This window comes from Rattus norvegicus, chromosome 6, assembly GCF_021556685.1.
Source record: "Rattus norvegicus strain SHRSP/BbbUtx chromosome 6, alternate assembly SHRSP_T2T, whole genome shotgun sequence".
In the NCBI taxonomy this organism is placed as follows: domain Eukaryota; kingdom Metazoa; phylum Chordata; class Mammalia; order Rodentia; family Muridae; genus Rattus; species Rattus norvegicus.
In genome coordinates this window covers 66,988,643-67,277,000 of record NC_141539.1, presented here as the reverse complement: position 1 = coordinate 67,277,000, position 288,358 = coordinate 66,988,643, and positions in this window count along the sequence as shown.

Sequence of the window (288,358 nt, the reverse complement as noted above, 5' to 3'; positions counted from 1 at the left end):
CTCCTTTAGTGAAGAATCTGTCTTATATCTCATTGTTTCCCCCCAAATTCAAAGCAATAAAACTAATATCGGTATTTTTTATTTCATACAGATGTCCAATGTTATTTATTTATTGGATATTTTATGTATTTACATTTTAAATGTTATCCTCTTTCCCAGTTTTCTCTCTGGACCCCCCTCCCATTTTCTTTCTCCCTGCTTCTATGAGGGTGCTCCCCCTCCCACCCACTCACTCCCACCTTACTGCCCTAGCATTCCCCTACACTGGGGAAATCGAGCCCTCACAGAACCAAGGGCTTCTCCTCCTAATGATGCCAGACAATGCCATCCTCTGCTACATATGTGGCTGGAGTCAAGGGTCCCTCCATGTACACTTTTGTCCCTGGGAGCTCTGGGCAGGGTGGGAGGGGTCTGGTTGGTTGATAGTTTTGTTCTTCCTATGGGGTTAAAACCCCTCAGCTCCTTCAGCCCTTTCCCTAACTCCTCCATTGGAGACCCCATGTTCGGTCCAATGGTTGGCTGTGAGCCTCCGAATCTGTATTTGTTAGGCTCTGGCAAAGCCTCTCAGGAGACAGGTATAACAGGCTCTTGTGAGCAAGCCCTGCTTGGCATCTGCAATCCTGTCTGGGAATGGTGTCTGTATATGGGATGGATCCCCAAGTGGGGCAGTCTCTGGACAGCCTTTCCTTCAGTCTCTGCTCCACACTTTGTCTGTATGATAGCTCAGTGAATAAAGGTATTGCTCCCAAGCCCGTTGCTCCCTGAGTCCCGGATAGAAGAAGAAGATAGTGACTTTCAAAAGTTATCTCCTGTTGGTACAGACTTTCCATCCTACCTAAGGGTGAGCTCATGATAGACTCTTAAATCAGCAAGGTCAAGTTGTTCCTGGAATCCCAGGTTACTGGAAACTTAGAATGATTTGAAACCTCCAGGGGTATTTTAGGGGACTGGATCAGGACATTGTAAAGGCTGATGGCAAGACGCTCCTTGTCCTTAGGCCTTGATAGTATTACCAGTTTTTAGATGGACACTCTTTCAGTGATTAATATTCTTATGCACAGGACTAAGCCAGTGACTGACCTCGAGTAAAGCAGATAAGTACAACTGAAGGCTTAGATGCTCAGCTTTAATCTAGGTCTTAGTTATCACATGAGCCCAAATGTGTCATCAATGCTTTGCAGCAAAAGCACCCTCTAAGCGCTTGTTATAGGAACTTTTTAAATGATAGTTAAAAATTCTTTTTGTAACAGATACTTTGTGATGATTACATTCACGTGAGTGATGATTTACCAATACCACATGCATGAAAGTGCTACAGAGGTATCTGTTTCCCTATTCCGAGTAAGTGTTTTAAAATGAGGGCATGGGAAGGATTTCACAAAGGAGGGATAAAGTAACTCTATGGGCAGCCAGAGGCTCAGGTGGTTCCAAGCCCTGGGTTCTCATGCTCACAGAATGAGACTTAAGCTATGCCACCACGAAGGGCTGACTGAGCATTAGTGGAATAATCAGGGATTATCCACTGGGATAATCCAAAGAAGGCAAGTGCTCAAACTCTAACTAATCACAGAATTGCTTCCCTCTGCAGCTTCCAAATGCATCCCGGGAGCTTTAAACTCCTCCCTCAGAGCTTCAAATCACTTTTAGTCAAACACCACCAAACTCACATGTCCACACTGGCATACATATACACAAACATACATCATTAAATAGGAGTAAAACCTTTAAGATGTTGCTACATGGGTTCAACGGATAATAATTTCTAGTCTTCTGAAGTGTGATGGATGAGAGGAGGAGAAAGAAACTGATCAGTCAGTATCTTGCCAGGAACCACACAGTAAGCAGTTTTAATTCTTGTCCTTGGCTTTAGTTCTGTCTTGGCCTGAGTTAAGAAATGTCTTTAAGGGCTTTAATTTCTGGTCTAGTCTCTTATGGTCTGTCTTTTTCTTTTCCACAACTGCCTGGGCCAGTTTCTACCTCCTGTTTTCTTCAATGAGACCAGGAACCCAAAAAGGAGTTCCTAGTTCTTTGGAAATATTTCCTTGAGTTGGTGAGGTGCTGTCATAACCTTCCACAATTAAGTTCACCATCTCATCTGGAAAGACACAGTGCTTTAGATTATAGTGAACAATTATTTTATATTGTTCACTAGTGCCAAATATGAAGACAAAAATCCTTAATTAAAAGGGTATAGGGCTTCTAGTTTCCATCTGCACCTGGAGCTGACCCTGTACCACAGGTCTCCATACCTAAATTTGCCCTGAGACAGCTGATCTCCCAGGAGTGTTCACACACACACGGGCTTATAGGCCACGGTCAGAGATAGCAAGACCAGCTAAAACTACAGAGAACCAGATGGTGAGAGGCAAATGTAAGAACGTAAGCAACAGAAGCCAAGGCTACTTGGCATCATCAGAACCCAATTCTACCACTGCAGCGAACCGTGGCTATGCCAACACACCAGAAAAGCAAGATTCTGATTTACAATCACATCTCATGATGATGATAGAGGATTTTAAGAAGGAGATACATAACTTCCTTAAAAAATTCAGGACAACACAGGTAAACAGGTAGAAGCCTTTAAAGAGGAAACACAAAAATCCCTTAAAGAATTATAGTAAAGCACAACCAAACAGGTGAGGGAATTGAACAAAACCATCCAGTATCTAAAAATGGAAATAGAAACAATAAAGAAATCACAAAGGGAGACAACCCTAGAGATAGAAAACCTAGGAAAGAGATCAGGAGTCATAGGCACAAGCATCACCAACAGGATACGAGAGATAAAAGAGAGAATCTCAGGGGGAGAGGATACCATAGAAAACATTGACACAACAGTCAAAGAAAATGCAAAAAGCTCCTAACCCCAAACATCCAGAAAATCCAGGACACAATGAGAAGACCAAACCTAAGGATAATAGGTACAGAAGAGAGTGAAGAGGCCAGTAAATATCTTCAACAAAGTTATAGAAGAAAACTTTTCTAACCTAAAAGAAAGAGATGCCCATAAGCATACAAGAAGCCTTCAGAACTCCAAATAGATTGAACCAGAAAAGAAATTACTCCTGTCACATATAGTCAAAACACTAAATGCACACACAAAAAGAAAGACTATTAAAAGCAGTAAGGGAAAAAGGTCAAGTAACATACAAAGGCAAACCTATCAGAATTACACCAGACTTCTCACCAAAGAGTATGAAAGCAAGATCTTGGACAGATGTCATACGGAAACTAAGAGACTACAAATGCCAGCCCAAGCTACTACATTCAACAAAACTCTCAATTAACATAAATGGAGAAACCAAGATATTCCGTGACAAAACCAAATTTACAAAATGTCTTTCCACAAAGCAAGCCCTACAAAGGATAATAGATGGAAAAGCCCAACACAAGGAAGGAAACTATACTTTAGAAAAAGCAAGAAATTAATCTTTTAACTGACCCAAAAGAAGAGAGCCACACAAACATAATTCTACCTATAACAATAAAAATAAAAGGAAATAACAATCACTATTCTTTAATATCTCTTAACATCAATGGACTTAATTTCCCAACCAAACTATATAGACTAACAGACTGGATGCATAAACAGGACCAGCATTTTGCTACTTACAGGAAATGTACCTCAGTGACAAAGAGACACTACCTCAGAGTAAAGGACTGCAAAACAATTTTCCAAGCAAATAGTCCCAAGAAAGAAGCTGGAGTAGTCATTCTAATATCAAATATAATTGACTTTCAACCAAAATTTATCAAAAAAGATAAGGAAGGATGCTTTATACTTATCAAAGGAAAAATCTACCAAGATGATGAATTCTCAATTATAAACATCTATGCTCCAAACGCAAGGGCACCCACATTCATAAAAGAAACTTTACTAAAGCTCAAAGCACACATTGCACCTCATACAATAGTAGTGGGAGACTTCAATACCCTACTCTCATCAATGGACAGATCATGGAATAATAGCCAGAACCCAGATGTCCCTCAACAGAGGAATGGATATAGAAAATGTGGTATATTTACACAATGGAGCACTACTCAGCTATTAAAAACAGTGACTTCATGAAATTCGCAGGCAAATGGATGGATATAGAAAATATCATCTTATGTGAGGTAAACTCAGTCACAAAAGAATATACATGGTATGTATTCATTGATAAGTGGATATTGGGCAAAGAGCTTGGAATACAAACGATACAACTCACGAACCAAATGAAGCTCAAGAGGAAGGAAGACCCCAGGGTGGATGCTTCAATCCTACTTAGACAGAGAAACAAGTAATCAAGGGAAGTAGAGAGTGGGAGGGACTTGGGAGGAAGAGAGGAGAGGAAGGGGAAAAGAGGGGCAGAATCAGGTATAGGAGGAGATAGAGATGTACAGAGGGTCAGGAATTTGAATAGAGGTGTGTAGCAATGGGAGATGGGGAACTGGGGGTAGCAACTAGAAAGTCCCACATGCCAGGAAAGTAAGCGCCTCCCAGGACCCCATGGGGATGACATTAGCAGAAATACCCTACAAAGGGGAGGGAGAACCTGTTGAGACCATATCCAGAAGTTAGGCATGTCCCGCTGATTGAGGGTTAAAAACACACACCCATTTCCATAATTTTAACCCAGAATTGCTCCTGTGTAAAGGAAATACAGGGCAAAGAGTGGAGCAGAGACTGAAGGAAAGGCTGCCCAGAGACTGCCCACCTGGGGATCCATCCCACATGCAGACACTGTTGCTGATGCCAAGAAGTATTTGCTGACAGGAGTCTTATAGAATTGTCTCCTGAGAGGATCTACCAGATCCTGACCAATACAGAAGATGGGGGTGCTCGAGACCAACCCTCAAACTAATCACAGGAGGAATTAGAAGGACTGAAGAAGCTGAAGAGGCCTTATCTGGCACCAATGGAAGGGGAGGCCTTGGTTCTGTAAAGGCTTGATGCCCTAGTGTAGAGGAATGTAAGGGCAGTGAGACAGTGAGGGTGGGTAGATGGGTGGGGGAGCACCCTCATAGAATCAGGATAAGGGAGGATGGAATAAGGGGTTTGCAGAGGGAAAACTTGGAAAGGGGATAACATTTGAAATGTAAATAAAATATCCAATTTAAAAAAAAGGGTATAGAACAAAAAAAGAATCATCACCAAGTCACCATAGTTAAGGAGAATCTACACAGTTTTTTTTTTTTTTTTTTTTTTTTTTGGAGTACATTAAACACAGGTGGCATGCTATACTGCTCACATTGCACAAAACTATCACTAATGTGTATCTTTCTTTGTTTACTTGGTTTTTGCTGTTTGTTTTTTGAGATAGGATTTCTTGTAGCCCCTGATGTCCTGGACCTTGATGGGTAGACCAAGCTGGACTCACACTCAGAGGTCTACCTACCTCAGCCTCCTGGGTGTGGAGTTAAAGGCACACAACACCAAAACATGACATGACTGTGTATCATTAACATTTTCCAGAGGATGGCTGATATTCTACACGAAGCATGTGTAGTATTTAGCCATTTGTGCAATCACTTAAAACCTCCATTTAAATGTTGACTTATATCCCACAGTGCTTGTCTCTACCTTTTCTGTTCTTTTTCTTCTTCTTTTTGGTTTTACAGGGAGTTATTGGGAAAGGTACTGAATTAGTGTTGGTTGAGTTGGCTCCTTGCTAAGGTTATCATGGTGCTTTTGTTGAAGTCCCCCTTAAGTGGCAGAAAGCTCTACATGTCAGGAAGCATGGCTTTGGCCTCAGTGCTATGTCACCGGGCAGTAGGCTGATATCCTTCATCCTGGAATGGTTGGCTAATAGGAGGCTAGAATGGCCAATTTCTGTTGTCCTTCCCAGTTGTGCCTTTGAGTAAGCAGTAGAGGCTGTCTTTGTAGTTTTTCATGTTAGAATATGCTAATATTTTCAAATAGCTTTTACATTTTCACTGTAAAATAATATGTGTGTTTTTAAAGAGAAGACTTAGAAACAAAACATAAAATGTATCATTTGCATTTAAACTAGTTAAATAAGATGGAAATTACTTATTTAAGCAAATCAGCATTTTCTCTTAGAATGTAATATGCCGTTGCCAATTTCTTAAGTTAATGTCTTTAGGAAGATGGCTGTGGAGGTGGTGGGTGGGTCGCAGCTAAGCAAGGTAGTTTAAAACATTCTTTTAATGTGTATCTGCTTAAATTAGTGTCTCCTTAAAAAATGAGTCTGGTCAGCATTTCAGAGCAAAATCAACCAGAAAGTAATATTGATGCTTTCTTTTCCTTACTGTGCTCTTGTTCCTTGTTGCATTTTTTAGGGAAAATGTCTTTTTAAAGCAAAATACTCAATGTAAAGCTCTATCTGTAAATGAAATGAGCAAGACTCTCAAAATATTTACTTATTCCTATGTTGCCCACACAAGCACATACACTACCACATGCATGAGCTATCTCTGACTAATATCATAAGAAACCATAGTCCATTAGGAGGAAGTTGATCCATAGAAAAAGTGGAGAGAAACCTTTTGAGAATTCCAACTTTGAAGGACCAATGTGGGGCCATATGTGGTTTTATCGTTTCTATTTCTTTCATAGCAAAGAACTTCTTATAGAAATGTTAACTCTGTTTTTTATTCCTTGAGCTTGCATCATTAATTTCAATTTCAGTCTGCATTTCTTTGTAGAGATTCCTGTGTAACCCTTGGCAATCCTGAGAAACTTTAGTATGAAAATGAACTGTTGGGCAAGGCTCTAGTTTCCATCCCTCATACTCAAAGCTAATCATCTGTAAATGTATTTAGTTAGTCAGATCAGCCTAAAACCCACTGTACTGAAATCTGAAGAGCTGGTGAGAGGGATGAGTTGAGGAAATCCCACCTGCTGTGAGGATCTTGCTCCAGACTGATTTCCCTGGGAACAACTTAGAAAAGACAGTGTAAAAGGTAGGTGGGAGACAGCTCTATCAGGCTCTTGTCAGCAAGTGCTTCTTGGCATCTGCAATAGTGCCTGGATTTGGTGACTCTATATGGCATGGATCCTCAGGTGGGGCCTCCAGTCTCTGCTCCACACTAAGTCTCTGTGCTTCCTCCTGGGAGTATGTTGTTCCCCCTTCTAAGAAGGACTGAAGCACCCACACTTTGGCCCTCCTCCTCCTCCTCCTCCCCCTCCTCCTCCTCCTTCTCCTCCTCCTTCTTTTCTACGTGAAGAGGCTTAATGAGAGAAGAAGAGGAGAGGAGAGGAAAGGCCGTGACAGGAACAGAGGGGAAGAGAGAGCTAGAGGGGAGTAAGAGCGGTCTTCCTTCTTCTTGAGCTTCAAGTTGTCTGTGGATTGTATCTTGGATATTCCGAGCTTTTGGGCTAATATCCACTTATCAGTGAGTGCATACCATGTGTGTTCTTTTGTGATTGGGTTACCTCACTCGGGATGATAGTTTCTTCCTTCCTTCCTTCCTTCCTTTCTTTCTTTCTTTCTTTCTTTCTTTCTTTCTTTCTTTCTTTCTTTCTTTCTGTCTTTCTTTCTTTCTTTCTTTCTCTCTTTCTTTTGGATGATATTTTCTAGTTCAATCCATTTGCCTAAGAATTTCATGAAGTCATTGTTTTTAATAGTTTTGCAATCCCATAGGAAGAACAAAAATATCAACCAACCAGACTGCCCAGAGCTCCCAGGGACTAAACTACCAACCAAAGAGCACACACTCCAGCTGCTTATGTAGCAGAGGACAGCCTTCATGGACATCAATGAGAGTAGAGACCCTTGGTCCTGTGAAGGCTCAATGCCCCTGTATACGGGAATGCCAGAGTGGGGAGGAGCGAAGGAGTTGAGGGTGAGCATCCTCATAGAAATAGGGAGAGGGGGGTGGGATAAGGGTTTCTGGAGGGGAAACTGGGATAGGGTATAACATTTGAAATATAAATAAATAAAATATCTAATAAAAGAAAAGAAAAAAAAAGAAGTTAGATGAGGTTTATTGTTGGAAGCAGAAAGGTCCTTGAATCCATGCTGGGGAGCATGGGGTGGGGGTAGGGGACCAGTAATGTTAAATACATAGGGTTGTTTCTTCAAAGAAAGGGTTGTGTAACCAGTTTTCTGCCCAGAAACCTGAGAATGGAGGTGGTTAATAGCCTAGGTAACATTTGGAGTATCTGTAGAGCCAGTCTTACCTGGTTCTCCCAAGCTCCCACAAGCAGGCCTGGAGGTGGTTAATAGTCTATGTGACCTCTGCACTATCTGTATGGCCAGGGGTTTCCCCAGCCTCTCACATATAGAACTAGAGATAGTTAATAGCCTAGGTGACCTCCATGCTATGTGTATGACTGAGATCATACCAGATCCTCCCCTAAGTCCTTAAGATAATACAGGTAGTTTATAGAAATCACTCTCACAGAAGAAGTGACATGTGGTTTTAGAAAGTTTCAGTGCAATGATGCCTCCTTGTGCCTATGGACTTATGTTACACCGAGAAACATATTTCAAATTGTACTATACTTAAATATGCCTAAAATAAACTGCCTGAGGCCAAACTCAAGAAGTTTGAACCAACACTGGCTCCTGGGTCATGTTGAATCTGATTTACTTCTTGACTCACACGTTTGTTACTCTGCCAATCTTGTATTGGCTCAGACCCCTGCAGTTTATTTCAAGGTAATATTGCGCTTTTTAAGGGTGAGGGCAGACAATGACCAGAGAGGTTGTACCAACCTTTTGATTTACATAGGCTTTGTACTGTTTAAAAAGTCTGTGGAACAGACAGCTTCCCCTTTGAGAACTTTCCTGACCACATAATTCAGAAGACCACTTGGATTAACTCTTCCAGGGGTTTAGTTGTACATCTCTGCTCTTTACCAGAAAAGCTTCCAGCTAAATAGCAACCTTAAGATCTTTTAGGCAGTTCAGGATGTCATGCCTTCACCCATGGCCCCAGGTTTAACTCAGATCCCATTGTTCTGACCAGCATTCAGAGGCTGACCATTTGTTTTAGTTGCTGCTTCGCAAGCTAGTTATGAGAGAGGGTCAGTTCTTAATGACTTTCAATCCTGTTGATACCCAACTCTATCTAGCAACAACACTTTTCTTATTGTTTTATGCATTGACCATATGACAAGTGATTTGGACATATGGGTGGGGCCCAAGATTCTTACTACAGTTATCAATAAGCTTGGTTGGCTTTTTAAGTTCCAGAATGAGATAATGCTCTGCTTCCAGCATTAATGCATGCTTTTATAATAAAAGGGAGGACAAAGAAGAGGTAATTTTTAGAGTTACAATTAGTAACAACCATAAAACAGATATAATGTTTCTCCTTCTCTCCTTGGTTCTTCCAATATCCAGCATGTGCTTGCTTAGTAATAATTAAAGTGAAAGGAATTTAGGCAAGGAAGAAAGGAGTCTTTCTGCCATTACCATTTCTCCATAAACATAAGCTGGACCCTGAGTTTGTGCCTGTGTGTTCTCTGGTCTCCTTAGCCAGGGATTCTTACTGCTGAGATAGTAATACTGAATTGTGTGTTGATACAGCCTCCAACACACAGTAGTTCAAGTGCAAATTATGTTTTCTGGTAGGAATTGTAATCCTTGCCACAGCAGAAAACCATTGAAATAGAATATGCTTCAAGGCTTTTAGATAACGATCAATATAGTTACCCAACTGCTTGTGTTGACAGTTGAGAGCCATGCATATTTTCCTTCTGTTTTCTTTGGTTCTTAACTATTCTTTGGGGCATGTTTTGTTGCCTATAAAGTTAAGCTCTTAACACTGGTGGTAGTTTTGCCCTGAATAAACATGTACATCCTACCCACACTTTCTCTCTCTCTCTCTCTCTCTCTCTCTCTCTCTCTCTCTCTCTCTCTCTGAGTGTGTGTGTAGATTGTCTCGGTAATCTCCCGGCTGCTTTTTAGTGCTGCACTTTACTTTCCCTAGTGTGAAACATTCTGTCTTCAAATGCATTTGGCACTTGCCGGTAGCAGAGTTAACTGAAAATGGTTCATTTTTTTCCCAAGCAATGATTTGCTTTAATCATGAAAGAACATTTCCTGGGATTGCTCTGTGATAGTACGAGAAGAAAAATGATTATCACAAACACGGTTTTGATATCCACCTTTAGATACACCAGTCTCAGATGGCTGTGGTACATTTAATATGTCAAAGGTACATAAACTCAGGAGAGAAGTTTATCTTATTTTAGGACCTGGAAATTTTTAGAGTTAAATAATGTAAAGGAAAAGTGAAAGGGTTTGACATTTTATAACCATTCCATGTTGAAATGAATACTTACGACCCACAACTTCATTGTGTCATTTTCAGAAAGAGAACAGAGAAAAGCTTGCCATGACAAAACACTCTGCAGTGTTATCTGCTACAAGCCAAGAAGGGAAGTTATAACCCATGCTTCTGCTTGGACGCATTTATTGAAAATTGATTTTAAATCTAAATTATATAAGTGATACATTCTTCTTGGAAAAAAAATTTAAAAGTTCCTCACTCTTCCCACAGACCATCTGCTTCCAAAATCCTACTCTCCAGATTTCCAGAAGAAGCCATTATTAACTATCATTAAATGTTCTATACATATATTTCCAGGTATTTTGTGTGTACATTAGAACACAGGAGAGTGCATACCCGCACATGCTCACGTGCACACGCGTGCACACGCACACACACACACACACACACACACACACACACCACACACACACACACACACTGTTTAGGAGTAGGTCAGCATTCCTGGAAGGAGGAGTTCTGTATGCATCAATACAAGCACAGCATGCATCATCATCTACGTGGGCATATGTTCTTTGAATACATGAGCAATTTCTTTCCCATCATCTCCCAGGATGACGTAGTGTCTCTGGACAAACTTTCTGCCATTTTCCAATTATTTAAGCAACTGTTGCCCAATCTTTCTAGAGTAGGTGTTAAGCACTGTACTCATATCTCAATTGGCTAAGATATTTCTTGATTTCTTTTCCTATTTACTCAAAATCCCTTTGAGCAATTTCAAACTTTTATTTAAATCAACAACGATGTGTCTCTCTCTGTGGTACATCTAGTAATCTCCTTAATAACTGCTTTGATTTAGATGTAAGATGTTCCCTATAGGCAGTAGTGTTTGAACATTTGGTCTCTAGCTGGTGGCAATGTTTGTGAAGGTTACGGAACCTTAGAAGTAGAACAACCTTGACATGTTATCTCCTGGCTTCACTTCTTGTCTACCCTCTGCTTTGGGGCTGTGGATGCAGTATGACCAGAATATGCATTCTGCCGTTCTTTTTCCTGTGTGATGAGCTATATATCTGTCAGTCTAAGGCATAACAAATACTTCATTCATTTTAGGTCCCATGTTGTCATAAATTGGTCATAGTAGCAAAGAAAGTAACAAAAACACAAACATTTCATTAATCATGATGAATTTTAGTTTGTTTCCCTGAAGATAAACACTTAGACAGATGTTATCATAATATAAACAATAACTTAAATAAAACCTACTCAACTTGTAATAATAGTCCTCATTAACTGAGTTCGGACTAATTAGATGAAAATTTATAGTACTTGATATTTCCTTTTAAGGAGTGTATTTGGAGAATACAGAATCTTCATATCACAGGAAAATTATCTGCATCCTTTTGTAATTATCTATTGCTTATTGCTTACTATTTATGCACTATGTAGCAACTGGCACAAATCATAATAGCATCAAACAATATATGTTGTATTACAGAGCTATGTAGAATTTATATGTGGGCCAGTAAGCAACATACTTCCATGGTTTCTGCTTCAGTCCTTGCTCTGATGTTCCACAATAATGGATTATGAGCTGCAAGTGTAAGCCAAATAATATCCCCACCACCCTCTTGCCCATAGTAGTTTTTTCCTCTCAGAAGAGTATTCTATCACAGCAACAGAAATGCTGAAACTGGACCAGATATTGGTACCAGAGGTGGTTTTGCTGCTGTGACAAACCTCGTCCTGTGGCTTTTTAATGCCATTAGATTATTTGTTGTGTGGAGGGTTTTGGAATTTTAAGCTGGAAAAGCCAGAGTGCTTAAGGACTAATACAATGTGTTGGTGAGATCTTAGAAGGTAAGAAGGCTAAGGGAAATGAAGACAATGGAGGTTTAACCTGAAGTGTCAGAGAGAAGCACAGACCGTATTGGAGCCATTTGAGTGTTCCTTTGTGTTAAGAATTTAGAATTCTGAGAATGATGGAACTAAAGAATCAGCCATGACTAATAAGAAATCAGCATCATTGAGTTGAAACTTGTGACTTACTGGGACAAGGGGTATAACAAGCTGTGATGAATAAGAGATTGATTTTATTGAGATGAAGTGTTCTGGGAAGTATTTTATCAGAGTTAACATGCAGAAACTGTGGTACAGGAGTGTCAAGGATGAACCTGTTAGCATGTAAGAGTGCCTGGCACTGGTGTTGAAGGCATAAGAGATACAAGTCTGAGGGAGTCATGGAGAACAGCTGGGGTCTGGCACCACGTGGCAGAGTCAGAGGCCAGAAGAGTATTATGAAGCTATAGTCTCAGTTGCAGTGTGGACTCTAGGATGTTGGAGATTCCAATATCACAGGATAACTGCCAATGACAGTGACAGATGTGGAGTGGAACCAAAATAAAGCTATGAAGGCTGGAGAGGTGGGGCTACCCACACCCTTTGTATCTTAGATCATAAGTAAGTCCCAAATGTCAGACATTGAATTATTTATATGGTTGGGGTTTTTGCTTTTTTTAAATCTGATTATAGCTGTGCTTCAGTTCTTACCTTTAGAATAAAAAAGTACATTTTGTTTCTTTGTTTCTTTTATCTTTTGATACAGTGTTTCTCTGTGTAACAGTTCTGGAGCTGCTAGAACTTGCCTTGTAGACCAGGCTGACCTTGAAATTACAGAGATCTACATGCCTCTGCCTCCCTAATGCTGGGAATAGGGGCATGTACCACTATACCTGGCCCAAACTTTATTTTTTATTTACAGAAGTCCACAGTTAAGAGACTTCGAAGTTTTAAAATATTGGGATTTTTAAAAGGGACTTTGTATTGTATTTCTTATTGTGATGTCAACATAAGATCTTGGAGATAATGAAATGAAAGTTTGTGCCTTAAAGAGACATGTTTGTATGCCAAGAGAAGAGGTGGAGTTCCCTTCAGCTGTCTGCAGACTATGCCATCTAAAGGGTGTCCATTGTGGGCTAACCCGGATTTGATTGCCATGTGGTCATGTCTGTGAGAGATTGTTGTGAGTAATGATTTATGTGAAGGGGTCCAATCCACTGTGGATGGCACTGTCACTGTGGAGTAGGCCTGGACCCTGTAAGAGGGCCAGCTGAGCATGACCAGTCAGTAAGCCAGTAACTGATATTCTTCCATGTTTTCTGCTTCAGTCCTGCTCCAACATCTCTCAATGATGGATTGCGATCTGAACAGGAAAACCAAATCAACTCTTTACTCTCCTAAGATGTCTTTTTGTCAGAATCTTTTAACACAGAAACAGAAAAGCAAGCTAGAAGAGATACGAAAGAAGAACAAATAAACAACGATAGCAAGGAAAGAAGGAAAACTAAAGACAGATGTATGTGATGAGCGTGATGCAAAATCCTCAACAAAGTATGCTAAAACCAAAGTCACAGTAGGAGGATAAATTATAATAAAGTTTGTTCCATTTCAAGGAACGCAGGGTGTGACAAATTAAAGCCAGTACATTGATATTTCATGTTAACAGGTTCAGAGACAGAAATCAGGTGCTCATTATGAGAGATGCAGAAAAGGCATTTCATACAAAGTTCAACTGTTTTTTATAATAAAAGTTCTAATGAAACTAGGAACAGGTAAAACATACCTTAAAATAATAAAGATTATATATGACAAATCTATAGAAAATATCTTAATGTTTTCCTCGTAAATGTGGCATGAAATGAGTGTGGCCACCCTCTCTACTCTTACGTAATATAAGTTTTGGAGCATGAGGTAGAGCAACAAGACAAGAGGAAGAGGTAAAAGAAATAAAAAATAAGTTACAGTATATCTATTTGCCACCAAAACCCCTGAATCTGATAAATACTTTTAATAAGTAGCAATATACAAAATTAATATACCAAAACCAGCAGACTTTATATTATCAAAATAAACTTTTTGCTTTTTTATTAATTATTTTATGTATTTTACATTTCAAATGTTATCCCTTTTCTGGGTGCCCCCTCTCCCATTCCTCTTCCTCTGCTTCTATGAGGATGCTCCCCATCCCACCCACCCACTCACTCCCACCTCACTACCCTGGCATTTTTTCTACACTGGGGAAACGAGCCTTCACAGGACCAAGGGCTTCTCCTATTGATGCCAGACAATGCCATCCTCTGCTACATATGTGGCTGGAGCCATGGGTCCCTCCATATGTCCTCACTGGTTGGTGATTTAGTCCCTGGGAGCTCTGGAGGGTCTAGTTAGTTGATATTGTTTTTCCTATGGGGTTGTAAATCCCTTCAGCTCCTTCAGCCCTTTCTCTAACTCCTCCATTGGGGTCCCCATGCTCAGTCTGATGGTTCACTGTAAGCATCCTCCTCTGTATCAGTAAGGCTCTGCCAGAGCCTTTCAGGAGACAGCCTGATATGACCCCTGTGAGCAAGCACTTCTTGGCATCAGCAATAGTGACTGGGTTTGGTGGCTGCATATAGGATGGATTCCTATGTGGAAAAGTCTCTGCATGGCCTTTCCTTCAGTCTCTGCTCCATTCTTTGTCCCTATATTTCCTTTTCAGTGTGTTGGGGTATCCAAGACTTGCTGTGGTGGGCTGATGATGCCAAGTTGCCTTGGCTTCTGTTGTTTAGGTTCTTGCCCTTGCCCCTTGACATTTTTGGTGTTAGTTGGTCTTGCTGTCTCTGACTTAAGCTTGTTCCACCTGTGGGCCTGTGAACCCGTGATCTTAGGGAATGAGAGCACTCCTGGGAGACCAGCTCTCTCCAGGTGGGATTTTGTTATGGAGGGCAGTGGGACAGCCTTAGCTCCTAGCACAGATAGAGACCAGAAGGATTCTGTCCCTGGCTGCTCCAAAATTCCTGTTCCCTGTGAGCTCCTGGAGTGTTCCTCTTTGGTCAGTTATTGGAGCAAAAGTGGGGTCTTAGGAGTGAGGGCACTCCTGAGAGACCAGTTCTCTCCGGGCAGGATTTGGGTATGGAAGGCTGTGTGACAGCCTTAGCTCTGGGTCACAGATGGAGATTGGACAATAATAAACTTTTAAAAAGAAATCAGGAATATATCCAATCCCAGTAGCCCCCAAACATTCTGGGAATAAGCCAAGTAACCTAGGAGGTGAAGAACATCTGTGAGGAAAACTTGACAGGAAAAGAAGATATGTGACTTCCCATGCTCCATGATTGGCAGAATTATTCTTGTAATGCTGGCAACACAACCAAAAGCAATCCACAGAGCAAATGCAATCCACAGTAAGAGTGGCCAGCACTGAGAGAAGCATGACTAAGCAAAAGAAGAAAAGCACAAGGAAGGCAGCACATTGTAGAGGAGATGTGGGGGAGGAAGAACCTTTGTCCACTTATGGTACTGGAAAATCAGTATAAACCATTTCTGAAAGCTACAATAAAAAATACCACATGACCTAGCTGCGACTTCAGGACTCATTATACAGAGATACTTGCACACCCAGCTTTATGACTGCTCTTTTCACAATATCAAAGAAGTTTCAGCCTAGATATGAATCAGTAGACGAATGATGATTAGGATGTGATACATAAATACATTGGACTCTTACTCAACTATAAAACTTTCATAGTGAAATTTATAGGAAAATAGATGGAATTGGAACCAATTTTTAATTCATTGAAAATTTTCTACTCGTGTACAATGTATTTTGGATATAACCACCTTTAGTACTCTGTCAGCTCTTCCAGGGACTCCCAACCCATCTCCCTACCAAGTTCATGTCCTTAAAAAAATTTAAAGACCTACTTAGTCTCATTGGTGCTACCCCATGTGCACATAAATGTATGGTCTTTTACTGGGGCATCGGCAGCCTACCATTACCCACCATCTAGAAAATGACTGCCTGTGTCCCCAGAAGCCATAATTTCCAATACTCTTCAGCAAAATTTGGGGCCTCAAGAACCAGTTCTCCATCTATGCTGGATATTTGATTGGTTGGGTTTTGGGCAGGTAATCACAGCTGTTGTGAGTTCATATTTGTAATAGTCCGGTTATGTACAGAAGATAGTATGATACACCTTCTGTAATTATAAAGCTGAGGTAGTAGAAGGAGCATACAAAAATTGTGATAGAAGAATAATGGAAACAGTGACAACTGTAGCTTGTAATATAGCTTTGCACGTGTAAATTAGGGAAATAAATGTAAATGAACTCAAATATAAACCTAGAGGTGGTTGTTCTTGGAGATGGTGCTTCACATGCTTCCTTCGAAACAAAAGTGGTTCTAATTTATCAGTTGAACATAAATAGGTAAATATTGAAAACATTTAACAGTAAGCCAGAGTAAGTAACTTATCAGTTAAAAGAAAGGATCTGAACTTGGAAGTTTATGTCATAGGTAACTTGCTTGCAGTCCTTCCTGTATCAGTGATTAAAGAAAATATCAAGAACTTGGCCTGGAATATGATTAAATCTTGTTATTCTTTACCCATTAATAATCTGGTGAACTCAAATTTGTCTGTCCAATATTGTCTGTTACTTAATAGTTGTCATCTGTTTTTATGAATTTTCATTTGATACCATTTATCAAAAATCACTGGGCTATTTGGGGTTCCTAAATTTTCAATTTTTCTGTGTCTGCTACTTTAGAGGAAGCTACGATTATCTTCCTGACTAAATCACAAAACATAGTCCATGAAAATATCTTGCCTTTTACATGTGAATGAATATTGCCACATCTAAGCCCTGTGTGTGCTTCATAAAACATTTCATCCCTTAGATTCCTGGACATGGAAATCTGCTAATAACACAACTTGTGTGGCCTGAATATCTTTGCTGGGCTTCAGGTTTGCCAGTGTTACCCATTGTCTCAAAGCCTACGACTAGCCAATAAAAATGAAAAAAATCAAGTCTAAAAATTATCATCATGTAATGATTATTTTTAAAACAATTTCCCAATGTGGCTCTTTTACAATACTACTGAAGAATATTAATATTCTGTATCAAATAGCTTAGTAGTAGCCTTGAAAACTGTAGTCATTTATGCAAAATATATTTGTACTGAATTTTCCTAAAATCATTCTACATTTCTTCAAAAGTAGCTCCTTGTATATAAACTTTTCAATTTTTGAGTTTTACATAATTAAATAGCAAGTTACTATAGATCAATTTGGGGTTTATTATCAGTTACTATAATTTGATCCATGAAAATGATCTCATCATTTCATTTGTTGTTGTTGTTTTTTTTATTGTTGTTGCTTGGTTGGATGTGCTCTGATATGTAGGCAGGGCGTTCTTTGCGTTTTATTAATATATATGGCCTTCTCTGGGTAGGGTTAGTATCTTTAAATTTATAGTGGTTGCCGACATTAGAAATGGGATAAACAGGTGTGCTTAGCTCTGCAGAAAATAGAATAACAAGTAATTCCATCAACTTTCTTTTTAGTTGTTAGTTCTAAATGCAATTCTCTTATAGGGTTAGTGGGACTGACTTTAACTCATCATCTGGGGCCCGAGCTGAAACACACTGGATTATGTATTTAAATGTGCTCACACATTATCTCCACACAGAATGAAACAAAGTAATCAGATTTCCACTTTCCTTCTCTGCCAGAACCTGCAGTATAATTCTGCACTCACTGGAGGGAATTTGGCAATGTGTTACTCTCCTCAGGCCTGTTTTCACACAATGGCAACTCCTCTGAAGTACAGTGGAAAAGTATTTATTAAACGCAATTCCCCTCTGGCACTTGGAAATTAAAGACAATAGGAGTATGCTGTTTTCGCTCTGGGAAGAGTTCTCATTTTGTGAGTTGATGAAAAAGTTTAGTGAATCACACACACACACTATATATATATATATATATATATATATATATATATATATATATTCCCAACCCTTTTAAATTTTAACTCTGGTGATTTTTCCCACCCAAAGGGTGAGTCTCTTTCATTGGCCATCAGCAGTTCCCTTCCCCGCCTTCATTTCAATAACATTGGAATGTGCTTAGAGTCTCTATCAATGAGCTTTCAGACTCTGGAGTTTTTCTGACTAACAAAACACCAAGGCTACATGAACAAGCCAGGAGCATCAGTGTGTTCAGGGAGGTTTAATGTTCGTTCAGATAATCTAGTCAGTCCTCAACTAAATTGGTAACTTCTTTGTATGTGCTGTATTATCGGTCCTATTGTAATATGAGTAAAATTCTATTCACTCAGGGTTAGGCATTCGTGGAGGACCAAAGAATTTATTCCATTCAAGCCTAAAACAACGAAGCAGTGATTTCATTAGGGTTACTTATAGGGGCAGGGTTGATTGATGGCAACCTTCCTGAAAAGTCCATCCCAGCAAGGGCAACAACCCTGAGAGTTACATTCTGGAATTACCTGCACAACATATAGGTGGCTTGTTGGACACAGAGTCGCTATCTCTTTCTTAGTTACTTTTCTATGGATATAAAGAGACAACATGGAGAAGGAAAGTATAAAAGGAAGCATTTAATTGGTATGTGCTTACAGTTTGAGATGGTTAGCCCACGACCGTGGATGCATGGAGCATGGCTGCAGGCAGGCAGGTATGGCAGTAGAGGTGTTGCTGAGAACTTCATCTAAACTACAAGTTGGACAGAGGAAAGAAGAGTAGGAGACAGGGAGGTAGGGAGAGAGGGAGAGAGAGAAAAAGAGAGAGACAGAGATAAAGACAGAGACACAGAGAGACAGACAGACACACACACACACACACACAAAACACAAAATTGGGTTTGATGAAGACTTTTGAAACCTCAAATTCCACCTCCAATGATACCCCTCCTCCAACAAGATCCCACCTTCTCATCCTTCCCAAAATCCTTCACTAGTTAGGTATTAAGCCTATGGGGGGAGTTCTCATCCAAACCACCACAATACTTACTAATCGTTGCTGCTTCTATTAAAAAAACAAAAACAAAAAACGAGGGGCCTTAGTGAATCACACAGCTGAGCTTCCTGAGCCTGAGAGGGGTTGCACCAGCTTCTCTCTGCCCTCTATGTGAGAGTGTCCCCATTCAAAATAGATGACTACATAAGGTGTGTGTGTGTGTGTGTGTGTGTGTGTGTGAGAGAGAGAGAGAGAGAGAGAGACAGACAGACAGACAGACAGACAGACAACAGATAGACAGAGACAGAGAGACAGACAGAGTCATGTGGGTTTATGTACATGTATACACCTATATTCTATTAAATCAGTATTGTTACTAATTCTAAATCTACCAGGAAATTGTTTTCTCCAAAGCGTATAACATGTTATAGGAACAAGTTCCTAGAAATTTACTGTTTACTTCATTAATAACAATTCTTTAAATACCAAAGAATTAATTATTAAAAATATTTCCCTTAAGCATGTAATTAGTGAACTGGTTTTATGAATGGCTTTGTAAAGCATGCTGATCCTAATTTGGAATCTTCTGATTCTTGTGCCAGACAGACACAGTCCTTGGTAATTGGTCGTGTGAATACAGAGGAAACCAGCGCACAGCTGCCCTGCACAGCTTCCCCTCCAGGAAACCTTTAGGGAACACCAGACAACACACCAGTAATGACTTGCATAGTATCTCACTGCTCCTTTTGGTAACTCTGTGTGTGTGAGAGAGACTCATTCTTTATAGATCATGTCTGGAGTATAAAATACTTATAAATAATATGAAACAGTTGGAACTTATTATGGGAAGGAAACTGGAACATTATGAAGTCCTGTTCAATACTTGATTTGGTCATTACTTTTTCCTTATGGAGAGTATCATCCATTGGGGTCATCAAAGAATGAAATTTTCTAGAAGTCAATTGCTTTCTTTTGCCAATTAGGATGCTTTATTTCTGATGAATGACTGCATGAATAACTAGTTATTAAGTTAATTTGCATTAGAAGCACTTCATGCATTTAATTGAAGAGGTGAAGCCTAAAGGAATTACTCTTTTTTTGTGAAATAAAGAACGAATTATAAGATAATGCTAATTCCATGTGGGCATTGGTTGCTGTTGCTGTTGTCTCAGAGCATGCTGCTGAGTATGTCACCTGCGGTTCTCTTACCTCCTTCTCAAGACTTTGACTTTTTTCTTATCCTCCTTCACTTGCTTGTGTTGCATCTAATTTTCATGGTTTGTGGTTATCATTTCTTCCTCTTCATTTTCACTTCTAAAGCTTGGTTCTCATGTTTCCTTTTGATGTAAACAATAATCATAGGCAGTTGGCTGAATATTTTCAGGTTTATTAATATGTATTGTGCTTTTGTCACTGCATTTCAGCAGTTCCTTGAAAGTTACCTTTGTAGCTGCTTTCTGGCAGGCATAGATGATGGAGCAGTCACCCAAACTTTATACTGAGAGCAAGTCAGTAAGAAAAGCAGCAAAAGCACTGTGGTATTTGTGTCAGGCACTCCTCCCATTTCAATTTTTATATTTTAGCCCTGTTTCCCTACAGCATCAGAATTATTAAAAGTTATGTTAATATGTTAAAAATTAACCCCATGGATAATAGTCTTAAGGGAGCAGGAGAGGTGGCAAGCAAAATGGGTTTCATGATGAGGGTTTGACTAGGGCAGGGATGATCATCTGAAGGAGACTGAAGCAAGAGAAGAGCATACCCTGGGATGAGGGGAGAAGACTTTGAATTGGAGGAGGGATACGGGGCTCTCAGCTGCTGCTCCATGCTGCAAGTGCCCGTAATTCTTGAAAAATAGGTCCTGTAAATAGTAGTTCATACATGAAAACAGCAGGAGTCAAGCATCTAAGACCATGTTGCTGAGAAAGGCACTTCACCTCTGTTAAGTGTGTGGATTTAAAAAAATAAAAGTCAGTGGAGAGGATTTTGGAAAAAAAGAATCCAGGAACCTTTAGTTGGATAAGATTGTCTGTTTTAAGAATCATCGAAGAAGGGGTTGGGGATTTAGCTCAGTGGTAGAGCGCTTGCCTAGCAAGCGCAAGGCCCTGGGTTCGGTCCCCAGCTCCGGAAAAAAAAAAGAATCATCGAAGGAAAGGGTTTAATTAGATATGTATTTAAACTCTAATTTGCCTTGTATTATTAGATTGAAAAAAAAGGGACTGAGAAATAGACCTTTTGCTTTTCTCTGAACATTCCTTGATGTTTCTCCCGATCTGTTAAGTACCTACGGTGTGCCAGACATGGACAGAAGTGGTTCAAGACTGAGAAGTTGATAAAAGTGTAACAGGCTTTGGCAGTTAATCCTAGAATTTGACATTTTCTTAAACTCAAAATGCTTGTTAGTTTTTCTAAAGAAGTTATTTAATGATAATCTCTAAATGTTTAGTGGTGAAATAAGATTGCTGTCCCATCAAATTGCATGCTTCCTTAGTGGTTCTTTCTGTGACAAATAATATGTGCTTGATTCTTTACTTATGCCTTAAATGTCTATGAATAGGAACCCTGTCCTATGTATTGCATCATTTGAATACTTAACACAATTTTTGGAACACAGTGAAGTTGGTAGCTATTCACTAAATAAACAAATTCCAGTTTAAGGTACATTGTTGGCTAAGAAACAAATTGTGACTTACTCTCTTTGAAAGAAGTAGAAATTATTGATTTGCCCTTTACCCATTTCAATAGATAAAATTCTAGGGAATGTAAATATATTCTACAATCTCTAACAGATTCCTTATGGCACTGTATTATAACCCATGAGGCAGACTAAAGTGCCAAGCTTTAGTAGAAAAGACCTGTCAAATTCATCTTGGTTAAATGTAAATATTGATCTGTTATCTTGAAATTACTAGGCAGCAATGCTATCATATAAGCTAAAGGGGCTAAAAATGAAGAATTTAAAACTGTAACATACATTTACTATTCTATTGTATGTTGAAGAGAGTATTTCTATGACATATTTTATATGTTCAGTACTTTGTACTTGTATTACAAGTGTGTAATATAATGAAAAGTATTAATTAGGGGAAATAAAATTTTTAAACAATATATAAGTACTAATATCTTTATATTTTATATTTTATAATTTTTTGCAATTTTTTTCTTCTAAGATTAATTCATGGGTTGGACAATATGTGAATGGTTTTTTAAATGATATGACTAAAATTTTTAAGATGGTAATGAAATATTCTCATGTTTGTTCCAGTCAGAGATACTTTTGCTGATAAAGGGGGTGATTTACCATAAAATGATTTTTAGTCTCTTCATTTATAGAACAAATGATGTGTCCCTTATAGCCCTGCATCATTTCATTCATCAGCCCGGGAAGCTAATGAAAGTTTGCCTGAACTCTCCTGTATGAGATGAGCAGATTTTAACTTTTCTCATATTAATATAAATTAGATGACTTTTGTCCTTGCCTAGAGTGACAATGTCAGTGTCTGGAGCTTACATCTTTCATGACTGTCAGCTAATTAGAATGCAGGGACGCTTCAAAGTCCTCACTTCTAATCTGCCCTTCTGGATTACATCCAGTGTGAGCACTCCTGCAGGCTTCTGTGGGGCCCGGAGCTAAGTTCCCTCAGCCTGTGATAAGCAGACTCACCAGGAGAGATTCCACAGCAGGAGGCAAAAAGCCACCATTTTATGCACGCGGGTGTAAAAATAAATCTGATAACCATATTATTGTAAAGTCCTCAATCCACTGCCACTGAGCAGATAGCATCTTTCTTGGTACTGAAAGATTGACAGTCAAAGAGGGGCTCATGCTGATTTCTGTTTACAGACTAGTATAGGACCAGAAACTGTGTAGTTAAAAGAGAGGGGATCTTTTTGTTACTGATTTCTTCTGCATCTCAGGATGATGTTGACTTTATTTACAGCCTCTTCAGCTTGTACTCTTCCTGATTCTTTGACCATTCTTCCTGATTCTCTTCTGGTCATTCTATGCACAAGTGCAGTCCCTCACTCTTCCTTGCCTCCTCGCTTCTCTCCATTTCACTGTCCCTTCCTTTGTTCCTTCCCTCTCCCTCTTAGGCTCCATTTTCCTATTTTCCCATTTTCCTCCCTTCCTCCCTCCCTCCCTCCCTTCTTCCTTCCTTCCTTCCTTCCTTCCTTCCTTTCTTTCTTTCTTTCTTTCTTTCTTTCTTTCTTTCTTTCTTTCTTTCTTTCTTTCTTTCCTTCATTCTGTTTTCTGAAACAGGGTCTTCATGTAGCTCACCCAAGCTGACTTCTAACTCACTGTAGTTGAGGGTGACTTTGAAATCTGGATCTTCCCACCTCTGCCTCCATGTACTGGAATCACAGGTATGTCCTGAGGAGGCATCTAGCTGACAGTTTCTCTTTGACTCTCACCATCTGACCCCAACCTCCTTTGTTGACATTGTTCCCAAACTTCCATGTCTAACCCTCACCTTTCTTTCTAACCTTGCATTCATTGGCATTTTTGTCACTGTCTTGCTATTTAACTGGAGTTTTTTTCTTTTTTTAGTGAATTCTGATTCCTGAAGAAGCTTGTTGGAAGTTGCCCTTCATATTCTGCTTCCCTTGTCAAAAGCAAGACATTGCTTTTGCCGGACGTTTTTCTTCTTCCAATGTTTGAACAAGTCTACCTTCAGACTGCCCAGGCTGTATCATCTATCAGTAACTCCTAATCTCTTCCTTTTCTTCAGACACATAAAACAAAGCAAACTAAACAGAGCCAACCAAACAAACTCCCCAAACCTGACACTTTGCCAGGTAACTTTTCTGTGACCCCATTCTGCAGCATTGATGTCTGCAGAGGGCACTCTTTGGACCCTCTAGTGTTCCTCCTCATGGTCTCTGCAGTTGATGTCTGCTATGCGCTCAGCTTTTGCTCCCATAATCCATTTCAGAAACTCAAGTCATTGCATTCCCACAGCTTCTTTTCTTTTTGCTATTCTAAGCCTTTCTTGTATTTGGTCCGGATATCTTTTAAGATCCCCATGTTCTATACTTTCTTGCGACTCAGAATGAGTTTGGTAGACTATCAGCAAGGGACTCACTGTAGAGCTCCTTGGAGATGTGGCACTCTCTGCCTCTCTCTATTTTGTAGTACACAAAGTTCCCAGAACAAGTATTTCTACTGACTAGCTTAGACAGGGTTATGCTGCTATCACTCTGGTCTATTCTTTCTGCCCATATTGGACCTCAGCTCAAGTATTTCAAGTGTTCTCACATTAGCATCTCCCACCTCTGTGTATTGGCTGAGTCCTTTCTGGGACCAATCAAACCACTCTGTTTGATCTTGTGCTTAAGTATTGCCAGTCTCCCAAGGAATACCTGGACTGGAACAATTATTTACTTATGGTTTGTGACCCTGGCAGGGCACAATGCTGCTGATGTTTGGTGGTGTTTCTGAGGTTCATTCTCCTGCTTGCCAAAACTATAGACTGTCCTCTTCTCACAGGTCATAAATGCAACTCTCCCATCCTAGCTCCAGCCAGCACTGCCCATTCCAGTATTTTCCCAGTTTTGTCAAGTAGTGGTGCCTCTTCATATCAATGTTAACACCTTTCTGATGCCAATTTCACGTAGCTTAATACTTGTGAGCTAGACTTTCACTAATTAGATTTTGCTGATGTTACAGATAAACCCAAGGCCACATGCATGCCAGGCGACCCCCGTAGTTCCACCCCTTCATGATTTCTGTCTAAAAGTGGAGCTTGGCTTTGAACTTCCACCTAAGCACTTCAGTGCAAGCTATCCGGATCCAGAGTGGATCCTAAATCCAATGTCAAACATCAAGTGACACAAAGGTAGGGCGACAAAGTGCGACTGGAGGGCAGCTAGCTGCAAATCCAAACTATGAAAGATGGAGAGAGCCAGCAGAATCTAGAGCAGTGTGCTGGCACTTTAACTTTAGGTACAGCTTCAGGTCTGGCCTGTGGACCTGTGAGAGGACAGGAAAGCAGACTCTCAAAGGCAGTAGACCCACTTCTCTCTGTGACTGTTGCAGTCTCTCTGGTGTTTACAGAATGTGTCCCAAAGCAGATGCATCGAAATTGAGAATCCAGTGGACTGTACTGCTGCTAGCCTTTTGAGAATCCCTAGCTTTTATAGCAATGTCCATTTTTTCTGACCCTGGATCTGCTGTAGGATAACATATCACATTTAGTCAGAGTGCCTTAGTGTTCCCTGACAATTGGCAGCTTCCCAGTCTTTGCTTTCTTATGGGTTTGCTAGTTTTGAGGAGCCCTGGCTGGCTGTTTAGTGGAAGTCAGTTCAGGTGTGTCTGATGATGCTCCTATATTGGAGAACATCTGGGAGGGACACCCTTCTTGCTGGTCAGTCTGTGGGTATGGGAGATCAGCATGGCCCCCAAAGAAATGGAGATCGCTCACACACTCGCTTCCTCTTGTTCCCCCTGTTTAGAACCTTCACTCCAGACAGAGGATTATTTGTGTATATGTCTTACGATATTTCTGTAAGAAAGATTTATTGCTATCCCCACTTATTTGCTTAATCAATCATTTATCCATCTGGATGTAGATTTGTGTCCTATGAATTTTTATAACCTTTTCTGTTGCATTTCTCATTTCAAACAAAATCCTTTTCTCTTGTTCTGTTTTTTCCCCCTTAATATTAAACTTCCTAAACCCACAACCCGAGTCTCTCCCTCCCTATCTTTTTTTCATTTTTCATTCGGTGAATATTAAAAGAGAATCAAAAGGTCTCTTTGAAAGATGTGGTAACTTATGATGGATATTTTAATATCTCCAGAGGACACAGCCTAGAAGATTCTACCATGTGCTGCTTATATATGCCAGGTCTAACATAGAGGCCTTTGGGAACATCCATAAGGGGGCACTGGTTCTTTAATACACAGTTGTTCCTCTCTCTAACAGTCCATAACTGATTCTAATGTACTGATTTCTTTCTTCTGGGCAGTGTCTTGGGAAGATTACATTATTTGTCTGGTTTCAGCTTCTAACAATGACTTTGAATCCACTCCCATGTGTGTGTGTGCATGTGTGCATGTGTGCGTGTGTGTGTGTGTGTGTGTGTGTGTGTGTGTGTGTGTGTGTATGTGTATGTGTGTATGTGCCGGTGTGTGCATATGCATGCACATGTATGCTCACATGTGTGTAGATACCTGACTAGACATGGAGTTTATACTACTACTGCTGCTACTAGGAATAGTCTAGAAATGCTTCAAATGCTGTTCAGGTGATACGGTTCTCCTACAAACCCCGACTTTATTTTTTTATTTATTTTGACATATTTCATGTTCTTTATTAAATGAAAAGCAAATAAGTGGGGACTGTGCTGAGATTTTTTTTTTTGGAAATTTCTAAAGAGAATGCTTTTATTTTTTAAAAAGAGACCCACTATACTCACACATGGATTCAAAAGATATACAATTAAAAGAAACTTCTCAGCAATGGTCAACTCAACAACATTTCAAAGGCAGACAGTGTAGACTTAGCAACCTTTTCCAGTTATGTGACACTTCAGTGTTCTAAGATAAAATAAAATGTAGTATGTTTCATTCTATATGCATTTGGAAAGGTTAAACATTGCCAAAAATTTAGAATCTTTGTTACTTGATTTTTTTTTAATATGAGGAAAGGTTTATTTATTTATTTTTTTTATTAACTTGAGTATTTCTTTTTTTAAATTTTTCTTTGGTCCTCTTTTTTTTTTTTATTAACTTGAGTATTTCTTATATACATTTCGAGTGTTATTCCCTTTCCCAGTTTCCGGGCAAACATCCCCCTAATCCCTCCCCCTCCCCTTCTTTATGGGTGTTCCCCTCCCAAACCTTCCCCCATTGCCGCCCTCCCCCATAGTCTAGTTCACTGGGGGTTCAGTCTTAGCAGGACCCAGGGCTTCCCCTTCCACTGGTGCTCTTACTAGGATATTCATTGCTACCTATGAGGTCAGAGTCCAGGGTCAGTCCACGTATAGTCTTTAGGTAGTGGCTTAGTCCCTGGAAGCTCTGGTTGCTTGGCATTGTTGTACATATGGGGTCTCGAGCTCCTTCAAGCTCTTCCAGTTCTTTCTCTGATTCCTTCAACGGGGGTCCTATTCTCAGTTCAGTGGTTTGCTGCTGGCATTCGCCTCTGTGTTTGCTGTATTCTGGCTGTGTCTCTCAGGAGCGATCTACATCCGGCTCCTGTCCGCCTGCACTTCTTTGCTTCATCTATCTTGTCTAATTGGATGGCTGTATATGTGTGGGCCACATGTGGGGCAGGCTCTGAATGGGTGTTCCTTCTGTGTCTGTTTTAATCTTTGCCTCTCTATTCCCTGCCACGGGTATTCTTATTCCTCTTTTAAAGAAGGAGTGAAGCATTCACATTTTGATCATCCGTCTTGAGTTTCATTTGTTCTAGGCATATAGGGTAATTCAAGCATTTGGGCTAATAGCCACTTATCAATGAGTGCATACCATGTGTGTTTTTCTGTGATTGGGTTACCTCACTTAGGATGATATTTTCCAGTTCCAACCATTGGCCTACGAATTTCATAAAGTCATTGTTTTTGATAGCTGAGTAATATTCCATTGTGTAGATGTACCACATTTTCTGTATCCATTCCTCTGTTGAAGGGCATCTGGGTTCTTTCCAGCTTCTGGCTATTATAAATAAGGCTGCGATGAACATAGTGGAGCACGTGTCTTTTTTATATGTTGGGGCATCTTGTGGGTATATGCCCAAGAGAGGTATAGCTGGATCCTCAGGCAGTTCAATGTCCAATTTTCTGAGGAACCTCCAGACTGATTTCCAGAATGGTTGTACCAGTCTGCAATCCCACCAACAATGGAGGAGTGTTCCTCTTTCTCCACATCCTTGCCAGCATCTGTTGTCACCTGAGTTTTTGATCTTAACCATTCTGACTGGTGTGAGGTAGAATCTCGGATTTGTTTTGATTTGCATTTCCCTGATGACTAAGGATGTTGAACATTTCTTTAGGTGATTTTTGGCCATTCGATCTCTGTACCCCACTTTGTAATAGGGTGATTTGGCTCTCTGGAGTCTAACTTCTTGAGTTCTTTGTATATTTTGGATATTAGCCCTCTATCAGATATAGGGTTGCTAATGAACTTTTCCCAATCTGTTGGCTGCCATTTTGTCCTAATGACAGTGTCTTTTGCCTTACAGAAGATTTGTAGTTTTATGAGGTCCCATTTGCCAATTCTTGATCTTAGAGCATAAGCCATTGGTGTTTTGTGCAGGAAATTTTCCCCAGTGCTCATGTGTTTGAGAGTCTTGACCACTTTTTCTTCTATTAGTTTGAGTGTATTTGGTTTAATGTGGAGGTCCTTGGTCCACTTGGACTTAAGCTTTGTACATGGTGATAAGAATGGATTGATTTGCATTCTTGTACATGCTGACCTCCAGTTGAACCAGTCCCATTTGTTGAAAATGCTGTCTTTCTTCCATTGGATGGTTTTAGTTCCTTTAATCCCTGATGTTATTAATTAACGACACAGCATCATTTATTGTAACTCTTTCCTAGAATCTGCTAAGTCTAGACAGGGAGAGTCTGGAGAACCTTTAGGAGAGACTAAAGATAGCAATTAGTTTGCTGTTATTTTCTCTCAGCATCTCTGTTTAGGTATTTAGCAGCATCTAGAATTAGCACTACTCAACAGAAGGCTGCTCCCATCATATATACGTGTTTGCAGAATCCCTTCTCTTCAGTTGAGGACACAAATGTGCAAGGCCCTGTAAGAAGACTTGATTTATCTTGCCATGGATGAGCACATGTGTGTGTAGTGATGCTGAGCTACACGCCAACCAGACAGCTTTAATTAGTTTGTTAGACCTTTGATAATTTCCTTTTTTGTTTTTGAATCTGGATGAATTCTCTATTACTTCTCGTGTATTCCTACTCCTTCTTCATGACCACAAAGCTATAGTAATGTTGTAAGTACCTTCTACACTATGGAGGCATGGCTTCTGTATGCCTTCATAGACTTCCCATACAAGATGTCCTTTAGGTGCTAGTTTTATTACCTAAGTATTTGATTCTCTCTTGAAGCTGAGCTGTGAGTGAATTGGAATTGTGTTTTGTTTCTGTGTTCATGACAAAAGCAGGAGCTGGTTTTCTTGCACATTCGCTTAAAGAATAAAGGCATTCAAATTTGCATATATCCTATTTTCTTCTTACCCTTTCAATGTTAGTTTAGGGTGGAAATTTCTATCTCTTTATAAAATAATCATTTAAGTGATCCTACTTTCAAGTGATTACCATTGTTAACCCACAAGAAAATGGAGCATATGAAGGTATGAGGTATAGAGAAATAAAGACTTTTGAGTTTCAGAGGCCTACTTGGCAGCTGCTACTGAGACATTTGTAGTAACAAATGTCATGGCACAGTTTAGTTGTGACGCAGAGCCATGCACTGAAGGAAAGGCATGGCATATGCACTCCTGAGCCGTTTCTTTCTCCTGCTCTCATGCTCTTTCCTTCATGTGCCATGTGCTTCAAATCTGTTTTCTTTCCCTAACCAGCAGTCATCGAGTACCACTCAGTCCTTCACATCTCAGCTCTTGCAAACATTCTTCCCACTTCCTTTCCTTTCTTTCTCATCACACTCAGCTGCTGTGATGTCGTGGTCGCCTGCACAGGATCTTCAAACACTTAGGAAACAAGACTCCTGGCACACGTGAAAGATTATTTAGCCCCTGTTCATGCCTGTGGAGGATTATCTTGATTAAGTTAAATGACTTATAGAGACTTGCCTACTGTGGGTGGCACCATTTCAAAGATGAGTTCTGGACTATATAAAAGGAGAAATTAGGCTGAGAACATACTCTCTGCTTCCTGACGGCAGATACAGTGTCATCAGCCAGCTTCATGCTTTTGTGCAATGGCCTGCTTACTATTATGAACAATACCCTAGGACTGTGAGTCAAAACAAACCATTCCTTACATTGCTTTTGTCAGGGTATTTTATCACAGCAACTAGAAAAGAAACTAAGACACACCACTGGAATTTCTGTGCTATACTGTTGGGAAATTTGTAAAATGTGTATACCTTAGAATACCAGGTAACACTCTTCTGTAAACCGTCACTTGATTCTGTTTCAGAGGGTTAGTGTTATTTTCAGACCATTAAGTCGAGAGTCACAGGGTTCATGCTTTCTCCACCTTATTCCTCAATAAGAGATTTGGATATAAAAACCTGTTTCTTTTTCTCCTCGTTGTACATGTGTGTGTATATGTTGTTGTTGTTGTTGTGTGTGTGTGTATGTGTGTGTGTGTGTGTGTGTGTGTGTGTGTGTGTTTAAATCAGAGGATGATCTTGGGTAGTACTGTTCTTTAGGTACTTGCCCTCTTACATTTGGAGAAAGAAATCTGTCATTGACATGGAACTTACCAGGTAAACTGTGCTTACCATTTAATGACTTGCAAGGACCCTCCTATCTTCAACCTAGGTTTACAGGAATGTATGACCACTCCATTACATGCTTAATGTGGGTTCTGGGAATAGAACTTAGCATTACTTGCTTACAAGGCAAAAGTTTTAGCAGCTGAGCTCTCTATGCAGATCTACTTTCTAATTTTGACTTATGTATTAATATATAAAATTGCATGTATTAATGGGATAATACATGAAATTTAATGTACTGCATTGTTTTACATTCTAATAAATTTAAATATAACCATGCCACCCAACCTTTACCATTTTTTATTATATAACACTCAAGCTTCCTTCTGGCTTTCAGAAATGTACAGTTCATTCTTGTTGTTATAAGTCATGTAACATGTACAGTCATTATGCAGGAGCACATAAAACTTTTTGCTTCTCTCTGTTTGACATCATGGCCACTAACTATCATCTCCTAATGCCTTCCTCTTGCAATTTCCTTTAGCTCCTTGCAATTACCATTCTGTAAGCTACTATGACTTCAACTTTTACAAATAAAGCCTATGGGTGAGATCATTCCCTACTTGGATATTTTTTGTATCTATTTTATTCTGGTCTTCAGTTCCATCTGTGCTGTCACAAATGGCCATACTTCGTTATTTGTGGCTGTATTTTATTGCATTCCATACCATAGTTTCCCTGTCATTCTTTTTTGCATCAGTACCCTTTTTACTTTGCACTAAGTTGACAGACACTTTAGGGTTTTTTTTGGATCCTGGTTTCACATAAAATCCAATTTGCTTTTCCATGCAGACAAAACATACCTTGATGATATCATTTGGACTTTGAGAAAGTGATATCTCAAATTACATGGGACCATCTGAGAGAACCATAGTGGTAAGTGAAATTACATCAGGAGATCTCAGTTATCAGAGCCAATGCTTTGTCAGCAGCAAGTTACTTCTGGTTTTCTGTCTGCATAAGAGATGATAGTGCTGAAAAAATTTGGGTCATATGCAGCCTTTATAAGCTTTGACATTGAGACTGTGAATATTCATGATATTATTGTTGCAGAAGAGGAAACATAAGAAACCTTGTCATATTTTTTATTGCATTTGAAACAGAATAAAATAAATTATAAAATAAAAATGTTTTTTTAAACAGAAGTGTCTGTACATTCATATATTTTTTGTTGTTAAAAGCATTATAAGAATTTGAATATAAGTTGGCTCTGGGAGGGAATATATACATATATTCATCCATTGCCCATTCCTCCTGGTCGCCACTGAGCTTAGAATTTTTCCATAGAGAACCAAAAACATGCCAATTCTACCTTTCTGTAATCCAGTGTAGCTGACATTACGAACAGGCAGCCTTTATCCCTTAGAACAACGGATAGGCTAGAAGCCAGGGTCCTAGCCACATGAAGAAGATGAGTGAAGGAGAGATGTTTGACTCCTAAGCAGCACAGCCAACCCATGGCGTTTTCCCTCTGCTCTTTCTAGCAGCATAGCTGTCAACACTATAGCTGGTAGATAATCTTGGGGTTTGAGTCCCAATTTTTTTCTTTTTTTGTGGTCTATGTGGCTTGGCATAATCTAGGTAATTTGGAAGCCATCCATCCTCTGAGTTTTACTGTGTTTTCTTCTCTCACTTGTTCATGTTAAGGAGGGACTTTAAAGCAGGAGGAGAAAGATACATATGCACACATCACTCGGTTTAAAACCTGACGTTTCCATGCCTTACATTAACTCCAGGGACAATGAACAATGCGAGGCTTCTGAGGCAGACTGCTGTCCTGATGCCTTTCCTGGGCCCACCCTGGCAGCAGGCATCCTTTCATAGCAGCCAAGATAGCCATGCTTTCCCTGCACAGCTCATGTTCTTTCAAGTCTGATTGGAAAACGAAGCCTGGTCATTTGTTCTGTAAAACACAATTCAGAGTTGACACACATGTCATGTTAAAATCTTATCAGCTTTAAAAAATGCCATTTCTATTGAAATGCCACAGGAACCAATGTCCCAAACTATCATTTAAAAATGCTGCCACACACATGGATTCCACAAAATAAGCCCAAATAGCATTTAAACATATGAAGATTTAATATTTAACATTAAACATTTAAGATTTAATATTACATTTAAAATTGTATTTATTATTGTGTACATAAGGGGACTTCTCTCTCTCTCTATCTCTCTCTCTCTCTCTCTCTGTGTGTGTGTGTGTGTGTGTGTGTGTGTGTGTGTGTGTGTCTGTCTGTCTGTCTGTCTCTCTCTTTCTCGCTCTTTGTTTACCATACTGGCTTCAATATTCCTAAATACCATCAACTAAACAACAATGACTTGAACAAATAAACTAAGTAAATGCTGCCTAGAAGGTGATATAGTTTACTGGAAAGACCCATCAGTTCTGAATTCAAATTTATCTGGTATTATTACTACCTGGATTTTTTTTTTTTATCGAATGTTTGTGACTAGGAGTCCTTATGTCAAAAGTGAAGGTATTCATGTGCCTTAGCAGGACCAATGTGAGACTAATGATGCATGCCTGACACAAATTGAGACTTATTGAATGCAATTGTTTTTTATACACCATTTATATTTTTTTAAGATTTGTTTTTTTTTAATTTTTTATTTTATTTCTGTACTTACATTTCAAAGGTTATTCCCCTTCCCGCTTTCCTGTCCATAAGCCCCAATTCCCTCCCCTCCCCTCCCCCATACAGGTATTCCCCCTATTAATCCCTCTTATTGCCCCCCCATATTCCCCTGCACTGGGGGTCCAACCTTGGCAGGACCAAGGGCTTCCCCTTCCACTGGTGCCCCAACAAGGCTATTCGCTGCTACATATGCAGTTGGAGCCCAGGGTCAGTCCATGCATAGTCTTTGGGTAGTGGTTTAGTCCCTGGAAGCTCTGATTGGTTGGCATTGTTGTTTTTAAGGGGTTGCAAGCTCCTTCAACTCTTTCAATACTTCCTCTAGTTTCCCCCAAAGGGGTCCTATTCTCAGTTCAGTGGTTTGCTGCTAGAATTGACCTCTGTATTGGACATGCTCTGGATGTGTCTCTCAGGAGAGATCTATATCCAGTCTCTTTCAGCATGCAATTTTTAGCTTCATCAATCTTACCTAGTTTTGGTGGCTGTATATATATGCACCACATGTGGGGCAGGCTCTGAATGGACATCCCTTGAGTCACTGCTCTAAACTTTGCTTCCATATACCCTCCTATGAATATTTTCCCCCTTTTAAGAAGGAGTGGGAACATTTGCATTTTGGTCTTTTTTCTTCTTGAGCTTCCTGTGGTCTGTAGATTGATTCTTGGGTAATTTGAGCTTTTTGGCTACTATTCAGTTATCAATGAGTGCATACCAAGTGTGTTTTTCTGTGATTGAGTAGCCTCACTCAGGATGGTATTTTCTAGTTCATTCCATTTGCCTATGAATTTCATGAAGTCATTGTTTTTGATAGCTGAGTAGTACTCCATTGTGTAGATGTACCACATTTTATGAATCCATTCCTCTGTTGAAGGGCATCTGGGTTCTTTCCAGCTTCTGGCTATTATAAAAATGGCTGCTATGAACATAGTGGAGCACGTGTCTTTGTTGTGTGTTGGAGAATCTTTTGGGTATATGCCCAAGAGAGGTATAGCTGGGTCCTCAGGTATTATAATGTCCAATTTTCTGAGGAACCTCCAGACTGTTTTCCAGAGTAGTTGTAATCCAACCAACAATAGAGGAAGGCTCCTCTTTCTCCACATCCTTGCCAGCATCTGCTGTCACCTGAGTTTTTTTTTTTTTCTATCTTAGCCATTCTGACTGATGTGAGGTTGAATCTTAGGGTTGTTTTGATTTGCATTTCCCTGATGACTAAGGATGTTGATCATTTCATTAGGTGTTTTTTGGCCATTCAATAATCAGCAGCTGAGAATGTTTGTTTTTTAGCTCTGTACCCCACTTTTTAATAGGGTTATTTGGCTCTCTGGAGTCTAACTTCTTGAGTTGTCTATTTTGGATATTAGCCTCTATCAGATGTAGGATTGGTAAAGATCTTTTCCCAATTTGTTCGTTGTCATTTGTCATAATGCCAGTGTCTATTGCTTTACAAAAGCTTTGCAGTTTTATGAGGACCCACTTGTCAATTCTTGATCTTAGAGCATAAGCCATTGGTGTTTTGTTCAGGAACTTTTCCCCAGTGCCCATGTGTTTGAAACTCTCCCCCACTTTTTCTTCATTAGTTTGAGTGTATCTGGTTTGATGTAGAGGTCCTTGATCCACTTGGACTTAAGCTTTGTACATGGTGATAAGAATGGATCGATTTGCATTCTTGTACATGCTGACCTCCAGTTGAACCAGCACCATTTGTTGAAAATGCCATCTTTCTTCCATTTTATGGTTTTAGCTCTTTTGTCAAAGATCAAGTGGCTATAGGTGTGTGGGTTCATTTCTGGGTCTTCAATTCTGTTCCACTGAACTATCTGTCTGTCTCTGTACCAATACCATACAGTTTTTATGACTATTGCTCTATAATACTGCCTGAAGTCAGGGATGGTGATTCCCCCAGAAGTTCTTTTATTGTCGAGTATAGTTTTCGCTATCCTGGCTTTTTTGTTATTCCAAATGAATTTGCAAATTGCTCTTTCTATCTCCATAAACAGTTGAGTAGGAATTTTGATGGCCATTGCATTGAATCTGTAGATTGCTTTTGGAAAAATGGCCATCTTTACTATATTAATCCTGCCAATCCATGAACATGGAAGATCTTTCCATCTTCTGAGATCTTCCTCAACTTCTTTAGAGATTTGAAGTTCTTGTCATATAGATCTTTCACTTGTTTGGTTAAAGTCACACCAAGATATTTTATGTAATTTGGGACTATTGTGAAAGGTGTCATTTTCTTAATTTCTTTTTCAGCCTGTTTATCCTTTGAGTAGAGGAAGGCTACTGATTTGTTTGAGTTAATTTTATACCCCGAAACTTTGCTGAGGTTGTTTATCAGGTTAAGTAGTTCTCTGGTGGAACTTTTGGGGTCACTTAAGTACACTATCATATCATCTGCAAATAGTAATATTTTGATTTCTTCCCTTCCAATTTGTATCCCTTTGACCTCCTTTTGCGGTCTGATTGCTCTGGTTACGACTTTGAGTACTGTATTGAATAAGTAGATAGAGAGTGGGCAGCCTTGTCTAGTCCCTGATTTTAGTGGGATTGCTTCAAGTTTCTCTTCATTTAGTTTGATGTTAGTTACTGGTTTGCTGTTTATTGGTTTTATTGGTTTATGATTCGATATGGGCCTTGAATTCCTGATCTTTCCAGGACTTTTATCATGAAGGGGTGTTGAATTTTTTCAAATGCTTTCTCAGCATCTAATGAAATGACCATGTGATTCTCATCTTTGAGTTTGTTTGTATAGTGGATTATGTTGATGGATTTTCATATATTAAACCATCCCTACATCCCTGGGATGAAGCCAACTTGATCATGATGGATGATTGTTTTGATGTGTTCTTGGATTCAGTTTTCAAGAATTTTATTGAGTATTTTTGGGTCAATGTTCATAAGGGAAATTGGTCTGAAGTTCTCTTTCTTTGTTGGGTCTTTGCCTAAGGGTAATTGTGACTTCATAGAAGGAATTTGGTAGTGCTCCATCTGTTTCAATTTTGTGGAATAGTTTGGACAGTATTGGTATGAGGTCTTCTATGAAGGTCTGATTGAATTCTGCACTAAACTCATCTGCACCTGGGCTCTTTTTGGTTGGGAGACTTTTAATGACTGCATCTATTTCTTTAGGAGTTACGGGGTTGTTTAGATGATTTATTTGTTCCTGATGTAACTTTGGTACGAGGTATCTATCTAGAAAATTGTCCGTTTCCTCCAGATTTTCTAGTTTTGTTGAATATAGGCTTTTGTAGTGGGATCTGATGATTTTTTGAATTTCTTCAGATTCTGTTGTTATGTCTCCCTTTTCATTTCTGATTTTCTTAATTTGGATACAATCTCTGTGACCTCTGGTTAGTCTGGCTAAGGGTTTATATATCTTGTTGATTTTCTCAAAGAACCACCTCCTGCTTTTGTTGATTCTTCGTATAGTACTTTTCATTTCTACTTGGTTGATTTCAGCTCAGAGTTTGGTTATTTCCTGCCTTCTACTCCTCTTGGGTTTATTTATTTCATTTTGTTCTAGAGCTTTAAGGTGTGCTGTCAAGCTGCTGACATATGCTCTTTCCTGTTTCTTTCTGCAGGCACTCAGAGCTATGAGTTTTCCTCTTAGCACAGCTTTCATTGTGTCCCATAAGTTTGGGTATGTTGTACCTTCATTTTCATTAAATTCTAAAAAGTCTTTAAATTCTTTCTTTATTTCTTCCTTGACCAGGTTATCATTGAGTAGAGCATTGTACAATTTCCACGTATATGTGGGCATTCTTCCCTTATTGTTATTGAAGACCAACTTTAGGCCTTGGTCTGATAGCACGCATGGGATTATTTCTATCTCTCTGTACCTGTTGAGGCCCGTTTTTTGACCAATTATATGGTCAATTTTGGAGAAAGTACCATGAGGAGCTGAGAAGAAGGTATATCCTTTTGCTTTAGGATAGAATGTTCTATAAATATCTGTTAAGTCCATTTGGCTCATGACTTCTCTAAGTCTGTCTACATCTCTGTTTAATTTCTGTTTCCATGATCTGTCCATTGATGAGAGTGGGGTGTTGAAATCTCCTACTATTATTGTGGGAGGTGCAATGTGTGCTTTGAGCTTTAGTAAAGTTTCTTTTATGAATGTAGGTGCCCTTGCATTTGGAGCATAGATATTTAGGATTAAGAATTCATCTTGGTGGATTTTTCCTTTGATGAATGTGAAGTGTACTTCCTTAACTTTTTTAATGACTCTTGGTTGAAAGTCAATTTTATTTGATATTAGAATGGCAACTCCAGCTTTTTTCTTTTGGCCATTTTCTTGGAAAATTGTTTTCCAGCCATTTACTCTGAGGTAGTGTCTGTCGTTGTTTCTGAGGTGTTTTTCCTGCATGCAGCTAAATGCTGGGTCCTCTTTACGTCTCCAGTCTGTTAGTCTATGTCTTTTTATTGGGGAATTGAGTCCATTAATATTGAGAGATATTAAGGTATAGCGATTGTTGCTTCTTGTTATTTTCATTCTTAAAGGTGGAATTATGTTTGCTTGTCTCTCTTTTGCTTTCATTGCAAGGAAATTATTTTCTTGTTTTCTCTACGGTATAGTTCTCTCCTTTTGTTGGAGTTTTCCATCTATTATCCTTTGTAGGGCTGGATTTGTAGAAAGATATTGTGTAAATTTGGTTTTGTCATGGAATATCTTGGTTTCTCCATCTATGTTAATTGAAAGTTTTGCTGGATACAGTAACTCAGGCTGGCATTTGTGTTCTCTTAAGGTCTGTGTGACATCTGTCCATGATCTTCTGGCTTTCACAGTCTCTGGTGAGAAGTCTGGTGTAATTCTTATAGGTCTGCCTTTATATGTCACTTGATCTTTTTCCTTTACTTCTTTTAATATTCTGTCTTTGTTTTGTGCATTTGCTGTTTTAGCTATTATGTGACAGGAGGAATTTCTCTTCTGGTCCAATCAATTTGGAGGTCTGTAAGCTTCTTGAATGTTTATTGGCATCTCTTTCTTTAGGTTAGAGAAGTTTTTTTCTATAATTTTGTTGAATATATTTACTGGTCCATTAAGTTGAGAGTCTTCACTTTCTCCTATACCTATTATCCTTAGGTTTGATCTTCTCATTGTGTCCTGGATTTCCTGTATATTTTCGGCAAGGGCTTTTTGCATTTTTCATTATCTTTGACAGTTGATTTTATATATCTTCTTTGAGAATTAAAACATAAAATGGCTCAGCAGGTAAACATGCATGATGGAAATCCTGGCAATTTTGAGTTCAATTCCTGGGCCCCACAGGGTAGAAAGAGAGAACTTGTTCCCAAAAGTCCTCTGCCCTCCACCTCTGCAATGCGGTATGTATAAGTCCATGTACACATTTGCATACACATGTACACAAAACAAATAACAAAAATACATTAAATTTTTAGAATATTTATTGCTATTATAATGTGTGTAAACATAACACATGTGTTTGAACACACATGCCATGGTGCTTTTATAGAGATCAGAGAACAATTTTTTTTAGAATGAGTTTTTTCCTTCTACCATCATGGGGGCTTCAAGGATTGAATTCAGGTTGCCAGGCTTGCTTGACAAACGTCTTTATCATCTAAGTCATCTCACGAGTCCCTGCAGATTTAATTATGATTTGATTTCAAATTATTAATAATTCAATTAACTTAGTACATTTTCTATAGAATTGAGTTGTAGCACCTTTATATACTTTTCCTTAGTGTTTGTGTGTGTGTGTGTGTGTGTGTGTGTGTGTGTAGGGGCATGCATGTGTGTGGCTATGAGGCTTGTGTATAGATGCCTATGGAAGCTAGAAGGCATTGGATTATCTGGAGATGGGTTTACAGGTTGTTGTGTGTCATGTGATATGGGTGCTAGGAACTGATCATGGGTCCCTTGAAGAGCAGCAAATATCTGGGCTGCTGAGCCATCTATCCAGGTCAAGTTGTATATCTTGAACAGATAGATAGTTTCAGAGGCATGAATGAACTTTGTGGTTGTTCAGTAATGATATGCTCTGGAGGAACATGCTCCTACAGATTGATAGCACTAACTCAGAACTTGAGCTCTCTATTCTGTAAAGGGTTTGAGCTTTGTGTAGGAAAAGTACCATTTGACCATAGTAAGTACAATTGAAGTGGCACATGTGGACTAATCATTTGTGCTCACAAAGAACAACTTCAGGCTTTTATTTGAGAAGTGTAAAAGTAGGTAATATATTTTTTTTCTTTTCTTTTTTTCGTAGCTGGGGACCGAACCCAGGGCCTTGCGCTTGCTAGGCAAGCGCTCTACCGCTGAGCTAAATCCCCAACCCAAAGTAGGTAATATATTTAACAACAAATCAAACAATCTCCCTCACACAACTGTTCACTTACTTCTTCAGCAAATCCACGATAACTTAATTTCTGTCCATTAGTTTCTGTCTTTCCAGTCCAACCTTAGATGTCTCAGGGCAGCTCTGTAGGTCCAATCATTTGGATACTATTGTAGATTCTAAGGCTAGACATTTTAGAGAAATTTAAGATATGATCTTACTTACTTTGCGTCGCTACTTTGTATGGGTTGATGGTTTTAGGTAGTGCCACTCCTTCACTTTTGTGTCTTCAGTATATATATTGACATGCCAATAATTTCTTTCCAACTTAATCGCCATAACACAGGACAATAAAACCTTACCTGAATTCTTGTAGTTGCTCCTCATGTCGCTTACATTTGTCATTTGTCTCCTGCCATGCTTTTTCTCTGCACAGAAGCCAGTGTGGTCATGAAAAGTTCAGCCAGATTCTGCTATTCCTCTGCCGTAAGCCTTCCAATGATTTTCTGTTGAGTTGATTAACTAGAATGTGGCAAAATATTATGATAAAAAATGTCTTACATGCAAAGAGTATGAAACTTTTGTTGGAACTCACAATCAGAGTTAATACACCTTGAAGTCACTTAAGATTTAAGACTGCTACCCTGTTGTTTGTTTAACCTTACTTTAAGAGAAAAATGTAATAACCAACCTTACTTGCTTTGGAGTTTTTATATAGTAAACTTTTACAATCTAAGCTAATGCATAGCTGTAATCTTAAGCTATGTACTCCTCCATGCCCTTGCCCCAGACAATGCATGTGTATCATTTGCTGAAAGCAGCAAATGTAGAGGTCAAAAGAAATCTTATGAAATGAATATCTACCATAAATGTTGACTAAATTTATGGATAGTGTTGAGCACAACATTTGTTTATTGGTTCATAAATGATGATGTTTGTAATATTGCTTTTTTTTATCTGGTCATTTGGGGTCAGTTGGAGTCAGTGACTTAATCACTGTAAAACTCTTAAAGAGTAAAATATCCCTCCTTCCTTCCTCAAGGAATGGTTTTTTTGTGTTGTTCAATAAAGATGGAACAAAGTCCTTTGTAAGGGATAAACACAGACAGACAGACACAGGTGTAAGGACAGATTCACAGGGCAGCTTTCAGGCAGGAATAAAATCACACTCATAAAACAGACAAATGACAGAAGGCAGAAGGAGCCTATAGCAGAGAACTCCTGAACTCACTCGTCCACAGAAGAGTAATTTTTTCTTTTCTTAAAGAGACAGCAATGCGTTATTGGTGGCTTGGAGTTAATTACATATGTATTTATTCCACACACTAGGAACACATGTGATTGCTTACCATGCCTGCTTTCTGATACTGTCTAATACACCTGATGGAATGCTTGACTCTAGCCACTCATTTCCTTTATTGTCCCAGTCTAAGTGTTTGTGTAGCTGTTTACTTACTTTCTCAGCAAATCCACAATAACCTAATTTCTGTCCATCATATGTCCATCATTGTCTTTCCAGTCCACCTTTAGACTTCTCAGGGTAGCTCTGTAGGTCCAGTCATTTGGATATCATTGTAGATTCAAAGGTTAGACATTTTAGAAAAAATAAAGATATGATCCTACTTACTTTGTGTTGCTACTTGTGCCTTTTACCCTTAGCTGTCTGTGGGAATCATGCCATCAGCTCTCGAGAAAAGTAAAAATATAGTATTCCTTGTCTATCTTAGTTTCCTACCTGCTTCTTACTATGATTTATATCCTCCAAACTGAGGGGTTAAAAACTAGTGGTCAGCACCAAGATGAGCCTTTCAGGTCTGATTAAATCATTTGAGTGGAGTGTTCAGGAAGGGAATTGAGGTCCCTGTTATATACTTGAGATAATAAGTGTTTTTGCTCTCATGCCATAAGGGGACACAGTGTAAGAAGTGTCATCTTCAAAGCAGGGATAGAGCTTGCCAATGACTTGATCATAACTGTTAGCATCCTCTTTTAGGCTACCTAGTCCTGCATATTTCATTATAGATGTGCCCAACAGAATAAGAATAGAGTTCTTCGAATGTCATGTTTACAGCTACATGAATAGCACCTCAGAAGAAAAACACTGAATTAATTTTCGTTAAGTAGATATTTAATATATGAATGCTACTGATGTTATCCCTCTGTTATGTAACAGCAAAAACATTTTTTGTGTGTGTAAAAGGCGCTGGACAAACACATGACAAATGGCAAACAGTTGCTAATATTTTCATATTAAAAGTGGAAATTAATCAATTTTCTAAAGCATAAACACATTTTGATTTTCTAAAACTCATGAGTGATCTTAAGTATCATGGTTATATATTTTGATTTCTACATAATCTGTGAAAACTAATTTTTTTTTTTGGTTCTTTTTTTCGGAGCTGGGGACCGAACCCAGGGCCTTGCGCTTCCTAGGCAAGCGCTCTACCACTGAGCTAAATCCCCAACCCCGAAAACTAATTTTTAAAGCCCAAACTACTAGTCACTAAAATTAGAACAGTAAGTATTTCTCTGCTGAGGTTATTATAAGAATAAACACACATGCTTTCAAAAGTGGCAGAATCCAGCTTGCTAAGGTGTCATCTCTTTTTCTAAACTCTCAATGAGAATAATATTGGGTTTTGGAATCTTTGCATTTTTGGACAGAGGAATTACTTGTAAGTATAATTGCCAACCCCATTAAATCATTGATAGTCCAGAAATTATCTGAGTTGGATTGAGATGATGATGATGATGATGCTAGTGACCAAAATAACGAGAGCGGTCATGTCGAAGCTTGTGACAGGCAGGTTCTGTTCACTGAATCTTTTGTTCACTCATTTAAATATCACAGCAACCTCATAAACTAATCTTTATTTTCATTGGCAAGTGAGGAAACCTAGGGGTAAAGACAGGGAGCAAATTCACCACTCCTAATTCTGGACATTGGGAAGTCCAATATCAAGGCACCAGCATGCTTCTGGTTTAGTCACAACTTTGTTTCTCATAAAGGGCTTTTTCTTACTGTGCCCTCACAAGGGAAAAAGGGAGCCGCTTTATGAGGTTGCTAATCCCATTCATGACAGTGACACTTCATGAACTAGCTAGTCTCCAGCGGCTCTATTTCTTAATGTCACACTAGGTATAAGTTTTCTGCATATTTACAGTTTGAAAGACATTACTATATAATTATAAGAGTTATGCACTGATCTGGTACATAGGAGATTTACCAGATATGAGATGAATCTATCAATAGGAAATATATCTCGGCAAGTCTTGAGGCAACAAGGCATTGTGTGATTTTAGTTCTTCTAAGGTATCAGTGTGGATTATGAAGTATTATTATGTTATATATTGTACATTTAAAAAGTAAAGGAATGTGTCTCTTGATCTAGTCAGTGTGTTGGGAAGTAAGAGTCTTTGGTGAGCCTACTAGTTTCTCCAGAGCCTTAAGCCTTAAATATGTGGAGTGAGACATTTCTCAGAAGCATCTTATATTGCTTTAACCATGTAGTTAATGTTTTCTACAGGCAGCATTATATATGAGAATTTTGTTTCAGAGAGCAAAGGCTCAGAGTGTTTCATAGGGTTAAAAGCAAAACAATTCTGTAGCTACACATTTTCAAACCAGTGCTTAATTTAGGATAATGTTTGTGGGACTAGGTGATATGCACAGACATGTCTGTTAGTTGTTGAACACCTCAGCTGCTGAATTTTATCCAAAGTCAAGTCAAAGCAGTGTGCATTCTGGGAGGGATGCCAGAAACAAATTGTAGTAATTCAGCCTTGTTGTTATAAAGGCATGAATCAAAAGCTCAGTGTCTTGCTGAGACAGCAATCGTCTTAACCTTGTTATACTCCCGAGATAGTAATATGAGGTCTTATCAATGTGGCTGATATGGCTCTCAAAGGAAAGCTGAGGGTCAAAAATGGCTGGCATTCATCACAAAGAATATTGCTTTGTGGGATGTCCAGGCACAGAATTTTGAATACCTATTAACTTCCCAGTGAGGCAAGACATATATGGCCCACTGCTTGTAGGATAAGGGAAGGGGAAGGTGCTAAAACTGGTCAAAGGAACTAGAAATTGGATCTTTTAATTTTCTGCTCTGAACATCTGTGTTTACCAATACCAGTTAGGCAGCTTCTGATTAAGTGAAGATGCTTCTATGCCTTGAAGATTAAAAACCTTTTAAAGTGGCTGAATTTGGAGAGGTGGGATCTTTTGAAAGAGAGTTTGTTTTAGAATGGATTCTATGTTCTGTTTATGTGAAAAGCAAACTACAATAGACTTTGAGAATTAATAGCTTTTAAATTAGTGTAAGAACAAAACTGCACTGATTTGTGCTTTCTTTGTTGTACTAGAGTTATAAGCCTTGTAAGTTCCTTAGGAAGATGTCAAGCCAAGATTGATATCAGAAGACAGAGCTTTCTGTTGGGATGATCATTAACATTCAGTTCCAAACCCATGCCCTCCAGGAAGAAGGGTGATATGCAGAGTGTTCATAAGCCCAGCCTTTGAAGAGACAAAAAGCAGGGCATGAATCATGGCTTTGTCATTGCAAAGCTGGGAGACCTTGAGGAAGTTACTTAGCCTATTTGTGACGTGGTTTTATTATCTACAGAACACAGGTGATACCCATGCTTGCCGCAGAAGATTTTTGTGAAGATAAAATGAGATAGCTTACATAAAAACGTTGTAAGCGTGGTATCTGGCATAGTCTCTAAATTTTAGAAATTGGAATTTTGAAGTCTCTTCATATTGAGTTCCTTTTTACCTAGTTTCTGAGCAACTGGAACTAGAGAAAGAAAGACAGAGGGAAAATACCACCTTCTTACAGAGGCATCTTAAAGGTGGATCAGCTTGCTAAGTGCATCACCAAATTGGGTAGACTCACCTTCTTGTGGCAGCACTGCCTAAGGTAGAAAAAAGAACTGAGCAGAGTGTGAACACACACATTCATACACATTCACACATGCATGCACGTGTACACACACACACATACACACACTCACACACACACACACACACACGGGGAGGAGGGAGGGAAGGAAGGAGGGAGAAGACAGAGATAGAGAGACAGAAAGTGGAAAGATAGGAAACAGAGAGACATACAGACACACTGACACACACACAAACACACACAAGTACACAAACATACATACAGTCTGACACAGACAGACAGGCAGACACACACACACACGCACACACACACACACACACATACACACACCTCATTGTTTAACATAAGTATATGAATGACTCAAAAGTCACAAGAGAGGAAAGTGTCATAAATTACGTTCTGGAAAGAAAGGCTGCAGGGAGATGCTCATCAAAAATGTCTCATTTTTTTACACTTTGTTCTGTTAGTTGAGATTATCTTCTACCTTTACTTTTTAAATTTCATTGTTTCTGTTTTCACATCCAGATACCACTAGAACAAATGACTGAGATCAGAAATACAAACTTAGTTTTAGTGGGCAAAGGTCAAGATATTGACAAGGCTGGCCCCTTCAGTAGCCTTTGTTGAGAGAATCCTCTCTTCACTTTGTTCAGCTTCAAGAGAACAACTGCTTGGGCCCTTCTCCCCCCATTCCAGGAAACACCTGCTCAGACCCTTCCCACACCCCCACACCCGACCTGCATCTTAATCTTCACATCTCTTGCCTGTGACCTTCTTGCTTCTTTTTCACAGTGACTGCTATAATTAGACTAGGCCTAATAAATGCAGACCAATTCTCCCTTTTAAGATTTTGAATTAATCACACCAGCAGAGTCCGTTTTACCATGTAAGATAACATAGATGTAGGGGACAAGTATTAGAACCTGGATGTATTAGGGCCATAAATCAGATTCCCGCAATGGCATTTTGATTGTGTGACTCTCTCTGCCTTGGAGTTGTTTTTCATGTCCTGTGTATGGCATTCTTTTCAATATGTCCTGAATCTAGGTGTAAATTCCTCTAGGATAGATGTCAAGTCTTTCATGTTTTCATATTTTTCCAACTTTGTTATCTCACTTTTGAAAAGCAAAACAACTGTTCATACCATTCAACAGAATGTACGGATTTAAAGCTATTTAAATTGGAAGTCTTTATAGGGGTTGTAGCTAAAGATTTGCTGTGCTCCAGGACAATATCTTAGCTCTGAATGTGATTCTATGAACATTGACTATGAACAAAACAATTAAAGTATATAAGGTGCAGCCTCAGAGTCTTACATCTTGGGACTCTCACTATTGGAACTGAGAGAGTATTTGGGTCAATGAAGTGATACTCGCACAGGAAAACTCGGGTTATTCACTCTTATTTTTTATGAGTAGAGAAATAGAAATATTATGATACTAATGAAAGGATGTGAAAATTCACATTGCATAATTTAACTGACTCCCCCCATTATACTTTGGAGGAACGAGGGTCATGGCACAGTTACCTTTAATCCTGATTTGGTTGCAGTGGTTGGTAATATATGTGCTGTGACTTGAAATGAACACAGAAAAGATAAGTTTGGCTTCCAGACACAGGTACATTTCAAATGCATGATTGTTCGTCACTTATGAATTGGATTAGAAAATTATGGAAACCAGTATGTAATTTTAAGTTATTAAATTTATGCTAATATGTATCTAAATGATCCATAGAATTGGCTTTTAAGCAGACAGCTTTATTCTCTACCCATCACTCTAAAGTGTGGTGGTTATGAAAATACTTGCATGTAATGCCTTGTTACATTAAGACAAAAGGATTACTTTTGTCCATAGCCCTTGTCTTAGTTAGGGTTTTACTGCTGTGAACAGACACCATGACTAAGGCAACTCTTAGGCAGACAACACTTAATTGGGGCTTGCTTACAGGTTAAGAGCTTCAGTTCACTATCATCAAGGCAGGAACACGACAGCATGGTACAGGAGGAACTGAGAGTTCTACATCTTCATCTGAAGGCTGCTAGCAGAATACTGACTTCCAGGCAGCTAGGATGAAGGTCTTCTCTAGTTTTGCCCTCTGTAGCACTCTAAGCTCAAGTTGATCCACTCCATCAAGCTGCTGCTGCTCTTGGTGTTCATTCCAAGAACATCTGGCATCTTCAATATGCTGGACTCTTCCAGTGCAACTGACTTCACCAATATCTGTTCACAGGCTCTCTTCGTGGGGCCAAGCCTCAAATCCTTTTCATAACCACTTCAGTACTGGGCCATCAACTCCAAATGAGGCTACACCTTCACCAGTGGCCTTTCTCACAGAGCCAAGCCTCAGCTCTTCTTCATGCCTTCAAAACCAGTACCACCTGGGTGACTCTTACACATTACCAAGTACAGTTGCAGCATGAGGCACAACCTTGGCTATCTCTGGAACACAGCTTCTTTGTGCTTTCAGAAAACACTTCATAGAAGATATCACCTCAATGATGCTGGTCTCTTGTTAATCAGCACTAACTTCTTAGCTCCAGCTAACCAGCATCAATTGTCCCAGTAGTTTTCTTCTCTTCTTGACTATAAAGCCAAAGCCAAATAACCAAAGATGTTGAGTTCTGCTGCTTCCTGGGGCTGGAACTTGGCCTTCTTGTATATTGCATTCTCACCAGCTTTTTGTTTTTCAACTGCTTCACTGCCTAAGCTTAGCTGTCCTGGTACTTGTTCTGTAGACTGACTTTGAACTCAGAGTTCTACATGCCTGTCTCATGGGATTAAATGTGTGTTACACCACACCTGGACTTAAACTTTTCATTACCTAGAAGCTCTCTCTGTCCCAGGCTGGTCTTGAACTCAGAGATCTGCTTGGCTTTATCTCTTGGGATTAAAGGTGTGTACCACAATACCTGGATCTAACTTTAGCTTGTAGGATCTTGCCCCAAAGTCCCACTCTCTTAACCTGCTAGCTTCTAGAGCACAGGATTAGGCTCCATTTCACTTGCTGGTGCCCATTTAATGCTCTAGTCATATATTTTATATTTTTCCTTTCTAAGCTTGTTATGCTTGTTTAAAATGCTCTTTGTAAGACTTAACGAGAGAACATAGTCTATGATGGGCATCTCTGAGACTACCTTTATCAATGCAATTAATCTGAGTCTCTTTACCTTAGCTTCAGGCAGACTCTTCAGACAAGGGCAAAAAATAGCCACATTCTCTACCGAAATATCACAAAAGCAGGCTCTAGGCCACATATTGAAATTCTCCACCAAAACCTCGTGGGCCAGGTCTGCACAATTCAAATCACTCTCAATAATGAAGTCTTTCATATTCCTACTAGGATAGCCCATTAAGCCCATATAAATTATTCCACTGCTTTCCAAATCCAAAGTCCCAAAATTCACATTCTTCCAAACAAAAGCATGGTCAGACCTATCACAGCAATACCGCAGGTACCAACTTTTGTCTTAGTTAGGGTTTAACTGCTGTGAACAGACTCTATAATCAAGGCAGCTCTTAGAAAAACAACATTTAATTAGGGCTGGCATAAAGGTTAAGAGCTTCAGACCATTATCATCAAGGCAGGAACATAGCAGCATCCAGGCAGGCATGGTGCAGAAGGAACTGAGAGTTGCATCTTCATCTGAAGGCTTTTTAGCAGAATACTGACTTCCAGGCAACTAGGATGAGGGTCTTAAAGCCCAACACCCACAGTGACAGACCTATTCCAGCAAGGTTACACCTCCAAATAATGCCACTTCCTAGGCCAGGCATATTCAAACAATGACAGTCCTGAACATTTGTACTTGACCGAGTCTATTTTGATGTCTCCTTTTCTTCCCTTTAGTTTTATTATCTAGAAAACAGACTCTAAATTTTAGCATAAAGAGAGAACCCTAGAAGCTTTCTTGTCAATTTGGACATTTAGAACTATAACCAGCAACCTAGAAATATTCAGATATTAAGAGTGTCCTTAATATCTCTTGACTCTGAAGAGAGTTCTCCTCATTTAGGTGTGATAATTGAGGACTTTGTTAAGAACAAGAGACATAGCTAAGAAATGAAGTCAAAGAGGATGAGAAGATTCTGGAAACAGCATGGTTTAAAGAAGCAATGGTTTTTATTTAGTCGTCTCCTTTTTGTATGTTTTCAGCTACTGAAGAAAGGGAAATAAAGGTGAACCTTCCCTGGAGATGAAAGCCTATGTCAAGATCTAGCTTCACCAGAAAGTGCTGGCAGGGAGTGCCCAAGAACTAAGGACAAAAGAAGCCAAGAAAGGATCTAAAGGAAGAAGCAGGAATCATTCTCGAGCTAGTTTGGGGTCAGCCATTTGCTGACCTGACAAGATTTAAAAAGTTAAAAACTTTTATGCTACCACTTTTGATTGTCTTAAAATAAAATTAGATGAATAAATGGTGATCTTCTGTCCTCTTCCCACCTTCTAGCAGGAACACTTTAGGGATTAAGTATGTAATCACAACTAATCCATGTGTCAATTCCTAGACAGAACCCAAAATGACAAACTATCAAGAAAACCATAGAAGGAAATTACTATCAGAGCATCAAGTAGTAAAAACTCAGAAAATTAAATTCCTTCGATGAATAAAGGTGTGCAAGAAAATTGAACACATTCAAGAACCCAAAGACGACTAATTCCTTTTCAAAATAAACAGTTCTCTTTTTTTGTGTGTGTGTATGTATGTATGTATGTATGTATGTATGTATGTATGTATGTATGTATGTATTTTTATTGAAAATAGTATTTCCTTCAGACAATATATTCTGATGATTCTTCCCCCACTGCCAGCTTCTCCCAGATCTCCATACCTTCCCACCCATCCAAACCATCTTATTATAAAACAGTCATCTAAGAACAAAAAGAAAAAATAAAAGAAGATAAAATAAAAGAAACCTAAATAGGATGAAACAAATAAATGGAGACAAAAAAACCTACAAGAAACGCACATAGAAAGACTTTAGGAGTAAGGAGAGGTGGTGGGTGGGGAGGAGAGAGGGAGGGACAGAGAGAGAGAGAGAGAGAGAGAGAGAGAGAGAGAGAGAGAGAGAGAGAGAGAGAGAGAGAGTTGTCCAAGACATTATAAGACAGAAAACTGCTTGCCACTGGTTTTGTTGTGTCAGTCATTTACTGCTGGGCATGGGTCTGTCCAGAGAGTGATTTGAGTACTCAGTAAAACTCATGTAGAGAAAAGTAATTTTTCATTGACTGCTTATAATTGGAGATAGTTTCTGGGTTAGGTATGGGGCATGTGTTGTACACTTCTATTCTCAGTACTAGGACCCCATCAGGACCAGGCTTGTGCAGGCCCTATGCATGCTGTTGCTGTCTCTGTGGCTTCGTATGTACCCTGTTCATGCTGTGTGTAGAAGGCCTTGTTTCCTTGCTGTTCTCCATTCCTTCTGCCTTCTAGAGTCTTCTGCCTCCTCTTCTACAGGGTTCTCTGTGCTGTGAAGAGAAAGACTTGATGGAGACATCGTATTTAGGATCTAGTATTCCAAAGTCTCTCACTCTCTATACATTGTACAAGTATAGGTTTCTGTATTTATTCTCATCTACTGCACAAGTGCACAAGAAATCCTCTTCAATGATAGCTGAGCAAAATACTGATCTATAAGTATAGGAGAATGTTATTGGGAATCATTTTGATACTCAGTTTCTCTTGGAAGAGTACTGAACATGCTTAGTGGTGATATTTGCTCAACATTCAAAATCAAGTTATGAAGGTGGCAAGTTTTATGTTATGAATATTTTATGATGATAAAAAGGCATCATGACCACAGAATTTCATGAGCTTTAGTTAACCAAAACAAAGATATTTCTCTTGTTATTTATTCAGTTTATACAATGGCCAGTATTAAAGCTTCCTGAGTTCATTTTTGAGGCCCTATGTTAACAGTTAAGATGTTTCAGAACTGAAAACTAAAGGCTACTTTTACATGTGAACATGGGTATGTTAATAATAATGAATTTCAAATTGTACCCGTAACTGTAACTAAAATTTATTAAAACTACTATGAAATTAATGATTAGTTACTGGATAAAGGCAAATAAATCATCTTTTCACTGATATATGTGATTATATGTGTAAAAATCCTAACACCTGTCGCAAAAGAATTTTAGGGATGAATTGAAGACATAAAACTTAGAATGAGAATGGAGGATATCTGTTGGGATATCAATGCTGGCAGACAATTCTTGTAACTGCACTGTGTAAAAATGTTAGACCCACTCATGAGCGCATGAGCCCGGTACTTGGTCTTCACACTCAATTTCTGTGTCAACACTGAAACTTCATACTCCTGCTTGGAAGACAACTTTCATTTTTTTAAATAAAGATTTGTTTTATTTATTGTTTTGGATTTATTTTATTTTATGATCACAGATTTTTTTCTTGTCTAAACACTATGTGCATGCCTGGTACCCAAGGAATTGTCATATTCCTTGGAACTGAGTCATGGATGGTTACGAGACATGTGGGTACTGAAAATTGAACTAAGATCTTCTGCAAGAACAACTTCAGAGTCATCTCTTAGCTCTAGTTCATTTTATTTTTAGCTATGTGTATTTGTCTCTGCGAGCATGCATGTGGGTATAGGTTTATGCACCTGAGTGCAGGTGTCTTCAGAGGCCAGAAAAGACATCAGATACCCTAAGGTTTTAGTTACAAGTAATTTTGAGCTGCCACATTGCTGCTTGTAACCCAATTCAGGCCCTTAGAAGAGAAATACTCACTCTTAACCACTGCTCCTGCTTTCCTTGGAGCACAACTTGAATGTCACAGGTTTAGTTTAATCCCTTTTCTATATTTATCAGAAGAGTTTTCTGCTTATTCATTGGCTAGGAAAACTAAGGGCAAATCTTATATAAACACTCAATTCTGAATTCACTCTTGGGAGATTTGAAGTCATATTAAGTTTGTTATGACAGCTGGTTAAGTGTTGTCATTTTTATATAACCTTGGCATATCACTTAACTATATACAACATTTTGCAAAGATTTGTTAACTTTTCTTTCTATTTAATATTTTGTGTCCTCTGGGGAAAATATTGCATACCCTCTGGTTTCTTGCAGCGGATCCTAAAACCTCACTTGAAAAATGCATCCCTATTGAATTATTAATCATAATATGACTGTGTTAAGCTGCAAAATCCCCTCACAGTTTTAAGTTTTAACAGCTTCTCTAGAAGGCATCATATTCTGACGGTCAAAAAAAAGTGTGTGTGTATGTCTGTGTAGTCTGTCAGGAAAAGGAAAAGAACCAACTCATCAGATGTATTCTGCAGGATTTCTAGAAAATTTGCAAGGATTTTATATTTCTAGGTCTTTCCATAATTTTGTCTTTATCCTTGAGTATCGTATTAGACCTACAGTATCTCAATGTAACATGATATCTAGCTTTCCATTCTTCATGGACAGGCCCACACTCATTGTCATGCTTGCATGTGTTTTGCATACATATCTTCACATACATAGGTATTTACATACAGAAGTATAGAACAAGAATTTGGTATTTTATTTGGTGGATCATCATTGTAAGCAGAAATGCCATACAATCTCACATTTCTCTCTTCTCATCAGCTGTAGTGGTATTTCCTTTTCTAAAATATACTTTGAATGGTTAAATTCTTCAGGGAAACTTTGGAGTCATCTATTCTTAGGCCTCTATGGTAGGATGTGAGAGGAAAGAGGACTAACATTCTCTGAAAATTAGAACATTTTTTCCAAGAGAAATGGGCCTTCCTGGGGAGGGCTTCTGCCACCCTCTGTGTAGGTAATACATTTTCTTCTATCTTATTACATATTTATTATAAGTGTAAAAGCAGGTCTTCAAGAAAAGCTGGGTTCAGTAATATGTCACACTGGAAAAATCAGCATGAATTCATATCCTTAAAAGATTATCTTCTAGCTATGCCATTATTATAAATGTCCTATCAGCAGGGGCACTATTCTAATTTATTAGCAACCCACTTGTGCACCCCTAGCACACACATTTTGATCCCTAATTGGTAGTTGTCTTCAGGTTTCAAACAGACAAAATGAGATAAATTGAAAGCAAGTTGTCATTGATCAGAGATCAAGGCTGCTTCTTGAAACATTGGGGGTATAGCTTTAATGGCAAATAACAACAACAGTAATAATACTAACGGTTAAGCTGGAGAAAGATGTGAAAAGTCTTGAGTTCGTAGTAGCCATGAAAACAGAAAAAAATGTACAAAGTTTACTGGTAATAGGACAAAGATCAGGTCTAATGAATCTCCCAGACTCATTTACAGAGGTAGGAGAACACTGAAATATGATATTTTATTCTCTTATTTGACATATGTTTAGTACACATATATAGTTTTATTTGTATAAAATTAAGAAGCTGAGATAAGTGGATGAACCAAGACACACAGATTTTCTGCACCATGATGTAGACCTTTATCTTATGTACAAAGTTACCAAGACTATTACAGAGATTTACTGTGTATGAGGTATATATAAAGCATATGTGAATGTTGTGTTTAGATGTGAGTCCCCACTCAAAGGATATATCACTATGTTGTGCAAATACTTGGAAATCCAGAGCTGAAGCTTAAAACACCAGGTGTCCAAATAGGTCTGCAGCAATCAGTATAAAAGGTGAAGATGTAAACACAGGGTAGGAGCCAATGGAACCCATTCCCATTTAGCTAAGAGTAATGAAGTAAGCAAAAGAGCAAAGACAGACTTGGGACCCTGAATAAATATGAAATGAAATACTCATCATCTAAGTGGGAAAAAAAGAGAGAAAGACCAGGAAAGAAACAATGCATTAAGTCGCACAGGGGCAGTACAATTAATGGTCAAGTATATTAATCATAGTCCATCATAGCTGATTAGAGCAATGCAAACAACTGAACACAGGAAAAATCATAAAAGAAGTCATTCCCAAGTTACATATGCACCAAATACTCCACAAAGAAGCAAACACAAAGATCCAATCCTTCATCTCCTAGTAGATGAAACAGCCACTAGTGTTGAACACCTTTTAAACTTTATACTAATTTGTGAATAACATAAAAGGGTAATCCAGGTCAATGTATCACATTTCAAGGTCAGGGCACACTCTTGGCTCTGAGAAGACAGAAAAGATAAGTCTTAAAAGTGTAAACTCTATATGAACAGCAATGATGTATAGGTGTTATAATAACAAGAAAACCTGATATAAAAATATTAGTGCCATTATAAAAATTAAAAGTTGATTCACACTGGACTCTATTATCAAATTCCACTCTGTAAATGAAGCAGTTACTCACTTGGAGTTTGGTAATTTTTTTTACAGTTAGCATACAAAATAGAGTTTCATTGTGCATTTTCATACACTTGTATAATTATTTATTCTTATTCAACTGATTCTTTCATTCATGACCCTCTCCATATCCTCCGTCTCACTATTTGATGATCTTCCTTTCTCACAGTCTCCCTTGCTTTTATGTCACATGTATGCCATTTCTTTTTTTCCTCTACTGTCCCCTTTCTATTTTCATGACCTATGGGCATTTGAATCCATGTATGTGAATATGCACACACATACCTGTACACCCCCCATGAGAATGTAAGTATATAATCTGCATTTGAGAGAATATATATGATATTTAGGCTTAGCTTAGTTTTATTACCATTATTTTCAGTTGCATCCGTTTTTTCCTAAAAATATCATAATTTTAATTTTTCTTTTATCTGAATAATATTCCATTGTACATGTATGCCACAAGTTCATTCTAGTATCTGATATTTTGAAATGATATTTTGGTTTTCAGATCTGGAAAAGGTATTTTTTTTAAAAAATTTAGTAAGGTTATAAATGCTGGTTTCTGGTTAGGTTTCACCCTGTTTTAGGAAAATGTCAGAAAATTTCAAACCCAAAGATATAAAAATAAGAATTAATTTGATGTTTCTTGCTTAGCATTAACATTTTTGCCACTAGTTTTATCTTTGGACATTTGATTTGTTCTGAATTCTTGAATCACTGTAATAGTTAAAATTAACATGATGTTCAAATCTTCAAAAGAACCAGTCACACAAATTATTTATTTCAGCTTAAATTGTTTAAAGAATCTTACTGAATTTCTAGCCAATAATTAAAGGTCTAGACAAAGATATTTTCTATGTGTTGTTATGTTGATGTGTTGGTTTAATGTGTTGAACACTGAATAAAGTGAATTATTGTACTGAATCAAAAATGGCTCTTGAGATGTTAACTGTGTAAAAACAACAACAACAACAACAAAAGAACAACAACAACCTAATTTTATTTCTCATTTTTGTGTCTTCTTTGGGGCTAAGTTTTCTCTTTTCCAATTTGAAAACTGCATCAGGTTCATAGTTCTTTAGATCATGGTTACTTTAAGTTCAAAGAATCTTTAGTTAACATTGAAAATATTTAATCACTCGCACTTATCAGATCTCTTAACTTAAATTTGATATTTTTTCTTATTTTTTTCCAATGTGGAAAGGTTTAATGAGAGAAGAAGAGTAGAATAGGGGAGGAAAGGCCGGCCATGAGCACATGGAGGGAAGGGGATGGTGTGGGGAGAGAAGGGACAGAAAGGAAGAGCAGGGAAGAAAATAGAACAAAGGGTAAGCCCAAGAGCTTCTTCCTATTCTTAACCTAAGCCTGTTGCTGGCAGGAAACCTAGAAAGAGAGTACATCAGATTCAACTCCTTTCATTGATGTGACCAACATTTCTGACCACTTTTTTGACTACTTTGTAGTCAAAGTTTAGGAAGGAAGACATGAAATTTTAACTGACTAATATTGTCATTAGCTGCATCATATACTCTTGGACCCCAAGGAAATTTGAAGTCGAGTACTCTTATAAGGTCCTATAGAAGCTGTCTATTCTTCCAGTTACGAGTTCTTTTGCAGTACTGAGTACATATCTATTTTTGAATAACTTCTATCCCAGACCACTCACACTTATTCATATCATTAAATTCTCTTTGTTTGATCAACAACTGTTACCTGTGATTCTTGGTTAGGACTTAATGTAGTTACATTCTACATCTTCTGAGTATGTCCTCAATTCTGGGGTATGGAAATTACTTGTATATTGTTTGCCTCAACTAAGTCTGAATTTCTAAGATAACCCCGGTTTTTTGTCTCCAATATCAAGACCACTTTCACTATGTTGATTTATATATCAACCTGTTGTAGAAAAATATTTTATCTTAATTATGGGCTTCTACTCCATAACTGATCATTCAGTTCCCAGATAAAAGATACATGTGACCTTTAATTTATAATAATTTTTAGAGCCTTTATCACCACTAGAGCTGGGCAGATATCTATCCTCTCTGCTATTATGTTTATTTTCCTGCCAATAGCCCCATTATATAGTTTGCCATGCTTTGTCTGGGCTGCTCTTAACTCCAATTAGCCAGCCATGGCTATGATTTTAAGATTCTTAACCCATGAAGTCTTCTTCTATTTCCAACTTTTTTCCCTCATTGTTCTCCTCCAGCACCAAGTCTGGAAATTCCAAACCCTGTCTATGTCTCTTCTTTCTGGCTATTTGCTTTGGTATCTTTATTTAATCAATAGTTTTAAATTAAGGAGCAAGTTCATATTGTATGTGCAGATTCTCTCACTCCTGGAAGCAACCAGGCCTTGGGGGCTTGTATTTATCATTACAATCCATATCAAAAGATCAAACTTCAACATCAACCACTGTTACTAGACTTGTGGTAGGGAGGAAGGTACTCATCCTTTGTTTGGTATACTTCTGGCCAAAGGGATGTTCCTTTTTAAATTTTCTTAAAATTTAGCACTTGATCTATTTAAAACTATGACTGAATTTGTTATTAAAAGACAAGCAACCAGTTTTTAGAAACAACTTTTCAAGTTATGATGAGAGCTACAATAAAGATTTCAGTGTCTGGGGATCCTCAGTTAAGGAATGGATTGAATAGTTTCTTATATGAAAGGAATACATTCCAAAACCCCCAATGAGTATTTGCTATCCTTCGTTTTTGTTTTATTAAAATCTTATAGGTGAATGTCAACATGACAAAGATTTGGAATCACCTAAGGGATAAGTGTCTGGACATGCCTTTGAGGAAATATAATGAGAGGTTATATTTAAGTGATAGGCAGTCTGAATGTAGCAGCACTATTTCATGGTCTTGGACTGAATAAAAAGGAGGAAGCAAATGGAGTACCGGCCCGATAATTTCAATGAGAGGTTCACCATAGTCTCAGACATTTGAATACTTGGTTCCTAATTGATGGGTCTATTTGGGAAGTTTCGAAGGTATGGCCTTTATACAAAGTATGCCACTGCTTTGGGAGTTTACAGACTTGTGCCATCTTTAGTTTGCATTCTTGTTTTTGGGATTACAATTCCAGAGGACGGCCCTTGGCTTCCTGTTCCATTTCCCCTTTTACTCTAACATCATGGTCTCTATGTGCCTGGAACTGTAAGCACAAATAAAATGTTTTTTCTATAACTTCCTTTAGTCATGATATTTTATTATAACTATAGAAAAGTAACTGAGATACCTGGTATTCTAGTGTTTGTGTTTACAGACTGCTTATGTTATTCAATGTTTCAGGCTGCTTCAAACTTCTGCCAGAAAGCCTCTTCCTCGTGGTGGACACTACCATGAAACTTAACCAAAATAAACCATTTTGTAATAGTTAGATTCTACTTACCCAAGCATAATGTGGCTGATAATTCTACTGTTTAAAGATAACTTTGTGCTGGTAGCCATGACTACTACCTGAGCAGAACAGTGCAGAGGTAGCTGCATCTGTTGCAATGACATGATCTATTACTTCAACAATCCCTGGCAAAGAAGGGAGGTGGAAGAGTCACAGGACCCCTATTACACATTCCATCTATTACTTCTGTCCACTTCTGTGACAAGTTATCTCCAGAAACACTAACATACAGAGGGAGTAGAGATTAATGTAAGTAGGGATTCTGTGATGATACAGTTGCTTTAGGGTTGTTCATGCTTTCATAGTTAGCTTCTCACCTATGTTCTGCACGTAAACTTAATAAGCATATTGGATCAGCAAGTTGGACTCCAATGGACTAGTATTTTAGTTTGTTGTTGGTGCTCTGCCTGAGTTAAATACACTCTTGGCCATGTCTTCCAAGGGAAAGTAAACACAATACTTTCCTTACACTGTTTTGGTCATGAATTTAACAACAACATCAACAAACTAGTAAGCTATGCCTTTTCTTACACATACATATCTACAATAAGGCTTAATTTATAAATCAGACAGATACCCTATTAACAACATTAAATAATAAGCCGACTAGTTGCACCACAATGAGTAGAAATAAGACCCACTAAGAAAAAAAACTTCTAGCCTGTGGCATAGGTGGAGACCTAACATTCGAGTTGGACCAGGTCAGTTATTGGGCCAAGAGACCAACCCTAGGAAGGTGGGTTTACCTTAATTCATGCTATAGAGGTAGACAAAATATTTATTCCTTTAATGAGACACTCCTTTCCTTCCCCAAATTTCCACCCTAGTGAGTCCCCGAGAAACATATGAGGTTTAACTGTCTGGCCACATTTCTGAAGCTGTTTCAAAAACATACAACTGGTCCTTTTTCTTGTCTTTTTCTTTTGAGTAATTTTTTTTAACTTTTCAGGTTCTGATACACTCTTTAATAGATCCATCTCCTGCCACACAACTGCCCTAAACACCAGCCTTAAGGGTGTTCTTCCTTCTCTTGTTCATTCTCCCCTACCACAAAGAGGCTAAGATTGACAGCTTGTTTGTCCTGTAGATTTAGTTTTAATCTTTAATAGCATTTCCTTAGTGTTTCCATTTGAAACCATTTGTAAATCCCTTTATTAGTGAAATTAAAAAACTTTAAGAGTCCACCCCAATTTACACTGTCTCAGTAAAAAATATAATTAAAGAGCTGGGTACATTTTTGACTTTTTCATTTCATTTTAGATATACTGCTTAGTTGGTCATGGGTCACTCAACCTCAGAACATGAATGCGAAGAAGGGAGGGCCACGAAGAAATGCATGAGTGAGACCTTTTCTTAATATTCCATTAGGGTGGTCTTTTATATTAGCAATTAAGTTATCACTGCTGGATGATTGAGTCAGAACTACTTAAGAGCTTTTTATTGGTGGGAAGACCATAGGTTTTGGTGGTTAATTAACAGCACAGAAGTACTCTTGTCTTCTTAGGTCTATAATGGAAATCTCGGCTTGAAACCTTAGCACATGTACTATTAGAAAGGGTCCGTGAGGTATCACATGGTGTGTTCTTTCATTTTTCAGTGCTGTTCAAACACACCAAATAAACTGTTTCCTTGAAATGACTTTAATTCGTTGTTTAATAACCTTTACTTTGGAGTCATCTTGTTCCAGTATTTTAATTATGCATGAATTTTTTTAGGCTCACACTCAAATAAAATTCAGTAGGTCTATGATCGTATTATGTGTCAACATCTTAAATAAAGACTAGAAGCTGGTCTATAGTGACAGGTTTTGACATATAATTTTTCTTTCATGCCAAACAAAAGGACTTACAAAATGAAAAGTGATGGCCGTGCCCTCATCCTAGCTCCACGAGATTGAGTAAGAATATGCTCCAGTGTAATTCTATCCAGAGGGCGAATGTCCACTAAAATGTTCCTTTCCTTTTGAGTGTGAGATGCGTAAAGCAGAGCTCACCCCCGAGATTCTAATTGCCAAAGTGTTCCTGCTTAGAACACTGACTTAAATTATTTATTTCCTGGGCAGTTATATTAACTTTTGAAAAGGTATTTATCTTCTTTTCTGATGTTGCTCTCATATTTCATTCATATTTCTATCCTGGTTGATATTACATTTTGCAGGTGGAAATATTCATAAAAACCGTCCTGATGTACCCAGGAGATGCAACATCTTGAGAGAAAAGGACTCTGGATTTATGACCCACAATCCTGCTTGCCTTCTGTGTGATATGGGATTGATCATATGTGAGCACTACACATTTTTTTCTTCTTCTGAAATCGATGCTTTGATTTATTTCTCATTTTCTTGACAATATGTCATGGGCAGTGACAGCAAACCTTCAGGTCTAGGATAGAAAACCCAATCTGCCTGAGGTTCAGAGTGACTTAGCAGAACCTGAAAAGTCAAATAAAACTGTTTGTGTTGTTAGAGATTCATTCATTTAAAGATGGATGCTTCCTTTATTTTCTTGTTATGTATTCTATTCTACCCTACTTCTTTGCCTCCCTGATTTCTTCTTCAGACTTTACTATTCTTTTGATTCAAACTTAAAGCCTCTGTTTGATTTTAGTCATTTCCTTAATGGAAGAAGGAGAGCCATGTTCTCAGAACTGCAGGAATATACCATGGAAAGGCCATACCATGTAACAAGGATGATCATGGTTGCCAACCAGATAACCGTTCCTTTCCGTGTTGGTCTTCTCCATGCCATATGACTTATCTCTAACAGATGGGGGGGCAAGTGTCACTAGAGAGGGAATGTCCCTCAACCCACAACCTCAAGCCACAATATTACTTTCCATCTTCTTTCAAAGATCCAGTTTCTACAGCTCTAGAGCTTTAAGCACTTCACGTTGCCTCATTTCCTGACTGATAAAGCCCTGGGGATCCAGAAAGCTTCAGTTTGTAACAGCTTACCTGGTCCTTCCTCATTTCCCTTTCCTTGTTCCCCTTGTACTTCCCAGTCAGTTCCTGGGTTGTTTAATTCTTGCCGAAAGTTTTGTTTTCTAGAAGATACAGACTAAGATGATGGCCATTACTATAACTTGTGTCTTTATTTCATTCACCTTAGGCTTTTTCCAAATTTATAACCCATATATTAAGCAAAATAAATGTTTTTGATTATCTCTGAATTGAAAATAAATAACAATAAGAACAAAACAAAATCTAACCAAAGACTTGGGGCTAAATTTAATATACGTATGATGTATGCTAAATGTATAGATATATTTTATATAATATTTAAGTTTAACATGTGTATAATATAGATATGTAATATGTGCATTTTTTCTAATCATGTGATGTGGTTATTGAAATACACAAATTCCTGACTGTTGGTAGCTGTAATGATAGACAAGTAGTGAGAAGATTAGGTTATTCATTCCTGTGTCAAGAGTTCATTTCCAACTGTGAATCTCGTTTATCCTATGATGTCTTGCTACTTCTAGCATTGTACAAGGACTCCAGCAGTGATGACAGAGCTTTGTTTTCTTATGCTCATTGAAGCCTCACATGTTGTTCTAGATTCAGGGCAATTGAAAGACCAGAAAGTTATAGACTTAATTTTCTTCTCAAATAAAACCTTGTATTTTTTCTGATTTAGGTCTGGAATTAAATTACAAATTATCTTGGTCTAGCATGTCTCTTTTAGACATTTACTATCGATTTCCGTATGTGGCTTAACATCTTTATAACTATTAGGCAAATCATTTGAAGTGACAAGTGGACCTCTAGCTTCCACCAACCAAAAAGCTAAGTATGCCATGAGAAAGTATCTGAGCCTACAACAAATATTTTCTTGTTTCTTTGTAGGCTGTCTGCCTGGAATTTCTCTGAGCATATTTAAAAATTATTTTGACTTATGATATTCTTTGTCCTATTACTATAAAAATTTTTATGAAATTGTTGTCACATTGAATACAGAAACTTGGATAACTTGAGTTCATTTCCTAGTCTATGGCTACTTATATTTGACTGCAGAATAAACAATCTCTTAAATGCTCTTTGAGGCGAGAGTTGTAGTTTTGTGTTGACAACAGAATTGACCAGTGGCTTTCACCAGGGCGAGGTTTATTTTAGGAGGTGAGGTGTAAGAAATGCACTGATCTTTCTCTTTAAAGAGGTAATTTCTAGACATAAGATCACTGCTTGGAGTGAAAGAATAACTACACTGAAGGGTCAACATTGATGCTGACAACAGGCTATGAGATCATACTTCTGAACTTTGCTATTTTTACTTCTTTTTAACTCCTAGGCATGTGATCTTAAATGAATTTTGCCTCCATTCCCACTGAAAATCAATGAAGATGTTCATTGCTCAGTCTAATGGTTCAGCTTGAGTGCTCCTTTGTGTAATTATTCCAGTAATAGTGTTGTGAGAGAAAGCAGTGAGTCAGAATGATTTTTCATTTCATCTTGAGACTGGAACAAACTGACAGGAAGGTAGTGAGTGAATTCAACAGCCAGGGTTGCATTGGTCCCACTTTTATTCTTTGCTAAGAGGAGTCAGGCCCAGCATGGACCCATGTACACTGATGTACATGTGCACACACACCCCCCCACACCCCCCCACACGCTCACGCATGCAGTTGTTCATAGCTCTTACAGTAGAAAATATAAGATGTAGAAAAGATGTTGCAGATAAAGTAGAATGATGTTATAGATCTAATGGTAGAAAAAGTTACTTGGAAGTTCTAAACTAATTGGTTCCCTAGGTTGTTCCTCCATCTCTTTTTGGAATGTTAGTGGCTATGTTCTTATTCATTTTCCAAAACTTGAAAACTTGCATTAATTTAGGGAATATATTGCTTTGTTAAACCTTGCTATGCTAAATAAGCTTATTCATATTTTAAGAAATAAATGCATCTTGAATGATTATTTTTTCCCTAGAAATATAATTCAGTTCTTCAGGACAGAAATATGTGCTCTAATCTAATTTTTGCTATATCTAAAGTGGCTGTGAATCTCATAGGAAATTTAACATTTAAATACACATTTCAAATAACTGGAGCACGTGGAATAGGAACTGAAATTGCAAATATTTTAAATGTATGCATTGCTCATTTCAGGAAATAAATCCCAGGTCAAAATGAATTTGGAGTTGGAATTGTATTAAAATCAGGGAATCTGCTGTTATATTAGAGCAATATGTTTTAATAAAGCTCAAAGGATGTTGTGAACATGCAGTAGCCCAGAAAGTGTGTCAGAGAGTGAGAAACACCCTTCATTAATCGTTTCCACTAGAGAGAAGTTTAATAAACGAGAAATTTATCCTCTGGACAATGGGGTGACTGTCTAAAACTACCCAATAAAAAAGTAAAGTAAAAATGTCTTTCACTCTATGTTTCCCTTGCAGGGCAGAACATCATGACTATTTTTAGGTAATGGGCTTTGAAGTCTTGTGTACTGGCTACTATGACTTCATTTAATGCTCTCTGTTGCCTTTCTCTGGTACCTAAGTGGGTACTTAGGAAAATAGTTGTTCAAGCTATCTTGAAACTCACCATGTCCCATATGATAAAGAGAGGAAAAGGGGATCAACTACATTTTGAGAGATGCACACATATCTTGTAAGTTACTTAGGAGAACAAAAACATATCTAAAATATAGATTAATAATTTAACAATCTAAATTAAGGTAAAGTAAAGCCAGAAATGGCAAATAGATCTTCCGTTTGTTATTAAAAATAATCTCCTGGTTTTACAATGCAAGATGGCTAATTCAGAGACGTGCTTTAAAGGCTTAAGCACAATGGGCTACCATAGGGGTGTTGGCATTTATTAATCGCTTATAATTACTGAAATGATAATCAAATTGAATAAATGAATGTCCTAATTAAAACTCCTTCACACTTAGCATCATTTTTACTGGTTAAATGGGACCTTCTAAAAATGCTTTACAAATCAATTTGATTCAAAATGATCAAGGAACATTAGTTGTTTTGGTTTGCTGATGATGTCTCTGAACTTAAATAATGAATGAAATTGATTTAATGTATTTGAAAAGTGGCTTTGATGTTAAATATACATTAGTAAAATCTTTCCTTTTTATTTACATTTTGGTAGTGGATTCACTTTTCACTCATTTTTGCTTCATCAGCTGATTAAATAGTGGAAACATGGAGCATTATGAGTAAGATTTCAGTGGAATTCTTGTTCTGATGTGTTTGTTGTCTGCATGAGTTCATTCATTCATTGTAGCTTCTACTTGTGAATTTGCATGGGTAAGCTTTTGTATCTATCACAGAATTCACGGGCACAACACAGTTTCCAAAATTTCCATGGTACTTACCCTTGAAATATTTAGTCTCTCAAAAGTAGGTTTCTTGTTGCTTGCATTTCCAGGTATCTTCTGTTCAAGACACCTACACAGATTTGTCAGCTGTGAGCTGATAAGCATTTAAAGTGAGCACAGCTATTTAAAATCCTCAGCTCTGAGAACACATATTACATGAATTCCAGATATGAATACAGTTACATTAGTAAATTCAGTTTCTAACATTGTATAGAACAAGAATATAAAGTTAAATCAGTGAAAATGAATAAAGTGTCTTAGGAAAATCTAATGTACTTAGTAATAACTTGACAAAACTCATATTTCCAATTACTTGAAAAGGCAAAGAATATTCTAGCAGTCGATTAATAAACTCATTGAGCAAAGATGGAGACCTGTCTTTTTCTTATATCCTATGCCAAAAATTAGTTCTTAAATATGAAAAATCAAATAAATTGAAGAAAAATCTAGTTTCATATATTCTGTAAAGTCATTCTTGAGAAGAGCTTCAAATTCAAGGAAAATATTATAAAGACACTATAAAGGTAGACTTAAGAGTAAAAGAAACCTTGTTAAAACATTGTGAAGTTAAAAATATAAAAACGAACAGAAATTTAATAATGTAAATGAAAAAGAAAGGCTAAGATTCACGAATTGATGAGTAATTGTTAAAAATTTTTAAAAAAAATACTCTGTATTGAAAAGGGGAAAATATTTAAAGAAGTTTCTATAAATAATAATTAAAGAAATAAATAAATTAAATGCCCAAAGACCAACAATCTTAGGTGAATGAGTCCAACTTTATTGCTAGCCAAAGAAATGAAAATTAAAACAATAAGTACCGTTTTTTCCACCAGATTTATTTCTTCAATATGTATGCTCGTGGCTTTATTTTCCCCAGTGGGTAATTTGCTCTGATGGTTAAAACAAAGATTCATTTTAATGAGTATAGGTATCTATTGTGTTTAGCCTGTGTACCTAGTGGTAACTTTTTTTTTTGTTTTAGTTCTTTCTAGACTGTGATAAGAAAATAAGTTCAAAAGTAAATTAAATATCCCCTTTTCTTAAAAAAGCGCGCGCGCGCGCGCGAGAGAGAGAGAGAGAGAGAGAGAAAGAGAGAGAGAGAGAGAGAGAGAGAGAGAGAGAGAGAGAGAGAGAGGAGCGCTATATACCAATACACATGTTGCAGTGCATGTGTGGAGGCTGATGAATGAGACTTTGCAGTTGATTTCCCCTTCTACCTTTACATGGGTTCTGCGACTGGAAAAGGCCACATCAAAAGGCTTTTTTGGGAAGCACTTTTACCCACTGAGACAGTTCGCTGGCACCCAAACATTCTTGATTAAAATCTTGAGAGTGCTTCAGGGACTGATTTACTGATGTTAAGATGCTCATACAGACATAAGAACATGTCTAAAACGACCTAGGAAGATCAAAATGAAAGTGTCTTACCCTTTAAACTCTTTAAGCTTGTTTCATTTGTTCAAATTAGATTGAAGTCTAATTTTTTGGGGGGGAGGGAGTGTCTTGCCTGTTTGCAGCTGTTGCTCTTTCTGATACATTCTAGATTATACATACCTGTTTTGCTTCTTGCAAATCTGCCCTTGTCATTTAATGTCCAGTTCCTGGATCTGCTTGTCTAAGGCACATGTCCTCTACCACTATGGAACTAACTGGCCATTTTCCTGATCTGTTTTCATCCACATGTGAGTCTTTTCATAGATGACTGGCAGTATCAGATTCACCCCAGCAACCAGGATAGCATCTTCCAGATGGCAAATGTAATATTGGCTGAATGAGTCAATAAAATAAATAATATGTCAGCCTTACATTTAGGCATTTTGAAATTCATTGGAGGATCACTAGAATATAAGAAATGATGAGCAGGCAGCTTGCAAGTTGTTAATATTTTCCTTTGTCACTTTCAGAAACATTATAGATCTGTTATAGATTCAAAAGCACGAATAAGTAACTAAATAAATACACAAATGAACATAATGCCCCTCCAAGAAGAAGGCCATAGAGAAATCCCAAAGACATACACACTGCAGTTGATCACTGCTAGAACAATGGCAAAGAATATACACTAAGCAGAGGAGCATGCCAAGGGGTGAAAGACGCAGAGGGCAGAATGGGAAGACAATGATAGCGTTGCATACACATTTTAGTTAGGCACAGACTGATGGATACTTGGCCTGAGTGTTTGAAAACCTGTCCTATAGTCTAAGCAAAGACCTAGCACCCTGGAAGCTCATGGACTAAAGTGGCTCACCTTAAAAAAGATTAGTCTAAAGGGTACAAGAGTCAGAAAACAAAACAACAACAAAAAACATTACCACCTGCAACATTCACCCACACCTGGTAGCGTAACACACCATACACACATTACTGTGTTAAACGAAGCGCCAGAGAGTCGTATTGAGCAGAAAGAATGTGGCTCTCAATTCTTACCCTTACTACAGTTTGTTGCACACTTTAGCATGCTTTGCTTATGCTGCCTCTGAATACTCTTTGCTATTGTTAATTTATATATTATTTGGATCCCTCTGAAGTCTTTTTCTTTCTTATTCTATTTCATCGACTTGCACTATTCCTGCTGGCCAATCTCCTCCCATGCTTCTTGTGAATCCTTTATGAGGGTGCTGTCCTTTCTGACTCTTTCTAATGTTGTCTTGGGATTTTCAGCTTCCATACCGTGTTCCTAGGTGGGTCTATTGTTCTCTATTCTTCTAGGGATATATTGGACTTCCATAGCCTGAAAAAGTGAGAGAATCTAACAATTCTGAAAATTCTTCATCTATTTTCTCTTTCTTTATTGGCCTTGTCTAGTCTATTATGCCTGTATGAAATGCCATACTGGTTTAGTGTCAGGCATTTTCACTGTCATCTACTATTTCCATATTGTTTTCCTCTATTCTCTGTTTTGTCTCTTTAGGAGTGGGCTTTCTGTATTAGTCAGGATCTGACCCAATAATAATGCACAGCAGGTGATTCTGTTGATGGACTTGGTAGCAAATGCACTAGAATGGCAAAATGGGCAGTGGGGCAAATTCGAGGCACACTGGGAAGCTGGATGAGGTTGACTTGTAGTTACAAATATTTAAGAAATAGGGAAATGTTGAGAGGGGTGGGAAGGGGGGTGGTTGGGGAGGGTAGGACCCTTATAGAGGGAGCGGAAGGGGATGGGATAGGGGATTTACATCTGGGAAACTGGGAAAGGGAATAACATTTGAAATGTAGATACCAAAATAGCCAATAAATTTTTTTCAAAGAAATAAATTTAATTATATTTGATATATACATAAATATGTGATTTAGATAAAAAAAAACAGAAAAAGTGCTTTTATTCTGACCAGTTCAGGTTTCTGGTGGTTTGGATGAGAAATATCCCCACAGTCTCTGGTATTTGGACACTCGGTCCCCAGTTGGTGGTGCTGTTTGGGGAGTTTAAGAGCATATCACCTTGCTAGAGAAAGTGAGTTACGAGGGAGGCTTTTAGAACCTAAAGCTTGTTCTTCTTCCATTTGTTTTCTCTGCTTTGTGTTTGCATTTGAAGATTTCAGCATTCCACTTCCTACACCTGACAACCTGCTGCTGGGCTTACGGTTTGCTGCTGAGATCCCACCATAATGGACTATGATTCCTCCAGGATTCTAAGCCCAAATCAACTAGTCCTGCTATTAGTTGCTTATAGTCATATCATTGCAGAAGCAGAAAAGTAACTAGTAGAAGGTCTAAAGATGAAAATATTCTTTAAAGTCCACTTAGCCATAAAGAGTTTATTTTCTATTCTCTTTTATTTAACCCATTTTATATAAATCTATCAGTTACAGCTGGACTCTTGAATAACACATAAATCTCCCTGTTGCTCAGTGGCTTTGAGCAAAACTCGCTAATTTTACTTTTGTTTATTATGTTTAGATGTGATAATAGTTGAGTGACCAACATGTTGATATGTGTATTGCTTCTTGATTTTATATTTCTTTTTACTTGTGTGCATGAGCTTGTGGGGTGTGGACACAGGTGTATGCACATGTATGCAGAGAGTAGAAATCAAGGTCAAGGTTAGTGTCTTTCCTTAGCAACTCTCTACCTTTTTTTCCATTATTTTGTGACAGGATCTCTCACTGAATATAGGGCTTAGCAGATGGCTAGACTAGCTGGCCCATGGGTCATGGGATCCATTTGTCTAGACCTCCTCAGACTTAGGGTTATACCATGTACTACAGTGTCTGGCTTTTTTGCACGAGTGCTGGGAATTTGGATTTAGCTACTTGTGTTTGCACAACAGGCATATATCTGACTGAACTGCCTCCCAGCACCAAAGCTTTAGACTTCTAGTCTCAGGGTAGCAGTAAGGACTCCAAGTTTTCATAGTAGCAATAAAGCACAAGAGACACAGTAAGGCTTTAATCTACATGAAATTTTCTAACCTATCACTGATCAAACCATTCAACTGTCACTATGGTTGCAGTTATTGTTGAAGAGTAATTCAAACAACTAAGGCTGGCTGCGTTCATTTAAGGTTTTTATTGGATTGTTGACCATGGTTAATTATAGTTTTGCCTTTTTTTTCTTCAATAGTGAGTCTTTTACAGCTGCCAATAAAAGAGAAAATGCCCAGAATTTACTAGAATCCCTCAGGAACTTAACCTTAAAGATTCCGACTTTGGTTTAACATTGGTTTCTATGCCAGATAAGTGACATATCTAGAATGTTTTTAAAAGATATTCCATCAGGTATTCTGTATATTTTCATTATGAATCTAGTTGAGACTAGAAAGTGTTGCACGGAGCTGTATTGGATTTGGGCTTAGCCGCTTTTTGAACTGCTTGGCTCAAAGTGGCTAGGTGACTTTGGGCTGTTTGGCCACAGAGACTCACCCCTAAGATGACTGCCTTAAGTCTTAAGATTGTTGAATGAAAGCCTCTCCCATGAATTTATGGCACAGGAAGATAACATTCAAGGGATGCCTCAGCTCCCTTAGCAGATACCTGTTACCTCCTGAATCAACACCCAGTGTCTCCACCGCCTGACCTCATCATCTACCGCCTGACCTCTTTGCCTCCAGCTATCACTGCCTGTATCCGCACCTCCCGTTCCTCTGTGTTTCACAAAGGACACTCCCCCTACCTGAAAGCCTTAAAAGCTGTAACATTCACCCCAATAAACGAGACCTTGACAACAGAACTTTTGCTTGGTCTCCTTCTTCTCTTCACCCCCATTTTGGCCCACAGGTAGAAAGCCTCTTCGGGACCCTGAATAACTGGGTCCCCGCTGGCAGGGACAAAGTGTAACCTTTTAAATGATGCAGAAGTCAAGCTTCCTGTTAGAGAGCTGAGTGCTCCTTTCAGTTACCTATCATTTAGATACCTAGATAAATTCCCGTTATGTAAATGTTGGCACTTTTTTTCATTGCTACAGTGAGAATTAGACAGCTTTTGTTTAGTTCTCAGATAGGTAAATCTTACAGAACTGCGTGTGGCCCTATAAGCTCTGTATCAGTCACCGTTCACATCACTCTGAAAGGTTACTTGGCAGAAGCAACTTAAAGGAGGATTTGTTTTCTTTATGGTTTAGAGAGATTTCAGTCTTTCATTATTGAGAAGGCATGGTGGAGTGACTCATAAATTCCAATCTGTCATAGTGCAGAAGGCAAGGGAAGATGTCACAGAAGTGCAAAGTGGGGAAAACATAGCAGGTGGCTCCAACAGAAGCAAGGAACATGTTAAGGAGGTGAGGCAGATAGTTTCCTGGAGGTGTGATAGTGGGGACAGCATGGCAGATGGCTCCATGAGGCTGGAGTTTTACATCTTTTTCAGTGATAGAAGCAGCAGCAATGAACAGATCCAACTAGGTAATCACTTTTGAAGAACTACCTCTCCAGTAAGTTTCCAGGGGTCTTCTAAAACAGCACCAGTAGCTGGGGAAACAAGTGTTCAGACATAGGAGTCTGTGAGAGAAACTCAGCATTCAAACCATGACAAGCATCAATGATATTCTATGGTCATCATCATTTTTATTAAAGCTGTTCAAAGAGAAAGTTTCAGGAGAACTCTTAGGATTAAAATAACAATGGGCAAGCAACAGAGAATTTGATCAAATCTTCTGTAGTTATTATCTAGGACTCACATCTTCCAGGATCCTGTGTCCTCACACAGACTCACTGTAACAGCCTTCCTGGATTTTACTATTAACACCAGCTACAAGAAATGTTTGCTGGGAAACGGGGGTGGGGGGAGGGAAGCAATCTCCGTGGACTCTGTACAACAGATTCTTGGGTAAAATGTTAGTTGTTGTTTCTCAGGTCCCTGAGAGCGCCCAGTGACAAGAGCTGGTGACCTGGTCTCCTACACAAATGAGTCTCCTGAAAGGGCAGCCCAGGAGCAGCACAATCACCTTTACTCCATTTTTGGACCGAGGTAGGGTACACTTTGATAAAGCTTTGTGCCTTTCTCAGCTTTCCTAAATTTATAATAAATGAACCGTTCCAGTCACAGGTTACTTGTTTCCAAAGCAAAAAATGAGGAAAATGAATATTTAATAATTGAAGCACTTAGAGTTTAATGTGCATCTCCAGTTGCTTAAGCAGAGCCTAACACTCAGCTTCCTTATAGTCCAAGAATGACTAGGAACATGTTTGTGAGTCAATCTTCTAGCTTTTACCAGTGGCCACTATTAGAAATAATTGTAGAAAATGCATTGTAATATTTGCGGCTGACATACATTTATCGCTAATGTTGGAGACTGTGGCACTGGGAAGTGATTAATTAAATGCTTAACTAGGTAGAGTCTTCGGTTCAACTCTAGTCTTGTCTCCACCAAAATGACAAAACCTTGAGAGTGTGTTGTTACATCACACAGTATTCTTTTTATAAAACTGCATGGATACACTTTGTAGAAAGGAGTCGAGAGAGGTCCTCCAAGAACTGTTTTCTATTTCCCTTTCTGTTAGGAACTTCAGAACTAAACCCAACATAGGTGATAGTGATTACACCACTAGTGTTGATGCATCTGAGTTCCACGTTTGCACATATTGCTATCCTGTCTTGATTTTTACATGTGTAGTTACTTAACTGGTTTTCAAACAGTCTTGTGTCTGAGTCTTCTTTTTAGACTTGAAAAATCTGTCAGAAGAATGGTAGCACAAAACTTTAAGCATAACAATACTAAAAATTAAACATCCACAAATACTCATAAAAGCAAAATTATATATCATGAAATTAAACCAACAAGGAAGATTTATTCAAGGCTATTGAGTTTTGTTCAAGGGCATTGTAAAATTCAGTTTAACTGCACAGGATAGAAGGTTTTAAGAATAAGGATGTGGGCATGGTAAGAATAGGCACCAGTGACTATGCTTATGAACTGTGTTTACTTAGAAGCAAAATATCTTCATGGCAGTAGATAGATACCTATTCTTCTAAACAAACTAGAGAATCGTCTATTTGCTGACGATTACTTTTCTTTTTCTTTCTTTTTTAAATTAACCATTTTATTTGTTTACATTTCAAATGTTATCCCCCTTCTTGGTCTCCCTTTCACAAGCTCCCCCTCCCCATCCACCTTCCCTTTGCCTCTAAGAGGGTGCTCCCCTACCTACTACCCACCCACCTTCTCTGCCTCACCCCTTTAGCATCTTCCTATCTGGGACATCAAGCCTCCACAGGACCAAACGCCACCCCTTCCACTGATGCCAGATGAGACAGTCCTCTGCTACATATGTAGTGGGAGTCATGGACTGGTCCATACATATTCTGGGTGACGGTTTAGTCCCTGGGAGCTCTGAGGGGTCTGGATAATTGATACTGTTCTTCTTCCTATGGGGTTAAAATCTCCTTCAACTCCTTTAACCTAATTTTTCCATTGGGGTCTTCGGGGTCAGTCCAATGGTTGGCTGGGAATATCTGCCTTTGTCTTATTCGGGTGTTGGCAGAGTCTCTCAGAGAATATCTACACCAGGCTCCTGTCTGCGAGCATGTCTTGGCATCACCAATAGTGCTGGGTTTTGTGTCTAGGGATGGGTCACATGATAGGCTGGTGTCTGGATGGCATTTCAGTCAGTCTCTGCTCCATTGTGTTCCTTCATTTTCTTTAGAGAAGGACAATTCTAGGTTAAAAATTTAAATGGGTTGGTGGCCCATCCCTCCACAGGGAGCCATGTCTATATACTGGAGCAGTTTTATCTCACTGCTATTGGGTATTTTGGCTAATGTCATCCTCATTGGGTCCTGGGTGACTCTCACATCCCTAATCTTGGACTTTCTAGTGGTTCCCTAGTTCCCTATCCCCCACTGCTACTTATTTCTATTCGGTCTCCTGGCCTTCTAGACCTCTCTCCTGTCTCCTCCTGGTCCTGCCCACCTTTTTTTCTTCTCCTTCCTTCTCCCCCACAGGTCCCTCCCTTCCTCTGCCTCCCAAAGGAGTAGCTTCCATGCTATTCAGAAAGATGTTATTGAATTGTTTGTGAGACATCATCTCCCTTTATAGTCTATGAAGACACATTCTGTAGCCCAAGACAAATCTGAACTTCTGATATTCCTGTCTTGGTCTCCCAAATGCTGAGATTACAGGTATATATATACCAGCAAGCCCAGCCATTAAAACTTGAAATAACTTTATAAAATTACATTTTTTTGGTTCTTTTTTTTCGGAGCTGGGGACCGAACCCAGGGCCTTGCGCTTCCTAGGCAAGCGCTCTACCACTGAGCTAAATCCCCAACCCCATAAAATTACATTTTATGGAGCCATAGGAACAACTGAATTTTCTAAAGTAAACACTAAAAGAAAAAAAAACAAAAACAAAAAAACAAAAAAAAACCAACCAAACAACAACAACAACAACAAAAACAACAACAACAACAACAAAAAAAACAGATTCCAGGCACCTAAAAACTGGGAGAAGCCTGTCTACAGAATAGTTAAACTGAAAAGAAAACATCTAGTTCCTCCCATAGACACTCCATGCCAATGGATATGATCTGGGAAAAGTCAAGAGAGTTCTGACTTTTCTCTCCTCAACAAAAGCAAAAGGTCCCAGCTATGGTTCCACTGAGTGTCAAACTCTTTCTACTTGGGGCCACTTGCTTTTATCACATTTCAGGATCATTCAATACTGGCACCACAATGAAAGATATTTAACATGAATTTTGTGAAGATTTAGAGTATATTATGATAGGAAGAAGAAGTGCAATAAATCTATTTAAGAAAAAAGTCAATGTTTTATAATTCAACATGACTCGCTCCTTGTACATTGCAAACTGTCAAAAATAAATTTCTCACTCAAACTGAGAGGAAATGAAGAGAAGATGGCACAAGACAGCAGCAGCAGGGTAAAGGCTGATTTATATTTTGCTGAGCAGACATTTTAGGAGGCTGCACAGGATGACCACAATTCCACAGATGCTGGGTGGATTTCACCTTGTCCCCACAGAGTGAAGCCAGAGTGAAACCGCAAGGCTTCAGGAGTGTAAACCACACACACCTCGATGTCGTCTTTCATCAAACTACATAAACCTCAATGTATGTCATCACCATTTGGTGACATTTCTGTATGCAGAAATGACTCCTAAAGTTGTTTAAACAAAAAGACAGATGTGAATATTTTGGAAGGAGAAAAAAAATGTAGCAAAATTCGTTGATGTTGAATTTTCCTATTAAAGACATTCTAGAATCCAAGACCACAACCGCTTCAGGGAGAACAGCATCCACAACAAGAAAAATATCTGCATGTAATAAAGCTCTTTAGAGGGACCATTAATGTTTAATATAGAGATGTGCAGTCTGAGTTAACATGTGGAAGATAGTTTCTTCCTCAATAGACGTTTCCATCTAGTGAAACCAGCTTTTGAATTTATTATTATTATTTTTTTTATTATTATTATTAATTTCTTCAGACATCACTAGGAAATATCAAATACAACAAATGAAAAGACTATAAACTTCAGATGGCAATATTAAACTCCTTAACTATGTCCAAGTATCTGATTTTATATGATACAGTTTTTATGTAAAATCTGATACTTGGACATAGTTAAGGAAAAGCCCATTTCATTGGCTTGAGATCTGAACAGATAACTCTTAAAAGAAATAAATACCACTAAGATATATTTCTAAAAATTGTTCATCCCAGTTAGGGAAATTCAAATCAAAACAACTTTCAAGTTTCATCTTACCTTATCCAATAGGAATAGCAAAGGTCAACAAAACAACCAATGACAAAAGAAGGAGAGGATGTGGGGAAAAGGAAACCCTCAGTCCTTGTGGATGAAAATGCAAACTCCTGCAGCTGTTCTGTCAATCATATAGAGAACCACTCAAAAGCTAATATTCACTCTACCATATAACCTAGCTAGAGTACAGCTTAGCATCTGCCCAAAGGACTTGACATCCTACTCAATGGATACTTGCTTGGCCATGATCATTGTTGTTATATTCGAAAACCTAGGAAATGTCAGCAACCTAAATGTCTGTCAATTCACAAATGGGCAACTAAAATGTGGTATATGTACACCATGGAATAGCTGTAAATAAAATAAAATCATAAACATTAGGTAAATGGGTTATAAAGATCATATTGATTGAAGTATTCCAGAACCAGAAAGACAAACATAACTCATTATTTCTCATTAGGGGCTTTTAGCTCCAAATTTTAAGATATGAGTATATATATTGGATTAACTCTAGAGACCAAAGAAAGTAAAAAGGGATTACTGTCAGAGTAGGGTCTGGAGAAGTAAGAGAGAGAGGAGTACAGGTGATTGGATAGGGGAAATGAGAAAAATGGAAGGGAGGATTTCTAAGCAGGGGAGGGAAATACAGAAAATATGAGGGAACAGAATATAATAATAGTAAGAATGTCTGAAAATGTCATGAGGAGTCATATTACTATCTATCTATTTAAAGTTATATATACAAGTCTGTGGATACCTAGTTTAAATAAAATTTCCCCATATAGGCTAAAAATGCTCTCTATATGAACTAATAATAACTAATGAAAACCCAAATACCAGACATGAGAAATCCCCTTTTGCATTTTGATAGGGGTTTTCTAAAAGTCTCCCCAAACATACATTATTGCTGTTGCCTCTCAGAGATAGAAAGTAAATCTTTACTGTTGAGGATACCGTGCACTTCAGACCCAGAATGCAGAAGACTAGAAATGGATCTAACTAGGGAGTTTTCTCCTTAAGGACTAGCTGTCAGGGTACCAGAAGGCAGCATCTAAGCTTACAAGGAAGGGCAGCAAACAATAATTCTACCCAGCTATGATGCCCGTGAGCCACAACAGCATAGCACGATAGCCCCGAGGGTACACTAGTGGCATACATACCTTATACCTTGGTGGTAACCAACAACCACAAATTGGACTTATGGTCTGCTCAAGAAGAGGGACATGATGCCTAGTACTAGAAGCCTAGCCAACTAACTGGTACTAAAGAAATTTAAATCTTGGAGAATAATTTATAACTGCCACTTTACTGAACCAGGATAACCCCTAACGACATTCTAAATATTTATTCTTATGCTCATTGATAAGCATAGGTTCATTTCTCATTAAGGAACTTCCTTTTTGCAAGAGAGGCCATTGCAAAAACCCGCAATAGATCAAAATGCACAGAACAAGAGACTGTGTATTGCCTAGTCCTAGTGTCTGCAATACAACCCCTTCATGTAAGACTTAAGGATAATTTTGCAAGAAAGGTCACAAAATGTTTAAGAGCCAGAGGATCAAGAAGTTTACTATGATAAATTGGGTCTTAGAAATGTCAGAAAAACTCTATTCATAAAGTCTCATTAACATGACTACCTCAAAGATTTGAATGAGGAAGACAGCAACAGGCATGTTAACATGGAAGGAGGAAAGCTCAGGAGCCCTCAATCCTAGACAAAGAGCTCTGGGTAATTAAGGAATGCTGAGAGTTTGAGACATAGCATTCCCCATGAAGAGTACTCCAATCAGTCATCCTGTACAAATGGTCAGCCTTGAATACAAGTAAAATATTCAAATAACAGGTATATACATATATGTGTGTGCATATGTATGTATTCACACATCAAATACAAATGTATATTCTAAATATGTAAAACATTTGCAGGTTCAGAAGGCCAGTATGGTGGTAATGGGAGGAGTTGGAGGGAAGAAAAGGAAGGGTGGAAACTATTTGATTATAATTTCAAAATTTGCATATTTTGATTCTAATACTATATTATTCTAATGTTTCTATAATCTTATTGTTTTCCTGATATTTTTAATGTGCAGTTTAGATAGTTCTTTAATTCACAGTACTTCTCTTTCCAAATAGAGCACTTGTCTCAGGCTTGCTAAGCAATTTCTTCTGATCTAGTGATTAGGGTTCTTCTCAAAGTATCCTCAAGTTGTTAAACTTCACAATTCAATGCAGACCCATCCTTGTATGACAACTGCAGACAATATTGCAACCACACGCCTTGACCAGATGTTTGTATCTCTCCCCAGCCATTATCAGTAGTTGGCCTCCTGTAAGTCAACATCAAACCTATTGAGGCATCTCTGTGGTTGGCATAAACCTTTTATACCCACCCATTCTATCATCTAGTTCTCTAACAATAAGTTCTGCAATGACTTTTTGAATTGTAGAATCAGTGAAAACTATATGGGAATGTCAATATTTCCTTGAAAAAATAACATAGAGGGTAGGAATAGAGACTATAGATTTTATAATAATAAAGAGTAAAAGGCTAGAAATAAGTTGATAATGTCATTTTGCCTCTCTATACTTTTCATGCCATTTATCTGCTATAAAACCTACAAAGGGAACCAAGGACTAGGCTTGTGAGTATATCAACTCCTCACCTTGAGAAGCTTAGAACCCCCTTCAAGATTTTTATTCCTTTGTTATTGCTTTTGTCTGATGGTTTAGTTCAAGAGAGCTAAAATAGTCATGTGATGCTGCATATTAGCATGTGCACTGTTTCTTTCTTTGAAATAAGAAAGTGAATGTAAAATCCTGATTAAAAGATGAAGACACTGAGTTTTATGATGGGTAGCCTCAAAGCTATGTTTCTACTGGTTTTCAGGGAATTTGAGAAGGTAGTTAATGGTCTGTGTATCTGATCTATCTAACTATAATGAAAGAGCAATGAAAATTTCTGATATAAGTACACATTTGAATCACATGGCAATTGTTGAAGGAGGCCTCATGGCAACTACTGTCCTTGTCTGGTAGTTTTAAATGGCCTACAGTCAGACTTGTAGGCAAAAGCATTTGATGAGGCAGTGTGAAGTCACGAAATGAGGGACTATTAGGCCAAAGAGAAATAAAAAATTAAGCAGGATTTTCCCTTAGTGCTCTAAAACTTGCTCACAACTTTTCTCCCTGTAAGTGTGTGGATTTGGCCCACTGAAGCTGAAATCCAACTGACTGCAGGGCAGAGCTTAGCGATGGTGCTATAAAACACCACAGGGCCATGAAGCAGCTCCTGAGTTAATAGAGGGCAGATGCAGAGAAGGCAGGGACTAAAGACATCTGAGAAGATTGCCTTCCTATTCCAAGCACAACAGGTAAGGAAGAACTTACACAATACTGCTGTCCGTCACCTGCACTTCTCTTTCCATCAATGTTTTAAAAGCATCTTCTATGTATCCTCAATATAAAGGATATGACTTCCTAATCAAATTGTCCTGTGGTTGGAAAGGGGAGGATTATATTAAACAATTTAATTGAGAATGATGAAATCCTAGGGATTGAGTATGAGATTCTAATATAAAGGTCCTGAGGGAGAAGAAGTATTAGGATGTGGTTTTTAAAGTAAGTACAAGTGATTGAAGATTTTACAACAATGTTTAGGAACTCTTGATTTCTCAAAAATCATATTCATATTTTAAAGTGTAGTGTATATACATTTTTGTTCATGATTTTCTAGGACAAAACTGAAAATAATGTTTTTCTTCTTTACTTATTTGACAAATGAAAATTATATTACTTACTGTATGCAACATGTTTTTTTAAATATGCATAGATGTGGCATAAGTAAGTCAAGATAATTTGCAGAAGCTTCACCTCGCAGACTTGTTGTGTTCCTCATGGTAAGAACACTTTAAAATATGTCTACATTTTTCAAGAATATAATGCATTGTTATTAACGTTCAGTACCAAATTGCATAATAGTGCTGTAGAATCCAGTTCTTCCTACTTACTTTTATTGAAATGTCTTAAGGTGGTTTATGTAACAAAATTAAGAATCAATGACTATTTTAAAGTCATCATTCTTTACTGAAAAATTTTAAAGAAATCATATATACAAAATTATATCAAATTCTTGAATAAAGAAATACAATTTCCCATTTTAGTCCAAGCATTACCCAAGTACTTCAGAAACCATTTATATAGGTATTGCAGAAACGAGAGTGTACAATATGTGTGTGTCCCATATGTGTCCCCTTGGTACCAGTTTCTTTTATTTCAATTATTTCTTATATATAGTAATTCATGCTTGTTTGAATTTGGATAGCAGGTTAATGGGTTGGTTAAGACAGCAATTGCATGTCTTGTTTTGTGTACATCATTTTATGCCCAAATCCCTTATGAAGATAGGTTGTCCCCCAGACTGGGTTGATGGTCATGTTGCTTGTTCCTGAATAGGAGAAAGAGAAAGTAAATTTGTAGTGAATCACGGTAAACATGAAGCAGAAATACTTAGTTTCATTGTTCACAATCTTCCTATTGATTCTCCTTGTTCCTACATGTTGTTTAAAGTGAAATGAAGTGTATTCTGAAAAAGGGAAAACAATTATCCATGATAAGCCATGGTATATATGAATGGACACTGGAATACATATATATTCTCCCCTGAGATGATGGTGCCGTGATTGCAATTGTAAAGGTTTTAAAAAAGTTTTTTTTCTACTTCTGTGTCTTTTACCATACTGGTAATTTTTAAAGCTAATGCCTAAGTTATAAACTTCTCAAAATATTTCCCTAGGGGAAATTGTGACAGTGAGAAAATTTAAGCTGTGCTTTGATATAATTGGTTTTACTTTAACTATGGAAGGTTTAACTAGCCCTGAGTGTCAGAAGAAAACATTTTCCTCAGAAGAGTAATAATTAAAAGTCAACTGGAGGTTGCCTGAGAATATGGGACAAAGTCTGCCAACCCTTAGAACAGAATTCTGTGAGTTTTATAAAATAAACTCTGTACCTTGTCATAGCTGCTTTCATATGACATATTTCAAGTTACAGACTTGTGGGTCATCTTGGACACGTTACTTGCAAATTTTCTTTCTGTGGTGTTTTAACCTACCATATATATATTATATATATATATATATATATGTATATATATATATATATATATATATATATATATATATATAGTGAGATTCAAGGAACTCCAGATTCTAAAACAGTGGAATCTGATTCTGAGAGAAAAATCTAATTGCTTTGGAAAGGCTTTTTTCAGCTAACATTTGTGTGGCTACTCTAAGGAAAACTGGTCACAAGATCCAGAGGTGAGCTTGCTATGGCATAGATGAATCAATAACCATGTCAAACTAAATCTGTGAAGTGTGAAAGCCCTGGGGAACATACAAACTGCCTGTTTAATGGGGAGTATAAGGTTGGGTACAAAAGCAATGTAATTTTTAAATGATATTGATCTCAGTAGTTTTTTCAAATGGAAAGGAGTTAAACAATGGTTATGCATATATCAAATAATTAATATATCAATACATTCTGTTCCAAACAGCAATAAATCAGAAATAGTTCTACAAATTTAATCCAGAGTGTAGGTGTGCCTCTTGGGAGGCTTTCTGCTAAACATTTTACATGATAAATAGCTGAAGACATATATGTTATTTGGTTTGGCGAGAAGATTCAATTATTTCTCTCCTTGAAAATTCACTGAATTACACAAGATTATGCAAATTAGTAGATGGTTTTATACAACTTGCATGATTTTATATCTTCTATGACTAGTAAGAATCACTTAGTGATGGGGTCCATGAAAATTAACTCCTCCAGATAAAAAATGTATGGGTTTGAGTCACTAATAATTAATGTGGAACAACAAATTAATAACAAATTGCATCTTGGAGGAAGTTAAGTAAAATGTAGTATTAACCCAGAGGTAGTAACATTGATGATGTGTGAAATTCCATGAACGTATTTTTGCCTACATAATAGTAGCCTCTGATACATGGGGTATGTGTTGTACTATGCTGGATGCCTAAAACCATAGGTTGTACTAAATCCTGTGTACAGAACAATGATTTTTCAACCGATGAACCAACTGCTAAGTGATGAATGGGTGAGCAGCACGCTAAGCGTGGATAAGACGCAGAAGGCAACACATGATTATGTCACATTATTCAGAATAGTGTAAAATTTAAAACTCAGGAATTATTTCTGGGGTTTCCATTTCTTTTTCTTTTTTTTTTTCAGAGCTGGGGACCGAACCCAGGGCCTTGCGGTTGCTAAGCAAGCGCTCTACCACTGAGCTAAATCCCCAAACCCAGGGTTTCCATTTTTGAAACATTATTTACTACAGATAAATGAATCCCCAGAAAATGAAATCATGAATAAAAAGGGACAACTACATGAATAGCATTTTTTAAAAAAAAATTTGGATAATAGGGTAACAATCATCTTTTGTTGGTTCAGGAAGATGTATTGCTATTATCAAAAATGATTTGGCAGACATATGTTGGACCGTGGAGATGAGGATATAAGGGAGTGGAAACCTTGTCGTTTCCTGTGAGTGGTTCATTTCAAGCCTTGCTTCACATAATGAGAGTCATCAATTGAGTACAAAGCATTACCTTTCCCTCCTACCCCTCAACCTCATGTATTGTAAGTTTGGTCTCTAGGTAGCGATATTTATTTGGAACATTTTGAAAATTTGGGGAGCTGAAGTCTAACTGGAGAAAGTAGTGAGCTGGTGTTGTGTCATTCTCTCTCTCTCTCTCTCTCTCTCTCTCTCTCTCTCAACTTTTCACCATAAAACAGGTCCCTCCATCACGTCTTCTATTACCATCATGTTCTGCCTTCTTATGGCCCATAAACCAAAAGACCAACAACCATGGTCTGATGGTTTGAGATCTCTGAAACCCTGAGCTAAATCAAATCTTTCCTGTTGTAAATTGACTTTCTCAGGTATCTGATCACAGTGGCAAATAGCTGACTTGTATTGAAAAATAGTATTACTCTGGAGTGAGAAATTCATTTCCTGGATTTCTTCAATGTAGATATTTTAAAGTATTTTTAAATAAGTGTACTTTCATACAAGAATAAATGTCTGTGCATGAATAATGCTTAGGCTCATGGGAAAATGTTATGGAAAGCAAGCCGAGAAAACCATGGGGAACAAGCCAGCAGCACTCTTCCATAGCCTCTGCATCAGATTCTGCTTCCAAGTTCCCTCCCTGATTTCTCTGGATGACAGAATCCATGCTGTAAAATGAAATAAAGCCTTTTCTCTCCACATTGCTTTTGGTTACGGCATTTTCTCACAGCAATAGACACCATAGCTAAGAAAATTATTAATGTTTCCATATAGAATATACACAGAGTGCCACTCCACAGCCTGTCATATAAAAAGGCTCAGTGGGTTGCCCTTTCTCTACCTGTGTTCCTTTCACTGCATGAAATTACCTGCTTTGCTCTACGAGGGTTTTATGGCTTGTTAGATTAACTAGTTTTTATATTTTCCATAATCTGCTAGAAAATTCCTCTTTCTAATTTGACCACAGCAAAACTTCTAGGCAGTGGTTTTCAACTTTCCTAATGCTGGATCCCTTAATATGGTTACTCATGTTGTGGTGACTTGCAACCATAAAATGATTTTTGGTGCTACTCTTATGAATTGTAATGTAAGTATTTTGAAGATAGAGTATTGCCAAATGGGTCATAACTCGCAGCTCTAGAATGACACATTATTGTGAAAATGGAGTTTGAATAGGGGACAATGGCCATATCTAAAACACTAACAATATATCTATTTAGTTTCACTAATTTTGTTTTCCTTGTGTTGTCATTTTATCTTCTTATATATAAAAGAGATGGCCAAATTCCAGATTGATGATCTGATAGCCTCATAAAGCTGGTATGCTAAACGAGCCATCTTTCTGTCTGCTGTGCCTAGGACAGATGCTGTCCTTGTTAATTAACAATGAGCTTCTCATTTCAAAAATCACATCTTTCTTCTCATTAAAAACATTCAGTTTTTTTTTTCATTTCTGGAGACACATATCCACGTAATCTTACAAAGTCACAGAAAGACAGACTGACAAAAGCATACACATACACTGGGTTGGAGAGAGAAGAATTGAGGGAGGGATTTAAGGAATGAATGAGGGAAGGAGAGAATGAGGGAGGGAGGGAGAGAGAAGGGGAGGGAGGGATGGAAAGAAGGAGGGAGGAATGGAGGGAGGGAGGGAGAGGGAGAGGGAGAGGGAGAGGGAGAGGGAGAGGGAGAGAGAGAGAGAGAGAGAGAGAGAGAGAGAGAGAGAGAGAGAGAGAGAGAGAGAGAGAGAGAGAGAAGATCCTAGAGCTTGGAAACTGTATGGATTAAATGTATTAATGATTAGCTGATTAGCTCTGAGTTACGTCATGTTAAGGGAAGAAATAAAAGAGCAAGCCAGATTTGAATTCTACTTCATGTTGCTGTGTTACCTCTACTGTGTCTATCTATTGCACGATTCTGAGCCTGTGAATGTCTGAAAGCTGTCTTGTAAATCTGTTCTGTTACTGTGTGTGTCTGTCAGTGTGTCTCTGTGTATCTGCCTGTTGGGTGACTCTGTATGACTCTGTGTCTGTCCTTTACAAAAGGCTTTGCTGTACAATCTTTCAACAGCAGAGAAGGCGTCATGTAGGGGGAATGAATGAGGTAATTTATTGAAATCTGTAACAGAATTTTAGATGGGATTAAGCCACTGACTTTAACTGACCCCAACTGATGTAAATACCAACCAGTATTTAAAACATAGTTATCTATCAAGCAATTTCCATATGTTGTGTTCAATATTTATGGTGGATATTTATATTATATGATTGTTTCCAACCTCTGTTTTTGTTGCTTTAAGCAAATGGTTATTAGAACACTCTGCGTTGGGGCGTGGGGGAGAACATACATTAAGATTACAGCTATGCACTAGTTTAGGTAGTAAAGCTGATTATATGGGAAATCCAAGGTAAGAAAGCTTGGCTGTGACAATGTTCTTTTAAAAGCAGGTTAAACAAGTAGGCTGAGTACACAGAAGGACAGCAGTCTTAATTCTTAGGTGACTTCAAAGTATATTATTAACTCTAGCTGTGGAGTCCAGCGAATGTTCTAGTCTCAGAATGTAAGAGCTATTTTCATATTACTGCATTACCACACAGATCCACTTCACAGCTAATAAGAAATACAATATCCTATCTCACATGAGACAGAATTCAAACTCATTCATTTATTTTTTGCACACAATTCCAGCTTAGAAATCTGTCATACATAACATGACTTTAATTAGAGTGTGGGAAAACAGTAGCTCTATTTGAAAGTTTTTTAGCCCAAAACTTAAGAAAAAAATTTAAGGCACATTGCTTAACAAATAACATGTAATTAAGTTTCAAGGCTCTGCTGGAATATACTACAAGGCAGATTACTATTTTCAACGTAGTTTAAATCAGTTATTCAAAAATGTACTTGTGTCTATTAAACTTGTTATTTTCAGATGTCATTAAAATGTGATGTCAGGAACGTGTGCATTGGCAATGGTAGTTTTGTGTGTGACAACATCCTTCAATATATAAAATATACACGTATCGATTTGTTTTTTATTGATTTTTTTATTAAAAGTTTTTCTGCACTGAAGTACTATTATTGATAAAAGGGTATTTTTATTTGAGTATTGGATCAAAATGCAAGTATTTTTATGATACTATATGGGGCTATAAAAATTTACCTCAAGTTCATTACAAAAATAAATGGTAGGCCAGGGTTGGTGGCTTCTATCTGCAATCTAAGCACTTCTGAGGCAGAGGCAGAATTGCTATAAGTCATGTCTAGCCTGGTCTACCTAGTAAATTAGACCAAGCAGGACTGAATAGTAAGAACACATCTTAAAATATAAGTAAAAGAAAATAACTGACAGTGTTTGCTAATTTGAAGGTGAATGTGTGATACCCATTCTTTCTGTTACAATCAGAGAATATGCTCCAGGAAAAGACAACCTGTATTAACTTTTTTTTCAGATTTTATTGTATAGTTTATGTATTTATATTTCAAGTGTTATCCCATTTCCCAGTCCTCTGCTCTCCCTTCCCCTCTCCCCCTGCTTCTATGAGGATCCTTCTCCTCCAAGAACTGCATTAACTTTTAAGGCAAGTGAATGACACCATTTTTCAGCAATGACATCTAACCCGATATTCGTAATTGCACCACTTAGTGAGTTGTCTGGAAGGTCAGGATTCTGTCTAATTTGCTACATAGACCAAAGCAAAGCACACTGCTAACCAAATAGGCAGCCCAGAAAAATCTGCAACATGGCTTCAGTTGTGTGTTTGTGCTTTGCTTTCAAATAAAGATAGTCCTTTGTAGCAAGGACACATAGCTCCTCATTTACTCAGCTGTGCCCGGAGAATATGCTGATGCCACCTCTGACTGGACCCAGCCCATGGTTTTAGTTTGTTTTTCTGGATTTTAAACTTTCCACTATTATAATGATGTTTTGGAATATTGCAGGTTTGAAATGCTATAAATCAAGATCAGCTAATTCATAACTGTCAGTAAAATCCCTTGCAAATATTTTTAATAACTTTGAAAACTCACAGGAAGTGTCTGATTATATGCACAGTTCTTTTGATGGCTCTTCAAATATTATTGAAACTTGATAAAAATGACAAGAAGATCCAGGCAGAACTGCGATTCATTTGAAAGTATAAAGAACACTGTGCCGTGAGTTATTCATGTGGTGATGCGGGAATTCTCCTGTGATGACACATGGCTCAGAGGCCCTCCCCACCCTTGGCAAATGGAGCAGAAACCACGGAAGCCCCTAGTGACAGAGATGGAAGTGATTGCCAGGTGCTGGGACACAGTAACAACTGAAGCAAATGCCACCAAGGAGAACACAGAGGAGAGCTGCCAGCCTAGGCCACTTGGCTGCAAGGACCAGAAAGATGGAGTGAATTTAAACAAAAGCCTGTGCTGCACACTGCATTTCTACTGCATATTTGAATGTATGGAGGTGAATGGATGACTGATGGTGAGGCATTCATCCATATGGGTAAGAATGGAGCAGTACTGCAGGACAGAGAAAACCTTTCCATCAGGACCCTGTGTATTGAAGGTACTCACGAGCAGATAGGCAGATTTGAGTGACTGCTTCAGAGTCTTTAGCTAGGAGGGAGACTGATGAGCATCAGTGACGAAAGGGAGACAATCAAGGCCAAAGAATCTTTCCCAGGGAACTTTTAATTATGCTGAGGAGAAAAATCTAGTGTCATAAATCAAAGAAACACACACACACACACACACACACACACGACACACACACACACACACACACACACACACACACACACACGACACACACACACAAACCAATTAAAGAAGAAATGGTGTGGGATTGTATCTTCAGAACGGAGTTTGTAGGCAGCTCTGACAGGACCAGATGTTTACCTGTAGCCAGATTAGGCATCTCGAGGAGTGGCCTCCTCTGTATAATTGTCAGGAATGTTTGGTGCTCACAGAAAGGCTTCCTTGAGAAGTGCAGAGTGCCTGATATGGAGCAAAAGGAAAGCAAACATTGCTAGGGAGACGTCGTCCTTATGGTTTTGAAAAATCTCTGCAGCTTTTTGGAAGACTGTCAAATGTTTACACTGTATATATGGGTGAGAACACTTAGAACCTATTCTCCGTGCAAATTATATATATGAAACAGCACTATGTTCACCAGAAGCTCAGTAGATATCCAGAGTAATTCATTGTAAAGCAAGCTTGTACCATGTAATAATGTCCATGTCTGAATTCCTTCTATACTGGTTCCTAGTAGCTATTATTCTACTCAGTGCTTCTATTGACTCGTTTTCTTTGACTTGAAACAAACAAAACAAAAAACAAAGCAAACAAATAAACAAAAATCAACTATATGCTTCAGATCAAAAAGGTATTTTCCTTTCTGTATCTGGGTTTATTAGTTAGTATAATGTCTTCTAGTTTTATCTGTTGTCATCAGTGGCAAAAACTTTTTCCTTAAAGTTAAATAACACACACACACACACACACACACACACACACACACACACACACACACACACACACATGCATGCGCACACACATGCATGCACGAATGCTTTTCCTTGTCCATTCATACATTGGTGAACAAGTAGGTTGTTTTGATATCTTGGCTCTAGTAAGTCAGTGAGCATGGGGATGCAAATGTCTCTGTGAGGTGATCATTTTCTTCCTGATATAGAAGTATGGTTTGTGGACCATTAAGCTGTTCTAAATGTGTCTAATATTACTTAAACTTATAAGGACATCAAAACAGATGAGTAGGTAAAGAAAATTTATCGTGTTCACACAAAATGGACTGTTATTCAGCATTAAGAAAGAAGACAACTTTCCAATTTTCTTTCAAGAAGGATGCCAAAGGTAGAAACTTCTGGCTATGAGAGGATTGTGTTCTGGTGACCAAGAGTGCAGTATGTAATGATTGTCTCCAATAATGCATGACACACTGGGGACTTCTGAAGTAGTCTTTACTATAGGTACTTCCTATACACAGGTACTCTGCAGTATCATGTAAATCTCATAACAAAGCCTGTCACCAGAGGTGTCTCACACATTTACAGTGAGGAAGTTACAGCTCAGGGTGGCCAAGGAGTATGGCTAGCAATAAACATCCACCAATATCAAGTCTGGATTCCACCCAGGTCTGCCAGCCTACACACTCTCACCTCTAAATGTACTCCTCAGTATCTGCACAAACACTTTTCTGCTTCAATTCATTTTTTTATTTAATGTTTGACTTATTATGTGAGAGTTTTCTTAGTATAATTAAAAGCTCTTTGGGAAAGAGACCCTGCCTTGTTTGTATGAAGCAGAATTTTGTTGCTATGCTATAAGCTGTTCCTAGATAATTGTTGCTTAAGCAAAAAAACTTTTCTATTTGCTTATTTTTTTGCTAAGTATTAGTCAAAGTGGCATTTTATAGTCTGTATTATTTAAGAGACACTTTTCCTTTACTATGTATTTTGGAGCAAGTAGAAGAAAGTCTGGCCATCCAACTAACTGTTGCTTTTTGCCTTTCATGTTGTCATCAGGCTGAGAGGGTATTTCCTTACTGTGATCAGCATTCCCTGTATTCATTTCAGAATAAGAGTCTGAGTTATCTGTTACCCACTAACTGTATGTCATTATATAAATTAAATCCTCACAAGAAAATAGAACTCACTTTACTTTACTGGGAAACAACTTATTTAGAATTTGTGAAGTGCGCTATTCATTAATAAGTCAGAGAAGCTAATCACAAAGGACTTTTCAAATACTTAAGAAAATTACTCTTTTCCTATATGACTCCAGTAATTCCAGATCTGTGTTGAAATGTGGTTAGGGATGTAACGTTCCCCTGACTGGCATCAAAGTCAAATCCCATTTTGCAAGGAAAATAAATCTCTGAATTTGAAATAGCTTTTGAAAATGTTTGGAGTTTTAATTTCATAGTTGCCTAATTTTAATGTGGGTCAAGGAAATGGAATAGCAAACGCAAATGACAGCTGGAATAATGGGACAGCATCTACAGAAGAGCACAAAAGTAGCATTAATGAAGCGCTTTGCACCTAGACGCGCAGACGAGAAATATACACTTGCAGCAGACTGGCATTACTTTGCAGTGAGGTGATAAGTTGTTAATTAAACCTCACGACACATATTCATTGTTGACTCAGCTTATTTTCCTTGCAATGCTTTCCTTTTCTCTCTTAGAATTAGCACTTCTAGCTCCCCAATATCCAGTGTCTTTCTTTTCAGTGATCCTCGACTATTGCCTCACCAGAATTGCTTATGAGGCGTTTGCAAGTATTTGTACCTCATCTCGTTCTCTTCTTTAAATTACAGTCTCCTTCTTCTGCCCCATCCAAGTCTCCCAAAGACATTGAAGCTAATTTATAGTGATGCCTTCACTGCGCCCAATTATTAAGGAGTGATAGATGACAGCGATGAGTGTACTCTGCATCAGAGTGAGGCCATTGCAGTCGCAACCCCCTTATTTGCTGTTGATCCTTAGTTTAATAAAGCTGATTGACTTATAAAAAGTGCTTGGTAAGAAAACTGATTTCAAAGTAAATTAATGGCTCAATTATCTTACTGTGATTTGCTTACACAAATCTTCTTATGGATTTCAAGGTGATCCTGCTTTCCAGTAACAGATGGTTGATCAGAAATTATGTATGCTTATGCCTATGATATAGTCCCAACAACCTTTAGGACTCAGTTGCTCTCAGGTTGTGATTCATCAGGATAACAACAAGTACACAGTTCTATAAAGGGGAAATGAAGGTGGTTATTGATGCCATAACAATGTATCTCTGTCCCCTCCTTGAGTTCCTGCATTAATGCTCACTGGCATTGTCCACAGTGGGACTGTAGGAGGAACTTCATTTCTGCTTCGTAGGCACTATGGCTAGCTATTGAGATTAACTCTGGTAAAGGGCCTGCCACATGTGCCTGTGATAACAGAAAAGGCTGCCTTGGCAGTTCTCCTCAAAGCCCTTCACTAGATCCTCATTTCAGACAAGGGTTCAGAAGTATTTACAAAATCAGTTACAGAAGAGCTGTGAGTGAACCTGGTGTCTTAGGTCTGTATTCACATCTATATGGGTGGCTGAGGCAGGAGGACTCAAGACAGTTCAAGATAGACTTAGGCTACTGTAAAGTGTATTCAAGGCCAATGTGGGTAACCTAGGGAGCCCCTGTAAGGAGAAGGTTAGCAGTACAACTCAGTGATGGAGTGCATACCCAGAGTAGATGAGGCACTGGGTTCAAGCTTCAGGACTAGGAAAAATTCCTAAAATCAGAAAATAAGGGAGTAATCATAAAAAATAACAGCAAAAGAACAGTTCCTATGATTCTAATCATGATGATTATACTGGCTGTGTGCATACCAGGCTCCTGGGAATGGAGACTAAATATGGAAGAATGAGGCTTTAAAATCTAAGTTGGTGCCTAAAACAACTGCCCATTTGTCAGTGTGCAGTTCTAAAGTCTATTCCTCGAAAGAGTGAATCCATAAAGTCAATCAACTAAGCTCACATGTTCTTTTGGATTAGGCTAAGATGAACTATTGTGGATTCTCGGGGTTCTTAGGTACTAACATTGAAGTAACCAAACAGGGCCAAACATTTTTATTTGAGGAGATAATCCCTTCCTTCAAAAACAAGTGAAGTTCTAAGCAAACTCCTCCTGTCTACCATTTGCACTTAATTTCTGAGATAACATTCTGTTATAGACAATTTTCTTCTGGTTCCTTTTAGACATTCTGTGTGGTGGCTTTTTGTCATTTTGACACCTCTGTGGTTTCCTCGTTCTCCCCTCTTCTTCCTGAGTCACCAACTATTTCCAGGCATTCCTGGTGCTCGTTATTTTATGAGGAATTTTCTTTGTGAAACATTTACTGATAAGGTAGAGAAATTACATAGAACCTCCATTTGTTGCTGCATGTAATTATCCAATTTGTAATCTTACCTAATGTAAAATACTCATCATATCTTAAGACAGTAATCTCAAATTACCTGAAAAGATTAATTTCAAAAAAAGAGGCATGTGCTAAGTTTGATTGGCACTTTATGGAAGAAATGATAAAATTTTCCCAGTATGCTTGAAAATTAATTTCAAAGTAGTTTACCTTGCTTCATAGGTTGAGAAATAGTTATAATGATACAATGAAACAGTGGTATTTATTCACAATTTTCTTCTCACTTTCTGCTCTCCCTAACAAACAAACATACACACCCCCAATCAATAATTTATATCAGTCTAAATGCTTTGTTATTTTTGTGGCTTATAAGATTGGTTTATGCTTATAAAGAGCAAACTGACTAGTGTTGGGAATAATATGTGACACACATGCCTCTGGCTTAGCTTTGAGCGAGCCACTAATGTCCTCAACTAGAATTGAAAATGTGAGTATTGTCCTGTGTGATATGACTGATCATGCTCTTTATAAGGATTTTGTTTCTAGCATGGCATGACCTTCAAGACTTGTTCCGAACGTTTCAGCTTTCATGGTGATGCGCAGGTTTCCGTGTTTCCAAATGCCACTACTTGGGCAGGAAGAAGGTATGCATCCCTTAATGCGTCGAAAAGTAGATTGATTTGCCTTGAAGCTATGAAACAAGTCCATAAGAGCCTGAGGGATTTTCTTAATTAGTAATTCCCTTTTAGGACTTCCTAAAAGCCTTGCCAAAGTCAAAGCTCTATAAAAGTCCCTAGTATCACTTGGAGGATTTTAAGAAAGCACTTTTTCATTCTAGCATCATTCTTCTATCCTGCGGTCCAGTCCCTCCTGGGATGCTCTGTGTTCTACGCTTATTCCACCTGCTATATCTCATCAGATGTTTTCCCAGTTCAACCAGCAGACTCAGGAGCCAATGTACTTGGCCCTTTATGAAGTATTGTAGAAAAGTGATACGAGAGACACAGTTTCTGACATTACAGAGCCTGTGGTGTAGTGAAGATGATGCACAAGGTCATTGTTAAAAAGAACTAACAAACCTTCAGAAAATACACCCAGAGTTTTTAGCAGAGGAATGTGATGACTAATATAAATTCAATAAAGGACAATATCAGGTAGGGGAATAAGTGGCATTGGAAATGAATCTCAATATTTAAGCAAAATTCACAGAGAAAGGAAAATGGCCACAGCAGATATAAAAAGGAACATTCCTAAACATATAGAAGTGAGAGTGTTTAGGCCATTGGGAAAACCATAGATAGGCAAATACGAAAAAGGGAGGATTTGTTTAAGAATTAAAGGTTTAAGCCTATAGCCCATTTTTTATTAGGTTGCTTGGCTTTTGGTAGTTAGCTTCTTGAGTTCTTTATATATTTTGGATATTAGCCTTCTATCAGATATGTGATTAGTGAAGATTATTTTCCCAATCTATAGGATGCTGATTTGTCTTATTGACTATGTCCTTTGCCTTACAGAAACTTTCCAGTTTCCTGAGGTCCCATTTATCAATTCTTGATCTTATAGTGTGAACCATTGGAATTCTGTTTAGGAAATCTGCCCCCCCCCCCACTCTGTGCCAATGAGTTCAAGGCTGTTTCCTACTTGCTCTTCTATTAGATTGAATGCATCTGGTTTTATGTCGAGGTCCTTGATCCACTTGGACTTGAGCTTTGTGCAAGGTGACAAATATGGGTCTGTTTTCATTTTTGTTCAGAGTTTCAAATGGCTGAAAAGCACCTAAAGAAATGATCAAAGTCCTTAGTGGTCAGAGGAATGCAAATCAAAATGACCCTCAGATTCCACCTTATACCAATCAGAATGGCTAAGATCAAAACCTCAGGTGACAACGTATGTTGGTGAGGATGTGGAGAAAGAGGAACACTCTTCCATTGTTGATGGTACTGAAAACTATTACAATAGCGCTGGAAACCGTTTGGAGGTTCCTCAGAAAATCGGAACTAGATTTACCTAAAGACTTAGTAATACCACCATTGGGAATATACCCAAAAGATGCCCCACCATGCCACAGGGGCACATGTTTCACTATGTTCATAGCAGCCTTATTTGTGATAGCCAGAAGCTGGAAACAACCCAGATGTCCCACAACAGAAGATCAGATACAGAAAATGTGGTTCACTTATATAATGGAATACTACTCAGCTATTAAGAATAAGGACCTTCTGAGTTTTACAGGCAAATGAATGGAATTAGAAAATATCATCCTGAGTGAGGAAACTCAACCCCAAAAGGACATGCATGATATATACTCACTAATAAGTGGATTTTAGCCAAAAAAAATCTACAGAATACCCAAGATACAGTCCACGGAACTCAAAAAATTCAACAAGCTGAAAGGCCCAAGTGAAGATGCCTCAGTCTCACCTGGGAGGGAGAAGAAAGCAACCACAAGGGGGGAGGGAGAGAGGGATCTGGGAGGTAAAAGGAATGGGGATGATGGGAGAGAAAAACATGATCTGTTATTGGGTTGGTGAAAAGGACTGAAGCCTTGAGGGCCAGCAGAAAGAATGGAAACAGGCTGCCCTGTGAGATAGGAAGTTTGGAATATCCTCAAAAATGTACCAGAGACCTGGGAAGTGAGAGAATCTCAGGGTTCCAAGGAGAGGTGGTGGTGGATGAAATGCCCACAGTGGGGAGATGGAACTTGTAGAGCCCACCTCCAGCAGAAAGATAGGGAGGGCATCAAATGAGATATGGAGTTGCTATCCCATAGTCAAAACTCTGACCCATAATTGTTCTTGTTTGAAAGAACTATAGGGATGAAAATGGAGAAGAACCTGAAGAAAAGAAGGTCCAGTGACAGACCCAAAGAGGTAAACAGCTCAAGGGGAAGGCCCAAGGCCTGACACCATTATTGAGGCTACAGAGTGCTCACAAAAATAGACCTATCATGACTGTCCTCCAAAAGCAGCTGAAAGAGTCAGATGCAGGTATTTGCACCCAACCAATGAACAGAAGCTGCTGACCCTGTGTTTGAATTAGGGAAAAGCTAGAGGAAGCTGAGGAGGGCTAACCTTATAAGAGGACAGGCAGTCTCAATTATTCTGGACCCCCTGAAATCTCTCAAACACTGGATCACCAACCAGGCAGCATACGCCAGCTAAGATGAGGCCCCCAACACATATATAGCATAGGACTACCGGATTTGAGTTCAGTCAGGGAAGATGCACCTAACCCTTAAGAGACTGCAGACCCCAGGGAGTTTAGAGGTCTGGTGGAGTGGGTGAGGTGGGGACATCCTTGTGGAGACAGAGGTGGGGAGGAGGAGTTACAGGATGTGGAACAGTCAGAGGGTGGACCAGGATGGGAATTAAATCTGTAGTGCAAAAGCGAATGAATGAATGAATGAATGAATGAATGAAAGAAAGGTGGCCAGATATGATATAGAAGAAGAGGAAGAAGGTGGACATGGGTATTGTAGCCATTTCAATGGCTTCAGATTTTATCATAAGAGTCATACAGAGGACCTATTTGCTGAATTTACATGTGGAAGGTTAAAATAATTGTATTGTTTTTGTGACAAACTATCACTCTAGTGTTAGTGTGAGAGATGATAGCTATTGAGAGGAGTTTACTGAACTCAAGCAACCATTGAGACATACCACCTTTGTACTGATAACAGATTCCAAGGGCCTCAAAATTATGCATATAATAGATTTTATGTGTTCCTCAAATAATTAGAGATGTATAACCCTATGGGGGAGGAAAATGTTTAGATTTATTCTGGATGAGATGGATAGGGTAAGCATTTTATGATTCAACAATATTTAAAGTTTTATTAAAGAATTTTGCTAATCACTAGTTCATCAGGTTCATAAACCAGATACTATAGAGGAAGGCTATTTAGATACTTGTGTATTTCTATGTTGGTGTGCTTATATATGCAAATTATTATTTTAGCTTTTTCTTCTTTTAAACTTTTTATTCATTATGCCCTTCAGTCCCACTCTTCTCCTCATCCCCTCATATCTGCTCTTCACCCTTGCTACCCCCCCCAATTAAAATACACAACCAAACAACAACAAAAAAGCATAGAAAACATCTCTTCATGGAAGCTGTAATATGTTACAATGTTTCCCACAGCATATCCCTCTGGCCATACATCATCACTTGCAATGAGTCATTGGTCTGGTTGGAGATCTCTGGCTTCTGTGATGCCATCAAATATTGGATTCTCATTGAGACTCCCTCTGGTTATGATGTTGTAGCCCTACCTCATGGAGATCCTACAGCTTTGGATCAACGGGATTGGTGCTTTCATAGGTCCCAACCTTCCATAGATGATATGGATTTGGGGGTAGGCTAATTCAGAGCCCTGGATCTGGGCCTGGATGGTAGTGAGCTGCTCAGCCTGCCAGTTCACTGCTCTGGGTAGGCCAATGCCACCATCAGCAGGAGGTAGTGTCCGTTCTTCTGCTTTCATGACCTCACGCCATCTCAACTGTACCCATACCACCAGAGCTAGCTCCACTATGCTACCCAGGACCTGCTTTCCTATGTGCTACAGCCTGTGATGGGCTGGGCCAGTTCCTCTGTGAGGGGCTGGGCCAGTTCCCCTGTTCTCTGGTTCTCTGACCCCATAGAAGAGTTTATAAGATATTGTCTCAAAACAAGTTCAGGTGAAAATGTATATATCTTGTTTATAGAGTACACATGAGAAATGAGTTCATGAGCATCATGCTATAATGGATTCTTACTAAAATTATAATTCATAATTTTCATAGAGAAAAGTTTGAGTTTCTTTATTCTTACCCAAAAGGATCTGGAGTTTGTTTGTACTTGCAGAGGAACTGCTGATAAAGTAGATTTAAAGGCTTTAATGTTCAGAAAAATAGATGGCAGAAGACTGAGAGATCTCAGTGTGATTTATAATGGGAGACAAAAGGTAGAGTAGAAATTAAAATTCTTCAAAGTTGTAGTGTATGATTTAAATTGAGTGCAATTTCCATGAACCAGAATGGAAAATCAATATAACAAGGGCTGGAAATGTAGAGAAATGCTTACCCAGCATGTATGCCCTCCATTACCCTGACCCTCTCCTTTCTGAGGTTGAAGAAGTGATGGGAGTCATAAAGGAACAGTGATTTCTCCCAGGAAAATGTTATGAGGATTAAGAGCTGCATAATAGTTCAAACTAATAGACTACTGTACATAAGCATTCAATATCCACAGACTTTGTAAATGAAAGGAAAATTTAATATCAGCCGGGGGAACATCTTTTTCAGTTAAATTTTAAATTTTGGAACATGTAGAATTCAATATGTGTGGATGGAATAAAAACACAAGCCACTGCATCTGGAATGCAAGGACTAAAACAAGAGCAAGATTTCCATGTCAGGGCATCTTCCAGTTTATGTTTCATCAAAGCTATACTGCATTTGGCCATGGTACCACACGCATTTATTTCTAAACATTGTGTTAGTGGAGATTTTTTTCTATACCACTTTCAAATGTAAGGTTCAGTGTACAGGTTAAATGAGCCTAAAATCAAACTAGTGACATTTTCTTTGCTAAGGCAAGTATTTCCTTCTTCTGAATCACTAACACTTATGTAACTATAGAATAATATCTTGAAACTTCTCATTATTGCATAAATAATTTTGCTAGTAGAAGAGTTACCTTTAATTCTTCTTAAATTACACAAGGACTATTCTGAGAACACTTGGAAAGATTGTTTCCTGGATTGCCTGACAGTTTTCTTCAGAACTACTGCTTTGTAGAGAAAGTAGTAATTGTTAGACCTTTCTGCATAAAGCATACAATTTCTCAAATGTACCCTGCATAGCTATATTTTAAGAAAGACTTCAATTTGGTTGCATAATTTCAGCATAATTTTGCTGTACCCGTGGTGTTGATAGCATTGAAAAATAACTTGGTAAGCTGTTTGTTCTCCCACTGCTAAGATTTCATCACCAACTGCTAGTTTGCTAGAGATTATAGCTGCTAAAATGCTCTCCTGATTAATGTGCTAATTAATTAATGCAGCTGCTAAATTGTGATCTTGATTAAAATACACCACACAGAGAATACTGGAAAACCTCCTTGAATTAGTCAATCATTCCAGGTGCTTCTCCACCCTAGGAAATGCTCAGAGGCAGAATAAGCAGACCTCTTGCTGCTCATTGGAACAAACTGGAGATGTTAGTCAAATTCCCATTTCTTGTTTTCATACTAAAATGAGCTTTATGATTGGAACTCCAAGATAAAACCGATCCAAGACAGTCTTGGGTTTTCTGTTTTTCACTAGCAAATTGGTTTTCCCTAGCAATTGCATGCACTTTAAAACACAATGGCACCCATTATGTACACTGAGTTAAGACCCAGCTTAGCTGGCTTTATGAATATATGGAACAATAAAAATTCCTTCCAAGTGACTTCAAGTATGGTTTTATTTTGTTAAGGTCCTGATTCTCAAGATAAGCTTTTATCTAATAGACAGCCAATAGTCATTGATTACATACAAGATGCTATAGACAAAATGAGATATTTCATATTATCCTTAAAAATTAACTTATTATTTTTGCAACAGACATAGGATTTGCCATTACTAGGTAACACATAAATAAACACCAAATCAGTGGGATAGATACTAAGAGCCTCAGAGATATGGCATGTGAATAAGAACATTTGTCTCCCTTTCCAGTAGAAAATGAAGTACAGTTGGAATGATATAGAAACTTAGAGTGAACAGATAGATGGCATGTACCTGAAAGGGAACATTGGAATTTTAGTCATGTAAATAAAGACGAGACCAAATTGACAAGACTCTAAAAGAAGTCTGAGAGTGGGAGCCAATGGTGATAACATGGAACTTTAAATGGTTGGCAAGACACAGGTCAAGGAATCACTAAATCGTTTGAGGAGAGAAAACAGTTTAAAAGCATCAGTATATTTAAAGTAACACACTGGGTTGGATGAGACAACATAACACTAGGGAGAAAAACTTACATAAGCAAGCTTTTCTATCAGTCCATGTATGCTACTTGGGATATAGAAAACAGTCAATCCTCTCTGCTCCCAGACCCCGTGAGAGAGAGACCAAACCACCTGGTCAGGTGGGCACTCCTGAGGCTGCAGAGCGGAAGAGACCACCAACACTGCTCACCCCTGCCCACATCCCTGGCCCAAGAGGAAACTGTATAAGGCCTCTGGGCTCCCGTGGGGGAGGGCCCAGGAGTGGCAGGACCCCTGCCTGAGACACCGCCAGAACCTGAAGGAAACAGACCAGATAAACAGTTCTCTGCACCCAAATCCCGTGGGAGGGAGAGCTAAACCTTCAGAGAGGCAGACAAGCCTGGGAAACCAGAAGAGACTGCTCTCTGCACACACATCTCGGACGCCAGAGGAAAAAGCCAAAGACCATCTGGAACCCTGGTGCACTGAAGCTCCCGGAAGGGGCAGCACAGGTCTTCCTGGTTGCTGCCGCTGCAGAGAGCCCTTGGGCAGCACCCCACGAGCAAACTTGAGCCTCGGGACCACAGGTAAGACCAAATTTCCTGCTGAAAGAAAGCTGCCTGGTGAACTCAAGACACAGGCCCACAGGAACAGCTGAAGACCTGTAGAGAGGAAAAACTACACGCCCGAAAGCAGAACACTCTGTCCCCATAACTGACTGAAAGAGAGGAAAACAGGTCTACAGCACTCCTGACACACAGGCTTATAGGACAGTCTAGCCACTGTCAGAAATAGCAGAACAAAGTAACACTAGAGGTAATCTGATGGCGAGAGGCAAGCGCAGGAACCCAAGCAACAGAAACCAAGACTACATGGCACCATCGGAGCCCAATTCTCCCATCAAAACAAACATGGAATATCCAAACACACCAGAAAAGCAAGATCTAGTTTCAAAATCATTTTTGATCATGATGCTGGAGGACTTCAAGAAAGACGTGAAGAACTCCCTTAGAGAACAAGTAGAAGCCTACAGAGAGGAATCGCAAAAATGCCTGAAAGAATTCCAGGAAAACATAAATAAACAAGTAGAAGCCCATAGAGAGGAGACACAAAAATCCCTGAAAGAATTCCAGGAAAACACAATCAAACAGTTGAAGGAATTAAAAATGGAAATAGAAGCAATCAAGAAAGAACACATGGAAACAACCCTGGATATAGAAAACCAAAAGAAGAGACAAGGAGCTGTAGATACAAGCTTCACCAACAGAATACAAGAGATGGAAGAGAGAATCTCAGGAGCAGAAGATTCCATAGAAATCATTGACTCAACTGTCAAAGATAATGTAAAGCGGAAAAAGCTACTGGTCCAAAACATACAGGAAATCCAGGACTCAATGAGAAGATCAAACCTAAGGATAATAGGTATAGAAGAGAGTGAAGACTCCCAGCTCAAAGGACCAGTAAATATCTTCAACAAAATCATAGAAGAAAACTTCCCTAACCTAAAAAAAGAGATACCCATAGGCATACAAGGAGCCTACAGAACTCCAAATAGATTGGACCAGAAAAGAAACACCTCCCGTCACATAATTGTCAAAACACCAAACGCACAAAATAAAGAAAGAATATTAAAAGCAGTAAGGGAAAAAGGTCAAGTAACATATAAAGGCAGACCTATCAGAATCACACCAGACTTCTCGCCAGAAACTATGAAGGCCAGAAGATCCTGGACTGATGTCATACAGACCCTAAGAGAACACAAATGCCAGCCCAGGTTACTGTATCCTGCAAAACTCTCAATTAACATTGATGGAGAAACCAAGATATTCCATGACAAAACCAAATTTACACAATATCTTTCTACAAATCCAGCACTACAAAGGATAATAAATGGTAAAGCCCAACATAAGGAGGCAAGCTATACCCTAGAAGAAGCAAGAAACTAATTGTCTTGGCAACAAAACAAAGAGAATGAAAGCACACAAACATAACCTCACATCCAAATATGAATATAACGGGAAGCAATAATCACTATTCCTTAATATCTCTCAATATCAATGGCCTCAACTCCCCAATAAAAAGACATAGATTAACAAACTGGATACGCAACGAGGACCCTGCATTCTGCTGCCTACAGGAAACACACCTCAGAGACAAAGACAGACACTACCTCAGAATGAAAGGCTGGAAAACATCTTTCCAAGCAAATGGTCAGAAGAAGCAAGCTGGAGTAGCCATTCTAATATCAAATAAAATCAATTTCCAACTAAAAGTCATCAAAAAAGATAAGGAAGGACACTTCATATTCATCAAAGGAAAAATCCACCAAGATGAACTCTCAATCCTAAATATATATGCCCCAAATACAAGGGCACCTACATACGTAAAAGAAAACTTACTAAAGCTCAAAACACACATTGCACCTCACACAATAATAGTAGGAGATTTCAACACCCCACTCTCATCAATGGACAGATCATGGAAACAGAAATTAAACAGAGACGTAGACAGACTAAGTGAAGTCATGAGCCAAATGGACTTAAACAGATATTTATAGAACATTCTATCCTAAAGCAAAAGGATATACCTTCTTCTCAGCTCCTCATGGTACTTTCTCCAAAATTGACCATATAATTGGTCAAAAAACGGGCCTCAACAGGTACAGAAAGATAGAAATAATCCCATGCGTGCTATCGAACCACCACGGCCTAAAACTGGTCTTCAATAACAATAAGGGAAGAATGCCCACATATACATGGAAATTGAACAATGCTCTACTCAATGATAACCTGGTCAAGGAAGAAATAAAGAAAGAAATTAAAAACTTTTTAGAATTTAATGAAAATAAAGGTACAACATACCCAAACTTATGGGACACAATGAAAGCTGTGCTAAGAGGAAAACTCATAGTGCTGAGTGCCTGCAGAAAGAAACAGGAAAGAGCATATGTCAGCAGCTTGACAGCATACCTAATAGCTCTAGAACAAAAAGAAGCAAATACACCCAGGAGGAGTAGAAGGCAGGAAATAATCAAACTCAGAGCTGAAATCAATCAAGTAGAAACAAAAAGGACCATAGAAAGAATCAACAGAACCAAAAGTTGGTTCTTTGAGAAAATCAACAAGATAGATAAACCCTTAGCCAGACTAACGAGAGGACACAGAGAGTGCGTCCAAATTAACAAAATCAGAAATGAAAAGGGAGAAATAATTACAAATTCAGAGGAAATTCAAAAAATTATCAGATCTTACTATAAAAACCTATATTCAACAAAACTTGAAAATCTTCAGGAAATGGACAATTTCCTAGACCGATACCAGGTATCGAAGTTAAATCAGGAACAGATAAACCAGTTAAACAACCCCATAACTCCTAAGGAAATAGAAGCAGTCATTAAAGGTCTCCCAACCAAAAAGAGCCCAGGTCCAGACGGGTTTAGTGCAGAATTCTATCAAACCTTCATAGAAGACCTCATACCAATATTATCCAAACTATTCCACAAAATTGAAACAGATGGAGCCCTACCGAATTCCTTCTACAAAGCCACAATTACTCTTATACCTAAACTACACAAAGACACAACAAAGAAAGAGAACTTCAGACCAATTTCCCTTATGAATATCGACGCAAAAATACTCAATAAAATTCTGGCAAACCGAATCCAAGAGCACATCAAAACAGTCATCCACCATGATCAAGTAGGCTTCATCCCAGGCATGCAGGGATGGTTTAATATATGGAAAACCATTAACGTGATCCATCATATAAACAAACTGAAAGAACAAAACCACATGATCATTTCATTAGACGCTGAGAAAGCATTTGACAAAATTCAACACCCCTTCATGATAAAAGTCCTGGAAAAGAATAGGAATTCAAGGCCCATACCTAAACATAGTAAAAGCCACATACAGCAAACCAGTTGCTAACATTAAACTAAATGGAGAGAAACTTGAAGCAATCCCACTAAAATCAGGGACTAGAAAAGGCTGCCCACTCTCTCCCTACTTATTCAATATAGTTCTTGAAGTTCTAGCCAGAGCAATCAGACAACAAAAGGAGGTCAAGGGGATACAGATTGGAAAAGAAGAAGTCAAAATATCACTATTTGCAGATGATATGATAGTATATTTAAGTGATCCCAAAAGTTCCACCAGAGAACTACTAAAGCTGATAAACAACTTCAGCAAAGTGGCTGGGTATAAAATTAACTCAAATAAATCAGTTGCCTTCCTCTATACAAAAGAGAAACAAGCCGAGAAAGAAATTAGGGAAACGACACCCTTCATAATAGACCCAAATAATATAAAACACCTCGGTGTGACTTTAACCAAGCAAGTAAAAGATCTGTACAATAAGAACTTCAAGACACTGAGGAAAGAAATTGAAGAAGACCTCAGAAGAGGGAAAGATCTCCCATGCTCATGGATTGGCAGGATTAATATAGTAAAAATGGCCATTTTACCAAAAGCAATCTACAGATTCAATGCAATCCCCATCAAAATACCAATCCAATTCTTCAAAGAGTTAGACAGAACAATTTGCAAATTCATCTGGAATAACAAAAAAACCAGGAGAGCTAAAGCTATCCTCAACAATAAAAGGACTTCAGGGGGAATCACTATCCCTGAACTCAAGCAGTATTACAGAGCAGTAGTGATAAAAACTGCATGGTATTGGTACAGAGACAGACAGATAGACCAATGGAATAGAATTGAAGACCCAGAAATGAACCCACACACCTATGGTCACTTGATTTTAGACAAAGGATCCAAAACCATCCAATGGAAAAAAGATAGCATTTTCAGCAAATGGTGCTGGTTCAACTGGAGGGCAACATGTAGAAGAATGCAGATCGATCCATCCTTATCACCCTGTACAAAGCTTAAGTCCAAGTGGATCAAGGACCTCCACATCAAACCAGACACACTCAAACTAATAGAAGAAAAACTAGGGAAGCATCTGGAACACATGGGCACTGGAAAAAATTTCCTGAACAAAACACCAATGGTTTATGCTCTAAGATCAAGAATCGACAAATGGGATCTCATAAAACTGCAAAGCTTCTGTAAGGCAAAGGACACTGTGGTTAGGACAAAACGGCAACCAACAGATTGGGAAAAGATCTTTACCAATCCTACAACAGATAGAGGCCTTATATCCAAAATATACAAAGAACTCAAGAAGTTAGACCGCAGGGAAACAAATAACCCTATTAAAAATTGGGGTTCAGAGCTAAACAAAGAATTCACAGCTGAGGAATGCCGAATGGCTGAGAAACACCTAAAGAAATGTTCAACATCTTTAGTCATAAGGGAAATGCAAATCAAAACAACCCTGAGATTTCACCTCACACCAGTGAGAATGGCTAAGATCAAAAACTCAGGTGACAGCAGATGCTGGCGAGGATGTGGAGAAAGAGGAACACTCCTCCATTGTTGGTGGGATTGCAGACTGGTAAAACCATTCTGGAAATCAGTCTGGAGGATCCTCAGAAAATTGGACATTGAACTGCCTGAGGATCCAGCTATACCTCTCTTGGGCATATACCCAAAAGATGCCTCAACATATAAAAGAGACACGTGCTCCACTATGTTCATCGCAGCCTTATTTATAATAGCCAGAAACTGGAAAGAACCCAGATGCCCTTCAACAGAGGAATGGATACAGAAAATGTGGTACATCTACACAATGGAATATTACTCAGCTATCAAAAACAACGAGTTTATGAAATTCGTAGGCAAATGGTTGGAACTGGAAAATATAATCCTGAGTGAGCTAACCCAATCACAGAAAGACATACATGGTATGCACTCATTGATAAATGGCTATTAGCCCAAATGCTTGAATTACCCTAGATCCCTAGAACAAATGAAACTCAAGACGGATGATCAAAATGTGAATGCTTCACTCCTTCTTTAAATGAGGAAAAAGAATACCCTTGGCAGAGAAGGGAGAGGCAAAGATTAAAACAGAGACTGAAGGAACACCCATTCAGAGCCTGCCCCACATGTGGCCCATACATATACAGCCACCCAATTAGACAAGATGGATGAAGCAAAGAAGTGCAGACCGACAGGAGCCGGATGTAGATCGCTCCTGAGAGACACAGCCAGAATACAGCAAATACAGAGGCGAATGCCAGCAGCAAACCACTGAATTGAGAATAGGTCCCCCGTTGAAGGAGTCAGAGAAAGAACTGGAAGAGCTTGAAGGGGCTCGAGACCCCAAAAGTACAACAATGTCAAGCAACCAGAGCTTCCAGGGACTAAGCCACTACCTAAAGACTATACATGGACTGACCCTGGACTCTGACCCCATAGGTAGCAATGAATATCCTAGTAAGAGCACCAGTGGAAGGGGAAGCCCTGGGTCCTGCTAAGACTGAACCCCCAGTGAACTAGACTATGGGGGGAGGGCGGCAATGGGGGGAGGGTTGGGAGGGGAACACCCATATGGAAGGGGAGGGGGGAGGGGGATGTTTGCCCGGAAACAGGGAAAGGGAATAACACTTGAAATGTATATAAGAAATACTCAAGTTAATTTAAAAAAAAAAAAAAAACCTCCGGAAAAACAAAAAAAAAAAAAAAGAGAAATCAGTCAATCCAGTGTTCCAAGGAGGATCCAGAAGATGCGTCAGTCAGTTTCTAAATGCTGTGATAAAACATCTGAGAAAAAGAAACAACTTTACAAAGAAAAACTTGGTCATACTCAGGATTTTAATCCAGGATTGACTCCGTTGTTATGGATACTTGGTAAGGCAAAGCATGATAGTGTGTGGGCAAAGGTACTTATTTTATGGTGTCCAAGAAGAGAGAGACTGCCCAGTGGAGAAGACTAGGAATGAGTCATAGTCTCCACAGGCCTTCTCCCAGTTTATTTACTCAAATTAGGTCCTGTCTGCTAACATTTGGACCACTCCCCAGTAATTCATGTGCACATCATGAATCTATCAATATATCTGGACATTTATTAGACCAGAACCCTTGTTACAAATTAAAACTACAATATTTCCCATGGTCTCACATTTTGAATGCTCTATTTTGAGGGCTGTAAAGCATTTAGGAGGTAGGGGCCTAGCTAGAGTAGGTCAAACCTTTGAAAACTATACATAGTTACCTCTCTTTTGCTTTCTCTGTTTTCCTCTTCTACCATAAATCCCCAAACCATAGATGGAGGCATTTCTACCACCATGCCTTTCGTCCAGGATGAACTAAAATCAATACAAACCCAAGGGTTAAAATAATCCTTTTCTGTTAGTAGTGCAAGATTCAGCAAGACAGCTTTCATTATCCCAAACACTTTCGGGAATCCTTAAACATACGAGTCTCATGCAGAACACAATGTTTCCACACTGTAATAGAAGATAGCACTGGAATTGACAAAGAGGACACCTGGTCAAATGGGAATGCAGGCTACATAGAGTCTTAATTCTTTCCTTTGAAGTCAACAAAGAATAGTAGTTATTGTGTAATCTTGGGGGATTATGCATAGACTCCATAGAAAACTCCTAGAGAACGGTCTCTTGAATCACCCTGCAAATCTTTAGGCATCGAGAGCTTCAGTTTCAGTCAGTGTGGGTTGAATTGTCTCTCTGAAAAGATATATTTAAATCCTATTCACTGAGCCTAGGAGTGTGGATTTTTTAGAAATAGGAGTTTCTCAAAGGCCATGAAGTTTAGATCGATTCATCAGGAAGTCGTGAGACACAGAGAAAAGTGCTGATTGGGTATTTTCCAACAATTTCCTTCAACTGAAACATTGTCTCTTGGAAGTATTATCTTGAAAATACATGTTTAAGGTAAAAGGGGTATTAGGTTTAAATCTGTGAGGATGAGAGCCCTGAGGGTATTAAGTAAGAGGACCTGCAGGGGGGTATGACATAGCAATACTGGCCAGAATAAAAGGATGTGCCTCTAGTTGAATAAAGGCAGTATCAACAGACTGTAACTGACTCCAAGGAAGGACCCTAACTTAGTATAAAGAAATGAACTGCAAGCAAGGACATATTCTAAAAGCCCTTTCTATGTTATGGGGGAGAGACCACCCTGTAGACAGTAAGCTAAACATTAAGTGACCAAGAAAGACTGTGGCTTCATCTTAGTAATTGCAACTAAGAATTAATTTTCTGTAGGCTTTAAGACAAAGGTCCATAGCAATCTACAAGCTGGTTACATACGAGTAAGAAGAAAGAGATCATGATTTACTTAATGGGTATCCAACCAGCCAAGGTCAGTATCTGGTGTGACAAGCCAAGGTCAAAACAAAAGTAGACAGGTGACCACAACACATGACCATGTCCTAGTAGCACATTCTCATCATCCTGATAGGGAGAGAAAGGCATAGGTCATGTGAGCCTTCTTTAGCTTACCTCAGTATATGCCCAAGGAATTAACTATCTAAAAAGAAATGACCTCAATTTGTGTTCAGTTTTCTGTAATATGGCTCAGGAAAGCCCCAGGACCAGTAGCTTTCTTTGTGGTGTTTCCTGTTTGGGACTCCATCCACTCTGGGGAGCCTTCTTACTAGAGTTACTTTACTCTTTTGTCTGCATATTTTTTTCCTCATTAGTGTGTGACAACAAACTTGAGATCCATTGACTAGGGACAGCTTTGGTGACTCTTGACCTTCCAGTACTTTAGCCCCCAGAGTTAAGCTCCCCTGAGCCAAGAGAAGTCCTTACTACATTGGAGGGAGGAGGGCAGTAAGGAAACACATCTTTCTCGGCAATCTCCTGACACTTACAATCACAAGACCCCCTCAGCAAGGTTATATAAACAAATTTTCAGGAAGGGAAGCTTCCACTGAGCTGCTGGCAAGTTATGCAGGGAGCCTTCATGAGTCATCGCCCATGCTGGAGTGGGCATTTCAGGGCGGCAGCTGCTTTTGAGTCATCCGTCCTCATTATAAATAACTTTCATCCATACACTTGTACCTAACCACAATAAATGCTGGTTCACCAAGTTAGACGTGAATAGAATCATTTCTTCCATCTGTTGTTGGTACCCTATCTGAGGTAAAGCTACATCTGCTCCTCGCCCTAGGAAAAGTCACACAGCATAGAGGTAGAGATCGGAGTCACACATGCATATGATAAAATTACTAAAGATTTCCTGCAAATTCTAGAAGTTGAGAGAGCCAAGGAAGAATTTTCTCTTACGGGTTTCAGAGAGAGCATGATTGGGTAAATACTTGATCCTAGACTTGTAGGTTCTAGCACTGCGAAACAATATGTATTTATTTTAAGTCATGCAATTTGTGATTTACTGTTTCAACTGCTCTGGGAAACTAACAAACACTGATATTAACAAATTTATTATGCACTTTTTGATGAGCTTTTATTATGTGGCAAAAGCTAAATAATGTGAGCCATTTGCATGCATTATCTCAATCTTCAAGGTAACACTGTGTGATAAGTGCCTGCATTATCTTTTCATAGACATGCACATGTGCATACATACGTATGTATCTATACAAATATTTATGCTCTTATATGAGAGAGGTTGAAAGGCTGACTGAAGTTATAGTCTACTTATAAATATTTCTGAGTTTGTATGGACACTGTAATAAGTCCTAAAATGTAAAGTTAAGTCACTGTCCTCCATAAACTATTAGTCTGGATGACACAAACTCTGACTCAGCAGAACACGCATTACACAGCCAGTTTCTGTTCTGTTGCCTGGCATCCTATTATTTTAATATACTATACTCGGGTCTGGCACTTGATTAGATAACATTGTACATACTAATGCCATGCTTTTCACACTGATAAAAGTTATTTCTTTATCTACTTTTTGGATGTCTGGAAAAATATTTAAGCATGGTAAAATGCTCAGTATAAGAGAGTGCCTATGTATGATTAAAGAGCCTTTCTTTGATTTTGCTACGTATTCAAACTGGTTCTGAATTCTATGGATGCAGAAAACTAGGGTTTCTAAATAAAATTAGAAAGTATCATTGCTGTCCTTTTGACTGACATTAAAAACCCTCTTTGTTGGATTTTAATTCTATGTTTATGATTTCTTTCTAACTGAAGATTCAGTCCTTCATTCTGCCTGTCCCCCCCAACCTCCTCCCCCCCCAGTCCATGCCTGACTGCTCCAAGGATTTGAACACAGGTGAAGCTATGTCTGTGTTTTGATATGATTTGATTTTGATTTGATAAGCAGGATTTTCAAGGCTGAGGTGATTCACAAGGGACCTATTTGGATTAGAAAGAAATCATTACTGGACATTGCTACCTGGCTTTGCTTGAGTTTATGGCTGAGGTTTGGGTCAAAAAAAACTCTAAAATGTGATTTATCAGTAGCCCTATAAATATCTGTAGGGATCTCAATAATTCAATCAGTACTCTTTGCTACTGAAAGAATTTAAACACTATTTCTCAAGGGTACCCATGCTATTCACAGATCAATATAACAGGTTACTTCACAATTCAAAAGTATTTTCAAAAGTCGATAGCTAAAATTTCCTTAATTTAAACTACAGTGTCCTTCGCTGTGTATCGTATCATACAAGTTGGACTTCGTTTATTACCTATCTACTGTGATGTGATTTCTGTCATTGGTTTATTTTAATGAGAAGTTGCCTTTTGAGCATTATAAAGTCTATTCATTATAATCAGAGCTTCATGACATGGCAAAGTCGGAGCTCCATTTGAGGCTGCAAAGGACTGCACCCTCAGATACCATCGGCTATGTGATAAAATAAATTTCACTTTGGAGCTTTCCAACTTTCATTCGTTGTTAGGGAAGGGTGGCTACTTTCTTGGAAAGGGCAGGACAAAGCTGCTTCCTTAGGAAGTTTAAATTCATTTTAGCAAACGCTCATAAATTTAATGAGTACATTTTAGAACACTAAGCATTACATAATTTTGCATTTGTGTAAATCTTTCTTCTGCTTCCTCGTATTTTTATCAATTAGCCTTCTAGAAATTGTGTGCAACAAACAGGTCAAGGAAATATTTTTTATCACCATGTGGAAAGGAAAGAAGTCTTAGAAATCTTTTGAATGACTTTTCTAGGAAAATAACCTGGAGGTTCAATGACTGGATTTGCATAATGGCTTTTAGGAAAAGGTCAAAGTCAAAACTAAGATGGTTCTTCTTGGCATGGAGAGAAAAGTTTGCTCTATGAGATCAATCTCTTCTATCATATGTCTTCTATTGACCTACGGGCCAGTGGGGAGTGGTGCTTAAGGCAATGATACAGCGGGAGGAAACAGACCCTTGTCTGCATGTGTGTTAGGAAAGACTATACTGCAGTATTTACCACCATCCCAAAGCATCTCATGCTCAGAACAACTGCTAAATGTTCTTGTCTAGTAGAATCTGGATCAGCATCCTTTTCAGCATCCTTTTTCATCCTCTACAACCTGCTGGAGGGACAACTTTTATCTGAGTTTTCTGTGGTTGTTTAGGGAGAAGCTTATATGGATCTCTTAAAAAACAAATTAAATGTGACCGAATTAATTTCTATCCACTTTATCTAAAAACAGCAACCATGCAATTGAATTCTTATCAGAGAATATAGGATAAATTTGCTGATTTAATCAATAGAGACTAATTACCATTGAAAGCTAATTTTTTTTATTTTTCATAAAAAAAATCTTTGCACCAGAAAGATTAAGTATCCTAAGATCAGGCTTTAAAAGCAGGATGTGTAATTCTGAATAATCTGGGCTTTCAGAGCCTATGATCCTGTCGAACAGAAGGGACCCTACTGAGTTGGGCTAGCATTCACTTTCTGCCAGAGAACAATTGCCAGCACAGAAGGTGCTGAGAACATGACAGGCCAATCACTGAGTCTGAACAGTCAACGGTTACTGAAGTCCTAGTGGACTGAGGTGCCCAAGTTAGGCATGTGAGAGAGTGGAAGCAGTTAAATCTTGAAAGTATAAAACAATGGAGAGGGAGAAGAATTCACATTGCTTCCGTAGAGTGGGCCATTTTCTTAGTCTTTAATTGCAGAAGGAAACTTTAAGCCAGTATGAGACACTGAAAAGCTATCCAGATCTGAATTCCTAATAAAAGCAATAGAAACAAAACTAAAATGAAATGAAATCTTTTATCCATGAGAAATAGCTACCAATTTAGATTTTTAAGTTAAAAACTCTTTCTTACATCTATGACATTGCAGTGGGGGAGAAAATGTTTTTATAGAAGTAGAAAAATTCAATAAATTGTCAACATTAAAACATTTTACTCAATTTCACAAAACTATACTGACAAATTCTAGTTAAATGTAGCAAAACCCCAGTAAGTTTCCTGGAGAAAAGCTACAAGAATACTTCATAATTTTAACAACATGCAAGAAACACACCCCAAAGGAAGGGTGATAATTTGGACTAGATCAAGCTTAAGAATAAAAACACAAGCCACGGAATCAGAGCCTCTTTTTTATTCACAGCACCTAGAATTATACAAAGATTTCCTGAGAGCCAGTGAGGAAACTAATGAAACCATGTTGAAACACCAAGAAAACATTTGAGTGAACATTTCATAAAGAAGACATTCGAGTAATTGTAAACTTTCAAAGAGTGCTTCCGTCATGTTAGCAAAATATAAAATTTAAGAACTGAACAAGACAGCGGCTTACACCCACCAGCCTAGCTGAAATTCTCAAGGAAACTCGAAGAGCTACCGATGGAGTGTAAATTGGGGTAACTCACTTGGAAGACCGCTTGGCAGTGTCTCTGTGAAGTCCGTCTGAACAGCAATTTTATTTTAGGTTCAAAAAACGATGTAGCTATATTTGCTAAAAGATATATTCAAGAATATGTGTAGCAACATTATTTACTATAATTCTTAGTTTGAAACAACTCAAATGTCTATCAAGAATAGAGTGGGTTTCAAATGTGGCCTATTGATGCTATCCACCAAGGAGAAAGAGTGAGATCTGTTGAATTCAACACGGTGGACACAGGGCATGAACTTAAGCTGATGAAACAAATTCCAGACACAAAAAGATTTCCTCCTATTTGACTCCATCCACATAAAGTCCTAAATGAGCAGAATTGATAAGTAGGGATGGAAACAGCTTGGGCTGTTGCTCTCTTGGGGAGAAGAAAGTGTGCTGATTAGGTAATGCAATGGCGGCCATAGTTAGGGGTATTTTTATTTCCTTGGATTAAATAAAAAAACAACAACTGGACATTATTTTAATTATGTGTACATGTGTTTGTCTGTACATGTGAGTTCAGCCACTCTCAGAGCCTGGAACAGGGAATCAGACGCCCGGAAGCTGAAACCGCAGGTGGTTGTGAGCTCCCCAGTGCATGCTGGGAACTGGACTTGGTTACCTTATTTCTAGAACTGTGAATTGGTCACCGAGATGCGAAAAGTATTTACTGTGTAGTATGTTTGTATACATTTTTCCCAGATGAAGTCTTCAATATTTTGATTAAAAATATATCAAAAAGCATTTTAAAAGCCATTTGGGACCACTAAGCATCCATAGACTGTGATTCTGAGTCCGTTCTTCATCTTATTTCCTCTTCTGCCCTAAACAGAGGCTTCTAGTTTCTATTTCCTTAAGTTTGACCGATTCAGAAAATGTATTTTTCCGCCTCCCCCTTTGGATTAATGTGCCTTTGGATTAGGAAGCATCTAGATTCCTGCTACTGGATGTGTACTGAAAGAGAAATATCAGACATCAAAGTGAAAACGATAGCAGGCTTTGTTTTAGATTGCAACTTTTAAGACAGTGGCTGTATGTCAAAGTTTTGAAGAAAGGGTTTTTCTGAAAGGCATAGAGAAGACAGCTTTGAGCAAGTTTAGGCAGAGCAAGCCGATTGTATGAGGAGATGGGTGAAGAGCACCTGACTGTTCCTAGGGCTTCAGCACAGACAGTGCAATCCTGTAAAGACAATTTCCTTCTTCTTTCCTCTGTTCATTGTGCTAGCCAGAGTGGTTTTGTGGAAGGAATGCTCGATTCCTATATGAGATGAAGTCACCATGTAGCAGGACCACTGCTGTTCAGGTCACTTGGCAACTGCTCTCCAGGGCCAGAGGGCGCATGCGAAGGAGACGCTGAGTCAGGGACGAGTGAGCCCTAAGAGCAGATAGAATGGAAAATCTCTCCATCACATGGTCATGGAGATGGCAGCCATTTTTGCCTTTGTTAGATCTTCGGCCTCTTTATTCTGTTTGGGAAAAGGAAAGTATGTCTTGGGTCGTATGTCTCTTTCAATATAAAAGAAATGGGAAAATCGAGTTTTCAGTTTGGAAACATGGATAAGGTGGCCAGGAGCACAGGCTTTTCTGTCTGATTCACTATCAAAAGTGTGTAAAATTGGCTTAAGCAATAGTTACCCTAAGTTAACCTTATTTACTGTGGACTGGTGCAGAAGGCACAATGGCTCTACTTGAGGGAATGAGCTGTAGTTTCATGCTGCAGAGTCTTTCTCCAAAAGGAGTATGAAGTATTTTTTACTTAGTTTATGCGTTTCAATGTGCTCTGACATATCAAGACTATATAACCAAGGCTATATACATACAAACACGTATACCCAGGACTACGAACATATACAGATATATTGACATTTCGGAGGGAAGTTGTACATATATCAAATCCATGTAAGGTTTATAACATGAAGGATATTTTAAAGTATAAAGACAGAAAATCTATGAAAATTGAATAGCAAGCTGGAGCAGGAGGCTCCCAGAAGCCCAATGTTATTGCATTAATTTATGAAACTCCATTTATTTGTATATCTGTTAACTTGTTTGATCCAATAAGCAATTTGAGTTACACCTCAATGGGCAGAATCTTTCAAAAATATTGAATACTCTCAGATGAGATTTTCCTAGTATTGCATGAATTTGCTTTATTTACTTATTGATTTTTTTTCGATTTTTTTCCATCGGAGATAAACATAAAACGCCTCCTGTGTTGACTACTTATACAGAAACCAAATTGTTCAAGACCCTGACGTGCCTTCCCTTTCAAACTTTTCTTCTCCTCTAATTCCTCACTGATCACAGCAGAGCTGTGCATTCGACTCTTGACGAACAGCTACTGAGTACCAGTACCACTCACTGTAAGGCCTGTTGACAGCTCTGATCAGCAGCAGCCCTGGCTTATGGCTATGGTGTGGCTTTACTTAAAATTAATGGTTTTTTTCTTCTTTTTCCTTTGATCTGACTGGCCAACTTGATCGTGAAGAAATTTTATGTTCAAGAAGCTAGGAAGCTTTATTAGAACAAAAGTCCTCTGTGTTTTACGCTGACGTGAATGGGGAAAAATCTCACTGCACAACAAGCACATACATGCACTAATGCACATGGGCTCGAGTTGTCTGCTTATGGAAATGCATTGGGTGTATGACCCTTGGTGTTTCGGGATTCCTTTTGTCTCTGCTTGAAGGCATAGCGCGTATATGGGAGCAGTGCAAACGACAGCTGGAGCTTATTTCATGTGTTAAAACAGTAATCGTGCTATAAAGGAAAGGAAGCAGAAGCTGCAGGCTCAGACATTTAAGCTCTCCCAGAGCTTCTCTCAGCTCCATGCTCTCCCCTCACTCTATGCCAGAACAGAGATATCACCTCACCCTGTAGGTGCAGTACATTCTTGGCAACTGTTGAGACATGGTAGCGATGTCCACGTTGCTACATCTTTAGATGAAATTACTCTTGTTTAACAAGTATTTCCCAGTTTCAGAGGTAAAACATGTATCTTCCTGTTGACAGAAACATTTGAGAAACCTATGAATATTACTTAATGAATTTCCTGTTTATGTTTTTGTGTGCATTAGAAAATGGGGCTGAGTGTCATTTTAGATCTAACTATTCTTTTATTTATGGGATGAGCAGTCCCATCATCCGTCTTTACTTCCACATCTCCCCTCCTAATGGCCCTTCTTTCTCCTAAGGTGAGAACATTCCTTTGGACAGACTTTTTTGAAATATAATTTGATGAGTATGCTTACAATTTGAAAAAAAATTGGTTGAGTTTGCTTTACAATTTGGAATACATTGTTTGTGTCTCTGTGTGCCTCTGAGTGTTGTATGAATGTTTGTGTGCTAATGCAAGTACCCTGCACATGCGCAGAGGCCCAAGGATTGTCTCGCTCTATCACTCTCCTGCTTGTTTCTTTGAGACAGAATCACTCACTAAACTTGGAGCTAAGCTGTTGGCCAGCAAGCCCCAGAGTTCCATCTGCTTCCTGCAGCACTGGGGCTCTAGCTGCGTGAGAAGACATTTCATGCATGCACAAGCACTTTTATTCACAGAAGCCCCTTTCCAGCCCCAGTGTTTAATCCTCCCTAGTCATGAAGTATTTTCTCACACTGTATAATATGAGAAAAGTCAAAAATAATGAACTAGTGCTTTTTTGGGTTTCCTATGTAGGTTTCAATGGCTCTTATATAGCAGGTGCTTTTGCCGTTTTTTAATGCTTTAGTTTATGCTGAATCAATCTAGTACACAGATTCATCAGAGTCTCCATTAGTGGATAACCCAAAAGGTGATGTTTACATTCTACAGTATAAAATAGAAAACATAAATACAAAGTGCGGATCATAGATGTCTTCTTATACCTACTATGGTCTTCTGTGGTCCAAATTTACTTATGAGTGAAAACAATGGAAGGAATTCAGACTTAATCCTCCTGAGCTTGAATTCTCAAATGCAAAGTGTGACCTTTTCTCCAGGAATGTTTTTCCTTCTATATTTTTAATCTGAGAGAATTGTGGGGTCCTGCGTGGTTGTCAGAAACGGTGATTCTGGATACTCTTTATTCTATCTCCTCCAATAGCAGCAACCTATCTAACGATGCAATATCACAGCTTGGAAGTTGATATCAGTCCAATTTATGAGCCTCTTGGAGCTCTTCAGATTATGATCATTCAGCATAATAAATGATATGTCCTGTGAGGAAGAACACTACTTGTACTAGACTCTCAGGAATTCATAAGAAAATACTCTGGGGTCAGTTAGTGGCAGAGCCTGGGCGTGGATCCCTCAAATCACCAAAATCCTCCTATGATACCTGTGTTCCAACTCATTGTTCTGTGAGCACCACTTGGACTGTGCTTCTCATAGTTCTCTGTGTATTCAAGTATCAGTGTGTCTGCGGAAAGGAGGCTGTTACATGGCAGCTCTCACCAGAGCCTGGGATTCTGCATTCTAAAGCATTTCTGGATGCCATTGATATTGCTGACCCATAATAACTGGAACATGGGTTTCATATATACATTGAAAATTCTTGTTTCCTGTGCCTTTACCCATGATTCTAGGGACTCTAGTGGAATTTAGGAATCTACTTTTATCTAATTCCCTCAGCAATTTTGAGACTTAATTACTTTTACTAAATATTGGGTGTCTTTCATACTGACTAATTTCTTTTAAACATACAGACATCAAATATTTAAATTATAATATTAAATGAAATGAATATTTACAAAATATTTGATGTCATCTCTTTTGTGGTCTTAATTATTTTTTCATGAGGCTTTCTGTTACCTCATTTTTTTTGGCTTGGCTTTCTTTTCTTTTTGTTTTTGATTTTTTTGGGTTTTTTGGGGGGTTTTTGTTTTTTGTTTTTTGGAAGGTCAAAGGCTAGAAGGAAGTCAGGCACTTACTGAAAGTTTAGCTCAGAGCTTTACAGAATTAGGATGATGTGAGTGCTGTACCACTGGACCTGCTGAGATTTCATCAATGTTTTGAAAAGTCTTCCTCAATAGCTCTTTCTCTGATCTAAATAAAAAACACATTGGATTTTCAGCAGGAATTTCTTATCATCTCTGAATTTACTCTTCCATGGTCCAGATAAAAAGTGGTGCTTAATCCCCTGAAGAGGCAGACAGTTATGTGAGCTGGCCGTATTGATAAAAGAGAATTATGGCCAAAGAGAAATTGCAGGGATCAACTGTAAAAGTTGCAGCAATATGAATTGTCAAGAAACATGGGAATTTGAGAATATCATTATAAGCAACTTGTGCAAACCCCCTGATGTTTTTAAATTAGCCATGACGTTTGACTTACTTTGTAATAGTTTAGAAATCCTAAAAATTTCAGCTTTCAAATCAAACTTTTCCCTTTTGGCAGGAGCAGAAAAGCCTATCAAAATAATTTATAACCGTTTGCAGTGTCAGGTATGCCTTTACGAAATCTGTGAGAAGAGAACAGGTTTATTATGTCCCATTACATGTATAAGGGTACTGAGCTATTAAGATATTCAAAGCTCTGATTCTACCAACATTGGCAGTTTTTTGTTTGTTTGTTTGTTTGGTTGGTTTTTTTTTTGTTTGTTTGTTTTTGTCTCACCTGAAAACTTCTCAACTCCATTGGGCCTGCTCTTATCCTTTTGGGGTATTCTAATGAAGAACAATCACTCTGTTTCCAGCTGTTTGCTTAAGCTGTGTAGAATAGTTAGATGAACTTAGCACTCTTGCTTTCTAAGATTTATGTTCAAAGTATCTATTTAGAGGGAGCTATTTTGTTTTTGTTAATAGTTTTACCCTCTGTTCATTTTCTCCAGTCAATTCATATTTCAGGACTCCAATTTATTTATTTCAGTGGTTGTCAAAAATCGAGTTCAGGAAGAGACCCGCAAGTCTCACTGATGTATGCACTGCTTTCTGTGAGCTGAAGCCGCAGAATCACCTATGGCTCTCGTGTTTGTTTCTTTGTTTGTTTTTAGGGAAACGCATAGCAGAATAATGGTCTACGCTGTTGAGGACATCATTTAGATACAGATACATGGTTCAATGTCCCCAAAGCTCTGCAGTTTTTATATAACCAGGCAAGGCTACTGGTCCTCACTTAGGAAGCCAGAGTCTTGTTCTGCAGATAGGCAGAGCAGAGCTAGAAAGGCTTCTGTTCCAAACAGCATCTTTTCACAGCGGAGATAACTCACAGTGCAACATGATCACCATCCTCTTCTTGAACTGAGCACAGGTTTCTCTGATGTCATAACTTATATAAGTGTCTCAGAGTGTGAGGTTCAATCAGTATTGATGATAAAATACCACACTAGGTTCCTTCTTTTATAAATGAGAACTTTGGTGTACATGCATGTAACTGAAAGAAGGCTTTGGGGTGCAGGTATGAATTCTATGTCCCCACAAGCTCTCTTGGTAGCTTTCTTGTTTGGTAAAACCTGAGAATCACAGCATATGGGGAAGAGCTTTGTTTTGTACCTGTTATTGAGGAACTTTTTTGGTCATAGGAACTGGGGCCTGGATGTAACTCAAAGATTGCTATTCTGCACAAAGTGACTAATTTCGCAGTATGTTTTCAATTTGTTTCTTACTAAAATAGCTTATATCTAGCAAAGCTACTTAAATAACGTAAGTATCCAGATTAGCAGGATGGCTGTGCCTTTCAAACCTTCTTACCTGGCCAGTTAACATAGGTGGTTGGGTGGTCTGGCTTAAAGGAAAGTTCAGTGTTCAGGTTAAACACCTGGGACTCCCCTTAGATTTATTCCCATCCCACCCCCAGACTCTCAGGCAGTGGCTAATGGTGACAGAATACCTGTGTTTATTGTAGAGGCTGCAGCAATTTTTCTTGACCAGGCAATTTGCTCTAACTATCCACATCTTGACAACCTTTTTATTTCTTGTGCTAAATCTGGCATTACCCTTAAATTGCATCAACACTTGGGGCCTATAAAGCCCAGTTCTACACTAACCCAGAGTTAATAGTAAACAAGAAATGTTAGGGCTGCTCAGAAACCTCCACTGCTTCCCTGTTCCTGTTCCACTAGCCCTCAAGACCCTGTTAGAGTTACCTAGAAAAGTCTAGAATATGAAACTTTGAACATGAAACGGACTACCAAATAATGCTCTAAAGATTATTTATTTTACATGTATACATCCACACATAAATTTGTGAGCACCATGTGTCTGTACGTATTCATAGAGGTCAGAATGAGATATCAGAACTTTGGGAAGTGAAATTATAGGATATTGTGAGAAGCCTGATGTGGATTCTGAGACTAGATCCTGGGTCTTCTGCAAGAGCACTATGAGAATAGATCCTGGGTCTTCTGCGAGAGCACTATGGATTTTTAAGCCATCTCTCCAGACTCTCACACATCACCTTAATATCTTTGTTATAAAAAATTGGTATCAAACTCATTTCTCTTGTTTAGGCTTATTCAAAGAGCAAAAGTAAGTCTTTTTTCATAAAGCAAATTCTTAAAATATCAGATTACTTGTTTGTGAAATATAATAAGCTAGTAAATGCCTTCTTTTTTTTGCAGTCTTCCAAGATCCTTTGCACATAGCTGCTGTCAACTCTATTACTATTACTGCACATAAAACAATTAGCAGGTATCACACAGAGGCTGTCTGTATACAGGATACTTCACAGAGCTGAATATATGCTACCACCATGGTACAAAGGAAGGAGGAAGAAAAGGAAAGCAGTGTGAAAGGGAAGCTTTCAGATGTGATTTTTTTCCTGTACATAACAGTGCATTGTATTCGATTACCTCTAGCTTGTCCTTCATTCTAAGGCGTTAAGTCTCAATGAAACTTGTGTGGTGGGTTATAGGGGAGACAAAGAAATGAAGAAAACAGAAGAGAAGAACAAGGCAGGTGAGGAAAAGAAGAGTTTTGGAGGGGGAGATCTAAAAGGAAGAGGAAAGTGGGGAGTGGAAAAGGATTGCAGAAGGGATAAGCACATGTAGTTGAATGAAAACCTCATACACCAGTGGTCTGGAAGGAGATCCTGTCATGCTGAGGAGGGAATAGTCTATTTTCTATCCAGAGGGATTAAATAAACAAGCAAATAACAAAATAAGTCATATAAAATCATAACTAGTTGTCTCATAGTCAAACGTGATTTAATATCTAATTGGCACTTGGCTGGTTTCATGAATTTTTCATGTACCTCTTTGGGTGCTACCTGTGGCTGATGGAGCTGTGTGGTGTCACTGATAATGGCAGAGTCATGCTTGGCTTGTAGAAGTCAGTGTGTGAGGATTTCAAAAGGTAGCCCTGATAGACCAAGAGGTTATTCCACTTCATCAAAAAGCCTCTGAGATACAAATAACTCTCGTGGATAAAAGGGTGAGAAACTCATCTTTGTCACATTCTCTGTAAATTACTATGAAAATAAACTTTGAGCCTGCAGCCACATGGGTTTACGCATATTAACAATATCTGGACTTTGTCTCTGCTAAAATAAAAATCACTGGGCCATGCTTTATTTTAAAGAATCTGCCATCTAAATACCCCGCAAGATGACAAATTTATATAGATATGTAACGGGATTTTGCTAGAAATCAATATGCAAGTATTTGCTGCCTGACTTTTATTTTAAAAAGAAAATCTGTTGCATTGGAAAAGTCAAAGCTCGGATTTATTGTGTGGATTGAGGAATGGCTGGGAAGAAGAGCATTTTGACATCCAGAGAGCCAGACAGAGCACTGGAGGGCGCTCTAACTTCACGGCAAACTTGAAATTAAACCCTTCCTTTGTTCTCAGGTTTCGCCCACAATTGATGGACTCCCCTCTTCATAAAAAATCAATAATAAATATAAAAAGTGTCTAGAGAAGAAAAATGTCTCTTTTTTATGCTGCATGTGCTTACAAATAAGGACAGCATCACTATTTGGAACTGGCAATATTTAAACAAGTCAAAAATGCAGGGTAATACACAGGGACAGCCTAGGTACCTTTGTAAGAAAAGCATCCTTTTGAAAATGTATTTAGTAACCTGTCCCCACTCCCAACCTTCAGTGATGACAATGTCTGCCCTGTTCTTGGTACCCCTGAGTCCAACCAGGCAGCCTGGACCATTTGGACCTCACGTATACAATTGGACTGCTATGTATGGAAAGGCATATGAAGGGGTGGGGTCTCTATGAAGGTCTGAGTGCCATTTTTCATTCTATCTCTCTCACTACCATTCCTGAGCCTGCATTTCATCAGCTTTGCAAGGGCCACTTAATTTTCATTGTAGAGTGGGGTCCCCAGAGACCTAGGTTAAGAGTTATATAGTGGAATTTAAGTCCCAGCTGACTTCTGAACTACATATGAACCTTTGGACTTTCTTATCTCATATTCCTGCAGATGTAAAATTTACAAGAGAGTTGAAGTACATGACCTTCAAGTCCACTTCTAATTTGTACACCACAGCTATTGAGTTATGTTTGTTGTTGTTGGGTTTTGTTTTTGTTTGTTTGTTTGTTTAAGTGTTTAATTAACAGACCATAGAGTATTCTTTTATCTGTTTTACACTCAGTCCTGTCACTTACAAGCTAATTTTAAAGTATCGTATTCATGATCATGATGGTAAAAGACTTAAATGAAACACAGGGCCCTGTGAAGTGCAAGACACTATGGGGCTTGTGTGGTCCAGAGTTGCAGGGTTGGGTGTTAGACTCAATTTGCTAGAACTAGTTTTGCCTCTGAAAGTCTTATTTCCCTCCTTTTCCATAAAGCTAATCCATATAATAAAACATGATAAAAAAAATCATGGCACTTATGTCACCTTATTTTTTTTCCTTTTTAGGTGAGAAATTGTTTCAACAGGGAAGCTGTGATTGTGTCTGGGCCAAATCCTTGGAAGGATAATTAGTTAAATAGTTTTGGAGAGGAGAGGTATAGAAGTCAGATGATAACATGTTTATAGCAATTAAGATGTCTATATGTGAGAAGGAATGGTTTCTTCCGAACACTTTCAAGGCACTGGAAAGCCATCTGGAGATACCAACAGTGGTTCAATGTTGGCCTAGAAATATCCTACAGGAACTGCCAGTGCGTGGGGAGTGCTGTCAAAAGGCTAGAGGCCCTTAGTTACCTCTCCCACCCACAGCTGAACAGAGCTAAAACACAATCTGCAAGAGTTAGGCTACATAAGTACTTTGTGTTTTTTCCTCCAAGGTTTTATTTCTGTCTTATTCTAAATAAAGATATTATTCTGGTGGGAGAAGGTTACCTTGGAAAATAATGCTCCACACTTTAGCCTCCTATGGACTACCTTGTGGTTTTAAAACAATTTTGAAGCTATTTGTCCCTCCAACAATAGGCATTTTTCTGCACTGATTGTCTTTATGACACTTTTTCTAGGCTTTTATTTTTTACTTGAGTTTAGAACTCTACAAAATGTGTGACTATTCTAGAGGGCGTCTTTTGTCATCAACAGAAATCTGGAGGCAGCCAATTCACAGATGTTAATTTGTTTTTTCTTTTCCTTTTCATGTCTCCTTTTCTTTTCTTGTTTTAAATGCACAGAATGACTTCCTGGCATTTTGACTGCTGCAGAGAGACAGCACTCTCATTCATGGGGGACATCTCTGACCGTCTACCCACCTAGCTCTGGTTCCTCAGCTTAAGACCCTCTGGACAGAGGCTGTTTGTTTTGTTTTGTTATGTTTTCCTTCTTTTTTCACTAGTACTTTGGGAATTTAGAACTCTGTATTTTGACCATATTCAAGCCCCTCTATGCTCCTTCCAGATCCAACCCATTTCACTACCCATCTAACTTTGTGTCCTTGCCATTTTATTTTTAACTTATGCACACAACTCTTGTTCCTCATATACTTTTGGATGTGTAGCTTCCTACTGGAGCATGATCAACCCACCAGGGTTACACCCTTAAAGAAAATGGATTCTCCTTCTAGAAGTTACTAGTTGCCAATAGCTCTTTAGCTAGTGTGGGACTTTTTGTTGACCTTTCCTCTCCATGGTGGGATTTTGTCTGGTCTGAGTTTGTACAAGGCTTGTGCATTTCCTTGTTGCCAGCTAGTGCCTCCGGCTCTCACCTATCTTTCTATCTCATACTCTGTAATGATCTGAAAGCTTTGGGAGGAGAAGTTGTGGTACAGCTGTCCTGTTTAGAGCTGAGCATTCTAGTCTTTTGACTAGTTAATAGCTATATTCTATTCTATGCACCTTGGTCTGTGTTGGTCTCTGTGTCCATTTCTATCTGATGCACAAAGAAACAGCTCTGATAAGGACTGAGAGATGCTTTAATCTATGTGTATAATAATAAATCACTAGAGATTGATTTAACAGTATGTCCATTTATCAGAATAATAGTAGTAGGCCTACAACCTGTCTAGCCAGATTCTTGGCCCTGATTTGGTGCTAGATGTGACTTTTAACTTATGCAGATGTCCAATCAAAACATTTTTGATTACTAACACTAGAGACATTTCAAAAAGGTCATGTGGAATTCTACTGTATAATCTTCCAAAATTATATACATACATGTCCATAAAATAACATGAAGTTACCCTGTAATGGGTCAACAAAATCCCTTCTAGACACCACAAGCCAATAAATTAAAAAGCCCAGTTATGATTTTAGATTTTCACATTCTCTATATACAACAATTACTTTTCTCCTTTAGGTTAAAATCTACTTAATCTGACAAGCAGAATGTTATTTAGTTTATGAAAGAACTATGTACATAGGTGTTCTAATTTGCACCTCTGCTGTTCCTTCACGTTGCTGCTACTGGATATAAGTGTTGAGACTCAGTATCTGAATGGTAGAATTTATATATTGGAGAGACTTGCTTTAAATGGGAGTTACATAATGTGATCTTGCAATAACAGCTATTTATTTTTTAAAAATAAAGGCAATACAGGTTTTGTTGTTGTTGTTGTTTTGCTTTGCTTTGCTTTGTTCTTTAGATCTTGAACCCATCCCTGAGGATGTTGGCTAACCAAGGATAAGTTGTAGAACTAAACTATTAGAGATCTGAAGTCAAACTTTACTTCTAAACTCCAATGACAATGAAAGGATACTGAACATAACAACCTTGAAGCAATCCTAAAATGCACCAGTTTCACACTGAAATCATATTTATTCCTTTAAGAACTCCCTTGGGTAAGACCCTAATATACAAGTTCAGGATCTGTTCTTTCTTACAATGTTGCAACAACACTGGAGGAAACACTGCAGAAACCCATCTGTAACAGCACCTAATATTTCAGACTCACAGGGTAATCATTGCCCAACAACGCAGAGATTACCAGCTGCGGTGAAATGGCTGTAGTCTTGACCTTTACTATTTTAGCTTTTAGAGATCATTAATCCTTAAATTTCTAGGTGGTTACTTTAAAAAGTGAAGTTAAATTACATTTTTATTCATGCAAATAATGCTATCATACAAGTGTTCTGAAAGTAGAGGGAATTATTTTCCTCATTTTCATAGATCCTCCCTTAGGCAAGATGCAGAGTTAGTTCAGATGGATAAATCTTACTCTACTGCACAAAGAAGCAAAGGACATTGCTACTTGGGGATTTGGTTAAACTTTTAATTTTGAAATCATCTTCAACAGAAGTTCTGTATTACTTCATTTGCTGAATTCCTGTATATCTTCCTGGGTACTTCCCCTAAACTTGTCATCATTCAGAAATGCAGTAAAATGATTTAAAAAAAAACAAGAAATTAATACTGGCATAATGCTATTAGGTAAAGCACAGATGGAACTTGAATTTGAACAGTTTTTCCATTAACGTCATTTTTTTTCTGTCACAAACTCCAATTGAAAATCCCGTACTGCATTCAGATGTCAAGTCTGCTTCATCTCTGCTAATCTATGGAAGTTCCTCAGTCTCCCCTTGTCTTTTACAATCACAGTCATATTCTAAACAAGATTCCTTCCTCAGAGCTGAATAATAATGGAAAAACAATCAATTCTCTAACAATACTGAGGAAAATAATATACAGTTATCACTTAATATCTGTTAAAGATTGGTTCCTGGACCCTCGGGGACACTCTATAGATGTTCTATTTCTTTGTACAAAATGGGTAGTGTTTACAAGATACCCACCTATATCATTCCATATGTTTTCAATAATTTCCAGGTTGTTTACAACACCCATTATATTATAAATTCTGTGCACATAGTTGTATTTTGTCTTTTAGGTGAGTTTAAGCAGTGTGATACAGATGTGTTGTATCCCATCGAATATCGTTAATTCATAACTGGTTTAATCTCCAGATGTTAAACTACAGATTGAGCCAATTTCATTTTCTTTGAAATATTTCAACTCAGTGAAGCATACCTTGCTCATTTTAAATGGTGAATCAAATGTCACAATATTTATATATATATTCAAATATTTTTTGGAAAATGTAAAAATTGATCATTATTTTATAATTTCCTGAATGGCTTTCAGAATTACATTTAGATAAATATTTTTACAGGAAATAAGAACCGTATGATTGTGATACCTTCTCAAGCTAAAATGAGAAGTTTTACTGTGGGAAATAATCCTTTTTACCATTCACTCTTCTAAATTGCTGAGGTTTCAGAATTGTGTGTTCAAATTCAGGATCTAAATTCTTTTTCCAACTTAAGCTCTTTAAAGATACTTTATAATAGTGTTTATAACTACAATGATATATGATGTATAGTTTGTCATATAATTATATATAATCTGTGTGAGGGTGTATACATGTTTATATGCACACACATACACACATGGATGAAATACCCAATTCTGTTTCCAAATCACAGCACTAGTGGAAGGGCAGGGACCTCGCTGGCATTTAGAATGAATGGTTCTGAGGCAGGACACAGCATTCCACAAGGGCCAAGATCATCAGTATCCTACTGTTCTGTGCTCATAAAATTTCTCTTACTATGTTGTGCTAATGAATGTTGGTTTCTTTTCTCTCTGACTCAAGGACCTCTCATTGGCCATGCAAGAGGCTTAGAACTTGAGCTCTTATTAAACCAGAGAGAAAAGAAAAAAATCATTTCTACAGGTAACATGCACAGACACACATACACTTTTATACACACACACACACACACACACACACACACACACACACACACACACACTGGTCTGGCCCAACTGCCTGTCTCATCAACTCTACAAGTACTGATGTATACATACATACGTATATAACTACACATGTATGTATATACATACATGTATACAGACATATATATTTTTTGAGGATGGGGCAGAGTCCCTAACCCACAGTTTATTCCTTTTCTCTGGCTTTGTCATACCTTCTTAGCCAAAATTCTTTAGAAAATCACCTCATAGGTAAAATGTTACATAAAAGGGGAGTTACAGAAGTATGTCAATAATTTCAAAGCAGTGTTTAATTTTATATGTTCATCATAAGTTCAAAGCAATAGTTTCACATGGCCTTGCTTTTTCATTGTGCAACCTGTGGCCTCATCCTTGGAACTGGTATAAAATGAATGATTTTCCTTGACCACAAATTTGTCCCAAGCCTATTTATCCTTTTGGTGTACTTATGAAAGCTCATTGCTTATTTTACAACTTGTACTTACTATTCTATGAGGGGTTAGTGTTTTCTATTCTTGATTCTGACCTTATTACATTTTTTCTGGCAAAACAACTAAAACCAACTCCTAAAATATTCTCAAACTTATTTGAAACAAATCAGGAATTCTATAAAGTCATTATTAATCTAAACAGCATTAATTCATGAAAGTTCATCTTCATTTTGATCTACAAGGAATCTGCCCAGTAGGATGGGATGATGCTCAGGAATCATCAAGCTATGTAATAGTGACAGGAAAGGAGCAGTCCTGGGACGAAGTCTCTAAGAACCCTGCCTTCTTAATATTCACCCATCGCAGACCATGCAAAATGGTAGGCCATCCAGCAGCAAACCACTGAACTGAGACTAGGACCCCCCGTTGAAGGAATCAGAGAAAGAACTGGAAGAGCTTGAAGGGGCTCGAGACCCCATATGTACAATACCAAGCAACCAGAGCTTCCAGGGACTAAGCCACTAAAGACTATACATGGACTGACCTTGGACTCTGACCTCATAGGTAGCATTGAATATCCTAGTAAGATCATCAGTGGAAGGGGAAGCCCTGGGTCCTGCTAAGACTGAACGTGATTGTTGGGGGGAGGGCGGCAATGGGGGGAGGGTTGGGAGGGGAACACCCATAAAGAAGGGGAGGGGGGAGGGGGATGTTTGCCCGGAAACCGGGAAAGGGAATAACACTCGAAATGTATATAAGAAATACTCAAGTTAATAAAAAAAAAAGAAAAAGAAAAAAAAACAGTAAAAAAAATGGTAGGCCATCTTCAGAAAGCTCATTTGCATGGCTTTAGCCTTTCTAGATGACTTCTGGCAGTGGAATGCTTTAAGTATACACTGATAACATACTCACCACATGAGTATCTTCTGCAACATAAATGTCTTATGTCATGAGAGATGGGAAAGAAAGTTGCCGTTTTTAAAATGTAAAATGAATATGGCACCTGAATTTCGACTTCAATACTTAGATTATGTTCTCTCTCTGCCCCAGGAGCAGCTCTCATGTTTTTTTTTTTCTCAGTCGCAGTTTTTCCTCCTTTTCTCTTAAGTTCAGAGCCTGTGTTTCCCTTTAGAAAAAGACTTTGCATAAGGGGAGGCAGAAGGCTTGTGTGGCAGTCATATAATATCACTTTTCCTGTTGTCTGTTAACATCGCTATATAACCTCATCTCTTGATCCTGTTGCTCCTTGAGGTGTATTGTGAGATAGCTGAGATGGGGACAAGAAGGTGTTTTTCTACCAAGTTATGCTGATAGTGATGGTCCTATTCCATGAGGCAATAAGGAATCTCATGCCATTACTGCCACTACTGAGATACTCAGAAGAATGGAGAGACTAACTGCAGTTTCAAGGTCAAGGATGGTTTACAAAGCCAGAGGCTACAAAAATCAGATCTTCTAGAAGTGAATAATCAAGTCTTGTCAAACAAGGCCTACTTTCTAGGATACATTTCTTCATGAATGCTCTTTATTTTTTCCTACAAGGAAGGTGTTGAGCTCTAGATAAGACGGATTGCTTACTTAAAGCATAAGGTGGGGAACAGTGGGCTAATGCTGACTTTTTTTCCTTGTTATAATGACTCAGAAAATAACTGGAACAAAAACGCCTATTTTTAACTTTTAACTGTAATGTTACTTAATGCTTAGAATATCCAGTCAGTACAAAAATTGGTTGTGCCTGAAATTATCCCTAGCAACTCTATACATTCAGTTTTCTCTACTTTTAAAGAAAATCTGTACGTGAAGCAAATTTATGTTCATTTTGTAGCCTGTTTGCTCTCTCAACCATGAGATGTGGTAACCAAAGCAGAGGAGGCATTGTGTAAATGCTCACTGATTGAATTCTTGATTGTGTCTTCTGGCCTGGGAAGCGTCGCTGTTCTTCAGTTGCACAAAACCTAGACTGACCTAGTGGCATAAGGGTTGTGTATAATAGAGTAGACATGCACAGGCGATCTTCACTTTTTAACATTTCAGTTTTTGCCAAATGTTAAAACAAAACAACAGCAAAAACCAAAAAACAAACTCTGCCCTTTGCCGAAGAGATGACTCAGTTGTTCGGAGTGCCTGCTGCGAGGATCCCAGTTTGAGTCCCAGCACTCATAGAGTAGCTGACAACCATCTAGAACTCCAGTTCTGGGGCCAGTGGAAACCTTACATCCTCTTCAGACCTCCACAGGCACTAGGTACTCACTCACAACATAAAAATACTCTGGGATTGTTTAGCTCTTATTCATATTCAAATTTAAATTGTTTTGAGTTCCATCCTCTTGAATTAAGAGAGTCCCCTCTGCCCCCAACAAAACACCAGCTATCAGCAGAGGGAGTAGAAATGGAATTCTTCCTCGCCTTCTAGCACAGTCAGTAGCTAATGGAGTTTTATGAAAGGATTCATCTGCTCATCTCTGTATTGAATTTTTAGAATTGCTTCTTCAGTGCTGTTGCAAGGCTTTGGAAATTTCTGTTTGTAGAGCTGGTGATTGGGTAACATATTTTGAGTGAAGTTGTAAAGAGTCCATGAATAAAAGAGAAGAAAAAATGACAAAAGATATGGATTGAATCTCAGGGTGTTAAAATGCAATTTTAGCTTTTGCTTTGATAGTAAGCTCCAGCTCTGGACTTTTCTTCCCTTCGCCCCTATCTGAACAAAGTGCAGGGAAGAAGACTGGGTTACTTGGAGTCTCCATTGTGGTTCTTTCTTACTTTTCTTCATCTTTCTTTTGTTTTCTTCTTAATTTCCTTTCCTATTTAAGCAATGCAACTGTTTTTTGTTTGTTTGTTTGTTTTATCCAAAAGGTGGAGATCCTAAAGTAAATACCAGGTTGCGTTTTTTTTTTTTTCTTCACATAGTGATTTGAATCAATACTTCAAATTAGAAAAGGGGGAAAACGTGTACTGTCTTCCTGCCCTTTGGCAGCTTTGTTTGCATTAAATGGACAGTTTATTTAAGGGGCAAATGTTCTTTATTGAGAATCTCAGACATGGCTGCCAGAGCCATCCTGCAGGGAAGCTGTGTTCAACCTGAAATTTAAATATTTCACTATATTACCATAGACTCCAACATTGGTAGTAATCCCTCCTGCTCTGGAATTAGTACTGATCCAATTCATGAAAATTCAATTGTACTGTCACTTACAGCCTGTGACACAGAGAAAAGTCTGTGATGTGTGTGTGTGTGTGTGTGTGTGTGTGTGTGTGTGTGTGTATGTGAATAAAATCAGAAAACTACACACTTTAGGAGTTTACTTAAAAGAATGATTGACTGTTCACTTTGAAAGATCTTTTCTCTGTTTCTGTCTGTCTCTCTCTGTCTCTGTCTCTGTCTCTCTCTCTTTCTCTCTCTCTCTCTCTCTCTCTCTCTCTCTCTCTCTCTCTCTCTCTCTCTCTCTCTCTCCCTGTTTGTGTCTATCTGTCTCTGTCTCTGTCTCCCTCTCTAAGTGTATATGCATGTGGTGGATCAAGGTTGATGAATGATTTCTTTAATCACTTTCATATATGTATGCATGTACACACACACACACACACACACACACACACACACACACACACACACACATATATATATATATATATATATATATATATATATATATATATATATATATGTTACCAGAGCTTACTAAGTCAGCTAGTCTAGCTAGTTTGCTGTAGAGATCCCCTAAAAATGACTAGCATTAATTGTTAACTTGATAATTATCCTGGATATGAACTACTGTGTTAGTTACTTTTCTATTACTGTAATAAGAAACCAGGATCAAGGGAACCTAGACAAAGAAGGATTTAGTTGAGCTTATGATTGAAGAGGATTATAGCTCATGAAGGTAGAATGAAGACATGGTATAGGTGGAGGAATGACTGAAAAATTACACTTGATCCACAGACAGAAGCAGAGCCATACTTTGAACAGCACAAATCTTTTTATACCTCAAGCCACCTCCCATTAACACACCCCTTTAACAAGGCCACACTCCCTAGTCCTTCCTAAATAGTCTCTCTAACCCGAGGGGCAAGTATTCAAACATATGTTCCAAATGGGGGCCATTCCACCATAGCATCTGACTATGCCTGTGAGGATTTTCTTATTGATGAATTGAAATGGGAAGACTTATCCTGGCTATCGCTGCACCATTTCATAAACTAGATCCCTGACTTGAATGAAAAGGGCAGAGGGAGCCAAGAAGCAAGCACACAACTGCCCCTTGTTTTCTACTATTTTACTGAAGATGCAATGTGGTTAACTTTTTTAAGGTCTTCATCTGTTTCTTATCTCTACCTTTTTACTAAAAATGAAATGTGATTAATTGACTAAAGCTCTTTCTACTGTCCATTCCCCTGAAATGAGCGATGATCTGAAATAAACGTTTTCTTCCTTGAGTTACTTTCGTAAGAGCATTTTATCACAATACAAAAAAAATTAAGACAACTTGTCTCACCTCTTCATGCTAGGGCTACAGGTAGGCCTCCATGCCTACCTGACTTTTGGGATGCTAAGGATCTAAATCAATTTCTCATATTTGTCCTGCAGGTGTTTTATCTATTGAACTGCATCACAGTAATTCATATACTCTAATTCAGTTTAATTAATGAAATAATTGTCTTAATTTTTAATTTTTTAAAAAAGTTTAATTTATGTATTTGTGTGTATGCATGCGTGGGTGCATGTGTGGCTGTCTGTGTGTCTGACTACGTGTTTACCTGCCACAAGTCTGCTGTTGTCTATGGATGTTGTCTATGGATCTCCTGGAGCTGAAGTATAAGTGACTGTGAACTCAGGTTCTCTGGAAGAGCAGCGAATACTCTGAGACTTCTCTCCAGCACCCAATAATTTTGTCTTTTGTTGCACACCTGTTCTGTCTCTAGATATGAATGTAAGTCACTGACATTTTCCATTTTCTACTAATCTTTTAAAAAGCTGCCATTTTCCTAAACAGCATGGCAATTTTGGCTCACCATTGCTATTGCATTAAATCTTGGTTGGTGATAGCAGTGTCAGAATAAATAATGGGTATGTGCTATAATTAATAAAAAGTTGTATTAAAAATGTCTCTCTACACTAAGGATAATTAAAGAAATTTTTATATACCAGTATATGCCAGAAATGCCTGTTTTGTTACAGGTTAAACATCTCTTATCACAAATGCTCAAGACTAGAAACACCTCTGAAGTTTAGGAGTTTTTCAGCTCTAAGGATATTTGCACAGGATTACTAGGAGACCACCTCCAATACACGGATCTGAAATCTGACACTTTACAAAATCTGAAAGTATCTGAGCAGTTGCTGTCATTCAAAATATTTTTAAATTTTGCACCATTTCAGTGTTTGGAGTTTTAGACTAAGAATATTAGACCTTTATCATCTAAGATTATAGGCATTATTAGAATTATGAAAATATCAGGACTCTGCAAAATTATATTATGAGTGTCTGGTCTAGCAAAATGCACCATTTCTGTTATTGCTTGTGATGAATAGATGCACTGCCTGAGGGGACAATGTGGTTTCTCCATTCCCCAATCTATTCCTGGTGTATAGATGTAAGTTTTAGCAAATGATGTTGAAAACATCTTATTCTGCTGTTAGTTTCTGGTTAAATGGTTTGAAACCAGTGATCTTTCTATCCCATTGCTTATAGCTTAAAGATTTAATGAATGGTCATCAACTGTGTATGAATGAATTAAATGCCTACATCCATGCACTTTTTCTCACTCTCACGTAATAGCACAACAAAAGTAACATGTCTGTTAGGAGAAAGTTTTTTCTCTATTCAAACAGAGGGCTGAGTGGCATCTTACTTTAGAAAGCTTGAATGCGATGTGCTACTGTCTTTATAAACCCCTTCTTACCCAGTTTTTAACAGAATGGACTGATGGATTCAACTATCCTCCTGGAAAGGCCTCAGGAGAACAAAAGGCACTCAGAATAGATATGGAGGTAATCAGGATGCTCAGTCTCCTGTTGTGAGGGCCAGGACCTTTCTGATCATAGGGAACATTTCAATGCTCTAAGCAAATTCCATCCTGGGCCCACTGGGAAGAGACTTGCCTACATATTCATAACATTGAAATAGCAATGCAAAATGTATCTCACCTCTTCTGGTATTAGAGAACAAGTCAGCTGTGGAGAGTGTTTACATTAACTTTGGAAGAGATTTGTTACTAACACTGATTACTTAACTTCTTTTTAAAAGCTATTATTATTAATTATTATTATATGTGTATATATGTGTATCTGTGTGATGTGTGTATATTAGTGCAGATGTGATGTGCTACATATAGTGCATGCATGGAGAACAGAAAGGTAATTGTGAGAGTTGGCTTGTTTTTTCGACTGTGAACTCTGGGAATTGAACTGAGATCATTTGGATTTGTGGCAACAGACTTTACCCGCTGAGCCATCTCGCTGCCAGCTCTAACTTGTGCTTTTTAATTACTTTTATCACTGCATAATTTTGAAATATGTAAATAATGCTTAATTGAGTTATAAAAGGCTGGAATTATGAAGTAATAAACACAAATGAATCTATTTCATATTTTAATGATCTTTATATTATTTTTAGAGATGAAGAAAATGAAGATGTGGGGTGAGGGTCATAGCTTACAGACGGGTGAGTTATTCATCTTAGAATGTGTTCTCCCCTTGCAGAGGTGGAAAGGACCGTAGGGGACTCAACAGACTGTGTTTAGTTAGACCATCAGTTGTCATTGTGAGAACTTAGAAGAGGTACCGTCCCTCTGAGCATCATCCTACCCATGAAGGATTCAGGCATTGAACGAATAGTATGAAACCGTTCCTAAAGATTAACATTGTTTCTCATTTTGGAGAACCAGACAGTTAATCACAGAAAGGAAAGAAATGTTCAATAAAACCCCGAGCATGTTGCCCCATACTCTTGAGTCCTAGGATATTGCTAAGAATAAAGTACTAAAGGAACTCAGAAATGAAATAAAAGAGATGTCAGTGGTGGGAAATTATTCAGAGCATGTTCTTGTACAAGATAACTCTTGTTTTGGGATTGAAAATATTTGTTAAGAAACAGGAGGATAAAAGGATGCATTGTGTCAGGTAGCTTTGCATAAATAAAGAATCTAAATATTGAAGAATGATAGCAAGATAGACTTGATGAATAGGAAGACATTAATGCTGACAATAATAGTAAAAATAATGATAATAAAATAATAAGTAATCAATATTTATTGAATTTTAATGTCTCAAAGCATTGTGTTAAGTGATTCATATGAATTAACTCATGCAATTTTTTTAAAGGTGATAGCATACCAGAAGGCTTTATATTTATATTTGATAGTAGTAGTGATATAAATATTAAAACATTCAGAAATTAACTTTCGGATGGGTTGATATGTGATACAAAAATAAACAAACGTATGTCAAGAGGTAACTTGGAAATCCAAGTGCTGATGAATGAGATCTGTTTTCAAGAAAAGAGTGAATTTATGATCATGTGTTTATAAATAACTGATAATCTGCTCAGGGAGAGTTGGTTTGACAATTTGTTGCATTCTGTGCACAGTTTTTTTTTCAGAACTGCAAAATCGAGTTTCAAAACAAATTGTGAGCAACTGGTTCACAAAAATCCCTGAAAATTTAACAATTGATCTATAGAAGCTGCTCCAGCACAACACTGAGCTAACTCCAGAGACAGAGAGAATGAAGAATGACTGCTTTGTGTGGAGTATTTCGTACGTAGTGTAAAGTTTGGGTTAACATGGTTCTAGATATCAGAAACATATGGATGTGGCAGAAGTTCCACCTGTGCCTAAGCTGAGTACCAGCTCCATGGAGACTATGATGGTACAGCTCCAGCAGGTAAATGACTTGCTTTGAGGAGAATGTGCTCTGCTCTGGTGATGAGGGGTCCATGTGACGATGATATGATGTCAAAAGCGTAGTATAGGATGGAATTCAAGGCCTTGTAACAAATTCACTCTGACCCGATAGGACAGGGAGGCTTGACACTCACAATACTCCCTTGGAGAACTCATATTCATCAAAGTGTCTGCTTTGTGATCTTTCTAGGGGAAATATGAACAATTATTTACACACTATGAAGCAATGATAAGACATCAAAGCCAGGATTTTCTACAAGTCCAGTTCAGTGAACTGGTGAGTTATTGGGGTTATTTAGGAACATGGGTAACTAATAGACAGCTGAAAAGCCCAAGCCAACATGTATGATGACTCTCAGAGGCTGGTTTCATGGAGGCCAGGTCGGTGGAGGCTGAGTACTAGGGTCTCCATGTACAACTTGCAGGCATCTTGACTGGTCAGAATTTCTGATCCCCTGCAACATTTTTTGCAAGTGTCAATATGAATCTCATAGCCTTTGGAACTATATGAGTTTACTTAGCCTCCTAAGTGCTATGAGCCATCTTCTTGCCTGCAGAAGGTAAGATTTTGATTTTAATTTGGAGGAAATTGTGACATAACAGAGCCTATGAAATATATCATGAAAAATTGCTACCAATTTTTTCAGGTATAAGGGTATCTTAGTTATATTCTATTGCTGTGAAAAGGTACCACAACTAAGACAATTCAAAGAGAAAACGAGTTTATTTTGGGCTTACAGCTCCAGCATCTTAGAATCCATGATAGGTAGCAAGTGGTTGGAGCAGATGCCAAGAGCTCAAATTTCTTATTACAAACAAAAAACAGAGACCTTGTTGAAAGCCTGATGGTGACACGCTTTCTCTAGTGATGTCACACATCCTATGCTTCCCAAACAGAAACCAACTGGGGACAAAGTATTAAAGTAACTGACATAAGTGGTTCATATCATTCAAACAACAACAAAGGGTAAAGATATAGACTAGTGGAAGTTATGTTATATATAATTTTTCTATCTGTAGTATTATTTCCGATATATAAGTCACTGTCTGGATACTTGCTAAAATGTTCTGGAATTCAGAGAAACTCATCAAGTATAAAGTCTTTTTGTAGGTATGAAGTGAAATCTGTCTGCTTGTTATTCAAAAGTTTGAAGTTTCAGAAGCCTATGAAGTTGAGGTCAGGAAAATAGGGAACATTTAGATAGTAGAGAATGATCATGTCATGTTTCAAATGATAACCAACAAAAATGTCATATAAGTTTGCTGATGTTAAAGCCTGAAACTAATAGGAAAAGACTAGAAACAAAGGAAACAATGAAGATTAGCAACCTTACTTCTTGGCTGGAAAAAGCAGATGAGTAACTTAGGCCAGAAAGAGTTAGGAGGGGATGATGTCTTTTTCTGATGAGGCCTTTGTAAATGTCATCTACAAAGAATTCTTTATCATGGTTATGCCATTCCTCTGCATGTCTTTCTTTCATGACAATTCTTTGTAAAAATAAGACCCAAACATGAGTACTTGTAATTACAACCATCTGATGTTTAGCAAAGAGTCAAAAATATACAAAAGAAGAGAGTATCTTCAACAAATTAAACTGTAAGAACTGTCTACATGCAGAAGAAGAAAATTAGACCTATGTCTGTCACTCCAAGTAGATCAAAGATGTCAACTTGCATTCTGAAACACTAAAACTGTACAGCTTCTTTATAGGTAAGAAAACAATTGAGTGAAGTAAAAATGCACAGAATGGGAAAGACTGTGTCTATCTGCTGGAGGGAATGAGACCATAATATACAAAGAACTTGAAAACCAGAGTCAAGGAAACAAGTGATCCAAATAAATAATGAGTTAGGAATCAAAACAGAGTTTTCAATAGAAGAAATAAAAATGCCTAAGAACTACTTCAAGGAATATTCATTATTGTTAATGATTAAGAAAATGTAAATTAGGACAACTTTGAGATAACATAGCATCCCAGATAGGATGGCAACAAATGCTCTCAATGTTGAAAAGAAAGAGGAACCCTTACTTACTGTTGACGGAAATGGAAGTTGGTGTTGCCACTCTGGAAGTCAGTATGGAGAATCCTCAAAACAACTACAAATAAATCTGTCATATTCTTGACATGTGACCAACGGATCCACCATCCTACTCCACAGATAACTGTTTAGCAATGTTCATTGCTACCCTATTTACAATAGTCAGAAAATGGCATCAACTTAGATGTCTTTCAATAGAAAGATAATGAAAACATGATTCCCCAAACAATTCATATTAAAAATGTAGTCCTGGGTTCCCTCTCAGTGGTCAATAGTGGGTACCTATTGCTGTAGACACCACATATTTAGGAATCAAGACTGGTGACTTGAGATGGATCTGGTCTAAAAGCTCTTTTTTTCTGTCTAGTCTCCACGGCTTCAGAAAATGCAGTGCAAACAACCAAGGAAGGGAAGCAATAAAACAATCTGACATAGCTGCAATACCCATGAACTGTGAAAATGACTAATGACAAGCATGGCAAGATTTCTGGAAAGTCACAATAAGTGGTATCTGCATATTGGTGAGAATCACATGTTAATTAAAACAACGTTGAAATTTCAGCTCACCCATGAGAATTGCAACAAATTCTGGTGAGCCTATGGACCTGAATGCCCACTCAACTTCAAGTAAATCATACTTGGTATTGAAAATCTTCCTGGGGATAGTGAGGAAATGAACATTAGAAAAGAACCTACACCCACCACTTTGCTAAATGAGCATAATTCCTTACTACAGTCTAATACTTGTAGTTATATCAATAGTTAAGTGTAGTTGCCGCCCCTCATCAAAGAAGCCCCTCCTCACGACAGATAGAGACCGTCACAAAAAACCACAACTCAACACATTGCAGATTAATGGATTGTGGTGGAGCCAAGCCCCAACTGATGCATTTACAACTATGGCTCCTGAATCTGTGGCTCAGGGAACATCAGAAGAAAAAGTGACAGAAAGACTGTAACAACCATAATATTAGTGAGTATATGGTGAAACTTTCATTCATAGGAATGTCTGCATAAACAAGACATGCACAATGGCAATACCTATGAATAGAGTAAGGTGGAAGAGGAAAAATTTCTTGGGGTTAGACCAATATGCTAGAAATTATTGGTGACTAACAATTGCAGGGAAAAGAAAAATTAGCCTCTCTCAGGCATGAGTCCCCTACCATTGCTTGTCCAGGGCAGAATAGTCAGCCTTGCATACACACAAATAGCAAGAATGGACTCAGAAAACTGTACTTACATATTTGAGTGTACATACATTCATACTTACATACATGTACATATGCATGTATGTGCAAAAATAATAATAAAAAAGAAGCTATTAACTTGAGTAGGGAGACAAGGGATGAGCTAAGAGAAAACAAGGAGAGTTGTAGAGAGGACAGGGAGGTTGAAAGTGATATAACTCTCGTTCAACTATAAACATTTAAAAACTAAATAACCTTCTTAAACTACTATACCCATTCTCATATTTTTCTCTAATTTTTCAGTTTTGTACAATGTGTCTTTGGTTTCTATCACAGTTCTCCAAAATAATCTCCTGGAGACTATAAGGAATACCCAATAATCCATCAGTGTGTTTTTGTGGTTCTCTCCTCTCATGGATTGTAGGCCAATAGAGGGTACTGGGAGCAGAGACCTGGAACAGGTGGTTCTGAAGGGCCCAGCCTAACATTACAAACTCCATTTTGTATGCAGACTCCATCTTATGTTGAGTTTGTTCTCAGTCTGAACTCAGTTACAGGAAAAACCTACAAGTTGTTTCAGGAACTAAGACTACCCCTAGCAACAGCCACAACTTTCTTAATAACAGCCATTCCCCCCTTAGTGACAGCCAATTGGCTCTTAGTAGGAAAATACCTCATGTTCAGATGTCTCAAAATAGATTGGTCAAGTTAGGCACAATTGCACATAACAAGCTGCCATCACTGCTAACCAATAAACATGTGCCAGTGATTTCTTAAATGTTGACCAATCATGGAACTGCCAAGTTAGAAAGCCCTGTATCCTGCTGAAAACCTGATAAAAAGACAAGATTTTACCAGCTCGGGGCCTTCCATACCCATCCACTGTGTTGAAGAGGTTGGAGGGCCTGAGCTCAAGCTTGAAAAAGGCCCTTTGCTTTTGCATGCAAGTTGGAATCCTAATGGTTTCTGGTGGTCTATGATCTTGGCACAATAGTTAGGAATCCCTGTGAGTAGATACAATGAATAAAACAACTAGGGACTGTCAGTCGGGAGACAGATCAACTTTTCTTAGGGTGACTGAAGGCTTATAAAGTTTTGGGGGACTGAGGCAAGAGACATCCAGGTTGGACAAAGGTCACTGGCTGGGGTTTAGGGTACCTGGAATGCCTCATTAGCATGGGGAAGCGTTTCAGGAATCTCAGGTGCTGGCTGGAAAGGTTTTGTCAGGGGAAAGGAAATCGGTCTTATAAACTAACTGAAGCTACATGAAATTCCTCAGGTAGAGAAAAGTGTTGGGGGTTTGATTTTCCAGACAAAGGAGAAATCCTGCCAAACAAGAAGCAACCAGAGCTTCCAGGGACTAAGCCACTACCTAAAGACTATACATGGACTGACCCTGGACTCTGACCTCATAGGTGGCAATGAATATCCTAGTAAGAGCACCAGTGGAAGGAGAAGCCCTGGGTCCTGCTAAGACTGAACCCCCAGTGAACTAGACTGGAGGGGGGAGGGCGGCAATGGGGGGAGGGTTGGGAGGGGAACACCCATAAGGAAGGGGAGGGGGGAGGAGGATGTTTGCCCGGATACCGGGAAAGGGAATAACACTCGAAATGTATATAAGAAATACTCAAGTTAATAAAAAAAAAAAAGAGAGAGAGTGTTTGCCCCAAGCATGAAGGCTATCTGGTCATAGTGGACTCGGCCCTAAGTTTGCAGACCTTAATGCATGTTTTAGACCGCATTTCCTCAATAACAACTTTACAAGACTCTTTGGCCTCTGGTTTCTGTGGATCAGTTTTACTTTGTCTGTTTCCTGCCTCCTGATCATGATCTCTTAGATGTCCTCTGCAAGTCTCATGTATTTCTTTACCCTCTTCCTTCATTCACAAGTAAGTAAACATAGACTTCATTAGATGAATAATTAATGAGCATTTACTAGCTGCAGCTCAAGTGAGTGTTGGTATGCAGCCACAGAATGGACTCCACCATGGTCCTATCCGAGAGACATGGGGAAACCATTGGGCTCAATGAAACTTTCAAAGACATTTCTATGACCTTTCATTATGTGTAAAATTCTCATTATCCATTCTTTATTACTTTTGGCTCAGGAATTTATGATCCTTGTTGAAATGCAAAAAATGTTCTCCAGGAGGCTTCACACATAAGAGTCAGCTACACCTTAAGTCAAAATAGAAAAAAAAAGAAAGTCAAATTATCTAACAGAACACAGGCCAGGAGGCATAAAATGCAGAACAGATACATTGTAATGAAGTAGGGGCCAGAGGTGAGAGAACACTGGGTTATGGGAAGCATTTTCTGGAAGAAGTTAGCCATTCATTTGTCCCTGTGGCATCCAAAGAAAAATCCCCAAGGTCTGGCTGTGTGCCTAAGTTAGAAAGCCAGGAAATAATTCTGTAAACAAATTCCTGTGACTGAATAAGCTGAGTATTTTGAAAATATGGGTTCTCAGTGTATACCTCACGATACTGCTGAGTAAACGACTATGAGTCATTGGAGCTCACTTCCCCAGAGGAATTTAGTCTAATCGAGAGTGATTATAAAGGCAATCTCCATCAGAGCTTTTACTCTGGGAAAGCCTCTGGGACCTGTCCCTGGGCCTGCAGATTCTCCTTCACGTCCACCATAGGGATTCAAAGCGAACACTCATTGATACTGGGCATTTCCACGTTGAACTGCACACTGTGTTGTAACGATGAGGTTTTTCTTTTCTCCTGCACAGAGGGAGCTTGCCTAGGTTAAAAACCGACACCAATTCAGCACCCTCATATTTCTCACAAAATATTATTTTCACATGGGCTCGAATTGGAGTTTGGAGAAGATAGTTTTTTTTTTAACTTTATGACTTTAAAATAATAGAGAGCAATGGTGACAGAAGCCACATATGATGATACTGTAGAAATCTCCAGCTCTGTAGCACTGTCTTTATTTAAACTTTCCTTCTGCTTAAACTCTGTTTAAAGCTTAGATTTGCCATTAGGTGTTGCCGGGTTTGTGAGTCTGCATTAGGTGAAGTTCTCACTGTGATGATCCTGTGGAGATTTTAAGTCTACACGGTCTAGTATTTGCCTTTTTGACTGTGTGTCTATGACATTAAATGGAAACTAGTCAGTGTTTGTTAAAGTGACTACCTGTATTCAGTTTTCTATATTAAAGGAAAATAGTGTATTCAGAGACTGTCAGCTTATAAGGTGTTTCTGAGCAACCATAAGGTCATTGACTCTGTAAAGTTGATTTTTGTTAAGTATAGCGAAGGGGTGTTTGGCCAGGAAGCAAGTAATGGTGCACTTGCATGTGATACTGTTTGTTTTATATAGTTTTCAGATTACCACTGCTTTCATTTGCATTCCTTTCCAATCATAACATACTCATCTTACTGTGTACCCATGTACCCAGAATTCCCTGCCTCAGACATGGCAGCCTTCCGTCCCCACATTTCTGTCTTTCCTTTGTATAACTTTCTCCTTTGGCGATGAAGGCAATGCTTGCATTGTGCTTACAAGGAGAGTGATGATTGTGGGGAGCCTCTCATCAGCCCAGCAAGAGTCATGGTTTTGGTTTCTACTAGTAAAAGATATGCTACACGCTACCAAGACAGATGTTCAGGTTGAAATCTTTCTTTTGATGTCAGATTTCTAGATCATTAAAGCACTAGGAGTAAGTAATTTGTAGGTAAAAGAGAATGTAACTTAAAGAAAACTTTCATGTAAGATAAACATACTTGAAAGATAGGTTGGTGGTTGAACCTGTTTTGGATTGGTAACAACAGCTTCCCATCACTGTAAACAGTATCCAAGAAAAGGTTTACTTGAATTATAGTTTTGATGATTTCATGATTCATGAGCTGTGTGACTTTGAGGTAGTAGAAAAGCAACCCACCATGATGCGAGCACATACGGGAGCCAAACTGTTCCCTTCATTGTAACAAAGCAGAAGAAAAAGGAAAGACCTGGGTTTCACAGTCCCCTTTGATGTCTCCAATGACCTAAGGACCATGGCCACTGCCTCACCTCTTAAAAGTTCTAACTCCCCTCATTACCTGGGAAACTAAATTGTTGGCGTAGGGACCTTGGAGGAACTTTCAAATTTGAAGAAAGAAAAACACAGCTTTAGCTAATTTAGCAACTTAGTGAGAACAAATGAGAAAGAAAACTAGTTCTGTGTAAGCAGACATGTGAAGCAGAAGCTTTCTGCTCTTCTAAATCCCTCATACTGGAACCGGAGCTGGCTCAGCAGTTAAGAGAACTGGCTGCTCTTCAAGACATCTAAAGTTAGTCGCACTCCAACTGCCTATATCAGGAAGCTCAAAACTACCTGTAACTCTAGATTCAGTGATTTGACACTCTCCTTGCCTTCTAGGTACACACACTTACATGTGCATATGCACGTATGCACTCACAATTAAAATTATAAAAAAATTATTAAAAACAACAATATCTTAATGTGGATTTGGGGCTGCACATTAAAATTACTCGGTGAGCACTAAAACTGTTGATGTCTGGGCCCATTTTAACTCAGCTAAATCATTATCTCCAGAAGGAGGCTGGATCTTGGGAATCATTAGTTTTAAAAGCTCTCTTCTGGCTCTAATATGCAATGAGAATTTATCATTCATAATTGTTCTCATAATTAAGCATTCTCTTTGAAGAACCAGGTGTAAGTTCTATTTTTTTTTTTAAGGACAGCACCCAGAGTTGATCATTCTGTTCACTCTTTCTTACCAGGAGGTTGCCTTGCTCTAGTCAAGTAGTATCTTTGTAAGAAGGGGAAGCCCTTGGTCCTGCCAAGACTGAACCTCTAGTGACTGTGATTGTTGGGGGGAGGGCAGAATTGGGGGGGATGGGGAGGGGAACACCCATAGAGAAGGGGAGGGGGAGGGGTTATGGGGATGTTGGCCTGGAAACCAGGAAAGGGAATAACAATTGAAATGTAAATAAGAGATCTTCCTGGTTGCTGCCACCTCAGAGAGCTCATAGGCAGCACCCCACTAGCAAACTTGAGCCTTGGGACCACAGGTAAGACCAACTTTTCTGCTGCAAGAGACCTGCCTGGTGAACTCAGGACACACAGAGGCAAAATTCCTCTAGGACGGGGCACTTCTGGTGTTTACCGGGAGTCCCAAACCTGCGGATCCCAGTCCACAGCAGCTCTCTGCTCCCAAACCCCATGAGAGAGAGACCTCACCGCCTGGTCAGGTGGGCACTCCTGAGGCTGCAGAGCAGAAGAGACCACCAACACTGCCCACCCCTGCCCACATCCCTGGCCCAAGAGGAAACTGTATAAGGCCTCTGGGTTCCCGTGGGGGAGGGCCCAGGAGCAGCAGGACCGCTGGGTCTGAGACACCGCCAGAACCTGAAGGGATCTACTGGATAAACAGTTCTCTGCACCCAAATCCCGTGGGAGGGAGAGCTAAACCTTCAGAGAGGCAGACACACCTGGGAAACCAGAAGAGACTGCACTCTGCACACATCTCTGACACCAGAGAAAAACACCAAACGCCATCTGGAACCCTGGTGCACAGAAGCTCCCAGAAAGGGCGGCACAGATCTTCCTAGTTGCTGCCGCCGCAGAGAGCTCATAACAACACCACACGAGCAAACTTGAGCCTCAGGACCACAGGTAAGACCAACTTTTCTGCTACAAGTAACCTGCCTGGTGAACTCCAGACACAGGCCCACTGGAACAGTTGAAGACCTGTAGAGAGGAAAAACTACATGCCCAAAAGCAGAACACTCTGTCCCCATAACTGGCTGAAAGAAAACAGGAAAACAGGTCTACAGCACTCCTGACACACAGGCTTATAGGACAGTCTAGCCACTGTCAGAAATAGCAGAACAAAGTAACACTAGAGATAATCTGATGGCGAGAGGCAAGCACAGGAACCCAAGCAACAGAAACCAAGACTACATGGCATCATCAGAGCCCAATTCTCCCACCAAACCAAACACTGAATATCCAAACACACCAGAAAAGCAAGACCTAGATTTAAAATCATATTTGATCATGATGCTGGAGGACTTCAAGAAAGACGTGAAGAAATCATTTAGAGAAACACAGGAAAACATTAATAAACAAGTAGAAGCCTACAGAGAGGAATCGCAAAAATCCCTGAAAGAATTCCAGGAAAACATAAATAAACAAGTAGAAGCCCATAGAGAGGAGTCACAAAAATCCCTGAAAGAATTCCAGGAAAAAACAATCAAACAGTTGAAGGAATTAAAAATGGATATAGAAGCAATCAAGAAAGAACAGATGGGGGGGGGTGGGGATTTAGCTCAGTGGTAGAGCGCTTGCCTAGGAAGCGCAAGGACCTGGGTTCGGTCCCCAGCTCCGAAAAAAAGAACCAAAAAAAAAAAAAAAAAAAACCACATGGAAACAACCCTGGATATAGAAAACCAAAAGAGACAAGGAGCTGTAGATACAAGCTTCACCAACAGAATACAAGAGATGGAAGGGAGAATCTCAGGAGCAGAAGATTCCATAGAAATCATCAACTCAACTGTCAAAGATAATGTAAAGCAGAAAAAGCTACTGGTCCAAAACATACAGGAAATCCAGGACTCAATGAGAAGATCAAACCTAAGGATAATAGGTATAGAAGAGAGTGAAGACTCCCAGCTCAAAGGACCAGTAAATATCTTCAACAAAATCATAGAAGAAAACTTCCCTAACCTAAAGAAAGAGATACCCATAGGCATACAAGAAGCCTACAGAACTCCAAATAGATTGGACCAGAAAAGAAACACCTCCCGTCACATAATAGTCAAAACACCAAACGCACAAAATAAAGAAAGAATATTAAAAGCAGTAAGGGGAAAAGGTCAAGTAACATATAAAGGCAGACCTATCAGAATCACACCAGACTTTTCGCCAGAAACTATGAAAGCCAGAAGATCCTGAACTGATGTCATACAGACCCTAAGAGAACACAAATGCCAGCCCAGGTTACTGTATCCTGCAAAACTCTCAATTAACATAGATGGAGAAACCAAGATACTCAATGACAAAACCAAATTTACACAATATCTTTCTACAAATCCAGCACTACAAAGGATAATAAATGGTAAAGCCCAACATAAGGAGGCAAGCAAGAAGAAGCAAGAAACCAATCGTCTTGGCAACAAAACAAAGAGAAGAAAAGCACACAAACATAACCTCATATCCAAATATAAATATAACAGGATCAATAATCACCGTTCCTTAATATCTCTCAACATCAATGGCCTCAATTCCCCAATAAAAAGACATAGATTAACAAATTGGATATGCAACGAGGACCCTGCATTCTGCTGCCTACAGGAAACACACCTCAGAGACAAAGACAGACACTACCTCAGAGTAAAAAGCTGGAAAACAAATTTCCAAGCAAATGGTCGGAAGAAGCAAGCGGGAATAGCCATTCTAATATCAAATGAAATCAATTTTCAACTAAAATTCATCAAAAAAGATAAGGAAGGACACTTCATATTCATCAAAGCAAAAATCCACCAAGATGAACTCTCAATCCTAAATATCTATGCCCCAAATACAAGGGCACCTACATACGTAAAAGAAACCTTACTAAAGCTCAAAACACACATTGCACCTCACACAATAATAGTAGGAGATTTCAACACCACACTCTCATCAATGGACAGATCATGGAAACAGAAATTAAACAGAGACGTAGACAGACTAAGAGAAGTCATGAGCCAAATGGACTTAACAGATATTTATAGAACATTCTATCCTAAAGCAAAAGGATATACCTTCTTCTCTGCTCCTAATGGTAATTTCTCCAAAATTGACCATATAATTGGTCAAAAAACGGGCTTCAACAGGTACAGAAAGATAGAAATAATCCCATGCGTGCTATCGGACCACCACGGCCTAAAACTGGTCTTCAATAACAATAAGGGAAGAATGCCCACATATACGTGGAAATTGAACAATGCTCTACTCAATGATAACCTGGTCAAAGAAGAAATAAAGAAAGAAATTAAAGACTTTTTAGAATTTAATGAAAATGAAGGTACAACATACCCAAACTTATGGGACACAATGAAAGCTGTGCTAAGAGGAAAACTCATAGCGCTGAGTGCCTGCAGAAACAGGAAAGAGCATATGTCAGCAGCTTGACAGCACACCTAAAAGCTCTAGAACAAAAAGAAGCAAATACACCCAGGAGGAGTTGAAGGCAGGAAATAATCAAACTCAGAGCTGAAATCAACCAAGTAGAAACAAAAAGGACCATAGAAAGAATCAACAGAACCAAAAGTTGGTTCTTTGAGAAAATCAACAAGATAGATAAACCCTTAGCCAGACTAACGAGAGGACCCAGAGAGTGTGTCCAAATTAACAAAATCAGAAATGAAAAGGGAGACATAACTACAGATTCAGAGGAAATTCAAAAAATCGTCAGATCTTACTATAAACGCCTATATTCAACAAAACTAGAAAATCTGGAAAATGGACAATTTCCTATACAGATACCAGGTACCAAAGTTAAATCAGGAACAGATAAACCAGTTAAACAACCCCATAACTCCTAAGGAAATAGAAGCAGTCATTAAAGTTCTCCCAACCAGAAAGAACCCAGGTCCAGACGGGTTTAGTGCAGAATTCTATCAGATCTTCTTAGAAGACTTCATACCAATATTATCCAAACTATTCCACAAAATTGAAACAGATGGAGCACTACCGAATTCCTTCTATGAAGCCACAATTACTCTTATACCTAAACCACACGAAGACCCAACTCAGAAAGAGAACTTCAGACCAATTTCCCTTATGAATATCGACACAAAAATACTCAATAAAATTCTGGCAAACCGAATCCAAGAGCACATCAAAACAATCATCCACCATGATCAAGTAGGCTTCATTCCACGCATACAGGGATGGTTTAATATACGGAAAACCATCAACGTTATATAAACATTATATATATATATATATAAATATATATCCATTATATAAACAAACTGAAAGAACAGAACCACATGATCATTTCATTAGATGCTGAGAAAGCATTTGACAAAATTCAACACCCCTTCATGATAAAAGTCCTGGAAAGAATAGGAATTCAAGGCCCATACCTAAACATAGTAAAAGCCATATACAGTAATCCAGTTGCTAACATTAAACTAAATGGAGAGAAACTTGAAGCAATCCCACTAAAATCAGGGACTAGACAAGTCTGCCCACTCTCTTCCTACTTATTCAATATAATTCTTGAAGTTCTAGCCAAAACAATCAGACAACAAAAGGAGGTCAAGTGGATACAGATCAGAAAAGAGGAAGTCAAAATATCACTATTTGCAGATGATATGATAGTATATTTAAGTGATCCCAAAAGTTCCACCAGAGAACTACTAAAGCTGAAAAACAACTTCAGCAAAGTGGCTGCGTATAAAATTAACTCAAATAAATCAGTAGCCTTCCTCTACACAAAAGAGAAACAAGCCGAGATAGAAATTAGGGAAACGACACCCTTCATAATAGACCAAAATAATATAAAGTACCTCGGTGTGACTTTAACCAAGCAAGTAAAAGATCTGTACAATAAGAACTTCAAGACTCTGAAGAAAGAAATTGAAGAAGACCTCAGAAGATGGAAAGATCTCCCATGCTCATGGATTGGCAGGATTAATATAGTAAAAATGGCCATTTTACCAAAAGCGATCTACAGATTCAATGCAATCCCCATCAAAATACCAATCCAATTCTTTAAAGAGTTAGACAGAACAATTTGCAAATTCATCTGGAATAACAAAAAACCCAGGATAACTAAAACTATCCTCAACAATAAAAGGACTTCAGGGGGAATCACTATCCCTGAACTCAAGCAGTATTACAGAGCAATAGTGATAAAAGCTGCATGTTATTGGTACAGAGACAGACAGATAGACCAATGGAATAGAATTGAAGACCCAGAAATGAACCCACACACCTATGGTCACTTTATTTTTGACAAAGGAGCCAAAACCATCCAATGGAAAAAAGATAGCATTTTCAGCAAATGGTGCTGGTTCAACTGGAGGTCAACATGTAGAAGAATGCAGATCCATCCATGCTTATCACCCTGTACAAAGCTTAAGTCCAAGTGGATCAAGGACATCCACATCAAACCAGACACACTCAAACTAATAGAAGAAAAACTAGGGCAGCATCTCGAACACATGGGCACTGGAAAAAATTTCCTGAACAAAACACCAATGGCTTATGCTCTAAGATCAAGAATCGACAAATGGGATCTCATAAAACTGCAAAGCTTCTGTAAGGCAAAGAACACTGTGGTTAGGACAAAACCAACAGATTGGGAAAAGATCTTTACCAATCCTACAACAGATAGAGGCCTTATATCCAAAATATACAAAGAACTCAAGAAGTTAGACCGCAGGGAGACAAATAACCCTATTAAAAAATGGGGCTCAGAGCTAAACAAATAATTCAAAGCTGAGGAATGCTGAATGGCTGAGAAACACCTAAAGAAATGTTCAACATCATTAGTAATACAGCAAACACAGAGGCGAATTCCAGCAGCAAACCACTGAATTGAGAATAGAACCCCCGTTGAAGGAATCAGAGAAAGAACTGGAAGAGCTTGAAGGGGCTCGAGACCCCTTATGAACAGCAATGCCAAGCAACCAGAGCTTCCAGGGACTAAGCCACTACCTAAAGACTATACATGGACTGACCCTGGACTCTGACCTCATAGGTAGCAATGCATATTCTAGTAAGATCACCAGTGGAAGGGGAAGCCCTGGGTCCTGCTAAGACTGAACCCCCAGTGAACTAGATTGTTGGGGGGAGGGCGGCAATGGGGTAGGATGGGGAGGGGAATACCGATAAGAAAGGGGAGCGGGAGGGGGATGTTTCCCAGGAAACCAGAAAAGGGAATAACAGTCGAAATGAATGTAAGAAATGCCCAAGTTAAAAAAAAAAAAAGAGTTGTTGCTTACACAAGCTTGTGGTTTAGCCTCCTCTTTTCTTGAATAATCTGCATGTTCTAATCAGAATCAAATGTTTTTTTTTTAGATCAGCTTTACCTTTCTGTTAATATTTTCTATTTCTGCCCACGTGAGAAGCTTGAAAAAGGCAGTGAGCTTTGCCTATTGAGCTGCTTTCTTCTTCCTGCTTGTTCTGTCCCCTGACAAATTTCCCCTGCTCCTGAGGCCTTTCATGCGTCTGGTTCTGCATCTTCGCAGTGTTTCCATTCCCTTTCAGGCACATCCTAAGGTCTACTCTCTGGGACACACTCTGTTTACTTTATTTTCTTCTTTTCCTTTTTTAGTATGCTGTTATGAAGTTTCATATTTGCAGATCATTATGTTGCTGGCCTTCCTTTTTGTTTGACGTTTCTCTGCTCTTGAGTGAGTGCACACGCACAGATGTTTGAGTTGAGTCTCACGTATTTTAGGTGGTCTCTGAATTTCATATATATCAAAGGATGACCTTGAACTCTGACCCTCCTGCTTCTGTCTGCCAAGTGCAGGCAGTATAGGTACGTGCCACCTCTTCTGTCTTACGCTGTGTCTTATGTTGGGATCAAACCCAGGGCTTTACTCATGGTACCCAACTTATGCCTCCATCCCTTTCTGTCTTATTTTTCAGAAGTATATGCTGCTATAAGTCTGTATTAATGCACACATTTTTAAAGGGCTTACATTTGTAGTGGAAATTTTATTTCAAACTCAAGGGAGGAGAATATGAGGGCAGACGTGCCACACCTTAAGAGGTTTTTTGTTTGTTTGTTTGTTTGTTTGTTTGTTTTTACTTTTTTTTGACCTTTTCAGGTTGTCAGGAGACATTTTCCTGCATCTGAGACACCATAATCATCTAAGTGCTTTTGCAGTAGTAACACTTTACTATGAATTAGTGGCACGATGGCATTTTTCAGACTATTTCTCTGCCTGTGCTCCAATAGGAGAACATTGTTGTGCAATGGTCCTTGGACAAAAACTCCCACGTTTGAAGCAGCAGAAGCTTTAGCACGTTGGGTTTTGCATTAGAGACGTAGGAATTGCCTTTTTTTCAGAAGGACCCCAGACCTTTGCCTCCAATCCTATCCCTATTAGATTAAGATATGTGTTAAATGCATAAACACAACATTTTGTAGTGAAATTTTCAATATGAATTCGTAAGATTGTGTTTTATTGTCCATGTTATATAATTCATTTCTAAAAGTGAAAAATCACATTTTATATCTAGCAAAATGGGACTATAATAGTCTATGTTTATGAATTAGGGTTTAGTCTTTTATATTTGCTTTGTTTCTTTTAGGAATGCTTTATTACCACACATAAAATAGCTAAGAGGTAAAATACTTTCTTTTCCTTTAGGTGTAACTTGGGAAACATATTTTGCTGCTGACCATAAATTGAAAAATAATGGTAGCCATGATTAAGTCAGTCTAACATGGAAACCTTTGTTAAGCATCTGCTACACGTACAACATTCTGATGGGGATATGGGAATGAACTATATTACATATAATTGTTATTATTAAGGAGATTAAAATGTATTGTGGGAAATGTGGGCATGACTATAAAAGGAAGCAACGTCTGTTACAATAGTAAATCTGATATATTTTTGCTATATCTGACATCAGTAAAAATTTCCTCAAATTTGAGTAATAGAGGAAGCTTTCAAAATGCCCAACTTGTCAACAGGGATAAAAGAAGTAAAAGCAGAATAAATATGATGTAAAAGTTTAGACACCGAGGTGAATTGATAACTGCCAATGAGCAATACCTTTATGAGTCCTCTCAGCAAAGGATCTGATATACTTTATTTCTGACAAAAGACCTGATTTATCTGCAGAGACCGAGATATTTTTATAGCAGTGCACTCACACAGGAATACATCTGAAAGGTTTTTGTACAGTGAATATCATGCTGCATAATAAAAGCAGCTATGGTTTTACAAATAACAGGGAACGTAGTCCACAGAGAAAAGTCTGGATGTGGCCATCTGTGAGATGAACGGCACGTCTTGAATGAATGCAAAGTTTTATATGAGAAATTGAGCTAATAAAATACCAAGACACATGCTTTATCTTCCAAAATTATATCTTATAAAATTCATATGTCTTATAAAATATTACATGAATTTGAAATAAATTTAGACAGTCAATAATAGAAAATTGATGTGAACCATTCCTTTCCTTGTTCTTCTGAAGCACCGAGCTGCATCTCAGATCTATTTCTTCATATAGTCATTTGAATGAAGTATAATATCTCGTTACCAGAACACAAGAGGATCACTGTGCTTTTTTTTCATTTTCTTCCAAAGTGTATTACAATTTTTATTTTTGATTACATAATTAGAAAAACTAATCTCTAATTATTTAAATGAATTGTATTTTATTTTGAATCTCAGTGTTACCGAGTAGGACATTTGGAGTTTCTTTTGACCTGTCGAACTCCACTCTAGTGTATAAACTGCATATAGTGTTTTTGTACATTGCCAGCATCATATTTTTTTTCTTACCACTTATATAGCAGTTTCTTCTCAGATCAAAACCTTCTCTCTTAAGAGTGAAACCTCTTAAAATGTGATGTTTTCAGGAAAGAGAAATACTCAGGGTGCTCAAAGGGATGGCGATTCACTACACCTTGCAGGGAAGCTGACTTACTAACACAGGAACTAAACAACTCAAATAGCTTCAGGAAGTCCCTGAAACTGACCAGATTCGTTAGGCTCCTTCTTCCCCAAGAGTGATTAAATAATAACAGATAATAATAGCTGAAAAAACACTCTAAGATAAATCTATTACTTGACTAGCTGAACAGCCTGGAAAGGCAGGCTCTACAGTGTGCTTCAGGTTTATAGCTCTTGTGAACTTAACCCATGCTCGGGTGGACTTTGGTGTTGCAGCTGGCTTTGAGATATTTCTGCCTCTTTATATAATCTATTACCCATATTTCTGTAAGAAACTCCAATAAAACTCACTGCTTCACCAAATTGTGCTTTCACAGTATCTGTACTTTTTCTCTCATTGATTTACTCACTTTCTGAGGAGAGTAAATATCTTATCACACTTTCCAAAGAATAATGTTACATAATACCATTAAAACAGTGGTGGTAAAAGATTATCCCAAGTTCCAGAGGAAAATAAATTGTTGTGCAGAACAATGCCATGTTTTACTTTGCTCGAATCATGAGGTCAATGCACAACGTTTTGGTTTTCCTTTCAGTATCTAGCTATGTTTCCTCATTTCAAAAACACTGTTATATCATTAAGATGTCTTGCCTTCATAGCCCATGCTTTTGATGACAGCCTCTGCATTTCTTTCCAAGCAAAGGGCTTTCTAGAACAGTAGCCACAATTGGTTTAATATGTTTTGTGTTTTTGAATTTCTGTTGGATCCCCTTTTCATTTTGTTGATATCTTTTATCTTTCTTCTTTGTAAAGAAAAATTACGTGGGCAATAACATTTTGCTATTTTGATTGCCTAAAAATGTTTACTGTGCCTTCAAGCTTTTTGGAACTATTATGAAAATCTGGGCTTAAATGAATTTATCTTAAGACAATGCAAGTATCACTCAGTCATGTCCCTGCTGTCATCAGATGAGCTATTATGTACATGATTCCTGGGTCTTGAAGATAACTTTACCTCTGTCCTTGGGAATATTTTTTCAATGAAGTTCAGTGATGCCAAACTTCCTAAGGATTATATTGAGCTAGATTAAAAAAATGCATTTGCTGTTCAGTACACAGGGAATTTTTCAATCTAAAGATCTGTGACTTTTTTTCTTCGTTTGAGCATCTTCCTTCTTATTGCTTCATTTCCTTTCTTTTAATTTTCCATTCATTCATTATTTCTGGATAGGTGAATATTAAATGATGTCAACTCTCATAGAGTTAGTCAGAAAATTTCTTAAATTTTCAGTCATTTCTAAAACTTCAACCTGTTTCAATATGAATTAATTTTTCATAATGTTTACCATTTGCACAAACTCCTCAATTTTCAAGTACTGATTTTGATTTGAATTATATTCTTGTACATTTTAAATTAGCTAATTAAGCTTACATCCTGCCCTCAGTTTCCACTCCTCCCAGTCCTTTTTCCCAGCCCCATCCATTTCTCTTTCCTTTCTCTTCAGAAAAGGGGAGGCCTACCATGGATGTTATCCAGCCTTGACTTATCAAGTTGCAATAAGACTTGCATATTGAGGCAAGAAAGGAAGGCCATTAGGAAGAAATGGTCCCAAAGGCAGGCAACAGTGTCAGAGACAGCCCCTGAATCTGCTGTTTGGAGTCTCACATGAAGACCAAGCTGCACAACAGTTATAAATGTGCAGTTGGCCTAGGTTCATCCCTTGCATGCTTTTGGGTTAGCATTTCAGTCTCTGTGAGCCTCTGTGGACCCAGTTTAGTTGATTCTATAGGTTTTCTTGTGGTGTCCTTGACCCCTTTGGCTGCTAAAATCCTTCCTCCCATTTTTCCACAGGATTCCCCAAGCTCCACCTAATGTTTGGCTGTGGGTCACTGTGTTTGTTTGTGTTTGTTGCTGGTTAACTTATAATCTTGTAATCTTGTAAACAGGACAAATTATAGGTCAATATTTTTGAGGCTAGGTTGGTGTCCCAATTCCCCCATTGAAAGTCTTACATGGTTAAAAGAGATTACTGGTTCAGATTTTGTATCTACCATTACTAGGAATCTTAGCTAGGATCACCCTCATCAATTCCTGTGATTTTCCATTCCACTAGGTTTCTAGGATTTCCCAGAGATGACCTGCACCCTTGATTCCAGTTGACTGTCCAAGTATTCTCTTCCTCCATCCCCTGACCCAATTCTTTCTGTTCACGCTCTCTATAGTGCAAAATGTGGTTTCTTTAAAAAAACCCAGTTGTGTTATAGAAATATGTTTTTGTTTTAATCCCAGATTTGAGCTATAAGGCTACTAGAGATTGTCCACAGCAGCTAACTCTGATTTATCTCATGCCATGGTGAGGACAGTTGAACATAATTTTTGTTTGGAATTCTGGGAACTCCTGAGAAAGTATAAGAATGACCTGGACAGGTGACAGCTGCTACTGCTGCTGATTTTGCTGGATTGCCATGTTGCTGTTTGTGGAGGTATCTTGACAATAAAGATTGGACTTGCCCCAATGGACGTGATGGCCCTAGTCAACAGGAAGTAGTTGAAAGAGATCTTGGCCTTCTTTCCCTTCTATCTTCTTTGGGGTTGGAAGGGATTTGTGGTAGAGAAGAGAGCAGTAGATATAAGAACACAATAAAGTAGCCAAAAAGTGTAGTTACACATCCTTAAAACCATCCCTGACCAGTTCCTTCTCCCCATTCACCCACAATGTCTATTTTCTCTTCTCAGTGAGATTCATGTATCTCATTTTGAGCCCTCCTGGTTACATGGACTCTGGTTCTATGCACTGTAGCCTATTTATCCTTTACTTTAGGGCTAATATCCACTTTTGATGAGTACATATGAAGCTTGTCTTTCTGGGTGTGGGTTATTTCACTCAGCATGCTGTTTGCTAGTTCCATCCATTTGCTTGAAATTTCAGGATGTCATTGTTTTCAATAGATGAGCCATGTTCTAGTGTGTAAATGTACCACATTTTTAAAAACTATTTTTCAGTTGAGGGATATCTAGATTGTCTCTCAGTTTCTGGATATTATGAATAAAGCTGCTATGAACATAGTTGACCAAGTGTCTTTGTGGTATTGTGGAACATCCTATGGTACATGCCCAGGGGTAGTAGAGCTGGATCTTGAGGTGAAAAGCTCCATACTGATTTTGAAAGTTTTTGTACATGTTTGCACTCCTACCAGCAATGGAGGAATACTCCGCTTGTTCCATATCCTTGCCAACATGAGCTGTCACTTGAGGTTTTTTTTATCGTAGCCATTCTGTCTGGTGTATGATGAAATCTCGGAGTCATTTTGATTTAAATTTCTAATGGCTAAGAATGTTGAATTTTTTTTTTTTTGCTTCTCAGCCATTAGAGATTTGTCTGTTAATAATTCTGTTTATATCTATACCCCATTTTTAAGTTGGGTTATTTGGATTGTTGATTTCTAGATTATTGAGTCCTTTAGATATTTTGGATATCAGCCATCTGTCAGATGTTGGGCTGCTGTTTTCCCATTCTGATTCTGTAGGACTATTTGTCCATTATATAGTTTCTTTTGCATTTAAGAAGCTTTTCAGTTTCTTGAGGCCCATTCATTAATTATTGATACTAGTACCTGAGCTGTTGGTGTTCTGCTTAGGAAGTTGTCTCCAGTGCCAATGAGTTCAAGGATATTCACCACTTTCTCTTTTATCAGGTTGTGTATTTGGTTTTCTGTTGAGGTCTTGATCCATTTGGACTTGAGTTTTGAGCCAGGTGATAAATCTGGATCCATTTCCGTTCTTCTCTATGTAGATATCCAGTTAGACAAGCAATCCTTAAAGATGTTTTCTCTTTTCCATTGAATAGTTTTGGATTCTTTGTCAAAAATCAAGTGTCCATATATGTATGGATTCCCTTCTGGGTCTTTGATTAAATCCCATTTACTAATTTGTCTGTTTTTACGCCTTTAGCATATTTTTTTTTAAATCATTGCTTGGTAGTACAGCTTATCTCTGTAAGTTCTTTTATTTTACAGAATTGTTTAGGCTATCCTGGGCGTTTTTGCCTTTCATGTGATGTTGAATTTGTTCTTTTTCCAGGTCTATAAGGTTTTGTGTTGGAATTTGTAACTGGAGTGGTAGAGCCGCCTCTGTGCAAACACCAGGGCCCACACAGCTGCAGAACCATGTCCTGCAGGAGGACCTAATTGAGGACTTCCTGAGAGAACAAGGATTGCTGGTGCAGACATTCAGGAATTTTTGTTTAGAAGAGAAGCTTTCTTGGGACCAATGGGTGTGTGGGAGGGAAATAAAGGCGCTCGCAGCAGTGTTTCTCACCTGACCCCAAAGTCTGTGTCAGTGACTTTGTGCCAACTGATCCCCAACACCCAGTGGCCTGTACAGTCAGTCAGCAAGTAGTCCAAGACACAAGCATTAGGATTTTGATGGAAATGACAATGATCTATAGATTAATTATGGTAAAATGGCTATTTTTACTATGTTAATCCTACTGATCCATGAGCCTGGGAGATCTTTCTATCTTCTGATATCTTCTTTAATTTTTTCTTCAAAGACTTCAAGGTCTTGTCACATAGGCCTGTTACTGGCTTGGACATCTACACAATGGAATACTACTCAGCTATCAAAAACAATGACTTTATCACATTCATAGGCAAATGGATGGAACTGGAAAATATCATCCTGAGTGAGGTAACCCAATCACAGAAAAACACACATGATATGCCACTCACTGATCAGTGGATATTAGCCCACATGCTCGAATTACCTAAAATATATAGAACACATGAAACTCAAGAGAGATGACCAAAATGAGGATGCTTCACTCCTTTAAAAGGGGAACAAGAATACCCTTAGGAGGATAGGGAGGCAAAGTTTAGAACAGAGACTGAAGGAACGCCAATTCAGAGCCTGCCCCACATGTGGCCCATACATATACAGCCACCAAACTAGATAGGATGGATGAAGCAAAGAAGTGCAGGCTGACAGGAACCAGATGTAGATCTCTCCTGAGAGACACAGTCAGAATACAGCAAATACATAGGCGAATGCCAGCAGCAAACCTCTGAACTGAGAACAGGATCCCCTGTTGAAGAAATCAGAGAAATGGCTGAAAGAACTTGAAGGGGCTTGAGACCCAATATGAACAACAATGCCAACCAACCAGCGCTTCCAGGGACTAAGCCACTACCCAAAGACTATACAGGGGCCGACTTTGGGCTCCAACTGCATAGATAGCAATGAATAGACTAGTAAGGGCAGCAGTGGAAGGGGAAGCCCTTGATCCTGCTAAGACTGAACCCTCAGTGAGCGAGATTGTTGGGGGGAGGGCGGTAATGGGGGGAGGATGGGGAGGGGAACACCCATATAGAAGGGGAGTGGGAGGGGTTAGAGGGATGTTGGCCTGGAAACCGGGAAAGGGAATAACAATTGTAATGTAAATAAAAAATACACAATTTAATAAAGATGGAGAAAAAAAAGAATTACACCAAGATATTTTATATTATTTGTGGCTATTGTGAAATATGTTGTTTCCATAATTTCTTTCTTAGCCCATTTATTGTTTGTAGGTTGGAAGTCTACTGTGTTAGTTTGTTAGTTTTAATTTTATATTCAGTCACTTTGCGAAATTGTTTATCAGGTGTAAGAGTTCCCTGGTAAACTTTTGCAGGTCCTTTATGTATCATATCATCTGTGAATAGAGATACTTTGATTTTTCCATTTTTATTTATATCCCCTTGATCTCTTTTAGTTATCTTATTGCTTTAGCTAAAACTTCAAGTACTATATTGAATAATAAAGAGAGAGCAGACAGCCTTGAGCTGTCCCTGGTTTTAGAGGAAGTGCTTTGATTTTTTTTCTCGATTTAATTAGATGTTGGCTATTGTCTCACTGTATATTGCCTTTATTGTGTTTAGGTATGTTCTTTGAATCTCTGATCTTTACAAGACTTTTATCATGAAGGGCTGTTAGATTTTGTCAGAGGCTTTTCCAGCATCTATTGAGATAACTATTTCATTTTTTTCTTTCAGTATTCATATAGTGGATTACTCTGATAAATTTTCATATGTTGAACCAACCCTGCATCTCTGGAATGAAGGTTACTTCATTATGGTATATGATATTTTTTGATGTGGTTTGGATTCAGTTTGCAGGTATTTTACTGATAATTTTTGCATCAATGTTCATGAAAGTAACTTGCGTAAATTTTCTTTCTTTGTTAATTTGTGAGGTTTAAGTATCAGGGGGTCTGTGGTTTTTATAAATTGAATTTGCCAGTGTTCCTTTCAGTTCTTTTTTTGCAGAATCATTTGAGGAGTATTGATATTAACGCTTCTTTGTAAGTTTGATAGACTTCTGTGCTAAAATCACTAGGATTTTTTTGATTGGGAGACTTTTAATCACTGCTTCTATTTCTTTAGAGGCTATGTCTATTTAGATTATTTATCTGATCTTTATCTCACTTGGTGTTATCTTTCAAGAAAAAGTCCATTTTTAATTTTTTTTTTAAAACTTATGTGGAATACAGGTTTTGAAGTAGAACCTAATTTGGATTTCTTCTGTGTTTATTGTCCTCATCTCTCTCTGTTTATATCTGATTTTGTTAATTTGGATATTCTTTCCTGCCTTTTGGTTAGTTTGGGTAAGGATTTGACTATTTTGCTGAGTTTTTCAAGGAACCAACTCTTTGTTTCATTGAGTGTATTGTTCTCTTTTTTATGTCTTATTGTTTTTATCCCTGATTTTGATTATTTTTTGGTATCTAATCTCTTGTGTATGCTTGCTTCCTTTTCTCTAGAGCTTTCAGGAGGGCTGTAGTTGCTAATACAAGGTCTTGCAAAAATTTTTTTTATGAAGGCCCTTAGTACTATGAACTTTCCTCTTAGCACTGCTTTCATTGTGTCCCATAGTTTGGGTATATTGTACTTTCATTTTCATTAAATTCTAGAAAGTCTTTTATTTCTTCCTTGACCCAGTGTTCACTGAGTAGTAAGTTTCAGTTTCTATGAATATGTAAGCTTTATTTTGTTTCTGTTGTTGAACTTCAGCTTTAATACATAATGATCTGATAAGGTACAATGGATTATTTCAACTTGTATCTGTTGTGAAGGCTTAATGTGTGTGCCCAAGTATATCGTCAGTTTTAAAAAAGGCTCTGGGAGGTGCTAAGAAAAAGATATATTCTTATGTATTTGGTTGAAATGTTCTGTAGATTACTTTTAGGTTCATTTGAGTCATAGTATCTGTTAGTGCCATTATTTCTCTGTTTAGCTTCTGTTTGAATGACTTACCTATTCATCAGAGTGAAGTGTTGAAATTACCCATTTTTAACATGAAGGATTTGATATGTGATTTAAGCTTTAGTCATTTTTTTAAGGAATGTGGGTGTTCTTGTATATGAGGCATATTTGTTCAGAATTGAGACATCATCTTGGTGGATTTTTCCTTCGATGAGTATGAAGGATCCTTCCCCATCTCTTTTGACTAATTTTGATTGAAAGTCTATTTCATTAGACAGTACAATGTCTAAACCAGCTTGTTTCTTGGGTCCATTTCCTTGGAAACTCTTTTCCTATCCCTTTACTCTGCAGTAATGTCTACCTTTGATGTTGAGGTGTTTTTCTTGAATGTACCAGAATGCTAAACTCTGTTTCACATTCCTTCTGTTAGCCTGTGTGTTTTTACGTGGGAAATTAGAGTTCAAAAGGAGGTACATTAATGACAGGTGATTGTTAATTCCTATTATTTTGATGTTATTTGTGGTGGGATATGTGTATATGTGTGTGTGTTTCACATTTTTTCGTTTTCTGGTATTTAATTATTGGGGTAGAGTTTTTATTCTAACATTGTAGAGCTAAATTTATGGATAGATGTTTTGTCATGGAATATCTTATTTTCTCCATCTATGGTGACTGAAAGTTTTGCTGGGTATAGTAGTCTGTCTGTGCAGGCATCTGTGATATCCTAGAATTGATAAGACATCTATCCAGGCCCTTTGGTTTTTTAGAGTCTCTGTTGAAAAATCAGGTATAATTCTAATAGGTCTGCCGGTATATGTTATTTGGCATTTTTCCCTTGAAGCTTTTAATATTCTTCCATTGTTCTATACATTTAGTGTTCTATTATGTTGCAGGGGTATTTTCTTTTCTGTTCCAATACATTTTGGTTTTCTTTAAGCTTCGTGTATATTTATAGGCATATTTTTCTTCAGATTAGGAAAATTTTATTCTATAATTTTGTTTGAAACTTTTTTCTGGGTCTTTGACCTGGAAATCTTCTCCTTCTTCTATTTTTATTATTCTTAGCTTTGGTTTTTCTCATACTGCCCATATTTCCTGGGTGTTTTCTGACAGGAAATTTTAGATTTAACATTTTTTAGTCAAAATATCAATTTCTTTTATCATATGTTCTATTCCAGAGATTTTCTTTTCATTCTATTTCCTTTTGTTGGTGATGATTATGTCTATAGTTTCTGTTTGCTTTTGTAGATTGTCCATTTCCAAAGTTGCCTCAGTATGTGTTTTCTCTTTTGCTTCTTTGTCCATTTTCAGGTCTTGAATAGTTTTATTTTATTTCCTTCATTCTTTTTATTGTATTTTCTGTATTTCTTTAACTAATTCATTCATTTCCTCTTTAATCTATCTTCATAGGATTACATTTAAGGCCATTTTCTTGTGCTCTAGCTGTGTAGGAATATCTACGGCTTGCTGGAGTGTGATGGCTGGAATCTGGTGGTGGCACATTCCCTGGCAATTGTGGATGTGTTCTCATGGTGGCCTCCACTCATCTGTGTTTTGGGCTTATTATAGGTTTAGGTGATAATTTCTGAGCTTATCTTTGTTGAATGGGTGTTTTTTGGATGTTTTACCCCTTGATTTCTGTTTTCTGTCTGGACTCTGGTCTGAGAAGCCTAGGGTTCTGGTGACCAGTGAGTCTTCAGGTACAGTAGCTGCTTCTTTTGTTTTGTTTGTTTTATTGTTTTGGGTTTTTTTGTTTATTGTTTTTTTGTTTGTTGACCTGCATGTCCCCTGAGGTTTCAAGTCCAATGTTGTCTCTGGGGTCCATGGAATCAGTGTGGCCTCCTCTAAGAACTGCAGGTCTTTTGCCAAAAACTGAAATAAGGAGTCCAGAGGATGGGCTCCAATTCCAAAATTACTTTTAAAAGGCCTTTTTGTCTTCAGTATTCTTCTATTTTTACAAACAAGTCAAAAGTCAGATATAGTTCTATTGTTTGGAATAAGTAGATAGTCCCACTCACAATTATTTTAGAAAATCTATAATTATAAAATATATTTTTGTCTCTTTGGAGTAGACAGAAACATTTTCAAACTAACTATGCTTCGTTGTCAGTTTTCAGATTAGGGATGTCTTTACCAAGAAGAACTTGGGAGCTTGAAATAATATCAGAGAGGAAGCTGAATTTCGCACCTCCCATTTTCTCTGGGAGCTCTGGAGCTTCCTTTATAGTGGGTCCTTGCATCAGGCTACAAAACTGCCTCCTGTTGTAGAGATATGGGAAATTTGTTTTCTCATTTGATCAAGCTAATTAGAAATCTAGATGGCTGCCCTTGGTATCAGGTTAGCCTGGTGAGCTGGCTCTATATAAGGACTCTCCTATTCCCTTTCTTAAGGACTTGCTGCTGGTTGGGGCTGTATCTGCTTGTCTGTAATGGGCTATAAGGAACAGTCTCATCACTTCTAGTCTTCAGATTACCTGGGATGTGAATTACACGATGTTTTAGTGCTCATCTCTAATTAAGTTTTTGTCTGCTTTCTCTTACTTTGTGGCGAAGGTTTCTGGTTGAAGAGGGATTTGTTTCTGTTTGTCCTCCAAAATCATTCTTCACCCTTAAATTTTTAACCTCAGGAAGTTTTACTTTTGCTTTCCGTTTTCTCTCCTTTTGTGTTTAACATTTCTTCATCATTTTCCTTAACTGCTCTCCCCTGATACCTTGCTAATTCTTACGTTTTTAATGTTACACTGAGCAGTGAAGTCATTTACTGGTGCATTTTCCCCATCGTTAGATAAGTATTTTTCTAACTGTGACCAGTTCCGAAGGTAAGGGCATGTCAGTTTAGGGTACTGTGGACTAACTTCACCCATACAGAAGGCTCAATAATGGATTTTTGTATTCAGTTGCAGCATTCACAATGCAAACTTGGATTATGCCAGATCCTGCCATTATTATGTTTCTGATGTGCTTTCCTGGTTTGATCAAGGTGAAATGTGCCTGCTAAAATGCCTCCATCTGACTCTGGCTCAGCATACCGAGCAGCTGACTGGTCTTCACAAGTCCCCTGACCCCCACTCCCCAGATCTGCCTTTAACAAGTTTACAACTTCTTTGAGACTCTTCTGGGAGGAGTCTGCTTCTACTTAGCTATGGTCAGAGTCAGAGATGGTCAGAGTTTGGCAAGGAGAGAGCAGCCAGCAAAGCCTGGGCCTTCATCTTCAGGTTGGCTAGCTTCTCAGGTTCTTACTTTATGCTTCTCAGCCTTTCTTCTGACACCCAGGGAAGGAAAAGGAAATGTTCTTTTCTCTGTCTCACATTCTTGTGAATTTCACAAAGCCACTTCTGATTAGGTGGAAAAGATGTGTGAGGTTTGTTTTTTCCCTTTCAGACACAATGATGCTAGAAAAACCAAAAATACATCCAGCAAGGATTGCTGTCTGAGATTCACTAGAACATATCTTCTTGGTGGCAAAAGTATCTACCTTCCATTTTTCACACCCCCAAATGCATGTCAGATCACATTGAAATTCATCATTTCAGAGAAATGAGAACTTTATACCACATGTTTAGTGACTTCATGCTGAGATCAGAGTTCTAGAGTAACTAGATGGCTTGTATAAGCATGCTGCAAGCTCACTTTTCAAGAGGATTAGGAAGGGCTCTGTGTCCTCTGCTTACAGCAGCCTCTTAAAAGTTTGAAAAGTTTCTTGGGTATTTTGAGGACTTACGCTTGGCAATTGAATGCATTCTTATCTGAAAGTCACATATTGAAAAGGCTTAATTCGCCTTTGTTTTCCTAGAAGAGAGATGATTTGCTCACAACTGCTGACTAGCTCTTATTTCATCCACAAATGTTCGGATAATTACATTCTCAAGGACCTTTAGTGAAAACTTGAAAAAATAAAAAAATGGTTGCTTGCTTATTGATTGATTGAGTTAGTAAGTGAATGATTTGCATAAAAGCAAAACACCATCTAGTGACAGAGAAGCACCACATGCGATCTCATATTGATATTGACCTGGAGGAAAGGTCTCACAATACTTGTCTTTAAGCAGCATATTTAAAACAGAATATAAATAAAACCAGCAGAAACAAAACAAATACAAAAGCCCCACCTGTAACAACAACAAAAAGTGGCATGCTTTCAGGGAAAAATAGTTTTAAGTCTAAAACTTCTAAACACAGGCTTAAGATTTTCTGCCTGCCAGCCCTGGGCTGTGCAACGTCCTCTCTTTTCAATTGAGGGCAACCGCTGAATTAGCCTCCTTTTATGTTCTGTAGGTTTAAAGCTCTTTTTATTTCAAAAGGCCTTTGGCATGGTACGCTGATTTTATGTTTGATTTTTATTACAGATTTTAATTGCTTCTGCAGTTGTGTGTATTTTGGGTACTCTAACTATGCTGTTCCTTGTAAAATACCTGGAGTATTTCCTAAGAGGCAGAATATTTTATGAGTCATGTTTTTGTATAATTAAATAATATATAATGTTTATGATACTGGCTTAAATGTATTAAATTATTTTTAAAGGAATACAAAGAATTCAGTGATTTGAGGGAAAAAAACTGAAATAACAAATTTCTTCCTCAGAAATTTTTTTCTACATATATGTGAAATTTAAAAGAATAAAATCATGTTTTACAAACTACACTTATAATTTTTCTTGCCTCTCAGGGACATCTTTATATTTTGGCTTTAAAATGGTTTAGATCTATTCTTTATGGCAAGTCAGATATTACAACCCGCTTTTGTGTATAGCATATAAATGGACACTTTCTGTTCCTTGTTGAATGATAAAATTCACCAAAGAGTTTTTAAGTGTAGTTGATTAAGTTTTAAAGACAAAGGTACTCATTTATTTATGATGGAGTTTTAGCAACTTAGTTTGTAACTGCTGTAAATCATGCTAAAATGTATTGTTGAAGCACATTTCATTTTTATATGATTATGGCCCAAATGAATGGGGATTTTGATGGAATTGTGTTTAAACACTACGGTGCCAAATCTGACATGATTGTCAGGATTCTCTATTTGATTAGTTGTTCTTTATGTAAATTCCTCTGTATTATGAATAAGAGTTTATATTTCTTCCAGGATGGATGAATAAGCTGATAACCCTCTCATTTATTTCTCCCTCTTCTGTGTTTTATTGGGACAAAAACTCAACTACACTATTTTTCTGTGCAGCTGTGCACAATCGCCTTAGTAATGCAAAATTACCATCATTCCCCCAACTGAGCGAATGAGCAGCCTCTCTATTCTTAGGGATGAAGTGCTTAGGGACAGTGGGAGAGAAAGAAGGGTGCAGCTTCTGGGACTTTGAAGCTTAGGAAAAGTGTTTATGATAGGCCTTCCCAAGCCTTCTTGCAATATGGTATCACTAGTCATTGCTACCTTGTGCACTGAATAGTTTATGCTAAGAAGTATGCTTGTCTGTAAGGTGAAAATAAATCATTCTACCTAAGCTAATATATATGATTTCAGTCAACATACATCAGAAATATTATTTAAAATTTATAGATATTCACATAAAGGAATTTTATTTTCATAATTCTGGATGCACAGAATGAAGAATACATAAACTTCAGTAAAAATCTATGTGGGGCAGCCGAGTCATATCCCCAGAGCTTGAGGTGTTACAATTAAGAGTAAGTTTTCTCTATCACCATTAGGAGCAAATTGTAAATGCTTTCCAAATTTGAAGAGGACATCTATGCAACATTACTCAGTGTATTCACTTAACACTAAAGTGTGATGAGGTACATTTGCATATTTTTCATTAGCTAAAACTCATACATCCCTCTTAGGCTGTCTTACCAGAGCACACTGTGTGCTCACCTTCCTATTCCTGGAAATGTTAATAATGGACTTTGGGAAACCATTCTACCATCTACTCAAGTAGTATGACTATCTGGATTGTCAATACACTTGTAAGTTTAAAGAAGATCACAACATTTTAAATTCAGACAGTCCCCAAAGAATTAAGTTCACAAAGCTCATAAACCTGCAATATTCAAATCCTCATTTGGCATCATTCTCCATGAAGTCCTTTTATCTTGACATCCAGTGGATTGGCCTCCTTTACTCCTCAAGTGAATACTTTACTTATTGTGTGTGTGTTAACAGTACAAAGTTGTTTCATTATGGTACTTTCATGTTCTATTGCCCACGCTTATTTATCATTTCCTTATCCTGCCCTTCTTCTTCACCCATTGTTTCTCTCTTCTACTCTGATCCCTGTTTCATTTAAGAGTCCATATATGAGAGAAAAATATATATTTGTTTTCTGAGTCTGGTTAATTTTACTTAATGTAATGATGTATAGTTCCATAGTCCTTTCTGTAAATGAGTTAATTGTATTCTTTATGGCCAAGTAATATTTCATGGTGTCAACATGTCATGCTTTCTTTTTCTGCTCATCTAGTAATGGACCTCATTTGATTCTCTGACTTAGCTATTGTGACTAATGTTGTAAAGAGCATGGGTATCTCTGCTGTATGTTACCGTTGGTCCTGTTGGATGCAAAGCTAGGTGTGCTATAGGTTGATGATATTGTAGTTCTGCTTAAAATATTTTTGGGCTTAGTTTTTTTAAATCTTTGTGTATATAGACATGTGTATATGTGTGTGAATTAAGGCATGCAGTGTCACATCATCTTGTTTGAAACAGGGTCTCTAACTGTTCTTCGCTGCATGTGCTCGTGTGTATGGTCTTTGAGCTCTTCCTGATTCTCCTCTTACCTTCCACATCTCTGTGGTAGTTCTGGGATTACAGACATGTGCTACCTCATCCAACTTTATGTGGGTTCTAGTATTCTAAACTCAGGTATGCACACTTGTACAGCAAATGCGTTGCTCACCAGACCGTCTCCCCCACCCGTTTCTAATTTTATGAAGATCTCTCTCGCTGATTTCCACGGTTACTCTGATACCTTATGTTTTCACAAGCATGTGTTACTTTTCTCCATGTGCTTGCCAGCATTTGTTGCTTCTTACTCCTCTGATAGCCAGGCCAATGGAGATGAGATAGATCTCCATGTAGTTTTCATTTGATTTCTCTGATAATCAGTTACTTCTAAAATGTTATTTTTATTGTTGTGGCTGGGGATGCGTATGCCACAGTTGAATGTGGAGGTCAGAGGACAATTGTGTGAGGTCAGTTTTCTCCTTCCACCTTTCTGTTGATTCTGGTGATTAAACACAGGTCACAAGGTTTGTACAGCATGCACGCTTGCATGCTGCCTCACCTCAATGACCCTAGCCTTTATTTTTTATTTTTCTCTAAGAAGCCTGCAATGAATCCACTTTCATTTCCAGATAGTTGAGGCCCATGACTAAGTCCTATAGCTCGTTCTCCTGCTAGTTATGTCAGAGATCTGAACTCAGGAATTGCTGACCATCAGTTTCACACACAGCTGTTGTTCCTGCCTGAACACAAAGCCCTGTGTAGTAGATATGAGGTCACAGAGCTTTGCCATCCTAGATAGAAGCTCCCTTACTTTTCTTTTTTCTCTCAATGGTTTGAAGTTGTAGATTACCCTTGCCCCGTCTTCATCCCCAGTCCCCAAGTCCAACTTCTCATACCTGTTGAGTCTCTTTTATCAAATGATTTATACTATCCTTCCAAGTCTTACCTTAGACTAAGCTTTTAGTATTGCTTTTCTCTCCTCTGTTCTATACATTGTGAAAAACAATGATAAGCACCCCATTTTCAAACAAAACCAATTTATCTATCAATTCCACTTGGTTCATTTGCAAAATTTTAGTTGATACTTAGAGTTTATTGGAGGATTTAACTCATCCCTATACCCTAAACCTTATCCACGTACTTCATCATCACATGCCTATTTGAAAACAAAACAAAAGAAAATGGGAGAAAGTTGGAGTCTGATCTGAAAGTTGTCTATCAGGCACTAGAAATATTCAAGCAATTGTTGAAATTTAGTTCAATGGGTCAAAACCCTGGACAGAGGCTGATGGTCATTGATGACTTTCTTATTACAGAGCCAAGGCAAGCACGGGATGAAATGTCTGTGTCAGGGGCTTTTCATCAGAAACACTGTCCGCTTTTCTGGGTGAGAGCTGGGGCAAGGTAGTGCATAGTAACTTAAGTGCTGGGTCCTAGGTCCACACCACTTGGCACTTCCTTTACTCTGGTTTACATGTGATTCTCTGCTGCACCAAGCAGACACTAGCAGTGAGGCAGGGTTTCCTCAATCCATACCTTCTGCAGTCATCTTTAACACTTTTAATGATGACAATGTCTTGTACATTGAAGAAACTCGGCTGAGTTCTAGGGGAGGGGGAGACTGTAGGGAATAAGAAAGGCACAGAACTCAGTTTTTATCTGCTGGTAGGTTGTTGCTTGCTTCAGTCTATGTTCCTAGACTAGTCTGTTTCTCTTTACAGATGATCCTAAGCTAAAAGACTCGGTCTGTTCAGGATACTCTTCCTCAAGTCCAGAGATTTAGCTCCTAGGTTTAGATCTAGTTAAAGCCTACTGCACAGTGGGCGATGAGTCAAGAGTCTGAGACATGGGCTCACATCTTACTGCCATCACTTAGCTTCGCTGATGCTCTCCATCTGAATTTGTTAGAAAGGAAGAACACTTGCCTCTAGAAGCACTATAAAATCAGGCATAATGATAATGAAATAATGTCTTTTCTACCTTCTTTAAATCATAAGTTATAGAATTTCTTCTATAGTATTTTAGCATAGCTGTTCCTAATATATAGAATGAGGATTCTCTTTTAATGTTTTTATTATTAGTATGTGGATGACAAGATGTATATAAAGTCTCTCTCTCTCCGTCTCTCTCTATGTTTGTGTGTGTGTGTGTGTGTGTGTGTGTGTGTGTGTGTATGTGTGTGTGTGTGTGTGTGATACCCATAGAATATGTATGGAGGTCAGAGGACAACTTTTTGAAAGAATTTGAAGATTTAACATGAATAAAAACTTACCATGTTCAGTAGAACAATTTCCAATGGCAAATTCATCAGGGACAGAGACAAAATATGTTGTCCTTAATTCAATTTGTGAAAACTTACGCTGTTACGTAAAAATGTTCAATTGACGTGTGATTTTAAGGAGCATATGTTATTTAAAGTGAGGTAACTCCATGGCAAGAATTCAAGCATAATTAACTTTCATGAGCCCTCTGTAAACTTTATTAGGATTTGCTAATTGGCCATTGTCAAAATTATGAGAGTTATCAATTAATCATCAGTAAAAGTTCTTATCTTTCTATATTCCTTTAGACCTCATACCATCTGGTTCTGAGCTCTGTCATTATAAAATGCCTGAAAAGCTTTATGAACCTTAGTTGTAAATTCTGAAACTTTTGGTATAGGAAGGAGTGGATTCCAGTTTAAATAACCTAATAAAAGGGTAAATGCTTAACATTATCATTTTTACTTTCATTGGCTAAATATGTAAATTGAATTGATTATGTAGTTATATGCAAGATAAAATAAAATGGTTGAGGATTAAAGGTACATCTCTGAGAGCATTGTTCTTCAGAAGTGACTAGTCTAAAATGAAAATAAAGAGAAATTCCTGAAATGTTTCTTCAAATTACATTCAAATTGCACTCATGTTGGTGGACCAATTAAAGCAAAATCAGGAGGTCTGCAATGACTGTTTTACCTCTTGTCTTCTTTCTGGCTATAAAATATATGAGATAGAAAACAAAGCTTATCACAGTCCACGCATCCTTAAAACAAAGCCAAGGGTACTTTGACCACAGAACTGAAACTCAGCACTTAGGATTCTTTGCTGAATTTCATAATACAGTCACAGAATGAACAACTCTGAGTCTGGGCTGGAGGAAATGGCCTTGCAGTTAAGAGCACTGGCTGCTATTGTAGAAGGTCAGTACCCCCATGAAGACTAACAACGGTCTGGAGCTCTGTTTCCAGGGAGTCCAGGATCCTCAACTATCCTGTAAGACTACAAGATGTGCAGGCAAAATATTCAAACACATAAAGTAAAAATACATAACTCTTCAAAGAAAGAATTGAGAAACATCAGGTCAAGATAAAAATAGCAATGACTTATTTTTAATTTGGAAGTTTGTAAAAGAAGAAACTGAGTCTTATAAATTAATCTCAGGTAGCAAGTGGGTAGCATATTCACCCATGTGCTCATGTGTTGACTATAGAAAGTCCTTTGCTGTTGAAAGTATGACTTTATGATTTTCTTGAGAATTTGCAAAGAGGGTTGTTTCTAGGACTACATGCTCCAAAGGCTGAGATTGTAAAAATAATCATTTTAAACTGTGCAAGTGACTGCATATGTGTTTGCATGTATGTGTGTGCATTGATGGTGATATTTTGAATGATACAGTACAAAAAGGTTAATCTGGAACTGAATGTCTTATATGGATTTAAAAGTTTCAGTTCTATGGTCAAAATGCACCTTGCTTTGTTTTAAGAATGTACAGACTGTGTTAAGCTTTGTTTCCTACCTCATGTATTTTATAGCCAGAAAGGAAACAAGAGGTAAAAACACTTTACATATATATGCCCATATATATATGAAAATATGTAATATATACATATATAATATATGTATGATATATATATATGTATATATATATATATAATCAACTTCAAATCAGGTCAAGGAAGCTGTAAGAGACATTGTCAATTTCAAAAGTCAAGTATATAAAAACTACTTGTGAGCAATAAGGAACAATCTGTCTGCTCTGGAGTCATAATCATCATAGGGCGTGATGATACATAACACTGGATCCAAAGACTATTGTTTTCTCAAGAAAAGCTACACTGAACAAACTGCTTTGCAGCCTTGGGGGGATTGTTTTACAATCATGTCCTGTCAGAATCTCAAAGGATCTGCTCAGGATAAATTTACAATAAAGAAACAATCTTACTAGGCCACAAAAACTAACCAACCAAACAAATAACAAAATAAACAACATAAAGATCAAAGTAAACAAACAAACCAACCCAACAGGAAAAAATTAAAGAAATGAAAAATGTAATCTTTTTTTTTTCTTTTCTTTTTTTCGGAGCTGGGGACTGAACCCAGGGCCTTGCGCCTCCTAGCCAAGCACTCTACCACTGAGCCAAATCCCCAACCCCTGAAAAATGTAATCCTTAACATAAGAACCTCAAAAGACAATGGAGAGGTTAAATATAGGATAGATTCAGCTGAAGAAATAGTTAACGAATTGGAGTACAGATCCATGGAAGTCATAAGGAATGTCTTAAGGTTGAAGTTAGCAAATACAAAACGAAAGCTCCAGGTGTGAACAATGCAGGGATTCTCAGCATAATTCTTACAAGTATTCCATAGCCTCCTACAGAAGGAGAAATTACAAAGAAGGAATGAAAACTTCAGTGTCTTCCAGGAAAACAAAAATTATAATGAACAATAAAAAAAAAAAGCTCAGAAGATGTGTGTCATACATAAAATCACCAGGAGCAAGTACATTGGCAAATATACTGTAATTAAAAACATGTTGGCAGTTCTATAAAACCAGGTTAATGTAAAGACAAATTTAAGAGGACCAAAAAAAAAAACAATTGCAAGTAAATGATAAATGATGTATGAGAGAGGTAATTGAAATCATCTTGAATTCCTGTATTTGCTCTTAATATGAATGAAACATCCTAATGCTTAAAAGATAAATAGAAATATGTATTGATTGGAGAATATGTTTAAAGCATAGTGTGATTTATATTATATCACCATTTAAGTAGATAAATATCACTATTATTTTATCAATATTTAATCTTGATTAATTAATAACTAGTTGTAGATATGCTTGATACTTCATGGAAACTTTTGTTTGTTTGCTTGCTTGTTGTTTTTGTTGTTTTCAAGACAGAGTTTCTCTCTATATCCTGGGCTGTGTCAGAACTCACTTTGTAGACGAGGCTGGTCTCAAACTTACAGAGACCCCACCTGCCCCTGCTTCCTGAGTGCAGTCCGTGTGAACTTCTAAAGTAAAACTAAACACCTTGCTTAGTTATACAGTATCTACATTTTAATATACACAGGGCCAAGAGATACATACTCACTAAGTTCATGATAATAATGACCTTTGGGGAGGAGAGGGGAGAGTGATGCTTGAACAATCAGGTTACTGTTGTCTTTCCTTTGTCTCTTCATGAGATATACACTTGGGCAAGTCTTCATAGGAATACCGACAATGCCATGTTATTTCAAGACTCTTTTTCTCTTCTTTCAACCTTTTTATTTGCATTTTATTTCTTTCTATTTGTATGTGTCATAGTGGTGGTATGTGCATATGTAAGTGAAAGTGCTCTCAGTAACCACAAGAATATATTAAGTACTCTAGACTGAAGCAGCTATAAGTCATCTGGCTTGGGTGCTAGAAACAAAACTTGGCTCCCCTGAAAAAATAGCAGGAGTTTGTCCCTGCTGAGCAATCTCTCTAGCACCAAATATTGCCTATTTTTTAAAAAATGGAGAAGTCCCCTAGGTATGTGGAAGGTGAAACTGAGTCCAGGAACTTAATTCAGGCTCAACTTTGTCTTCTCCAAAAACAGTTATTGCTTGCCCTCTGATTGCATTCACAGGCCTTGCCTTGGAGGACTTACTGGTGAGCTCCTGTGTTGTCCTTATTTATTTATTTTATTTCTTTAGGAGGAAAACAAATGTAGAAAGCTTATCTAGCCTGAAAACCTTGTTTCTGGAGGCAGTCTTCCACAGCAGAGTCAGCACAATGACAAAGGCAGAAAACCTGCCAAAGTTGGTGCTCAGAAATTTAAATAGTGCAATTAAAAGAGGTTTCAATAAGATTTGATATTATGGGGATATCTCAGTCACGCTAAGATATTCAGATTTATACTCACAAATGAAAGGATGCCCCGTGATGTGCAACTTGGGATCCCAAAATATTTCAAGATATATATTTTCACAGTGCTTCCAAAATGTGTTATAATTTATACTGTTTGTTCTTCAGGGGAAAATAGAGAAACTTCCTAAAAAAATCAAATGTAATTTTACTTTCCTTGGAATCCTAGACAAATTATATAAGTAGAACTTAATACCATAAACTTTGTTTTGATCATATGAGCTATTACGATATTTGCATTTGTACTCGATGTGTTGGAACACAGCTTATTGCAGCAGAAAATAAGGATATAAAATTTCCCCATGCTTCTTTGGAAATGTATGTTTGGCAAATGTAATAAAGCACTTTCATCTGGATGATCTTTGTATTTGGTTAATGCCGATTAGAAGGAATATTGGCTCAATCCTTTATTGCCGATGAGATTTCAAGGACTTTTGTTTAATTAGGATTTTTTGGAAAAACAGTATTTATAGTACCAATTTTCACCAAAACAACATAAAGTTGTTCATTACCCAAAAAGCTCTGGATACCTGTGCTTAGCTACTTGATTTTCATTTAAAAGGTGGTAATTTTCTGTAATGGCTGTCGTCTGGTACAAAGAGAAGTTTACTTCTTGAGGACTACATTTATTTGTGGCTATAAGGACAATATTTAACATGTAGCTATGGATTATGTTGGCTTAGTTAAGGGGTTATTATAGCTTATCTATGATCCATGACTTCACCAACCCTGACTGTTGGCTAGGTATGATCTTCCTCTTGTTGGAGAGTTGAATTTTATTTGGAGAACTGTTGGTTACCGGTGACATATGTGTGTCAATACTGAACTTTTAAGGCCATTGTTTCATGGTGATCCTTGTAATTTACAGGCATTATCCTGAGTGTGACTCTTGGTGCCTTCTCTCCTTTGGAAGTTTGTATGGTACCTTCTGGTATTTCTTAGGAATGAGGTTTTCAGGTCAGTATCTGTTTAGGTGCTCACACCCAAATCAAATCACAGAATTGTGGAATCCAATCCAAGTGAATACACGATTGAGTGAATCACTGAGGAAGATGTGGAAGAAAGGTTATAAGAGAGGAACAGGGAGTTTGCTGTGTGATTGTGTCTCCTAGTAATGTCAGAAACTACAGCCATGAAGTCTTATCAACATGATTGCCTAAACATGACCAACAACAGTAGACATGCTAGTATGGAGGTAGGGAAAGGCCAGGAGGAATCAACTCTACACAAAGAACTATGGGTAACTGCTGAATGCTGAGAACAGGAGAAATAATCTTTCCCAGAAGAATATACCAATTGTATATCCAATACGAAATGGACAGCTCTGAAAACATACAAACAAGTAACACAATATAGACTGAGAAGATTTCATTTATGTATTTAGGACTAGACACACACATACAGACACTCAGTGATATGGACATATGTGTGTTTATGTAACACCAGTTAACGGAAAAAGAATCTGAATTTGAAAGAGAGAAAGGAGGTGTTTATGGAGCCTTTTAAAGAGGAATGGGAATGGGCAATGTTGTCATTATGTTTTTTCCTCAACAAATGAAAGAAAAAGATTACGCCAATTAGAACTGAAACCTAAAGGTGGTTATAATTTTGTCAATGCTCATTGTCCAAAATCTATTAAGGCAATGAAATACAGGTGGCAGCAATGAACAAAACAGAAAACAAATGTTAGAAGTGGCCAACGGAGGCAAATATACTCACCAAAGGAGACACAGTTCTGGATCATAGCCTTGTTAGCAAGGGATGTGAATTTCATGGCTCAGAGCTTTGGCAAGGCCTTCTCTTCCAGTTTGGAAGGTTTCTTTGCAGATGGTTGATGGGATAACACCTTTTCTTTGATTTCCCACCTAGATGTCATGTCCTTTAAGAGGTAACCACCTGCCACACTTCCTCCAAATCAGTAATGTCAACCTGGGCTGGAAATTCTTTACACATGTTCTACGTCTAGTATCAAGACATGAGATTCATTGAATTAGTGGCATTTCCATTATGGAGCTAGCTATGTTCTTCTGGTTTCTACCTTGAAAGATCTGTATACTCCATGTTTATAAAGATACTCTAGGTCATCAGTCACTTAAAATATGTTTAAAAAGTGCACGTGAGCAGATGAAATTCCATGATCAATCTTCATATAGATTACTTATATCCAGTTAGTGTGGATTGATAGCTAGGCAATAATTGATAATAATTAGTAATTGATAACTAATATTACAGTTTAATGAAAAGCAGCAGATTGTGCACCTGCTTCCTCGGGTTCTGAGATGAGTGATATGAAACAGGGGAATGTGGAAATTGGTGATATCTTTCTCATAAAATGATACTCTCACTGAACATCCTAAAAAATGTCCACTCCCTGTAATAAAATTGATGCTGTTCCCCAGATTGAGAGCCGCCTTCAAAGCTCTGTGTGCTACTTCAGGTTTGCTTTCTCACCATATACCTGCTGTGCTTTTGTAAGGAGCCTCAGCTCAGGCAGGCTCTTTCATGACCTAAACAGAGATTGCCCCTAGGTGCCTACTTTGTGATAGGCCCTGGGGTAGGTTTCAGGGAAGTATAAAGAGATGAATAAGCTTCAATGTCTGTCATTGAGGATGTCCCTGGCTAGTAGGGAAGACAAACATGCAGCTAATGATAATTGCAATGTGTTAAGTGATAAAAAAGGAAATACAGGGGGGTGGGATGGTAAGGGGAAAGGAAGAAGGTGCTGTGGGAGATGTGACAGCAATTAATTCTGCCCAGAGGTGGTGAGGAGCAGCTAGAAGTGGAAATGAAGTACAAAGCTCTGTAAATGCAGTGTAATGAGGACAATATTTTTAGATCGTCTATTATAGACAGAGCATTTTATCCACCTTTACTGCATCTGACAAGTGAGTGGGGAAAAGATACAGTGACTTGGGAAGAGAAGAAAGATAGAAAGAAAGGAGAATTCTAGCTCCTTCCCTATTCCCATAGGCAGGCAGTTAGACAACATTTAATTTGTCCCCAATTCGGAACTGATCTAGAGAGTTGGGGTCACCAAATCTTTTAGCTCAGTATATGATTTCCTGAGAACACTGAGTTCATGGCCTACTTACAAGGCGTAGCCCCCACCCAGCCTTCTGTCACAGGAAGGCCTAGCATTTGACTTGGTGCCATTCCCAACAGCTTGCCAGAGAAGCAGAGAACCCGAGTGGCAAGAGATAGCAAGGTAGACACATACTGTCTGTGGAAGATATGTAGGTTCCTTATATTCTGTGCATAGAATACAGGAGCTCTTCATGTTTCCAGTGCCAACTCCCAGGGAGTGGGGGGGGGGTCTGTGTATCTATAGGCAAAGAGTTGTTTAGTGTCAGAGCCCAGGACACAGACTTGGCTACACAAAAGTGGGGGTTGGTGAGGGAAAGGTGTAACTGGTGTGTGAGATAAACGGGGTGCCTTCTTTGAGTAGTACCTGCCTCAGTTTATGAGCTTACCATATAAGTACGGGCCAGATGAGCAAACAACACAGGCTATATTAAGATTCTTGAAATGTCTTCAATTAAAAATGAGAGCTCTGAAAAGACCTTGCTTGAGGACCTGGCAGATTTGCGCTGTAGGACTCCCTCTGTGCTGAAGGAGCTAGGATGACCAATAGAGGCAAAGTGGCTGGTGGGATTATAATTAGCTTTTATTGGGAATAAAAGAGCACAAGAGAAGATTGATAGAAACAAAATATATTCTGTTTGAGGCGTGCTTAAAGTACCTGGAAGGTACTTAATTAGAAGCAGTCAGGATGCAATATAGGTGAGGAGCCACTAATTAAAGATCAAATTAATTATTTACGTGAATATTTTGCTCCTAACTGCTCTATAAGAGAGAGTGTTTTCTATACACATGTACACTTACAAACACAGAGATTTTATATTATATTTATTCACATACTTAAACTTTAGTCTTTTTATTTCATAAGATAGACCAGAAGAATACAAGTAGAGTACTTTCATTTTTTAGTAAACAACTTTTAACTGTTCTCACTCTTTTAAAAAACTATCTCCTTCTATCTTTACTTTCAGGTCTTGAGTGGTTTTATTCATTTCCTTCCATGGTTCGTTTGTGTTTTCATGGATTTCCTCAAGGGATTTATAAATTTGTCCTTTAAGGACCTCTATCATACCCCTAAAATCAAGTTTAAGGTCTTTGACTTATTGAAATATTCAGGGCCTGCTGTGGTACTTTTGCTGGGTACTGGTGGAAACATAACCAAAGAAACAAGGTCATCTAAGTCAACATGGTAAGTCTCATATGAACTCAGACTCTGAAGCAGCATGCACAGGAGGCCCTATGGCCTTCTGCATAGGGCCAAGTCCTCTGAGTCTTTATGCTGGCTTCAAGTTTAGTGTTTTAATTGAATTCCCGAGTGTGCAAAAGAGGGGATTCTCTGATTTCAGTGCCTTTCTTAGGTTCTTTTCCTTGTCTTGCCCTGTCTAACTTTAATGTGGTAATTTTTGTTTCATTTTACTATATTTATTCTTTTATATTTAAAAATTGAATGAATATAAACCAAGATAGTAAAATAAAATTTAACTACTGAGTTGTCATTTCTGCCTGCTGGAAGAGGGAAAGTCTGTTTTCTTGAATGGGTATCCCAACCATTCCAAGGCAGGCTTCGTGTTCAGGAGTTGATCAACATATAATGAACTCCACATGGGTGTGTGTGTGTGTGTGTGTGTGTGTGTGTGTGTGTGTGTGTGTGTGTAGTTTCAGTTTGGTATTTTGCTTATTTGTTTTAGGGCATGGCCTTACTTTAAGTTTTTGGTTTTGGGGACTTTTGTTCTTGTACTGTTTTTTGGTTGGTTGGTTGGTTTGAGAGAGAAAACTCTAGGTCAAAATTAGCCCATTAGTAATATCCTGGGACAGATTAGTGTGGCCTTAGCAATCTTGCCATTGCCAGTCATAAGACTGCGAAAGGAATAAGTTTGAGAAGTGTTAGAAAGTATCTATGGACTGCATTCTTAGTTGTAGGAGAAATACATCTGGGGTTAGGGAACGTCCATGGACTGTGTTCTTATGGGAGAAATACATCTTTCCTTAAAGAATGATCTGGGAAATGAATCTTTATAGCCATTCTGACTTACCTCTCAAGCATCTCCATGATAACATCAGCCTTTCTTCTTGGTAGAAAAATGGATCTAAGGCTTTGGTTAAAGAGCTAGAGTTTCTCTGCAGCAAGGTTTTATACTGGAACCAATAATTATGTCTCCCTCCCATGTCCTCAGTTCTAGGGTCTTGTCCTACTCATTTAGCATGTCTCATAGTCCTGATTCTTTTTCTGGTGATGGGACTTGGAGTTTGTGTATCAAGGTACCCTGTCTTCATCAGCACAGGGTCTCTGCAGTTTTGGATAGAGTGCCCCAGCTGAGAAAGTGGTTCCAGCAGCTCATCTGAGTGATACGGAGCTTACTGTACAGTGGCATGCTCATCTCTTTCCTGTGGACAGGCTCAAGGATTCTGCTGTATGGAGGAACTCTCTCCCCTCTACCTACTGGTTTCCCATGAAAAGAGCTCAAAGATCCTAGGGCCCTAAATTAGCATATAGTTCAATGAAAGTCTCACTATTTCCAGTAAACTGTGTGTTCTAATGGACTAGCATAGCCCATCTATGCAGAACCCGAATTTACTACAAGTATGCATCAGTTAGTTTTTAGGTCCCCTACCCCAACTTGACACAGGCTAGAGTCATTTGAGGAGAGTGGCCTTCAATTGAAAAAAAAATGTCTCCAACAGATTTGCCTGTAGGTAAGCCTGTGGTAGCAGTTTTCTTAAGTAATGATTGATGTAGGAAGGAGGGCTCAGACTACTATGGTTGCTGTCACCATGGGACAGATTGGGAGTTGTATCAGACTGAGAGTACTGTGGAGAGCAAGCCGGAAAGCAGCATCCCTCTATGGTTCTGCTCTTGCTACTGGTTCTAGGTTCCTACCTTGAGTTCCTGATCTGACTTAGCTTCATGATGAAATAAAGTTATGAAGTGTAAGAAACACTTTCACTGCCACGTGCTTTTGGTTATGGTATTTATCATACCAGGAGAATAACCTAACAAATACAAGGAGGTATAAGAAGGAAATGCTCTTTTGTGATAACTATTTATTTTTCAGAAGTGTTTTTGTCTTGTCTTGTCTTGTTTTGTTTTTGTTTTGTTTTGTTTTTGTTTTTGTCCCCTTTAGAAATATAGTGCTGTAATCATTTCTGAATCAATGAATATAACTCATACACATGGAAGTATATCTTCAACGTGCATTACTTCCAAGAAAGTCCTCCAACTAGGTCCTCTCTGAGGCTTTCTGCTTTGGTGGCATGATGTGTAACATAGTTAGAGGATCCCAGAGCTTTGAGGCTACACCTTGCTCCTTTGGTCTGATGCAATGTCACGCAATGCCCTGAACTGATATAAATCTTCAGATAGTGGTGTTGTGTGCTATGTAGTAATGGGAATTATTATATATTATCTAAACACTTATTGTGAGAACAGACATTGTGATTGTGTATTGATACAATGTATCACTTTCAAAGAATGAGGCAGTTACATACCTTGTTGAGAAAGGGTTGCTAAGACATTAATGAAAACATGTTTTAGAACCATGTAAACTTTTTGTGATTGATACTCTTGGTAATACAAATTAGCTTGTTTGTGTGTGTGTGTGTGTGTGTGTGTGTGTGTGTATGTGTGTGTGCGTGTGTGTGTGTACAAAAAGTCTAGTGTTGAAGAACCACTATTATTGATTTCTAATGAGAGAGCAACAGAGTTGGGTGTTATCTGATGAGGAGGAACATGCAGCAATGAACTTTTGACATGAGACCTTATAGGTTGTTGAATCATGTATATACATTGAAGTATTTCTTGTGTGAAAGAAATGAACTTTAAAAGTTGAAAATGTACACTGTAGTAGAGAATCTTAATGAACGGATTAATGGCCTACAGGGACATGGGGTTTCCAGCACTTACTTAATGACCTCTCTCCAAAGACCCATTTTTAGCACTAATTAGCTCTGCCTGCTTCTTACTGTTGAATCCCGTACTTCTTTAATTTATTACTTTGGATTTATTTTATGTGTGTATGTGTGTGGGTATCTCCATACATATATTTTCACAATCATTTTGAACCAAAGAAGCTTACTTCTTTTCAAATAATTTATCTACTTGCTTCCTACACGAACCCTCACCCTCATTTTAGATCTTAACAAAAGCCCAATGTGTGGTAGACACTAAATATTCATTAAGTGGAAAGCTAGGTTTAGAAATTCTTCATAGAACATTACCTTTCATCCTTTTCATCACTGTATACTTTTATTCTTTAAAATCCATCTCGAATATGTTATATCACTAAACTCCACATTCTTCTAGAATCTAGGCAGTTCAGGTGCTGGACTTATTTTCCTTGCTTTCTGGAGAAGAAAATAAAGCTAAAAATCACCTCACCAACTAAGCATCACATCTTCCTAAACCGAAGCTCATAGACCCTCATCAAGCAATTCTGTCACCGCAGCACACAGGCACATCACGTGTCCCACAGATCAGCCCGTGGGAAATAAGGCCAGATAAGAATGAATTAATATAATTGCTTCATTCTCTGAAAAAGAAAATAGTACTAGGACATTGATAGCATTTTAACAAGAGCTGAGACTCAATGAAAGGGATTATTAAATTTACAAAGCAAAGGTGCTTGCCCAATTTAGAAACAGAGGAACAGTCTGGAGTTTCAGAGATTTTGGAAGTGGCTTAGGCAGAATGGTAGTCCATTGTAGGAAACACACACATTAATGTTCAGAGACTGTGCAACACTCTTCTGTTACATGTATAGGTTACAAGTCCCTATCTGAGGTGCTTGTCTGCCCAATTGTTTTTAATTCAACTGTGTCGAGTCAGTAGACCCAGAGCTTTGAGTAGATCATGCTTGTGACTCCTTTGCTTCTGTATAGACTCTCTCTCTGAGGCTCTGTCTGATATTTTTAGCCATATGTGCTCAGCCCTTTACCTAGCACTTGATCTTAGCAAAGGGGTGAGAAGTCACAGTGTTGAAGTCTTCCTTTCTTTTAACTGAACTACAGAGAATCTCTGGCTCTGCTCCAGAGAGGGATAGGGGTGACATATCACTGGACAGAAATATGACAAATTTTGGCTGAGTGTCACCAGTTCTGGGCCTATCTATATTGCTTATTTATCTGCTTATAATTACTCCAAAATATAGCTAGTTCCAAGTCGGAGATCAGGAAAACATTCTTTTTTTAATTTTCTTTTATTTGATATTTTTTAAAATCTACATTTCAAATATTTATCCCTTTTCCTGGTTTCCTCTCCAGAAACCCCTACCCCATCTCCTCTCACCCTGCTTCTAGGAGGGTGCTGCTCCACCCACCCATCTACTCCCTCCCACCTCCCCACACTGGCATTCCCCTACACTGGAGCATTGAGCCTTCACAGGACCAAGGGCTTCTCCTCCCACTGATGCCCAACAAGGCCATTTCCTTCTACATATGCTGCTGGAGCCATGGGCCCCTCCATGTGTACTCTTAGGTTGGTGGTTTAGTTCCTGGGAGCTCTGGGGGGCGGGTCTGGTTGATTGATATTGTTGTTCTTCTTATGGGGTTCCAGATCCCTTCAGCTCCTTCAGTCCTTTCTCTAATTGGCCTGTTCTCAGTCCAATGGTTGGCTAGGAGCATCCCCCTCTGTATTTGTCAGGATCTGGCAAAGCCTCTCAGGAGACAGTTATATCAGGCTCCTGTGAGCATGAACTTCTTGGAATCGGCAATAGTGTTTGGGTTAGTGAAAACAATTATATTTTGATATTCAATTTCTTTTCACCAATCTCCTGAATGAAACTGAAGACATGAATGATAGTTTTTGAAATACCATTCTCATTTCTGAATCACAAGATTTAGATGTTTTCTTTTAAAATATTTCACTGTTTCTAAGAGGACTCCTTTTTCTCAATGTAAGCATATTTTGATAGTTAAATTAGTGCATTTTGTCTTTTACTCCATAAAAAACACTAACCATAGAGCTTATGATAGCTAATAATTAAAACTATTTGTGTGTGGCTTTGTAAGAGGAAGAAATACTACTCCCCTCTATAGATATACTGTGAGTTTGTAATATAACTATTTAGTACTTATATAGACCTCCTTCTCTAATGACAGCTGACACTCAAGCTTGTAAGACAGATAAAATTGTTTAAGTATATCCATCATAGAAAATAGTTGGATCTCTAGAGAAGGTTTATTCATTCCTGTACATAAGCTTGATTCTATATCATTTGTTTGATACATTTGCACATTTTAAAAGCACAATGAGTCAATAGTTATATGTTTTGTTCTTTTGATTTACCAATAGCCACCTTACTAAATAGCTGAGAAAAATATAATGAGCAATATTTGATATGATGTTTTATAATACCTTGATGCATTTTATATTAATTTTAGGACCATTAAACCAAAAAACTTAAATATCTTAAAACAAGATTTAAGGGCTCCATTCAACATTTATCTCAGGAAATATATTTCGGAAAATACCTATTATGATTTTATAATCACAGAGGACCCTCAGTTACTTTAGCCTTAGTTCTCCAATTCAGGAGGAGAGGATGACACCAAACCTGTCAGCTTCTAGTAACACCACCAAGGCAAAGTATCACCTAATGGTATCCAGCTACCATGCAGTTCTGAAAGTTACACTTCTAAGGTAAAAACATCCAATGGCAAATACTAAATAAATAAATACTGGACAGGAGTTTAGAAAAATCAGGATTTCTCACTGAACAGACAATGGTATACACTGCTTCGCTTGTTTTGTTGCCTTCCTTGTAAAATGGTTCCACCAACAAAAATGTATTTTGGTATTTTGAGGGGAGAAATGAAACCAAAGAAGGTTAGGGAATCCAGAGAATACTAGAATTAAAGAGAAAAGTGACTACCCAAGTGCTTTATTCTACAGCAAAATGAATAATGACATCTGAGACTATTGCTACTAAAATCACAGGGCCTCATGAAGAAAAATACAATGGTTGTGGGGCATTTTGATGTAGGTGATGTGCATAAGTGCCTGACAGGCATCTCTAAGGATGAGATACTAAGAAGTATAAAGGAGATAGAACCTACAGACTTAGGTTTATTTAGAATGTTAAGTTTAATTGGAATTTTATGTTTTGTTCTCATTAGAAAATGAACAGAAAATGTTTCTTGCTCTCGATGAAATTTCTTGTGATCAGAAGATAAAATGCATGATTTGAATTGTTATGCTTGCTGAGACTTACTCTTTGCATTTTTATCATCACCTGTGATACTCTTTAGTACACTGTAGCATTAGAGCTCCAACAATCTAGATTAAATAATGAGATGCATGGTTAGTCTACATTGGTTCATTTCCATTTAACCCCTTTGCTACATATTTTCTGATCATTTTGGACATTGCTCCAGTCATTTCCATACATGACCTTGTGACCCAGTCTAGTCTACCAATCATTGAACATTTTTTCTGGCCAAGTTCATATGGAGCTCTCTTTCCCTAATACCATATTTCTATTGAACTTTATAAAACAGTTGAAATGCTATCTTTTTAAGGAACATAATCTAAACTGACCATCCTTTTATCTCCTCAAATAACCAGTTTAAATATTTTGTTAGCATGAACAATGTAAAAATTTAAAGATCAGGCTTCAAAAAGAGAAAGAAAGAGAAAGCAATTTAATTTAGAATGGTAGACAAGTAAACATTGTTAAAAATTCTTGTTTTAACCATATCTGTGTATAATAGAATTTTGTAGTAAATTCTGAGGTAATATTGAGAGAATAATGAAATTAAACACAATTTTGTAGTTACCCAGTAAGTGAACAGCAGAAAAGTATCTTACAACATTGCATATTAGCCATACCACATGTACCATTTTCAGAAAACTTCTTGTCTTAGTTAGGGTCTTATTGCTGTGAACAGACACTAGGACCAATGTTAGTTTTTATAAAGGACAACATTTAATTGGGGCTGGCTTACAGGTTCAGAGGTTTAGTCCATTATCATCAAGTCAGGAGCATGGCAGCATCCCAGGGAGGCATGGTGCAGGAGAAGTTGATTTCCACATCTTCACCCAAAGGAAGCCAGGAACAGACTGAGCATTCTCAGGCAGGTAGGAGGAGGCTCTCCAAGCCCACCCCCACAGTGACACACTTCCTCCAACCAGGCCACACCCTCTAATAGTAACATTCCCTGGGCCAAGCATATGCAAAGCATCATACTTCTTTTCCACTAAGAGAAAAATTATCTTTTTTTCTTATATAATATTTTTACGTTCTTCTTTGTAGTTCACTGCATAAAAATATACTTCTAAGCAATCTGTTTCTTTTCTGTGTTTGCATTATCATATTATGAAATATTGTTTGTTTACTTCCGTGGCTTGTTTTTTCACTTAGTATACTATATCCATTTTATTTGCAGTTTTCCTTGATGTTGCCAGAATGACCCATGGTGAACAATGCCTTGCTTGGGTCTCTGTGAGAGAGACTCCAGGAAAAAAAGGCAGAGGGCCTTTTACCTCAGGAGCATTTTATTCCCTGAACTGATCTTGGACTTGATTTCATGTCTCCTGTGACAAACATTTACATTCAATTTATAAGACATGTTTATTCTTGTTGGAGTTTAGATCATAGTTATAGAACCCAACCTGCTCGGTGTACCCTGAATATGGTTATGGCCTTCTGCCTTGCTTTCATGATTTCTCAGGTATAATCTATAGTACATGCCTGGCAATTGTGTTTAAATTAGTCTGTTCTGAGAAAGTTCTGGGAAATGGTTGTTCTGTTAATATTTATTATGTGCTTACTGCTGTTTATCTACTTGTTTTTCTAAACTCAACCAACCTTCTTAGATCATTGTTTTCTTTGTTACATTCATGTAAAAATGTACACTGAAACTGAAGTAAGGTTGTCTATAGCAGTAGACTGTAGTCTACCCATTCTTTCAGGTCCTCAGATTTTAGGTCCGGTTGACAAGATCTGCATAGGCTGGCTGAAAAGTCAACATTATACAGCATTTTATTGTATGTTATTAATTGTATTCCCATTCTCCTTTTTATGGGTATTTGGTGCAGTTTAATTTGTAGCTGTTATAGGGAATGTGTTAGTAAGAAGTCATTTTCACATCTCAGGTGCAAATGAACCTCTGTGGCTATACCAGAATGAGGACTATAAGGTACCGACTACAAACATTTCCATCTCTGCTAGGTGAGAGCAAATGATTTCCCACAGGAACTGTACCCAGTCGAATTCATATGTGAAGGTCATAAAAGTCTGAATTGTTCATCTTTTAACTTCTTCAATGGATAACTGTGAAACTGAATTAAATCCCATTCCTCCAATAATTTGTGGCATAAAGCACTTCTTTGCCCATTTCTTCTTTTTCAAACATTTATTAAAGTACTTAGCCCAGTTTGATACCAAACATTTCAACCCCACCCCTCTCTTCCCTCCCTTCATCCTTTGCTCCTTCCTACACTTCTTCCCTCACTTCCTCCCTCTGAGAGTGGGAAAAATCAGGCTTTCCTATGGTTAAGCCCTCTAATTGATTATCCAATTACAAATGGTCATCCCTAAACTCTCTCATTTCTCTCTCTCTCTGACACTCACACACGCACACACACATGCACACACACACGTACATACACACTCATATATAATATATGATATATGATATCATATACCTGATACATTATATGTCATGCATAATACATGATACATGATATATAATATAAATATATAATATATATAGATACATGATTTATGACATGACACATTATACATTACATATTATGATATATTACATATAATAAATATACACTAAATAGTCCAGCAGTTTGAATTTATATATTTATTCACATATATGTATATATTTGAAACAATAATATAAAAGGAGGCCATCAACATGAGATCTAGCAGTACAAATTGCTGGGTAGGAACAGTTAAGGGAAAAGAGGAAGGGAGAATGATATAAATGCCACTCATGAATATATAATTAAAAATAATAAAATTCGTGAGGATCCCTTTGCAGATTCTGTAAAATTGGAGACTTTCATAAGGTGAGGAAAGTAACTTAGAGATGAGGGGCATAGTTCGCTTTACAGTTGGAGAGGCCACAGCATACCATGGTAAGAAAGGAGTAGGAAACTGAGGTACCTGATCCTATTACATCCACATTTAGGAAACAGATGATAAAAGCAGAATTTATCTCAATTCAGTGCAGGATCACCAGCCTGTACAGGATGGTTGGTACATGTCTAAGGGATTTATTTAAGTGGTTTATAGACTGTGGTTTGAGTAGGCCAACAAGTGCTGTCTTCTGATACAATGCCCAAAGTTCTTCCCTTGTTTGAACCATGAGAGTATATGTCTCAACACTCCCAATTCCCAAACAAGGAAGTCCAAGAGAGCTGACAATTTTCAGGCTATGTTGGAATCCCAAATAGGTTCTAAGAGCAGTGGCTCAGAATGGACAAACCTACCAGTAAGACTGAGGGCAAGCAGTGAGAAAGCAGAAGTTTTCTTTCTCCATGTTCTTTCATGTGGGCTGGCATCGGAAGGTTTAGGATGGTTCTTTCTGTCTTAAATGATCCAGTGGGTCTTCCCATTCCAAATATCTAATCACACACAAAAAATGTCTCATTGGTACTCCCAGCTCCTTGGGTTTTACTTGATTCCAGATATAATCATGTCGACAACCAAGATTAGTCTTTGTAAGCACATAACCAGAAAGTGATAACGCATGCTTCCAAAACCCCTGAGACCTACCAAATGAGGCTATGTGTAAAGTTTTCTAAATGAGAAACTATGTGTGCTAAATTGTTAAAATTAGTTTCAAATTATTTTGATTGCTATATCCTTACCTGTACTAGAAGGTACATGGACTTTGGTGTTCCATATATGCCATTTAGCTTTTGCCATCTGGTTTCTGTCTGCCAAGGACAACACATGTAACTTCCTTGTATCTTACTTTATCTATATAATATATATGGCAGTGATAGGCTCTGAGCTCTATTGATGGATTATATAAACGATTCTGGCATTAAATCTAGACGACAGAACAGTTTCAATAAATTATTTCAATTAAGATAATAGGCAATCTTTAAAAGTAAAATGGAAACTAAACAAAAACCCAGAAAGGTTATATATCCAAAAATGTAATATGAAAATTTATTAACTTTAAATTAAGTAGAAATGTTCGCTCTCTTTGTCCAGGCAATTTTTTTTCTTTCCATACCAGAAAATATGAAATTTGTGATGTGCCTATTTGATGGGGATAATGGAGGATTCATGAATAAGAAGAATAGTGAACTGTTTCCCGGGTTGAGCCCCCTAACATATTACAATTCCAAGTAGCTAGACCTGAAATAATATATACATACAAGTAACACTAAACAGATGCAGCAGGTAATACATTTGTGTGTGTGTGTGTGTGTGTGTGTGTGTGTGTGTGTGCATGTGTGTGTGTTATTGTAAAAATATAAAAATAAAAAAGTATTGGTTGTCTTTTATCCCACTAGGTCTGTACCACAGTGCTCCAATATATTTGCTAGATATCTTGGCGGAAACACATCCCAATTCTGCGGTGGCCCAGTGTCTCCCGCCGCTGCACAACTTTCCTACACTCAAACCATCACATAAAAGAACACACAACACAATAATCTTTGGCCCAATTGATAAGATATAATTGCCCACTTAAACATACCAAGCCTGGTACCATCCACCCCTTAGAGTGGAATTTTAAAGTCAGCCTCCATTATCCTGTCACGGCTGGCTTCTCCCTTCTCCCTCCTCTCTCCTCCTTTCTGTTCCAGTCTCCTCCTCTTCCTTCAAACTTCTCTACCACCCATCCTTCCTTCTCCTCCAATGACAGGCCTCCTTCTATCTTGTACCTGCTCCTCACCTGTATTTTACAAATTCAATGGGGAAAAGGTTCTGGTGTAGTCACCTGATTCCAGACTACCTGACTAGGCAGCTGTCCTTGGGGCTGTGGAATAAGCATCAAAATACGGATAACTCCAGGGCAAACCACAACATATACTTATGTATATATAGCAATAGTGGCCATGAATTTGAAAGGAAATAAGAAGGGGCATGTTCTGGGTTGGAGGTAGGAAAGGAAATGGGAGATGATCCTATTATATTCAATTAAAATTTCAAAATGTAAAAAGTAGAAAAGTAGGACAGTTTGTGTAAAGAGAATACCAGGCACTGTTATAATCAGAGCAATATGAAAAGAATGAGATAATGTATCAAGAAGAAAATATGAAAAGGTCTAGGTGACATGGTTACTGCTTGTCCTTGGTCCAAGTCTAGGAGAGATACAGGGTCTGAAGTGCCACACTGCTGACTTAAAATAACGTCTTCAACCAGTTAAATATCCTATTTCTTAATATATCTTTTAACACATATTAATTTGCACCATGCTTAATGATAAAACACCAACAAAGCTTGTGAACACATTTCAGCAACTAATGTGTGATTTTTATAAAGTATAATTGACTAGAAAAAAATGTATCTAAAGGGACTTGGGCATATGGAGCCCAATCATGACAGACAAAACATGGTGATCTGCCAAGGTACCTACAGGGTACCTATGTGGAACTTGGAGGAAGTGGAGGTGGCACTTCCTCCTCCACCACAAATCAGCAAGAGAATCACAAGGTGGTCTCTACACAGCAGAGTCCTTACTAATGCACCCAAATGAGAGTTAATATTTAAAAGATTTCTCCTTAAATATTTATTTCTTGTGTTTTAAATAGAAGCACAATGAAGTAGAAAGAAATTCTTTGCCCCTTCTCTAACTATAACACTGAGCAAAGTGGCTTTTTCAGCTTTCAAATTTCTCTCTTAATATATGTTCCCCTTTTTGAGGGACAAGCACTATAATGAAGGAGGAGATGCTGTCTACATGAATTAATAAGCTTTAGCTTTGTAGAAAAGCATGCAGTGATGTTTGCTTATATGGCATTATTTTTTTCAAGGCTGAATACTTACAATCAATTAACTGTGAGGCAAAAATCGAAAGAATTAACAGTAGAAAGCAAAATGGATGCCATGAAGATGAAGTTTGAGAGTTGGATGAGAAGTTAATTGCTGAGAAAATGAGCAATTATAAATTCTTAGTCCATTCACACGGAACTACAGTGAGAACATTAACAGTATAAAGAACAACCATTATATTTCCTTACTGAAAATGGCCTTTAATTTTCCTTAAGCCAGTCATAGAATATGAATAGTGAGAAGACCCTGTCCCATCATCACCTGCCAATCACCGCCTCAACAATTACTGAAATTTCCAACACAAAGCATCTTTTTAAAAATTTTTTATTAGATATATTTCTTTACTTACATTTGAAATGTTATTCCCCTTCCTGGTTTCCTGCCCATAAGCCCCCATCCCCTCTCCTCCAACTACTACCCTACCTCTTAGTAGTTTTCCAGCAAGTGATTTTTAAAGAAAAGACTTGCTAGCTGTATTCCTTTATTTGATAATAAAGATAACTCATTAAATTGGGCTCTGATATTAAATACAAAAATTATGTCAATCGTTAAATTCACCTAACTTAAATCCAAATTTAAGTTTCTAAAGTTGACAGATTCATTATAATGTCACACTGTTCCCTCAGAATAAGATACGTTAATTTTTTTTTAGAGCCTATTACCTTTCCAACTAGATTTTACTTTTATTCAACAGATATTTTCAGGCTGCTTTCTGGTACTTGTTAATTGTCTCAGAATCTAACAAATGATAAACAATATTTGTCCTCATGGTCATTAAGGGTAAAAAGTAAACACAAATATAAAATAACTTACAGTGCCAAAGTTGCATGAGTTTTAATTAAGAAATGTATTTTCACGAAATTACACTTTCATTAGTCAGTATTTCATATGTTATCTCCAGACCTCATTGTCATCAGTCTTTATGAGGGATTCTAAATAAATCCAGTGTGAGCTACTTTCCTATTGTTCTAATAAAATGTCTAAGCTGAGTACTTTATAAAGAAATGTATGTATTTGGCTCCAAGACTAGAGATTCCAAAGTATAGTGCCCAGTTTCTGGTAACGGGCCTGTGTCTACACCACAGCCTGACTGAGAGCATCATGGTGTTGGAACAGTAAGGCCGGGATGCTAAATTGTGAAGCAGAAGATCTGAGGGATTCAGAGTTCAAGACATGCATTGTACATAATAGCTGTGTCTTGCAGGAAGTAATGAGGCACCCAAGAGAGTAACATGAACCCCTCAATTTCTAATTAATTCCTACTATACACCTCCTCTTGTCGTTCCCCTTTCTTAGCACTGCTATGCCCAGGAACGGGCTTTTATACATGAACCACTGGGAGTCACAGTGTCCAGACTTTCTCATCCTCTGAACAGTACTGCACAGAGAAAGGCAACTTCTCTGTTATTTATTACTTCGTGCCATTTGAATAGAGTAACTGGTAGGCCTGAGTCTTCAATTTCTGAACTAACACAAAGTCCTTCCCAGTTCATTCCTTATCCCTTACTCTTACACAGGGAACTTATTGTCACTGTGATCAACATCCTAATTAAAGTGCTGTGTTTCTATCAGCTATTTTCAAAAGCCATTTTTAAAATTTTTTTTGAGATAATATTATAATCACATCATTACAAAAGCCATTTTAATGCCTTGCTTTTTTTATGGTCCTGACTGTCTTGGCCTTCCACAGTTAGGATACAATGACAGTGCGCTAACCTAGTGAGTGTGGTCACACATGCATCTACGTCTTTCCTTAAACATGGTGGTGAATGTGCAAAATATACTGCCTGCTGTCCCAGGCCTTAAAAAGTAAAAACAGTTAAAACGATTTACTCCTCCTACTCATTAGCATAAAAGTATTTTCTTTCAAAAGATAGAAGACAACTTTCATGTCCTCTTACTCCTATAAAGCACACCAAGATTTTTAGCCTTGTCTCTTCAGGCATTGTAAACATACCTACCCATTTTTTACCTCAATATTTAACTTTTCTTTAATTTTTGCCTGAATTCTTTACATTCTGGAACTTTCTTTCATAAGGTAGTGATCACATTATATAAAATATGTGAGTCAACATTATATTTCTTATTTTTTTAGCATTATGCCTAGCTGTGAACACATACATACACACCTATGCATGCACATACACACGTACACATTCATACATGTAAACACATGTATACACATATTCAGATAGCCACATCATAAACATACTTAGTTTCAGCAGGCCACAGATGATGGTTGCAAAAATAGGACCAGGGGCCCCACTCAGGGTATGCAGGCTTTTGTAGCATAAACAAAGCAAACCTCTCTCTCTCTCTCTCTCTCTCTCTCTCTCTCTCTCTGCCATTCTCTCAACTCCCCTCCCTGAATAAACTTCATTCTATACTACACCTTGTGGCTGGTACCTCAGGGAGAAGGGATGCCTCAGTATGGGCCTGAAGCAGCCTTTCCACCATACCTTACTGTGCCTCCAACAAATGTATTTCTGATCTCTTATCTTTTTTATAAAACAGAACAATTTAGAGTCATAATTAAGTTAACATATTTAGACTTAAATACAAATTCACTTTAAATACATATAATATTAATTATGAATATAGTTGTTTTACATTTACTAAATGTATTGTTGGTTATTTCTCCACCACCAGTGAAATGAGTCAATTCAAGTTAGATTACATTATATCGAGGGGAGGTTTATTGGGAAGCTGCTCTCCAGTGGGCAAACTCACTGGCACTAAGGACCAAGGCCAGAGAGGTAATCATGGGGAAGGGAGGGCTAGGGAGGGAGAGAGAAAAGGGCACATTGGGCCAGAGAGAAGAGAGAGACCAAAATGTCTGGATTATATAGGGAGGAGCTTCTGGGAAAGGGGCAGCCTAACCCCTGTGTTGGAGGGCTCATGGTTGGGGGTAGGGTATGCCAGGTAGGGACTGAGGGATGCTGAGAGAGCCTGGTCTGCGTTGGTATGGAAATTATGGACATCAGTCCCTTGTCCTGGGGTATGACACCAAGCACTATTGTCCAATGATGTCTTCATAAACTGCTTTCCTAATGAGCTCAGGGACTCTACACTGGTTCCTATGCCTTAGATCTGAGCAGATGCCCCTCGGTGATGAATGGATTTTGAGGGATTTTCAGAGAAATTAATGCTCAAATTGTGCAAACACTCACATACCTCATTTTTATAGGGACATCATCCTCCCACCCCTAATCCCCTCATCCCTAAAGTCAAAAGCAAAACAAACAAACAAACAAACAAACAAACAAACAAAAAAAAAACCAGACTCTGAAGTAAGAGCCATTACTTATTATTGGAGATAAATAAATATCAATTTGAAAGGAAAGTCACTTTGCATGTCCATGTAGTGGGAGGAATCCTCAGGAAAAACAACCCACATAGTTATGCTGTTTACCCCTTGTGGCTTCAAGATGAAGTGAATGGCTGCTTTGAGTAGCAGTAGACTTGCTGAAATGAGTACCTTACTTCTGCAGGAGCTGCATGCTAAAATTCACTGGGAATAAAAGACCAGCACTGGTCTTAGGTTCAAAATCACCCAGTGTTCTCGGTGTTTATAATCAGACAGCTCTCTAAAACAAGTGAGCACTAAAGAGCAGTTTCAAAAACAGCCACCTATGTGGGATGGTGAGCAGGGGAGTTTCATGAGAGAAGTGATGCTCACTTCAGGCCCAGAAATTGGAGACTACAGAGAAGATGACCCAGTCTCTTCTCCATGTGTTGTGGGGTATCCACCAGAGATGTCTGCTTGCACATGGATATAAGCTAATACAGAGTCTTTATTAGCTGACTAGCGACTGTACTGGGTGTTCAGGGTCCCACTGTATATAGCCCCAAGCCTTTCTCAGGGTGCGTGTTTAAGCACAAAAACATATCCTGGCTTGACATACTTCTGTTAGTAAGAACAGTCAGACAGAAAACCATGGTTGTACATTTAAAGACCTTTCCAGAACTATGGACTTCGATGGATTAGGCTTTTGTTTTTATTTTGACAGAGTGCTGTCTATGAATTAAGTTTTATGGGTTGAAATGTTCTTCCAACATGGAGTCAGTAGTGCTAAGGTCTAGGGACCTACAAAGGTCTGGGACTCTATTTACATGCCTAAGAGAAGCACAAAGTTTTGTTGAAGCAATATGGAAGCTGCTTACATATTAGCCAGTATAAGAGGTCCACAATTATATTGTAATTACTTGTGCCTAAATTATGTCAGCCCATGCAGTACCATGGTGTACAAATGAACACACATTCCACAATCTCAGCATAGTATAGGTTGGCATTAAAAATTTATATTCAACAAACCCTTCAAAAATAGAATCTCAAAATGTTGTTATTAAAGACATTAATTATATAAATACCAAAACAAATTTTGTGAGAAATAAATTATCCTCTTTTTTCGTTGTTTATTTTTGAGATTATAATTTAATTACAATGTTTCTCTCTTCTCATTTCTCCTTTCAAACCTTCTCTTATACCTCTCCCCACTCCCCTCAAATTTATGGCCTCTTATTAATCGTTTCTGCATGCATATATCTATTCTTTTAATGAAGCGATTTACAGGTTCTTTACTACTTAAAATTAAAGGAAGCAAAGCACCGTGGTGTATGAACTTCTTTTGCCTTCCAGTGAGAGCTGCACTTTTTCAAGCCTGTCTATGTGGACTTTAATATGTGCAGTTTAAAAACAAGGATTATATAACAGTTGTCCGTGTCTTCCCTAACTGGACAGGTGGAAACTATTCAATAATTCACCCCTGTTGCTAATCTGCCCTTGACCAGACTTAATTCTCACAGCCATCCTCATCTGTGTGCCGCCACCTTGAATAACGCTCACTTGGCAACCACTCTCTTACTACCCCCCCCTTTTTTTTTACTGCATTTCTTGCTTTCAGAGATCAGGCGAGACTTCTATGAAGTGTCTCCTGCTCACCATGCAGACCTACCCTCTAGCCTCTCTACCCTGTGCGAGGTAGAGATGGTAAAGATAGCATCTGTATCGAGTAAACCTCAAGACCAAAGGTTGAGAGCACAACACAGATGTTGAGGCATGCGAGAAAGACTCATCAGACAGCTTGCAGGAACTTCCACTGATTAAACCTATGGGATTCCTGAATATCAACATAAAAATTTAAAAATAAAACTTGAAAATATGTATTAGCTAATACTGATAACAGGTAAATCACAAAGTTAGAGGCTGTATGCAATAGAATAGTCAATTTCAAAGTCATCTAAAGGAAAAGGGAGTTCATTGGGGGATGCTTATTAGTTGGAGGAGGACAGGGCTATTATACAGTAGAGGACTCTGAAACACTGTCATCAGATGATAAAATTTAATATGTTCAATGAGGAAGAAATGGATATAGTGTATCTCCCACAAGGCAGATATCCTATTGGCTCTGCATTTTCTGGCTGACAGAGCATAACCGGAACTAACCAGGAGGAAATATCAGATAAGCCCAAGTAGAACATCCTATTTTTAGAAAGAAAAGAAGATTCTATTTTTAAAAAGTGATCAACATTATCACAAATATATCATAAAATCATATGATTATCATAACTATGGTAAGTACTGTCAAAAAATTGGCATTCAAAAATGGTAATTGTGCACATAAATGCTGTAGCAGATACTGAACTTGGGAGAAGAAAATTTAAAGGATGTTAATGGATCAATTGATTATATTATAATGTAAATGGTTACTTAGAGAAACAATATTATATATTGTACCAGTATTAAAGTTATTAAATCTTAAAAAAATGTATGTATGTTTGTAGGTAGGTAGATATGTGCACATGAAAGCAACTGCCCAAGAAATCACAAGAGGGGGTCAATTCCCTAGAACTTAAGTTACAAGCAGTGAGGTGCTTCATGTGGATACAGGGAACTGAGTACAGGTCCTCAGCAAGAGCACTCCATAGTATAAACTCTTAACTACTGAGCCCTCTTCCCATTCTAAGTCACTGAAATTTACAACTTTTCTATGTTGTTACATGAGACGGTTCTCTGATGTTTATGATATAAAAGAAACTCAATGTAAAGGGCCAGTGCCAATCTTTGAAACTATCTGCAAACAGTTTCCAAAAAAAAAATACAAATGAATGTGTGTGTGTGTGTGTGTGTGTGTGTGTGTGTGTGTAAGGAGGAATAAAAGAAACCAGTGATAGAATGAGAGACAGAGGAAGACATGATAAATAATAAATAATTAAAATGTAAAAAACAAAACAAAACAAAAACAGGTATAACCAAGAAAGGAAATCTCAAAGAGCTGGGTAAGGTGTTCTTTCTACTAGTTTTGGTCTTGTAACATTTCTGTAAATTACTTTCATATCAATTTCTGTAGATAAAAAATCAAAACAACACTGCTGCTTTTCCAAGTTTCCTGTGTTGGGTACATTTTCCTTGGCCCAAGGGAAACCTACTCCTAGGCTTCTCCAGAGAGAGTGTGATGAACAGCTAGGCTGCAAAGCAAGCAAGCCACCAAGTCCATGCTAAATAGCTTTATATAACTCCGCTCAGACTCTTAGGTGCTAGGTGAGTGGGTGCGAGGTTGCTGTTGTCCTTCTGTTTGTTTGTTTGTTGGTTTTGTCAATTTCACAGAAGCTACATTCATGTGGGACTTGGGATTGCAAATAGAGAAAATTTCTTCATCAGATAGACCTGTAGACAGGCTCTGGTACATTTTCTTAATTAATGATTGGTGTGGGAAGGCTCAGTCCACTCTGGGCAGAGGCACCGCTTGACAGATTGTACCACAATGCACACTGAGTGAGCTAGGAGGAGAGTGAGACAGTAAGCAGCAGTCCTTCGTAGACTCTGCTTCAGCTCATGTCTATTATTTCTGCCCTGCTTGAATTCTTGCCTTGGCTTGCCTCAGCGGTCATTTAATCAATGACATTTATGCCAAATAAATCTTTCCTTCTTTTGGTCATGATGTCCATGACCACTGTAGGAAGCAAATTGTCACAGGAGAAAACTATAATAGTACTCTTTCAAAGTGTGCCATTAAGGAAATTATCACCTTAAACTATCACACAGTTAGGACATGCTCAGGGGCATACCCCTCCACCAGTTTAACCTTTTAGTGTGTTCTCCATCACCTTGCGCTAAGTGTGTGCAAAAATCCATCTGCCATCTTTCTTACATACATGATATTACACTGAGGACCTGGGGATACTTAGGATGCCTAATGTGTCATTCTTTGAGAAGGCATAAAAGATACCTAATCTAAAGTTCCCACACAATTTTATTTTTTGCTTTTCCTTTTCTTAAGGAATACATTTGAGAAAATATTCCATAAATCTTTCTCTACTCTTTAATTTCTCGGCCATGTTAGCCATGGTTTTCACTCATTAATATGTGAGCTCATTATGCATGGCCAAAATACTTGTTGAAAATATAAAATTGATATAGCAGACACTTGTCAGTAGTCAGGTTTAAGTGATGTAATCATTCATCCATGTTGGCTTTGAATTAAAAAAAAAAGAAAAGGGAAAAGAACAAATCCTCTTTGCTGGTGACAGTGTGGTTAGAAATTGAGAAAGGAGGAGGTTGCTCTTTCTCCCCTGCCTCTTCCTCCTCTACCTCTTTCTCTATCCCACCATCATGAGAATAGGTGTGGGAAAACACTAGGGTTACAGAAAGTAGGTATAATGATATGGCCTGATCTTTCCTATTATAATGTCTTGGGATTTAGAAACTAGAATTAGAATTTGGTGGTGTCACAGACAAATAGCATCCATCACCTAAGGCCACTTCTGTGCCCTGAGTATAGTTTGTATAGGAAAAGTAGGATACCTGGTATTATTGTTCTTAGTGCTGCTTCACAGGGTACTTATAAATGCTGCATTCATACGGCTATTGAGGTTCAGTTTTGGGTTTTGTTATTATTTTGAGTATAATTATGGACTCATTGGTTCATATATTCAATTTATTTTAGTTAATATTTCATTTACTGGACGGAGGAAACAGGAGCCACCCATAAAAGATCACCACAGTTCTTGGAGTCCCCATGCTAAGCTCTGCAGTGTTACTTAAATAAATCTGAATTTCTTGCTTTTGTTATATTTGCAAAATTCTCAGACATTTGTAGAGTGCTCCCTCCCACTCCCACCAGCTCCATTTTGGCCTACCTTTTCTAATAGTTTTATTTTGTGTGTGTAATTTTGTACAGGAGAAGGGTTAGAATTTTGCAAGTTCTTCATTCTGTCCCTAACCACCATGCTCAGATTCATCTCTTCCAACTTCAGTAAGGTTTAAAAATGAATCAAGAATATCTATTAAACAGCATGGGTCTTTTATGCTTGTTTATACACACATATGTGTTTTCTTTATGAATCTTTCATTGTGCTGATTTATAGCAATAGGTTTTTTTATACTGTGTCAGCCTTGTTTTAAGTATTTATTTTTATGTATTTATACTAAACAGTTTTAAATTATTTACTCTTTTCATGCATTGCCATGAATAAGTGAGCCTATTATTCCTTTTTTAGCTGGTAGTTTTCTAGTGTTGGTATTGCTACAGTAGAAAAATAGGATCTGTTTCTCCCTCAGGTCAAATCATTGTCTCCTGCTTTGGGGCAGGTCAATCATGTGGCCAATGTAATTCCTCTCAGAGAAGTAGGTTTATATTAATCCGTGTTGGAGTATGGGAAGAATAATTATCCCATTCATAAAATAGTATACTTATCTCTCTAGATTCCATACCTCAGAGTGGTCACTACAGGGTTACCGTGAGGAATGAGTGGTGAGTCCTTCACCTCCTGAGTCCTGTCTTAAGAAGACCTGATTTTCCCTTTATTTTCTCTACTCTCTTTCAGATGATGGCCAAAGAGTGAGTATACACTTCTGGTACTTTGCTTTGCCTTACTTGTTCTCTGAGGCTTCTCTCCTTTCACCTTGTGGCTACTTGTTAGCCCTGTGCCTACCTCCATCCCTAATAAATTTTTCTCCTGTCTTCTTTATCTTCCTCTCTGGGCAGCTGCCTCAATTTACAGCTTGCCTCTGAGACTTTTCCTCTCAAACTCTGATAAAATTCTTCCTCTCAGTCCTTATTAATGAGACTATGAAGAAAGAGGGACCCAGATTTTCCCAAATGTGCTGATGTTGTTGGGATGCCTTCACATTTTTGATAACAGTGTTATTTTTTGCCCTAGTTTGGGGAGAATATTTTCTTTGCTTTCTATGTAGAAAGATTTTTGTAGTACTGGTAAACTTTTCTCTCTTTTCCCTTCCCAACCACGTCCTTTCTTTAGACAGGGTCTTACTGTGTAGACACAGTATAAAGCACAACCATTTGCAAGCTTGTGATCTCTCTACCAATCTCCCAGACTGGGGGGTGCAGTTGTCCTCTATCATCCTTGGCTTGCTTAATATTTTTTAAGGGATATAATTTTGCTGTTGATATAAGTTTTTACTGTGGTGGTCCTATTTTGGCTTTTTATTTATTATTTAGTCCATTTTGCCCATCTCTTTCTTGAAAATTATTGTATTAGTTTTAGATTTGATTCCTAAAGTATTTTCATTTGAAGTTTAATGTTTATGCTCTACTAAAGTCCCCTTTAAGTTACCAAAATACAAAGCATATGTAACTCCAATTTTAATCAACCTTGTCAACTGTAACATATTAATCAGCACTTTCAAAGTTTTAAGTTTTCCTTTTGCTGTTGTTTTGTGAGCTATGAGCAGTGTTTTCTTTTTGTTGTTTTTTGTTTTTAATTTTTATTTAATTCGAGACAAGATCCCACTCTATAGCTCTGGTTGACCTGGAACACAGTGTGTAGCTCAGGTTGGCCTTGAACTCACAGAGGTCTGCTTGCCTTTTCCTCCAGAATGTTGCCACCAAGCCTGGCAAGTTTTAAATCTTTTGTAGTTTCTGTTGTTAATTATTATAATATCCTTTTACTTTCAAGTTTCTTTCAAAAAATTGTTGAACTAAATGTTCAAATTTAGATGCTAAACATCACAACAATAAAGCAACTTGAAAGAAAAAAGATATTACATTAATATGTATTCTGGTAAAGTCAGTGTTGGATTTAAGAGGCAGTGAAGTCACAGATTTCACATGGGAGGTTAATTCAGGAAAAGTGTGTGTGGGGGGATTAGTAGGGTGATACAAAGGCTGCTTCTGAATGTAGGAAAGAAAGACAGGGAAAGGGAGGAGGGAGGAGGAACACAGCCTTTTCCTGGGGATGTGGCACATGTGCAGGAGGAGGAGGTTGTGTGACTTGTAGTGAGGGTGGTAATGCTTGGCAGCTAGTGATGACATGTCCCAGTGTCCTTGGGTCCCTTGTGCTGGCCATGGAGGTGCCTGATTGCAAATAGGCTCCTTTGTGCCAGCTGTTGGTAATCCAGAAGATAAATAGCTCATGATGACCTATTGCTTTTCCCAGAGCTTTCCCAACACTAAGACCAAGTTTAAGCACTTGGAAAGAGGACCCCTAACTCCACAGCAGAAGTCTTAGCACTCTGCCCTTTAAGGTATAGCATGGGACAGATGGAAAAGCACACAAGCAAAAATAGCAAATGCTGACCAAGACTATTCAACCAACTTTGGTGACTGCCCAGGATCCCTTGTTTCCTAAGGCCTAAGGACCACCTGGTCCCTGCCTTAAGTGTGGTTAGGGGAGTCACTGGAGCTGGGCATGTCCTAATTCCCCACAAGCTGCCAGGACCATGTCCAAAGTGCCAATGAGAGGGACATTGGGTTGCTGATTGCCCTTGTGTTGCTCATGGTGCAGGGACATCACTCCTAGACTGCCCTCTAATTGATCTCCTAGGCTTGACCATGGACTAATGAAGAGGCTCTAGTTCCCTTGACCCAGCCACTGCTATTGCTGACAGGGAGTTCTGGGTAGTCATCACAGTATCAGGTGACCTGATGGAGTTCTGGGAATCTACCTCTCCTCAATTTTTTAATATTCAGGAAGGGGACAGCCTTCCAATCTCAACAGACCCCACCACTCAGTTGCATTTTTAGGGATGTTCCTCTCCCGCATTGTTTTGTGGCGGTGCAAACTTGTCCAGTTCCCTCATTGAGAAGGGATCTTCTAGTCAAAGTGGGAGTCTCAATTTCCTTTACTCCCCTGATTTTCTTTAACTCCAGCTCACCATTAGTCGCTCTCCTCCTCCTCCTAGCTACTCAACCTACTGGCTCTAACATGCCATTTCCTTTGCCAGCCTCTCAGGTAGACTCCTAAGTCTGGGATGTTCAAAACCCCTCTGTTGCTACACATCACTCTCCTGTTGTCAACAAATTAAGGCTCTTTCCTGGTATATCACCCAAACTCAGCCCCCTTTTTCTCTCCAGAGACTCAGGGATACTTATGCCTCCTATCTTCTCCGACCTCCTAAGGAAAAAAAAAAACCTTCTTTGCCCAACCTCTTCCCCTTTTAACACTGCTATACTAGCAATTATAAAACCCAGTGGGACCTACTGCCTGGTTCAAGATCTCCAGCTCCTTAATTCTTCAGTGGTCTCTCTCTCCTCTGTCATGGCTAATCTTTATATACTTCTTTCCACTATCCCCTCAGGAATCTCCAATTTCTCAGTCCTGGATCTTAAGGACACAGTCTTCTCCATCCCCCTTGACACCCAGTCACAAAACATTTTTGCTTTTACCTGTACTGACTCTAATATTCACTTTTCTACCCAACTCACTGGGACTGTCCTATTCAGGTGTTTTAGGACAGCCCACACCTATATGGCCAGACCCTGACTTCTGCCCTACTCCATCTCTCTGAATCTCAGGTTATAGGGTATGCAGATGATACTCTTTCTCCTCTACAGTTCATCCCTACAGATTAGCCAAACTAACACCTCTGTTCTTCTGTCCAGCCAGGGATATAGACCTTACCTTCTAAGGTCTAACTCTCCACCCCTCAGGTCACCTACATAGGGCTAACAATTACTCCAAGCCACACCTAATCCAGTCTCTAGCAGTCCCCTTCACTAAAAGAGATATTGTATCCATCTGAGGAATTGTTGGCATCTGACCCTCTTGGATCTCTTCCTTTTCTTCCTTGTCTACCTCTTATATGAAGTAGCCTTAGGCCTCCTGCATGAATCTCTTCTCAAATCTATTATTAAGCCCTTTTAAAGGTTCACACAGGCCCTCCTCCAGGCCCAGCCTTATACCTCCCAGACCTAACCAGTCCCTTCTCCCCTTATGTAACAGAAAAATAGGGATATGCTCTTGGGGTCCTAGGCCATCAACTATGACCCGCCTTTGTACCTGTGTCATGGCACCAAATGTCTTATGTAAGTTTCAGGATCCATAAAATCACACCATACAACAGGTCTCACATGGGATGTTTATTCAGAAAGGCTGAGGTGTTTTACAGTGGCTGTATCTGACTGTAAAGGATAATTTTGTTGCGAAATAAACAACATAATTGTAGTTCACATATTAAATATATTTTGTTAAAATATTTATTTTATTAAGCAAATGTCAGAGTTGAAACTGACTCATAATTTTAACTTGTTTGAAAATGATTTTGTTACTTATTTTTTTATTATTACTAATTAGAAATGACCACATGATACTCTGTGGTAATTACAGATAATAATGAAATCCAAAAAAACATGAATATGAAAATTACAATAAGATAATGCAATTGCTAGAAATACTTCTTTAAAGTGTTTTAAAATTAATGTTTGAACTTCTTTATGCTTTGCTATTCATGTGTCTCTTGACTTCATAAGAGATAAAGTTTGTGAAATTAAGGAAGTTTGCTGTAATGCACAGAAGAAGAAATAGGCTTTTAGACTTAATTGTTATATATATCACATGAGATGCCATGAGTGTGGCTAATACTGTTGCAGTGTTTAAAATATAACCATAATGCTGAGGCTTTAAATAAGGGCAATTGCTTTCCTGTGGCAAATATTTTGAAAAAACGAAAACAGGCATCCATCTTTCTCAAAGATTACCACGACTCCATAATTGCTACCGTGTACAAACCTGAATTTCATTAACAGTATGTTTGACCGAATATAACTCCTTAGGAAACATTATGTATGAAGTCCAGGCCAGGATGAGGCAGATAGACCAATGTATACGATAATTAAACAGTATTTTGCCCTCAACAATTCTAGGTCCATTGCAGTGGACCTAGAAGACCTAGGTGAATTTAAAAAGCTAGATTTCACCAAAGGATAATGGGATACCTGTATCCCCCCACTTAGGAGGCTGAGGATTGTAAGTTCAAGGACAGTTTGGATCTTGCCTCAACATTTTTAAAAAAGTAAAATTAAAAGCCTGAATTGTAATCACAGTTTGGTGTAATGTTTGTGAATGTTATAACAATAGGCTCATTGGAAAAAAAATTTCAATTATAATGTTGGCTGATTTTCATGATGTGAACACATCATGATATTAAGCTATGGGCATAATGTCAGTAAAACTATTATTTAGGGCATTCTGTGCACACTCATCCCTTGCAATCAGTGCATGCCAGCTGCAATATGTCATTGTCCCAGATGAAGCATCCCAACATCACTGATTTGAAAAATTTTGAACTTTGATTTTGGCAACTCTTAATTCATGTGTAAGTTACTGTCCTATTGTTGTGGGAAAACATCATGACCAAGACAATTCTTATGAAAGAAAATGTTCAATTGGGGGCTTACGTACAGTTTCAGAAGCTTTATCGTGGGAGGGAGCAAGATGGCAGTAGGAGAGCTGGCCGTAGATATATGGGAAAGACAGCCCAACCCCTAACATGACCAGCAAGAGAAAGCAGGCTCTGGTGGCAGACAACAAGGAGGCTTACCAACTCAACTAGTACCCAGGCCAAGATCCAGGGCTTTGAGTTGACCCAGCTCAACATCTTCCCCATTTTTGAGCTGCTGCAGTATGTGAAGGGGCTGGTCCTGGGATCCATATCATCAACATCCTCATGCCTCAAGGTAAGGGCAGGATATCCCAGAGTTGAGGGTGCATACTGATATTGTAGCTTAAGTCAGAAGCCGTAAACTAGTCTAACAAGTCCATGCAATGAACATTTGTAAATAAATTTGTTTGTGCAAAAGGATATACTGCATGATGCATAAGAATTTTCAATGTTACCACGATGAACAAGTGTGTGATGGAGAGATGGGAAAGACAGAGGAAGAGAATGGTACATTCTTAGAAATCTGTGATTGATAGAGATTGCTTCTTTTCTAATTTTTATTTGATTATTTATATATTTTTCAGGGGAGGCTACAAGGATGGAGTGTGGATATGGAAAGACTGGGGAATGTGAGGGGCTGGAGCATGCCTTAGAATTTTATTGCTGTGAAGAGATAACATGACCATTGTAACTCTTATAAAGAAAACACTTAACTGAGGATGGCTTGGTCTGCAGACACAGAAGGACACCATGTACCACTCTGGGCAAAGCTTAAGCATAGGAGACCTCAGAGATCTCTCCTACCATAGGGTATATGATGTAAGTTTCCCAAAGAGTCAATAAAAATTTATATTAAAAAGCTAACCTTTTGTGTTAACTTTTTCCAAATAATAATAATAAATATCATGTAAAGGAGAAAGGAGACTTCAAAAGAGATACTGCTTAGATTTTATTATAAATGTAACCCAGTAAGTGGTTAAATTAACTGGAGTTAACTAGGTCATCAATTAATAACTTAATTGATTCCCTGAGGAACCAGAAGTTAATTGGAGATCGCAATTTCACCAGGAATTTTTATCTTGTATAAATATAATACAACATACTGATTTAAAATAAAATACATTTTATTATCCTCAATTTCATTTTCTATTTTTTACCATAAGCTACTCTAGCATAAGTATTCCATACCTCACCAATACATGTTAAATATTACCATGAATCCTATAGATATTTAATGCACAGAAATAGAATTATACACATTATTTTTGTCATTGATGCATAAATTGGAGTTTCACTTTATGCAAATCCTGTATTCAATACTATAGTCACCAAATAGCTCATCACCGTCAGTCTGTTTCTACAGCTATAAGTGTTCATAGTAATACTACATGCTTAAGCAAAAGTTTTAGAATTGGGGTTGAGGATGTACATTAGCATCAAGGCATTTATTTGCTTAGCCTGATTAAGTTGTGAAATTTACTTTTAGCCTTACAGTTTTAAGTTTTATTTTTTGATACAGTAGAATTTAAATAATGTCTAATAGGAAATCCAAAGTTTTCTTCCATACAGTGATTTTGCTTTTGTCTTCTGGATTTCATTCTGTTATACAAACAAGCATGCTCACACACTGGCTCACACACTGGCACACACACACATATGCACACACACATACACATGAGAGAGAGAGAGAGAGAGAGAGAGAGAGAGAGAGAGAGAGAGAGAGAGAGATTTATGTTGCATTAATTGTTCTGAAAAGCTGAGTTTTGGTAGCAGTATTTAATAACTAATGAATCATCCTGAATGAATAACCTGATTGGCATTAAAGTATATACAAGTTTATTTATATATTTTATGTTTCTTCCTTTTATTTCTAAAATTTTGAATATATCAGTTCAGTATTTGTAATGAAATCATTTCCGAGGCTTAGCGACTGATGGGAAAACCTTTATTGCTACTTCCATTGTATATTTGTTAACTTCATGATTTCTGGGTAAACTTTTGTTTTATTTTTCACCTAAATTGTTAATCAAAGTGTTTTAAAAAGAGCGATTCAAATTTTATTATGGTTTTCTTTAATTTTATGGATATTTTGCTGTTAAAAATATCATACACTATCAGTTGAAGTGATATTAATTTATCAGCATTAGGTATATTATTTTCCTTATGTATGTCCTATATTTTCTTATTCATTTTCGGTAAATATTCTATACTTCCCTGACTGTAAATTAGAAAAAAACTGGCTAATTTCTTTCCAAAAATATTAGTGGATGGTATGCATGTGTATGCATATGCAAGCACGAATATATCATGGTATTGTAGAGGAATTTTAATCCAGCGACATGGCTGCTCTGGCAAGGGATGACATCCAAAGTCTGTGTGATAAGGCTGGAAGGCACACATGCCCTTAGTATACACTTTTAAAGAAAATTAGTTTGTAAGAGGAAACAGCCATGGTTGAAAGTGACATCTAATCGAGGAGCAGACAAAGTGATAAATTAGAGAAAGATTTGACAGTATTGGATACACCCAATTCTCAAGAGAATAGTAAAGAGAAGCTATTTAAGAGGAATGCAGGGGATTGTTGTGGGGACGGTAAGCGGGATGGATGGGGAAGGGAACTCCATTATAGAAGGGAAGGGGGAGGGGTTAGGGGGCTATGGACAGGAAACTGGGAAAGGGAATAACATTAGAAATGTAAATAAGAAATACCCAATTTTTAAAAAATGGAAAAAGTAAATAAATAAATAACAAAATACATAAAAAGGAGGAATGCAGGGAGAGTGTTCAATCACTTCAGTCATTTAGCACTTAGTTAAATTCAGTGGTGTCGAGTTCATTTGTGTGTTCATGCAGTTCAGTGCTGGTCAGCAGAGGCAGTTTAAGGCAGAGAATATGAAGGAAACAGAAGATTAAAACAAATTGCCAGAATTAATTTGAGGGTAAGCACAGCAATTCAGTGAGAAGCTGAGAGAAGCCAGATTAAATCAGTCAGCTTGGAGTGGAGTTTGAACTAGAATAGGTAAGTTGAACCAGAATTCAGAAAGAACTAATAGCTCATTTAACAGTAAGCCTCTGAGACAATTACATCAAGTGAATAAAAGTTATTTTTACATGGTTTGAATGTAGAGGTCTGAGAACAACTCTAGGAAGAATAATCTCTACTATCTCAGGTCCGCACAAAAACATCCCTTTTTCCTGTGCCCTTCTATCAACCCATTTATTTCCTTTTTATAGAATAGAAACATCTTATTTTATTTTCTGCATTTATATTTTATTATAAAAAGTTTCTGTAATTGAAATACTATCTTATTCTTATGTTTTGAATTATTTTTTCCAAAAATGGAATTATTTTATATTCATAAGTATTATGGAGTTTTCATGCTAAATGTGTGATGATACAAAGTCTCAGTTCTTGAGAGAGGCCATGCAAATTATGAATATCACTGGTAGAAAATTTACTAACATTTAAAAATATCTACACAGAGGAAAAAGAGAATTCTAGGAAAGTTAGACACATGACACAAAGTGTTTCTCTCTCTCTCTCTCTCTCTCTCTCTCTCTCTCTCTCTCCTCGTATTAGAACATGTTTTGGTTTTGGATTGGTGAATGGGTTTCTGTCTAACAATCACATATTTCTTAGAGGAAAGGGGAACTATTTCAACTCAGTCACATCTCCCTTACATGGTTCACTGATTCAGAGATAATTTGGTTCACTTCTGTTTTTACAGAGTCATTCTTGCCGTCCCAGTACAAATCCCAAACTTACAGAGAGCAGCAGACATAGAGAGGTGTGGCCTCAAAGTTGATTCATGGCTGATCCCCTCAGCATGTTTACCGTAGGGTTGTTGTTTGACATACTTAACAGGATATTTGATTGAGACTATTCTTGCATGTCAGGAGTACAAGTAGAGAGAGCCTTTGTTTTTAGATCTGTTGCTAACCCTTTCCTTAAATCATCGTTACTAGAATACATTATAGTCTAGGCACTTTGCTTCATGGCAAAGACAGCTTTAATATTTTGACAGAGTAATAGTGCTTTGAAGCTGGGGAATGAAAGGTTTGCTGATGTATCAATATCTAACTACTCTCTGTACTAGTTAGTCAATGTAATGGCAGCACACTACAAAGGATAGAATTAGAAAGGATAGGATACAGTTAGAAACACAAGAAATATTGTTACTGGTAGCCCACAAAAGATGACCACTTAGGCACACTGTATAGACAGCTGAAAGTCTTTATTCTGGCTGGCTGGCCCTACATTCAACTATTTAGAGACCTAATGTAACTAAGTGTCCAAAGCACAGGGTTTTTGAAGGCAACAGTTACATCCTGGTGTCTTGTTCTTCAGGCTGCAAGGGTGCTTCCCAGAAGCAAGCAGTTTAACAAGAGCTAAGACAAATGGTTAGCTGGAGGAGATTCCTCACAAACAGGCTAAGATAAGTTAGCTAAAACATTCTAACTGTGGTTCTTAGAGTAGCCTTGGCTAAATTTCCATGGAATTCTCCATCAAGGAAATAAAATTCCAGTTATAATTGAAGTAATTCAGCAAGGATACATGATAGAAGGCCCCTCATGGTGTCTTTCCCTGTCGCAAAGTGTCTTCTTATATTTTTATGTCAGCAATCTGGAATCAAAGGCCTTCCTGGAGGATCTAGAGAGGTTTTCCTTGCTTCTTCTAGCTTACAGCAACTGTCAGCTTTCCTGTGTCTTGCCAATCTTCTCTCCCTTCTTCTCACTGTACTGCCTTCTCTCCATTTGTCCTCCTCTTTGACTTCTTATGCAAAGCTTTGGTTTTGAAGTAAAGGCCTTCATGGATGCTCCAGGATGATCTCACCTAGATACCTTTAATTCATTATATTTACTAAGAACACTATTTCAAACAAGGTTTCACTTATCTGTTCAGGAAATAAAGATGAACTGAGGGGCAGAGATGGGGAAGGACAGGGGTGTGATGGTGATTATTCAACCCAATGTAGTAAGGGTCTGATAATTTGGAATTCAAGAAAGATGTTAAGTGACTTGTCCTTTTGCATAGTGGTTTATTAGGACAGCACTGACTACCACAGAAAGGAATGAATCATGGCTGGGGCCTCTGGACAGTTCTGTGTGAGCCCTTCTTCCACTCATGAAATAATAAATATATTTTGCATTCTTTGTGGTCATGATGTACTACTCATTGATATATTGCTGATGTTAGCTTATGCATTGATGCAGCTAACTGCGGTTATCCTAATTCTCTTTGTCTTGTTCTAAATAAGTTGAGGTTGTGCTGACTTCTAAAATTAATTAAAGCAACTTCCTCTTTCATCTAAGCATCAAATAATCTCATAATTTAATGTTTTAAAATGGATTCAATATGATCCAACTTAGTCTAGTTCCCATTGGCTGTCATTCAATGTTTGCCTTTAATTATATTCCAATTTCAACTATAATGTTTGTGTTGTTTACATTTTGATTTTGTCTTAAAAATAATGCTAATTTGAAACTTGATAAAACAAGTTTTATCAACTTGGAGGCTAGAAAGTCTTCACCATACCGTCACATGCGTGATCCTGTTATTGTTACTCTACATGTCTCAGATTGCACCTATATGCTTAGTTTTTCTTGCTACTGCTGCTGCTACTGCAGATGATGATGATGATAAATAAAATAAAAAGGAGGACATTAATGCTTCTAGGTATGGTGGAGGAGAACGTTTATTTTAGATATGAGGGTGAGTATAGCTAGCAGTAGAGACATTGGCGAGAATCTAGGATGAACATGAAATCCAAAGCAGACTGAGTTCGACCATGTGGAAGAGAGGAGTAAAGAAAGGGGAGAGGAGAGAATGAGAGGGAACATCCAGGAGATTTAGAGGCCAGGAGGCCAAGAAATCAAATATCAAAAGGATCTTGTATCCAAAATACCTGGGTGATATAGGAATCAGTGAAGTTAGGAGAATGGAAAGCTCAACCTAGTCCCTCAGTGTTGGAGTTTAGGGCAGTGGGTGGCATATGCCAGTGCATAACAGTTAGGGACTACAGACTATGGGAGGGAAGCTTGAACAATCTGGCAGCCAGCTTCAGCTTTGATATGTTAATAGGCATTTCAGTTGTTTGTCCAATATTTGAGATCTAACATCCCAGCCTTGTTGATAATGAATGACAGAGAGCCTTGTGATCATTTCTATGATTACTTTTTGTTGACATTGGGACATCATTGTTGGGAACCGGAAAAAAATGGAATGCTGGGCAAGTTTGGGAGGAGAAAAGAGTACAGGTAGGTTCCTACTCACTGTCCAGGTCCTGGGATGCTACCTAGGGCTAGGAAAGAACAGACCACATTGAAGCAGTCTTTGAGGAGGACCACCTGGGGCTAATTGCTTTGGGGCTGTCTCTAATACAGAGTCCAACGGAATAGCTGGGACTGGTGAGTTCCTAGAGCAGTCTACAGTTGATTTGGAATCTGCTGGGGCAGATAGACTATGGACAGAATGTAAACATAAAGAGTTTGGAGGAAATTTTGCTCTAGGATATGGATTTGAAACTTACAGGCCCCTGGTAGGTTGGGAAAGGGACTCCATGACCAGGGAAAGTGGAGATATTACCCATTTTAATAGGCATAGGCTCTTGGTTGACAAAAGTACTTGTATGGAGTTCAAGTGTGAGATTCAAGTTGCCTCCTTGAAACTTACAAGAGTTTTTTAAGTTCATAAGAAGATAGTTTTACATGTGTTAGCATTAGCAATGTCTGTAATCTATACTTTAGTCTACATGTAGTAGATCCAAGCTTTCCAGTCAGAACAAAAGCTTTGTAATCCAATAAATATTATTTTGGAAAAGCATCTGTAAGTTTATCTTCTTTCAAAGTCTGCTAACAAGGGAAACTGTCTTTCTCAGTTTGAGGCCTAGTAGCTCTAGGTAAATGAGGACTAAGACCTTATTTTCATATATGAAAAGAAGGTTTCTGTGGGAGGAGGAGCTGGTAAGCTTGTTGTTGTTAAAGCTATTGTCAGTCAATATAATCAGAATCTGAGATGGTTAAATAGCGAAAACTATAATTCAAATGGCCCCTGTATCAATTAATGATAAAGACTTACCCATCAGGTAGATAGTTGCCCTATGCTCCCATCATCTCCATGACTTCACTAGGGCAGTACTCAGGCTTTGGCTGCCATAGAGACTGTTCTCTATCTTCAGATTTTATCTTCAGATGCCACAAAGTGCAACATTGGCTTTTGGCTGCCAGATACAGAAGGTCTGAGGGATTTTCTTCTGAAGAAGGAACTTGGGAAGATTGATCTACTTTCGGCAGAGTAGAGTAGTAAACCCAATAGTATACAGAGTTTGGGCAGAGACCTGGAGGCAGAAGAGGCTTGGGGTAAGTTTGCCTAGTGTTTGGTGTTGCTGTGTCTTCTTCGGAGACCTTAGGGTTCCTGTTAGGAACTGTCTCTTATGATAAGCTTTATTATTATTATTATTATTATTATTATTATTATTATTATTATTTAACATTATTATTATCATTACTACTACTACTATTACTACTATTAAGCATTTTAAATGCCACAGTTAGGAGATCTCTGAAGAGTTTGAAGACCATCTATTATGTATACCTGAGTTAGTTACTTTAAGCTTAACCTTGAGAACACATACAAGAGGCTAAATAAAGCTTGTTACTAAATGTGTTACATTACAGTTTACGAATTAGTAGCTCTTATGAGATTTGGATTTTACAGATCTGTTAGAGTTTAGCCTTAAAATTTTGAGTGAAAGATTTAATTGAAGATCTTTTAGCATCTAAATACAACTTTAAACCATAAAAGTGATCCATTAAAGAGACTGAGAACTTTATCCTTTTATGATGTCCATTACAGAACATCAGTTTGCTGTATGACTCAATTTTCCCCAATAGCTGAAGCTTAACTAAGTGAGCAAAGACGAAGAGGCAAGGCATGTATTATGGCGAATCTGCCTTAGGAATTTATAAACCTTATTTATCCAAAATACTTATTCATCTAACATATGTTTTTTGTTATTTACATGTTTTAGAAGTCTGGTTGTGAACAAAATTAGCAAAGACATAAGTAGTTAGACAAGCATCTCTACGCTAGCTTTTGTTTACTTGAGTATATCTTTATAACCATAGGAATTTAACATCATATAAAAATTCATACCATTCCAAAATAATTTGGAGACCGTCTCTTATTTCCTCAATATAAAAGTATACACAGTTTAGAATTTTTTGTTTAGATTTGTGCCACATTTTTAAACAGAGTTATTTGGTTCTCTGGAGTCTAACTTGAGTTCTTTGTATATTTTGGATATATATTGCCCTCTATGAGATATAAGGTTGATAAAGATCTTTTTTTTAAAATCTGTGGGTTCCCATTTTGTTCTATTGACAGTGTCCTTGGCCTTCCAGAAGCATTTCAATTTTATAAGGTCTCATTTGCTGATTGTTGTCTTAGAGCATGAGCTATTGGTGGTCTATTCAGGGAATTTCTCCCTGTGCCAATGTGTTTGAAGTTCTTTCCCACTTTCTCTTCTATTAGACTCATCATATCTGATTTTATGTGGAGGTCTTTGATCCATTTGAACTTGAGCTTTGTATAAGGAGATAAGAATGGATCAATTTGCATTCTTCTACATGCTGACTGCCACTTGAACCAGCAATATTTGTTGAATATGCTATTTTTTTATCCACTGGATAGTTTTGACTTCTTTGTCATATATCAAGTGAACATAGGTGTTTGGATTTATTTCTGAATCTTCAATTCTATTCTATTGATCTACCTGCCTGCCTCTGTAAAAATACCATGTGGTTGTTTGTTTGTTTATTTTTTTAAATCACAATTGCTCTATAGTAAGCTTGAAATCAGTTACGGTGCTGTACAACATCCTTAGTCATCAGGGAAATTCAAATCAGAAGGACCCTGAGATTCTACCTCACAACAATCAGAATGGCTAAGATCAAAAACTTTGGTGACAGCAGATGCTGGTGAGGATGTGGAAAAAGAGGAACATTCCTCTATTGCTTGTGAGATTGCAAGCTGGTAAAACCACTTTGTAAATCAATCACAAAATTGGAAATAGTTCTACCTGATGACCCAGCTATACCACTACTAGGCATATACCCAAAAGATGCACTCCATTGTGTTTATAGCAGCCTTATTTGTAATAGCCAGAAGCAAGAAACAGTTCAGATGTCCCTCAACACAAGACTAGGTATAGAAATTTTGGGACATTTACACAATGGAGTTCTACTCAGCTATTATAAACAATGACTTCATAGAATTCTTAGGCAAATGGATAGCACTAGAAAATATCATCCTGAGTGAGGTAATCCAGACACAAGAGGACACACATGGTATGTACTCACTGATAACTGGATTTTAGTTCAAAATCTCAGAATACCCACGATACATCCCACAAACCATATGCAGCTTACAAGAAGGAAGACAAATAGTATAGATGATTTAATCCTACATAGAACGGGAAACAAAATAATCACAGGAGATAGAGGGAAGGATCAGGTAGGGAGAGAGGAGCAGGAGGGACAGGATCAGGTATTGGAAGGGACAGGAGAGAAGTACAGAGGATCAGGAAATTGAATATGAACATGTAGCAGTGGGGAATGGGAACTGGGGGTAGCCACTAGAAAGTCCCAGACTCCAGGGAAGTGAGAGGACGCCAGGACCCAATAGTGATGATTTTATGAAATACTCAACAAAGCGGAGATACAAACTGTAGAGACCACCTCCAGTAGATAGGCATGGCCTCCAGTTGAGGAATGGGGCCACACACAGATCTCAAAATTTTTAACCCAGAAATATTCATATCCAAAAGAAAGGCAAGGACAAAAAAATGGAACAGAGACTGAAGGAAAGGCCATTCAGAGACTGCCCCACCTAAGGATCAATCCAATCTGCAGACACCAAACACCCACATTATTGCTGATGCCAATAAGTGCTTACTGATATGACTGTTTCCTGAAAGGTTCTATGAGCAAGGATCGGTGAATAGGTGGAGGAGAACCCTCAGAGGCAAAGAGGAGGGGGAGAGAGGGATGGGATGGTGGGGATGTGGAGGGGTAACCTGGATATCATTTGAAATGTAAATGAGTAAAATAATAAAATAAATAAAATAATATCTTAAAAAATAAAAAAATTAAAAGGATATACAATGATAATTCAAGGGTTCAATAAGTCTAAGACATTTTATAGGTACTGTCTTAGTTTATACCATGTGGTTATCTGAACATGGTGGTAAAGTCACATGGCATTTAACTTTTAACATAAGTAAAAATTTTGGCCAGCCATGTGGTTAGTGTTTAAAATATCTAGTTCTTGGTAGATCTATTTTTTATGTAAGAGTTGAATCTAAGTTACATATAAAATACATTATAAAACAAGTTGAATCTTTATATATGTGCATGTGCGTGTGCACCCTTGCGTGTGTGCCTGTGTGTGTGTGTGTGTGTGTGTGTGTGTGTGTGTGTGTATGTGCATATGTGTTGGTATCAGGAACCTCTCTTGCTCCCAGCAGTGATGTCACCTGGTAATCTGCCCATTTGTTGCCATGGCAATGGCCATACATTCCTAGCATACATTTTGTTCAACTCCCACCTTCACCTGGGAGCAGTTACCTCACAGTTCAAATGAAAGGCAGACCATTTCTGCCCCCTTCTTCTTCTCTTTTTCTCTATTCTCTTTCTCTCTCTTCTCCCTCTCTTTTACACCCCTCAACCCCCCCAATCCCTAACTCCCCCTTACCCTCTAGCCCTCCCTCAACCCCCATACCCTCTCCCCTGTCTCCATCATCCCAATAAACCTCTTCCATGTGGGATTGTGTTTACCTGGTGCATTTTGTCTGTACCCGAGTGGTGATTTTTATCCCAACAATGTGTGTGTGTGTTTTGTGTGTGTGTGTGTGTGTGTGTGTGTGTGTGTGTGTGTGTGTGTGCAAAATGTAACAATTGAGAGGACCTATCTAACTATAAGCCTTCTGTTACGTTTCAAGCCAAATTTCTGTTACATATTTTATAGCTTTTTTAAAATCATACAAATGAAATACAAATCCCGACATAGAGTTTAAAGCATAGTCTTAAGAGGTTTTTTTTGAAAGCAGAGTACAGAGAATTCATAGAAATAATTTTTTTAAAGAGAGTGGGAAGTGGAGAAAACTTAATGATAGACTTTTGGAAGTGTTGCAGGGCAAGTTTACACATAAAAGACTTGGGATGGTTTGTTTGTGTGGTGGAGAAGTTATTACCATATGAGAGAATTTACATATCAAAGGTGCCACTCTTTAGCCATTAATCCAGCATTGAGGCCAAGTTGCTTACAGTCAGAAGAGGAGAGAGCAGGGATTTCTTTAAGGACTAAGAGGGAACTGAGTGGGCATAGGTGGCCCTGATGGGCTTTGGGCAAGTTGCAGAACAGCCAGAAGGAACTGAGAGACAGAACAGAGTTTCAGAGTATAGGAGCTCTGCCAGAGGAAGGAGAGGGCTAGGGGAGCTTAAGGAAGAGACAGAGCACACAACTCTGAGGAAAAGTAGGAGGGAGCTGAGAGAAGACAGGGCTACCAAGTACTGAGTTGCCAGATTGCAGGCAGTTCCTAGGGGCAGCAGACAAGGAAAAGCACACAGGAATCACGGCAGGTAGGATTACTGCTCCTAGGGAGATGTGAGGCAGTAGCTGAGGTAGGTAAACTGTCCTTGTGGTAGGAATTCTTATTCAGGTCATTCCTAAATGCAATGGGATACCTGTCCAAGGAAAATATTCTGTATTCCTTCTCCTTGTGACTAAGAGCCAAGAGGCAAGAGGAGCTCCCTGGCACATCAGTGTGGCCTTTGTAGTTATAGTACACAAAGCAGGATCAAAGGCCAAGAAGGCAAGAGGCCAAAAGGACCATGTAACCAAAATGACTGGGTTACATAAAGAAGAGAAGCTGGGGAAGGCTAGACTACCCGGATCAGTCCTTGAGATGGAACAAATTTATGGTAGGTGTTGAGGTATGCCAGCCAGGAGGATTCTGTAAAATGTAAAAACTACAGGATGCTGGTTGGTATGACCTGATAGGCAGTGGCATGGCATCTTTGATACGTTAGTGAGTATCTCAGTCGACATTTGTCCTGGGTTTGAGACCTACAGTTTCCAACTGGGAAAATGAAAGGCCAACCAGAAAAAAAAATTCCTAACTCAGAATGCAAACATGCCTTTAAATTCTGAAGGGAACACATGAAAAGGGTACAGGGGGTGGACTGAAGAAAGATTAAGAAGATCACATCTATGGATGACAGGTAATAAGACATCATGAAATAACAGTGATAATTCGCTCTAAGCACACTGTCTGGAAAAGAACACGTCCACACATTCACAGAAATTTTTATGAAAGGTGAAAAGCTATGAAGGGAAGAAGAAATGCCTTTACAGAATAAAAGAAACAGAAAAAAATGTCACTATTTGAAGTGACCAATATAATAAATAAATTCCATTAATCTAATCAGTAAATACCAAAATCAGACCCAAAGTAAAAATACATTTACATTTAGTAATGTCTATATTCCTGTTTCTAATTAATGCTCAATTGAGGGGTAAAAAGCTGGCAAAGACAGAAAATAGCCAAAGCAATGTTGACTAATTGCAAAGGACAGGAAATTGTAGCAACTGAGCAGTATACTTTGGTTTTAAGTGCATACATAGTGTTTAGAGAGACCATATGCTCAGCCAGAAAGCATGTCTCCATAAATTTCAAACGATGCTATTATGTAAGATTCATTAGCAATAAGATATCCAGAAAAGGCTTGAAATTTGCATAGCCAACAAACACTTCTAAATAATACAATATCACAGGACATTCTGTGTGTGTCTAGCACACATCAGAAAATGTACTCAGTGATATTGAAAATAACACACCTACGTTTGTGTCCTAGAAGGAAGCCTGTGAAATTTCAAATTTTTATGTTAGACAAGCATAAACCTAAGCTTCCACCCTCAGTAAAGCCAGAGTGAGAAAAAAAATGAAAATTAAAGCTCGGAGAATGCAAAGGTGGAATTATAAAGATAAAACAAACGATTCAAAAATAAATGTGATTTTCCATATACACTTAGATATATTCTTTCCACAAAAAATATATATTTTCATCCCTTTGGATATGGGAAAAGCAGAAGAGAGAATTATCAAAAATTATGTCCTTTCAAATCAAATTATACAGTGTCTTAAAGCAAAAATGGATTACCAATACCAGAAAAAAAGGTTATGTAAAGGTATGTGTGTGTTTACTGCTCTAATAAACTTTATGAAAATAACTTAATTATAGTGAACAGGATTTATAAAAAATAATTAAAACAGAATGGAGCCAAAGATAAATTTACCTCTATTAGCTAAAGAAATTAATCTTTTAAGTTAAACTCTTCCCTTACGAACACTCTCAAGTCTGCCTGGTTTCTCTGGTGAATTCCATCAAATATGTAAGGGAGAACTATAACCAAAATTAGCTACCCCTTAGAGGAAAAAAACTAATAAAGGCAAGAACATATTCTAACTAATTTTATAAGCCCAATAAAATCTTGATGCTGAAATCTGTTGGATATTATCAAAAGAAAATCATATGAAGACAGAAAAGCTAAACTTCCCAGCAAAGCACTGTTAATTTAAATTCAGAGATCTGATATTCAGAGTTAAGTTGATCTATTCCAGAAAAGTGATACTTGTTTTATATTTGAAAATCAAATTGTGTGATTACAGAGTTCATTAATCTATAAATATATTTTATGTAGAAGGGAAACCGTCAAACAGGTGAAAAATTTATGTCCAATGATAGTACACATTGTTTTTCCATGTTCATGTATACAGTTCTAAATATAGGAGTGAGTCAACAGAATTAGATTTTTGATAAATAGTTTGAACAGAGCTTGGTCAAGTAAATTATGGAAGAAGCATTCGATGTGATTCTCTGCCTCTAGGTTTCACAGATTCAAATAATTCCATAGTTTCCATTAGATTTGCATGCTTCTCTGAGTGCTAGAAGATTTTGTTGAAATAATATTAATTGCTATACCTCTACTTCAAATAGGACAGAGTTTACTTATCTCTGAGCTTTTATCCTGTATTAGCTGTATTTTCACAAAGTTAGCATTACTAGCGGATGCTGTAAAAATATCATCTTAGAACATGTTAGCATATCTTGGTTGACCTCAGAAACCTTGAGTCATTACCAACCTTGGTAGTCTGGATGTGAACTCATGGGCATCCTCTTGCCTCAGCCTCTTGGATTGTAAGATTACCATTACTTCTTGTCCTCCACGAAGTGACAGTGCTGTCTGCCCCTTGATGGCCAACAGTCTCCTTCCATTAGATTGGGATTTTATCTCCTCCTTCATTCATGTGTTCAGATGGCCTATATTTATTTTTCAACGATGATGACAGAAAGCAAGATGTCATGGAAATCTTGTCATTAAAATTTATTCCCTAGTCCTCATACAGGAATAGGCTATTTATATATTTATTTAGTGTGTGTGTGTGTGTGTGTGTGTGTGTGTGTGTGTGTGTGTGTGTGTGTGTGTACACTACTGTGCACATGTGGAAATCAGAGGACAACCAAAACTTGGGGACTTGATTTTCTCCCTTAACCATCCACATGTATTTTCAAAGAATGACACTTGAGGTTTGGTCACAAGTGCCTTTACCTCCCGAGAAAGCACATCAATCCAAATTCACTTTTTATATTAATCAACATGTCACATTAAGAAGTAGTGAGACTCAAAGAGAAGACCAGGTTCTCACAGGTTAAATAGGATAGAAAGATTATGTGTACTACTCAGGATGTTCAAGTAGTTTTACCTGATGACAATAAAGCTTGCATTATACAAGCAATTTAAGCAGGAAGTATTTACTTTGGGTCACTCTATGGAATGGGTATAGTTCATCACAGTTTCGGAACTCTGAGCTGAGTGTTCATATTACATCTACACACAGGGAAATAGAGACAGATGAATGGTGGTTCTCATTCTATTTATTCTTCTAATTCTGTCTTAAACCCCAGCCCATGGAATCAATTGTGCTACCCATAGTCATGGTATATCTTGTACCTCAGTCAGTTTTTTGTGGACATATCCATAGATTTATCTCTCATGTGATCCTGAACCTTGTTCACCTGATGATCAAGGATACCTGTCATGGATTCTTAGATGAGATGATGTCCAATTCTTTATCCTTCCACTGAACATGGGTGGTATTCATGACACTTGGGCATAGACATTCTGATCCTGATGATTGCATATGGCAAGATCATACTCCTGGAGAAATGTTTGTGTGCTTCAGTGTCAAACTCCTTCCCACAAGGATAAAGCTGAAGGCTCTAATTGAGGTGCTAGGTAGCAGTTACTGTGGATAACTTACAGAGACATGGCATAGAGAATGCAACTAGCTTGAATGAGACTTGGAACACAAATAAGACAAGCATCTTTACTATTTTAAGACAATGAAGCCTTTGGATTATTTATTAGTACAACAAAATCTGACTCAATGGGGTCAGGAAGCTTTTGATGTCCATGAACATCAATGCACTGTGATGTTGTCAATAAGAAGGTGATATTACTGGTTAAATTTTCATCAGCATCATTCGTGCAGAGAAGGCAAACATTCAGCAGTTAGGTGTTCCTGATCCATTGCTCTGCCTTAAATTAACCAGAATGCCTTACAGCTAATATCCACATTGAGGAATCTGCTCTTCTCTGACAAACGGCAGTGTCAGAGGAGTTCAGGAAACTCCCCACAAAAAGTGAATGCCATTCTATTGTTTCTGGAAATCTACTTGCTTCACTATTAAGAGGACAACTTTTCTTTATATCAGTGCATAAGCCCTTGCAGCATAGGAGTTTAATGAATGACTCTAGTTCCCATTTTATTAGATCATCCATGATTTTACTAACTGATAGAAAATAATAATTAAAGTGAAGTATATATATATACATCAAAAGGTTATAGAAGATGTTTTCCTCCCACAGGGCTAAAAGGTATTAGTAATGGAAGGCTAGATGGTGGTCAATGGACTTAACTAATTAAAACACATCAATAATTAGATGTCCCTAGTGAGGTGAAACTAATGAGTGAATTTCAAGATCTAATAGATTACAATGAAGTATAATTCTTGCTTATGTGGTGCTAGTCTGATGTCAGTGACATAATTTAACTTTGTAATGACCTTTTCATTCAGATTTGATTAATTCTATATCAAGGCATTAGCTCATGCAATGAGCCTTAATGCCACGGTAGATATTATAATTATCCAGCAGAATCAAGGCCTCTAAGCGCTCAGAATTACAATAGAAAATGTCATCATCTAGAAATGTTTTGGCATTGGGAGGCAGATATAGGGCAGAATTATCTATTATCCATGTAGCTTTCAAATATGTAGATAAAAACGTGCTTATAGCTGCCAACAACTTAAATTATTCAAAGTTATTAGTAGTAATACTCTAATGCAAACAGCTTGATTGCTTTAAAAAGTAAATTCATTTTCTTTCCTTTCATTTACACATTGTTTTCTAGCCATTGGCTGTTTCCCTGGTATCCATTGGTCATATGCTCCTTCAGGAAGACTGTAGACTGACAAAAATTCAGCCCTGTAAAGTTGCAAACACTTCAAGAAGTCTTCAGTCTATTTTTGAAAAAAAATTAACAGTGTTAAGCAAAAAGGTGTTGAAGCTTTGCAAAGACTCTCAGAACAAAGATATTGAACAGTTTATTAAGAAACGTATTTCCAAAGGGCAAATGAAATATATATTCTCTTTTCTAGGTACTAGCTGGTAAAGTTCATCTTTAAGGGAGCTGAATCAGGGCCTGCCTGAATTTTTAAAATCTCTGAGCAAAGAACTGCTTCAAATGTCTAACTTCTTTCATTAAGTATGTGTTACTTCATTTACTCAGAGTTTATCAATTATTGTTACATCTGATGTAACAATCATTTAGAGGAGGAACATATTGTTAGTATAATTCTACATCCTCCTTTAACAGAGGTAGATAATAAGACCAAGGCATAGAAGCACAAGTGACTTCACTGAGACTAATATCTAGTAAAAGTCACTGCTAGTGTGGGATCAATTAAAAACCCTATCCCTGGTAATGCCAGCTACCAGGAGGCAGAAGTGAGAGGATTGCTTAAATGTGGTCAGACTTGATAACAGAAAGAACCTACCTCAAAAAGTAAATCATAAAGGAGCCCTGGCATTAGTGAGAACACCCAAGTCTCCATTCCATTTAAATTCTGTTCCAGATGTGCATTGCAAGCACTGCTACTGGACATGCTGAGGCCCAACTTTCTACACATAGTCTAAGAAGTTATGATATGACTCAATGATATAGTAAAGAGAAATATACACACTGGTAGCCCAAGCACTCTGAGCTATATAATGAGCTCTTCCTTCCAAATAAGCCTGAGATACATAGTAAGACCATGGCAAAAGAAAAACAAAAAACAAAACAAAACAAAACAAACACACAGCCCCCCAAACCAAAAAACAAGCAAATGAACAATCAAACAAAATCAACAACAAAATCCCCAAAACTAGATGATAGATAAAGAGAGACAGATTTGTTTCTCTTTCATAAGTATAAGATTTTAAATAATTCTTTGAGAATGTTATGCTGTATACCAGGTATTTTGATTATATTCACCCTCATTCTGCTTCCTCATTTCACATAGATCCACCCTCTAGCACCAGACCCATCCCTGAACTTAATGTTTTCTTTTTCTTCTTTTCTCATCTTACAAGCTAATGAACTTCCCATATATACATAAATATGAAGTTATTCACTTAGTATGGCCTGCTACCCAGGGCCATGTCCTTAATGAAAAACGACCCTCTCTCCTATAGCCGCCATCCCATGTCAATAGTTTCTCAGTCAGAAGCTGAGACTAGTGGGCTCTTGCATCCCCATGTTGGCTGTCTTGATCTTGCCTAGGCAATCATAGTTGCTATGCATTCATGAGAGCAAAAATTCTGCCTGTCGTGTCTTCAATGCTGTTTCATCCCAATTCTTCTAGACTTCTGGCTTTTAAAATCTTTCAACCTCCTCATCTTATGCAATGACCTCTAAACCTTGGAGAGAGGGGCTTGATAGAGACATCCCATTTGTGACTGAACACCTCACAGGCACTTATTTGCTGCAGAGGTGAGTTTTTTTCATTCTCCATTGCCCACTGCATAAAGAAACCCTTCTGATGAGTTCCGAAAAGTGTATTAATCATCAGAACATTTAGATTCTGTGTCAATTTAGTAAAATAATAGTAATAGCTTGCTTCTTGAGGTCTCTGTGCTCCCATTCTAAGGGTTCTTGACCATATATTTATAGTACCACAGATTGATCTGAAGAAACACCGTGATGAAAACTAATTTGGGGAAGAAAGGGTTTATTTTCCTTACACTTCCATATCACAGTCATCACTAATTAAGAAAATCCCATTCAGGCTTCTTTACAGGCCAACATTATGGATAGATTTTCTTAGTTGAGATATACCCATCCCCTAATCTCAGGTGACTTTAGATTCTGTCAATCTGACATAAAGCTAGCCACTACACTAGGTGTGTGTTTCTTCTTGTCAAACAAGCTTTAAATCCAATTAGAAAGCAATTGGTTACCACTATAATGTCTGTACCACTTCTGCACCTATATCTTGCCATGCAGATAGGTACATAGGTGTTACAATTGTTCATAGGGTTTGTAGCTGGGTAAGATTTCTCATGATCCACCCCCACTGGTGGGAATTTGCATGGTATTTTCTTGTACTATAAAAGAGGTAAGTTTCCCAGTGAGTATGAACTTTTCCCCCTATGTCCTGAGACCAAAGTGTGTGGTGTTTTAACCAATAGGGACTTAGTATTAGTCCTGTTAACCAACCAAGAGAAATGATCCCAGACTGTATTGTTTTGATATACCACTGGTCAAGAATTTAAGGGAACTATCCCACACCTGGCATTACTTTTTTTTATTTAGTGACTCATAGCTTTTGGGAAAAGCATTATTCCTTTTGCTAGATAATTCCAACTAACCCTTTTATATGAAAAGACTAAAGATGAATTTCATAGAGTACAAGACTCCTACATGTTTTTTCCAAACATTTTTAGTGCCAGTAGTTATCCTTTCTGTCACATACTCCTCTGCTCTACCCTCCCACTCTTTTCCACGTAGACCTTCCTACCTATTAGTTCTTAGGAGCACTATAGCAAAACAAACATACAATTCTCAAAAATAGAAGCATACATGCACTTATATGAATGCAAAGTATACATTTTATGGATATTTTGTATTACAGTACACACTGAACAAATAGTAATAAAATGTAACATATTTATCATTTGGGTCTAGAGAGATTATTAAACAGTAAAGTGTTTTGCACTACTCTGGCAGAGGAACAGATCTAATGTCTTTGCCTCTGGGTATCTACATTGATATGCACATATCATAGTTAAAAATGGTAAGAATAAATCTTTACAGCACTTAAATATCTCATTGATCATGAGAAGTTGATCTGGTGCCTACCTAGAATCTTCACCTTCGATGACTACTGTACATGGTACTGGAAGGTATTCTGCTTATTACCAGAGGAGGAGGGTAAATACCAATCTAGTTACAAAACTTTCAATCTACCATGGTGACGTGTTTGCCTGATATCCTGGTGCAGCAGTGCCACAAAAGATGTGTCAATGACAAACTACCATCTGGTTAGATTTAAGACCCACTTCATGAGATGGAACCCATGTTTGATATGACTTGTGTGACCAAGATCCTGAGAACGAATAGGCTATATACCTAAAAGAAAACCAAACACTATTATTCTACTAAAGAAATATAGCAGAAAACTGATTCCCAATGATATTCTTCCATGCAGAGAGATTAGTGTCTTGCTCAGCTTTTATCAGAGAAGTTTCCTACTGCAGTAAATAGAAACAAATACAGAGACCCACAACTGGACAATGAGCACAGAATGAGAGACCTTGAAATAGTCAGTCTTAAGTCATATTCTCCCTTTCACGGCTCAGTAGAGAGATTGTATGAGTCAGTGAAGAAGGAGTACTACAAGGAAATGAGGCCTTCCAAATATAATAAGATTGAAGTACAAAAGAACTCACAGAGATTTTGGTAGCATGTGCAAGGCTTGCACAGGTCAAAGCCAGTGCTGATATGGAAACTGAACTTGACCTTAATCTGTAACCCAGATGCTATCTCCAGTTGACAACAGCTCACAAATGAAAGATGAGTATTCGCCAATGGAGTCTCACTGTGTGTACAAGCCCCACAAGGCTGTGTACCCCTGATTGTCCTGGAACTTACTCTAGCTCAGGTTAACCTTGAACTCACAGATATTTACCTGCTTCTGCCTCTGCTTCCGAGTGCAGGGATTAAAGACGTGTGCCAGAACCTACTCTGAATATGCTATTCTCATAATGCTTTGTTTGAGCACTTTCTTTTAAACCTAACTTTTCTTTCACTTATTGTACATTATGGTTTTGATTTTGGGTCTATAAGGTGCATGTGTTGCTTGTGCTTTTCTCTTTCTTTTGTTTACCTATTTGCTTTGTTTTATTGTGGGTTGATTGGGTTTTTTTGTGTGTTTGTTTGTTTTGCCTGTTTATTTTCTAATGACAGAAACTTCTTTCATGGACGTGGATTGTTGGGAATGTGTGTGGTAGGCAGTGTTTGGAAGATGAAGGAGACATACTCTTGGTTGGAATATACCGTTTGAAAAAATATTTTCAATTAGAAAAAAAAAAGAGGGGGTGAATTTGAGAGAGAGCAAGGAACATTGCTATGTGAGAGGAGCCAGAGAATTAAAAAGGAAGGAGGAGAATGATGTAATTATATTTTAATCTAAACAAAATATTAATTTAAAAATACCCAGATGTTTTTAGTCCAACATGTTTTTCTATATATTTTAGGAAATATAACATGCTGACAGAAGTTAGACTGTTTAAGTTAAGTTCTGTAAAAATAGCCAACCTATAGTTCTTTATACTATACTGAATTATATAGATATTGTCATTGGATATAAAACATTTACATGAACTATATGTTTAGTATAGACCTTGTAATTAAACAAACTGGAAAAAGGGAACCTAATGGAAAATAAATCTTTAAAAGTACTTACCATTCCCTGTGGCCTGCACCTTCTGATGAAGCAGATCATCAGCTTCTCTGCTTCCACTGAAGACCCCATAGCATCAAGGCTTTCAGGATATCTGCTGCACACAGGGTAACAGGCGAGGGACCATCCCAAATAATCACAATAGCTGGGAACCCCGAGGAACCCAGTGGAATTGGGATACATCCCCTCCGCTTGAACTCCACCTCCTTTTCAGCCTGTGCCTTCTGCAGGGGAAGATCATCAGCTTGTGTGCAGCTCTGAAGACCCCACAATCTAAAGGCATCCTGGGAGATCTGCTGCAGCCAGTAGCACAGGTCTCCCAGGAGATCTGCTACAGCCAGTACCACAGGTCTCCCAGGAGAACTGCAGCAGCCCAGGGATACAGGAGGCAGCCTCTAGACAGAGACACCCAGGCCAGTCAACACCAGACATAGCCAGAAGATGAGATGCAAGCCCAAAACTATAAGTAACAAAAGCCAGTATACTTTGGAACCATCAGAATTCAGCTCTTCCAACAGAGAAAGCCCTTGATACCCCAAAACACCTGAAAAACAGAATGCTGACCTAAAATCCCATCTCACAAAGAAAATAGAGTCCTTTAAGGAGGATATAAATAACTCACTGAAAAAAAAATACAAAGAAACACAATCAAACAGGGAAAGGAATTGAACAAAGTGGTCCAAAACCTAAAAGTGGAAGTGGAAACAATAAAGAAAACACAAGTGGAGACAAACCTGGAAAACCTAGGAAATAGGTCAGGAACTACAGAAGCAAGCACCAACAACAGAATACAAGAATAAAATAGAGAATCTTAGGTATAGAACATACCTTAGAAATTATTGACACAATAGTCAAAGAAAATTGAAAACATAAAAAACTCCTAACCCAAAACATCCAGAAAATCCATAACACAATGAAAAGATCAAATCTAAGAATAATGGGAATAGAAGAGAATGATGATTTCCAGGTCAAAGGACCAGAAAACATCTTCAACAAAATTATAGAAGAAAACTTGTCCAACCTAAAGAAAGAGATAGTGGACATAAATGTACAAGACGCTTATAGCATATATCAAATAGATTGGACCAGAATAGAAAATCCACTTGTCACATAATTATCACTAAATACATAGAATAAATAAAGAATATTAAATACTGTAAGGGAAAAAGATCAACTAACATATAAAGCAGACATATCAGAATTACATCAGACTTTTCAACAGAGACTCTAAAAGCCAGAAGAGCCTGGACAGAAGTAATGTGAATCCTAAGAGAACAGAAATGGAAGCCTATGCTACTGTACCCTGCAAAGCTCTCAATCATCATAGATGGAGAAACCAAAATATTCCAGGACAAACCAAAATTTAAACAATATCTATCTACCAATCCAGCCCTACAGAACTTTCTAGAAGGAAAACTCTAATGCAGAGAGGGTTCCTATGTCAAAGGAAAAACAAGATATTAATCATCTCACAACAAAACCAAAAGGAGAGAATCACATACACAAAATGTCACCTACAACAACAAATATAACAGGAACTAACAATTACCTGTTTTCAATATCTCAATATCAGTGAACTTAAGTCCGCAATAAAAAGATAAGCTAACAGACTGGATACCCAAGCAGGATGCAGCATTTTGCTGCATATGAGAAACTTACCTCAATAAAAAAAAGACAGATCCTACTTCACAGTAAAAGGCTCAAAAAGGCTTCCAAGTAAATGGTCCTAAAAAACAAGCAGGAGTTGCATTCTAATATCCAATAAAATAGACTTTCAACCAAAAGTTATCTAGCCAGACAGGGAAGGACACTTCATATTCATTAAACGAAAAATCCAACAAGAAAAAAATCTCAGTTCTGAACAACTATGCCCCAAATGCAAGGACACCTATATTCATAAAAGAAACTTTACTAAAGTTCAAACATACATTGAACTCCACACCAGTGGACAGGTCATTGAAACAGAAACTAAACAGAGAAAGAGTGAAATTAATAGAGGTTATAAACTGAATGGATTTAACAGATATCTGCAGAACATCTTCTTAGTACCTCTTGGTACCTTCTCCAAAACTGACTATATAATTGATAACAAAACAAATCTCAACAGATACAAGAAGAAAGAAATAGTCCCATGCATCCTATCAGATCACCATGTACTAAGGCTAGATTTCAATAACAAAAACAAAAGAAAACCCACACACTCATAGAAACTGAACAACTCTCTACTCAGTGATAACTTGGTCAGGGAAGAAATAAAGAAAGAAATTAAAGACTTCCTGGAATTTAATAAAAATGTCGACACATCATACCCAAACCTATGGGACACAGTGAAAACAGTGCTAAGAGGAAAATTCATAGCACTGAGTACTCTTGTGAAGAAATTGGAGACATCCTAAACTAGCAACTTAACCACACACATGAAAGCCCTAGAAAAAAATGAAGCAAACACACCCAAGAGTAGTAGACTGCAGGAAATAGTGAAAATCCGCCAAAATCAACCATATAGAAACTAAAAGATACAATGAATCAAGAAAACCAAAAGCTGGTTCTTTGAGAAAAATCAACAAGATAGATAAACCCTTAGCCAAACTAACTAAAGGGCACAGACAGTGTATCCAAATTAACAAAATCAGAAATGAAATGGGAGACATAACAACAGAAATTGAGGAAATTAAAAAAAAATTATCAGATCCTACTACAAAAGCCTATACGCAACAAAACTGTAAAATCTAGATGAATTGGATGATTTTCTAGACAGATACCACATACCAAAGTTAAAACAAGAGCAGATAAACTAAATAGCCCTGTATCTACTATGGGAATAGAAGAACTCATTAAAAAACTCCCAACCAACAAAACAAAACAAAACAAAACAAAACAAAAAACCAAAAAACCAAACCAAACCAAACCAACCAACCAACCAACCGAACAAACAAACAAACAACAACAACAACAACAACAACAACAACAACAACAAAAAAAACCCTGGGCCAGATGGCTTTAGAGCAGAATTCTATCACCTTCAAAGAAAAGCTAATACCAATATTCCTCAAATTGTTCCTTAAAATAGCAACAGAAGGACACTACCTAATTCATTTTATGAAGTCACAATTACTGTGATTCATAAACCACAGAAAGAACCAATAAAGAAAGAATATCAGACCAATTTCACTTATGAATATTGATACAAAAATACACAGTAAAATTCTAGCAAACTGAATCCAAGAACACATCAAAACCATCATTCACTGCGATCAACCAGACTTCATCCCAAGGATGCAAGGTTAGTTCAATATTTGAAAATCCATTAACATAATCCACTATGTAAACAAACTCAAAAAAAATCACATGATCATCTCATTAGATGCTGAAAAAGCATTTGACGAAGTACAACACCCCTTCATGTTAGAAAGTATTGGAGAGATCAGGAATTCAAAGCCCATACCTAAGCATAATAAAAGCAATATACAGCAAACCAACAGCTTATATTAATTAAATGGTAAGATAATTGAAACTATACTACTAAAATCAGGGACAAGACATGGCTGCCCACTTGCCCTGTGTCTGTTCAATACAGTACTCGAAGTTCTAGCTAGAGCAATAAGATAACAAAAGGAGATCAAAGGGATGCAATTTGGCAAAGAAGTCAAGGTCTAACTATTTGCAGATGATATGATAGTATATGTAAGTAATGTCAAAAATTCTACCAGAGAACTTCTACAGCTGAAAAACAACTTCAGCAAAGTGACTGGATATAAAGTTAACTCAAAAATATCAGTAGCCTTCCTCTACTCAAATAATAAACAATCTGAGAAAGAAATTAGAGAAACCACACCCTTTACAATAGTCACAAATAATATAAAATATCGCAGGGTAACTCTAACCAAGTAAGTGAAAGATCTGTATGACAAGAACTTTAAGTCTCTCAGGAAAGAAAGCAAAGAAGACCTCAGAAGAGACCTCCAATGCTCATAGATCAGTAGGATTAACATAGTAAAAATGGCCACCAACTAGGGAGTATACACCAGCTGATATGAGGACTCTGATACATATACAGCAGAGGACTGCCTGATTTGGCCTCAGGAAAGAAGATGTGCCTAATCCTGGAGAGACTTGAGCACCCAGGGAGTGGGGAGACCTGGCAGGGGTGGGAAATGAGGGGGTTCGGGACACCCTCTTGGAGATGGGGTAAATGGGTAGGGAGGTGAGAGTTTGGGGGTGGGAGTGAGAAGGATGGGATGAGGAACTGTGGGAGGGTGGAGAGAGAAGGAGTAATGACTGGACTGTAAAAAAAATAAATGTTAAAAAAACAAACAAACCAATACAAACAAAAACCTACTTAACCATTGTTACTTCTATATTGCAAACTGATAGTCACATATTGCTTCCATTGATTTTTGCCAAACTTTCATGCTGGCTTACCAATTCCTAGTGTCACATAAACGGATATTTGAGAAATGAAAGTACATTTCAACAGAAATATTTTTTCTTGGGTTTAGGAGATAAGTCAGCAAAATCTTACTGCATAAGTATGAGGACCCAGAACCCACCTAACTGTACTAGTAGCATACAGCTATCCCCACAGTATTCCTATAGCAAGATGGGAGGCAAAGATAAAAAACACCAAACTCTTATGGTCAAGCCAGCCTGACTTTCACAGCCGTGAACAAGAGATAAAGTGGAAATGGAGAACTGACATCAGAAGTTCTTAGCTCTTCTCTACCTGTGTGATCATGCACCCATACACCCATACATTCACACATATCTTTTACACATAAACACAGGGGTACAAAAGAAATCTCCTTAATAACTGTGTCATCAGTAGTTACAACCTGTGACATGAACGCTGGTTGATTTTTGTATGTAAAATGTTAGGAAGAGACAGCACAGTGGTAAGTCCTTTGCCTGATCATTAACGGCATGAACAATGTCTTCTCTAAGTCAGATGGTAGCTTTAAATGATAACAAATTCTTCTTTAGTATGATATAATATCATTCTTAACATGTATACTTGTCACACTTTCAACTTTAAATGGCCTTCTAGACATTTCATAAGATTAGTTAATGAACAGAATATTAATTCAAGCCCTGAGTTGTAGCACTTGCCAGCTGTGACTGATGCTACTTAATATTGTGTTGAGTTCATTAGACTCCTACAGGGATATCTACAAGGCAAGAGATGTACAAAAAAACTTTTTCATTCAAAATTATTTCAAAAATAAGTGACCTCATTGAAAGCACAGGGGATAGTATAGGACAGAAAAATAATTGGAAGTTAGTAGTCTGACTTTTTATTTCTTTCTTTGGCATATATATATATTTCAATTTTCCATAATGAATTTTTGTAGAACCTCTTGAAAATTTAACAATGTGATCTCTTGGGTAAACCAGTACTCGCTTGCTGGAACCGCTCACTCGATTTTAGATATCCAAGGAGTGTTTACTTCTTCCATTCTTACAGTCTTGTTAACCACTTGCCTATTGTCCTTAACATTGCTCAAACATGCAGCCCTTAGGGAGGCAGGTGGTAGCTGTTCCTCTCCAGTCCATTTCAGAACAACAGCTCCCTGGCTATCGTTACATAGCTCACACATGAACTGGGCTGAAAGTTTTCAACCTGTTTTATAATATATCTGAGGAGGGTAAAATAGCAAAATCTTAAGATAAAATGGATAACTTTGAGTTCAAAGCTATTCTCCAGCTGTCTACAAAGCCACATTCACGGAGACACAACAGCACCTACTGGTGGCCTTTCTGGTTTGAGACTTCCCAGTTCTTCATGTAGGAGTATCCAGAGCTGAACAATGTCCAAAGAATTGTGGTTGTAGCAGCTGAGGTGCTAAGAGAAACCCAGAGCCTCCTCTGAGCCCTGGGTCCTGCTATAGACAGCATTTCCTCTAGATAAAGACTTCTGAGTATCCTACCTTCCTCATCCCTTCCTCATAGAGATTGTGGAAACAAACTTAGCACTTGCTGCCTGATTTTATAGGGTAATCCTGCAGCCTTTAATGTTTATTAGTCCTAATTATTCTGATTGCCTCAAGCTAGGTGTAAATGAGTCTTGAGTAAAGCAAATATTGGTAACACTAACCATATTAAAGTTGAAATTTCCAAATATGTAGTTTCCTTTCTCTTCAAATTCTTTTTTTTCTTTTTCCATATTTTCTTCTTCTGACTTCATTTTTTCTTTTTCTGTCTTCATTTTTCCTTTTTCTGTCTTTTTTGTTCTTGTTCTTTTCTCATGAAATACCATGAAGGTGCTTTCTTATCCAATATCTTATACTAGATAAACGTCTCATTTTCTTGATCCCTTGCATCAAGAAAATTTTTGTATTTGTTCAGAAGTTGATGCTTTTCAACACTACTACAAGAAAGAGTTTGTTCTGGACTGAATGAAATGAGAAGGGATGAGAGTTTCTTCTGTTCTCTGTTCTCTGTCTCCATCCCTGGACTCTCTGTGACTCTTGATTAAACAGCTGACTGTCTTAGGTTTTAGGGTACCACAGCCTTTCTGCCTCATTGGAGCTGTGTCTCTTTCTGTTGTAAATAACTATGGGATCTTTTAACAATGCCATATGATGATAAAGGCTCCAGCTGCAATGGTATCTTTTTATATTGCAAACCAAGGACTATGATTCACCCTTCACTTAGCCCTTTCATCTACTCAAAGATACAACATTCAAGGAAAGTCTCAGTGTTACTTTCAGGAAGACTTGAGCACAGTGGGTTCCTAGTTCAACATGCTAACTGATCACATTTAATGACAATTCACCTTGCTGTGTCCCATGGCAAAAGAACCTCTCAAAATATTCCATATCACTTTGCATAGGCCAAGATTTTTTCTTTATTTCCTTTCTTCTTTCTTTTCTCTTTTTCTTTTTTCTTTTAAACCAAGATTATTATAAATCCCCAAATCTCTAATTCCAGTATTTCACTTTTAAAGGAATGGAAATTTTCCTAATGTTTTTCTCATGCTGTTTATTTTCAGCCTTTACAAGTATAAATTTTAGTATGGACTAAAAACAGTATACCGTAAGAAAAACATTCCTCATGGATCTGTTGTAAGATTCTAGTTTATATTATACAATAATAAGATTTAGCACCAATGTCAAATTTTCTGTTTACTAGTTTTAAGAACTTAGACTTACTACAATAATCAAAATCACCTGGAACCAATAGTAAATAATAATTCCCTACTTAACTAATCAAGTGATTGGAATGATCAATTTAAAAATTCATGTGTTTTTTAAATAGAAAATTACTATGTAAAGCAAAACATGTGATTCTGCTTTAATTTATAATCCTTCAGCTCTTGCACATACCCAGAGGCAGACATAATGAGTATTTTGTGAAGGAAACTGATAGCATTCACATACGCTATTGCATTATGCAATCATTCACTTGTAGGTAACCCTGAGAGAGAAAGGGATTTAGATGGAGGCAGCAAAGCAGCAATGTGCCGCGCCATTCTTTCTCAGTAAGACCACAGCCCTAGTCAACACAACCACCAGCAACTCCGATGCTCTATAACTATAGAAACGTTCTTTTTACTAGAGTGGAACATTAGCTTCTTGAAATGGACTGTATATAATTGTGATTATGACCTGGCAAGAAGATGCGGTGAGCACAATGTGCTGGGACTCATGCAGTCCACTGCTTCAGCATCACTATTTGGAGCCTCAACGTAATCTACTGTCAGTCATCCCCCTGAATGAGCTGCCCAGAGAGGATTCTGAGACCTATAATTGGCATTTAAAGACAACAGACCAAAACCAATTTAACAAAGATGAGAAAAGAAACTTTCCCCAAAGTATTTTTTGAGGGAATGAAAGTTTTAAGGACTTTCTTGATCTTTTTTCTGTTATTATTCTCTATCTGTAAGACTGACCTTGTCTGTAGCTGTGAATATAGAATCGTCAAGACACAGTGAGAAAATGTATGGACGAGTGCCAATTCCCTTATCTGAAATGGTTTCATTCTGTCTGAGCAGGGGTTCCAGTGGCTTCTTCTTCAGAAGCTGAAAAACCCAGGAAGGAGACAAGTTGATCAAAAAGTTAGATAAGTTTTATAAATAGAAGATCAGGGGCCAGAGAAATGGCCTAGCAAAGGACACAGGTTTGATGCCCAAGAGGTTATGATGGCTCACCACCATCTTAACTCCAGTTTCAGTTTTGGGGGATCCAACACTCTCATTTGGCTGCCATGGGTACCAAGTATAGGCATGGTGCACAAATATACATTCATTTAAAAACACATACACAGAAGACAAAACCATGTGTTTTAAAACTGTAAAAAAGTAATTGTAAATTAGGAAGCATTAATTCTGAGGGTTAGCTCTATAGACTAATAAAATATAACATGTACAGGAAAGCATAGATACTCCTGTTAAAATAGAGGAGACTTAAGCAGGGGTTTTTCATTATGTGGGACTTCAGTCCCTCTATTAGTTCATAGAAAGCAAGGGGTTTGCAACTCACAAGTTAAGAACTATCATTCTACCACAACAGGTAATATATAAAGTGTGGATTGTGCTTATGTACCTGAAATAAGTTTGTTTTAAGACTTAGAAGAATTTATTTTTAAAATGAGAAAACTTGAAAAGTCAAGAAGAATGTTAGCAAAAAAGAATGAAATGCATTGGGCATTGTGATTGTCCAGAATATCGTTATTAACTATAAAGCAGGTTAAAAGACTTTACATTTTCTCCAGCACAAAGTCTTATTGAATAACTGCAAGTTACCTCAGCTTTGACAATGCAAGCTCTGTGCTATAGGAGAGTGAATGGTAGAAATTAAAGGAAAAATTTTAAAGTGTACAGTGACTAAGTGCAAGTACATGAGAAAAGAGATTTCTGGGGATGGAAGTTCCAGAAGGGAAACTGTAGTTCAACCTCCTACAAAGGCAGAGGTAAGGTTTCCTCATTTCCCACTGCCTTCCATCGTAGGAAAAGTGACTCTCTGCCAAAAGCAGAACATTTATTTGTTCATTTCAGCAGTGGTCCCAGGACATGGAACAAAGGCAGAATATTGTTCCACTCCTCTGAATAGAACCTGGCAATTTTAACAGTAGGAATCCAAATCTTTTATCAATAGCATACTACAATTTATGCAGAAAAAAATCCTCACAAAGAAAACCCCTTAAGGAGTGAGTGTGAATGCTTCTTGAACTGTGGACATAGAGTGTGAAGGGGGTTGCAGAAGACAGCAAGAAGGCAACTACAAATAGTAGTCAAAATGGCTTTCTTTTTTCTGAGCTCCCAAATATGTCCTGCTTAATTCCTTCCCTCTAGAAACTTGGGGAATGTGTACTTTAGAAAGTAACAGCTTCAATTGAGTGGCCTAGCTTACACCTTGTGATTTCACCTCAGGCCATCACTCTGACATTCATAATAAATCATTTTCAAGGTTATCATGGCACAATCCCTGGAAAAATTATCGCATGATTTACCAGTTGACTCTTTGCTCAATATAACCCCTGCCATTGCTGGTAAACTGGACATGGTTCTTATCTAAAGTTCTGTAAAATATCATCCTGAGTGAGGTAACCCAATCACAGAAAAACACACATGTATGCACTCATTGATAAGTGGCTATTAGCCCAAATGCTTGAATTACCCTAGATCCCTAGAACAAATGAAACTCAAGACGGATGATCAAAATGTGAATGCTTCACTCCTTCTTTAAAAGGGGAACAAGAATACCCTTGGCAGGGAAGAGAGAGGGAAAGATTAAAACAGACACAGAAGGAATACCCATTCAGAGCCTGCCCCACATGTGGCCCATGCATATACAGCCATCCAATTAGACAAGATGGAAAAAGCAAAGAAGTGCGGGCCGACAGGAGCCGGATTTAGATCTCTCCCGAGAGACACAGCCAGAATACAGCAAACACAGAGGCATATGACAGCAGCAAACCACTGAACTGAGAATAGGACCCCCGTTGAAGGAATCAGAGAAAGAACTGGAAGAGCTTGAAGGGGCTCGAGACCCCATATGTACAACAATGCCAAGCAACCAGAGCTTCCAGGGACTAAGCCACTACCTAAAGACTATACATGGACTGACCCTGGACTCTGACCTCATAGGTAGCATTGAATATCCTAGTAAGATCACCAGTGGAAGGGGAAGCCCTGGGTCCTGCTAAGACTGAACCCCCAGTGAACTAGATTGTTGGGGGGAGGGCGGCAAGGGGGGGAGGATGGGGAGGGGAACACCCATAAAGAAGGGGAGGGGGGAGGGGGATGTTTGCCCGGAAACCGGGAAAGGGAATAACACTCGAAATGTATATAAGAAATACTCAAGTTAATAAAAAAAAAGTTCTGTATTTCAGAGAAAAAAAATGTAGCACTCATCTTGTCTTCCAAACTTAACATAGAAAGATCTAAGACCCAAATGAATACTCCAACATACATATTCTAGAGAACTATAAATATCTGTTGAGGTTTCAGTATACTACTTGACTTGATTCCTTGTTAAATATATTTTGAGGCCAGGAATAGTGGAACATGCATATAAACCCAGGGAGTAGTGGTGGTAGGAAGATCAAGAGTTCAAGACTAGCATGAGCTACATAAGTCTATCTGAAGAAACAAAACAATAATACTCTTTGACTGCTCAGTCTAAGATAATGCTTTTACTTCATTCAGTAGATTTATTTATTATTTTATGAATGCTATGTATTGAATATAGACGATAAAATCCAAGACATTGTTGGTAGATTCTACATGAAAACTAAAAGTTCTCTTCAAAAATTTTTATTCAAAATTTCCTACATGCATATTATATATTATTATCAAATATTCCACCCATCCCCTCCTCTTCAAATCATCCTCTATGCCCATCTAATATTCCTTTCCAATTTCATGTGTTCTTATATGTTTTAAATTCCCACTGAGTCCATTTAGTCTTAGCTGTAAGTGTTTGGGTATAAAACCATTTATTGGAGCATGAGTATCCTCTTAGGTCATATCCAACAGGAAAGTTGACTCTCTCTCTCTCTCTCCTAGTAGCTATCAATTGCCCATTGCTCATAGACTAAGGAACAGAAGTTCAAGAGTCCCATCTGTGCTGGGATTTTGACTGGTCTGGTTTTGTATGTGCAATCACAGCCTCTGTGATTTCACATGTACAATAGTTTTGTCATGTCTGGTAAATACTGTTTTGCTTCACTTGTCCACTACCTCTGGCTCTTTACAGTTTTTAGAAAAGTGGTATTAGGGCTATGACCTAGATACCTAGATACCCATAAATGCTGCATAGTATCTCATATATGTACTTGATAGCTTTTAATATTTAGTTATATGTATGTAGATTGGCATATCAATACAAAAAAGGAAACTAGTAAGAACCCAGGAAGTGGATTTCAAGTGGAATAGGATATAAAACATATAACTTGAGATAGGAAGTTATAGGAATAGGAATAGGAAGGGTTAAATTAGCTGGACTTTGGGAAAGCATGATAGAAGAAGACATATGGAAAATAATAGCTAACAAAGATCCATATGGAAATACACTACTGTATAAACTTCATAAAATGTATACCTTTATACAGGGAGATTAAATGGAGTTATTTATTATATAACAGAGGTAAATGCCTCCCAAAGTGATGGATTATAGCTAGTGGTACCTGAAAACATATGACGAAAATTTAAGGTTGAAAATAAAGTTAGATTTTGGTTTCAAAGTAACTTGACATTTAGCTAATGTACAAGTATTTTTAATATTGTTAAGTTGAACCATATGATGGTCTAAAATTATTGGAGAAAGTTTACAAAAGGCAGTTAGCTGACAAAAAAGTTCAATTTATAAATCCTGAGAAAAATGGTTTAAATAAAAATATTTTAAGACTGCTAAGATATTACTAGGAATAAATTAATTTTTAAAAAATTCTATATCACATTATACACTTCTTAAAATTGAATGAAATTATGTTTTTTAGATATATAGCAATTGACATAAAAAGAAAAAAAGAGGTATCATGTATGTGATTAAAACTAAGCATCACAAAAGGAAGTTGGTGAATAATACAATAATCAATATCCTCAGCTATAAATTAAAATTGTTGAAAAAATATTTTTCAGTCCATCCCTACAAAGTCATCAACAGCATTCAGATCCATGTTGAAGTAAGAATATAGGTGATGTGCTGTTTCTATGTCCCTTATAATATCAATTTGACATAATTTAAGATTTCAAGGATATAAGATTAAAGCATTAACATATAGAAAGCCATTGTTAATTTTTGAATATGTACTTAACACATCGAAAGGGCTAGGAGACCTTCTCCAGACACCTCTACATAGCAAAACAATTTGGAATTAGTTCTTTGGTCAGATGTGGAAAATGCCCTTACATTTTCTCCTTCAGCCTGCATTCTATGAAGCCTATAACTTATTTCCAATGAATATGTCTTCCACATGAGTTGCCAATTAATGCTTGACATGAGTTTTAAGGTAAACAGATATTTGCTGAAATCATCCATCAGAACTTAGAAAGGCTTTCTTGATAGAGAGACACTTGGTTGTCAAGAGCACTATTACTTCTAGTCTTTTGAGATACAGTTGCATGTATTTCAAATTCTAAGAAGACTTTGAAGGGCTATGCAGGAAGACCTTTCTAAAGAACATGCCACTTTAATGGCAAAAAAACATGAACTCATAATCACCTTGGAGAGGTTTTATGACACCTGCCAACAGTACATGTGAAGAAAGCTTTCCTCAGTCATTCACTTACAGGATTCGTGAATTAACTCATAGATCTTACAATGAAATGCTCTGTATGGTAATTAATTCCATCTTCTGATGTCTGCTTCATGCTTATCTTTGTCAGTCTAAAATTTGCTGCCTGTCAGTTATAAGTGAATCAGGCTGCATAAAATTGTAAATGTGTTCTTTACATTAAGAAGATGTAAAAGGACTTGGCAAAAATGGACAGAAGTCAAAACCACAAATCCCAAACTTTACCCCAAAATTAACAATTTAATGTTAAATTTTCTCACACAGAACTTGTTCAGTTGACTTAAAATGAACAGAAAATCTAAATTAGATGACTCGTGATATATATATATATCTATATCTATATCTATATCTATATATATATATATATATATATATATATATATATATATATCTTGAGTGGCTGTATAAAAGATCATTTTACCGTGATAATTTACATTAGCTATTTTATGTTTAAAGAATTTTAAACACACATGGTATGCACTCACTGATACATGAATATTAGCCCAAAAGCTTGAAGTACCCAAGATGAAATCCACAGGCCACATGAAGCTCAAGAAGGATGACCAAAATGTGGATGCTTCACTCCTTCTTAAAAGGGTGAACAAAAATACACCCATAAAGAAGGCGAGGGGGAGGGGTTAGGGGGATGTTGGCCTGGAAACCAGGAAAGGAAATAACAATCGAAATGTAAATAATAAATACTCAAGTTAATAAAAAAAAATATCCATAGGAGGAGATATAGAGGCAAAGTTTAGAGCAGTGACTGAAGGAACGGTCATTCAGGGCCTGCCCCACATGTGGGCCATATATATACAGCCACCAAAACTAGGTAAGATTGATGAAGCTAAGAAGTGCATGCTGACAGAAACTAGATATAGATCTCTCCTGAGAGACACAGCTAGAACATGTCAAATACAGAGACAAACACTAGCATCAAACTGAACTGAGAACGGGACCGACCCCTGTTGGAGGAATTGGAGAAAGGATTGAAAGAGTTGAAGGAGCTTGCAACCCCATAAGAACAACAATGCCAACCAACTAGAGCTTCCAGGGACTAAACCACTACTCAAAGACTATACATGGACTGACCCATGGCTCCAACTGCAAATGTAGCAGAGGTTGGCCTTCTTGGACACCAGTGGAAGGAGAAGCCCTTGGTCCTGACAAGATTGGACCCTCAGTGCAAGGGAATGTCGGGGTGGTGGTAGTAAGGTGGAGTGGATTGGGGGGAATCACCCTTATGGGAGAGGGGAAGGGGAGGAGATAGGGGGCTTATGGACAGGAAACCAGGAAAGGCAATAATATTTGAAATGTAAATAAATAAATATATCCAATAAAAAATTAAATTTTTTACATTTATGAAAAGACACAATTTATTTTCACATGATAAACTATACTCTCTTTTATCACATACTAATCTTTATCAATTAAATATGATTACCTTTACTAAAGGCAAATGGAAATAAATTATTTTCTAAAGTAGATAAGATCATATCTTTTAATATTACATCATAATATTTAGGGTAAGATCATATAATGTGCAAAATTGAACATAATAGTTTAATTCAAGTATTTTAAATGTGTTTAAATTATCATATCATTACTTCCTTAAAGTGTTATTCTAGCAGAACAACTTTCCTTATTTTAAAATACCCTTCAGAGAAATCATGTGAAACTCAGATTCCACAAGACGTCTGTAAATAGTACAATTGTGGAAGACATCAAATGAGTAAAAGGTTTACTATTTTCAGGCACAATTTTTTGAACATATGTGAAATTTCCTACAAATTTCCAATGTACATTTGCAGGTGTGATAGTCATTAACAGAGATTACATGTATATGCAAAGATATGTAACTCAGAGAGATTCTGCTGTATACGTACTATGTTGATTATCACTCATATGCTTACCAAAGCAAACTTTTTCGTCAAGTATGCATATGTGTGTGTGTGTGTGTGTGTGTGTGTATGTGTGTGTTATGTACATGTAAGTGTATTCATGTTAAAACTGAACAATAACATGGCAGGTTATTTTGTAAATAAATAAAATATAAATTTAATTTCTCAGTACCATCAATACTGATATATATATATATATATATATATATATACATGCTTACCTAGTATTAACTAACTCTCATAAATACTTGAAAACAATGCAAGAAAGGAAGAAATGAAATCCTAGGGCTTTTAGCTATTGAGAAATAGGTTTCAAAGCAAGTAGGAAAAGTTAATGGAGATATAATTGTTCATTCTTACAATAAATCATTTTTATTCACTATCAGCAACCATGTATTCTTTTCATATTTTTCATATGAAGAATATGCAATAATAAGTTAGCCATACCAGGCAAATAACTTTGTAAATAATATGTTGAAAACACATTCAATATAAATCCTATAGTAGAATATTATTCTATTTTTAAACTCCTTTAGTACAAAATATTGCCAATGATACCTCATAAAATTCACAGACATTTGGCTACAGTATTATTCTATTTTGTTTATAATCGCACAGAAATACATATGGTATGGTGGTTTGAATGAAAATTTCCCTCCATATGGTCATGTATTTAAACACTTGGTCTCCAGTTGGTAGTGCTGTTTGGAAAGGGGACAGGACTTTTAGGACATGGGGCTTCTTTGGAGGAAGTGCTTCATTGTGTGAGGGATTTGAGAGTTTATTACTTTGTCCTACTTCATGCACTGTACAACTCTTGAAAACTGAATTATAAGAAAGGTCGAAGAAGATAGCAAACCTTACAACATAAGCCATGAACAGATTGACTGTTCATAAAAGCAAAAATTGTAACAGTTCATATTGAGAAACAGGCTGCAAGGTTAATAATAGAGTATCTGCAATGTTAAAGATATGATCTGAACAGTCTGGAATCACCTTGAATGGGAAAAGTTGCCAAAAACAAATAAAAACAAACCATTTTAACTTGTAAGACAAGTAATTATCCCATCACTCAAATCACGAATATGAAAAGTACTTGGCAAAAATCATGTATTATACAAATGCACAAATATCCAAAAAATGGCTGAAAAGATATAGAAAACAAATTATACAAAAATACAAAAATAGAAGACATGAATAAATAATGTGAAATTTTAGATCTTAAGTATATAGTAATCAAAATAAGAATTTGCTGAAGGGACATCTCTATGAGAGACCTGGGACAGGGGGATGAGGTCATGGTGTCTCTGGCTAAGACTCCTAGCAGTGGGGGGATATGAATCTTGAATTGGTCACTTCCTGTAGTCAGGCAGAACTCCCAGAGGAGAGATAGAACAGCAATCTACCCACAAAACCTTTGATCCCAAATGTGTTTTGCCTACAAGATGTGCAGGAGCAAAGAACAGAGGAGGGGATGGCGAAACTCATAATGACTATTCCAAATTGAGACCCATCTCATTGGCAAGAACCAATAGGTGACCCTATTAATGACACTCTGCTATGCTTCCAACTAGGAGACTAGCATAACTGTTCTCTTAGAGGCCTTACCCAACAGCCAAAGGAAAGAAATGCAGAGATCCACAACCAAACATTAGATGGAGCACCAGGAGTCTTTTGGATGACTTCAGGGAAGGATTAAGAGACATGAAGGGGATCGGCACTGCACAGAAAGGCCAAAAGAGTCAACTAGCCTGGTCCCATGGGGTTGGTCCTAGAGACTGAACCACCAACCAAAGAGCAATCATGGGCTGGACCTACCGCCTCCTTCCCCCAATGTAGCAAATATACAGTTTGGTCTTCATGCAGGTCCACCAACAACTGGAAGGGCTGGGGACTCCACCTCCCTGCTGGAGCCCTGCTCCAACAATTCTTCTTTCTGGTTCTCTTGTGCAAGTAGTTGAGGGGAAGAATGCCAGCAGGGGCAAGACTTGGTCTTGCTATATATGTAGGGTTGCTTTTCAACATTAAAATATTTACCTGTCTTAAGTCTAAGTTACATTGCAGTATAGCTGGCCTGCCTGTCTGTGTTTCTCTGAGGCTAGAAACTGGAGTCTTTGGGGGTTTAGCACCTCATCTTTTTTTTTCCTTGTGAAATGTTTAAATAACTTTAAACTTTATTGAGTAAAAATTGCATAAACATAACCATAAGATAATGAATAGAAAAGTTAAATACAAACTACCACATGTAAAATAGTTTATTGTATAACTGGTGGTATCAACCCTAAATACTAAATCCCCAACTTCCACAGTGGGAATGTTAATCTAAAGAAAATCATCTCAATTTCATCTTAATATATACCAAAATTTTGACCTCCACATCAAACCAGATACACTCAAACTAATAGAAGAAAAAGTGGGGAAGCATCTCAAACACGTGGGCACTGGAGAAAATTTCCTGAACAAAACACCAATGGCTTATGCTCTAAAATCAAGAATTGCCAAATGGTATCTCATAAAACTGCAAAGCTTCCATAAGGCAAAGGACACTGTTGTTAGGACAATAGGGCAACCAACAGATTGGGAAAAGATCTTTACCAATCCTACAACAGATAGAGGCCTTATATCCAAAATATACAAAGAACTCAAGAAGTTAGACTGCAGAGAGACAAATAACCCTATTAAAAATGGGGTTCAGAGCTAAACAAAGAATTCACAGCTGAGGAATGCCGAATGGCTGAGAAACACCTAAAGAAATGTTCAATATGTTTAGTCATAAGGGAAATGCAAATCAAAGAACCTCATCTTAAAACAGTGGGAGATTAAGCAAAGGATTAATTAATAGGGATTTCTCTTGCGCAGAAGCCTTGCCTCCCTCACTAGTCAGGCTGGAGGAAGATTTGGAGCAATAAACTTTTATTAAACCAGAAGAATAGAATCATGCTTTCTTACAGAAGGAAAAAAAAAACCTTTTACACAAGCAAATATTCACAAACTGATATATTCATATAATATAAATTCAAGCATACACACTCATACATCTTCATGCATTCCAGTTGCCTCAGCTACATACTTATCCTCATAATCACATTCTTTCACACACATATCCATACTTACATATGGATATGGAGCAAAAGACAAAGTGTCTGTGCAGAAACAACTCACTCATTCTGGATGAAAAATGAGCTACAATCTTTATGGCATAGAGGAAAAAGGGGATGGGTTATACTTTTTTATCACTAAATGAATTAAACCCAAGTCTGTATGAAAAAAAGTTTTGTTCTCTTTAATAAGACTAAGCCTGCCTGGTTAAGACCTGTTTCATCCCATAGTAAAGAGAAACCTGTCTGCTCTTTCTGCTCTCTCTGCACTTTCTTTGTTCCTCTTTCTCTTTGCATTCTGCATATTGCTCTCTTAGTTCTTAATATCTAAGTCCTTCTATTCTGCTGTCTTTTCCCTCCTTCTAATATTGCTCTCTCCTGCTCTTATGTAACAATAATGCCCCACGATGTTTTTTGTTCCTAGTTTCTTGGGAATCAAGGTCCTCTAGATTTCTAGATCACATGGTTTTTCCATGTATCCTGTTTTACAGAAGCACAGTAAAAGTTCAATCATATATTCAAATTAAAAGTTGAATAAGAACTTTACATCACAGATTTTACATATTTATCCATTAAGATTAGGCATTCATTATGTGTTACTAGTGCTACAGGTTAATGGAGAGTTAAATCCATAACTAAGTTAACATTAAAACTTTGTATTGATAAACTCAGTCAATCTTTTATCTTCTGTCCTTGCAGCTACAATAAGTCTTTAGTTCTCTTTTTTATGACCTTTCATTAATTGTTTACAATCTCTTGGAACATGCTCTAGTTGTAAATACCTGCTTTCTGTCTCAGAAGCAGTTCACTAGTGACTCTTGAAGATTGGTAGAGTTCCCATTGGAGTTTTGATATCAGGAAGGATATAATAGCAGTTCTATTATAAAAAGCTTAATAATTACTAATATAATTTTAGGAACTCTCACAGCATCATCATTAATAATTAAGAAATCATGTGTTTGCTTATATATCATCATTACAAGACAGTTCATCTTCATTGCTCTGCAGAAAGCTGCTCAAAAGAATAGGCTAATACCTATTTCTTGTTTTATATATATTTAATAATGACAGGAAAGCATATTAATAGCAGGAATCTTTCCACAAATGTAAATTCCTTGGCCTTGCCTAAAGGAGGAAATCTATCATAGCTTTGCAGTCCTTGGTGGAATCATCTCTCAGGTAGATCATGTGCTAACTTTATCTTCTAAATGGCTCCAGATATCCTCTCCTTCTCAGAGGAGAAGGGGAGAGGTTAATGGGTGGAGGATCTGTGTGAGGCAGTGCTGGAATTGTAGGGAGGCTGATGTTGGGGGTATAAAGTGAATAAAAAAAATTGAAAAGAAAAAGAAAAAAGAATGCTGGCATAGTTCAATAGAGAATGAGGATAACCAGCAAAGGGGTCAGTACACTTCAGGATAGATCAACTACAACTAAAAAAGTCTGAACAACAGAATTAAGAAATGAAATAACAAAAGTATACTATTAATGTCTCTGCTTAAAAGAGAAAAGAACGCAGAGTTGGAAAGTACAGTTGAAGAAATCATTAATATTTTTTCTAAAAGTAATAAAATACATAAAAGCACATATTTAAGAAATTCATAAGACACGAAACATTCTACGCAAACTCTTCTTGGAAACTTTAAATAGAAATGGTCTCAACTCTCTGCTGAAAAAGACAAGGACTTACTAGCTGTATTAGCAAAATTAAATTCAACTGTCTCCAAGAAACATGGCTACCTACTAGAGCAACCACAAACTAAGAATCAAAGAATGGAAATTGACCCACTAAGCTAACTCAAGCTGCCATCACTACTTCCTGCCTGATAAAATAGGCTTCAAAAACTAGTCAGAAGAGATGTTAAAAACAGAACGCAACAAACAGAAATCTATGGCATATCAAAAAGATTCTTAACAAGATGATGTTTCCATTCTAAACATTTATGCTTCATTGTGCAGGCTCTCAACTTATACACAAGTAATAAAAAGCATGAAGGATTAGTTTATGTTAGGTCTAAGATAGTAACAGTGAGAGATATCAATATCCCAACTCTCACAATTAGACGGAACTCAAAAACAAAAGGTTCTCAAGGAAACTTCATAGGAAAACTCTCCTATAGGTGAATTGGAATTAATAGAGATACATAATATTTCATCCAATGGGAACACGATCACATTCTTTTCAACAATCCATACTCCATTATCTAAAAGAAATCACATTATAGGCCACAAAACAAATAATGCAAAATATAAATGAATCAAAATGTTTTCTTGCATATAGACTTATCACAGTAGAATAAAAGTAGAAATCAATAAGAAAACAAATCACATAAATAATATGAATATGTGAAATATATACAACAAAATTTAGAATCAATGGAGGTTATTGAAAAAATTAAAACATTTTTTTGGAATCAAAAGAAACTTATAGTTAACTTGGACATAACCGTGTGGCATCTACATCTACATCTTTATCTATATCTACATCTACATCTACATCTTCATCTACATCTTCATCTACATCTACATCTTCATCTACATCTACATCTATATCTACATCTTCATCTACATCTACATCTTCATCTTCATCTACATCTTCATCTTCATCTTCATCTACATCTACATCTTCATCTACATCTACATCTTCATCTGCTTCTGCATCTACATCTTCATCTACATCTACATCTTCATCTACATCTACATCTTCATCTTCATCTACATCTTCATCTTCATCTTCATCTACATCTACATCTTCATCTACATCTACATCTTCATCTGCTTCTGCATCTGCATCTTCATCTACATCTGCATCTGCATCTGCATCTTCACCTACATCTACATCTTCATCTACATCTACATCTACACTGAAAATCAGAGAGAGATCTCAAATGTGAAAGTTAATGATATATTTCAAGGTCCTAGAAAAAGATAAATAAGTTAAACTCTAATTCAACAGGTGGCAAAATAAAAAACAAAAACAAATAAACAAAAACCTTAAGATTTGGTTGAAAATCAAAGAAGTAGAAACTAAATAAAAAATGCATATAACAGTCAAAACATTGGTTCTTTGAAAGAGTAAGCATGACTGCTAAACATGGTTTAGTCTAACCAGACTAAACAAAACAGAGGAAAGGGCCAACTGAAATACAAATGGACATGGAAAAAGAGTTTACAATAGGCCACAATGAAATCCATAGAAAATTAGTAAATACATGGAAGACTTTTATTTCAAAAAGGTAGAAAACAAATGGCATTATTAAATTCCTAGAGACATAAAAATAGGCAAAGTTAAACCCAGTTTGTATATGTAACTTAAATTTGTGCATAAGATATAGTAAGCTTTAAATAGTACTTTAAAGTATTGCCCAAAGAAAAACCCTGGACCAGATGGATTCATAACTAAAATCTATCAGACTTTTCAGAAAAGCCAACATCAATACTTAACCCAGAAAGGGATAGAAGTCTTTCAACCTCATTCTAGAGAGTCAGTTTTATACTGATAACAAAACCAGAAAGGACACAACAAACATATAAACTAATCTCCTTGTTGAACAGGGCTACAAAATTTCTCGAAACACTTGAAAACTGAGTTCAAGAATATATTCATGATGATCTTTCCTTCAGACCCTGCTCCACTCTTTGTTCCTGTATTTCCTTCTGTGAGTATTTTGTTCCCCTTTCTAAGAAGAACTGAAGCATCCACATTTTGGTTTTCCTTCTTCTTGAGCTGTATATAATCTGTGAATTGTTTCTTGGGTATTCTGAGCTTTGGGTTAATATACACCTATCAGTGAGTGCATACCATGTGTGTACTTTTGTGACTGGGTCACCTCTCTCAGGATTATATTTCTAGTTCCACCCATTTCCCTAAGAATTTCACGAAGTCATTGTTTTTAATAGCTGATTAGTACTCAATTGGGTAAATGTTCCACATTTTCTGTATCCATTCCTCTGTTGAAGAACATCTGGGTTATTTCCAGCTTCTGGCTATTATAAATAAGGCTGCTATGAACATAGTGGAGTATGTATCCTTGTTATATGTTGGAGCATGTTTTGGGTATATGCCCAGGAGTGGTATAGCTGGGTCCTCAAATAGTACTATGTCCAGTTTTCTGAGGAACCTCCAGACTGATTTCCAGAGTGGTTGTACCAGCTTGCAATCCCACCAACAATAGAGGAGTTTCTCCACATCCTCGCCAGCATCTGTTGTTGCTTGTGTTTTTTGATCTTAGCCACTCTGACTGATATGAGGTGGTATCTCAGGGTTGTTTTGATTTTCATTTCCCTGATGACCAAGAATGTTGAACATTTCTTTCGGTGCTTTTCAGTCATTAGATATTCCTCAGTTGAGAATTCAATTTTAGCTCTGTACCCCATTTTTAATAGCATTATTTGAATCTCTGGCATCTAACTTCTTGAGTTTTTTGTATGTATTAGATATAAGCCCCCTATGAGGCACAGGGTTGGTTAAAGACCTTTTCTCAATCTCTTTGTTGGTGTTTTGTTCTATTAACAGTGTTCTTTGACTCAGTGAAGCTTTGCACTTTTATGAGGTCCCATTTGTTGATTCTTGATCTTAGAGCATAAGCCATTGGTCTTCTCTTCTGAAAATTTTCCCTGTGCCTATGTGTTCAAGCCTCTTCCTCTCTTTCTCTTCTATTTGTTTCAGTATATCTGGTTTTGTGTGGAGGCTTTTGGGGATCCATTCCACATGCACTCACCAAACCCAGTCACTATTGCTGATGCTAAGAAGCACTTGCTGACAGAAACCTGATGTGGATGTCTCCTGAGAGGCTCTGCCAGATCCTTACTAATACAAATGAGGATGTTTGTAGCTAACTATTAGTCTGAGCACAGGGACCCCAATGGAGAAGTTAGATAAATGACTGAAGGAGCTGAACGAGTTTGCAACCCCACAGAAAGAACAATATCAACCAAGAAAGATCCCCCAGAGCTCCAAGGGAGAAAACTACCAACCAAAGAATAAATGTGGAGGGACCCATGATTTCAGTCGCATATGTAGTAGAGGATGGCATTGTCTGGCATCAATAGGAGGAAAGGTCTTTGGTCCTGTGAAGACTCATTTCCTCAGTGTAGGGGAATACCAGGCTGTTGAGGTAGGAGTGAGTAGATGGGAGTGGGAGTATCTTCATAGAAGCAGGGCAAGGGGGAAGGGGAATGGAAGAGGGGTAAGGAGGATATCATTTGAAATGTAAATACATAAAATATCCAATAAAAATACATTTAAAAAAAAGAAAAGAGAACACATTCAGAAGATTACCTACAATGACCAAAGTCATTTCATCCCAAAGGTTCAATATTGTCTCAATATATACAAATCACACATGTACATCATACTAATGTCGTTAAGAATAACAATCACATCATAATCTTAATGGATACAGAAAATACTTTGACAAATTTTAACATCTTTTTACAACAAAATCCTAAGGAAGCTAGAGAATAGAAGGAATGTCTCTAAAACAATCAAATCATACGCAAACCTGGGACAAAGTACTAGATGAGGTCCCCATTAACATATTAAAGCTGATGCTGTGGATGTGTGTGATGATGTGTGGTTCTGTTCCAGACAATGTGCTTAGAGCAATTATCAGTTATTTGGTGATGTCTTATTATCTGTCATCAGTAGATGTGACCTTCTTAATCTTTCTTCAGTTCATCCCTTGTGTACCTTTTATGTCTTCCCTTCAGAATTTGAATACATGTTTGTATTCTGAGGCAGAGAATTTTCTTCTGGCTTGACATTCATTTTCCCAGTCGAAAACTGTTAGGTCTCAAATCCAGGATTGATAGCAACTGAGGTTACTAACATATCAAAGATGCCACTGCTCATCAGCTTCTCTCAGCATATCTCAGTCTGTATCTGTTACAGGGTACTCCTCACTGCCATACTTCACCCCATATCTCAGGGACTGAGCTGGGTGGTCTAGCCTTCTGCAGCTTCTCTTCCCTATGTGTAGAGGTTATTCTTCATTGTCAACTTGACTATATCAGAAATGAACTGTATACAATCCATAATTGGAAGACTCACCTGTGATCCTGACCTTGAGACTGGGTAATACAAGTTTCTGACCTGGATCTTGGCAAGGAGATCTTGAGGCATAGTGGCTATGAATCCCCAGAGACTAAAGCAAGGAGATCTCTGAGTTCAAGGTCATCTGGGACAAAGCAAGTCCCAGATACAGGCATGGTGGTACACATCTTTAACTGGGGACATATCTTGTGCTGGATACTACATAAGGACATTGGAAAAAGGAAGATGCTCTCTTCTTTGCCTATCTGCCTTGTGGGACTGAACACCTGCTAGATCCTTGGATTTCCATTCACTGTTGTGCCCTGGCCTGCAGGGCAGTCAGCGGAGGGTGGGGACCACCTAGGAGAGAATGAAGGACAAGAGACTTGAAGAAGGACACCAAGACAAGGGGTCTGATCAAGGCGACAAATTTTATTTTTTCCCAAAGCTGAATTTATACCATAGAAGGTATAACAGAGGGAGTGAGGAAGTGGGGAAACACCTATGCAAGTCAAGGTCACAGTGCTCTTGTTGTCAGGCAATCTGCTGACTTCAACCGGTTATTGCTTTCTCAGAAAGGTCACAAGTTTGTCATATCATTAGGCATCCTAACCACCAGATATGTATTAGCCTTCAACAGCTGGCTAGGGATTTTCCATCATCCTGACCTCTTAATAAACCCAGTTATACTTAACTCTAACTATAATATTAACATCAATAATGGTTTTAAGGGCATAGCTCCCAACACTCTTGCTGCTGACCATTGTTGGAGAATTGGACTATAGACTGTGTGTCATCGACACATTCTCTTACTATTTAGAGACTACCCACACATCCTATGACTCTAGAGAACCCTGATTAATAGACTATGTAACACAGTCATTTTGGTTACATGATCCTGTTGGCCTTTTGCCTCTTTGACCCCTGCTCCTGATTGCCTTCTCTCTCTTTGTGTCCCCTGTCTCCTCACATGAACAGGTTTAGTTGGTCAGCCATGTTCAGTCAGGTCTCTTCTAGATGCTCATGGCTACGTTCTCCCTCCTATCTACAATAAATCTCTAGTACCATATGTAGAAGCAGTCATGTTCTCTCTCTCTCTCTCTCTCTCTCTCTCTCTCTCTCTCCCTCTCTCTCTCTCTCTCTCTCTCTCTCTCTCTCTCTCTCTCTTTCTTTCTTTTCATTCAGAAGTGACATTTAAAAAGTTGAATATAGCCATTACATAATAAATACTCATCATTTTGGGAAATTCTTTAAGTTCTTCAATATAAGGGTTTGGGAGCGTTTTTATTTAGTTCTTAACTCATATAGCTGCTCTCATTTAGATTCTGTAGTATAAGGGTTGAAGTTACATTTACCCAATGCATACTTGCATTTTCTTCTTTCTGTAAATATGAGTGTTTCTATAATCAAAACAGAAGGAATAAGTGGCCTATTGACTATTTTTTGAATAAATTCAAAGGGGAATGGAAAAGAATAAAAGAAATCTAAAGAAATCTTGTCATAAATAGAAAACAAATAATAAAATGTTAGACATAAGTCCTGCTAACTTTGCAGGTACTTATTTAATGTAAATGAGATGATAACTGAATGTAGAAAATGGAGAGTGTCAGTAAAGATAAGGAAAGGATGGTCAAGTTATGTGCTTTCCAAGCTAAATGTACATCAAGTGTATATAAAGATAGGTTAATAGTAAAAGAAAGAGAAATTACATACTGGGTTGAGCAAACATAATAAATCTGATGTGTCTCTATTCATAACAGGAAAGATTACAACACAAAGTACTCATGTGTACAAACTTACCTTTCTTTTTTTTTTTTCCATCTTTATTAACTTGGGGATTTCTTATTTACATTTCGATTGTTATTCTCTTTCCCAGTTTCCGGGCCAACATCCCCCTAACCCCTTCCCCTCCCTTTCTATATGGGTGTTCCCCTCCTAATCCTCCCCCCCATTATCACCCTCCCCCCAACAATCACTAAACTGGGGTTTCAATCTTGGCAGGACCAAGGGCTTCCCCTTCCACGGGTGCTCTTATTAGGCTATTCATTGCTACCTATGAGGTTGGAGCCCAGGGTCAGTCCATGTATAGTCTTTGGGTAGTGGCTTAGTCCCTGGAAGCTCTGGTTGGTTGGCATTGTTGTTTATATAGGGTCTCAAGCCACTTCAAGCTCTTTCAGTCCTTTCTCTGATTCCTTCAAAGGGGGTCCCGTTCTCAGTTCAGTGGTTTGCTGCTAGCATTCGCTTATGTATTTGTTGTATTCTGGCTGTGTCTCTCAGGAGAGATCTACATCCAGTTACTGTCAGCCTGCACTTCTTTGCTTCATCCATCTTATCTAGTTTGGTGGCTGTATATGTATTGGCCACATGTGGGGCAGGCTCTGAATGGGTGTTCCTTCTGCCTCTGTTCTAAACTTTGCCTCCCTATTCCCTGCCAAGGGTATTCTTGTTCCCCTTTTAAAGGGGAGTGAAGCATTCGCATTTTGGTCATCCTTCTTGAGTTTCATGTGTTCTATGTATCTAGGGTAATTCGAGCATTTGGGCTAATAGCCACTTATCAATGAGTGCATACCATGTGTGTTTTTCTGTGATTGGGTTACCTCACTCAGGATGTTCCATCCATTTGCCTATGAATTTCATAATGTCATTGTTTTTTGATAGCGGAGTAGTATTCCATTGTCTAGATGTACCACATTTTCTGTATCCATTCCTCTGTTGAAGGTCATCTGGGTTCTTTCAAGCTTCTGGCTCTTATAAGTAAGGCTGCTATGAACCTAGTGGAGCATGTGTCTTTGTTATATGTTGGGGCATCTTTTGGATATATGCCCAAGAGAGGTATAGCTGGGTCCTCAGGTAGTGCAATGTTCAATTTTCTGAGGAACCTCTAGACTGATTTCCAGAAGTAGTAAAAGTATTTTATCAGGAAGAGAGAATGTGAATGTTTTTATTCATTTTGCTGCAACGTCGTGCATCAGAAAACCAGAACTGAAGTGAAAAAGCAGATCATATTTAGAGATTTTATCACCTATCTCAACTACTATTAAGTAGTTGAGAAAGTAAATAGAGAAAAAATAGTGAATGTTCAAAATACAAGAAAATTTGAACTATGCAACTTGACTTAACTGGTACTTAAAATTATATCAAATATTTGAACCATGCATGTTTATGAAACGGTTCAATGCTATTTTACAGACTATTTCTTTGACTGTTAACTAGTTCTCACTAGATCATAAAAGATCAAAATTGTTTGTATGTGGGCTTGTCAAATATAATTTCTTGATAAATTATTTTATGTATATATCTAACTTCGGGTTGTAAATAAAATATATCTAATATGTTGAGGACAAGGACACTACCTATGAGGAAAATATCAATGTCAAAATAGAAAAGAAGTATTGAGAAGTGAATGATAACAGTAACACTGTGTGTTAACATTTATATAGCTATAGGATACTACATAAATAGTTTAAATATATAAGCTATGAAAGATTAAAATTAAAAGTAATAACATAAACAAGTTCCAACATTAAGAAAACACATATAAGAAAATAGAAGAGAAAAATAATAGAAGAGAAAATTTATATATAATAAGAAATGGACAAAAGGAAAACTTTGAGTCAAAATAAATTATTTCTTTGCAAATTAACAGCATAATTTGAAATTATTTGTATGACTGAACAATAATAAAGAAAAAGACTGTCATTATTAGGTATATAATTATAAATAATTATAAATTTAAAATCTTTATAAAATCAAAGAAGTCACTGAAAATCATATTGTAAAACTTATAGGAAGTAAGAAATTCTAAACAATCAATTTGCAGATAACCATCATTAATTGTGTTATTTAAACCTTTCTTGCAAGTAATTCTGGCTTCACTAGTGTATCTTAACAAATATTACATAAACATAATATAAATATTCCAATATTTAATGAGTACTCTTGAAGAAACCATGATTATATTATATAATTATTTCAGGAAACAGAATGAAACAACCTCTCTAATTGTATAAATGGTATATGGTACTTTGAATAAGAATGGTCTCACATATTGAAATACTTAGTCACAGGGAACAGTATTATTTGGAAGGATTAGAAGGATTTGGAAGTATATCCTTACTATAGGAGGTGATCTCTTCAGGTTCCATATTCCTACTGTTAGGTATCTCTGTTAAGGTCACTTGCAGCATTAACTCTTGGGAGCCTTCTCCATCTCAGGCATCTGGGACTTCTTAAAGATCCCCCCCACCCTCATCCCATGTGCAGATGCAGATTTCTGTTCATTCTTCTGACCCTTTAGGTTTCTCCCCTGACACATGATCCTTCCCCCCATTCCCTGCCCCCTTCTATCTCTCACCCATCTCCCCCCCCCCCCTCCCCCTGCTTGTCTGATTATTTTGATCTCCCTTTTTATTGTGATTTAAGCATCTTTGCCGTGGGTCTTACTTCTTTTTTAACTCTTTTGTGTCTGTGTAATATGAAGGTTCTCCCTAAAGCTATGGCCTGACTGTGATATCCCTTCACCCAACAGCACTGCCTTGTCTGGTTTTAGTGGGAGAGAATGTGCCTACTCTGGCAGAGACTTGATCTGCCAAGGTCAGGGAATACCTAGGGGTCTCCACTCTCTCAGAGGCGAAAGGGAGAGGGTCTCCATGAAGTGGGATAGGATGGAGCAGTGCTTAATTTGGAAAGAAAGGAAGGAAGGAAGGAAGGAAGGAAGGAAGGAAGGAAGAAAGAAAGAAAGAAAGAAAGAAAGAAAGAAAGAAAGAAAGGAAGGAAGGAAGGAAGAAAGGAAGAAAGGAAGAAAGGAAGAAAGAAAGAAAGGAAGAAAGAAAGAAAGAAAGAAAGAAAGAAAGAAAGAAAGAAAGAAGGAAAGAGTTTTTTTAAAGGATCTATGGCCTTGTTGGAGTAAGTGTGCCACTGGGGATGGGCTTTAGAGTTTTAAAAGACCATGACAAGTCCAGAGTTTCTCTGTCTCTACCTATGGATCAGGATATAGTTCTCAGCTTCTCCTCCAATGCCTGCCTTCCTATCATGAAGATAATGGACTTAACATATGAAACTGTAACCAAGCAACATTAAATGCTTTCTCTTTTAATACCTTCCTTTGTCATGGTGTCTTTCCATAGCAATAAAACTGTGGCCAGGACAATATATAAAACTGATGTTTCTGTTTTACGAAAAGATATGTCTATCAAAATATGCCTCACAAATAGAATTAGGAAAAAGTAGAAAACCTATCTAGCAATTTGCTTAAAACACAGCAAAATTATACCAAATTATTAGCAAATACAAGATTAGTTTGTCATTGATAAATCAATCTAATGGAATACTAAATAATAAAATGAACATATAATATGTACAACAGCAAAGACAAACCACAAATGTACCAGGATTAAGTAAAGGTCATGATGTTAAAATATTATAAACAATATGATCCCACATTTTTGAAAAAGTAATAATAAAAGAAAACAGAAAGTATGGGTTGCTAGAGCAAGCATAATCTTGTTTTATTGTATATTTTTATTTACATTTCAAATGTTATTCCCTTTCCCAGTTTCCTGACCATAAGATCCCTATCCCATCCCCCTACCCTTCTTCTGTTCATCCTTCACAACCCCCCCTTACTACCTCTCCTGACATTTCCCTGCACTGGGGGTGGGGCGTGGTCCAGCCTTGGAAGGATCAAGGTCTTCTCCTTCTATTGGTGCCCAACAAGGCCATCCTCTGCTACATATGCAGCTGGAGCCATAGGTCTGCTCATGTGTCCTCTTTAGGTAGTGCTTTAGTCCCTGGAAGCTCTGGTTGGCTGACATTGTTGTTCTTGTGGGGTTGCAATCCCCTTTGGCTCCTTCAATTCTTTCTCTAATTCCTCCAATGGGGACCTGGTTCTTAGTTCAATGTTTTGCTACTAGCATTTGCTGCTGTATTTGACCTGCTCTGGCTGAACCTCTCAGGAGACAGCTATATCAGGCTCCTGTCAGCATGCACTTCTTGGCTTCATTAATATTATCTAGTTTTGGTGGTTGTATATAAATGGACTGTGTACCCAGGAGGGGCTTCTCTGAAGTGCCATTCCTTCAGTCTTTGCTCCAAACTTCATCTTCATATCCCCTCCTATAGATACTTTTGTTCCCCCTTTTAAGAAGGACTGAAGCATCCACACTGTGGTAGCCCTTCTTCTTTACCTTCATGTGGTCTGTGGATTTTATCTTGGGTAATTCGAGCTTTTGGGCAAATATATATTTATCAGTGAGTGCATAACATGTGTGTTTATTTGTGATTGTGTTACCTCACTCAGGATGATATTTTCTAGTTCCATTCATTTGCCTATGAATTTCACAAAGTCATTGTTTTTGATAACTGAGTAGTACTCCAGTGTGTAAATTTACCACATTTTCTTTATCCATCTTTTGAAAGGCATCTGGGTTCTTTCCAGCTTCTGGCTACTAAAAGTAAGGCTGTTATAAACATAGGAGAGCATGTATCCTTGTTGTATGATAATAACATTTTTAAGTATAGGGATTTTTCTGCACCTTTCTCTGATTATCAAAATAAAAATATGTGTATAAAATCTAACACAACTTTAGACCAAAAATAAAGAGACATTTTTACTAAGTAGGTTCAAAATATAAAATTCAGAAAATCAACTTAAAATCGTTTATTAATAGAATAAAGCAAGTGAGTAATCATATTTTAAAAAACCAGGTAATATATTTTACCAAAGTGATTACCTCAGTCAACTAGAGGAAGAGGAAAATGTCCTCCATCTAGTAATGGTAGTTCCAACAAACTCACAGTTGATGCCCTATTTCCCAATGGCAAAAAAGAAAAAGCTTTCTTCCCACAATTTATCAAGCATATTCTTTCTTACGCCTCTGTTCAATATTATACTGAGAAGCTGGGCTGAGAAAAGACCCCTAGTTCCAGAGAGCAGTGGGAAGAAAGCAAAACACATTGTCATCAATATAAAAACTATTACTTGCCACATTCTAAAACAGTAGGACACCTGAAAGTTGATTCAGAAAGCCAGCAGTTTATTTGAAAGTCTTAATTGGTAAATCCAAAATTCTAATAGACCCTACCTCATCTGCTTGTATAAAAGGAAATTGGCTCACTTCACATTATTTAAAATAGTAAACTCAAGAAAATTACATTTTCACACGTCGAAACTTAACTTGATTATAGAACAGTTCACTCAGCCCTATTCAGGCAGCCTAAGACCACTAATTTTTTTGGGGGTGGGGGAGATAATATTAATTGTTTCACTCTATTTCTAATGTTATATAGTATTATTGTGCAATCAAAAAAGATGTAATCTCTAGTTAAAACAAAGTCAATAGACTAGATAAAGGCTTACATGTTGGAATTTTCGAGATGATAGTTTAATGTAAATATAATAATGTTGTTACACTTTTTAATGAAGAAATACACAAAGATGACATGTGAAAAGACATGCTAAAATATCACACATAAGTAACAATATAGAAGTAATAGAAACAGAAATATTAAAAGAAAATTTTAAGCTCCACAGCTCAATATAGCACATGAAAAGATTAATACAATTGAAGATGGATATAGAAATTATCAGAACCAATCCAAGTAAGTGAAATAAAAAGAAAACAAAAGCCTGATGGGAATTGTAAGAAAACACCTGGCATCTAAGCCTTGACAGAGTAGACACATTGCCTCAAATGATGATTTGCTTAAGGAAACAGTTCAGGCACTGCTGGATGTGGATGTATCCTTGGTCTCTACACTCCAGATGCCAGGTGCAACTTCTGATTTTGACAATTGAGAATGTGTCTAGACACGGTTGCATTGTGGCTGGAGGATAAAATTATCCACAACTGATAATACTAGTCTAGAATATATTCCTAGCAGTAGATGGGAAAGAATTGATAGAGCAAAGGAAATATTTGAAAAGCTGTAAATTACAATATTCCTAAGGTTCCTAAAGCAGTAGAGATCTCAACTTATATTTCCAAAATGTTGTGTGAAATATGGTAGAGTAACTAGAAAGACTTTATATAATGATGTGTCATAAGATAAATAGTATACAAGCAAAAAAAAATAATGTGGTTCAAATGAGAACAGCAAACTAAGTGTGATGACTCAGCAGAAATAATGTTGGAGCAATATCTTTTTTGATCTTATTTACTGAGAAAAGTTTATTGAGATCAAGTTTACAGAGAAAAATCGGCTGCCATCACAGAATCCCCCCCCCCAGAGGAAGAACATTCCACAAGAAAGTGAATGAAGACATTTAAAATGTAACACTTTGAGAAAATTTGACGTAGACATACATTACAAGGAAAGCTAAAAGTAAAGCTATCTAGAATAAAGGGAAGTAGTACCAGATGGATATGTAGGATGCATTTAAAGAAGAGATAAAAATCCTCTCAAGATTCAGTGTAATTCACTAAATTCAGATGAGCTCTCTGACTAGATCCCACTTTAAAAACGTATATGAAAAAGCCAATACTGACTAGCCAGTTTTCTTAAGAAAGAACAATGCTAGAGGACCTTCACTACCTTATCTCATCATTTCCTTCAAAGTTATAGTTGTCAAAATAGTGTGCTGTTGGCATAGTGGAAAGATAAATGCAAGAGACAACAAAAGAGATGGTCCAGAATTTGACTCTCTCAAAAAAAGAGCAACTGAATTCTTGGCAAGTGATTTTAAAAATTGTACATGGTGTTGAAGCAACTAGATGAATGTGTGAAAGAGTTGGCTTTGATATCAATCTGATTCTGCCTGTAAAAATCAACCTGAGATTTATCGTGGGTACCAATTGAAGCCTCAAACAACAAGTAATTCAAAAATATACAAAGAATACCTTCAAGAGTTTGGACCAGGAAATAGTTTCTGGGTCAGAACACAGATGCAACTTAGAAAATAACAACAAAAGTAGAACTTGATAAACAAATTCTACTCAAATTGCCATTGTACAATCAGCATTAAACCACAGGAAAATGAATCTACAGCACGTAGATCTGTAAATAAATATAAGAATTACTAAGTCAATAACACAAATATTAAGATTAACTTTAAAATTGACAGAATAGCCTGACATGGGGGTGTATGCCTGTAGATTTTTGGAAGCTGAGGTCTTGAGGCCTATCCCAATCCAGTGTTTCATACCAGTTTAGAATATGTTAGTAAGACCTTGCTAAAAATCTAACCAAACCAAACCAAACCATACCACACCACACCACACCAAACCAAATCAATCCAATCCAAACCAAACCAAACCAAACCAAACCAAACTAAACAAAACAAAACAACCAAAAGTCAACCAGTGACAGAAAATCAGCAACAATAAAATTGATAGGCAAAGCAGCTACTTCTGCAAACCAAATGTGGGATGGTAAAAAAGCTAAGGCAAGTAGTCTCTGCTTAACGTATAGGAACAAGAGACATGACAATAGTAAGTGCTTCCACCTGCTAGGATAAATGTCTCCCTCCACCACATACGACAAATGTGAAGAATGCTTCATATGCTTTGGAAAATCATATAGTCACTCATTATAATGTAATCTGAATATAAAATCAAATACATGTAATTATTTATGGAAATGGATCCATTCAATGTGGGTTCCTATATCTTCCTAGGTCTTGACTCAAGAAAAATCTGAGCATGTCCTCAAAGATTTTTACAAGGACCCTTATAGCAGCTTTGCTTATAATACCTCAGTACTTGAAACGAGGCAGTTATTTATAGTGATTAGGCACAGGAGTAAGACTTAAAATTAAGTCCAAATAAAGGAGTAAGATTTAAAGTGATGCAGACAATAGCATGGATGAACTTCCACATCGATTCATCATGTGAGAAAACATGGGCAAAGAAAAAGCTATGGTCTTTTAAATTCCATATTTATGAAACCCGAAGAATCAACTGCTTAGATATAGAAACACAGTTGCTCTGTGTTGAGTATGGGTTTGGTGGGAGACAGAAAGCTTCTGTGAAGATGAGAATATCTAAATCTTCAGTCAACTGGTGGCTCCACAGCAGACACTTGGGTAGACTTATCACACTGGACACATAAAATTGATATATTTTCAGATGTTAGTCATTCCTCACCATAAAACAAAGACAAATAAGCCAATAAAAACAAGACAACAGAAGGGTTGGAAGCTTTCAAAAGAAGAGTCAACAGTGGAAAAAAGACACATGAAAGATGTACAATACCATTCATCACCAGTACATTAAAATTAAAATTAAAGTAAATATATCAGCCAGAGAAGCAACATTTAAAATGATTCATGAGAATGGACTTTTGGTGGCTTTATGATGACTAAGCTGATAAATATGTCAAAGCTCACCAAGTTTTATATTTAAGCTATATTTTTACTTTGTGTAAATTTTATCTGAATAATAAAAAAGTCAGAAATTTGATACATGGGTAAGTCAAAAAACCCCACAGAACTCCTACGTAGATTTCAAAACTACCTTCTAGGATAGGCTTAGAGGAATGATCCCACACATGTGACCTCACTCTCTTGCTAGAGTAACTTGTACTGCCAAAATCAGATGAAAACCTGGGACCTCCAAGTGAAAAGAAAAATGAGGCATTGAAGCTATAGATACTCTCCATTAGCTGGGACAGTCATATCATCAACCACCAGTAAAGCAACTGCATCATGCCAGGAATAAGGTTAAGTGATTGATTTTGCAAGCATTGTCTCATCAGTCCTCCCACAGTGGCTACTTGACTTCATTAAATGAGGCTAAAATACTGGAGTTTGACTGCAGAGAAAAATAAAACCACCTTCTCTGCATGTGGCTTGTCAAAGGGATCAATATTGTTCTCCTGTTCCTCCTCAATTTTTTTCTCTCCTATTTTTATGAAATGTAAGTAATTGGTGCAGCATGTCTTAAGAGAACATGGGGCTATTGATTTCATATGCCAGTGACTCTGGAGAAGGAAAGCCCACACTAAGGATGCCATGATGAAAAGTAAGCATTTGACAGCCATCTTCGACAGAGGTGAAGTCCCTACTACATTTCACAGGCACCGAAACCAGCAACGCTTAAGGCTGGAAACGAAGTGTAGTGTTTAGCTTTCTAGGCACTAAGCACAACTCTGAAAGTTACAGTCTATTTTTACTTGCACTTTGATTACTCCAGCTCAATATTCTGGTATAATCTTTGGTTCATGATCTGTGATCCAGAGAATAATAATACTGGAAATCTTGTTTGGAATATTAAGAAAGAGGATTGAAGAAAACTTTCATCATCTGAAGCATATTTTTCCCATGCAAACATTTTTAGCTAGTCATTTTCACTTAAATGGAATGTAATTATATGATTAGACTGAGATGAGCTACAGGGAAATTTACCAATCTAATTGAAACTAAAAAATAATTGGAAAGCCTATCTATGATGCTCCAAACTGCAAAATATATGTATATTAGCTTTATCACTGACTCTGCACTGAAAATTATTCTGGGCCTTGCAAAGGCAGAGCTCAAGGTAAGGAGTGTATTGAGGAATTTTACTACATATTCTGAGCCCATGTGGCAAATTAATAAAGGACATCATTCTGATTCCCTGAAAGTTATACTTCACATTTTACTCTACAAATTACTTTGAAATTTATTCTTCTATCTTGGCATGAGATTAGTTCAGTCACCTAAAGGCTACCAACAGTGTCTTGAGTGACAAACTCCATATTGAAAGTTAAGATCCAATTTGCACTTCAAAGCATTAGTTTCTAGGCCCAAGATCCTGCTGGGACCATTCCGCCCTGAGAAAGAAAGGTCCTAGATATTTCAGTATTGGAATCAAATCACAGATTAGTCACTGCCAAGTTCATTGGATCCCCATGCCCTTTGGCCCATTCTAGTCTGTCAAGTCAAGAGAGGAAAATGAAGAAAGTGCTATTCCTGTGACTCCATTCTCATGACCCTTGGGACCTAGTAGGCACAGTTTGTGCCCAAACAGCAGTGTGGGTTCTTATCATAGGCAGAAACGGATATGTTCTAAGATGGAGATTGGAGCAACTGACATCTTTCATTTTATAGTCCAGAATACCTCTCTCACATCCACCATAGTCGTTTTTATTCTCAAAGTGAGCTACAGTTTCCTGTTACAAGATTTGAAATTACAATCAAGAAGTTTCTTAGTTTACAAACCACTTGCTGAATACCTAAATCAGTGCTGAGAAGGGGATGTTGTTGAGAAGGTAATTAGCACAATTATGGCTAGTAAAATCATAATAATTATGTAGAGATAATTGTGCATAGATGAGAGCTGAAAGATAACCTTAGAATACATTTCATTCACTGGTTGTGTGGGAGAAAAGTTAGGTCACAAGGATATAAGCAATTTGTTAATTTGAAAATCATGCAAGGGGTGTGGAGTTTTGTATGATCTTTACTTCTTATGTTTCTCTCTAAAGCATACCTGTCTTGGTTACTTTTAAACATCTGTATTTATTAAGTAGCAATCAAAGACTAGAGAGATAGAACAGTGATCCGAGACATGATAGAAAAGCTGGGTAACTATAGTGATACAAGACAGTACTAGGAAGAATGGGGCACATGAGGTGTCAGATTCTGGCATAGTCCACAGAAGAAAGCTGAGTAAGCAAATTTTAGCTCTGACCTGATAGAAAATTAAAATTCTGCCTGTTCCTGGTACATGAGGCAGAATTCCAAAGAGGGAATAACATAAAAATAATAAGATTAAGAAGACTAGGAAGTTAGAAAGATAGGACTTAATATGTATTTACTAACTGCTGTGTGATCAATTAGAAATAGAAGATCAGAGAGGAAAAGTAGAATTTCTTTGCATATGCATTAGTCCATTAGTTAATTTTTGTTTGAGCTAGTAGTCTACTGAGCTAAATCCATGAGCATTTACCTATGAGTTTCAGTACATTTTCATATCTTTTAAAAGTTTCCACCTGTTCCTTTAATTACTATGGGGATCTGATGTGAAGAAGTTCATAATCAAATACAGTGCCTTCAGATACTGGAATTGGGACTTCAGAGCATAACTACCCAGTCTGTACAGAAGACCTTCCAAGAAGGATGCTTTGATGTTAGCCAGGGATCTATAAGACCAGGCTAGATAGAAGTTTATGTGACATCTACCATCAGGCAGATATTACAAAGGCCCAATGGCTATATATCTGAGATACAGAGTAGAGGCTGTAATATAGAGATCATTCAACAGCCAGACTTGAGGAACATGGATCACTTTAGAGAAAGTCGATCTTGGTTTAAAATAAAATGTTTGCGGCCGAATACATTTAGCCAAGAGTCACTAATGCCTTTACATTAAAAAAGTCATTTCTCAAAAATTCACACATCCTTTTAATATATTTGATTCAAATATCCTTTTATGACATATTTAAAATATGCCATAAATGAAGAACCCATGGAGGGCAGGTATTAGATTGACAGACAGCCCGTAGCTGTTCCTCCTCCAGGTCCTGAGGCCAGCAGGTCTTCCTTTGGCTGTGCTCTGAGGAGTGCCATGTGAATTGATAGAGACTATGCTGAGAGGTGCTTCTCTGGGTTCCAAATGAAGAACCCCTTCCTAAAAGGCTCGTCTGAGTGAAATAAACAGAAAACAACATAAAGGTATGTTCAAATGTTAGAAGGGAACTAAGATCTTAACTCAAATGGTGTATCTGGCATAAGGGAATCTCAAGATCTCAAGCAGGAAGAGCAGAGTTCCAGGTCAAACCTGAGTCAGGTGAATTTTGCCTTTCAAGGGTTTGTATGTTAAGACCTAATATCTAACAGCTTGGAGACAATCAATCAAGTAGTAGCTACAAGTAGCAAATTTATTCAATTTGCTCTGAGCTCTCCATTACATAATGGAGCATAAGCGGTGTGTTCTTTGAATGGTTGTGGAAATTGAGGAGAATCATAACCAAGAATGTGCAAAGATGAAGGTATGGTTTCAAAGTTAAACTTCAGGTTTAAACCATTAAAGCATTTTAAATATTGATTTTACTACTAAATTGAATAAGGTGCTATGAAACTCACTCTATTCAATAAACTTTCAACTTATTCAGCAGGCACGTGTTAAACAATATTTTCACTGGCATTAATTAGGGAGTGTGCTCCTTTATTACATTTGGGACATTTATACGGAATTCTTGATATTCAATTAAATTTTCCTTGAAAAAAATCTAAATTAAAATGTCAGAAGTGGTCACAGTTTTTGAGTGAACTTTTTTGTTAATACAAATACAAATATTCATAGACCATGTGTGTGTGTGTGTGTGTGTGTGTGTGTGTGTGTGTGTGTGTATGTGTGTGTGTGTGTGTGTGTGTGTAAAACTTCATAGCATAAGGCTGTATTATTTAGTGAACTCACTTGAATTCACATAATACATGCTAGTCTTAAGGTGACTGGTTGGCAGTTCTTGGCAGGATAATTTTTCTGGTTTACTATTAGGACAGGCTTGTAGAAAAATAGCTTAGTAATAGAATGCTTGAGAAAATTGCACAAATTAGGTTAAAATTTAAGAGTTCGTGGGTACAATACAATGGTTCAGACCTTGGAATTTATGTTTGTATAAAATCATCCAAATCCACTATTTAGAAGGAAATGTTCACTCGACAATGTCTTTAGTAATTGCATCAGAACACATATTCCTAAGTAAGTGCTGGGACAAGAACCTGACAGACATTCATGAGAAGGACTTTGAGTTGCTGTGGAAGTTGTTGGATTTAACCTGATATACACCTTCAGCAAAGTGGCTGGGTATAAAATTAACTCAAATAAATCAGTAGCCTTCCTCTACATAAAAGAGAAACAAGCAGAGAAAGATATTAGGGAAATGACACCCTTCATAATAGTTACAAATAATATAAAATACCTCAGAGACTTTAACCAAGCAAATAAAAATCTGTATGATAAGAAATTCAAGCCTCTGAAGAAAGAAATTGAAGAAGACCTCAGAAGATGGAAAGGTCTCCCATGCTCATGGATTGGCAGGATTAATATAGTAAAAATGGCCATTATACCAAAAGCAATCTACAGATTCAATGCAACCCCCATCAAAATACCAATCCAATTCTTCAGAGAGTTAGACAGAACAAATTCATCTGGAATAACAAAAAACCCAGGATAGCTATAACTATCCTCAACAATAAAAGGACTTCTGGGGGAATCACTATCCCTGAACTCAAGCAGTATTACAGAAAAATAGTGCTAAAAACTGCATGGTATTGGTACAGAGACAGACAAATACACCAGTGGAATAGAATTGAAGACCCAGAAATGAACCCACACACCTATGGTCACTTGATTTTTGACAAAAACCCAAAACCATCCAATGGAAAAAAGATAGTATTTTCAGCAAATGGTGCTGGTTCAACTGGAGGTCAACATGTAGAAGAATGCAGATTGATCCATACTTATCACTCTGTACAAAGCTTAAGTCCAAGTGGATCAAGGACCTCCACATCAAACCAGATATACTGAAACTAATAGGAGAAAAATGGGGAAGCATCTCGAACACGTGGGCACTGGAGAAAATTTCCTGAACAAAACACCAATGGCCTATGCTCTAAGATCAAGAATCGACAAATGGAATCTCATAAAACTGCAAAGCTTCTGTAAGGCAAAGGACACTGTAGTTAGGACAAAACGGCAACCAACAGATTGGGAAAAGATCTTTACTAATCCTACAACAGATAGAGGGCTTATATCTAAAATATATAAGGAACTCAAGAAGTTAAACCACAGGGAGACAAATAACCCTATTAAAAATGGGATTCACAGGATAGCTAAAACTATCCTCAACAATAAAAGGACTTCAGGGGGAATCACTATCCCTGAACTCAAGCAGTATTACAGAAAAATAGTGATAAAAACTGCATGGTATTGGTACAGAGACAGACAGATAGACCAATGGAATAGAACTGAAGACCCAGAAATGAACCCACACACCTATGGTCACTTGATTTTTGACAAAGGAGCCAAAACCATCCAATGGAAAAAAGATAGCATTTTCAGCAAATGGTGCTGGTTCAACTGGAGGTCAACATGTAGAAGAATGCAGATCGATCCATGCTTATCATCCTGTACAAAGCTTAAGTCCAAGTGGATCAAGGACCTCCACATCAAACCAGACACACTCAAACTGATAGAAGAAAAACTAGGGAAGCATCTGGAACACATGGGCACTGGAAAAAATTTCCTGAACAAAACACCAATGGCTTATGGTCTAAGATCAAGAATCGACAAATGGGATCTCATAAAACTGCAAAGCTTCTGTAAGGCAAAGGACACTGTGGTTAGGACAAAACGGCAACCAACAGATTGGGAAAAGATCTTTACCAATCCTACAACAGATAAAGGCCTTATATCCAAAATATACAAAGAACTCAAGAAGTTAGGCCGCAGGGAGACAAATAACCCTATTAAAAAATGGGGCTCAGAGCTAAACAAAGAATTCACAGCTGAGGAATGCCGAATGGCAGAGAAACACCTAAAGAAATGTTCAACATCTTTAGTCATAAGGGAAATGCAAATCAAAACAACCCTGAGATTTCACCTCACACCAGTGAGAATGGCTAAGTTCAAAAACTCAGGTGACAGCAGATGCTGGGGAAGATGTGGAGAAAGAGGAACACTCCTCCATTCTTGGTGGGGTTGCAGACTGATACAACCATTCTGGAAATCAGTCTGGAGGTTCCTCAGAAAATTGGACATTGAACTGTCTGAGGATCCAGCTATACCTCTCTTGGGCATATACCCAAAAGATGCCCCAACATATAAAAAAGACACCTGCTCCACTATGTTCATCGCAGCCTTATTTAGAATAGCCAGAAGCTGGAAAGAACCCAGATGCCCTTCAACAGAGGAATGGATACAGAAAATGTGGTACATCTACACAATGGAATATTACTCAGCTATCAAAAACAATGACTTTATGAAATTCGTAGGCAAATGGTTGGAACTGGAAAATATCATCCTGAGTGAGCTAACCCAATCACAGAAAGACACACATGGTATGCACTCATTGATAAGTGGATATTAACCCAAATGCTCGATTTATGCTAGATGCACAGAACACATGAAACTCAAGAAGGATGACCAAAATCCGTATGTTTCACTCCTTCTTTAAAAGGGGAACAAGAATACCCTTGGCAGGGAATAGGGAGGCGAAGTTTAGAACAGAGGCAGAAGGAAAACGCATTCAGAGCCTGCCCCACATGTGGCCCATACATATACAGCCACCAAACTAGATAAGATGGATGAATCCAAGAAGTGTAGGCTGACAGGAACCAGATGTAGATCGCTCCTGAGAGACACATCCAGAATACAGAAAATACAAAGGTGAATGCCAGCAGCAATCCACTGAACTGAGAATGGGACCAATGGGACCCCCCCCCCCATTGAAGGAATCAGAGAATGGAGTGGAAGAGCTTGAAGGGGCTCGAGACCCCATATGAACAACAATGCCAACCAACCAGATCTTCCAGGGACTAAGCCACTACCCAAAGACTATACATGGACTGACCCTGGGCTCCAACCTCATAGGTAGCAATGAATATCCTAGTAAGATCACCAGTGGAAGGGGAAGTCCTTGGTCCTGCCACGACTGAAACCCCAGTGAACTTGATTGTTTGGGGGAGCGTGGCAATGGAAGTAGGATGGGGAGGGGAAGCCAATATAGAAGGGGAGGGGAAGGGGTTAGGGGGATGTTGGTCCGGAAACCGGAAAGGGGAATAACAATCGAAATGTAAATAAGAAATACTCAAGTTAATAAAGATAAAAAATAAATAAATAAATAAATAAATAAGTAAATAAAAATAAATTATTGCTAAATAATAATATTAAAAAAAAACTGGTAACCGTGAATGCAGAAAGGGTAATTGTGAGTGAGGCAGTCACATTTTATTCAATGCATTGCTATCAACGGACTGGTGGATAACATCACTAGGTTCTTTCTGCTTCTTCCTGGACCTAGGTGTTAAAACCTGACAGGTTCAAGCCTACAGAAGAAAACCATGACAAGGCTCAGAATAAAAATCTAGAAAGACAGCAATGGAGACTTTGAAAGAAGTGCTCTTTTCATGTGTTAGTATTCTCTGAGATGTGATTTGAAGTATCTCTTTCCAAGGCTATTTGCTTAATTTTACAGTTATACACTTGACTGATATTCATAAGTACTATTCTTATTCTATAGCTGTAAATTGAGAACAAAACAAAATAACCTCTGAGAGAACAAAAACAAACCGATTTATGATTAATTGGATGCAAAAACTAGCTGTGAACTATACTCCATGAATTCTTTAGAGTTTAGGAGTAGATCTAAAAAACAGCTAAACACTTAAAGTACTATTCATATCTAATATTTATATAGATGACATAAAGTTCTCATTGCTGTGTAAAAAATGCATTTTATGACATAGTTCATAAATATATGGCATGAATTTCTACATCTATGCCATCAGTTCTGTATTGTTAATGCCAGGCTTTCTTTACTATGATAGTTTCTGATGAAATCAGCATAAGGAAGGAAGAGTTGAATTTTCTTTGATCATGTCATAGGGTTGTTCAGCTCCATACTCTTGAACAGAGCAAGTGCAGAACATCCTGGATGCAGGAATGTCTAGCCAATATCCCTTTTCATTTCCATGATGGACAGAAAGTAGAGAGACAAGAAATGGGCTAGAGACAAAATATCTCACAAAGTGAGGACTTAATGCCAATTTGTGACATTTAATATTTTATCTATAACAAGTGCATAGAGTACAAAAAATTCATAGCATTAACTTCATATCCACAATCAATCATTAACCATTATCTTTCAACGGAGGTCACCTTTGGAACTTGTTATAAAATGGATCTCTATGGCATTTGTCCCACTTTACCCATGAGATATCCAGTGCCATTTCCAGTTTGAGGCTGCTCAATTGCACTGTGATATTATTCTGCACTGTGTGACTACACTGTGATTTATTTAGCCATTCTGTTTTTGATGGTTGGATACCAGCTAGTTTGAAGCTATTATGAATACTCCATTCATGGAATATTTTCGTAGACATATTTTGGTAAATATATGTGAACATTTTGGTTGGGTATAACCAAGGAGTAGAATTTCCAAGTCATAAAGGATGTTATGTTTATGGTAACATTTAGAAGATGTTGACAAATTTGTTCCTTCTAAAGGGTATGAAATTTACACCTCATGAGCCAAAATGAGGATTGTACTTCCTGTTTAACACTTGTTAGTCTCTGTCTTACTCAATATAGACTTTCTGTGATGTGTCATATGGTGGTTTAAATGTGATTTTCCTTAAAATGTATGAAATTAAACCCTTTCCATGTCATATTCATGTAAATTAGTGTTAATGTTTACTTCTCTAAGCTTGTCAACTCCTAAGTCAAATGCATGATTTCTTTATTGCTTACTAAGCATGAAAGTATAATATTTTAGAATGACATTGGGATATTTAGATTATTAGTAATATTTTTCTTTCTAAGGACAGGATTGTATTTTGTGTGAATTGTCTCCATAGTGACATGATTTTTTTCTTATTTCTTTTTTTCTTTTTTCTTTTTTTTTCGGAGCTGGGGACCGAACCCAGGGCCTTGCGCTTGCTAGGCAAGAGCTCTACCCCTGAGCTAAATCCCCAACTCCCACTGAGCTAAATCCCTCCCAACCTGTGACGTGATGTTAAGAATGAATAGTGTTTCTGAGTAAAACTTGTGCTATAACATTTCATTTCAATGGAAGAAGAAAGCTAAGGCCTTGCAAAGTTAATAGTTTTCCTCATTATGAAACATTCATAATCTTCCTAACTATAGTGCCAGGCTAGAAGCAATTATTATTGCAGCCTAGAAGCATATGTATCACTATTGAAAAATAGATAGACATTCTGAAGAGTAATGATAAACTTAGAGCCACCAAAATTATATATTGTGTATATATAATTTTGTATATATATAAAATTTTATATATACATATATACATAATTTTATATATGTATATATAAAATTAACTGATCATGGAAGTACTGCACTAGAACAAGATACTGTGCGTCATGTGTGTTCTAGTCAAGATTCCATATCTTCTGCAGTTCAATTGCATCTTCAGATTCCCTGTGTACTCTGTTGCTTTTTTTTCCAGGATTGCTTCATACTATGTGTACTTCATCCTTCCCCCCTGTTTTTGAAACAAAATATACAATGATCGTAGATTGCAATAAAATAAAATAGAGATTTGAAGTAAGAAAGAAATAAGTATTAAAAATCCCAACAGTAACAGCTATTGATGTTCAAGAAGAAATTTTCTGTAGGATAAAAATGGAAGAATAACAAATCATATCAAGGAAAGTGGTACTCTGAGCTTGGAATTGAGATGAGTGCAGCGAGTAATTGCATGGCACAGAAGCGGTTTCTCAAGTGTATCTAAGAGCATGTCAAGCCTATCCTGTGCTGTGTATGGTGGTGAGCCACGTGACCATGCCTATTATTCCTTATGTACTTTGACATCTGCAATTGGGATAAGGACTCATGAGTTTAAAAGGCATGAATAATCAGTGTTAGACATAGTCTACTTCTGTAGGAAATGGGAGTGCTGGCTAAGGGAACTTTAGAAGTTCCAGTCAAAAGAAGTCAACCATAGTGGCAGCAACAACAAAACCCTGCTAAAGGCAAGCCTGCTCATCTGTCTCTATAAGCATGTCATGGTATGAAGTCACAGTCTTGACATATTAGTTCCTAGGATTCTTAAACAGGAGTCACTCAACTCAATATAGCCAGCCTGGGATACACAGTAAGCCTGTCTCCGAAAGAAAGATAAAACCAAAAACAAAGACGTAAGTGAAACCAAGGAACATTGCTGCTAAAACTGAGCAAATCATTTGTTAAAAGAAAATAAAAATAATTTAAAAGGTACCTTGAAGTATTTAAATATTAATTTAATAAGTATAGCAGTGCAAATAATATCAAAAAAGGAACAAGTGGAATTAGAAAAAATGATATGAAAAGTCACTAATAAGTCTTAGAAATGAAAATAGATGCTTGAAGTAAAACTTACTTTTCTGGCTAATCTGATGTGAATATAGTTAAGTAGCAAAATCGAGGCATCAAAAATTGGTTATACATAAGAGGCAGCATAGGTAGATATTGAGATAGAAACAATTAAAGAAATAATCAAAGAATATGGAAGATAACGCAACAGTAGCATACTAGATCAGGTGCACGTTATCAGGGAGAGGTGAAGGGGAGATAGCAAAAAGGTGATGATTATTGAAAATGTATTTAGAAGCAAGGAAAGCTTGTATATTAAAAGTTGAAGTGCCCTTGGTCCTGCCAAGACTGAACCCCCAGTGAACGTGATTGTTGGGGGGGTGGTAATGGGGGGAGGATGGGGAGGGGAACACCCATATAGAAGGGCAGGGGGATGGGTTAGGTAGATGTTGTTGGCTCAGAAACCGGGAAGGGGAATAACAATCGAAATGTAAATAAGAAATACTCAAGTTAATAAAGATGGAAAAAAAGTTGACGTGCATATTTATGCACCAGGGATAAAAGCACACATTTAGCATACTCTCTTGAAACTAACAAATATTCAAAATAAAAATGAAATTTTACATGTGAGTGACAAAAAGAATAAGGAGTGATTTACACTGTGACCAGAATCACTATAGATTTCACCCACAATGCTAGTTACTGATGTGCAAGAAAGGCTGAAGAAATGTCACAGTGAAAACTGTTACCCAAGAAGAACATATTAAATTAGGAGTAGTGGTGATTTCTGTAATCTTAGCACATAGGAGATAGAGGTAGAAAGATCTAGAATTCAAGGCCAACCTGGACAATTTGAAAGTCTTTCTCTAAAGGCAAAATGAGGGTTTGGTGTAAAACAAAAACAGGAACTTTTTCTCTATTGTAAACATTTCTCAAGGAGTTTTTAAAGAGTGTTTCATAGAAACCTGATCTTGTTTCATATTGGATATGATTTCATTATAAACATAGCATTGGCCACGGCAGTAGGTCTCTGTCCACTTCTCTGAATAACAACAGTGGACCAAAAATACCTCAAATATAAACATGTAATTACATCTTACTGAGTCCCTCCAGGCCCTGACTTACATAGCATCCAGCTTAATATAAAAATAACAATTTCTGTGTTTGTAGCATTTCCATATGTGGACTTTAGATTACAAACTTCAACCTGGTCTACAATTGAACACCAGTATTTATTTCTGCACCACCTATGCTAACTTTATTGTTATCACACATTTATATAGCCTTCGCCTTACAGACAGGCTTCTTGTATATAGTGACTTCATGCACAGAAATGCTGCCGTCAGGGAATCTTTACAGATTTTTGCATCTTTGGAGAAAACAAATACATCTTGTGGTCCATTTGGAAGCTTTATGAGGATACTCAGATGGCTTGCCCTCATTTTTGTTTCTATCTCCCATTTCAGAGAAACCTTGTTCTCTTGGAGTTAGACCCAGCAGTCAGGAATTGCTCCTTTAATTTGTTCAGGCACCACACAATAAGAGTCCATTCATATTACTGATTATTGGCAGGGTGAGCAATTTTTTAAGTTAATTGATTTCCTGGCACTGAAGATTGCACTTTGAAAAACACTTTTCTTGGAGGAAATATGAAGCACAAGTTGAACCTAAGACCTTAAGCCATTCTTGATCTCTATGCTGGCTATTCATTCATGCAGCTTTAAAGAAAGTGTGGGCCCAGGCAGGAGTTGCGTGCCTGCTAGTGTTGACACACTGAGGATAGTCATTACTCAGCTTATCCCCTTAAACAAGTATTTAAAATGTATTTTTCTATATACTCTTTACTGAGGAATGCCTGTTTCCTCTAACTACTTGCTGAATTTAATCTTCTGATAAATAGTAGTATCTAATGTTAATATTAAAGTTATGCAGTATATTTTACATAAATTAAAAAATATGAACGTGAAAAATGCAAGCCTGTATGATAGAAATGATGCTCAGTTGGTGATTGGATGATTATAAGTTGACACATTTCGATCATTAATATAATAAACATTCTTTAATTCTTTAAAAATGTTTCATAAAGATTCAGATCTAAAACATTAAAAACAAGCTCAAAGTTAAAATAATGAAAAATATGTACCAAAACGGTTATTAGTACAGAGACAGGCAGGTAGATCAATAGAACTGAAGATCCAGAAATGAGCCCTCACACCTGTGGACACTTGATCTTGACCAAGGAGCTAAAACCATCCAGTTGAAAAAAGATAGCATTTTCAACAAATGGTCGGGGTTCAACTGGAGATCAGCATGTAGAATAATGCAAATCAACCCATTCTTATCACAGCATACAAAGCTTAAGTCCAAGTGGAACAAGGACCTCCACATACAACCAGACACACTCAAAAGAATAGAAGAAAAAGTAGGGAAGAGCCTCGAACACTTAGGTGCTAGGGAAAATTTCCATCAATGACTTATGCTCTAAGACCAAGAATCAACAAATGGGACCTCATAAAACTGCAAAGCTTTTGTAAGGCAAAGGACCCTATCATTAGGACAAAATGAAAACCAACAGATTAAGAAAAGATCTTTACCAAGCCTACATCTGATAGAGGGCTAATATACAATATATACAAAGAACTCAAGAAGTTAGACCTCAGAGAGCCAAATAAGCCTATTAAAAATGGGGTACAGAGCTAAACAAAGAATTCTCAGCTGAGGAATATCGAATGGCTGAGAAACACCTAATGAAATTTTCAACATCCTTAGTCATCAGGGAAATGCAAATTAAAATGACCCTGAGATTCCACCTCACTTCAGTCAGAGTGGCTAAGATCACAAACTCAGGCAACAGCAGATGGTGGCAAGGATGGGGAGAAAGAGGAATACTCCCCCATTGTTGGTGGGATTGCAAGCTGTTACAACCACTCTGGAAATCAGTCTTGATGTTCCTCTGAAAATTGGACATCATACTACCTGAGGCCCCAGCTATACCACTCCTGGGCATATACCCAAATGATGCTCCAACATACAACAAAGGCCCATGCTCTACTATGTTCATAGAAGCCTTATTTATAATAGCCAGAAGCTGAAAATAACCCAGTTCCCTTTCAACAGAGAAATGGATACAGAAAATGTGGTACATCTACACAATGGAATACTACTCAGCTATCAAAAACAATGACTTCATGAAATTCATAGGCAAATGGATGGAACTAGAAAATATCATTCTGAGTGAGGTAAACTAATCACAAAAAAGAACGAAAATAAAATAAAAATAAACCCACATGATGTGTACTCACTGATAAGTGGATATTAGCCCAAAAGTTTGAATTACCCAAGATAACATCCACAGACCACATCAAGATCAAGAAGATGGGTGACCAAAGAACAGATGCTTCAGTCCTCCTTAAATGGGGAACAAAAATACTCTTAGGAATAGATATGGAGACAAAGTTTAGAGCAGAGACTGAAGGAATGGCCATTTAGAGCCTACTCTACCTGGGGATCCAGCTCATATACATACAGCCACCAAACCTAGACGATATTGATGAAGCCAATAAGTATACAAGCTGACAGGAGACTGATATAGCTCTCTATTGAGAGGCTTAGCCAGAGTGTGACAAAATACAGAGGCAAATGCTAGTCACAAAACATTGAACTGAGAACCGGGTCCCCATTGGAGGAATTAGAGAAAGAATTGAAGGAGCTGAAGGGGCTGGAAACCCCATAAGAACAACAAGACCAACCAACCAGAGCTCCTAGGGACTAAACCATCATGCAAAGAGTACACATGGACAGACCCATGGCTTCAGCTGCATATGTAGCAGAGGATGGCTTTATTGGGCACCAATGGGAGGAGAAGCTAAGGCTGCCAAGGCTGGACCCCCTACTGTAGCGGAATGTCAGGGTGGGGAGGCTGGAAGGAGGGCTGGTTGGGGACAGGAAACACTCTTATAGAAGAGGAGGAGGGGGATGTGATAGGGGGGTTATGGACAGGAAACCGGGAAAGGAAATAACATTTGAAATGTAAATAAAAAGTATCCAATAAAAAAAAAGGATTGGCAACAATATTAGCTCCAGTAAGAGTTTATGGTATCAGATAGTTTTTGTGTGTTAGAGAGTGCTGAAAATTTGAGCCTTAGTTTCTAAATAGCCATAGTCTCAGTATCAAAGGAATCATCATCATAGTGATGGAGATACACTAAACTTACTAGTAGAAATCTTTTTTTCTCTATTAACATGAGTATTTCTTATTTTCATTTCAATAATTATTCCCCTTCCCGGTTTCCGGGCCAACATCCCAATACCCCTGCCCCTCCCCTTCCCTATACGGGCTTCCCCTCCCCATCCTACTTCCATTGCCACCCTCCCCGAAACAATCAAGTTCACTGGGGTTTCAGTCTTGGCAGGACCAAGGGCTTCCCCTTCCACTGGTGCTCTTACTAGGATATTCATTGCTACCTATGGGGTCAGAGTCCAGGGTCAGTCCATGTACAGTCTTTGGGTAGTGGCTTAGTCCCTGGAAGATCTGGTTGGTTGGCATTGTTGTTCATATGGGGTCTCGAGCGCCTTCAAGCTCTTCCAGTCCTTTCTCTGATTCCTTCAACGAGGGTCCCATTCTCAGTTCAGTGGGTTGCTGCTGGCATTCGCCTCTGTATTTGCAGTATTCTGGGTGTGTCTCTCAGGAGAGATCTACATCTGGTTCCTGTCAGCCTGCACTTCTTCGATTTAGCCATCTTATCTAGTTTGGTGGCTGTATATATATAGGCCACATGTGGGGCAGGCTCTAAATGGGTGTTCCTTCTGCCTCTGTTCTGAACTTTGCCTTCCTATTCCCTGCCAAGGGTATTCATGTTCCCCTTTTAAAGAAGAGTGAAGCATTCGCATTTTGGTCATCCTTCTTGAGTTTCATGTGTTCTGTGCATCTAGCGTAAATCGAACATTTGGGATAATAAGCACTAATCAATGAGAGCATACCATATATGTTTTTCTGTGACTGGGTTACCTCACTCAAGATGATATTTTCCAGGTCCATCCATTTGCCTATGAATTTTATAAAGTCACTGTTTTTGATAGCTGAGTAATATTCCATTGTGTAGATGTACCACATTTTCTGTATCCATTCCCCTGTTGAAGAGCATCTGGGTTCTTTCCATCTTCTGGATATTATAAATAAGGCTGCTATGAACCTAGTGGAGGATGTGTCTTTGTTATATGTTGGGGCATCTTTTGAGTATATGCCCAAGAGTGGTATAGCTGGGTCCTAGGTAGGTCAATCTCTAATTTTCTGTGGCAGCCTCCAGAATGGTTGTACCAGTCTGCAATCCCACAATGGAGGAGTGTTCCTCTTTCTCCACATCCTCACCGGCATTTGCTGTCACCTGAGTTTTTTATCTTAGCCATTCTCACTGGTGTGAGGTGAAATCTCAGGGTTGTTTTGATTTGCATTTCCCTTATGACTAAAGATATTGAACATTTCCTTAGGTGTTTCTCGGCCATTCGGCATTCCTCAGCTGTGAATTCTTTGTTTAGTTCTGAACCGCATTTTTAATAGGTTTATTTGTCTCCCTGAGGTCTAACTTCTTGAGTTCTTTGTATATTTTGGATATAAGGCCTCTATCTGTTGTAGGATTGGTAAAGATCTTTTCCCAATCTGTTGGTTATCGTTTTGTCCTAACCACAGTGTCCTTTGCCTTACAGAAGCTTTGCAGTTTTATGAGATTCCATTTGTCGATTCTTGATCTTAGAGCATAGGCCATTGGTGTTTTGTTCAGGAAATTTTCTCCAGTGCTCATGTGTTCGAGATGCTTCCCCACTTTTTCTTCTATTAATTTGAGTGTATCTGGTTTGATATGGAGGTCCTTGATCCACTTGGACTTAAGCTTTGTACTGGGTGATAAGCATGGATCGATCTGCATTCTTCTACATGTTGACCTCCAGTTGAACCAGCACCATTTGCTGAAAATGCTATCTTTTTTCCATTGGATGGTTTTGGCCCCTTTGTCAAAAATCAAGTGTACATAGGTGTGTGGGTTCATTTCTGAGTCTTCAATTCTATTCCACTGGTCTATCTGTCTGTCTCTGTACAAATACCATGCAGTTTTTATCACTATTGCTCTGTAATACTGCTTGAATTCAGGGATAGTGATTCCCCAGGAAGTCCTTTTATTGTTGAGGATAGTTTTAGCTATCCTGGGTTTTTTGTTATTCCAGATGAATTTGCAAATTGTTCTACCTAACTCTCTGAAGAATTGGATTGTTATTTTCATGGAGATTGCATTAAATCTGTAGATCACTTTTGGTAAAATGGCCATTTTTACTACCTCAATCCTGCCAATCCATGAGCAATGGGAAATATTTCCATCTTCTGAGATCTTCTTCAATTTCTTTCTTCAGAGGATTGAAGTTCTTCTTGTACAGATCTTTTACTTGCTTGGTTAAAGTCACACTGAGGTATTTTATATTATTTGGGACTATTATGAAGGGTGTCATTTCTATAATTTCTTTCTCGGCTTATTTCTCTTTTGTGTAGAGGAAGGCTACTGATTTATTTGAGTTAATTTTATACCCAGCCACTTTGCTGAAAGTTTTTATCAGGTTTCGTAGTTCTCTGGTGGAACTTTTGGGTATTGCTTAAATAAACTATAGTATCATCTGCAAATAGTTATATTTTGATTTCTTCTTTTCCAATCTGTATCCCCTTGATCTCCTTTTGTTGTCTGATTGCTCTGGCTACAACTTCAAGAACTATATTGAATAAGTAGGGAGAGAGTGGGAAGCCTTGTCTAGTCCCTGATTTTAGTGGGATTGCTTCATGCTTTTCTCTGTTTAGTTTAAAGTTAGCTACTGGTTTGCTGTATTATGGCTTTTACTATGTTTAGGTATGGGCCTTGAATTCCTATTCTTTCCAGGACGTTTATCATGAAGTGGTGTTGAATTTTATCAAATGCTTTCTCAGCATCTAATGAAATGATCATGTGGTTTTGTTGTTTCAGTTTGTTTATATAATGGATCACGTTGATGGTTTTCCGTATATTAAACCATCCCTGCATGCCTGGGATGAAGCCTACTTGATCATGATGGATGATTGTTTTGATGTGCTCTTGGATTCGGTTTGCCAGAATTTTATTGGGTATTTTTGCGTCGATATTCATAAGGGAAATTGGTCTGAAGTTTTCTTTCTTTGTTGGGTCTCTGTGTGGTTTATGTATAAGAGTAATTTTGGCTTCATAGAAGGAATTTGGTAGCACTCCATCTGTTTCAATTTTGTGGAATAGTTTGGATAGTATTGGTATGAGGTCTTCTATGAAGGTCTGACAAGAGTTCTGCACTGAACCCATCTGGCCTTGGGCTCTTTTTGGTTCGGAGAACTTTAATGACTGCTTCTATTTTGTTAGGAGTTATGGGGTTGTTTAACTGGTTTATCTGTTCCTGATTTAACTTCGGTACCTGGTATCTGTCTAGGAAATTGTCCATTTCCTGCAGATTTTCAAGTTTTGTTGGATACAAACTTTTGTAGTAGGAACTGATGATTTTTTGAATTTTCTCTGATTCTATAGTTATGTCTCCCTTTTCATTTCTGATTTTGTTAATTTGGACACACTCTCTGTGTCCTCTCATTAGTCTGGCTAAGGGTTTATCTATCTTGTGATTTTCTCAAAGAACCAGCTTTTGGTTCTGTTGATTCTTTGTATGGTCCTTTTTGTTTCTATTTGGTTGATTTCAGATCTGAGTTTGATTATTTCCTGCCTTCTATTCCTCCTGGGTATTTGCTTCTTTTTGTTCTAGAGTTCTTAGGTGTGCTGTCAAGCTGCTGATATATGCTCTCTCCTGTTTCTTTCGGCAGGCACTCAGAGCTATGAGTTTTCCTCTTAGCACAGCTTTCATTGTGTCCCATAAGTTTGGGTATGTTGTACATTCATTTTCATTAATTTCTAAGAAGTCTTATTTTCTTTCTTTATTTCTTCCTTGACCAGGTTATCATTGAGCAGAGCATTGTTAAATTTCCACGTATATGTGGGCATTCTTCCCTTATTGTTATTGAAGACCAGCTTTAGGCCGTGGTGGTCTGATATCACACATGGGATTATTTCTATCTTCCTGTATCTGTTGAAGCCTGTTTTATGACCAATTATATGGTCAGTTTTGGAGAAAGTACCATGAAGTGGTGAGAAGAAGGTGTATCTTTTTGTGTTAGGATAGAATGTTCTATAAATATCTATTAAGTCCATTTGGTTCACGATTTCCTTTAGTCTGTCTATGTCTCTTTTTAATTTCTGTTTCCATGATCTGTTCATTAATGAGAGTGGGGGTCTTCTACTATTATTGTGTGAGGTGCAATGTGTGCTTTGAGCTTTAGTAAGGTTTCTTTTATGTATGTAGGTGCCCTTGTATGTGGAGCATAGATATTTAGGATTGAGAGTTCATCTTGGTGGATTTTTCCTTTGATGAATATGAAGTGTCCTTCCTTATCTTTTTTGATGACTTTTAGTTGAAAATTGATTTTATTCGATATGAGAATGAGTACTCCAGCTTGCTTCTTCAGACCATTTGCTTGGAAAGTAGTTTTCCAGCCTTTCACTCTTAGGTACTGTCTGTCTTTGACTCTGTCGTGTGTTTCCTGTAGGCAGCAGAATACAGGGTCCTCATTGCGTATCCAGTTTGTTAATCTATATCTTTTTATTGGAGAGTTGAGACCATTGATGTTGAAAGTTATTAAGGAATAGTGCTTATTGCTTTCTGTTATATCCGTATTTGGATGTGAGTTTATGTTCGTTTGCTTTTCTTCTCTTTGCTTTGTTGCCAAGATGATTAGTTTCTTGCTTTTTCTAGGGTGTAGCTTGCCTCCTTATGTTGGGCCTTACCATTTATTATTCTTTGTAGCGCTGGCTTTGTAGAGAGATATTGTGAAAGTTTCGTTTCGTCATGGAATATCTTGGTTTCTCCACCTATGTTAATTAAGAGTTTTGCAGGATACAGGAACCTGGGCTGGCATTTGTGTTCTCTTAGGGTTTGTATGACATCTGTCCATATTCGTAACATATTTTAGAAACAATTTATGTTCTGGATGCACATCTACACAGTAGCCTCCATTTTAGCTTTACTTTAGCATTCTATGTTTCACTGGGTCTTTAAGGACACATTTTGTAGTACATTACCCAGTGTTAGCAGACATTGTTAATGAGTGTTTATCAACACATTTTGTTTGGTCAATGGATATGTCACTTTTCATAGGATTTAAAAAAAAAAAAACAAAAAAAAACTGCCTTTGTTCATTCATTAAGCTTAGTGTTCAGGAGAAGATACATATGTTCCTGTAAAAATCTCCTCCAGTTTAGAATTTTCAGTGAACCTCTACCCTAAAATACCAATTAGCAGGAAGCAACTTTGTTTTCCTACACTATTAATGTAGTTCATTGACTTTTAGTATTCTCCACTTTGGAAATTTCTGTTTATTCTTTTCAGGACGCCTCAGGGAGACCATGTTATTTATAATTGTGTGAATATAAACAGACTGAGAGACAAAAGCTACTCGCTAAGTATGTAACCAATGGGGCAGAGCCAGGCAGCAGATAGAGGTTTTTCTTTTGGCAATCTCAAGACATGCTGGTGCAAAGCAGGTATCAGTTTGCTTGAGTGGTTTATGCGAAAAATACACATATTTAACTTCTTCTATAATCTGGTCACTTGCCTTTTTAAAATCTGATGCCTGAACATGATGTCATGCTTATGTTCCCAATAAAAGCAGCAACAGAGCACAAACTCTTATTCCTCCTCTCAAACCTTCACAGCCAATATGACATTGTTGAAGTCAAACATTGGACAAGGCTAGTGCATTGACTGAAACTACAAAGCTGAAGTGTGTTCTTTCCAGTACTTTCCAGGCACTGCATTAGCTCTGGAAATGAGGTGAATATTGCAGCTGCGGAGTAGCTGGTTAGTTCATGTTCAATGCTCAACCCTCCTCAGACTCTCCACAAGAACGGTTTACCTCAATGCAGCCAGATAATTTTTCTTTGGAAAAAAGGCCACCAGGTCATCATCTTACTTGGTTATTTACCACTGTATGAGTTTTATAATATTACATTTTGACATTAGTAGTCATTGTGTTTCTTTATTCAGAGAATAAACAAGGAAGGACATCAGTTTTGCTTAGGAAAGTATGAAGGGGAAGAAAAGGAAACATATTGAGTAAGTACTGAGCTCACTATACTTTTCTGTCTGCTTTAGCAAACAAGAGTCACAAGGGTTTTCTGTTGGTTATGTTTGTGTACCGTTCTTTCAACAAGAAGAATATACTTCGAAAAATGTCCAAATGATGAGCGAAGTCAATTCAGTGAGACCATTTTTTCCATTGGTTAGCAGCCAGACTAATCTCAAAGGAATGCATTTGAAATGTCTTTAAATTCAGTGCAGGTTACAACTTTTGCAGAAAAGCTCTTTCAAAAACACTGAATAATCAAAATAGTCAAATTTAAAATGGGGTGTTCGATTCTACTTTATTGGCTGAAAGTAAAGTTTGGCCAAGGAGCAGTTGGGAGCTAATGATTTAAGCAGTTAATATTGATGAGAAATTAGCTAAAGAGTATCTAAATAATGAATTATTTTAGCTAGTTAAAATATTATCTTTCCCATAGTAGTTTGGTACATATTTATTTTCATGTTTTTAAAATTCACCCACACCAATAAAACCAAGAATTTGTACCTGTATCCATGAGTCATTTTGTATTTAATCAGCAGGTCATAGGATAAGGCCTCTGATTTAAGTAGGTAAAGACTACATAAAGAAACAACTTATAGGGTTTGGGATTTAGCTCAGTGGTAGAGCGCTTGCCTAGCAAGCGCAAGGCCCTGGGTTCGGTCCCCAACTCCGAAAAAAAAAAAAAAGAAAAAAAAAGAAACAACTTATAGCAGAGTAAGAGAACTTACTGCAAACATCACGATAATGGCTTGACTCTTCCTTGACTCCCCAAACTTAATCCTTTCCAATGTTCTTTTGGTACATATTAATTACACATAATAAAGGATTCATTAAGACATTTTCTTATGCACAAATGCTATATTTTATTATTTATTACATATTACCACACATTTACCATTTTTTGCCTCCCACCATGATGATCCAATGAATTTTATTAAGGTTGTTTCCAAGAATATGGGTGCATGTTTGTTTATAAGAGCATGGAAACCTTACCAGTGACTACATGACTAAATAGTGTCTGTCCTACATCACGACTCATTAGTAGCATACATAGCTTTCAGGAGTGATGAAACCCCACAAGCCTTTCCTACTAACATGGCAAGATGTTGACTTACCATTATTAAGGTCCCGTGTAGCTAATCACAACTGTGTGAATTCAAGAGCTCAGTAGTCACACAGCAATCAGCGTTCCTTTAGCATCCCTCTCTTCCTCTGTCAGATGTTATTTATTTTCTTTGCCTGCTTCTGTAATGTTCCCTGAGACAAAGGTTCATCTTCAAAAGTCTTAGTCTCCAACTAAAGGCCATACAGGAGGTGATGGGAACTTATGAAAGTAGGGCCTAAGTAGAGAAAGTAATGTCACTGGGGCTTCTTTTCTCTTTTTCCTAGCATCTACAAAGAGAGCAGCTTTGCTCCATCAGATGGTCCCCATCATGAGGTTCTTCCTCACAACAGGGTGTAACTGAGCATGTTAAGCAACTGTAATGCTAAGGACCGTAATCTATGAAGACGCCCCACCCCTTCGAAAACCCAAACAAGCTTGTTTCCTTTAAAAAGCTTTTTGTATGTATTATGCACTTATTTGTGCTGCTATATGGATGTAGGTATGTATGTACATATGTGTGTATCCATGTGGGAGCTGAAAGTTCACATTGGTTGTCTTCTTCAATTGTTGTCTACATTATTATTATTATTATTATTATTATTATTATTATTATCTACTACTACTATACTACTACTACTACTCTACTACTACTACTACTACTACCACCACTACTTTTGTTTTAGATAGTCTGTCTTACTAAACTTAGCTCATGAGTTTGGGTAGAGTCTCTTTTCGGTAAGCCTCAAGGATCCACCCATGTCTAACTTCTAGAGCTGGGATTACAGATGCAGGCTGCAGAAACCAACTTTGTGTGTCACTGTTAGAGATTAAACTGAAGTTCTTATGTGTGTGTGGTAAGCAATTTACTGACTGAGTCATATCCCTGTGTTCTTCCTCCTCTTAATTCAGATATACCAAATATTTTTGTCTTAATGAGAAACGTCTGCCATTCCACTTTAATTTTTTTCTTCAGAAACTTGAAGTTTGTGTCTTTCAAATCTTTTACTTGCTTGGTTAGAGTAATACATTTAAAATGTAAACACATAAAATACCTAGTAAAAATGTTAAAAAATTAAATGTTTAATAAAAAGGTTTTCCATGCCATTTGGTCTATTAAAAAGGCATTTTACATTGTTTGGGGCTATTGTGAAAAGTTTTATTTCTATGGTTTCTTTTTCAGCACATTTATCCTTTTTATATAAGAAGGTTACTGATTTATTTGGAGTTAGTTTTGTATTCGGCCACATCATTGAAGGTGCTTATCATTTGTAGGAGTTATCTGGTAAAATTTTTGGTGTCTCTTATGTGTACTATCATATCATCTGTAAATAGCAATAGTTTGACTTCTTCCTTTCCAATTTATATCTTCTTGGTCTCCTTTTGTTGTCTTATTGCTTTAGCTAAAACTTCAAGTACTATATTGAATAGATCTTTGAGATTTCATCTTGCACCTGTCAGAATGGCTAAAATCAAAGACACAAGTGGCAGCTCATACTGATGAGGATCTCGAGCAAGGAGAATACCACTTCTTCATTACTTGTGGGAGTGCAAACTTGTACAGTCACTTTGGAATCACTATAGCAATTTCTCAGAAAATTTGGAATAGACCTACTTCAAGGACCAGCTATAGCAGTCCTGGACATTGCCACACTATATACTACCACCCTACAAGGAAATTTGCTCAACTATGTTTATATTAGTTTTATTCATAATAGCTAGGAACTGAAAATCGTCAAGATATCCTCAACCAAAGAATAAGATCAAGAAAATACAATACATTTACATGATGGAACATTACTCAGTTATTAAAAACAATGGCATCATGAGAATTGTTGCCAAATAGGTGGAGCTAGTAAGATCATCCTAAGTGAAGTAACCCAAACCAAGCAAGGCAAACATGTTTTATACTCCCTTATAAGTGGATACTGGCCTTATAGTAAAGAAAAAGCATGCTAAAATCAATAACCCCACTCCCCAAAAACCAAGTAACATGCATCTTACTAAGAATGAGAAACAGAATAGACATCTGGGTGGATAGGGAGAGAGGTCAAGACATGAGTGGGAGATGGAGATGAAAACATGAAGTATCAGGTTGGGGGAGGCTGGAAGGAAAACATAAAGGTAGACATCTGAAATTTTGGAGGTCAGGGGCATCTCTGGGAAGATCTAGAAACTGAATGCAGTGGGAACACCCAGGAATCTTTGAGGGTGGTCCTTGCTACAACTCTTAGGAAAGGGGCATATGGATCCTGAACCAACCATGTCCTGTAACCAGGAAAGGCTTCTAGTAGAAGAATTGGTACACAAAACCAGCCATAAAACCTTCAACTTACAATTTGTCCTACTAACAAGATGAGCAGGGGTAAAGGTAGCAGAGAAATTGTGGTAGTGACCAATCAATAACTGGTTCTGCTTGAGACCCATGCCATGAGAAGGAATCTACTTGTGACATTGCCCAGAGGACCAGGAGATAGACCAAATTGCACAGAGACCCACAATAAAAACCAAATATGCATGGAAAAAGTCAATGAGATGATGAAATAATTCTTAATAAGATTCGTTACTCATATATTGCCATCTAGCCCAATGGTCATCAGAGAGGCTCCATCCAACATCTGATGGGAACAGATGCATAGACCTACATCCAAACATTTGGTAAAGCTTGGGGAGTCCTGAGGAAGAAGGGAAGGAAGGATTGTAGGAGCCAGAATGGTCAAGGACACTGTAAGAAAATCCACAGAATTAACTGAGCCCTTAGGGGCTCACAGAGTCTGAACTCTTGACCAGTAACCCTGCATGAGACCGACCTAGGTCTTCTATATATATTGAGTGCAGTTGGGTACCTTGCTATTCTTGTGGGACTCCTAACAGTTGAAGCAGGGGCTATCTCTGACTTTGTTCCCTGCCTCTGGTACCCTTTCCTCCTACTGGGTAGCTTTGTCTAGCTTTAATAGAAGAGGAGGTGCATAGTCTAACTGTGACCTGATATATATTAGCTCATTGTTAACCACTGAAGCAGGCCCTTTTCAGAAGAGAGATGGAGGAGAAGAAGATTGGAAGAGGGGGTGGTAATAGAGGAAAACACTGGATAGAAGAAGGAAAGGAACCTGAGGTCAGGATTTAAAACAAATAAAATGTCAGTAATGGGAGATTTCTGGGTCTGAGCATATAGACAAAGACAGTTAAAAAAGGGAGAAGGACCAAATCTTGCTGCCCACATCTGGACTTCCTAAGCAGTTTTTGCTACACACATCAGCGAAGTTCTGTGAACAAACCTCAGAGCCAACCACAACTATGGCTGCAACTGCTGTTATAGATGCCACAACTACTTTGTTGTCATTAACTGACTGTAGCAGTGAGCTGCTATCAGGGACCTGCTGGGAAATTCAGAAGGAATGTACAGGCTATTGAAAGCAAACATGGAGAATGAACTAGTATAGCAGCACTGTAAGTATACCTAGCAGAAGTGTGGCTAACCTCCATCATGCAGCCAAAGAAAACTCCCTTTCCTCACTGTTGTTGACGTGAAGTTCACAGGATTCTGTAACTATGTTATGGCCTAGAGCATAGTGTCCTTCCAAGAAAAAAGATATTAAGGTGTACAACTGTAATATGCATTGCGTTGGCAGTTTTTCATATGCTGTTTGTATTTGTTGAGAGCTGCTTCTCCTTGTCTCATATTCTAACACCCTTGCCTCAAGTGTCCTCCAAGACTCCTTGTCCTATCGAACTAGTGTCCTGATCCTGTAATGGAGAAAGGAGAATAACAAACAGCTAAGGGTTTTGAGAACATTGTGGCCTTGAGAACGGCTTGAATATAAATTGGGTAAACAGAGGTTAGTATTGTTTATTCCATGGCATAAAATTCCTTGCAGTGGACACTGGAAGATGGGAGTTCATGCATGGAGAGAATGAATGGGGATTAGGAGCTGAAGGTACCTACACCAAAAGGATGCTCAGCTCTGCCTAGGAATCTCTCAACCAGAAACTCCAGCTGGACACTTTCAGCAGGTTCTCTAGGAATATCTGATTGGTTTTGTAAGCAACCAAGTGATGATATCTTGCTATGGCTACTTGCATTTGCTCTTGTGTCGAGAGTCTCACTGGAGGGGAAACAATCCACTTCACTTGGAATTCTTATTTGGAATCTTCTGTTTGTTGTATTTACAGGGCTTGCCTAATCTTTTCTCTTGGATGTTGTTAGTACTCAATTTGTTGGTATTATCTATTTGGTACATGCTTGCTGTTCTTTTGATTTTGCTAGATAAACTCAGTAATTTCAGGTTTGAAGTCCAGCTATCATAGATCATTATCTTCACAGAATGTCAGATTATCTATAACCCTTCAAAATCTAACTCCACAGGAAGTTTAACCTGTTAAAAAGTAATTCCCTACAATTATTAATAAAACATTAAGGGGAAAAACAGCCATCTATGCCACTAAAAAGCAATGGGAAAGTGTTTTCTAGGGAAAACAACCTTTCAGGAGGTATCTCATAAAACTCAACAAACAAATCAAAAGAGTGTTCAGAAGGGAAAAATTATAACTAACAGATAAATTCACCCACAGATGCAAAAACTAACCTATAAATAAAAATAATATGACACAGCAACCCACCACTACACATTCACAAATTCACAACATCTCAATAATATTAACCAAAGGCATCAGTCAGAATGGCTAAGACCAAAAATTAAGGTGACAACAGATGTTGGCGAAGATGTGGTGAAAGAGGAACACTCCTCCCTTGTTGGTGGAATTGCAAACTGGTACAACACTCTGGAAATCACTCTGGAGGTTCCTCAAAAATTTTCAGAAAAAAAATCACATCTGCACTTTTTGAAAGGATCATTAGTTATATAGAATACTCTTATATGCTTAAGACTAAAATAAGAGGGTTTCTGCATGCGCCCATAGCTGAAAGCCAGTCGCTCAAACAACCCTGAGATTCCATCTCACATCAGTCAGAATGGGTAAGAAAAAAAAAAAACTCAGGTGACAACAGATGTTGGCGAAAACATGGTGAAAGAAGAGCACTCCTCCATTGTTGGTGGGATTGCAAGCTGGTACAACCACTCTGGAAATCACTCTAGAGTTTCCTCAGAAAACTGGACATAGTACTACTACCTGTGGACCCAGCTATACTACTCTTGTGCATATATCCAAATGATGCTCCAACATATAACAAGAACACATGCTCCACTAAGTTCATAGCAGCCTTATTTATAGTAGCCAGAAACTGGAAAAAACCCAGATCCCCTTCAACAGAGAAATGGATACAGAAAATGTGATACATTTATACAATGGAGTAGTACTCAGCTATAAAAAACAATGACTTCGTGAAATTCATAGGCAAATGGATGGAACTGGAAAATATCATCCGGAGTGAAGTAACCCAGAGACATGAACACACACAAACACAAAACTACACATGGTATGCATTCACTGATGAGTGGATATAAGTGCAAAACCTTGAATTACCCAAGATACAATCCACAGACCACAGGAAGCTCAAGAAGAAGGATGACTAAAGTATAGATGCTTTACTCCTTCTTAAAAACAGGGTCAAAATATTCATAGGAGGACATATAAAGACAAAGTTTGGAGCAGAGAAGAGACTGAAGGAATGGCCATTCAGAGCCTTCCCCACTTTGGGATCTAGCTCATATATATATATATATATATATATATATATATATATATATATATATATATATATATATATATACAGCCACCCAACCTAAACGATATTAATGAAGCCAAGAAGTTCATGCTGATAGGAGCATGATATAGCTGTCTCCTGAGACTCTTAGCCAGAGCATGACAAATACAGAGGCGAATGTTAGGAGTCAACCATTGAACTGAGAATGGGGTCCCCATTGGAGGAGTTTGAAAAACGATTGAAGGACCTGAAGGGGCTTGCAACCACATAAAAACAACAAAACCAACCAACTAGAGCTCCCAGGGACTAAACCACTACCCAAAGAGTTCACAAAGATAGACTCATGACTCCAGCTGCATATGGAACAGAGAATGGCCTTGTTGGGCACCAATGGGAGACGAAGACCTTGGTCCTACCAAGGCTGGACCCCAGTATAAGGGGATGTCAGGGTGGGAAGCAGGAATGGGCAGGTGTTGGGGAAGGGGAACACTCTCATAGAAGTAGGGGGTGTGGGGATGGGATAAGGGGCTTATGGTCAGGAAACAAGGAAAGGGAATATCATTTGAAATGTAAATAAAAAATCCAATAAAAATTAAAGAAAAAAGACTAAAATAAGAATTTATAAAATGAACATACCAATATTTAAACAGTCAGCAACTTGGAGAAATTTAAAAAAAAATGGAGAGAGGAAAAAAGTCAGCAAAATATGGAAATACTGTAAAAGAATCAAGTTGAAATTCTAGAAATGAAAGAATTGATTGATCAGTCTAATGAATAATACAACATTAGTATAAGACCAAATAGAAAAATAAATTTCATGGACACAAAATAAAGTAAAGAATATAATACATTCAGACAAAATAAAGAAAAATAAAAGGTTATTTCTAGGAAGCCTCCTTCTCTAGCTGGTAAAATCATCTCAATGTGAGAGTAAAAGATGATAATCAACGTACTGAGCAAATAAAATCCATAAATAAGTTAGTGTTAGCAATTCTTGTATCCAATCATTTCTAGATGAACCCAGTCAGATGAGATAAAGAGGAACAGTACACATTAACAAAGGTACAATTGATCAGGGAGACATTATAACGTAAATGATTATGTACTAAATCTCAGGCCTTAGAATTTGTACAAACAAACGCAGCCATCGAAAGTCAACATAGGCCCTGACACAATAATCATAGGATATTTTAACACTGCACTCTTAGAGTAGTTTCAAAACTAAAACTAATTTAGGGGTAAATATTATCATGGATCAACTGGTTGTTGCAGATATATAAAAAAATTCTAACCCATAGACTGTTAATATAAATTCATCTTAGTGGCACATGGAGTCTTCTCTGAAATTGATCAAATTATAGATTACAAAGCAAGTCTTAGCAAATAAGAACCAATCTTACGTGGTTTGTTGTTCATTTATTACACCACAGTAATATAAAAGTAGTTATCAACAAGAAGTGCAAGTTCAAACTTACACTAATGTTTGGACACTAACCAATACACTTCTCAATGAACAAGTCTTGGTTAGTGTCCAAACATTAGTGTAAAGTGGCTATTAGCCCAAATGCTTGAATTACCCTAGATCCCTAGAACAAACGAAACTCAAGACGGATGATCAAAAGGTGAATGCTTCACTCCTTCTTTAAATGAGGAAAAAGAATACCCTTGGCAGGGAAGGGAGAGGCAAAGATTAAAACAGAGACTGAAGGAACACCCATTCAGAGCCTGCCCCACATGTGGCCCATACATATAGAGCCACCCAATTAGACAAGATGGATGAAGCAAAGAAGTGCAGACCGACAGGAGCCGGATGTAGATTGCTCCTGAGAGACACAGCCAGAATACAGCAAATACAGAGGCGAATGCCAGCAGCAAACCACTGAATTGAGAATAGGACCCCCGTTGAAGGAATCAGAGAAAGAACTGGAAGAGCTTGAAGGGGCTCGAGACCCCATATGTACAACAATGCCAAGCAACCAGAGCTTCCAGGGACTAAGCCACTACCTAAAGACTATACATGGTCTGACCCTGGACTCTGACCCCATAGGTAGCAATGAATATCCTAGTAAGAGCACCAGTGGAAGGGGAAGCCCTGGGTCCTGCTAAGACTGAACCCCCAGTGAACTAGACTATGGGGGAGGGCGGCAATGGGGGGAGGGTTGGGAGGGGAACACCCATAAGGAAGGGGAGGGGGGAGGGGGATGTTTGCCCGGAAACCGGGAAAGGGAATAACACTTGAAATGTATATAAGAAATACTCGTTAATAAAAAAATATTGTAAAAATAATCTAAGGATGCAACTCAATCTCAAGAAAAAGAAAAGATAGGCAAACTAAGCTCAGTAGCTGAAGCAAAATAAAAAATATTGGAGCTAAAATCAATGAATGAGGGACTCAAAGAGGAATACATAGCATTAAGAAAAGGGCTGGTTCCTTCAAAATATTTAAAACACTTACAAACCCATTACCAAACAAATGAAAAACAAAACAAACAAGAACAAAATACAAATTAATAAAATAATTTAAAGGAATTCAGAGAATCCTTGGGAACTTTGAGAACTAATATTTCAAAAAGCTAGAAAACTCAGAAGCAATGGATGCAATTTTAAATGAATGTATGTAACCTACCCAATTAGGACTAAATGCAGAGAAGTTAAACAGACCCACAATGGAAAGCAAGGTTGATGTAGCTTTGCTTCCTAAGGGGACTCCCTTAGGAAGGATACCTCAGGATTCAGGGCATATCTGTGTTGTTCCACAATTATCTGTAGCTGGTTATGGTAATGAGAAATGGTTTGGAAAATGTGAATAATGTGTATGAATTTAAAAGAGAGCAAGGAGAGGAATATGGGTGGACTCAACGGAGGGAAAGATAAGAGAAATTGTTATAAGTGTAATCTCAGAAATTAAAATAATTAAAAGTACATATACATTTGTAGTATTGCCACTACAAAGTACCAGCAAATAATACTTTTAATGTGTTGATTTTGTTCCTGTATGTGGCATTGCAGGGTTATGATAAAAATCTCTTCCATTTTGGAAGACTGGAACATTTGCAGAACCTAATAGCCAGAATTAATAATATATCTGTAGGTCGCATAAGACTGCTATCTTACTGTGTACTCAGCCTGTTTGTTTAGCCTGCCCTAAAGAGAACATTGTGATAGCCAGCCTCACAGAGCTTGGATTTCTCACATCATCAACTTTTATACCTAAGCTGAGAGTAACTGTAATCTTAGTGTATGTATTCTTCCAAGCTCCTGACACAGAGAGCAATGCATGTGTGATTGAATGTTATAATCATTTACTTTAACAGACAATATAAATTGAACATCCTTATAAAATGGATATCCACCATATATGTATTGAATTCAACAAATGGATGTTACCTGATAAACAATGATGTTTGCAGTGCTCTTTGTTACCTGTGTTAGTTGGACTCAGTGAATAATCCCTTGTAAAACTGTTAAAGATTTCTGCAAAGCCTCCTCCAATCCTTCCTGTATGGTGCTTTCTATGAGTTTCAATAAGAGAGAAGGTAAAGTGCTTTGTTAAAAAATAAATAAAAATAAAAAATTAAAAAGACCAGACACGCTCAGATAAACAGACCCAGTCACTAGGGCAGATTCACAAGGCAGCATTTAGGCTAGGTAGATTCAGACTCATACAACAGGAAGACGGGGGCAATGGAAAGCATGGGGACAGCAAATCAGAGAATTTACATATGGGCTCCCTAGGGATCAAATGAGACCAAATCCCTTATTGATTTCTGTCCTTAATGTGGCACTGTTGCATTATTGACAACTCTGAGTTTATTATTAATGCATTCAAGTTGATGTATCTGTGCTGTTATTAATAACCTTATTCTGTGGACTTTCTTTCCACTCTGCCCTTGATTCCCTATTCAGTGTATGTGGTATTTGAGAGGCATATTCAATGTCTCAGTCTTGCATTAATCAGTGACCATATTTAACAATGAAAACCTAATGAATCAGAAGGGCTATAAATTGGTCATAACCATCTTTTCACTTTTTACTAATTACTTTGTGGGTTTTCTATACATTTTGTTAGTTTAAAGGATTCTCTAAAGGAAAAGAAGAAAGACTTTTAAATTCCCACAGGCCCTTTCAAAGTTATTCTTGCCAATTTCATAAGCAATGAAAAGAAAAAAGGATGCCTCCTGCGGCTTTGAAGACCCCTTAGTGCTACATTGGGCTTTGAAGATTGGCCTGCATCTCTTTTAATCATCCTTTATATCCGTGCCTCCTTTCTCTATACTGACTTTTTTTTTATAACATATGTGTCTGTAATTTCCCTTGGCCAATATTTTTATGCTATCGATCACAGAGATAAGAAAACCACTCCCTTGAATTCCCTCTTTCATTGTGTTTCTTGTTTACATTGTTTTTTTTCCTCTCTCCATGTACATATCCATGTGACACTGACTTAGTACCAGGTATCACACTTGTCTATAGTCAGTTGCAGGGAAATAAGCAGACACTAATCACTGGATCTGCTTTTCTTTTAAATATGAAGGATTTATAAAACCAAATCAGTAGTTCTATTGCTTGTTCACTCCTGGCCTAAATATATGTGTCATTTTGAAGGGTTATAAAATATGTTGTCTTTCACATTAAGAAATAGCTTATGTCCTTTCTATCAATACAATGAACAATTAGAGTTGTACTTTTAGATGACCAAATAGCCACCAATGGTTCTTCTTGCAATAAACTCTGGGACCAACAACATGCTGGTAAAGGTGGATTGAAGTACCATTGGTGAGTATGGAAGTCAGTTTCGTGGCATGAAATTTATGAGAAAAGGTTTCTATGAGAGAATTGTCCTAAATAGAAAGGTAAGATGGAATCTTTGATCAGTTGTGGTGGTGGCAGGATGAGGGAATGATGGTGGCAGAATATGGAAAAGGATACTAGAAGAGTTGCTTGTGGATTTTCCCATTTAATTATTTTGTTTTATTCTGGTTTGGTTGCTATTACTATTGTAGTAGTAGTAGTAGTAGTTGTTGTTGTTGTTGTACCTATTTGTATTCTAACGAGAGAGAGAATTTGGGTAAGTTGGGAGTTGGGAAATGGGTAGAATATAAAAGGAGTTGGGCAAGGGAAAACAGTATACATTAAACAAAAAATTATTTTCAATTGGAAAACTAAAGAAAAATGAGCAAGTGTGCTCACCTACTTGGCTTTTAGTAGATTCCATATATGGTCAAGTAGACCATCGAGATTAACCCTAACAAATGGATAGCACAGGATTTAAACAGTGTAATAAAGTACATGAATAAACTTAGACACAGCAATCATGTTACTATCCCCATAGTTTCAGATACTGCTTTTGACAAAGTTAAACATTTGTACACACATTTGTACAAATGTGTGTGTGATTTTTAAAAAAAATGTTCTTTAGATACTAGGAATACAGAAACATATCTCAACATAAAAGATTGAAACCACACTTTGTCCTAAGGTTACAGTAGGTCTGAGATTATGATTTAAAAAAATGAAGTCAATATAAATTGTATCTTTTTAAAATTAAATACTGGGTTTGATGAGATGGCTTATCTGGTAAAGGCATCCATTGTTAATCCTGATAATCTGAGCTAGATCCCCCAGAACCCACATGGTAAAAAGGAAGAAGCAAATCCTGGATGTTGTCATCTCACCTCCACAGGAGTCCAGATGGGCACACACACACACACACACACACACACACACACTCACATATACAAACACACGCACACAAGCACACACACATGCACACACACACTCACATATACAAACACACGCACACAAGCACACACACATGCACACACACACAGGCACACAGGCATGCACACACACATCCACATGCATGCACATAAATGTAATGAGATTAAAAACTAAAACTTATCTTTTAAAACAAATTACTAAAAACCAAAAGCACATTATGTTGATGGAAAAACCCTGTAATATATTTGAGAAAAAAAAGGTCATGTCCAATTTAAATATAGAAATCCTATAGCACTATCAAAAGAAGCACCCAAGAAAAATTACATAAAAATACTCAAGTCTTCCAAAAGGATCCATAGACAGACACAAACACCCGGCCCATAGGACATCGTAATCATTTCTCCTTGTTAGTCATCATGGACATTCTCTTGTGAGCTACTGTCAGAGACCACCATAGTATTCCATTGTACCTGACAGTGCTCACTACTGATGATGATGGAGCTCAGTTACTCTTGCACATGAACTATGAAAATATGAAAAGCCTTGAAAAGCTTGCAATATCTTAAAATGGGGAGGGAAGACTTCTCAGATGAGTCAGATAATCACATTGCTAAGTGTTTCCCTAAGACAAATGAAAACATGTTCCAAGAAATGTTGGTCTGGAAGCCCAGGAACCTTTACAGGTCTTATTACCAGACTCTGAACAGCTACCTGTTTGTTGCCTGCAAACTAAAATAATTCCCAGCTGACCTGGGAGAGAGGCATAGATTATAAACGTGTTTAGGGAGTTTGGGTGGGTGGCAGGTAGATGGGCTGTACTCTTAATTACAGTGGTAATTACATAGCTCTCACCATCTATTAAGACATTGATTTATATTTTCTGCTAATAAAGAAATTAATTAAAAAATCTCCTTAATTTCCAATGTATTTACCATAAAGGCCTGACTTGTTCATTAGTCTGAAAATGCGTTCTTACTTAATTCAGCTTTCTAGCTGGCTACTCTTGTTTCAACTCCTGTTTCTCCTACACAAACACACAGGTGCATAACTTTCCCGAGCCCTTCATGCTCTTTCTATTGTGTTGTTCTCTACATCCCTGCTCTGTGGCCTGCTACCTGGGTCTTTCCATTTTCTCTAGAACAATGTTTTCTCATCCATTGAGACCTTGTTCAGAGTCTTCTCCACTCATCCTTCCCTGGCTCCCTAGCATGAGCTGCCATGAATACCCTGTGTTTCCATGGAGCCCTATCCTCATCTGTCCTTCTTGCCTGGTATCGCAACTCAGTGTTATTGTAATCACCTTTTCACTTTAGTGTGTAGCAAAAAATACACATTTAGGTGTTCAACAATCAGCATTTGCTGAATAAATTACAATATGTAAAGATTAAATCTCTGGGGATTTACATTGCTTTTTTGGAAGTTCGATGAAATAGGATAACATTAGAAACCTGTGGAGGGAGAGGTTGGTTGTCACTATAATGGAATGTCTGTGGGTTACATTGTGGATTCTACCTAATTCTTCCATCTTCTTTGTGTGCTCTAACAGCACTATAAACCAGGTATTACTTGTTTGTGGGCCTGGTCATTAAAATTGTTTCGTTCAGTTCATTTTCCTGGCACACACTTTTACTCTGGTCTCATATGCCTGACTTCAGCAGTCCCTTTTTCCTCAGGTTGACTCTTACTTCTAGGCGCTCTCTCTCTCTCTCTCTCTCTCTCTCTCTCTCTCTCTCTCTCTCTCTCTCTCTCTCTCCTCCTCCTCCTCCTCCTCCTCTTCCTTGCCTCCTCCTTCCTTCCCTCCCCCTTACACATGCATGTGTGCACACAAGTACACTTGCACTCCATTTCCATGATTGTTTGAAATCTCGCTATTTATTAAAAATAAGTATTCTTAATAAAAATGATAATTAAACTTTGGCCTTACATCAGGAAATTTCTTCTTATGTTCATATGGGATATTGCTGACCAGTTTTGGGGACTGGAGGGCTTCATGAAACTGTAATACCATTGTCTCCTGATTCTTCATTAAACTGCTTTTCCTTTTCTGTTGTCACTGCTGCTGAGCCTGACAAGCTTTAGTGTCCTGACTTTATTTTAGAAGGGATGATGAATGGATGAAGAAAGAAAGGTGCTATAATCTATTTTACTTGAACTTTATGACCCCAAACTGAAAATGACCTTCCTTGTATTTCATACACTTGTGAGTCCTCACCTATGTCCAAAGTGTTCAGCAGCCTCTGTCTTACCTCTTTTCACAATTCCCATCTTTCCTATTTCCTCCCTAGCTTCTCCCACAGTGACAGCTTTGTAAAGATACTGATGTCTATCCCGCGCTGAT